General features: G+C 41.8%; 1 protein-coding gene across 3 annotated transcripts; it reads left to right on the top strand.

Annotated features, from left to right (window-relative positions):
* The first annotated feature begins 3,006 nt into the window (after positions 1-3,006).
* On the top strand, positions 3,007-237,545 carry TGFBR3 (transforming growth factor beta receptor 3). 3 transcript variants are annotated; one of them, XM_066268635.1, is made up of 18 exons: positions 3,007-3,382; positions 28,603-28,709; positions 31,556-31,735; positions 89,500-89,684; positions 140,300-140,437; positions 169,037-169,220; positions 173,684-173,852; positions 175,468-175,615; positions 180,441-180,630; positions 182,481-182,806; positions 183,184-183,336; positions 186,128-186,268; positions 186,443-186,601; positions 201,309-201,608; positions 205,216-205,336; positions 215,154-215,195; positions 217,928-218,035; positions 219,913-220,272. In XM_066268635.1, exons 3-18 carry the CDS (start codon positions 31,675-31,677, stop codon positions 220,041-220,043), a joined length of 2,556 nt encoding a protein of 851 aa, XP_066124732.1. In that variant the 5' UTR covers positions 3,007-3,382; positions 28,603-28,709; positions 31,556-31,674; the 3' UTR covers positions 220,044-220,272. The 3 variants fall into 3 exon arrangements, with proteins under 3 accessions (XP_066124732.1, XP_066124730.1, XP_066124733.1); XM_066268633.1 differs by lacking the exon at positions 28,603-28,709 and having other exon boundaries at positions 3,008-3,382; XM_066268636.1 differs by lacking the exons at positions 28,603-28,709; positions 219,913-220,272 and adding an exon at positions 234,159-237,545 and having other exon boundaries at positions 3,017-3,382.
* The last annotated feature ends 6,248 nt before the right edge of the window (positions 237,546-243,793 follow it).

Below are 243,793 nucleotides of genomic sequence, written 5' to 3'. Positions count from 1 at the left end.
GAGCCCTGATGGGATAGCGCAGTTGGTTAGAGCCTTGTCCCAGTGAGCCAAGGTTGTGGGTTTGATCTCTGGTCAGGGCACATTCAAGAGTCAACCGATGGATGTACAGATAAGTGGAGTTTCTCTTGCTGTCTTCCTCCCTCTCCCTCTCCCTCAAATCAATGGATAAATTAAAAAAATTTCTAATGGTAACAACTGAATGATTTTCTAATGGTAATAGTCTTTCAAAAATTGAGGTGTTTGCTCTTATAAGGAACATAAACAGGTTATGAATTGTTCAGTTGTCTGCTAATCAACAGAATCTGGAGGCACGCCAGTAAATATGAATCATCATAAGAGAGCAGGTTTGTACCGATTGATGGGACGGCTCCTTGGGAGAACAGCCTCAGTAATCACTGAGACTCTCTTCTGTCAAATGTTTTTATACAGGTGAGATAAAGCGCACCTCTTTATTTAACCCTCCTTGCTTAGAATATTTTTTTTGAAATACTTAGGAACAAATGACCAAGAACCACCAGGGACCAAGGGAAGCTTGCATTTTACAGTAACAAATACTGGAATTTGAACATAGCCTTCATTTGTATGAAATCAATGAAAGGACAGGATTCTTTAAGGAGTCAGTTAATAAAAGGTAAGAGAGCCCTGTTTCTAAAGCTTTGCTGGAGAACCAAAAACTTGTTTATTTTAAACCTTTTTTCTATGCTTCAAATGTCTGGGTTTCTGCAAATAATATTTCATTATTAGTGTAAAGATTTAAAGAGAAAATACCTCTGTAGACATTGTTAGTTTTGTAAGAACTGACATAAATTGTTTTTCCATATCATTTACAGAAACTAATTAAAAGCCATGAATTAAAAAAATGTTTTACACACACACACACACACACACAACCCACCTACCCCCAGTTTTCATTTTGCCAATATGAAAAGATTTCATAGTATGTTCTGGTAGTTGAAGTCTTGGGCTCAGAGCTAGGTGGGCGTGGGTTTGAATCCTGGACCTCCACTTATCAGACACATCTGGGCAAGTTGTAAGGCCTCAGTATATGTGTAGGCCTGTGTATAGCCTTATAGGGCTGTGAGAAGTAAATCTGTTCACATGTATAGAGTGTTTAGGACTGTGCCTGACAAAGAGTAATTAATTGTTCAGTAGATGTTGGTGGTTACAGTATTGAGAACCTTGCTCCTGGTGAACAGTCATACCACCACTCTTTAAAGACAAAACACTCCTAAGTTATCTGGGACTTGGTTTTTCTCTCTCTTCTTCTACTATGCCATTTTATATAGAAGCTGAAAAACTTAACATCATTGATACATTTAAATGTATGATTAAATATTCACACTAGTTCAAGTGTTCATGTCTGCACTTGAAACTAAAGAGACAATTTGTGGCAAGAATACTATGTAATTTGAGTCTATGAGAAATCTAACACCTTAAGTCTAGAGAGACTATATCAAAGCTGACTCCACCTAGACTGTTGGTTCTTTCAGGGTGTTATGCTTATGGATATTTCCAAGGTGTAGTGCAAGCCTCTCACAGTAGATGCTCAATAAATTGGGTAAGGAATGAATGGTTGGTTCATTGAGGAGACTTTTGCAGTAAATCCAGGTGTTGATGATGATTTGACCTTTGTGAAAGTTTCTCCAGTTGGTTGATTCTCTATAAGTAGGGACAAAACAAAAAGGATGAGAAATACTTCCTTTTCTCTCCAAATAACAATATATGCAACAATATAAGATTACTCCCCATTCTACTCACCAACACTTCAAGTGTCTGGGGCATAAACTTTAAAACTGGAAGAGGTCTCCTAGGCCAACGTTCCCATTTTACACAGGAGAAAAGGGAGTTAGAGAGTTTAAGTCCTTTGTCCAAGGTCCCACAGCTAGTGTTTAAGGGCAGAGTCAGGGCTGGAAGTCCAGTCTCAGAAACCTGTCAGCCTGCCTGACCGGGAGGTGGCGCAGTGGATAGAGTGTCGGACGGGGATGCGGAGGGCCCAGGTTCAAGACCCCAGCTCGCCAGCTTGAGCGCAGGCTCATCTGATTTGAGCAAAGCTCACCAGCTTGACCCAAGGTCGCTGGCTTGAGCAAGGGGTTACTCGGTCTGCTGTAGCCCTGCGGTCAAGGCACGGTGTCACAATGAAAAACTAATGATTGGTGCTTCTCATCTCTCTCCGTTTCTGTCTGTCGTACTTATCTCTCTCTGACTCTGTCATTAACCGTACCTTTTCAAAGAAAAACGGGGTGTAAACAAGAGTACCAAAGTCGTGTTTCTATTACTGCATCCATCAACTCTTGCGGGGTAGATCACAGGCACGTGTACTCAGGTAGATGCACTGCCACTGACAGGTTGGTTTACGTTGAGCCAATCTTATAGGATAGCGTCAGTTATGCAAACTTACTTCCTTTATTTGTAATAATTTTTTAAGCAAGCAGCGGTATGGGCTGGGAAATGCACTCTCGGCTGTCAGCGAGGAGGAGGCAAGACCCCGCTGGCGCCTACAATCAGAGCGCACCTTGAGATAACAAGCAGGGCTAGAGGTGGGAAAAACAAACAGGGACCGAGCGAACGTGTGCAGGGCGCCTGCGTTAGGGAGTGGGCAAGAGGGTGTGATCTAATTACTGGAGGTTTTAGATTTTTTATATCAAGAAGGAGGGAACCAAATAAAAATCCAACTCCTCCAGAGGGCCCTGGGGATTTTGAAGGGCCTCGTTTGAGGGAGCGAATCTCTGCAGCACGCACCCGCGTAGTTGTGCGCCCCCGTGCCCCCACCATCTTCCTCGAGAACTGGGACCCCCAACCGCCGCCCCAACCTAGGCGCGCAGCAGCCTGGCTGCTCTCCCTGCTTCTTCTCTTCCTCTCTCCTGGGTCCGAAGGGAAACGCGGACTCCAGCAACGCTCGGGGCTCATCCATCAGTCCGGGAGGAAAAGGGGGAGGAGAGAGCAGGAAGGCGGCGGGAGGAGGAGTTTCTCTGTGGCCCGGAGCCCTCGGTGGGGCCGGCGGAGGAGGAGCGCCCTTCCCCCCGTACGCTGATTGCTGTGGCGTCCTGCCCGTCCCCGCCCGCGTGTGTGTGAGGGTTAGCGAGCGCGCTGGGTCGGCCCGATGGGGGTAATCGAGGGTTTCGGGGACGCCGAGCGGCGCTTTCCTTTTCCCAGTGAGTGAGGGAGGGAAGTCAGTGGCTGTCGCGCTCGGCCACTTTCCCCGCGTGACTCCCGGAGCTCCCTGCAGGAGGTGAAAGTCCCCGGCTGGTCCGGATGGCGTAGTTGTGCCGCCGCGCAGCAGCTGCCGCAGCTCGCCGCCGCCGAGCGCTGGGCGGGGAAACTTTCCTTTGCTTTTCTCCCAACTGCGGCGGGGTGGATCTCCGCCTGACACACCGCTTCCGAGGTACGTGCCGGCCCAGCCCGCCGCGCTGCAGCCCACGCTGGGACGCTCCGCTAGCCCGGCAGCGTCCGACCTGGCCGCGAGCTCTGCAGGCTGCGCGGTTCCAGATGCCGCTGCGCGGGTTCCCGTCCCTGCTTCACGGCCGGGGTCGTCTCGGGCTTGGAAGGGTGGCGTTGGTTGGGCGCCGAGGAGCCAGGACCGGTGGCCGGTGATGCGTGGGCAGCGGCCGCCTCGGGTGGGCAGCGCTCCGATGATGCTCTCTGCTGGGGCAGACTTCTCCACGCCCGCCCTCACTCTTCTGCTCCGCGGTGTCTTCTGACTCCCGCGGGGCGCTCCGGCCACTTCCCACTGAGCGCGTGACAGCGTTTGTTGTGGGTTTGCATTCAGTCGCCGCTGCAGAGGCTGCGGCCGCAGCACTCGCGCACGGACCTGAGCTGCGCTCGCCGCCGGCCGCACCCTCTGGGGTGCTCGCTCAGCGGGCGGTGCGGAGCCCTGCATCCCCGAGCCCCAGCGGGGAACGCGCCCCCGGCAACTTATTAGCCGTCTTACCCAGTTTATTTCAGAGGCTTCTCTTGTTCATTTGGTTAGAACAAGCTTGGGAATCTCGGTGTTGCTAGGAGAATCTGCTTGCAGTCTTGCTCTTATTGGGGCATATGCCCCACTTTCCATAAGGGAACCGGCTTGTCAAGCGTGAATTACCTTGGCAAATTAGAACTTAATGGACTTATGATCTACATAAAAAGCTTAAGAGAAGAAAATCGTTTCATTTCCTTAGTTGTGAAATGAGAAGCATAATAGTACTGGCCTCATAGGGTTGCTGTGTTGGTGCTGCTTGTCCTGAGCCCAGAAGTGACAGGAGAAAAGCGAAGAGGGTAAGAGGGATAGTAGGAGGGACAGATTGAGATGGAGAGCCAGGTGTTTTATGAACTCCAGCTCCAAGAGAAGTAGCGAGCGTTTAGGACGGAAGTCTTTACAAGTAGCAAGCACATGTCAGGACCTTTTGATTTTTCTGAAATGGTACTTTAGCTGCAAACAGTTACTTCAGTGTGAAATTAGCGATTTCTTTTGCATAATAATCATAGCTAACATTTACTGAGCCTAAACTGTGTGCTGCACACTCTCTTAAAAGCCTTTCTGAAACAGCTGCACTTAATCCTCTGTGGTAAAAAGACCAATAGCCCCATTTTACAGATAAGATACTAGAGGTTAGTTACTTGGCTAGCTCCTCACAACTTTCTATTAGTTCTGACTCCAGAGTTAGCTGAGTCACTCAGCATAAAGCACCAAGTGCAGTAAGATTTGTATGCAGTGAGTTCAGACCTCTTCTATTGTTTAGTTTCTCATTTGAGTTGAATGCATATCCCTTGAAACACAAATAAGGTATCTGTGATTAATTTAGGTGATATACTTATGGGATTGCCAAATCACAGCTCCTTTGAAACTGGCTCCAAGTAATTATATATAGAACTCTGATTTGTGTTAATGAATATGGATCTTTATTTTTAATTTCTTTTATTAATTCTCCAGACATTGTTGGTCAGCATTACTTGGCTTCCTTAGGAAACAGCTTGGGATTGGCACAAAGAGGCAGGGAAATAATTCTTACCCCCTTAAGGGCTATTAAAATGAAATTGATTTCATGCCATTGTGTCAGTTAAAGGATGTTGCTCTGTTTCTTGGTGTTCTCTGCTTTTGGCTTTAATTCTGCATTGTTGAGTGTTTCAAGGCTTCAGCATATTTTTTGCCCTTCAGTTTGTCTTTCTCATTTGTCAACTTTAATTTTTCCTGTTTTGATGGAATTTGACCATTACACGGGAGCTTTGCTTAACAACTGTTGATCCAGCTCATGTTTTTAAATATAAAAGTCACCAACTTACTTTTGAACCCCAGCACTTCAAAGGCAACCCCTGGGGAATTCATTGTTATTTTGAATATTAGCCAACAGGGGGAGCATAACACACTATTGCTGTCTATTAGGCTTGTAAACCAGTTTTCAGGGTTTTAAGCATACATTTCAAAAGTGGAAAATGTTTTGAGTTTATCTATCAAAATAACCAAATTGCTTTCTGACCTTACAGTGGAGAACTGTGTTTAATTTCAACTGATGACAATGAGAATGACCTTGAGGACAAGGCCTATATGTTGGCAATACGTCAACTCTGTGGTGGCTGGAGAGATATGAAATACACATGCAGTTTTTTTCCATATGTTTTCCTTCAGAGGTGACTGTAACATAGTTTTGTGTACTTTGAATAATATTTTAAGTTATTTAGGAGAACTGGGAATACAGAAAGATGCATTGTGAATCTTTTTGAAATGATTCTCGTTTGTCTTCTGTAGAAAACTACATGTAGTAAATTTGTTCTCAGGGAGGTTGGTGCACTCATAATCCTATTATTATCATTTTTCATTAATATCTTCCAAGTGCAAAACATGAACTATTATCCTGAATAGTAGCATTTCTTTTTTCTTTTCTTTCTTTCTCTCTCTCTCTTTTTTTTTTTTTTTTTTTATTGAGAGAGGGAGACAAGAAGGGAGAGAGATGAGAAACATCAACTTAGTTGTGTCACTTTAGCTGTTCATTGATTGCTTCTCATACATGCCTTGCCTGGGGCGCTCAAGCCAAGCCAATGACCCTTTGCTCAAGCCAAAGACCTTGGGCTCAAGCCAGCAACCTTGGGCTTCAAGCCAGTGACCTTTGGGCTCAAGCCAGTGATCATGGGATCATTTCAATGAACTCACGCCAAAGCTGGCGACCCTGTGCTCAAGCTGGTGAGCCTGCACTCAAGCTGGATGAGCCTATGCTTAAGCTGGTGACCTCAGGGTTTTGAACCTAGGACCTCCGCATCTCAGGTCAACACTTTATCCACTGCACCACCACCAGTCAGGCAGTAATAACATTTCTATTATGGTGCATTCTTCAGAAGTTTATATTTTAGTGTGGTAATAGTTCAGAAGTATCATATTTGTCTAGTATAGATGCAGTTTGTCTGTAGACACTCATTCCTGTAAATCTAATGTAAACAATATTTAAGAATTAACATGTTGCCTGACCAGGCGGTGGCGCAGTGGATAGAGCATCAGACGGATGCGGAGGACCCAGGTTCGAACCCCCCCCCCCCCCCCCCCGAGGTCGCCAGCTTGAGCGCGGGCTCATCTGGTTTGAGCAAAGCTCACCAGCTTGGACCCAAGGTGGCTGGCTCGAGCAAGCCGTTTCTCAGTCTGCTGAAGGCCCATGGTCAAGGCACATATGAGAAAGTATTCAATGAACAACAAAGGTGTTGCAATGAAAAACTAATGATTGATGCTTCTCATCTCTCTCTGTTCCTGTCTGTCTGTCCCTATCCATCCCTCTCTCTCTCTGTCTCTATTAAAAAAAAAAAAAAAAAAAAAGGCATTAACATGCTTGGAAAAATAGTCCAACTGACTTTTTAAAAAGGTTTTTGATCTTTGCAGTTTTGTAGGCCAGTTTCCTTTTTTGTTTCCTGTGCATCAGGTACTACTGACAACTTTATTTCATTTACCAAGTTAGGGTCAAGGGGATCTTATTTTAAAACAACTTTCAAATTTAGTTCCTTCTTTCTAAATTTCAGCATTGCACTTACACCTTAGACTAGTGTCTTATTTAGGATCTAATTCAGTCTTTCATGCTCTTACCCAGTTTACTCATTCAGCAAACATTTCTCAATCCCCAGCTTCCTAATAGGCGTATGATTCTTTTTTTTTTTTTTGTATTTTTCTGAAGCTGGAAACGGGGAGGCAGTCAGACAGACTCCCGCATGCGCCTGACCGGGATCCACCTGGCACGCCCACCAGGGGGCGATGCTCTGCCCATCTGGGACGTTGCTCTGTTGCAACCAGAGCCATTCTAGCACCTGAGGCAGAGGCCACAGAGCCATCCTCAGTGCCCGGGCCAACTTTGCTCCAATGGAGCCTTGGCTGCGGGAGGGGAAGAGAGAGACAGAGAGGAAGGAGAGAGGGAGGTGGAGAAGCAGATGAGTGCCTCTCCTGTGTGCCCTGGCCGGGAATCGAACCCGGGACTTCCGCACGCCAGGCCCACGCTCTACCACTGAGCCAACCGGCCAGGGCCGGAGTATGATTCTTGGTCTTAGAGTTTGGCAAATTAGTTGTCCTCTTTTAGTCCTCTGATAGCAGGGGGCCAAGATGCCAGAAGGTTGCCTGAGCTTTGTGGTGAAAAGCCTTTATAGATTGACAAAATTAGTTTGTTTAAAGGAAAGTATTGTGCCATTCTTTTTTAAGGCTCAAAGAAATGAATGTTTCCCATTTGCATACAAACTTGTTTCTATCTCATAAACATCTGGTGATTACTGGCTTTTCTGAGGACAGAATCTAGGTATAAGCACCCAGGGCCGGAGAACTCTGATGTCCTTTGAGTACTAAGAAAGTGGTCACTACTGTATTCTCTAGTCCCTAAATCTTCTTTGGTACATAAGTGATGACCAATTTCCTGGGGTCATAAGTCTGTAGAAAGTTCTGACTTTACATTTCAATATTAACACACAGAAAATCTAGGATTTAAAGGATGGTGGGTAAGTATTAACATTGCTGTAATATTTTTCCTGGATGAATTTGCTCTGTGGTCATTTTGGATTACTCTCGTTCTTGATAATCCATCTTGAAAATGTTTTTTCTCCCTCCTTCTTTGATTGCTATTGGGCAAAAACTAATTATAATTGTTAGGTTCATTAGTTAATGAGAACAGTCTTCATTTCTTTCTTTTTTTTCCCTCTTAAGTTATTTTAAAAATTATGTTATTGCTGTTTCAGTCTGTCCGCTGGAGCATTTTCCTTATATTTTTAAACTTCTTTTGAAATTTTAAAACTTAAACTTGTTAACTACTTTTTGAAATTTGCATAACTCAAGTTAAATATTTGTGTTTAGGGATCTTCAATGTAAAAGTAACCTTGTATTGCCTCTAGGAACATGGACAGTTAGGAATGAAAAAGTGAATCTAGGTTATATGAAAAGCTAGCCTTTCACAAATAGCCTTTAATAACAGCTTTGAAAGAATATTACTGCACCAAGATCAATGGCAGTAATTTCTCTGGTTCCATATCTTTAGAGTAACACTTGGAATGATAGCATTGTCTCTTTGTAGCATTTCATAAAACACGAGCTGATTTATGAAATTTGTTAGGATTCTCCTCAAGCTGAAATAAATCAACACAGTGTGGAAGGCCTTTATGAGAAGGAGCTGGGTCCATTTCTTGGACTCTTGTCCACTTCTAGATTTCTGGTTTTATATCTTTGGAACTAGCACACTAGTTTGCTAACTGACACTGAGCTTTATTTCCTCTGCAGAGATTTAGTACAGGTCCGAGCATTCATCCTTCTCTCGGAGAAAAGAGGAATGATTTTTATCTCGCAAACAAGATGTGGCCAATATTTAGTGTTTGAAGTAACATTCATGAAAGTTTTATGTGAGGCCACTCTCATTTGGACCTTATTCTACCTTTTTTTTTAAAAATTTTATTTATTTATTTATTTTTTACAGAGACAGAGAGTGAGTCAGAGAGAGGGATAGACAGGGACAGACAAACAGGAACGGAGAGAGATGAGAAGCATCAGTCATTAGTTTTTCATTGCGTGTTGTGACACCTTAGATGTTCATTGATTGCTTTTTCATATGTGCCTTGACCGTGGGCCTCCAGCAGACCGAGCAATCCCTTGCTGGAGCCAGCGACCTTGGGTTCAAGCTGGTGAGCTTTGCTCAAACCAGATGAGCCCACGCTCAAGCTGGCAACCTCAGGGTCTTGAACCTGGGTCCTCGGCATCCCAGTCCGACGCTCTATCCACTGCGCCACCGCCTGGTCAGGCTATTCTACTTTTTTTATTCTTCAGTTTTCTAGGCCAAACATCAAGACTTGATAGGCTGGCTGTCACAGGTATACCTATAGGAATGGTGGCCATATTTAAAATTAAGGCTGTTCCTGAAACTCTGAAACATGGGCGCCAGAACCACATCCAGAGTCCATCTGAGATCTCCTGCCTAAGACAGATTATTATCTGGTGTTTGTGCTGAAAGCTTCTTCAAGTCTGGGAGGAAGACTGAGTGATAGTAGAATTTGGCAAAGTTCAATTTTAGGATTTAATGTTAAATTATTGCCACAATAATACTTTAGAATTAAGTCTGAAATGTTAGCTCTGTCTTCACTTTAAGGAAAAGGGTGGTAATACTTTCCCTACCTCTTGGAGACACTGCACTCTGGGGACAGGGGCTTCATAGTTGGGCGCCATTTGCAGAAGGCTGAAGCACTGGCTTGCCTGTACTTCCGTGTGCACACCTGATTTCCCTGCTACATGCTGAAGGTCAGCTTTGCGTGTGAAACTGCAGATGGACTATTGTAAAAATACAGTTAAGTGGATTAGTCCTTGAAAAACTTATATTTAACAAACAATTTTTACAAATACTAGTCCTTGAGCTTCCCTGCGGATCAGATTGCCCTGGGAGAAAGTCTGCAGTTTTGCAGGCTCGATGGCTAACTGCCATTGATAGGATGAACACCAGGTGGAGGGCCTAGCTGAACTTGGCTTTCTTTCTCTTTTAATTCTTACTATACTATTTTATTAAAGGAGACTTGATGAATGCTTAATTCCATTTGCTGTGTGAAAGATTCCCTTTTGGGAGTATAATTTGGTTAGTGTTTATAGTGATTTATGTTCTTTGACAGTATGAAATTGGTCATTGCATGCAAAAATACACTGCTGGCTATTTGCAAATTTCATTTCATAATTAACTAACTGTATGATGATGGCAGGAGCAGAATGTGGCTTTTAATTTTTTTCATACTTGGAAGGTTATTTGAGGTGAAATACTTAGATTCACATCTCAAAGCCGTGTTCACGTGGGTGCCCTAAGTACTTTTGTGTGTTATTCCCTGTGTTGTTAGTGTTATCTTTTCCATTTTTTTCTTTGCAACAAAACATACTCAAACACAAAATTCTCTTTAGTATTATCCACAAAGAATAAATGTCTCATTTTGTTATATTAAACTTTGTGTAGTTGGATGGCAAATTAAATTCAACTTTGAGGGAAAGCACCATCGACTCATTAAAAACATTTTGCATCAGTGTAGTTTAAGGTCTTCCCTATGTGTGTGGGAGAAGTTTCTGATCTTTTAAATGGGCATGGTTACTATTGCTGGTCTTTTTTCGCTAGTGTTTCTGAGCAGGATTTCTTTTAGTTTTCTTCTTTTTGTGTCTTTATAAAGATTACTTGTCATGTGTGCATAGTATACCTTCTGAATTATGAAAAAACACTTAGACTAACAGTATTTTGTGGAGCTCCACCTGTCTTTTTTTTAAAAAAATTTTTTATTGATGGAAAAGAGAGAGATGAAGGGAACAAGTTGCTGTTTTGTACTCATTGGTTGCTTCTCATATGTGTACTGACCGAGGATTGAATCTGCGACTCAGTGTGCTGGGATGACGCTCTATCTACTGAGCCACCTGGTCAGGGCCCTGTCTGTTTTGAGTTCATCATACTCATACGATAAAGTTGCTGCACAGCCATTGGCTGCATCATAATTTTGACATAGGAGCCAGGGGAAGCATGATGTGATAAAATTCAGTTTTGTGTATTTACGTCTTTTTAAGTTTGTGGTACTTTTATTTCATTATTAGAGTGGTTGCTTTCTAAGATATTCAAAGTTTTAATTTCATTCAGTGTGTGGGCTAATAAGGAGGTTTCCTGTAGAACCAGTTCTACTAAATTCTTAAAAGTGCTTCCAGAATGTATCCCATATGTATACCGTGCTGGGTAGGGCTTTTGGTAATGTTCAAATGGGAGATACTGAACACAAAGCAGGATTCCACTTAGTTTAACTGAGTAGGGAAGTGAGGAAAGGGAGGGGAGTGTCTAATTTGTTAGGAGAAGATTCACTTTTGCATCATAGTAAGGGATTTAAATGTATTCTTTCAAATTATTATATATTTCAAGTAGGTACATAGGTAAGAAGTTTGCAAAACAGATTTTGCTAAGGTTGAGGTTCTGTTGGCGACTCCTCTAACCCCAAAGAGCCTGTTCTCTGAAGCCAGGAAAAAGCAGTCTGTTTCCAATTATATATCACAAAAATAGGGAAATTAGGCCAAGAAAAATGATCATTTGGTGGTTGGGTTGCTTTTTTGTAGAGGGTAAAGGAGAAAGGATCATAGATACACTTAAAAAAAATCTGTTAGTTTTTATGTTGGCTTTCAAATTTTTCTCCAATGTTTTCTATATTGGAAATTAAGAGGAATTTTGGAATTAAAGACTCTCGCCTCCTTCATCTTCTTTTTGTTTCTGAGAGACCAAATAGAAGAGCAGTTAGGCAGTTTCTGCTGACACTAAAGGGTTTGGTCGCAGTATTCTGGGACTGACTGGTGCTTTTGGTAAAGCCTTTTCCTGACTGAATGGTGCTGGACTATGGGCTCCCAGCATCACACCAGGGAGTTGGTGCTATGGCTTTTTTTTTTGTTATTCTTTTTGTCCAGCTTGGAACAGAAATAATGGTCCTGATGCTTAGCATTATTCTGTTGCGGGAGGGGATGTGAGTGTGAGAATACAGAGGTGAGAAGCCGAACTGGAAGTTGGATGATGTGTGGGTGAATATATTGTCCTCAGCACTTGTCACAAGCAACTGGCCTTTCTTAAAGCCTGCTGTTAGTTTCAGGATTAGTGGTCCCATGAGACCCAGGTGGTAAAGAAGAGAAGATCACCCCCAGCAGATCTTGGTTTCTGTTTCTCACACTTTACACCTCCTCAGAGTGTTGAATAAAAGTTTCCTGATGGTACCGAATCTTTAATAACAATGACATCTGTCAGGCTAGTGGTGTTTCGCTATTGGCTCTTTTTTCTCACCTCCCCTTAACTCCTTGGCCTGCTGCAGGCAGGCTCTGCGCCCACCACACCATGATAGGGCGCTAAAAAAGGTGCAGTGTGCAAAACTGCGTGCTTGTTTTCAGTCAGTGTCTTCACTGCCTTCTCTGTTGCATTGGTTACTTTACCCTCCCATTTCCCCATGTTTTATTGTCTTGGCTTCCCTGGAGCTACTCTCCTGGTTTTCCCTGGACCTTCCTGATCTTGGTTCAGGTCTCCTTTTCAGTGCTTGACCCTCGGTGTTGGCATTCTCCCAGGTCGTTTCCCTTCCCCTTCCTTCCCAGTCATTTAAGGCGCTCATATTTCTTTCCATGCCTCAGTGGCCACAGCTCTGCCAGTAACTCTCTTCTCTTACTTGCTTACCTCCCCTGCCAAATGCCCCTAATCTCACTGTGTCTCACCTTGAGTGGGTTTTGCTCGGCATTTTCTTCTCCATTTGCAAACCATCATCTCACCTGGACACGTGTCTTCCAGTTGGTTTTCTTGGCTTCAGCCTATTTCAAATTGTTGATTTGTTAGGGTTGACAAATACATTATGGCTTGAAAACACAGGTTGGTTTTTGTTTCTTATATTTGAAAAATCTCTTTTGTTCCATTATTCCTGGCATGGGATATCCCGTTATTAACAACATAGTGTTAACCTACTTTTTCAGCCATTTTTCCCTTCATTTTCCCCATTAAACCTCACTGCACTCATACCAGACTCCTTATGGTTTCCAGAGCATGCCCTGTGCTCTCATGGCCAGTTCCTTTTGCACTTGTCCCTCCTCTAGCACCCTCTTCTTTCCCTTCTCTGTGGAGGTCTCCAGCTCACTCAGCCAGGAAAACTCTGTTGTCAGCTTCCCTGGTGATGCTTCCCATGGCTCCTCCTGGCAGGTTGCTTCCGCCTTAATTTCTCTTGCCGACTTCTCCTGCTGCTTGATGAGAACCAATTTTCTTCCTCTGCCGGATTGTGGACTTCCCTAGAGCAAGACTGAGTGCTACCATCTTTGTATCCTGTGCGGACTGGGCCTGGCGTATACGTTGTCAAATTGAATTCTTCAACTCGGTTCCACATCAGTTAAAGCTTTGGGGAAAGAACAAGCTTATAGTTGATATAAATTAAAACAATAGAACAGACAAAGGAAATCAACCCAGAGTTATAAAGTTTAGGGTAGAGTGGGGCTTTGAAATAACCTTCTTCAAGACCCTGTAAAGATGAGGACAGTCAGTCAGGTATGGAGAGGTTAGGTGGACCGCGCACGATCATGTGGCTGGAAACAGTGCTGCCCTCTGCCTCTCTGGAGCGTTCTCCACCCAGTAGCCAGAGTGGCCCTGATAAAACCTAAGTCGGATCCTGTCATTCCTCTGCTTGAAACACTCTACTGTTCCTGTCTTTCTCAGAGACAAAATAAAAATCCTTACAATGACCTGTCAAGTCCTACACAACCAGCCAGTGACTTTTTTGCTTGTTACTTCTTTAACCTCATTTCTTTGGCTTGCTTACTCTGCTCCAGCTGTGTGTCCTGCTTGCCATTTTTCCTAATGGGTCTGACACACTCTGTCTCAGGGCCTTTGCATGTGCTATTTTCGTTGCTTGAAATGTTTTTTTCCTGAATATCTACGGAGTTCACTTCCTTACTCAAGACAAAGGAACAAACCAAACCAGAGACCCATAGATACTTCCTTTCCCTCTTTTTCTGCTTTGTTTTCTTAGCATTTATCTCTGTCTCTGCTGGACCAGGGCAGATAGTAATTGTCCAAGTCCTGAGTAAGGACGGTGCGGAATGAAGAAGTAAATTTAGAGAAAAAGGATGGGATTGGGAGGTCTCTTTGCACAGCGGATAGCTTGCAAGAACAAGTCTCCATCCCCAAGCCATTTTATTTATAGAGCAGAGAAAAGTCATTAGCAAAACAAAGAAAGCTTAGATACAAAGTCACATTTCTGAGACAACTCCAGAATTCTCCCAAGTGCAGAAAACCCTCCACTCTGCATAACATCTTAACTTCACAAAACAAAGGGTAAACATAGCTAACATGGAAGTGTGGAGAAGGGCACGTAAATTGCCTTTACCAACTTAAACAGTCAGAGGTTGTGGGGAAGAACTTAGCCTTTAGCAACTTAAGCAAGTGAGGTAGGAGGATGGGACGAGTGCAAATACTCAGCTGCATAGCCTATATGGAGTTCTGGGGAAGACCTTAGCTTTTAGCTTAAGTCTTAAACTGCTAGGACTTTGCCAGCTTGCAGTCTCCCACATATCTCCTACACAATTATATGGCTTGTTTATAGTCCATCTCCCCAGACTAGAATGTAAACTACAGGGCAAGGATTTTTGTATATTTTATTCCCTATTGAATCCTCACACCTAGAATAGTCTTGACATTGAACAGGCATTTGCTAAATATTTGTTGGATGTGTAAATGGATAAGAAGAAGCAAGATTTTGTGGATTTCTTATCATTAAACACACTGATAATATTAATAAGGGAAAACAATCAGGTCTGTCTGGAGGGAAAATGTGATTTCTAAAAAGCCACATTTGAGGCCTGTCAGACTAGAACACTGACCTCTTTTTAATTGTCTGACTTGAAGCAGCAACCTTGGTCTCTCCCCATCTCCCCAGCCTTACAAGTGGTTTGGGAAGATTCCCATTTTACCTCTAACAGGCTTGGGCTTGCTGTGGTTTCTCTCTGCCTGTGGTTTGCCCTTTAACCCATCAGGCTACAAAGATGAAAAGTAAACACAACATTCAAGAAAAGAGCTGGGGAGAGGAGCAGAATTCCTTGTGGCCCTGACACCTTCCCCTGGCTCTGGGCCGTCTGCAGGGTAGCTCACTGCACCTTCTAGAGTTGCTTCAGGGCGGATGGGCTGGAGACCTCCAGGCCAGATGACTTTTGAGTTTTGCTTTGATGTTCTAGTTAAAAAAAAAAAAGAAATGGGAAATTTAGACAAAAAAGGACATTGGAGAAAGGATTTTTAAAACATTAAATTACCATCTTAATTTTAAAGAGGTTTTAACCCTTCTCAAGACAGAAGATTGCAAAATGAAATGACTACTTCTGTCAGTGGTGTAGTGAGGAGTCACTGTTGGGACTCAGGCCTGTGAAATCAACGACTTAAATCTAATGTACAGTAAATCACGCTTTTGAAGAAGCATCTGATGCTTGGGGCAGGGGTTATGTTGAACGAAGAGCTAATTTATATTAGTGTAACAGTGATGTCAGAGCGGTTTGCTTCCTGCCCTCTGTGATAACATCAGTGTGGTTCCCAGGAGCCCACCCCATCAGGACAGGAATCCCAGCCAAGGATGTCAGAGGCTCCGGAGGAAGTGATTACCATGTACAAAGCCAGCCACATAATTGGACCCTGGGATTCAAAACTATCAAACTGAAAATAAAATATCTTGAACGGAGCTAAGTTTTCAATGACCTAGTTAAAAATGATAGCAATCCCCCCGGCCAGGTGGAGTGCCGTCCTGATGCTCCATGGCTGTGGGTTCAATCCTCCGTTAGGGGACATAGAAGAATTAACCAGTGGGTGCATGGATCAGTGGAACAACAAATTGATGTTTCTCTCTCTCTCTCTTTCTGAGTCACTCACTTTCCTCCTTCCTCTCTAAAGTCAATAAAACAAAAACTTAAGAAAAAAATATAGCTACAATTTCCTAAACCCTAAGAACATACTAGATATTAAATACTTTACACATTATTAATTTAATCCTTACAACAACCTCATTAGGGAAATAGTAATTTTCTCTACAGATGAGCCATGGAGGCGTTTGGTAGTTGCCCACTAGGAGGACGCAAAGCAGGTATTTGAACCCAGGTCAGCTGGAGGGGGTCCCACATTTTCTGTTCCTAGAACACACAAAGTGTACTCTTTCTGCAGGACCTTTGCACTTGCTGTCCCCACTGTCTGGGATGCTTTCCCATCGGACATTGTCATAGCTCTGTCTCTCACCTCTGTGCTCAAATGTCACTTTCTAAAAAGGGTTCTGATCACCAGTTCCACTGTGTGGGAGGGGTGTTCCCCCCACATCATCAAGCAATTCTCAGACACTAGACAGACATCCCAGAAATTCAAATAAATTCTGACATTGTTTACTATTTACCAGGAGATAGCATCAGATTCCACAGCTGAGGGCTCAGCGAGGCCTCCTTCCACTTCAGACACAGGTTCAGACCTGGGTTGTTACTTGTTCTTCTGATTTATGAGCTACAGATTGGAGGCCAACTACTCCTTCCATAGATTCAATTCATTTGCTAGAGTGGCTCACAGAACTCAGAGAGACACTTTACTTACTAGGTTAATGGTGCATTATACAAGGATAGAATTCAGGAACAGGAGGATGGAGAGATACATAGGGCAAGTTGTACGGGAAAGAAATGAAGCTTTCATGCTCTCTAAGTACCCCCTTGCCAGAACATCCATGTGTTCATGAACCCAAAAGCTTCTTGAATCCTATCATTTTGGATTTTTATAGAGACTTCATTATGTAGGCATGATTGATAAAATCATTGGCCATTGGTAACAGATTTGTCCTCTAGTCCTTCTGTTTTCCTCCGTATATGTGGCTAGTCCTCCTGGCAGCTGGCCCCATCTTTAAGTGGGGCCCAGAAGCCACCTCAGTAACATATGACACCTTTATCTTCTCATCACTTAGGAAATTCCAAGGGTTTTAGCTGCTCTGTGTCAGAAATGTGGAGGAAGACCAAATATATATTTCTCATAAATGCCATTATCACAACTTCCCTGACCTATGTAAATTAACATCTGTCCTCTGATCACTTTTTCTCCTTAACCTGCTTTGTTTTTCTTCGTAGGACTTACCACCATTTGATACACTATATATTTGTTGTATGTCTCCCCCATTAGAAGGTAAACTCCATGAAAACAGTATCATGCTTAGTTTACTGTTGTGTCCCCAGCTCCCTGAACAGTGTCAGGAACAAGGTAGGTGCTATTAAAATTTTTTTGTTGAGTGAATGAATAAGGTAAAATAAAACTGCTGATTGACCTTTGCCTCCCTGGTTTCAAAATGAAACAACATCTTTTACGTTAGATTGCATCACACTGCGCACTCCCACAACAGGGTCTGTGTGCAGCCTGGTTGGGGACCAGAGTTGGAGGAGTTCCTGCTTGTGGCTAAGACCATGGGCTGTGGAATCGGACAGATCTGGGCTCCAGTCCTGGTATTGGGCCTGAGAGACTGGTGACCTTGTGGTGTTCCCCACTGAACAGTAGAGTAAAGGCCATCTATATCTGTGGGTTGTTGAGAGGACAGAATGAGAACTTATGAAAGACACAGTAAATGCTCAGTAGATGGTTGATGGACGTTTTGTGAGGTGAGAAGAAGCAGGTGTTAGCCTCTAATAGGAAGGAGAATGTGGTATAACACATGAACAACCACAGAATAATTACAAAGCAGCATGTGGACAAGTGTTGGCTGTGCTGCTAACTAGCTGTGTAACGGTAGGCACTCATTGAACCTTTCTATTTCTTGGTTTTGCTAATGTGTAAAATTAAAGGGTTGGAGTAGATGTTATCTGTTTCTAACATTCTGAGTTGGTGCTGAGTAGAGGATAACATGGAACAAATTATACACAAAATGTCAGAGTTAGTGTTCAAAGTGGGATGGGATTGATCAGAACTAACTTTTGGAATGAGGTGAGTGAAACAAGGAGAATTCATGGAGTTTGAGGAATAGAATATATGTATATGGCAGTTTTGATAAAATGAGTGGGTCTGATAAAATTCAGGTTTTATGTGTACTTACCTTGCTTGCAAGATAATTTATTTAAATACTTTGCTTATTAAATTATGTATTAAAAATAGCTAATGTAAGCCCTGGCCGGGCAGATCAGTTGGTTAGAATATCTCCTGATACACCAAGGTTGTGGGTTTGATTCCGCAGTCAGGAGATACAAGAGTTAACCCATGAATGCATAAATAAGTAGAACAACAAATCAATGTTTCTGACTCTCCTTCTCCCTTCTAAAAGAATAAATACCCCAACCACCTTAAAAATAGCTAATGTATCAGTACAGGTCTACCTTGGAGATATTGTGGTTTTGGTCCAGATCATCACAATAAAGAGAATGTTGTGAAATAAAGTCACACAGATTTTTTTGGCTTCTCGGTGCATATAAAAGTTAACACTACACTGTCATGTATTTAGTGTAAAAAATTATGTCCAAAACAATGTATATACTAATCAAAAAATTCTTGATTGCAAGCCCTGGTCAGGTAGCTCAGTTGGTTAGAGTGTTGTCCCCATACACCAAGATTGTGGGTTCGATCCCTGGTCAGTGCACATACAAGAAGCAGCCAATGATTGCACAACTAAGTGGAACAACAAATTGATGTTTCTCCCTCTCTCCCCCTCAAATCAATTTAAAAATATTTTCAAAAATACTTGATGGCTAAAAAATGCTAACCAATATCTGAACCTACCAGAGAAATGATACACTTGCTTGACTCAGGCTTTTCACAAACTTTCAATTTGTAAAAAACTCCGTATCTGTGAAGCGCGAGAAAGCAAAACTCAAGGAAACAAGGATGCCTGTATTTTATTTACACTTAGGTTGTCAAATTGAATGTTTTTCTTAGATAATACTTTCCCATTTCGTTAAGTCATTCCTACTAGCCCTTACATGATCATGCATTTCAAATATCCACATGTGACTGTGAAATCTCATTAGGAGGGAGTCAGGATTAGTTGTTAGCCAATTTAATGGCAATTCTAAGTAAGGTATAGGATAAAAGATTTCTTGTTTAATCTCTTCATATTAAAGATGAAGAAATTAAAGCCCACAATGAAGCAGCTTGTCTGAGCTTGTCAAACATGTTGACACCAGAACTCCTGCCCGTCCTGTTCCTTTGAGGCTTCTGGAGGCATAGGTTCCTATTAGACACGACTCTTACTTGTTGGTTTATCATTTGTTGTTGAAAAATGTTCTGATTATTCACCATCCTTTCATATACCCCTTTTAATTGTGAAGTGCACAACTCATCACAATACCATTAGTAGATACCTGCCGAGGCCACGTGGTGAGCAGGGTAGACTGATTCCTCTTTCTGGAGTGAACAGACGTGTGGGAAAACCCTCTCTGGAAGGAAATAATTTTGTCGAGATTTACCTACAGGGTTGAATTGCATACATTCCAGGTGTCCAAGTTCAATTTCATCTAAGAGAATTAGAGGAGGCTTCCTTAGAGAAGTAACACTTAGATAGAGACCCGAGACCTGAAGAAGTTAGAAAGTGGCCATGTTAGGGGACCATGGAGAGTCATTGAGGCCCAACACAGTAAACATTGCTTCTAGAAGCAAGGGCTTGGCCTTTGGTGGCACTGAATTTGGATGGGTGTGGTTGGAACATGCAGAGGATAAGTAGGCAATGTCTAGTAGCCATTGATGGATTTTAATTCTTTTCTTTGTTTTTTATTTTTTTCTTTACTTTTTAAAGAAATTGTTTTTATAGAGAAGAGAGAGAGAGAAAGAGAGAGAGAGAGAGAGAGAGAGAGAGAGAGAGAGAAAGTGGGGGCAGGGGAGTGGGAAGCATCAACTCATAGTCGTTCCTTCTTGTATGTGCCCTGTCCAAGCAAGCTGGGGGTTTTGAACCTGTGACCTCAGTTTTCCAGGAAGATGTCTTATCCTCTGTACTATCACAGGTCAGGCAAGGTTTTTTGTTTGTTTGTATTTTACTGAAGTGAGAAGCAGGGAGGCAGAGAGACAGACTCCCACATGCACTCGACTGGGATCCACCCGGAAAGCCCACGAGGGGGCAGTGCTCTGCCCATGTGGGCCATTGCTCCATGGCAACCAGAGCCATTCTAGTGCCTTAGGTGGAGGCCACCAAGCCATCCTCAGCACCTGGGCCAACTTAGCTCCAATGGAGCCTTGGCTGAGGGAGGGGAAGAGAGAGAGAGAGAGAAAGGAGAGGGGGAAAGGTGGAGAAGCAAATGGGCACCTCTGCTGTGTGCCCTGGCCGGGAATTGAACCTGAGACTTCCACACACCAGGCTAACGCTCTACCATTGAGCCAACTAGCCAGGGCCAGGCAAGGGTTTTAATTCTTAATGTTTCTCCTGCTTGGCTTGCTGAGCCCTTTCCTTACCAAATAATATCAGTTAAATAATTGAAATATATTTATTGAGAGATTACCCCCCTCCAAGAGAAATAATTTTATTTTAGAAGTCAGTGAGAGAAATAAAAATAATATGCTTATTTGTAATTAGCAAAGTAGTCAATTGTTGGAGCATTTATTCTAAATTCATATATTTGCAGACTCTTTGTGAATATAAATAAACATGTGAATCATATATTTTAGTGAATTACTGTATACTGTACAAAACAGTCTACAGGAGGTCTAGTAGATGCTGCTTCCCAAAAGCTTTTTTAAATGGCCTGGTGCTTGCTAGGACCTCAGGGATGATGACTGGTGTCTTGAGCAGATGCAGATTGCTGACTATGGCAGAATGATTGCAGTTTCATGTTAATAAGTCCGTTTGGTGAAAGCTGATTGCTCACTCCAGGGAGCTTGGTTGGTTTGGTGGCAGTGCCAGGCTAAGTTTGGCAGCCCCCATCTAATCCCTTGAAGCTAATTTGGGAATTATAAGGTAGAACTCAGTGGGGCCATGCAGCCTGATCCCTGTGTCTTACACCAGAGATGTTGAGGCAGTAGCTTTACCATCCATTAGAACAGCTTTGCCATTTTATAACTCTCTTTAAGGCTCATACCTTGTATTGAGTTTGGAATCATTATCTTTGATGATAGAAGGAATTGTTGAAATTCTGGTGGATAAAGTTTAAATCCCAAATTAACACAAACTTTGTTATAAAATAACTATTTATATGTATTATCTCGCTCCTAGTAGTTTGTTTGGTTTTTGAAAGTCTGGATGTATTTTAACCATAAAAGCTCCAATAATTCTTACTTTTTTAACAATGTACTGTGTGGGCAGGTATTGCTTTAGGTACCATGCCCATATTCTATCTCCTACAATCAAAGGATCATTATCACTTTACACACAAAGGGTGATGGAGGCTCAATAACTTGTTCTGTGTAACACATCTTGGTAAGCCAGGCTTGGAATCCTCAAGTGTGGTTCTCTATTAATTCTGGCTTAAAATTATAAGTAACAAAAATCTTTGAATGCAAAAATATTAAATGTGAAAGATGGTTCTTGGAATATTGTAAGGGTGAGTGAAACATCCATCCTAATTTGTGAACCTGAACAAAACAACCTTGTGAAATGTCTCTGTGCCCACCCTCCCCTTTACGCTGTGTTTTGCTTGGGCACTGAGGTCTTTTCTGCTTGCAATAGACAGAAGGGCTTTTAAGGACTGACTGAAGGTCAGCCCCAGAGAAATTAAGGATGCTGCGGCCAGAGATGCGTTGACCATATTTTCAGCCAGGAGTGAGGGAGGACCAGGCCCTGAAGGTGTGGGGTAGAGTGGAGTCCAGCTTCTCTGTATACCTTGTACCCTCTGTTCCTCCTGCCTCCCTGCCCAGTGGGTGTTCACGTGGAATTCCTGTCCACAAGTATAGGTTCAAGAGTATTCTTTGTTTTTTCTCTGCCACTGGCCCCCACGGAATATTGGTACTTGAATTAACCTTAGGCCTCAGGAAAAGAAATCTGTTTGAGAGACAGCCTGCTAATGATAAATAATAACTGTTATACTGTTGCATCTGCAGTCTCATCCGATTCTTGCAACAACCCTGTGATGAAGGTAACATTGTTACCGTCTTACAAGTGAAGAAACTGAGGCTTCTTCTGACCCACCCCTTTTTTTGTCTGACCAGCTTTAAGAATCTTAACTGATCATCTCTGTATTTGGGGCTTCCTTCAGCCTGTTCCCCAGACAGTATTCAGGGAAATCTTTATTTTTATTTTTTTCCAGTTTTATTGAGATATAATTGACATAATATATAAATTTAATGGATTCAGTGTGACTATTTGATATATGCATATATTGCAAAATGATTGCTACAGTAAGCTTAGTTAACATCCATCAACTTGCATAGTTACAAAATTTTCTTTCCTTATGATGAGGACTTTGAAGATTTATTCTCTTAGCAACTTGCAAATATACAATACAACATTGTCAGGCCCTGGCTGGTTGGCTCAGTGGTAGAGCGTCAGCCTGGCATGTAGTTGTCCTGGGTTTGATTACCATTCAGGGCACACAGTAGAAGCACCCATCTGCTTTTCCACCCCTCTCCCTCTCTATCTCTATCTTTCTCTTCTCCTCCCCTCCTGCAGTCATGGCTTGATTGGAGCAAGTTGGCCCTGGGTGCTGAGGATGGCTCCATGGCTTCCACCTCAGGCTCTAAAAAATGGCTCCAGTTGCAGTGGAGCACGAGCCCTCCATGGGCAGAGCACCACCCCCTAGTGGGCTTGCTGGGTAGATCCGGGGTGCATGTGGGAGTCTGTCTCTGCCTCTCCTCCTCTTACTAAGTTAAAAAAATATATACATATGATTTCAAAACCTTTTATTTCCCTCTCCAAAAAGAAAAAAATCACCTACAATACAACATTGTCAACGATAGTCATCATCTTCTACATTATCTCCCCAGAACTTATCTTATAACTGGAAGTTTGTGCCTTTTGACCACTTGCATCCATTTCCCCTGCCCTTTACCTCTGGTAGCCACCAATCTGTTCTGTTTCTATTAGTTCAGTTTTTAAATTCCATAGATAAGTGAGATCATACAGTATTTGTTTTCTCTGTTTATTTCATTTAGCATAATGCCCACAAAGTTCATCTATCTTGTTACAAGTGGCAGGGTTTTCTTCATTTTTTATGGCTGAATAGTATTCCATTGTATATAGATACCACATTTTCTTTGTTTATCTGCTGGTAGACATAGTTTGTTTCCATGTCTTGGTTACTGTAAATAATGCCACAATGAACATAGGGCTGTAGATAGCTCTTAAGCATAGTGATTTTATTTCCTCTCAATTCTACCCAGAAGTGGAATTGCTGGATCATATATGGCAGCTCTAGTTTTAATTTTCTGAGGAAGCTTTATAGTGTTTTCCATAGTGCCTGTACCAGGGGGATCTTAAAAAACCCAATAGGATCACATCATTTCCCTGCTTAAACTCTTTCCTGAACCTTATTCCTCATCCTTTTGGCTTCTCAGCCACGTTCCCTCCACATCAGGGACCTGAAGTGGTTCCTCTGTCTGTAATGTCATCCTTCACCTGACCTTTTAAACCTGTACTTACCTTGCAGGTTGCAGATACTTTTTCCTTAGAATTCTTATTATAGCGTACAATTACCTATTTGTGATTATTTGTTGGGTTAGCCCATCTTTAAGCCCATGGGAACAAAACCGTACCTCTTTGGTCATTATATTCCCATTGACTGGCATGGAGTAAGCAATAAGTAAAGATTTGTTGAAGGAAGAAACGACACTCAGGAAATTAAATATTTTGCCTTACACAGCAAATGGTGTGACTTTTACTAGAGTATAAGCTTCATGAGACAGGATTTTTGGCTCCTGTTTTCACTGTTGTACTTTTGGCATCTTTTATAAAGCCTGGCTTGTAGTAGAAAATGTTTGTTGAATATTGATTGTGCTTACATGTGATTTCAGAGATTTCTATCCAAAGCTAGGACCTTTGCCCTCTTTGTGCCAACTCTGTCTGAAGATGGAGATTTGGAATTACCCAGTTTCTCTGTGTAGTACAGAAATCTGAGAGTTGCTGTTGTGACTCAGTAAGGTGGCTTTGCTTTCTTTGTGTATAGGTCTTAAAGGGCATCCAGATGTCGTCAGACCAACAGCAGTATCTGTTCTACATCCTGTACACCCCTTTTTACAGGCTGCCAAACTAGATATTAATGTCATCCATCCTGCCTCTTTTTTAAGTCCCTGAATAACATGTTGAATAGCTATCAGAACAATTCCTCTACCCACTTTTATTTAACTATTTGTAGACTTAACAGTATCCTTTTTTTAAAAAAAAATTACTTAAATGGCAGATTAGAAACATTTTATTGATCTGTTGGAACATCATTGTATGTTTATGGTACCAGAAACTCAGGTGTTATTTACTGTTTGAGTTTAGGGAGTAGTAATGTTTTTATTCCATTCAATATATCTCTGTCTTTAAGATCAAATTGATTGGGGGCTGAACAGTTATTTAGTGTTAAAACATAACAACACACATGTTTGTGCTTCATCTTGCTCTTTGTATTCTGAAGGAACTTGGAGTCATACAGCATTACCAAGGATTGTTTGTTTATTATAGCTGCCACTGGCAGTCCTGAAGTCATCACAGTTTGTGATCAGTAATGATTTGTGCAGAGTGCATATGTCAACATGGAAATGCCAAAGTCTGATGGCAGCCATAGCAAGCTTTTCCCTCTCGGTGAAAGCATTCTGTTTTAAGAGTTGGAATATTGAGGGGGGAAAATGGTTCCTAGTTTGTGGTGACAGACGTGGTCATGGAAAGATCTGGTTTCAAGTGTTGACTCTACCATATTATTTTGGGCAAGTGTTGGTCGTGGAGATTGGCTTCTCTTCAATGAAATCATGTTGACCTCCTCCAACTTTAAAAGCTATTCATGTATCTTTAGCATGCTAATTCTTTCACTTGAGAAATTGATTGGGTGAAAGTTAATTATAAGTTCTGATTTTGAATAATCTCATGTATATAGCTGGTTGTGTTAGCCATGTAGGGGCAATTAGTCATTTTTCTTGCTGGCTTTTAGCCTGCCGCCACACATCATTTGGCTATGTATTTGCTCTAATTTAGAGCAGGATTTGCTCTTTAAAAAACATCCTGGTCAACTCAATGAATACTGTGCCCAACCAGTTCCTTTTGAACATTGGTTTAACCCATGATGGTTTTCAGGACTTGTTTGGATAGGGGTTTTTCAGCTACTCCTGGTCTCTGTTGGCTTACTAGGGAATAGGGGGACAGCATACTCAGTTTAATGACCTTAGATATAGACACAGAGGAACTTTGAAATTCGAAGAATTAGTATCACATTCATCTTTAAAAAACAAATCTATTAAGCTCTCACTCTGAATTTTTTTTCCTGTTTATTTGAGGACACTAAAAGTTGTGATACACTTTGATAGAACACATTACTTTGAAATGCGGGCAAAATGACTAGACCCAAAATTATTCTTCAAGATCTCAGAGTACCCTATTGTAATGCTAAAGGAAGTATTTCGTTCACAAAATCCAGGAGATTCAGTGAGATCAGAAAATTAAGGTGGGGAGTCTCAGCTCTCTGCAAATTGAGTATGATATAACCTTATGGAAAAAAGGGGATTTGTATTTCCCTCGTTTTACTTAAAGTCTATAATGTGGCCCTGGCTGTTTGTCTCAGTGGATATAGTGTTGGCCTGGCATTTGAATGTCCCAGGTTTGATTCCCAGGCAGGTCACACAGGAGAAGTGACCATCTGCTTCTCTTCCCCTCCCTTTCCCCCTTCTTTCTCTTTTCCCCTCCTGCAGCCAGTGGCTCAATTGGTTTTCATGTCAGCCACGGGTGCTGAGGATAGCTAGATTGGTCCGAGTGTGTCAACCTCAGGCACTGAGATAGCTTGATTGATTTGAGCATCAAGCATATACCCCAGACAGGTATTGCTGGGTCAGGGCACATGCAGAAGTCTGTCTCACTATCTCTCCTCCTCTCACTTAAAAAAAAAGCAAACAACACCTGTAACGTTTGGGAAGCAGTCTATCATCCAGTATTCTTCTAGTTGGGAAACTGACCCCTAAGTTGTTTGTTAGTTGTTGATGTATGCACATCTTGGCCAAAACTGGCATTCTACTGAATGAGAATGGCAGACTTCCCTTTTTACACTCTTCTGCCTTAGGATCCTGTCACCACATTGGGAAGATTAGACAAAAACTCCCTGCAGTTTATTTTCTTTTTGAATAAGTTATATTATGGAGGGACTTTTAAGCTAAAAGAAGAAAAGCTCCTTCTTTGTTAGAAGCAGCAGTGTGTAGTTTAAACTTGTCTTGGACTTCCTCGGAGATGTTTTAAGATCCGGTGTAAACTTGCTGTGGTTTGCCTTTGGGCATCAAACTGTTTAGCTTGGCTCTATTATTTCTGTAATTGCTGCATTTTAATAATTGCCCAATATTCTTGTCAGCAATTTGCAGTCTATATTTTTAATAGAACCATTTACCTTTCTTTTCCACAGGTTTATTCAGACCTGGTTTAAGCCCTTGGATTAACGAGCACAGACCCTGTGCAGCTGCGGCAGGGGTGACACAGCTCACTGACTGCTCCCACAGCCTTGAGCTGGGTGTATTTTATGTGTTCCACAAAACCCTCTGGGAAGCCATCTTCTTCTGAGAGCTCTTTTTATAGGGTTTTCCTTTATGAAAATTGCCTTTAATATTTGCTGACATGGGGTATTTCTTTTTAAGAGATTGTTTTTCTTATCAGTCTCTAGGAAAATCTTGTTTTTTGAAGGTAAAAAATAGGGACAAATTCTTTTTGCTGTTGTTGCTTTGTTGAGAGACTAAGAAGAGACTCCCATTACATCTGAAGTGATGTGGAGTTATGGTGACAGAAATGTTGGACTTCAAGGGATGATTGAAGTCAGTGTCATGGCTTCTAAAATCATCTCTATAAGTTAGTCAGTTTTTGTGACAGGACCATGTGGCACCAGTAATTTGTGCCTCAGTTTGACTGGCAATTTTGTTTTTGAGTGATTCTATTCTTTAGCTTATCTCCTTTTTGTGTCTGTTGAAATGATTACTTATTTATTTATTTTGTATTTTTCTGAAGTGAGAAGCAGGGAGACAGAGAGACGTGTGCCCAACCGGGATCCACCCGGCATGCCCACTAGGGGGCGATGCTCTGCCCATCTGGAGCTTTGCTCTGTTGCAACTAGAGCCATGCTAGGGACTGGGGTGGAGGACATGTAGCCATCCTCAGTGCCCGGGCCAACATATTGTTTCAGTGGAGCCTTAGCTGTAGGAGGGGAAGAGAGGGACAGAGAGAAAGGAGAAGGTAAGGGTGGAGAAGCAGATGGGTGCCTCTCCTGGGTCCCCTGGCTGGGAATCAAACCTGGGACTTATACACAACAGGCTGATGCTCTACCACTGAGCCAGCTGGTTAGGGCTGAAATGTTTATTTTTTTAATAAAATATTTTAACAGCTTTTATACTAGCTAAGTATTACATAAATAACCACACCTTGCCCTGGCCGGTTGGCTCAGCGGTAGAGCGTTGGCCTGGCATGCCGGGGACCTGGGTTTGATTCCCGGCCAGGGCACACAGGAGAAGCGCCCATTTGCTTCTCCACCCCCCCCCCTTCCTCTCTGTCTCTCTCTTCCCCTCCTGCAGCCAAGGCTCCATTGGAGCAAAGATGGCCCGGGCGCTGGGGATGGCTCCTTGGCCTCTGCCCCAGGCGCTAGAGTGGCTCTGGTCGTGGCAGAGCGACGCCCCGGAGGGGCAGAGCATCGCCCCCTGTGGGCAGAGTGTTGCCCCTGGTGGGCATGCCGGGTGGATCCCTGCTGGGCGCATGCGGGAGTCTGTCTGACTGTCTCTCCCCATTTCCGGCTTCAGAGAAATACAAAAAAATAAAAAAATAAAAAAATAAAAATAACCACACCTCAATTTCTTTATTGGCATAAATACTGGGTGGGGCAAAAGTAGGTTTATAGTTGAGTATGGGAAGCAGTTTATTCTTGTATTATTATTTATTAATTATTGTATTATTTTCCATACAAACAACTGTGAACCTACTTTTGCCCCACCCTGTATACCTCAGAAAAGAATGGGCAAATAGTGGTAATAATAGCTAACATTTATTGATTGCTTATTATGTGCTTGGCACTGTTCTAAGTATTATTATATATTAATGAGCAGTCTGTGTGTGTGTACGTGCATGCACTAAATCTTCATATTAACCTATAGGATAGGTTCTTGTATACAGAACAATCTGCCCAACATCACCAATTTGGTAGGTGGTAGAATGGATTCAAACCTAGGCAGGCTTTTAACTGCCATTCAAATCCATATTCTATTCATAGTAGGCTTTTACTTTCAATCTTTTAAAAATAATTTATTTATTTATCTATTTTTAGAGAAGGAGAGAGAAAGGGGTGGGGAGGAGCAGGAAACATCAACTTGTAGTAGTTGCTTCTCATGTGTGCCTTGATAGGGCAAGCCCAGGGTTTTGAACTGGTGACCTCAGTATTCCAGGTCAATGCTTTATCCACTGTGCCACCATAGGTCAGGCCATAATAGTCTTTTAGTTAGCATCATACATTAATATCAAACCACAGTGCCTCCTGCACTTATGTGATAATAATCTAGTTTCAAGATGTGTTTAAAATATTCTTATTGAAATTAGAGCTTTATTGTTACTCTTTCTGCATAGGCAATAATTTCAAAACCTAAATGGTGTAAAAATGGTATAGATGGTGAAGTCTCCTCTTCCTCCCATCACTGCCCTTCAACTGTTGCCTGATGTGGACCGGGACCAAGGTAAGTCGGCCCTGGCATGGTCTGGAAATAGGGTTTTTCCACGGTATTCAGGAAACATATTTTAAGGATACACATATAGGAGGATATGATGAGGTGAAGTGGCAAGATTTATTGGAAGGGCACTATGGTGCGTGGCTGCCACACCCAGGCCTGCAGGGCTGCTACTGAGAGAGAATATGACCCCTGGGGCCTTTGGTAAGCTTTGATTATATTTCCTTGGGTTGGGAAAAAAGTAAGCTTTCTTTCTTTTTAAAATTTTTTGTATTTTTCCCAAGTGAGAAGCGGGGGTGGGGGAGGGTCAGACAGACTCCTGCATGTCCACCAGGGGTGGTGATGCTCTGCCCATCTGGGATGTTGCTCTGTTGCAGCCGGAGCCATTCTCGCGCCTGAGGCAGAGGCCACATAGAGCCATCCCCAGCGCCCGGTGCCAACTTTGCTCCAATGGAGCCTTGGCTGCAGGAGGAGAAGAGAGAGATAGAGAGAAAGGAGAGGGGGAAGGGTGGAGAAGCAGATGGGCGCCTCTCCTGTGTGCCCTGACTGGCAATTGAACTCAGAACTTCCACATGCCAAGCCGACGCTCTACTGCTGAGCTAGTAAGCTTTCTTTCAAACTAACCAATCATATTCCTAATTCTTTGCAGGGTTGTTCTGGGTGCTCCCTCTCTCCAGTCCCTTTACTGGATCTTCCAGGGTTCCGTGTCCTTATTCTATCTGATCCTTTCCCCTGATTTTCCCAGGTCAGATTCCTTCCGGGTATGGTTGCCATTTAAGCTACTATGCATGCCTCAAAGTTCTGCTTCTCATCTGGCGTTTACTGCGCATGTACATGGTAAAAGGACCTCCCCCCTGCACCGTCTTGGTTTCTACTGCACATGCGCCCAGCACAGGACTTCCCCTTTTACTATTTATCCTTCCCTCTTGTAATACGCTGGCTAGGCCAGTTATTCCCCGGGGAGATTGGAAAGCAATCTTTCCTGCCTACTTGGGGATTAAATCCCTTTGATAAAGGATGCGGCTGTTCCCTGGGGTGTCTGTGAAGCTGTAGCTTCCAGACTTAATTAGGTTTAGCCAGTTTAGCTCCCTCCTCTTTTGTTAAAACCTAACTAGCTTCCTACAGTAACACAACTACCCTAATCCTCTCCCTCCTTCTCATAGGAAGTTAGTGTTACTACTGTAAAGAGCCATGTTAAATATCTTTCTCTTAATACTTAATGCAGTGAACTACGAACACTTAATTAGAAACTCATTTTGCTATTGTTTTTATAGTGTTGTACTGAATCTAAAAGTGCCCAAACGGGCTTTGTCTCTGAAGGTAGCAAGCTGGTTCTGTGGATGGTATTTCCTGGGTGAGGGTAATAAAGCTGCAGTCCCCAGCTATTAGAAATGGTTCCTGGAAATGCCTTGATGTAGCCTTTCCCAGGGTTTAGATCAGTCAGGGTGTTTGTGCTTTTATCCAGGTGTTGGGTAACTTTTATTCTTTTTTTTTAAAACCCCTCCCTTCCCCCCTTTCCTTACATGAGAGAAAGACAGGAAGGGAGAAAGATGAGAAGCATCAACTTTCGTTGTGTCACTTTAGTTATTCATTGATTGCTTCTCATACGTGCTTTGTAAGGGGCCTCCAGCTGAGCCAGTGATCCCTTGCTCAAGCCAGTGACCTTTGGGCTCTAGCCAGCGACCATGAGATCATGTAGGTAATCCACGCTGAAGCAAAATGAGCCTGCACTCAAGCTGGTAATGTTGAGTTTCAAACCTGGGACCTCAGTGAGCCAGGTTGAGACTCTGTTCGCTGTGCCACCACAGATCAGGCTGGTAACTTTTATTCTTGGTGGAAGGAATCATGTCCTTAAACAATGCTTGGAAAATAGTAGGTGCTCAATATTTGTTGAATTGAACAACTTCTGTGGTTGTGCCAGGCTCAGTTATATAGAATTGGAAAATATCTTTTGGAGTAACTGAGATAATCTTTAGGGCTGTGAGGGATATTCAAGTTAAGCAAATCACCACAAAACTTGCCAATCAAAATTCTTGATAGGCAAATGTTAGAAAGGACCTGTGAATCATTTAGTCCAATAACCAAGTAATTTCAGATGGCTAAAAGACGGGGGGAAAGCTTTTCTCCTATTAACATGCTGACAAACAGTTGAAAAAAAAAATCTTGCCTTTTTTTTTTAATTGACTGATTTTAGAGAGAGAAGAAGAAAGGGGGAGAGAGAGAGAGAGAAAGAGAGACACACACGCACATTAACCTCTCACTCCACCTATATTTGCATTCATTGATTGATTCTCGTATGTGTCCTGACCAGAGATTGAATTTGCAACCTTGGCGTATCTAGATGACGCTCTAACCAGCTGAGCCAGTCAGCTAGGGCAAATCTTGACTTTTAATGGTTATTTTTCAAACTAATTCTAGATCTATTTTAATTTGATGCTTATGATAACTGTCATTATAACATTAGATTGGATCTGTAATCAGAGCTGTCTGTGTTTGCTTGTCAGCACTAGGGAATTCATGACTCAAGTATCGTTGATTGCTGTAGTGCCACAATAGAACTGGTGATGTTATATTAGGTGCACCTTGATTTTCTTCTATAGTCTTGAAAGTTTTATATATAAAATCAAAGACTTAACATGTCAAAAGTAAATACAGTTTTGCAAAAGTATTTGCTATAAAAACCTTTATTAAGTAATTATTACCCCCATCTCAGATTGCTTGAGTGCTCTTTTGGCATAAATCTAAGATAAATTTATCTTACCCTCTTTAGAAGTTCTTCATTTTGCCCTAATCTGTGTTTATGAAAAGACATTACTGCATTAAGTTTTCTTCTTGAAATATGTTTATTATTACAGACAATTTGAAAATTGGAAAGAAGGATTTCAAAGCCACATCTGATTTGCAGAGATTGTCTACAATCTGAAGAACTGCAGGCTGAGGTGACTGAACAGGACACGCTTTTGGAGAAATAAAAATGACTTCTCATCATATGATTGCCATATTTGCCTTAATGAGTTCCTGTTTAGCTACTGCAGGTAAGTTGCATAATATACATTGCATATTTATTATATATTTTTTGATATATTTTTCCACAGTCTCTTAAGTTTAGGAAAATTCAGGCCATGTGACATTTATGTAGAACTTGAGTATTTATGTTCTTCAGGGAAATAAAATATTTAACTTCTATGCAGATATGTAGTATGTTTGTCTATGTTACATTTTGATAGACTGGTGCTAGACATTCTTTTTTTTTTAATTAATTTTATTTATTCATTTTTAGAGAGGAGAGAGAGAGGGAGAGAGAGGAGAGAGAGACAGAGAGAGAAGGGGGAGGAGCTGGAAGCATCAACTCCCATATGTGCCTTGACCAGGCAAGCCCAGGGTTTCGAACCGGCGACCTCAGCATTTCCAGGTCGACGCTTTATCTACTGCGCCACCACAGGTCAGGCCACGTGCTAGACATTCTAATGTCAGGGATGCAGATACCTAACTAACCTTCAGTGTTGAGATAGGTAGAGAACAAATATACTAATGTTTAGTTCTGTTTAATTTCATTACATACATAAATTACATTTACTTTCTTACCTAAATAAGAATTTCAAGAAAGCCATTTTTTTCATCACCTGCAAAATGAGAAAAATAATCACACCTACCCCAGAGCGAGAGTCAGAGAGAGGGATAGATAGGGATAGATAGGAATGCAGAGAGATGAGAAGCATCAGTCATCAGTTTTTCGTTGCGACACCTTAGTTGTTCATTGATTGCTTTCTCATATGTGCCTTGACCATGGGCCTTCAGCAGACCGAGTAACCCCTTGCTCAAGCCAGCGACCTTGGGTCCAAGCTGTTGGGCTTTGCTCAAATCAGATGAGCCCGCGCTCAAGCTGGAGACCTCAGGGTCTTGAACCTGGGTCCTCTGCATCCCAGTCTGACGCTCTATCTATTGCGCCACTGCTCAGTCAGGCCTTTTTATTCTTTATTACAAGAAATAGATCTTCTAGCTAGAGGAGACATTAGTAGCATAGGCTGGCTGCTCACAAGGTATTTAAGTTTCTCTATGTCAGGTATTTTGGTATGTAACTTTTTAAAAAGTGCTGAAATGTACATCAGGATATGAGGTTAGAAATGACAGGAAACAAATGACTTGGTTGGAACATTGTTGCTTAAGTAAGAATTTTAGATCCTCCACATCACTGTCCTCGTGTTGGCAGTCAGGGTCACTGCCAACCTGATTTGTTTAATTCCCCCCCCCCCCCGAAGCTGGAAATGGGGAGAGACAGTCAGACAGACTCCCGCATACGCCCGACCGGGATCCACCCAGCACGCCCACCAGGGGCGACGCTCTGCCCACCAGGGGGCGATGCTCTGCCCCTCCGGGGTGTTGCTCTGCCACGACCAGAGCCACTCTAGCGCCTGGGGCAGAGGCCAAGGAGCCATCCCCAGTGCCTGGGCCATCTTTGCTCCAATGGAGCCTTGGCTGCGGGAGGGGAAGAGAGAGACAGAGAGGAAGGAGGGGGGGGGTGGAGAAGCAAATGGGCGCTTCTCCTATGTGCCCTGGCCAGGAATCGAACCTGGGTCCCCTGCACGCCAGGCTGACGCTCTACCGCTGAGCCAACCAGCCAGGGCCGATTTGCTTAATTTGATCTATTATGTTGTGATTTCCTTTGTGTCTGTTCTGTAATGGGCTACATAAAATGATTTTGTTGGATCAGTTCTTGAAACTGTCTTGTTTCGAACACATTGACTTGAACAATGATTAGCCTCTTGGTTTTGGCTGTTGAATTCACATATAGTTGAGATGATAGCGATGATAATTACCATCTATCTATTGAGTGTGCACTACATTCAGACACTGGATTAAATAACTATAGAATATAACAATGAATAAGATATTCTTATTTCATGAGCTCATTTAGTCACAACTCTGAGGTAGGTGTGATTATTTTTCTCATTTTGCAGGTGATGAAATGAGATATGGAGAGATTAGATAGCTTACACAGTATCATGTGGCTGGCAGTCAGTGGAACCAGGTTTTTACCTTAACCTCTTGCTGTAACGAAGGAGCCAGACCACCAACTGAGGCTCCAGTAGACTCAGACTAGCAGTCGTGTATAGGCACAGACTAAGTAAAAACCAGTTTGCCGAACTTGATTTATGAGATTGGAAAGCTGAAAGTCCCCCTCGTTGCTAATATCTTGAAAGAAAGTCACTATTTTTTTTTTTGTCAGTATGTGAATTTGAACTGCTCATTCTCTCTGTCAGCAGTTTCATTTTGTCTCAGGATTGAAGAGTTACTTGCCTGTGCATTAAAACTGATCTTAATTAAAATCTCATTGAAAAGTAGTTGCAGAAAGAGAGAGAGAGAGAGAGAGAGAGAAATGTCTTGATGGAAAATGAGCTGTTTTGATGACAAGATGTATATCATACCTGATGGGTTTGAGGCAGAATTTTCTGTTTTCATTGACTCCGGGAACAGACTGAAAAACATAACTGAAGAAGGTACTTCATGGGAAAGTGCTGAGTTTGATGGCTCTGTACATACAGCTTTGATGTATATTTGATAGTGAATCAGTTTTGCTTAAGACCTTCTGTCCTCATTCAGACCATAGTAAAATTTTGAGTTGTATACACACTTACAGCTCTGCTGAGGTGTAAAGTAAAATTGAAGGTACAGAGGAATTACAGATTCTCTAATAACCAGAGGCAACTGATCAATAATACAGAAGTAGAGATGTTTTTGAACAACCTATGAATGAAGAGGGGAGAAATGTTTTCCCTGCACTGATATCCGGTAGCTTTCTGTATGGGCTTAGCATACTTTACAAAATGTTTTTTGGGACATTGTCTATGAGTTGAACTTCAAGAAGATAGTAGTAACGATAATAATAGTGAATATTTACAGACTAATTAATTACTTACTGTATGCCAGCCTCTGTTCAAAGTATTATGACATTTTATTCTCATAACTGCCTTAAAGAGTATCAGTACTTTGTGTATTACCAGTTTACAGATGAGGAAACTGAAGTACAGACAGGTTAAGCAACTTCCTCAAGGTCATGCATTGAGGTGGCAGGTTTAACCATAAACCTACTTAGTCTAGGTCTGTAAATAGAGCCTTTAAGTCTATGCAGCAATATTGCTCAGAAGGGTGTCTGTTTGTAAAGAATGATAAAGGGCCCTTGCTGGATAGCTCAGTTGATTAGAGCTTTGTCCTGAAGCACAAAGGTTGTTGGTTTGATCCCTGGTCAGGGCACATTCAAGAACAGATCAATGTTCCTGTCTCTCTCTTTCCTTTCCTCTCTCACTAAAATCAATTTAAAAAAATAAAGTAAAAAGAATGATAGGTTTGCTCTGTGCCATCTCAGAACATCCAGTGAATCACATATTGAGTCCCTGCTAAGTGCAAAGCATAATACTCGCCACTAGGGATATACAGAGAAATGTAAGATTTATCCCTTCCTGTGAGTCACTTATTCTTTAGTTAGGCATGTCAAATATAAGCATATAACAAAATAATTAATGCATGGTGAGTGCCATGTAAAAGCCAGAAGACGTCAAAGGGGTGAGAATGGGAAGCCCGCCCTGCTGGGCAGGAGTGGTTAGGGAGGCCTGTGGAAGCGCTAGGTTCATGCTCTACCATGCAGGCTGGCAGAACCAAAGGAGAGGCAGGCACTGGATTGATTAGATGGGAGAACATGACTAGCACAGTACATGGCCCTTAGGTGCTTGATGTGTTCTTAAAGAATGGATGAACTGGGCCCTGGCTGGTTGGCTCAGTGGTGGAGCATTGGCCAGGCATGTGAAAGTCCTGGGTTTGATACCAGTCCTGGGTTTGATACACAGGAGAAGCGCCCATCTGCTTCTCCACCCTTCCCCCTCTCGTTCCTCTCTGTCTTTCTCTTCCCCTTCCACAGCCAAGGCTCCATTGGAGCAAAGTTGGCCCCGGGCGCTGAGGATGTCTCCATGGCCTCCACCTCAGACACTAGAATGGCTCCAGCAGCAATGGAGCGGCATCCCAGATGGGCAGAGCATCGCCCCCTGGTGGGCATGCCAGGTGGATCCCAGTCAGGTGTATGTGGGAGTCTGTCTGTCTGACTGCAAATGCCTTCCCACTTCTAACTTTGGAAAAATACAAAAAAACAACAAAAAAACAACCAAAAACAAAAAAGCGGATGAACTGGAAAATGTATGGCAAATGTAGCAAGAGGTCTGTTTGGAAGGAAGGATGGGAGTAGATAATGTGGGACCTGAAATAAATGCCAGAATGAAGCTTGTGGTTATCATTTTGAGGTTTGGAATCTCTCTTCTTCCATTCCCCTGTAGCCAAAGGCATACATTGTTAATCTGAGAATTCAAACGGTGTACTTAAGTGAGGCTGAGAATATGGCCCCATTTGCTTCAAGGACAATATAGTAGAAGTGCCTGGCTGCCACTGATCAAGGGCTTGCTCTCTGCCGGCTCATTTGTTTTGTCTTTATAAGATGAACTGTAAGGTGGGTGTTAGTTTTATTATCACCATCTGTATTTTACAAATAAGGAAAATGAAACTCAACATGGTTAAGCATTTGTATAAGTCCAGAGCTGGGACTTGAACCAGGCAGTTGGGCTCTCGCAAATCCAGCCCAGCACCCACTCCAGTGGAGCTTCTGTGTAGGAAAACATGAGTGTGAAATTAACAACTCTGCATTTGGTTTTGTAGTTCCATGAGACACCCTGGACCCAGAGTAAACCCCTCTGGCCTCAGAAGAGACATATGTAAGTCATCAGAACCAAAGGAACCTCAAGTAACGGGCCTTCTTTATTTGTCCTCTCACTTCACTGACGGGGCCATGAAGCTCTGCTGTAGAGTTCTTGGTGGCAGGAGGCCTGAGGGCTGCAAAGGGGCTCCTTAGGCTATGCGGCCAGGTAGGGACAGGGCACAGCGCAGCACCAAAAGTGAGCCCGAGTGAGAACAGTAGAGGACTGCTTCTCCAGCCCTGCGGGTTTGGCTGGGCCTTCCGCGAAAGCAGTTCCCTCTCTGCTCCAGGCTGAGGGTGAGGGAGGCGGTGGGTGGGGGGTTAGGGAACAAGCCACATCGCAGGGTCAGGGCTTGCTTTGACAGAAGTCACACTTTCCCTTCCCTCCCTCGTTCTTGGTGATGGTGTGGCATCGTGGGGACGGAGGTTACACACTTGGGGAAGAGGAGCAGTGTCAGGACTGCAACGCCTCCTGATTAGAAATTATCGTAGGGTTTTGGCACCTTAGCTTAGATCCTGTAATCTCTCTAAGACAAGTGGGAAGTTTAAAAAACAAATGCTTGCTCCTATGGGCTACGGCTCACTAAGTTTTCACTTTAAAAACTTCTGCTACACATCTTTAAAAAATATTAACTGCTGCCTCTGAGGCTTGCCAGAGTTAGGGAGGGCTGTGATCCCAGGAGCCTTAATAATGAGAAAAAGAGGCACACATAGAATTCAGGGAAATCGGTGGGGTTGGGAGGGATAGATGTGTCTGTACTCCACTGGCCTCTTGGGCCAGGTCAGGGGGTGCTGCTGAGGTGGACTCTGCAGAACCACCGTTGGCGTCCGTGCCATGGGGTGCTCATAGGTTGCTGTTTCCGCATTCCGCCGTATTTGGTGCCCAGGTGCATCTGTTTGGAGGCTTGCCCACAACCTACATGTGCATTTCTGTTGTGCAGGTATATTTGTTTTTATCTCTCCTGGATGTACCTGGAATTCCAGGTATAGTCCACAGGGAAATGGAGATGTTTTAGTTGAAGCTGTTTCCTGCTGAGAAACTCTGAACATTTTGTGTCCATGGGACAACCGTCTGGTTAGTACGTGGTTTAGAACAGGACAAGCTGGCAGCCTTGGGGGAGGCTAAACTAACAGTCCAGCACACGTTACTGTACTGTGCTTCACAGATGTTGTGTGTTTTACATGTTGAAGATAAGGCCCTCCACAGCAAAAAGATTACAGCTCGCTGTGTTGTGGTGGTCTGGAACCGAACCTGCAGTATCTCTGAGGTATGCCTGTAATACTATTTTATTTATAGTTTTCAAAACACTCTTATACCTAGTATTTCACTTTATTCTTAGAGCAGTTCCTGGGTTAGGCAAGTTTTTTTTTATTTTTCATTTTTCCATTTCTAGAAAGAGTAGTGGAACCTAGAGAAAGCAATTCAGAGAGATGGTTCAACTCTTGGTCAGACCAGAGCCTGGCACACTTCTGCAGGCAGACTGCTCTGACGGGTCTGACGGTCTCTCTGCAGCAGGGTACCCTCAGCAGCACTGGAGACAGCACCAGCCAGGCCCTCTGCAGGGCACCTCACATGCGCCAGTGCGTTTAATCCTCGCAGAGACCCAAGGAGCTAGCTATTTGTCACTGTTTTTGTAATTATTACCACTGCCACCCCTCCTCCTCCTCCTATTATACTCATGTTATCAATGAGGAAACAGGCTCAGAGAAGAAAGATATACTGTATAATGAGAGACAAATCCATTTTTAAAAGTTAAAGTGGTCATTTTATGTACAGCCTTGAAACTAGTGCCCAGCAGAGTGGAAGCCACTCCAGGGTTCGTGCTTTCCCTGTTGTGCTACCCGAAGGAACTGGCCTCATTTTTCTTGGACTTGAGATGAACGGCACGAGGACCCCAGAGGTGGTTCTGCCATAGTTTTCTCCCCTCTGCCAACTGAGTGATCAGAGGCTGCAGCTCCTCAGGCCAGGAAGGTGGGGTGAGTGCCAGTGGGGACCGCCGCCAGAGAAGGAGCAGGTGGAGGAGGGATAGGCTTGAAAGTTCAAAGCAAATCCAACAAGTCCCTCTCATGCCAACCCCTACATCTCTTGACACAGCCAGTTGATTTGGTCTGTGATTATTATTGTTGTTAGGTGATTCTTACAACCACTTTTGTGTTTAATTCCACTTTTGGATACACAAGGAAAAGAGACGTCAATTGTGATGCCAGCTATCAGCACGGTGCCAACTTTCTGTTTATTTTACAGAGCAAAGCACTGCATTAAAAAAAAAAAAAAAAAAAAAAAAAGAAACCCAGAGCAGATAGAGTGGCCTGCATTTTAGGTCATGCTCCCTGCCTGCTTTATGTTTTTACACAGAAAAGTATACATGCATGCGCACATGCACACATAGTTGGGGCAGTTAGTAGTAGTAAAGAAAAAGATGAGTTTGTTTCTCAAAGATTCCCTTACCCTGGATGGACCTGGGTGGGTGTGGGTGGGGGTGGAATATGATATTATATCTAATTAAAGGCCTTTTTTATTTTTCATTTGCAAGGAGAGTGTACTAATAGATAGTAATGTGTGTATGGCATAAGAAAGATACACTGCTCACAAAAATTAGGGGATATGTTATCACTCCATATTCACTTTGAAATATCCCCTAATTTGGTGAGCAGTATATTTACTGGTAACGTGAGTAAGATTATACATAGATTTGATGTCAGACAAATCAGCAGAACCCAGGTTTCTCTCCTTTGTATCCTTATCCTAGGTTTTATCATTGCCACCCTGCTTTCTAGATTCCTGATTTATTTTAGGACACCAGCACTGGTCTGTTTTATAAACACTGATTAATATTTTCAGTAGGACAGAACCATCTGTGTGTGCACACACAGCTGTTCAGTTGCTCAAAGCTTATACTTTCATATATTATACATATAGGAAATTAGGCTATTTTAAAGCTAGTTTGTTTTGATAACTAGTTTCTCATACTCTGAGGCCACCTTGAATCATTGATAGAGCTCTGAGCTCCTGGCTTGGATACTTGGAAGTGCTGGCAGGAGCAGGTAGTGTCCCAGAAAGTGTTCCATGTGTGGCCTTCCTTCAGGACCGGCCCTGCATGTGGGCATCAGGGCATCGAGGGCCTGCCCCTCTCGGAAGATTGCCTGGCCTGCTCTGCATCCACGTGAGCCGCTGACTTTCATTTTCTTTAAAACAGTGTCTGTCAGAGTGGCCACAAAAAGATTTATCCTGAAGTCCAATATAGTTATATTTTTGTTTTCTGAGAGAAGACTGTAAATGAGGTGGAATTCTAGAGGGCTGAAAAATGCCCTTGCTTTCACCATGTTCTTTCCACGGAGGAGGCAGCAGGTGATCTGAGAACTGAGGCCAAGCTTTTCTCCTGCCCTATCCTGCCAACTTGGAGAAATCTGAAAAAAAGAAAAAAAAGGTCTAGAGTGGAATGTGGAAAATCTTACTGCTTTCAAAGGAAAATGTTGATTTTTTCCCCCTTAACATTACTCTCTGTGTTGGCAATGAAGGGAACCATATAGTGATAAGTGTTAGCTAGGCAAAAGGAAAAAGTTCCATTCACACTGCTTTGGTTCTTTGTGTTGCTTCCCTTTGTCCTCACATGCCTGAATGACTTAGTTCTAGTCTAGACATATACTAGGGACATCAGGAGTAATAGCTCCCACCCTCGCTACCCTCAGCCCTGATCTAAAGGATGCCGGGCAGCACAGGCTCAGGGGGGAGCGGAGCGCCAGCTTCTTGCACTGGCCCCTACTCTGTTGTTTCCGTCAGTGATGCCACCAGCTGCTGTACCACTTTCCTGCAGCCACCTTTTCCAGTGGGAAGCATCTGTGCATGCCAGCTACGTTGTCTCGTTGTTGCACGGTGAAGCAAAATGCCCCATGCCTCCTGCCCTCCCCTTTCTTGTGAGTTAGAGGAAAGAACCATTTATTATACTGTTTCTTTCAGCTTTTACATCACTGCTATGTTTAGATGAGAACTTGTAGTCTGGTCAGCAAACTTTGCCCACTGAGTCTCAGTTATTTTGTTAGTTCCTGAGGCACAGAAACAGGAGACTGTACAATTACTGCAAATAGTGAGTTTTTTCCACCTTCTATTAACACGGCTAAGTTTCCTAAAGTGTTAATTGATTGATTTATTCAACAGCCATCTATTGAGCATTCTAGATAGTATTCCAGGTGTTGGAGGTAGAGCAGTGATCAAAATGGACAAAAATCCTTGTCCTCATGAAGCTTACATGCTAGCGGGGAGAGACAGACCAGAAACAAACTAAAAAATACAGAAATCTTAGTGGGTTTAATGGAGAAAAAGCAAAGGGGCTAGAGCAGGCGTGGCCAACAGTTTCCCCGGGCCAGGTTAGAAAGAAAACTGTTTTCACCAGCCAGACGAAATATTAAAATTAAAAAGTTAAATGCAAAAACAATTCGTTTAAGTAAACAAATTTTATTATGTAATTTGTTTATGAATAAATGTGAGTGAAAAAAATTTAATATACAATATTTTAATAAAAATATATTTTAATAAAAATATAATTACATATCATATAAATATCCAAACTGTATCACAATCAATCAAAACAATATTTAATTAATAGAATGAGCTTGAAGGGGTTATATCACAAATAAAACAATTATTTTGTTTACAAACAGCCTGGACACGTTTTCAGTTATCAACTGTAGCTATTGTCTATGCTACAATGCCACTTGATTCAGCACACTTGACCACAAAAATAACGAATTGTTTGACCTTGGGTGCGCACTGGCAAACTCCACCTAAAAGAATGTGGGTTTCACATCGCTACTAAACATCAAACAGTTCATATCAAATACAGACGAGTACAAAAGTTGTAAATCTTTATAATGGAATTTTTAAAAAAAATAAAGAAGTATCACGAATCCATTCGACCAATTATTGGGAAGTTAACCCTAGATTAGTCACACGTGGAATTCTTTTCCACGTATCACTATCTTCTTAAATATCTTGATTTCCAATAATCAAAGACACTTCCACTTCTGAGTAGCTGAGATTTTAAAGTAGCAGAGAATATTAAAAATTTAATCGTGGGCCGCATAAACTCATTACGCAGGCCGGATCCGGCCCGCAGGACATATATTTGCCATGCCTGGGCTAGGGTGTGTTAGTGGAGGAGTACACAGTTTAAAGCAGGGGTCTCAAACTCAACTCAGCATGTGGGCCGCAGAGCAAGATCACAGCCGTTCGGCAGGCCGCACTAGGTCTACAAAAGGCAACTGTTATGCAACACTTTTCTCACTGCAGTTGAAAACAAAAAAAAATCAGTACAACAAGCACAATCGTACATGCAATTTACTCAGTGTCACAAAACGACCAGAAACTGTAGTTCGCATCACAACTGCTGTTAACTAAGCTAATATCTAGCTAGGATGCTAGAGAAATGAAAAATACAAGTAGGCCCCTAGGCTTACTTAATTTTATCCAAAATATTTTGAACTTCGTGGATTAGTCTGCGGGCCGCACAAAATTGTTTGTTGGGCCGCGATTTGAGACCCCTGGTTTAAAGTAAGGTGATTAGGAAAGTCCTCACTGGAAAGATGCTTATGGCAAATGTAAGCAAAGACTCCAGGGAGGTGAGCTGAGTAGGTGTCTGGGGGCACATTTTAGGCAGAGGGAAAAGTAAATGCAAAGGTCCTGAGGTTATTGTTTGCCTGAAGTGCTTAAGCAATAGTCAGCAGGCCAGGAGACTGCTGGAGTAGAAAGTCAGAGAGTTAGTTGTGGGGGTATTTGTGGGGCTGTGGAAAGCCTTGCAGGCCATTGTAAGGTTTTCATTCTGAGTGACATGAAGCCATTGGAGGGGTTGAGCAGTGGAATGATCTGATCTGAAGGATATTTTAACAGGATCACTCTGGCTGATAGTTGACTGTTGGGTAAGGGTACATTTGGGGATACTGGTTGGCGGCTATTGTTAATAATTGAGGCAAGAGATGATGGTGGCCAGGAGCTGATTTTAGAAGGAAGGACCTGTGGGAGGGATATACTTATGAAATATAGGATGATTTTGTGATTTTCTTTTAATTTGTTCCATTTGGGGAGGAAAGACGATAAGGACCTATATCAGTGGAACACTATGTCATAACCTAACAATAAAGATAATTACTCCTACAAAACAGTAAGAAGCTATCTCTAAAGACACAGAAAAATCCCTTAAACCATCTACAGAAAGTTTCTTTGCACTGTGAGTGACTGGCCTGGAACTGTCACTAGGCCCCTCTTCTCAACTTACTCTCCTGATTTTTGTTTGAGCCTTTTCATTCCCCAGGGGGCCTGTTTCAGGATAATGGGTTTGGAGGGTCTACCACCTTTGCCGAAGTGTTTTTCATAGCCAAACTAGTGTTTCAGAGAAATATAGTTGATGTAGTAAATAAGTGTGTTGTGTGTAAACTAATTTTTACATACTAAGTGTGAGCAAGGAGCTTGATACTTAATAGCATAATTTTTTCTCTGTAAATGATCACTTTAAAATGTTTTATAATATTACCTGACCAGGCGGTGGCGCAGTGGATAGAGCGTCGAACTGGGATGCCGAAGACCCAGGTTCGAGACCCTGAGGTCGCCAGCTTGAGCGCGGGCTCATCTGGTTTGAGCAAAAGCTCACCAGCTTGGACCCGAGGTCGCTGTCTCGAGCAAGGGGTTACTCGGTCTGCTGAAGGCCTGTGGTCAAGGCACATACGAGAAAGCAATCAATGAACAACTAAGGTGTCACAACAAAAAACTGATGATTGATGCTTCTCATCTCTCCGTTTCTGTCTGCCTATCCCTCTCTCTGACTCTCTGTCTCTGTAAAAAAAAAAAAAAAAAAAAAGTTTTATAATGCGGATGTCATGTTGATTTTGCCCGAGAATGAGGAATACCCACCTTGCTTTTCGAATTGGAAGTTATAAATGTTAGGTTGTAGGCTTGGGTGAGATATTTGAAAAGGTGGTGGGGTCGGTGGAGAAGGAGCCAAGACATTTTTCTGTGTGGGAAAGACTGCTGAGAATGGAATGTGGACCTGGACAGTGCCCTCTGCCGCAGCTACTCATGGAGGGGAAGAATGGGGGCTGGTGGGGCTGCCGCTCGGAGCCCGGGGTGGGAAGGGGCGTGACGTTTGGGAGGAGCATAAGGTGGGAGAACGCTGAGAGGGGCTGGAGGGTTTTCAGCGGGTGGTGGGCATAAGGCAGAGGAGGTTGGTAATCTACTAGGTCAAAGTCAGGCAGGGTCTGGGGGAGAGCAGGATGTTTGTTGTTTGGTGGGTAGAACAGGATGGACAGAGAGAGGGTCGGGAACAAAGGGTGACGAAGGCTTGGATGTTGGGAATTTCTGACCATTTTCCATTGCAGTGACAGAAGTTATTAAGGGTCTCAACCCATCTGTTTACAGATACATAAATTAATTTCTTATAAAACTCATCAGGCCTGTGCACCCCTCCTTTGATGACCTAACGATAAACAGACACATGAGACCTGTGCTTTCTGAACTTTAATGTGCCTGCGAGTCACCTGGGGATCTTGCTCACATGCAGATTCTGTTTTACTGGGTCTTGATGGGTCACAGATTGTATGGTTTTTATCAGGCTCATATGATGTAGAAGTTGTAGGTCTGAGGACCGCCTTTGACAGTACAGATCACTCTTTTTTCTTGATGCACAAATTGTAACACAGAGCCGGCAGACATCTTTTAGAAAATTCTTACTGTCATAAAAGGGAGCTTGGCTTTAGCATGCCTTTGAAACAGCCACCTTGAAAACTTTTCAGGAAACTCATTTGAGTCAAAGGGACCCATGTGTCAATGAAGAAATTGGTTTGAGGGAACGAGTTCCACAGATGCTTTTAGCTCTGCAGCTGTGTGGCACCTGCAGAAACCAGGTGTGTCTTTATTGTTTATTAGCTGGGGCTACGCCTGGGCATAATCATCACCGTTGTTAAGGAAGGCATTTTTTCCTAGTTCTTCTTTGATGTGCCTCTTTTGCCCTTTCCGATTTCTTGCTTTGTGACTTTGTAGACCAACAGAGGAGACTTGTGTTGATTCATTGTCCCCAATGTCAAGGGGATATTGGTAAGGGCAACTGTGTCTGAGTAGACTAGGTGATGTGAAATGGTACCAGCTGAGTGGGTAACAGGGAGAGATGAGGTAGGTGAACAAGGGTGTTAAAAAAAAGGTGATGTTAAGTGAGGAACAACTTATCTCTTTAAAAAACATTTAAAAACATTTTATTGATTTTTAGAAAGAGGAAGGGAGACAGAAACATCAATCTGTCCTACTGTGTGCCCTGACTGGGGATTGAACCTGCAACCTTTGAATATCAGGATGATGCTCTAACTAGCCCAGCTATTTGGCCAGGACAGAGAAATGCTCATTTTTATTTTTATTTTTTTTTGTATTTTTTCCGAAGCTGGAAACGGGGAGAGACAGTCATACAGACTCCCGCATGTGCCCGACTGGGATCCACCCGGCACGCCCACTAGGGGGCGACACTCTGCCCACCAGGGGGCGATGCTCTTCCCCTCCAGGGCGTCGCTCTGTCGCGACCAGAGCCACTCTAGCGCCTGGGGCAGAGGCCAAGGAGCCATCCCCAGCGCCCGGGCCATCTTTGCTCCAGCGGAGCCTCGGCTGCGGGAGGGGAAGAGAGAGACAGAGAGGAAGGAGAGGGGGAGGGGTGGAGAAGCAGATGGGTGCTTCTCCTGTGTGCCCTGGCCGGGAATCGAACCCGGGACCCCTGCACACCAGGCCGACGCTCTACCACTGAGCCAACTGGCCAGGGCGAAATGCTCATTTTTGCTGGAGTTGTTCTATATAGTTTTTAACTCTGGCTTTCTCACTCATTCCTGCTTCATTCCTATAATCTGTCTTCAAGCTAGAACTTCAAAAACTTACCATATTTTTTTCCAGAAGGGAAAAATATTCCCTAAGTTGTTATTAATATAAGTATCTTGACACCATCTTTATTAAAAATTGGGATAAGACACCAAGAAGATTTAACCTCTGGGCCTGAAAAATTGCCTTTTAAAATAACATTTGTTTATTTATTTTGCCATTGAGTGAGTTTATAAGGTTTTCTGAATTCCTTTCTCAGACCTCATCACTGTCATGGGCACGTGGGGAGGGTGATGAGCTTGCCACAGGCACCAGGTGGTGGTGTTTCAGTTTTTGAAATTGCACCAGAAAAGTCCGGAGGAATGCAACAACATTTTTACTTCTCGCCCCCCCGCTAGCTTTTTTGGAGGCCTCCTAAAAATGTGTTTATCCTGCTGGCCATGCATGTGGAGCGGTCTGGAATCCTGTGGCATCAGTGAGAAAGAGAGAGATTTCCTGCATGACCGAGGTTGTGGCAGTGGGAAGTCTTAGATTATGCAGGACCCTGATTGAAAGAAGAGAATTTTCATATGAGATTCATTTTAATATTTTAAAACTATACATTAAAAATTTTTTTTTAAACCAATGTTTTTTTGGGAGGTGGAAATGTGGACCAGAGGGAATACCAAACTTTTAAGTATCAAATTAAGAATTTGCACTCATGAGCAGGAAGGAGTGTCTTTAGGGTGAAGGAATAGTTTGAATTTTAGGAGCCTGATAATTAAATAATTTGAGAGCAGGGCCTGAGGACCTGGCCCAGCAGCACCCCCACCTTCATCACCCCAGGATGGTCTGGTTGGCTTCACTGTCACCGGCCAGGTCACAGCTTGGCCCTCCGGGTGCCTGGGGAGTCTGTGCTTACTGTTTTGCCACATTGAATTGACTCTGGAAATATTCTATCAAAGGCTGCCTGGCTGTGTTTCATTAATGGTACGAGATGGATTCAAAAGCACTAATTAACTGTTTTAGGTTATTTGCAAAACCTATGCTGAAAAACTTTCTCTTATAGGAGAAAGTTGGCAGAAAGGCTGTTCAGAGATTAGCCTGGACATTACCAGCTCAGTTGCCATTTGGAGTTGGGCCAAGAGGGGAGTAGGTTTCCCTCCTCCCCTCCCCTCCCCTCCCCTTCCCCTCCCCTCCCCTCCCTTCCCCTCCCCTGCCCTCTCTCGCCCTCCCGGCCTCCCCTCCCCTCTCTCGCCCTCCTGGCCTCCCCTCCCCTCCCCTCCCCTCCCCTCTTCCCCTTCTCCTTCCTTCCCCCTCCCCTCCCTTCCCCTCCCCTCCCCTCCCCTCCCATCCCCTTCCCTTCTGTCTTTTTTGTAAAAGTGCTTGTGGCCATATTGTTCCCTAAATTTCCAGTTCCCTGCTCAAGGCTATCGGCTGATGGAGATCATGTGGCCTTGCAGAGCTGGGGAGCCCAAAGAGCATCTTCTGGAGGTTTTGTTTTTTGTTTTGTGAGAGAAACACAGTTACTTAACATTCATTAATTAAATACTTCCCAAGGACCTCTTCTTAGAGAGAGGAAAGGGAGCTCTAGTTGTTGTGAAACAATTCCGGTTTTAAGTGTTAAATGTTCAAAAGCACTAAGATCAAGCCTTAAAAGTGGGTTTTCTTTCCTTCTTAAAATAAAACAAGTCAAATTTCTCATTCTCACTGTTTAGCTGGCCCAGGGCAGCAAACTGCTACTGCATGTGGGAAATGGAGTTCAGAAATCTCAAATTGAAGTCAAGTGCATGCCAGTTTAAGTTCAGGGCATACCGTATGTTTGAAGGGGGAAATAGGTTTGCATTATTTTGCTACATGTGTAATATCTTATAGAATAATGATATCCAGAATCAGTTCAGCTTGACAGATTATAGAAAAATAATAGAAGTCACTACCTCTTAAAGATGGAAGTGATTTGAGGCTTGTTGAGCCAAATGCCAGTTCTGGTGATTCTATGAGCAGTTAAAGTTAAAGATAAAAGTAGAGATTGGTATTTCAGACTTACCTCAGAGCCAATTGAGTGTTATATAAGGGAGCTATTTTCTAATTAGTATTTAGGTCTGTTTGAAAATGTCTATCTAGAAATCTTCCAAACCTGGGCCTGGCCCTGCCGCCTTCTGGCAGGCCTCAGCATCCTTTCCTGTCCTTCTGGGCTGGAGCAGCCCATGAGTAAGTAGTTACGTACAAATCCCAGGGCCAAATCGTACCTTATTAACGTGATTCAGGAGAAGAGAATTCTAGTGAAAAATTTCAGAGGACTGTGTTGAGCTATTTCATGATATTGTCAGATCTTCCTGAACTCAAGGAAGGCTCAACAAAAATCTATTATTTCTGTTTATTACTTAAGTTGGAATCTGTTGAAAAAGCTTATGTGAGAGTATATACTGGTTGAGGAATTTATTTCTGAGTGTTTAGTCTGTGTGAGGCTGGTGTCCTGAGACCCTGGGCAGCTTGCCTCCTCCTAACCAGCAGGTCTGGAGTGGCAACCTTGGACTTTTAACCCTTTTGGCAGACAGTCTCCAGGAAACTTGATGGAGTGGACAGGAGTGCAGATCTCAGAGCCGTTTGGGATTATGAAAGATATTTTTGGTTGGGAATAAAGCCTTTGTATAAATAAATAAGTATAATTTTTTTTCACTGCTGTATTTTGTTTAGTCTTATTACACTTTTTTTCTGGAAAGTAACTTTGTGCTATAATATAAAGACTTACTGGCATATGCCAATTATGAATAGTTTTGCAACAGATAGTTAAATTAATGACTTAAAACAGTGATTTTCTTAAAATGGCAAAACATATTTAAAGGTTACCCTAAAATTACCATGGTTATTTACATTAAATATATTTGGGAGAGGGAGGGATTAAGATCGCCATTGATAGAATGAAAAGCGCACATAGTCTTTATGTAGTGTGTCCCATCTGTTTTGTCATCCATGAACATGGTATACCCCCCAATTAATCAGGGTTTCTTGCAGCACTGCTTTTGCTGTTTTCAGTAGTTGTTTTGAAGACTTTAGTGTCTCCAAAAGTGAACAGTTTTGATCATGCTTGTCTGTTTTATTAGAATTAGGTTTGAGAATGTCTATTTTAGGAGTTATATTTCTATAATCCTCAAACTACTCTTCATTAATAGTGATGAAAACTAATACTCCCTCTGGCCATCTGGAGCGTGAGCTCAGTCACAAATAATTAAGGCCACTTGCTAAAGTGGCTGATTGTGCCCCAGTTTTTAAAATTGTTTTAAGTTTTAGGAACTCACAGCTCAGTATGTACTATAAGAAGTATATTCTTGCCTGACCTGTGGTAGCACACTGGGTAAAGTGTCGACCTGGAACGCTGAGGTCACCAGTTCAAAACCCCAGGCTTTCCTAGCCAAGGCACATACGGGAGTTGATGCTTTCTGCTCCTCTCTCCCTTCCTCCCTTCTTCCTTCTCTTTCTCTCTCTCTCTTTCTGTTTCTCCGTCTCATCTCTCTAAAATGAATAAATAAAAAATCTAAAAAATAAAAAAATAAAAAGTATATTCTTTAGCTGAGGCTTAAACTGTTATTGCTGACCAGGGGTTATCCATAGCTCTCTTCATTTAGTTCCTTTACACTAAAGGTCAGAGTTAGGGGCAGTGTCAGAACCCAAAGATTTAGAAAATCCACATATTGAGGAAAAGAATGAGAGCTAGAACACACTTACTATGGGTGAAATGAGTTTGCTGTTTAGCTGTATGCATTCAGCAGAGAAAAGCTGGGTTAGGGCATTTCTTTGGGAAATGACTATTTGCTATTAGCTGAGTAAGGGCTCAAGTAGCTTTAAAAAGTGCAGTTTAACAGCTGAAGGGCTAAATCTAGAGCCAGGATGGAAAGACCTTGCTCCTCTTGAAGTAACTTAACCCTTAGCCAGAAGTTGGAGGATAAGCAAAACGATGGTATTGGCACTGAGGATTGGGCTGAGGGAGACAGAAAAACGCAGAAATAAGGGAGTGAGATGACCCATTAGAAATTTTCCTCATTTGTGTGTTACCTCTGGGCTCAGTCCCATCCTAACCCCCCCTATTTAAAATTTTAGTGCTTCTCAACCTCTGGTTTTTATCGTGCTCTATTTTTTTTGTCCTCTGAGCACTTGTCACCTTAAAACATGTTTAGAATTTACTTTATGTTTATTATTTATCTCCCCCCCACTAAGATGTAAGTTCCATGAAAGTCAAGTTGGTTTGGTTTTCCTCTGGATCAGCTCTTTCCATGTATTTGAGAATTCTCAAGTAGAGGAGTTTCCATGTCTTCTTGGTTCCTCCTTGAGTATGTCATTTGAGAGAAAGGGCAGGGCCAGTTCACTGATAAATCCCCAGTCCCTAGCACATGTGGCTGCTTAATATTTATTGAATAAATCAATTATATCTCTGTCTCATTCATAGAGTACAATAAAAAGAAGCAACTTTTCTAAAATAATAAGTTTGAATATTAATGTACTTAGTTTTGAGGGGAAAGGGCAGTGTTGAGACAAAGGCTACCCCATGAACACTGCATGAGAGGTCACTCTCTTTTTAGATTCTTAGATAAAACAGAGTTTCACTGACCTGGGATAGCTGATGTCAAGAAAGACAGTGGATCTATTGCTAGATTGTTTGAGTTTTTTTACAGCAAGCAGCTATTGCTTCTTAGTGAACATTCAACGAAGTTTAGCAAAAGACTCTTAGTACTTTATGTATTGGCTAATATAGTGGTGGTATATTTTATTGGGGAGCTGAAGGTTAACACTTTAAACCAGTGGTTCTCTAAGTATGGTCATGGATCTGAGATCTTTACAGGAGCTCTGTGAGTTCAGAATTATTTTTAGAGGGAATTCTATGATGTTGTCTTTTTCATTGGGTTAACATTGCAAAGATGGTATAAAAGCAATATTGGATGAAACAGCTGGTGTCACACACCAGATGAAGCAGTAAAAACTCTCAAGTGTGTGTCTTTTTCATCCTCTGTATGATGAAGTGGGAAGTATAAACATAGCACATCTACATTCCAAACTATGCTGGTTGTCTTGAGGAAAGGTTGTGCAATTGTTTAAATTGTGTAAACTAATTTGTTGGTCATGGAATACCATTTTATTTGAAAGAATGACTGACAAACGATGGTTATCCAAACTTTGGTATTTGGCAGACATTTTTGAAAATGAACAAAGTGAGTCTGTTATTTCAAGGAAAACAACTCACAGAATTTGTTGCCAATGATAAAATTTTATTTTTCAAGCAAAAATTAAAGTTTTGGAAAACTTATATTCATCACCATGACTGTGGCTGTTTCTCAATAATTAAATTCTTTTCAGATGAGACCCATGGAGATATTAGCAATGTGTTTTTTTTATATTGTATTAGAAATGTGTCAACATTTGGCATATTTGCACAACTCAATGAACCATTATTTTCCAGCTGACCAATACATGATGTTACAAAATCATGTGTGGGTCAGAGATCCCACAGCTTGATAGTTTAAGAATGAGCAACTAATTTTTTAAAAACTTTATATTTTAAGGTAATTTTAAACTTACAGAAGAGTTGTACAAGGAGTACAGACAATCCCATGTACCCTTCAACCAGCTTCACCTTCGATAACATCTTACATGGCCATAGAACAATGATGAAAACTGTACAATAGTGTTGAAGTATAGAATATATTGATATTTAGATTCACCATTTTTTCCCCACTTATGATTTCTATGTTCTAGGATGCAACCCTAAATCTCACATGACATTTATTTGTCATGTGTCCTTGGTCTCCTCAGTCTGTCACAGTTCTCTCTCTTTCAGTAACCTCGATGCTTTTGAAGGTTACTGAGAAGTTGTTTTGGAAAATGTCCCTCAATTTGGGTTTAGCTGATGTTCTCTCATGAGTGCCTTGAAAGTGTGCATTATTGGGAAGGAAACAATAGGGGTAATGTGCCCTTCTAAGGGCTTCAGGGTAACCTTATATTCATATGTCTTATCACTGGTGATGTTAACCTTTAACACTTAATGATTAAGGTGATGTCTGCCAGAATGCTCTGCTGTAAAATTACTACTTTTCCTTCTGTATTTTGGGGAGAGCAATGGATTTAAAATAATAAGGTATGTAAAATTTATTGTGTGATTCAGATCCCACATTGCAGCTGACCTTTAAGAAATGACTATTTATTTATTAAGTTTAGGTATAATATCAAAAATGAAACAGTGACAAGTATGTAAAAAGACTATTAAGATTTGCCTCTCCTTGTGTGAAGCCAGATTTCTTCATATCCTTCAACCAGAACAATGGATCACAACAAATTGAATGCAGAAGTAGATCTGAAAACCCAGCTGTCTTCTATTAAGCCAGAAATAAGATTTGCAAAAATGTAAAACAATGCCACTATTCTAACTATATAAATTATGTTCTATTTCAGAAAATATTTTTCATAAAAGATACTATTTGTGTTAAAAAGCAGTGCATTTATTATTGTTGATTTTAAACGAATTAATATTTTTTAAATGTCTCAGTTTTAATTTTTATTCATAGAAACTGTTGATAGATACAATGCATCTGAACAGAATCTCTTCAGAGGCCTCAGTAATTTTAAAGCATAAAGGAAAACTAAGACTAAAAAATTTCAGAATTGCCCTGGCCGGTTGGTTGGCTCAGTGGTAGAGTGTCGGCCTGGCGTGAAGGAGTCTCGGGTTCGATTCCCGGCCAGGGCACACAGGAGAGGCGCCCATCTGCTTCTCCACCCCTCCGCTGCGCTTTCCTCTCTCTGTCTTCCCCTCCCGCAGCCAAGGCTCCATTGGAGCAAAGTTGGCCCGGGCACCGAGGATGGCTCCGTGGCCTCTGCCTCAGATGCCAGAATGTCTCTGGTCGCAACAGAGCGACACCCGGGATGGGCAGAGCATCGCCCCCTGGTGGGCATGTTGGTGGATCCCGGTCAGGCGCATACGGGAGTGTCTGTCTTCCCGTTTCCAAATTCAGAAAAATACAAAAAAAAAAAAAAAATTCAGAATTGCTTTCTGAATGAAAGAAAAGAGATCTTTTGGCCTGAGGTGAATCTTGTCTTCTGGTCCAAATGAAGATTTGGTCAATCAAGGGCTTCCTAGGAGTCTTGGTCCTGGGAGTGGGGGCAACCCTGAACATCTCTGTGTCAGTTTCTTCATTTGGCAGATGAAACAGATTGTCCTGAGGAATTTCAAGTTTCTTTCAGCTCCCAAATTCTATGATTCCAAATCGCTATTGCTTTTAAAGATGCTACCATGGAGCAATACAGGTAATTTCTGAAGGGTGATGTTTGCCAGGTTAATGATATATAAGACCATATCTAGAGGACATGGTAATATTTGTGAGGTAGGGATGCCAGGGCCTTGTTCTGACTTTCTGAGTCTGTACAATTAATTAGTTCTTTCATTGTCCCCTTTAAAAAAACCATAGTTTTAATTATGATTGGATTTTACTATAATGAGTAAGGGAAAGATTTTTATTTTTTTTATTTACTGATTTTAGAGAGAGAGAAACATTGATTTCTCTCTCTTTTTTTTTTTTTTTTTTTGTATTTTTCTGAAGTTGGAAATGGGGAGGCAGTCAGACAGACTCCCGCATGCGCCCGACCGGGATCCACCCGGCATGCCCACCAGGGGGCGATGCTCTGCCTACCTGGGGCATCGCTCTGTTGCATCCAGAGCCATTCTAGCACCTGAGGCATAGGCCACAGAGCCATTCTCAGCTCTAGGGCCAACTCTGCTCCAATGGAGCCATGGCTGCAGGAGGGGAAGAGAAAGACAGAGAGTAAAGAGAGGGGGAGACGTGGAGAAGCAGCTGGGCGCTTCTCCTGTGTGCCCTGGCTGGGAATCGAACCCGGGACTCCTGCACGCCAGGCCACGCTCTACCACTGAGCCAACCAGCCAGGGCTGAAACATTGATTTCTTGTTCTACATACTTATGCATTAATTGGTTGATTCTTTTTAAAAATTTGAATACATTTTTAATTGTGGTAAAATATACATAAAATTTGTGATCTGAACTACAATGTTTTCAAGGTACAATTTAAGGTTATTAAGTTCATTCACATTATTGTGCAATCATCACCATCATCCATTTCCAGAACTCTTTTCTTCTTGCAAAATCATTGACTGATTCTTTATTGCTTTAAACACATTTTTTCCCCATTAATGTGAAAGAGAGGAAGGGAGAGAGAAAGAGGGCAGAAGGGAGAAAGAGAGAAAGAGAGAGAGACAAAGAAGCATCACTTATTCCACTTAGTACATAGGAGAGTATGCTTCTCCTATATTCTCTGACCGGGCTTGAACCTGAGCCCTCACCACCAGGATGACGCTTTATTCACCAAACCACATGGCTAGGGCCATTGGCTGATTCTTGTGTGTGCCCTAATGGGGTTCACCCAGCCAGGTCAAGGAAAAGATTTTTAAATTCTTGCTGAATATTTTTGTCAGTTTATATCACAAATTTAAAAGAGCATGATTTTTTAGAATTTTCTGCTATTATATTCTTTCTGTGAATATGTATGTTTCTTTTGTGTGAATATTTAGAAATATTTACATAAATAATTTTTATTTGTTATGGGTTTTTGATGCACCACTGATGTCTATATTGAAGCAGGCTCAGGTTATAATATCCATTGTATAATTATAATCTTCATGAAGTTAATAAGTTATTTTAGTACTTGGTTTTTAAAAAATTTAAAACTTTAGACATCATTAATATTTAGAAATATAGACTTAAAAATGCCAACTGCAAGGTGTTAAAAATAAAAAATGAAACTGACATTTTTCTTTTTTAATTTAAATAGAAGGAGACTTGATGGCTTTTATGAGGGGAAAAAATGAGAAAACAAAAGGGAAGGGGAGGCCAATAGTATGTTGTCATATTAAGTGTCAGTCTAAATCAGTTTTTAAACAGGATCCTGCATTCCTGTAAAGTAGATTTTGTAATGGAAACTGCCACAGTTGAGGGCCAGCTCTGTCATAATCACCAATTTGGGCATCTCTGATATTTAGCAGAAATATAAATATCTAATGCAGTGTGTTTTTTATACTGTCATAGGAAAATTTTGTAATTGATTTTGAGCCATATTCTTCTAGAGTTTAACTACTTAGAAATAAGATATGGAACTTGAACTAACTTTCTGAACACTTCTCCAATTTATTAAATTATATTACAATAAATTTAGTATGTATTATATCTAGAAAAAGTTTCTAATTATCTTATATCAAAAATGATTCATTCATCACATTTCAGAGGTTCCTTTAAGAAGTTAGCTATTTTAGGATATTTTTGTAACCCAATCTAAGAGGAAAATGCTCCCTAGCTCCCAACAAGACAGCTTCACAGGGTGTAGAGCTTCAGAGCATAGACTTGAGAGCCAGCTGCCTGGGCAAATCCCAAGGCTGCTGCTAAGTAACCGTGTAGCCCCTGTTTGCTTCAGTACCCTTATGTATAAAATGGAGCTAGTAATAGCACCCTTCTCACTAGACTGTCTTGAAGATTTAATGAAATACCCAGCTTCAAGTGCTCAAAACTTGCCTGGCACTTACTGAGCAGTGCTAAGCTGCAGCTGTTAGTATTTGTGTGCTATTAAACTTATTGCTTAAGCCCTGGCCTGGTAGCTTAGTTGTTGGGAGTGTTGTCCTGATATACCAAGGTTGTGGGTTTGATCCCCAATCAGGGCACATACAAGAATCTACTAATGAGTGCATAAATAAATGGAACAACAAATCAGTGTTTCTCTTCCCCCCCCCTCCTCTTTTCATTTTTTCTATAAAGTCAATAAGAATTTTAAAAATTGCTTAGTTAACATATGATATATTTTAGGTTGCTTATTTCTTCACAACATGAATTTTTTTTTTTTTTTTTTTGTATTTTTCTGAAGCTGGAAACGGGGAGAGACAGTCAGACAGACTCCCGCATGCGCCCGACTGGGATCCACCCGGCACGCCCACCAGGGGGCGATGCTCTGCCCCTCCAGGGCATCGCTCTATTGCGACCAGAGCCACTCTAGCACCTGGGGCAGAGGCCAATGAGCCATCCCCAGCGCCCGGGCCATCTTTGCTCCAATGGAGCCTCTGCTGCGGGAGGGGAAGAGAGAGACACAGAGGAAGGAGAGGGGGAGGGGTGGAGAAGCAGATGGGCTCTTCTCCTATGTGCCCTGGCTGGGAATCGAACCTGGGACTTCTGCACGCCAGGCCGATGCTCTACCACTGAGCCAACCGGCCAGGGACAACATGAATTTTTATCTTATTAGCAACATTAATCTCAAGTGATATTTTAGGATAAGTTACTTCTGGGAAGATTTTGTATTCATGAGGCGCACTACTAGAGTTCTAGATTTGTGCTGTGTTGGTATTTTTAAGATCCTTAGACATGATCTGGTCCAATTTAGCATGATATATAAATCATCTTTCTAATATCCTGTTGACTGAGCCTCCAGCCTTGCTTGAATTTAAAATATCTCTGACTCTTGGGAAATTCTTCCTTGTGTTGTGCAGTCCACCTGGCTATAACTTTCACTTTCAGCACCTAGTTCTGCCTTGTAGAGCTAATAGAATTTGGTTAACCAATAGCCCATCTGAATGGTGAAGTGAAGTAAATAGAGTCTGGACAATGAAGGGTTGTCTAAAAGTGACCAGATGTTTCATGTCAAAGTTGGGAGAGCTCAAAGGACTTTGCTCCTTGTTGGTAAAAAAAAAAAGTAAGGCTCATATTTCTAGATAGAGTTGCCCTGAGCTAGTTGGGAACACATGTGGCATAGAAATTTGTCCCACTGAGCCTGTAGTGGGGCTGTGAGCCAGAGAGGGGAAGGACAGTGCCTGGGTTTCTTGTGTCCGTCCCCCCCCCCCCCCCGGCCCCAGCCCCTGTGTTGTTGTGCGTGCCCTTTCCTGAAAGGGGAGCGTCTTTGTGTTTTAAAAATGTGATCTCCCATGCTCTGGTTTCTCTTCAGATTATATAAATCTTTTGCCTTTTAAAAATGTGATCTCCCATATTTTTTTATTGTCTGTTTCTCCTTCCTCATAGAACGGAAGTGTCATGAAAGCAGAGGGGAAACTGCTTGTCTGGTTCACTGCTGTGTCTCTAGCAGCTATAGGAACTTGGGATGTAGCAGGTGCTCAGTCTTTAAATGATGGAATTGAAGATTGAACACACATATGACTGTTTTCAGTTCAGTGCAGGGAAATAAATGCCACTTTCACTTGTTGGTCATGACCCATTCTTTGGGCCTGCGCTGAAGGAGACACCTATCAGAGAATAGGCACTGAGATCTCAGAAAAGGTATCTATTACTATTATTTGCAATTTCCAAACACATTCAAAAAAAAATTTTTTTTTTTAAATTTTATTGATTTTAAAGAGGAAGGAGAGAGAGAGAGATGAGAGAGAAACATTGATTCATGCACTCATTGGTTGATTCTTGTATGTGCCCTGATGGGGGATCAAGTCTGCAACCTTGGCATTTTGGGATAAAGATCTAACCAAGTGAGCTACCCAGCCAGAGCTCTTTTCTGTTTCGATATGTGTGAAAATTTTCTAGAAAGGAAAAAGAGGTTTCTAAGTTTGTTGATGGAAGGGGTACACCATGCTATCAAAATTGGGACTTTACATCAGCCCAGTTGGATAGCAGCTTTAAAATGTAGCCTGGGTGACGTTATATGAGCTTAGCTCTACTGTGAGTGCTAATGAAAAAAGTTTACCAGAAACATGAATTATAAAAAAATCATTAATATTATAATGTAGGAAAAAATGTAGTGAGAATTCCAACACATAATGTCCAAATAGTTAATTTTTCAGAAGGCTTTTAAAATTTTTCTAAGGTAATTTACACAGACTATCTCAGGTTTTAGAAAATAAGTGAAAACATAATGACATTAGCTGAGAACTTTGAACAGTTAATTAAGGAAATCTGAGCATCCTTTTTTTTTCTTTGATACTTGTATTGCTCTTTACTGTTCCACTAGCTGAGTTTTCCATAGAATGCGGACATACCAAGGAGGGTGGGGAGGAGAGAAACATTGAGTTGTTCTGTTTATCGAGACAACACTCTGGCCAACTGAGCTACCTAGCCAGGGCCTTCCTTGGGATAACTTGATTTCAGCATTTTCCCTAGGAAGAAAAACTTTGATTTTGGAAACAGAAGGCCTTGCAGCCTGGGCTCTACCCTTCCCCTGCGGGCTGGCTCTCACTTAGGCTTGATTGTCAGTAAATCAATAACTTACAAAGTCAATGACTTCCAGATTTCAAATGAGTTACTTTATCATCATTCTACCTCAGTTTTTTTATCTGTAAAAAGGAGATAGTCATGGTATATCTCAAGGTTGTTTTGAAGAATAAATATGTAAATACAAATAACAAGCTTAGAAGAGAGGCATGGCACATAGTAAGCATTATTATTGTCAAATACAGATGTTTTGAGGGTAATACAGGGAAAACACATAAAAAGAACTTTGCAAATTTAAATCCCTATACAAACTCAAAGGAATATTGATTATTTGTCTCCATGATCTTAGTATTTGCAAAGTGTTTTTCCTATTTAGGGCCCCTCACTGTGCTTCATGTAAGCATCCCAGGGAGGTGGGGAGCTTTCTAGGGTTCTCCATTAAACTGAGCTTAGAATGATCTGAGGAAAAGTACTGACTAGTTAGAAAATGAAATAACTGAATTAAAAAAAATATTTATTTAGAAAACTAACTTTGACAGGATGACATTGTTCAATAAGAGTACATAGGTTTCAGGTGAACATTTCTATAGTATTTAAGCTGTTGATTATGTTGTATATGTTATGGTATGATACCCATACCATCACCCAAAGTCAAATAATTTTACGTCACTTTATATTTGTCCTTCTTTACACTCTTCCACCCACCCCCTAATAACTGAATTTTTTAAGGTATACCTTTACTTGAAATTTTAACTTTGCTGACTTTAAGTAAGAGGGTAAAAAATTATTTTATTCTTCTTAGACTCACCGTGTTCATAGGAAAGTGGGAAAAAACAGATAAAAATTACAATTTTGAGGGGATAAGGTTTTTCTTTATAATAATGGTCTACATTAATCAAATCAAATTCCATAGATATTGTTTTAATTATCCCTTTTTCTCTGCAGAGAGTAAAGCAGATTTTGAATATGCTTTGTTTTTTCTTAAAATATATTGGCCATTCAAGTTAACAGGCGTTAGTTTTTTTTTTTAATAGACGTAATTAATTTTGAAGTTATTTTGATGTTCAGCAGGCAAAGGAAACACATTACTTTGTGTAAACAGAGGTTAATATGGAGTCTTTGAAGTCTAAATTATTGAAGTATTTGCCTAAGGACAAACTTCTTTACTGTTGAGGTTTCCTCTGGTCTGTAATAAATTGCAGGGGTGGGACTCACACAGAAACATCCTGCGTGGGAAACACTTGGGTCCTGTTTGCAAAGCATGTTTGATACAAATCGTCAGGTTTACCTTTGAGTCACGCTGACGAATTAGGGAGCTTTTCATCCCTTTTTCCTCTCCTTGTAGCCGTCTAATTGGCTCATGATTGATAAAGACAGAAGCATATATTTTTGGGAAAGGTACACTTTCATTTTTTTTTTTTAAGTTGTAAATGATCACTTGTCTCTGGAACTGGCTCTGGGACCAAAGAATGTTTATTACTTCTACATTGTTAACATGGGAGTGGGTCTGAGAATTGTTAAATGAGTTTTATGTTCAATTTCATTCTTTAGTTTCCTTGGGTCAACCAAGGATGACTTGGTTTAGTAAGGGCCAAAGGGACCTGCCTTATGGAGTAGTCTCTTTTTGTAGCTGTTTGTATCTGAAAGCAGCTATCCTGAGGACAGAAGTCTGTTGTGTGGAGTAAAAGACGACTGTATTGCTATGATCATAGCAAATGGACAGCCACCAGGGAAGTGGGCAGGAGCACGCGTATTTCCAGATACGGGTGTGCCTTGCACCTGCTTTGCTTGTACAGGCCCAACTCCACATTCTCCTTTCCAAGATCACCCCCTTTGCACTGAGCTCTGTGCTGCTTCCTGTCACACTCTGGGGAGTGTGGGAACTAACTGCAGGGGGGAAGTGGCCACTCCTCTTCCTTTACCCTTCCTGTGTCCCCAGGCCGAGATGTGTCAGGTGGGTCTGGGTGCCCCTGAAATCACATGTGGAGTTAGCAGCGTGCTCGGCCATTCCTCCTCAGGGACTGGCGTGACTGCAGCTCCCGTTGACGCACTGTTCAGAGGCTTAAGAACAGAGAGCTGCAGACTGTTGAACCCAAAGAAAGCTGTGGGTGACCTCTGCTATTTAACAGCTGCTCCTAGCACCAGTCACTGTGGCAACTGGGCTCTGTTTATGAAAATGGATGAAGACCTCAAGCCTGGGGCATCCACACCATGGACAGAGCTCCCCCTGGAAATACATTGCCTGCCAGATTGCCAGGGCTAACCCAAAACAAAGACAGACCAAACAAAAGTAGCCGTGGAAGTGTTCTGCCCTGAAGGGACATGCATCATGCCCAGATTGCCGACTATCCTCCTTTACAAAGCAGAACTATACCAGGATGAATTTATCTTTGTGATGTCAGAGATCCTGACACTTGTATGAGCATTTTTCTGAGTGCGCCTTTGTATTACATAGGCCTGGATTCTAGCAGTGTGTTTCAAAGGAAGTAGGGTTTAGTAGTAGGAAAATCTTGTTTTAGGTCTGCCTTTATGTAGCCTGTGAAGCTTAATGGGTCTGCACCTTAAGACTGAATCCTTGTCTAGAAGCTGAGTTTGGTGTTTACCCCTTTTGAGTCCTTGTTTTCACAGTGATGGTCCTTTGTGTCCAAAGCACCATTGGTAGTGATAACTCCCATGGGAAGTGGTGAGCCAGGGACAACTTTGAGCAGACTTTGAAACCCAGAGCTTCTTTTGAGGAGGCTGCTGTGTTCTGGGTACTTCTAACATTCTTAGGTTTTGATTCCATGGCTGGACCCTTCCAGCATATGTGTCCTTTGGCCTCACGTGTTTACCAGGATATTTCTCTGGGGTAGTGATAGATAAAACTGTAGTCTACATCAAATTCTTAGAATTTTGACGCTGAGAGAGCCCAGTCATCAAACCATACTCCAGTGTTTTAGCCAGAGCTGATTTTATTCTGATTTTATTCCAGAGCTGTCTGCCCTACGCGGTGCCTCATCCCTGTGAGAGTGTGCTTGGGCTGTGGCTGAGGTGAGCCAGAGGAGGGAGAGCCGGGGGGGAGGGGTGTCAAGAAGTGATTTGCCAACAGAACAGAGATGTTCAAAGAAAGAGGGACTCCTTCACATCCATGTAAGTCAGCCTTAGCATTGAGGAGCCTTGAGGTTTCCCATCTTTTCTCCTTGATCTGATCAGAGGTCAAGGAGTTGGGGGATTAAGGGGGAAGGACCTGGAGTGGAGGTGCTACTCGTTGTGACTGCAGTGAGTGTCACAGATATTCTTCCTCGGACACTCAGGTCTGCCTCCGGCCCCGCAGCCCTTTCCTCCCTACCTTCAGCAGTGTGCGCCGGGGTTTGAACAGCTGCTGCCCCTCATGAAGGTGAGCCATTCAGAGGGACTCTCACTGCTGGGAGGAAGTGGAGCTGAGTTCATTTGCTTGTCCGTAATTACTCAGGCCCATGCAGTTACTGAGGGGCTGCCACGGTTTGCTCATGATAATTCCCATGAACATTCCTGTTGATAAACTAAACCACCTCTGGTAGTTTTACGTTAACTGTGACTTAAGTTAAAATGTAACCATGCATATCCTATTGGTTTCCATTCATCTCAGTTCTGAACATTTGTACACTGGGCTGTGGATGTGATGTTTCTGTCCTGTGTTGGCTGAGATACCTGTGTGAAATGTGAGTTTGTCATTTGGCCAACTCTTTCCTCTGGCTGATTGGTTAATGAAGCTAAAAGACTGACAGAGTTGATTGGTTATGTCTGAGAGTTCATCATGGGCGTGAATACTGTGGTACAGGTGAAGCCCGTGCTTCACTCCAAGTAATTGTAATCAGGGGAAGAAGTAAACTTTTCCAGGTTTCCTCTGCAACTGTCACAACAGTCAAGGAATAAGGAAGAGTACGGTCAGAGTATATCCTGTGCTGATGCTTTAGGCTTTGAAAGGCAGTCCGTGCAGAGTGATATGAAAACCCACCACCCTGGACTAGATGAAGCCATCAACCAAAACAATGTCCTGGACAGTCTGATGCCAAACAACTTTCTCTAGTATCTATTCACAGTTAGCCAGTGAAGTTGATAACACGTTTGCTGGGAGTCAATGCCGGCACTGCCATAACTTACGTTTTGGACCAGGGTCAGAGAAACTATAGATTTATTCATTTGATGAGCAGTGAATAACAGTGGCCTTAGCTGCAAAACTGGTTCTTTTCAGCTTTTTGTTGACGTCCATTGTTACTGTTGTTAACAGGTTGGCCAAAAAGTGAACCAAAGCTTGTGACTCTCTGTCCAGCTCTCAGATGTTTTTTTTCTAGTTTCCGGTTGTCATTTAGTAAACACTTATTTGTCTGCTCTGTGCGAGGGACTGTGTTATCACAACCAGTAACTTAATCTTAGTTAATGAATGAGCTCATGCATCAGGCTTTTCTTCCTTAAGAAGGGAGGATAATTGGGATCTTTTGTGTCTTTTCTGCTCATCCTTTGGTGCCTTCACACCAGGGAAAGGAAGTTCACTTGGTAATAGCAGTTTCAGAGAAGGTTTGGAGAAGGCAATTGAAACTATAGAGTTTGGAAGTTTGGGAGTCACTGCTGGAGTTTTCTTATTTGTTTCAGCCAGAGGACTCTGTCCCAGTTACCACTGATAATGGGCCCTTTTTATGTTTAACTGTCTTGTCAGTAAGTCAATGACACATGCTGAGAATAGAAACCAGTACCATTCCATGCTGTAATCACCAGTCCCTACACGCCCCACTGGTTCTGTTGTTGTGATTGTTGCTACGGTACCTAATATCAATGCCAGTCATTTGCTTGGCACTTTACATCACACCTACAGGGGTCCTACCCCCCCCCCCCCCCCCCCCGAGCAGCTTACCTTCCCTAGAAGTGCAGGGCCTTTTCCACATTGACACCACAGGAAGTGGTAGAGGGGAAGGGACAGGAGCCTTTTCTCACTAAAACATAGTCCTCAATTGAATCAATAATGAGAACTATATCTGCTTTTAATAGGTAAGGCCTTTATTTAGGTAAATGTCTTTTTCTTTTTGGTTAAATTCTGCTTTTTAAACCACTTAAGGTTGAGTGTAACAAAAACAGAAAAACAACTCTGCATTGTTTTTTGTTCGTTCAAACTATATGATTTGCAATGGTTGACAACGGGCTAGACTCCGAGGGAGGAAACGAAACAGAGATGTAGCGTTTAGTCTCTGCTCTGTAGGTGCCTCCTGACCAGCGAGGGGAGAGAAGACATCAGGTGACATTGTTAGGAGCTTTTAAAACTTAAGGGTAGACAGGAGAAAATAACTTGACTAACTTCATTCAGTTCTTAGGTTGTTTTGTCTTTCCACTTTACTGGCCGTAGGGTCATCTTAACTGAGGATGGGTCTGCTGGTGGTTGTAGGAATGGCTGTGAATAGGTATAAGGGCTGTGGGCTTGTTGATTGTTCAAAGAGAGTGATGCAGCCTTCAAATTTCTTAGGCATGAGAGCCCCTTCCCCCAAGCTCCCAGCAGGCCTCTCTTTGCATTCGTTGGCTGAACTGAAGTAGGCTTGCCCATTCTTGAATCAGTCACTGGCAGAGAGAGAGTAGTGGAGTTCCCAGGATTAGTTTAGACTGCTCAGCTTAGACTCAGTCACACTGCTCACCACAAGGGCCTCCTATCCACATAAATGTGAGTAAACTTTATAGTAGAAGAAATGCACATCCAGTCGGACTGTGGCATAAGATAAAAGGTCAAGGACAAGTAATGGCGAGCAGGTCCTGGCCCTTGTGTATGTCCACTCAGTCCTTAGACAGCCTTCTGTGGGCCCTCTAATGTGGACTGCACTGTGTACTGGCCTCTCTCCTCACTCCTAGAGTATAGTTTCTTAAAGCTAAGAGACTCTCTATCTTACTCAGTATTTGTGGCCACCATACTTAGTACATTGTAGAAACTTAGTCTGGGTTTGCAAAAATTGAATTAGATAATTTCCTTTGTGTTTTAACTTTTATCAAACATTTCTTGAGGCCCTGGCCGGTTGGCTCAGCGGTAGAGCGTCGGCCTGGCGTGCGGGGTACCCGGGTTCGATTCCCGGCCAGGGCACATAGGAGAAGCGCCCATTTGCTTCTCCACCCCGCCCCCCTCCTTCCTCTCTGTCTCTCTCTTCCCCTCCAGCAGCCAAGGCTCCATTGGAGCAAAGATGGCCCGGGCGCTGGGGATGGCTTCTTGGCCTCTGCCCCAGGCACTAGAGTGGCTCTGGTTGCGGCAGAGTGACGCCCTGGAGGGGCAGAGCATCGCCCCCTGGTGGGCAGAGCGTCGCCCCTGGTGGGCGTGCTGGGTGGATCCCGGTCGGGCGCATGCGGGAGTCTGTCTGTCTCTCCCCATTTCCAGCTTCAGAAAAATACAAAACAAAAAAAATTTTTCTTGAAATAAGTGGATCCTTAACATCCTGTTGTGCATTAAATATTTATAACAGCTTTATTGAGATATAATTCACATACCATACAATTCACTCATTTAAAGTGTACAATTTAGTGATTTTTTGTATGTTCACAGAGATGTGTAACCACAATCAAGTTTAGAATATTTCCATCACCCCCAAAAGAAACTCCATATCCATTAGCAGTAACTACTTACTCTCTCCTATTCCCCCAGCCCCTGGCAACCACTCATCTACTTTCTGTTTCTATGTGTTTGTATATCTTGGACATCCCATCTAAATGGAACCTACAATATGTGACCTTCTGTACCTGGCTTCTGTTACTTAGCATAATGTTTTCAATGTTAGTCCATGTTGTAGCATGAATCAGTACTTCATTTCTTTTTAATGACTAAATAATATTCCATTATATGTATATACCACATTTTATTAATCCATTATTGGTTGATGGACATTTTTGTTATCAGTTTTTGGCTATTATAAATAATATGAATGATGCTGCTGTGAGCATTCATATACAAGTTTTTCTGTGGGCACATGCTTTTACTTCTCTTTTTTATATATGCCTAGGCATCACATAGCTGGGTTATGTGGTAACTCTATGTTTAACCTTTTGAGGATCTGCCAAACTGTTTTCCAAAGTGGTTGCATCACTTTACATTGAAAACAGCTATATATTAGGGTTCTAGTTTCTCTACGTTCTTGCCAACCTTGTTACCATCTGACGTTTTTATTATAGCCATCCTAGTTGGTGTCAAGTGGTGTGTGTTGGTCAATTAAAAAAAATAAAAACTTAATTGGATGTGTCAGAAACTCTATTAGGTGTGAAGACATAGAGATGAGTAACCTTTGACCCTCTCCACCCTTCTGGCCTCAGCCCTTTCATCTCTTTCCTCTTAATTTGTTTTTTTTAATTTTTTAATTTTTTTATTTATTTCTGAAGCTGGAAACGGGGAGGCAGTCAGACAGACTCCCGCATGCGCCCGACTGGGATCCACCCGGCACGCCCACCAGAGGTCAATGCTCTGCCCACCAGGGGCCGCTCTGTTGCGACCAGAGCCATTCTAGCGCCTGAGGCAAAGGCCATGGAGCCATTCTCAGCACCTGGGCCATCTTTGCCTTAATGGAGCCTTGGCTGCAGGAGGGGAAGAGAGAGACAGACAGGAAGGAGAGGGGGAGGGGTGGAGAAGCAGATGGGTGCTTCTCCTGTGTGTCCTGGCCGGGAATCGAACCGGGGACTTCAGCATGCCAGGCCCATGCTCTACCACTGAGCCAACCGGCCAGGGCCATCTTTCCTCTTAATTTGTTTTGTAGTGTCCATACTATCACATTGTTTTTTACCTCTGGACCTTTGCTTATGCTCTTTCCTCTGCCTAAAATATGAATATTAATGCTAATAATATTATTGTGATGCTCCCAATAAATCAGAGCTGGCAGTCTGGCTCCAGATGTTGTGTTCTTAAACACACTGGTGCTGTATGTTTTCTCTTTTAAAATCACAATGATTGAAGTATAATTTGCATAGATTAAATATACAGATTTTAATGGTAGAGTTTAATGAGCTTGATGAACGTATATCTCTGTAACCGCCACTGTAATCAAGATACAGAAGATATGCATTTTATTATCACCCCCTTCCCAATTTTCTTGTGTCCCTTCGTAGTCATTGTCTCTGGTCCCAGGAACTTCCTGATTTGTTCTCTGTCACTACTAGCTTAGTTTTGTCTGTTTCCAAATTTCTTGTGCTGTTTCATGTCCCGCTCCTTTTTTCAGCAAAATGCTTTTGAGAGTCAGCAACCAGGTTGTTGCATGTGTCCATAGTTATTCCTTTTTGAGATTGAGTATTCTATTGTGTGGATCTATCCCAATTTGTTATTCATTCCCTGTTGGTGGACATTTGGGTTGTTTCCTTTGAATAACATGAAAAAATGATACTGTTTAAAACCCAGGTCCATGAGTTGAGTACCTATGTCTTCTTCTATGTACTTAATTGTTTCAGGTCTTATGTTTAGATCTTTGATCCATTTTGAGTTAATTTTTGTACAGGGGGAGAGACTGTAGTCGAGTTTCATTCTTTTGCATGTGGCTTTCCAGTTTTCCCAGCACCATTTATTGAAGAGGCTTTCTTTTCTCCATTGTGTGTTGTTGGCCCCTTTATCAAAAATTATTTGACTATATATATGTGGTTTTATTTCTGGACTTTCTATTCTGTTCCATTGGTCTGAGTGTCTATTTTTCTGCCAATACCATGCTGTTTTGATTGTCGTGGCCCTATAATAGAGTTTGAAGTCAGGTATTGTAATGCCCCCAGCTTCATTCTTTTTCTTTAGGATTGCTTTGGCTATTCCTATTAGAATCCTATTGATTCTAATAGGATTTGACTAGAACTTCTGTTCCAAATGATTGAAGGGGCTAGAAAATGAAGGTCGTGTTTGGGAAGGTCACACACTAAAATTCACCTATTTTTTGATGCTTTGCTATTCCCAGCATACAGCAGGCACTAGGGGATATTACAGATAGTTTTGTTTGTTTGTTTTGGGATTTTTTTTGTGTGTGTGCCAGTAGAAGATTTTGAATACTATATCTGTTTATTCTTTTCTCCAAATAATCAGTCTTCCAAACTGGAGAAAAATGTTTCTTTTATCCTCTTTTTCTTTTACCCCTTGATGTGCTAACAGTCACACTGGTCCCACCATTGCCAAGGCTGGTCTAGGAGGCTGTCTGATCTCTTTGGTCTCAGCCACTTAGGCGCACCATTCACTGTGTTTGTCCACGTTTTCCCTGTGGTGCAGGTGCAGAGAATATCAGAGCTGGAAGCTTTAGCAGTAATCAAATAATAGCCCCTCATTTTACAGATAAGAATTGATCTTGAGACCCAGAGAATTTCCTGGTTGATAATGGTAATGAATTTCCTGGCTGCCATTTATTGAGCACTTGGTATGTATCATATGATCTCTGTGACAGCCTTGCGAGGTGTAGATAAATCCCTGTTTAGAAATGAGAAAACTGAGACAAAATCTCAGATGGTAAACAGCAGAGCCAGTAGCAAAAGCAGGTCTTTTCACTCAGCTTCAGGAAGAACCCCAGGTTTGCAGTCACTGACCATAGAGATGGAGAAAGTTGGGCCAGAGTCCACAAGGAGAAGAGAGGCTGTTGTCATATAAGTGGAGATAGGACAGGGTCCTCTGCTGCCTAGAAAGTCACTGGGTTATTTTATCTTTTTGAATCACATGTGATGTTGAACCAGAATAAGACACCCAGAGCAGAAAACTAATCAACCAGTGTTTGCTTTATCAGAATTATTTGTATGATAAAGTAGGGCATATATTTTTAGTTTTTAACTGTACAAATAGAACTTTTCATTAGACAAGTAATACTTGAAATACATTTGCATGGTAAAAGAGGTAACTGTTATAGAAGCAGAGTGCAAAGTCACGGTTCCCATTCATCTTTCTGACCCAACTTAGCACTGCTTCGACCTCAGGTAAGAACTATTTATAATTAGAATTATGTATTCAATCTTTTTTCTGTGCACTTGTATACATACATATGAATATATACTTGTAGTTTTAGGGGACTTAATGAATTATATCATTCTTCCATATTCTGCAGTTTTAAAAAAAGGTTAACGTCATTAAGATTTTTCTGTTAGTATAAATAGTACTTTTTAACTTTAGCATACATATTTCATGGTACAAATGTACCCTTATGAATGTTTAGGTTACTTCTTGTATTTCCTTATTGTAAATACTATGGCACTTAACACCTATGTGTGTAACACCTTAATACCTTTTTTGTTATGTTGTAAAGTTATGATGTAATACAGTTGGTGTTTACAATTATACCAATTACAATATGGTATAATTACAGTTATGGTGTAATACCTTTACAGAGATGCTGGACACTTCAGCTGCTACCCAGACCAAGTTAAGACTGCAAAAGGTTCAAAATGTTTTATGGGTCTTTATTATTAAATGATCACACCCTCTGAAAGGTATTACCTATTATGATTGCTTTATTGGTAAAAGTTTAGGAAGTACTTAATATGTGCTAGGGTACTTGCTTACATATTATCTCATTTAAGTCTTTTAACAGCCTGACCAGGCAGTGGTGCAGTGGATAGAGCATCGGACTGGGACGAGGAGGACTCAGGTTCGAAACCCCGAGGTCGCCAGCTTGAGTGCGACTCATCTGGTTTGAGCAAAGCTCACCAACTTCAGCCCAAGGTTGCTGGCTTGAGCAAGGGGTCACTTGGTCTGCTGTAGCCCACGGTCAAGGCACATATGAGAAAGCAATGAATGAACAACTAAGGAGCCTCAATGAAGAATTGATGCTTCTCATCTCTCTCTCTCTCTTCCTGTCTGTCTGTCCCTATCTCTCTCTCTCTCTGTCACAAAAAAATCTTTCAACAATTCTGTGCTACTATTCATCCTTTATCTGAAACCAACAGCCAGAAAGATTGTGACTTGCATAAAGTGAAATGGCTTCTAAGAAGCCAGTTCAAAATTTGAACCTTCGTTTCACAATTACTGATTCAATGTCTCTCCCTATTGCTCTGAATCTGGCCTGTTCTCATCTTAAGGATTTTGAGAAAAATTATAGAAGGTAAAACATCTTTAAAATAATGGAATCATAGCATCAGCAGAGAAAGGAAAAATAGGCATCCTCAAACTGGGGGTTTGGGAAGGGTGATGGTGAAGCATGTACCCCTGACATTAGGCTTGGAGGTGAGTGATTGATGTCTTCAGGAGGCTGTGACAGTGATGACCTTGAGAGCCCATGGTCTTGTGGTGCCCTGACAGCAATGTCCTGCTGTTGGAAGCTAAGAATTTGGTATGGTGCTTAGAAAAACAAGGCACTGCCGGGAAAGGCTGTATGTTTAGATTCAGCCAACTCCTGGTGGCCCTGCCCCAACAGGACCATGGCCCTCAGTGGAAGAATATCTCAGCTCCTTTGAGTTTTAATTTCTGTATGGATCTAAGGGTTGTTTCCAGCCTGTGAACTGGCTTAGCTCTTTGAGAAGTGGTTTCTTTCAGAGGGACAGTGGAGTGGGGTGATGGCTGGGACTTAAGGCCTGTTTCAAGCCCTTCCTGGAGCCTGTGTGTGGAGATCCCCTGAAGTCAGTGTGAGCAGCCTTCCCCCCAAGAGGCAGAATTTGAGCAGTTTGGGAAGAGGGATCAGTTCTACTCTATGGCAAAATGACCTTGTCCTTGGATCATGGGAGGATCTTATCAGCAATAAAATAATCAGACATTTAAAATTAAGTCAGCAAGTGCATTTGAGGAAGAAAGCTAAGAAAATCTGAAAACTAAACAAAGCACAACAGAACACAAACCCATAGGCGAGTCAATGGCGTTCTTGTAATGAATGGGTCAGCAGTTTTAACAGATGTGTACTCAAGTGTGTGGTGATGCAGTGTGTATATAAAAGTCAAAAGCACAAATGAAGTTAATGTTTGTGTTAAACCTTCCACCTCCAAAACACACAAGAAGGTCCCGCTTGTGTGTGTGTAATTACATCTCTGAAGACCCCCTCGGCCCCTTTCTCCTCCTTTCCCCAAGTATATGTTTTGGTTACTTCCCTAAAGATACACGATATATATGAGGAAACAGATTCAATTGACTCACACCTCTCAGAGTCCTGTAGAAAGTGTAACATTTGAAACACCAGGGATGCAGGTCCATTGGGAATCCTAACTGCTGGTTTGCAGCCACAACCATGCTGGAAGGAAAATAGAAAACAATGAGGCATGTGCAGAGTCAGCTTTTCTTAGTGTTGCGGCTCAGCACTTTTCCTGCTGTCCTCCATTTTCTTAAAAAAAAAAAAAAAAAAAAGAAAGAAAAAGGCTGGAGGAGAAAAAGAAATGATCCAGTTTAAAATTTTTCATAGTGAAGAGTGAAAATATAAAATAGCAGCTAGGGCTGTGGAGACACGGATAAAAAATCAAAACTGAGTTTATGGTGAGAAATCTCACTGTTCTTCAGTTGTGAGGATTTGTGTGTGCACACCCGCACAGTACACACCTCGCCACATACATAGACACGGATGCAGCCAGGGACTTTTTTGGTGGGGTGGGATAGGCTCTGTGCTGTCACCATGAGCTTGGATTTTATTTTTGCTTCTGCTGCCCACTTGCTATGAACCTTGGAAATGTCACTTTATTCACTAATTGAGCAAATAATTCCATTTAACAAATATTTATTGAATGCTTATTGTGTACGAGGCCCTATATGGTGCTGCAGAGGAATAATGAGAACGTGCCTTCTTTGACTTTAACAATGCATTCAGCTTTGCTGCTGGGTGCTGTGATGTGTGCCCCTGACAAAAAGCCAGGCAGCTGCAGGAATTCAGGGAGAGGGCATGGTTGTGTCTAGCTTGAGAGTGGCTTCACTGAGGCAGTGGAGACACTGAGGTGGGCTTTCAGCACGTTAGAGACAAGGAGTGAAGATCAGGCACCAGTGATGGGAAAGCACGGGACTTTCTGGGTGACCGCCCCCAAAGACAGTGGGGCTCTGTTGTGCTAGGTCCCTTAATTTCTCTAGGCCTCAATTTCCTCATCTGCAAAACACAGAGTTGAAATTTCTTTTTGTTTCAGGGTACCAAAGAAGGAGAGTAGTAATCATGTTTGTAGTGCAAGTGTGCAAATTGCCACTAGTTCCATGCCTTAGTGCAGGGGTCCCCAAACAACGGCCCGCGGACCGCATGCGGCCCCCTGAGGCCATTTATCCGGCCCCCACTGCACTTCCGGAAGGGGCACCTCTTTCATTGGTGGTCAGTGAGAGGAGCATAGTTCCCATTGAAATACTGGTCAGTTTGTTGATTTAAATTTACTTGTTCTTTATTTTAAATATTGTATTTGTTCCCATTTTGTTTTTTTACTTTAAAATAAAATATGTGCAGTGTGCATAGGGATTTGTTCATAGTTTTTTTATAGTCCGGCCCTCCAGTGGTCTGAGGGACAGTGAACTGGCCCCCCTGTGTAAAAAGTTTGGGGACCCCTGCCTTAGTGTTTGAAAAGTTAGGTTTTTAGCACTTTATGAAACATAGACAGCAAAGAGCTTTCCTTCTCCCCCATTCTTTTTTTTTTTTTTTAAGGGTAAGCTTTTTTTTTTTTTTAATTTACTCATTTTAGAGAGGAGAGGGAGAGACAGAGAGAGAGAGAGAGGAGAGACAGAGAGAGAGAGAAAAGGAAGGGAAGAGGAGCAGGAAGCGTCAACTCCCATATGTGTCTTGACCAGGCAAGCCCAGGGTTTTGAACCGGCGGCCTCAGCATTTCCAGGTTGATGCTTTATCCACTGCGCCACCACAGGTCAGGCACGTTCTTCCCCATTCTTGATTTTAACCAGAGAGGAAGAGAGAGAGAGAAACAGGAACATAGATCTGTTCCTGTATGTGCCTTGACCCGGGATCGAACTGGCAACCTCCGTGCTTCAGGCGGATGCTCTAACCAACGGAGCTATCCTGCTAGGGCTCCTCTTCGCCCTTTCTTATTTTTTCATTTTCCTCCCCATTTTAGCAGCATTATCACTAGGATACTTTTTACTATAAAAAGGACTGGGGAAAGTTGCTCGGTAAATAGGAAAGGCACCCCTAAGTGACATGTCAAAGCTTTTTCGTGAATGGTGCAGGAATCCAATACTCTAGTTTAAATGAAAACTTTGTTAGCAAAGTGTTAGTTCGTACATCTGTATGTGCATCTGTAGGAAGAGGGGGAAAGCCATGACAGACGGAGATGTGAACAAGTACATAAAGACCCCTCCCCCCTTATCAGTAACATCCTTCAGAAAGTACTGATTAAAACTCAGCGCTGTTTCCAGCTCTTGGTTTACTTGCTTCAGAGCGTACCAAGTCAAGGCTGAGCTGGGGGCCACCTTCCAGAAAGCACAGACTTCCTTTCTGATTGGAAATAATCTGTATTTTGTTTGACTTTCAGAATATTCTTGGCCTTTCTGGAATACACAGGCCAACGTTTGTCCTGACGAGGCCAGGGCAGTTTAAGGTCATTTTATTGGCAGTTAAAAGCAGTGAGGGGGAAGGTAACTATAGTAATTTAGACATTTGCATCCTTTCCGGCTTAAAAATCAAGGGGGTGATTTTTAAAAGGCAGTATTTGAAAACAAACAAACAAAAAACTACTTCTTCCTATTCCTATTTATCTAAACCTTTGAAAAGTTTGCCAAGGTCAGAGTGTTCTTTTCCTTTTTCCTTTTTTTAAAATTTTTATTTATTCATTTTTTAGAGAGAGAGCCAGGAACATCAATCTGTTCCTGTCCGTGTCCCGACTGGGGATTGAACCAGCAATCCCTGTGCTTTGGGACGTTGCTCCAACCAACAGAGCCATCAGGCCAGGGCCAGACAGAGTGTTCTTTTTCATGAAGAACTTGTCATGAAGAGCGGATTACATCCCATTTATCACATTGTGTTAATATCTGCAGTCCTGTTCCAAAGATTGTCAAATATGGACCTTGGAAAGCACAATTACCATACCTTTTGAAAAAGATGTTCTTTATGATGCTTTGTAAAAATACTGTCAGATGGCTATGGATTTGCATTAACACACTAATGCTAACTGGAGTTAGGTCTCATGGTAGCATTTAAAAAAAAATCAGGCCAGAGGCAGAGTCCAAAGCATAAGGTAGAGTTAAAAGTTACTGTTTTTATTTTAAGTATAACTAGAGTTCTTGTTGTATACTGGGTTCTTAAATTCTTAGCGAGGCCAGTCATTCTCACCACGTAGGGCCGCAGTTTGATTCTGGCGAAGTTGAGTGGCAGAGATGACAGATGAAAAGGTACCCTGGGATTGGATGTGTTTATGTGTGGTTATGTGAAGATGATTTCTTTAATAAGACTATCTGTTATATGAGAGATAGTTAATTGAAAATAACCATATCCTAATATGGTTAAGATCCTGTATTAATTTAGCAGGGAAAAAAAGTAAAGTATGTACTTTTTATCCTGCCTAGGAAAAGGAATTTAAAAGCATGCATGTCATTAATTTTTCTAAATGTTTCATTTTGCTTTCAATGTGCTCCCACTAGGTAAACTTACACTTGAATATTAACATTTATCATGAATCTAAAGTTTCAGTTGTGGCCAATAGATGGGAACCATAGTCTGTAATGATCTTCAAAATGCAATCTTGTAAAGATATAGAAACCCACAACTGAAAGAGATGGTGCGTACAATTCCAGTGCACATTTTGGGAGTCCGGAAAGAACCCGACACCTAAGGCTGTTTGGAGCGATTCTAGCTCTGTAGCTGTGCACCAGCCATGTTGTAGGCTGTTAGTCGTATGTTTGTTTGCTGGTCACTCAATTACAGAAGGAAAGGAACAAAAACGACAAAAGAATAGATACAAAAGAATATGTTATACAGTGTTCAGTCCATCCACATTTATAGGTGTTTGTTACTGCTGTTGAGAAATTAAGAATGGTAAGTGAAGCTCCAGGGTTCAGCATAAAAAATAATTGAGAGAAATGAGTCAAAAGAAAGAAAAATTAATGTTTGCATAATCTTGGCCAAATGTTTTCTCAAAGACTAGCCTCAGATTTAAAATATTATACAGATGTGGGCTTTGGCCTCCAGTAGCTTTCTGGTAGGAATTCAGCCTTGAGTTGAACTTTGAGAGCGGTTCTTTTCTTTTTTTTCTTTTAATTACTGAGCGACCAATCTTGTTGTGGTTTGTTGATCTGTTTTCTCCTCTTCCTCTGCTTGTATTGCGTTCTGCATGAGTTGCTGTTTATTCTGGAATGCTGGGCATCCACATGTAGAATTAGCCTTTGCCTGCCTCTGTCTTAACCAGGAATGGAGAACATCTGACCTGATATTTCAATTCACAAGTTTAAGTGGACTCAAGGTTACTTGCTCTAAGTTCCAATTTCTAAAGCCTGCATTTTTTTTAATGTAATTAGTACGCAAGCTCCACTGTGGAGGCTTCTCTACTCTGTCTTTGCTCCGCCCCCTTCCTTTTGCAGTTAGCTAAGGTCTGATCACAGCCAGCTTCTTTTCCTTATCGATCGGTTTTATAATAAAAATCCCAACTTTTTGTTAGGCAAATCCAGTTTATTCAGTTTTTTAATATAGGTATCTCACTTTTAGGCTTATAGAATACTTTTGTTTATTTTGGCAAGATGGGTAGTATTAGCCCCAGTTTATAGGTGAGGAAACCAAGTGAGATGTCTCAGGTCAAGCAGTTTGTCAGTTGCGAAGCTGAGACTAGAAGCAGATCTTCAAAGGTCAAATTCGCCCTTTTTTTCTCTGTGTTTTTTAGGTGTGCCTTGTGTGTTGTGAGCATTTTGTTCTGGAGGGGGAGAGTAGGATGGTGAGGAGAAAGGGGTTATTTTTAATTAATTTTTCATTGATTTATTGGAAATATCTTTATAGTTGCTTAGAGCTTCCCAATTTAATTAAAAAACAAACAAAACCAAAAGCCCTATCAAATATATGATCTCATTTGTTCTACGAGCCCTGGGGATTAGGCAGAACAAGTATTATCTTCATTTTAAAGATGAGAGAACTGAGGCTCAGGGAAGTGATATGTCATTAGGAATTGGAGCCATAGCCCAGACTGGGCTGGACTAAGACTAAAGTGAATGAGAATTAAATGTGAGCTTTTTCTTTCTGTAATGTATGTCAGTTGATGTGTTAGATGTTGTGGTAATAAAGCATACCTATTTTTATAGTAGAGGTTTTTAGAGTGGAGGGTACTGGAGTTTAAGGAAATTATTTCTTGAGCATGAAGGAGGTGGTAAATTTGGAAGATTATGTTCTAGAACTGTAGCCAGATGTGTTTACTTTTATGATTGCCTGTGTCATTTTGTTGGTTTATTCATTCCTATGCATTAGGATAGAAAAATAAATAGAGTTCTGTTTTGCCTCCCTGAAGTAGTTTTTATATTTGCTAGAATTTCCTCACTTATTGTCTTTAATATTCCAACATCTTATTATGACTCATTTTGAGCATACACTAATAGAAGAAGTAGGTGTAGGCTTGTTTGAAGAAGTTCATTAAGTAATTTTGGGGAAATGTATTTTTGAAGCCTGTAAATGTTAATTTTTTTCTTAGTCTTGAGACTTGTTTCATGTGTGTCAGTTCTGTACGTTCTTGTATGCTTTGGTTGGGAGAGGGTGAACAGTTAGGAGTTAGAAGAGAATAGTTTAATTTTTCTCTTTGGCTCAAATGCAGTAGTTTTACCATAAACTACTGGAAGTTTCCTGTTCATGTTTGAGAAAAAAAGTGCACTTCCATTCATTGTTCCCATGCAATTTCCTAAAGTTTTTACAGTAAAAACAGTTGAAATCTAGGGCAAATTTTGAGTTATCTCTGGGGCAAAGAAACTCTTTCATTTCAGAAAAAAATGTTTAAAAAAAGTGAACCTCTCCAAGTCTGCGAAACTACAGTAGTTCCTCGGTGTATGCCTTTTCTTACATAACCATGATTTGCGAAGAGTACAGTCTGACTGGTTCTTCTAACTGACATGAGGAAGCAGGGATGATTCCATGTCATGACTTGATTTTCAGAGAGCTACAGGCAATATCACTGCATTGGAGAAGGGCTTTTGGAGTCGCTGTGCTCTGTGTTTTCTCTGTCCAGCTTGCATCTTGCCCTGTACTATACTGGACACAGGGACCACTGGCTTCCGTGGTGGTGCTTGCTAGCACCAATGGGAGAGTGAAGACGCGGAGGAATGGTGAAAACAAGTTCCACTGAGAAAAACATGCAAATGATGCCAAAATTGTGATTAATCTGGGCTATACAGGTTAAATCTCTTCAATCCTGAAAAATAAATAAAACGAGAGATACCATGAGACCTTTATAAATATATATGTTTATACAGGGAGTCCTCGGGTTATGACACAGTTCCGTTCCTACGAAAGTGATGTAACCCGAATTTTGGTGTAAGTTGAAACACACCCTAGCCTATGTGACTTACCTATCCTAACACAGTTGTAAAATCATAATCTAGAAAATGAAAACACAAGTAAGCCACAAAAAAAGGAAAAGGACATAGATATACTGTACTGTACACTGTACTGTAGTAACAAAAAATGAGTGTAAAAATATTTCTCACCTTTATTTCTGTGGTTGGCTTGCACACTGGAAGGGGCATCACAAGGTGGGAAAGAGTGACCTACTGGGAGGAGGAAGCTGGAGAGGCAGGAGAACCTGCAGAAGGTGCTGGAGATACTGGGTCAGGTGAATCAGGATTGCCTCAGGAACATGCAGAAGACGCTGGAGATGATTCTATGTACTACAGGTGTTTCATCTCGGGAAGCAGCAGATGTAGAGCATATAGGATCTGTTGCAGGCCTCTCTACCTTCTTAAAGAATTGTTCCGGGCTAGTCTGGAAGGTTGATTGACTTTTTCTCTTCGAAAATCTGCCAATAGCATTGCAAGGCATCCATAACAGCCAAAACACTCACATCTCAATTTTTTTTAAAAAAGTTTTTATGGGACTCAGCGTCATAAACTCAAAACGCCATATGTTGAGACTTGTAACCCAAGGACCTCCTCTTATAACCTAGTCATATATTTGCTTTCTCCTCTTCTTAAAAAGATAAACTTTCTAAGATGCTTAAAGCCCTAGAGTTATGGGAGATTACAGCTTTCAGCAGTTTTTGTGTGAACTGAATTCCCAGCAGTTCACTATAGTACGTAAGCTTCACTTTCTTTGATGGCCTGCCATTTAAATGAGGTTAGTGTGGACAGTGTCTCTAATATTGATGCTAATATTGTCACTAATATTATTATACAGTATCAGTTTTTTGGTATGTCAGTGCATTTGAAACACATGAAGGTAGCCAAAGTGTTCAGTGAGTTACAGGAGGATAGCTGTCATAAGTCCATATAGGTTACTCTGTAGGTGGAATGACTCCCATTCAGAGCTTGTTAACTTAGAATTGAGGGTAACAGGTGGCACGTGATGGGTTTGAGGCAGAGACACAGGCCTGCCACCAGAGTTAAAGAAAACAGCGGTGTAGGAAATGCAGGCAGAACTAGAAAACATAGAAGTATGGGACATTTGGTGTAGAGATAAACACAGAAGTGCCAAGTTTAATAATCTATAATTAATATTTATAGTGATGTCCCGAGATCCTCAAAAATTTAACCAGTGATATTTTGGATGCTCAAAATATTTAAGATGACCAGGAAGTAATTATGTGTATAGTACGTTTTAGGTAGAGTTCCCTTTAAAATGACTAAAGTTACTTTCTTTGTTGAAAGGAGGTGAAGCCTTAGTTATTTCAAAGATCTGCTTGTGTGGGATATTTCATTATTAGTGAGCGCTGAATAAATGTGGCATTTCTTGTGTGGTGACAAGGTGGTTCTTTGGGCCAGATGAAGTATGATGGGAAAAGAGTATGATATAAAACAAGAGGAGGAATTAATTATTACTTTAAATAATAGATTGCAATTTTGGTACATTTGCCTGTGCAAATCTTGAAACAACGCCCTTTTTGTTTTAGGGATTGGCATGCAAGGGATTTTATTTTCAGATTTACCATTTGGAAGTGTGAGAGTTTGTTGCCATGTGAGAAAAGGTGAATTCCCTCTGGCACAGTGGTTTCTGAGGGTTCACTTGGGAGGAAAGGAGAGGAGCTGGTTGATCCTGAGTGGAAAAACACTGAAGAAAAGTTGTCTCCAAAATAACATGCAGATTTCAGAAAAACAGAAATGCTTTGATTGAATATGACAAACTTAAAAAAAAAGTTGAGCTTTGAAACATCATATGACACATCTGTTTTGAAAGGTTGCTTTGTCAGGTATGGATGTGTGCTTTACAGTACTTTACTGTGTGTGAAGTTTTGTCACAAGCATGCTCAGTAGATGTTTTTTCTGAACAGGTATCTCATTTATTCAAGTTTTAAATTTTTTGGGAGAGTTTATTAAACAACAGTATATTAATTTATTTCATATATATCTTTAGGTTAAATACAATTTGATTGACTCAAATCCTGATACTTCAGTTAGGATTTTATTCTTTCTAAAGTTGCTTGTCCCCCTGGCCAGTCACTCATTGGTTAGAGCGTTGCACATATACACCCAAGTTGCAGGTCCGATCACAGGGCAGGGCACATGCAAGAATCAACCAGTTTATGCATAAATAAGTAGTTTCTGTGCATACTAGAGAGGATTGCCTGGAACTCTGAATGAAATTTACGTAAAGTATATTTCCTCTATTGTTAATGAGGCCATATAAAAAGAAGTTAAGTGTTTATGGTTTTTGTAAAATGACTTGAAATCACTGATCCTCACATTATTACAGGCTTCTTAAATTCAGATTTAGAAAAAGTCTTTTCTTATCAAAATAATTGATTTGTTTTCTTTTTATGAGATCTTGTAAGTATCCCATTTTCTTTTACCTTGGCTGCTAGGAAGTTCAGGGTTGGATGCTCACGTGAAGTTTCCTTCAGTTAAGTGATTCAATAAAATTTTGTTTTTGGCCATAGGCACTTCTTAATTGATTGGCAACTGAAGTGGGTTTTCTGAGCCCATTCTTGTTTATTTTTTATTATAAGTCCCTTGAGTTCCTTTCTTGAAGTAGTTGAGTACATAAACATTGAAGAAATTTATAGCAAAACATTTTGGTTGGATTAGGAATTTCCTAGTTTAGTTCACCAAAACCGGGGATCTTGATCAGACCTATCTTGGTTCATTAATTTTGCATCCTTAGGACTAGGAAGGACTTGGAAGAGCAGGCCGTTTTACCAGCTAGTTTATAGAGGTCTCTTAAGCACACTGTGTGACAGGGAAGGTATTGAACTACATGGAACCAAGGTTCTTTTATGGGCAGATACTATTATAACACCCCCCCCCCCATAGACAAAGAATCAGAGGTGCAGAGTGGTTAAGTAACTGCCGCAGGTTACAGAGCTGGAGTGTGGCAGGAGCAGAGATATACTGTATTTCCTCATGCACAACACGCTCCCATGTATAAGATGCACCTTAATTTTGGGGCCCGAAATTTGAAAAAAAAAAAAAAAAAGTATTACATAAAGTTATTGAACTCAAGTGTTTTTTTTTTTTTAATTTTTTTTTGTATTTTTCCGAAGTTGGAAACGGGGAGGCAGGCAGACAGATTCCTGCATGCGCCCGACCAGGATCCACCTGGCACGCCCACCAGGGGGCGATGCTCTGCCCATCTTGGGGTGTTGCTCTGCCGCAATCAGAGCCATTCTAGCGCCTGAGGCAGAGGCCACAGAACCATCCTTGGCACCCGGGCCAGCTTTGCTCCAATGGAGCCTTGGCTGCGGGAGGGGAAGAGAGAGATAGAGAGAAAGGAGAGGGGGAGGGGTGGAGAAGCAGATGGGCCCTTCTCCTGTGTGCCTTGGCCAGGAATCAAACCCAGGACTCCTGCACGCCAGGCCGATGCTCTACCACTGAGCCAACTGGCCAGGGCAAACTCAAGTTTTATTCATCATAAAATTCATACAACTCCTCATCACTGTCAAATGCAAGTAAAAAAAATTACAACCACTGTATGAGACACACCCAGTTTTTAGACCCCAAAATTAAAAAAAAAATAATGCATCTTATACATGGGGAAATATGGTAAACCTAGGAGATTGACTCCATAGTCCATACAGAAATGAGGGTTTTGGTTGTTTGAGGAATTCATTACTCAAGAAATATTTTGTGAATACCTGTCCCAGGCCAGGCATGGTGCCAAGCACTGGGATAAGGATAAGCAAAAGAAACATGGTCTTTGTCCTAATGGGGTTTCCAGTTAACTAGAAGATACACAAACACATGCCCAAATTGATGAAACAACCAATTTGTAACTAAAAGCTGATATTAGCTATAATGGAAAAGTATAATAGGTATAATAGATTTACAGAGTCTCTGAATTGAATCAGGTACAGAAGTGTAGTTCCAGGTCTGTCTGGGAGACTTAGCAGGTACAATCTATCTGTCTTTTTAAGGCCCTGTGTTCCCTGGTCTACATTGAGAAATCCTATCAATGGTGCTGCTCGATTTGCCCATATCCGCTGCTTACTCTGGGAACACCAGCTCCGCAGATTCTTCTGAGCCTTGTAAGCTTCACTGTGAAAGGAGAAAGACCACACTAGTTATTCATTGATTTCTCAGGAAGCACCTGAGCAGCGAGCTAGCCGGCTTGAAAAGGAAGGAATGTGGTTTAGTACAGTATTGTAATGGGATTTGACATATATATTGATGCTTGGTAAATTTGTCATTCATGTGAAGCATTTTCTTCATTCCTTTAACAACCCAGTTGTTGAGTGTTCTGATTATATATAAAAACCCTAAAGTAAACGTATTTTCAGTTCATGGCTCAGTTGTACACATGGCTGTAATTTGTAATATTTTGCATGGCCAAACCAAAAGTTGGTAGATTTTTCTTTTTTAATCTCTTCTCCTATCTATAATCAGGACCAATGGTTACAGGCTATGATTCAGTTTCCCAGCAGTTATGGTTTACCTCTTCCGCCCTTCCTGACCCTCCCTCCACTTACAACTTACTGTCTTGTCACATATCCAAGCTCTGCACCCCAGCCCTGACCTAGGGCTCACAAGGCCCAGAGAATGCTGTGTGCAGCAAGTTATACTACCGTGTCTCTGTGCATGTCCTTACCTATATTTCTCCCATCTTTTTCTTTCTCATCAGACACCAGCTTACTAGAGGTAAAAAAGATAGAAAATTAGTTTAGCCACTCTCTTAGATATAAGTTGAGGTCTGAGAGATGGATATATTTGGGGACATTATCCCTCAGAGTTAATGAGGGGCGCTTTCCAGACCTGACAGTCACACTTTGCCACAAAATAATGCATTCATAGGAATTAAATTATACATTTTATTGGTTATATGTCTAACTTCCATATAATATTTTGAATCCAGATCAGTTAATTTTCCATTTAATAAAGAAGTATACTTTCTTTGCATTATTTTGTGTGTCTCAAATTCAAAGTGTAGGAAAAGACAGATTCCATTTTCACCCATTCTCCAAATCTTCAGATTTGTTCTTGGTCTCAGTGCTGAGCCATTTAGGTAGTAACATCCCTTAAATTCTAATTTCCCTGTACATGAATACTCTAGCCAATCACTCCTTCATTCTCAGCTTCCTTTAGGTCTTATCAGAAGCACAGGAACAGAAGTCCTCTCTTACAGATAGAAAGTAAGCAACAAGAGGGCCCTGGCCGGTTGGCTCAGCGGTAGAGTGTCCGCCTAGCGTGCGGAGGACCCGGGTTCGATTCCCGGCCAGGGCACACAGGAAGCCCATTTGCTTCTCCACCCCTCCAGCGCGCTTTCCTCTCTGTCTCTCTCTTCCCCTCTCGCAGCAAAGGCTCCATTGGAGCAAAGATGGCCCGGGTGCCAAGGATGGCTCTATGGCCTCTGCCTCAGGCGCTAGAGTGGCTCTGGTCGCAACATGGCCACGCCCAGGATGGGCAGAGCATCGCCCCCTGGTGGGCAGAGCGTCCCCCATAGTGGGCGTGCCGGGTGGATCCCGGTCGGGCGCATGCGGGAGTCTGTCTGACTGTCTCTCCCTGTTTCCAGCTTCAGAAAAAAAAAAAAAAAGAAAGTAAGCAACAAGAATGTCGGCCAGGATGGAGTCAGCTTACCTCTTTCCTGACTGCGGGAATTCCCTGGGGCGGAAACAGGGGCTCTTCTCACCTTTGTGAGTTGTACTTTTAGAATGTGCTTAGAGAACAGGAATTTTTACTCTAATACTGTATATAGTTTTATTTCAAATGTTTCCAGTGCAACTGTTAGAAATAATTTGGGGGGAATAATGGCTAGGGAGTAGTTTTAAGAACATCTTATCTTAGATATTTTATTAATCATTCTAATTCTCATAAAGAAAACATTTTTTTAATTGGAGAAAATGTTTTCATTCATTTATTTCTCCTTCCCCCAGGGAACTTTTGTTTCTAGTAGTACTTGAAATTTGTAAAGAATTTGTATATTGAGTATCTCATTTGATCTACAAGTCAAGCCCCTCACAGAGTAAGAGAGAAGGGGATTATGAGAAGCTTCTTGACAGGTCAGACAACTAAGTAACAGATCTGGGTTTAAAATGCAGCTCTCCCATCTCCTGGTCCAGCCCTCCTCCTAGACCACTGTGTCTCTAATGCAAGGACTTTTCTCTAGCTATGCCCACTTCTGGAACCAGTGCCCTCTGTTCCTTTTTTTAGGTTATAAAAAAACACAAAATGAAACACTACCACTTCCTTGCAGAGCTGCCTAAATCCCCCCTGATACTTCTTGGTTGCATCAAGATATCTTGCTGAGATGGAAGATTGAGCTCCCTTTTATAGGTTGGCACTTTCCAACGCTTTGAGAATTTAGATTCTTCAAGAAGCTCTGCCCATTGTTTCCTTTTGAACATTTAAAAACACTCTTGAACAGGAAATTCTCCAACATGGTTGCACCATGGTTTCAACACAATACACAAATATTCACTGGCATTTGGCCCAACAAGTTGGCAGTTGACTTCTTGGAAAAGGGTTTGTCAAGAGGAAGGTTTGGATTTGGATATTCATTTGGGGCATTTAAGAGACTATGATAAGATATGCCTAAGGAGTAATGCTGTAGAAAAATCAGGCTTTTTATTTTATTTTATTTTTTTATTATTCCTGAGAAATCCATATCTGAGGTTTTAGGACTTTTCTGTCCTTTTTTCTACCATGGGTAAATAAGCCTTAAACCAAGTTTTATTGTTGAAAAACCCAGGTGGGGGCTATGGTAGAAGGGCCAGCTTTGGATTTTAATGGTGGTACATTCTGCAGCTCCATTCCCAAGGGGCTATAGCTTCAGTGAGTTGTAATTTGAGGTGGTATAAACACGAGCATATGTTGTGGACACTACAGGCACTCCTGAGCTCAGGGCCTTCCAGGTGTTTTTTCTTGGAGCTTTGCTTTTGCATCATATCCTGGTGTTTGTTACATTCCCTACCATAAAGCTCAGTGAGAGCCAGGCTGTGCTGTTGGCTGGGAAATCATCTCAGGTACCAGTTCTTACAGATTTTTGCATCCCATGGGGTAGAGGGATTTTCAGCTCGGGGGCGGAATAGATTCTGCAGTGCCCAGTTCCAGAATCTGTGGGAGTTTGTCCGTCTTTGCAGCTGACAGCATTTCAGAATTCCCTGTGGGACAATAACATAAACCCTTATTAGCCAATGGTGTTGTTGGAATAAATCTCCCCACTGCAATGTCTTGGTCCCAGGCTATAATGTTACCCCTTGATTCCCTCTGCATCTTTACCACTTTTATTATAGCTGAACACACGCTCCTCATTAGTACCCTGGGTGATATGGGGAATCAGTGTGCTGGAAATTATGTGGAATAGGTACCAGATGTTTGTGTCAACTTGGTATGCATTGGTATTTAGAATGCTTAAGGATAACATTTATTAAATGTGAAAATTACTTACTTTGTCCTCTCCCAAACAACAACTACGCCTGCTCCCCAATATGTTACTCTGTTGCATGAGGTGTGATATTAATTTCTTTGGGGACAGATTAAATTTAAAGTGTGTGCAGCAAATGCATCTGTTCCCAGATGCTTTGTCTGTATTATGTCAAGTCTCAGGGCTGGCCCGCAGCCAGTGTGGATGTGGGGGTTCTGTAACTGAGATTGGAATGCTGTGTTGTAGCAAAAGGACATAATGAAAGGGTGAGTCCATTTGCATTTTTTTTCTTTAAGTGGAACTGGGAATTTAGACATTGATGTTATAGCCAGATTTTAGAAATATTTCCCATGTGCAGATAAGCAAGCATTAGCAAAAAAGACGAAGGCATTTGGTAAAATGGGAAATGAGCTTGTGTTTTCTCATTGAGTTTATGAAGTCTTCTGAGTCAACCACAGCGTTATTAGTGTGAACAAAGCAGTTTATTCTATTTTATCAGATGGAAATTAATGTGTATGCTTGGTCAGTAAGTATGTTCACCAAATCCTGGGGTGAAGGACTGGAAATGCAGAGTAGAAGCAAGCACTGCCTTGTCATGGGAAGAACTTGGACCTAGAGTCTGAGAAACCCCGGTTTGAATCTCATCCTGCCACTTAACCAGTGGCATGTGACATTTGGTAAGTTATTTCACCTTTGAAATCCAGTTTCCACCGCTCTAAAATGCGTGTTTTAACACTGTTTTTATGTGATGTTATGAGGATTAGAAATAATATGGGCACAGTGTGTGGCCCAGATAAGGTGTATGGTAACCTTACTCATTAAGGATTAAACCCTGGCTTGTTACAGGAGGTGGAGCCTTGGGCACCACCACTGGCTTTGCAGAGTTGCCCCATGGGCACAGCTGCTGAGCAGAGGGCCCTGCTTGGTGAAAGAGGCCACTTGGTTTGGGCCACCTGCTGAGTTTCTCACCACAGGCTTTACTTGAATCAGTACTGTCTTCTGCTCAGCCAATTTGTTTAGTCGATAGAAGTAGCAATTTATGGGTGAACAGAGGACTTATGTCTGTCCTGGTGGTGGAGGAGGGTATACTGAGCTGGAAATACGGAGTCTGACTTCAGGTAGGAGGGAGGGGAACAGGTCAAACAAAACAACTGCCAAGATTTTAAGATCAGATTGCTTGAGCAGCAGTAGAGAAGGATAGACTCAGCTTAGACTTTGAGACCATCTGGGAAAGGCAGACTGCTTTGGGAGTTATCCCACAGAACCCTAGCCATAGGGTGCTGGATGTCCAGAAGAAAGGGGAACACCCAGGTTGGGAGGCCACAGTGGCGAATGTCTCTGGAGGTGTTTTACTGTCAGGAACGTGCACCTAGCTCTGTGGCTGGCAGTACTTTACTTATAATGGGAAAGATACCTTCTCTACCCACTTTGCAGAGTTTCCGTGAGGCCTCAGATAGTCAGGTTTCTGTAAAATGCCTTTTAATTAGAAAGTGTGGTGCAAGGTGAACAGGAGTGTGTTTATGATATTGTTGCTTTCTGTACTGCCTGTGTCTGGGTCGCCCTTGCAGTGGTGGAGGAGCCTTTGCTGTGCTGATTAGCATCATCAGCAGAGCCTGTTGCTTGCTTGCTAGTGACTGTGGGGAAGAGATTGCTCGGGGAAGGAAGCGCTGTAGGTTTCCAGTAGCGGCCACAAGAGAAACTGCCAGCCTTCTGAGGCGCAAACTAGCGGCTCCAGAAATCACAGGTCACCACAGAAGTGAGAAGATGAGTCAGACAGGGTTTTGGAGCATGTTTGTGGCTGTGAGGTGCTATAATTGGGTCCCATGGTGGCCAAATGAGAATCATGGCCACCTTACTACCTCAGGCACGTGTAGCAGAGTCTGGGGAATGGATCACCTAGTTCCCAGGTGGGAGTTTCTATGACTAGAGACAGGTCTAGCATTGTGTGGGTAGACTGTGCAAGAAGCCACTATGAGATGAATGAGGAAGGATGGGAGACCAGTTCATGCAGGTAGGCTGTGGCCACTGGGGGAAGGGCAGGAAGGCTTGGTGCTGACCCTGGAGGTGGCAGGATGAGACTGGGGACACGGTGTACCGATGGGAGAGACAGGATTCTGTGCCATATGAGCAAAGGGCCTTGCCTGTTGTTTGGGATGAGAGGACAAAAGCATATTTGGGTTTCTGTCTCTGTGATATTTGAGGGTAGGGAAGCCCCAGCTGGAACTTGATTCTTAGTGACACAAAATGCCACCTCCTTTATCTCATGACTGATTTTTTCCCCTTTGGTACAAGACTGAAGCTTTGGTTACTACGTAGAGTAAAAGAAAGAGCCCTAGGATAGAGTCTTCTGTTGGTATGGAATCCTTTGAGTGTGGGTCACCTCAGCGTTCTTTCCCTTTCCTCTTCCACCATCCTCCCCTCGTTAATATTTGAGCACATGCCATGTGCCAGAAGTAACGTGCTGCCATCATGCTGAAGTAAACAATAAAGCAATACATGGAATGATTGGATGCCATTCTTTTGAGGTGTTTCAGGCTTTGAGTGGATGCAGACATTAAATAATTGTACAAGTATAGCCAACCACATGAAGAGAAATAGACAGTACTGTGAGACTGTCAAAAATGCATAGTTAATGTAATGAGAGAGGTAAGAGCAGCTTCCTTGAGAGACCTGAAGAGTGAATAGAAGTTCTAACCGCTAAGGTAGTGGGAAGGTAGAGGGATGGGGGGCATGTGTTCCTGGAAGGAACCTTGCATGTGGAAGCTCCCATGGGAAGAGGGTCGGCACTTCTGATGAAGTAAAGTCAGTATCTTAATGTAGATTATGCTGCAAGTGTCAGAAAACTACAAATAATATTGTCTTGAATAAGAGAAAAGTTTATGTGTGTTTTATATAAAAACAAGTGGTTCAGAGCTGGAGTAACAGGTCCAGGTTTATCAAGGACCCAGGAAACTTCTGTTTTATTGCTTTGCCCAGCTCAGGTGTTGCTTCTAGCTTATGGCCCAAGATGGCTGCTCTGGCTCTCCCCATCACATCTGTATTCCTGCCAGCAGGAAGAAGGAAAGGGCAGAAGAAAAGCACTTGGCATTCCCTTCGGCAAAACCTTCCAGAAATTGCATATATCACCTCTGGCTACATGGTATTAGCCAGAATTTGGTCATACGGCCATACTAGCTGCAAGCATCAGCAGAACTTCCAGTACAGTGTTGAAAAGGAGTGGTGAGAGGTGACAGCCTTGCCTTATAACTTACCTTAGTGAGAAAGCTTCTAGCTTCTCACCATTAAGTATGATGTGATGTTGGCTGTAGGTTTCTGAATATGTCCATTATCTGGTTGAGGAAGTTCCCATTTATTCCTAGTTTGCTGAGAGGCCTTTTTTATTTTTTAATCACAAATGACTGTTAGATTTTATCAAGTGTTTTTTTCTGCATCTGTCGATTTAATCATATGACTTTTCTTTTTTTCTTCTTTACCAGGCTGATGTTCTATACACTGCATCACCACTGGTCATGCTAACTTTTTCTTTTTTAAACGTGGAGGAAACTTTAACAAGGAAGCTCAAAAACCAAACACTACTCTAGTGTGTCTGATGGTCAGGGATACTCTGTATGAGTGTGTTTAAAAATGGACCCCACTGGGTCTTTGTGAAGAGCAGCTATTCCATCACTTGATCACAGTGTGCCCTCTGCATTGCTTTCTCCTTCTTTGACCTTGGACTAACTTGTCCAAGCCCTGCTGGCACTGCAGCCCATAAAGTGGGGTCTGCCCTGGCCAGGACTGTGGCGGCACAGAGAACATAAACTCTAGGTGAGCAGTCCTCTTTCTCAGCACTGGGGATATCCTGTCACTGGTCCCCTCTCTCTTTGTGTGAGACCTTGTCCTCTTGACTGGTTTCCAGTGAGTGTTTGCTCCCACCCTTGTGTGGAGATAGGCAGTGTGGTGATTTAAGGAAAACTCTGCTGGGTGACGGTGGCATGGTCAGAAGGAAGGGAAGCCAAGCAGATTGCAAGCCTTTTTGCAGCTGTGCTTTGGGTAGAATTACAGCCCAGTCAGAGCTTTTCACGTACATACAAAAATGGAACTGCAAAGTATTTTTTATTTGTGCTTAATCTGTGATAATGGCAAATTCATGGCAGACTATGAAACTGACTCAGAAGGGTTTTCCAGCGTGGGTAGTGATAGCCACAGTGTGCCCCCGAGTTCAGTAAGAGTAGGTTGTCTCTGGAGCTCTGGGTGGTAAAATACACCAGACATGCCACTATGGCTGGTGAAGGCAGGACAGGGAGCAGCAGGGGCACATCTGCTCATACTGTTTGCCCTGCGTGAGGGACTTGAGGAAATAATACATTCAGAGACCTTCTTCTGTCTTTGCTGCCGTGACACCCTCCTTCACTAGCTCTCTTAGAAAGCATCGGGACACGGCACAGTAATTTAGAGGGCAACGGTGATTATTTGAGAAGTTACATACTTTATTTCAGAAGAGATAACTATTATCAGCCTAGATAATTCCCATGAGTTCTGAAATAGCCTTAGCACAGCAGGCAGGATGTCTGCTTCGGGTGTGGTAATGGGGGTGCAGGACTGCCTGATTCTGAACTGCGTTTGCATTTTAGAACAGAGCTGCAGTCCTGAGAGCATCTTTATTGCGTAGACGTCAGGAACAGCTAGTGGGAGTGCACTTGGGATTTTTTAATTGGGTTCCATTTGAAAGGCTGAGGTTTAGAGGTCTCTGGATAGGCAAGTCCAGGCTCCCCAACTGTCAGATGGGGATAATACCAAGCTCACAGATGTGTGAGATTGAAGCACCGGAGCTTCTTCCCTTTCCCTGGATGACTCTCCATCCAGCCAATGTGAAATGAGGCTGAAATGGAATGGGGTTGTACTTCATATCACTGTAGGTGATCTTTTCCGTATCAGTTCCCGAGAGTCAAATCCAAGTACCTGGAATGGTGTCCTAATCAATGATCAGAGGAGGGACATTTTTTTTCTTAAGCTCCGTGATTTATTTAACAAGTATTTTTCGAGCCAGGCACTGTGATGAGTGCTGGGGATATAAAGATGAGTAACCCACAGCCATCAGGAGGTCACATGGACTGGCAAAGACAGATGTATACAGTGGTGTTTACAGTATGGAAAAGGAAACAGCAGAGCTGAGCAGAACAATTACAAGAGGACAGAGAAAGAGTACCTCCCTCAGACTGGGATGTTTGTTGTGTGGCTGCAGTTACAGTGGAAGAGAAATTTGGGTAAAGGGAACAAGCTTTAATAAAGACATGGAGTTGAAAAAATATCATGGTCTATTTGGAGACCATTGAGCCCACTGGTGTTGCTGGAGTAGGGAGGGGTGAGGCTGGAGAGACAGGAAGGCGCGAGATCAGGAAAGCCCTGTGCCAGGCTAAGGAGCTCAGGCTTTAGCCACAGACCAGCAGTTCTCCAGGGACAAGACGTGCTTGGGGGATGGAAGGGGTAGGCATTTGCATTTGGAGTAACCATTCAGTTGAGCACCCCTGGGTTAGATGGATGATACTTATATAGGAGGTGGCTTGTGAGCTTGACACCTGAAGCTCCTTTTAGGAAGGGATGTAGTTGTCTACAGGAGGTAAAGATAAGAAGGAATGGATGGATTTAGGACCTAAGTCTGATTGATTAGAGGAGGAGAATGAGGAAGCAGGAGCCACCTGGGTCCAGGGTTCCATCTGAGGCTTTGCTCACATCCTGCCTCCTCTCTTGGGAGGATTTTCTGACCTCTGGCCCAGACTTTGCTTTACAGCCATTTGCCTCCACTCATTGCTTCTTACTTTGTATTGTTCTTAAGTTTGTTTTGCTTTGTCTGAGTAGCAGAAGCACTTGAAAGGTAGAGACTTCATTTTATGCTTTTTTTGGGGGGAATGTAATTTTAGGTGTTTAATATTATTTATGCATAATAGTATTGGAACTTTAGGCAATTTATTTCATTTATCTCTGATTTTCTTCTAAGAGAAGAAAGAAGAATTAAACACAGATGTCAAATGGATGGTTTCCTCCATCCAGAGGAATACATTCAGGACTTATGCATCTAAAAGGGAATTTAAATAATCAGATACACATCAAAATCATCCAAAAGGAATTTGAGAGGTTGAAGGTTTAGAAGAATAGGCTAGCTTTTTGCCATTTAGTTCTGGAAACAACTTACCTGGAAAGACTCCTTGGGTGGGTAGCTTGACATCCAGAACAATTAATTTAATTGCAGCACAACTGATTGTGGTTTCTGAAGGGTTCGTGTTTGTGATTTCCTCTGCAGGTCCAAAGCCTAGTGCTCATTGTGAACTGTCGCCTGTCAATGCCTCCCATCCGGTCCAGGCCTTGATGGAGAGCTTCACCGTCCTGTCGGGCTGCGCCAGCAGAGGCACAACGGGGCTGCCCCAGGAGGTGCACATCCTGAACCTCCGCATCACCGACCAGGGGCCTGGCCAGCCACAGAGAGAGGTAGGCACAGGCGCCAGCTTTCTACTCACTGCCCTTCTATGTTTGTATAGACACTTTTCTGAACCTAAGAGTCTTTTTCTCTTATTCTGGGTCTTAATACAGATGTTCCTGTATGAGCATACGTGGGGAAGAGGCTATAACGTATACTCGAGGAAATTTCGAATAACAGGTTGCCGTCTGGACTGGGCTACTCTGGGAGTTCTGTCTCTCTAGAGATGTTTTGGCTTTTTAACTTTCCTGGCCCTTCACATCAGAAAGAATGTTCTTAAGAATTCCGTGTTTTAAACATGGCTATTAAAAAGCAAAATTAGGTGCCATTTCTCTGTAATTGTCAGTGCCATTCTCATCTCCTGTGTGCTGTCTTTTCTCTTTCTTTGCTTTGTTTTATGAACCTATGACTCCTATAGGGATGAGTCAGGGAAAATGGGAACACTTGGGAATAAAGATGACGGTAAATCTGGATAAAGCAGGAAAAGCCCTGGGGGGTTGCTTCTTAAACTATCCAGGCAGCTTTTCGAAGGTGGCAGCGGTAGTCTTGGTGGTGATGATGATAATCCAAGCTCATAGTGACTCAGCATTTATTCTGTCCTCAGCACTGTTTGAAGTACTTATGCATTTATACCATAAAGTCCATTATGTACCTGTGATAGACAGGTACACAGATAAGTCACTGGCCCAATGTCAGTGGCTCAGAAATGACCTAGATTGTGGGCCAAAGATAACACAGAGTTGTCATCCTTTCTGTTTTTAAGCTTCTGTGTGTCAGAAATGTTATCACTCAAGTACTATGTCTCCAGGGAGAGGCAAACCACAAAAAATTCTGATCACAGTGAAGTGTAGGAAAACTAATGCAGAACGGAATTTCTCTTTGAGCTCTTTCTGGTCAAGAAAGTTAATTTCCAGAACCATTTGTTTATGTGTGTCAACCACTCTGCCTTTTGGATGGGGGGAGTAGAAATAGGGGAGGGGAGGTGTCCAGAAGGAAAAGCAAACTGATTTTAATCTTATGAAAGTGTGCAGAGTTGGCTCATTTCAAAGACAAATCATCTAACCTTTCCAGCTACATTGGAAATTATTGTTAATACTCTTGGTTGCTTGCCATTGTAGCTGCAATGCATATTTCAGGTCAGATTTCTTTATCCCAGTAATATGTCTTTAATTCATAACTTATGGGGGAGGATTTGTGGTGGGAGGGGAGGAGGAGAGGAGGAAATGCAGTTCCTACGAAACACTGCAGCCATTGCTCATGTTCTATGTGTTTCTCGGAGGAACCAAGAAAGAAGAGAAAGTTCAAGCTGTCACAGAAGCCACAACAAATTCTGGATGTTAAAATGTGTAGTATAGTTGTTAATTATGAAAACATTCAAAATAAGACTGTTGAAGCAAAAGAAAACTAGCTCAAGGAATGACAGCCATGCTCTCCCACACCTGTCTTTATTATGTTAGATCAAAATGGAATTCAGAACTGAGGGTGGTGCATAGAATTAGATGGTGTCAGGGGACTGTGTTCAATGAGGAAGTAAAGAAAGGGCCTGGGTGTGGGGATAGTCTCTAAAGCTTGTTTAAAAATCTGACCATTATTCTTCTTCTTTCAGTATTTGTATTGTATGTGCATTATTTTGGGGTTGTTTTTTTTAAGCAAGAGAAACAGAAACAGGAAGGGAGAGAGATGAGAAGCATCAGTTCTTAGTTGCAGCACTTTAGTTGTTTATTGATTGCTTTCTCATCTGTGTCTTGACTGGGGGGCTCCAACCAAGCCAGTGACCCCTTGCTCAAGCCAGCTACCTTGGGATCATTTCAGTGATCTCACACTCAACCTAGCGACCCTGCACTCAAGCTGGTGAGCCCCTGTGCTCAAGACGGTGACCTCAGGGTTTCAAACCTGGGACCTCAGTGTCCCAGGTCAATGTTCTCCATCCACTGTGCCACCACTGGCGGATTAGTGATTTGAAGTTATTTTTGAGACTAGGCAACTGAGGGAAAGTGTGTTCTTTTCTTCTTTGGGGACTTTTAAAAATTGGGTGGCTGTAGTTTGGTCCTGTTTGAAAACACAATGGGATAAGTGATCTTTGGAAATTTCACCCAGTGCTGAGCTGCACTCATACAGAGGACCTGAGTGTATGGGTGACAGGGTAGTATAGAGAACATCAGAGCAGGAGGGCCATAATGGAAAAGGAAAGAGTTTGTTCATGGTGTTAAGTGAGGTTGGAGAAATATTCAACCTTTCTCACTTTCTTTATATATGACTGCAGAGATGCATTATTGCATTCATGCAGTTTTAAAAAAGTCATTTGAACCATATGACCTAGCAATTCTACTCCAAAGTACATTATGTACTCAAGAGAAATGAAAACATATGTGTGCACAAAACTTGTCCACAAGTGTTCATGGAAGCATTATTCATAGTAGTCAAAAAGTGGAAACACCCAAATATCTACTAACTGGTGAATGGATAAATAAAATGTATCTGCATGCACTGGAATATCATTCAGCAATAAAAGTGAATGAAGTGCCGATGCATGTTCCAGCACGAATGAACCTTGAAACACTTTGTTAAGAGAAAGAAGATAGACACAAAAAATCACATATTGTATGACATATTTATAGAGATAATTTAGTTGCTTTGGGCTGAAAGGAAAAGGAGAAATGAGAGTTGACTTCTACCGAGTACCTGTATAAGGTTTCTGGGTGTAATGTTCTAAAATTGTGGTGATGATCCTACAATTGCATGTGAGTATGCTAAATACCATTGATAAATGTGAATATACTAAAACTCATTAAATTGTACTTTAAATGGATGAACTTTATCTTAGGAAAGCTGTTTAAAAAACCCAGTAATTTGACTTCCCAATATTCTAATTAGCCCATAAAGTTTACCTTAATTGTATTCACTTTTTTTTTAAGCCAAGATTGCTTTCTCCTCCAGTCTAAACTTACCTCTTTCTGTTATTTTCACTGGGTAACTTGATTTTAACTTGATTTTTATAGATGTACTGTTATACATATGTGGTCTGTGCTAAAAATCACAGCCGATCCATTTTGGGGCAATAGTGGGAGGACCAGAGGCGGCCTCTGTGCGTGTCTCTACTAGATGTTGATGGCAAATGTTTTTCAAAATGAAATGATAAATGTTGTTGTTTATAAATTAGCAAAAAGAATGCCACCCTGGCTCCAAGCCTTAGTTGGATGAACTCTATAGTTGTTTTTCATGAAGTCTTCCCTAAATGTGAGGGAATTAGTAAATCAAGCTATATCCCCTTGGCTTGTTGTTGGTGCCTATCAGCGTGAAGACCTATTATAAATCATCCCTCTTAATGTTTTACTAAATTCCTACCTCCCAGGCACCTTAAGGTTGTTCAGCTGAGAGAAGGTTGCTGCTTTTTCTGTGTGGAGGAGGTTACAGAGCCTTTATTTGGAAGTAATAACTACAGCAGGTTGACAAGATTAGGGCAACAGTTACTCTTAAATTAGATAAACTACAATCTGACTTTGGGTGATGGGTATGCAACATAATTGAACGACAAGATAACCTGGACATGTTATCTTTGAATATATGTATCTTGATTTACTGATGTCACCCCATTAAAAATAAATAAATAAATACAATTAAAATAAAAAAAATTAAACTATTTTATAGACTAGTAGAGAATTTGTATCAGAAACCCACTTGTTAAAACAAGGTATACCAAGCCTGTTCTGCATAGGCTTTCCCGCTGGGTTCGCATCAGGACAGCACAGACCTATAGTTGTATCTTTCATCTGAGACCACACCTCTCATTTGTAATCACTGGTTTTGGACACAACAGCCTTGGAAGAGAACAGGAAACTAGGAAAAGACTCTCTGGCGACAAAGAGAGACAAGCAGAAAAGGGTAAACAGCCCTGAGATATCTATCAGCTTTGTCTTTTAGAATAAGCAGGCGTGTGTGTCATGGGTCTCATCCTATAAAAACCAGCTCCTTGTGCTCTTTGACTTCAAAGTAAAATACACCCTCATCCCCAACGGCCATCAATTTTGGTCCCTCGGGGTGTGTCCTGATTTCTGAGAGGGTTATAGCACCGCCACTGGCTTGTTTACAGTAACATACTTTCGTTAGTTGCTAGAATGGCAACAATTTTATTTCCTATCATCTAATTTTTACTGTGACCTGCTTTCATATGGTGATGTGTCTTTTCTATTTCCAAGCTGATTGCTTGCTCATTAAAAAGAGCTGCTGAGGATAAGCCCCTAGTTAGCATCACATGTGCGTATACAGGCAGATCTTTCATCGCACTTGGCTTTATTGCGTTTCACAGATGTTGCACTTTTCACAAATCGAAGGCAAGACCTTCCACCAGCAAAAAGATCACGACTCACTTTATTGCGGTGGTCTGGAACCAGACCCACCGTGTCTTCGAGGCATGCCTGCAAAGGAGATGGGCGTTTAAATTTATGTATTTGTTTTGATATAAAGGAGCGGCTGATAAGGGGCATGCATGCCAGTGACTGGCTGAAGGGGTAGAGTGAAAATCTGGAGGCTTCACTGCCATGGGAAAGGGGCCAGATTTTAATAACTCTACTGTCAGAAAGCTCAGAACCCTCCCTGTTTTGTGCATTTGCTTATTCTCTGCCATGTTTCCGAAAAGGATTTGGGATGGGCTTACAACAATAGACATACTGACAGTGTAAGCAGAAATGCAGAATGAGAACAAAAGGAAAAAGAAAAGTGTCGTTTGTTAGCCATATGGGTTAATGTGGTTGGTATGATCGGGTTTGAAATTTGGCTCCAAGCTTCTTGGCAGGCAGGGCCAGATGGGATTGTGGTTAATCACACACGGGGCTCCAAGTTAGTTTTACTTTGCACCTTCTCTGAGGACTGTGGAATAAAAATCATCCCTTTCCCGGTGCTTTTTGAGGGCAGGAAGGATCACAACTGGGAGAAAGAAAAGGAAGTAAACACATCGAAATGCTAACTGTTCTGCTTGCCTCTGAACAGCTCCCTTTGCCCCCAGGCAACAGTAACAGCTGTGGTAGTGGTGGGCCAGACACCTACTTGCCCCACTCTTGTGTTCTGTCCGCTAGTCCTCATCAGGCTGAAAGGGAGGGAGGCTTAAGGAGGTTGGACGGCAGACCCTGGGTCATACTGTATGTAGCCAGATCCGTTGGACTCAATAACCCAGGTTTTCCCGCACACTTTTCAATTCGCTTCCCTTTCACTCCTCTTACCTTGTCCAGTCTCAGTTGGCTGTACTCCTTAGGTAAGCCAGCAGATCCCCTACCCAGAGTTTGGGTTTGTGCATGAACTTTTTCCAGTGCTCAGAGTCCCTTTTCATTCCCTTCCTCATTCCCTCCCTACAGCTTTGGAGCAGTATTAAGGTTGGAGTGTGTGTGGCAGTGTCTTTTTTTTTTTCCTTTCTGGTTTAGAAGGTTATCACATTGACAGTAATTATGAAATGCAGGCTGAGCTCAAAGCCCTTGCACTCCGTGTGGCCATTAAAACTCACACTACATGCCACCTCCTGATTTTTCGTAGTTGATTATTTTCCTCCCCCCAATAAAGCTTTCAGCTCCTTTATGAAAGTAACTCACTTGTCCTCTGCTTCTAACCCTCTGCTTCTAATCCACAATTTCTTGTAACCAAACTTGCTTGAACTGTGGTTCAGAAGAAGCACGTTAAGGGATTCTTCCTGCTATGAATGAAATGCAAGAGCTTCATATGTGGAGTTTGTTATCTGGTTTGATATATTTTTTGCTTACTTAAGGAATTCGGCAGTTCAGGGATTCAACATTTTGGAGATCGCTGCTGGCAACCTACTTACATATTTGTATGTAGTCTTTCCCCTATTTCTGCAATATTAGTAGGTGGATGCTTTCTCTTCTTTTACCCTCTCAGTTAAGATATAGACAGATCAGTGTGGGGGCTGGGGAAAATGGGTGTGTGTGTCTTACCTTACCCATCGCCACTAAAAGAACTAATAAAAAATTCCAAGACTGGCTCTTTGGAGAGGACATATGTGAGAGCAAAAATAGAAAATGAACACTAGCACACTAGTTACATTTTTTTCTCTATCTGAGGCAGTTTTTCCTTTGCTGTTATTCATGGATAACTTCTCAATGCCAATCCTGTGCATGTGCAGCAAAAACCAAACAAACAACTCAAAGCTGTTTATGTTTCAGAGATCTGATAGGTAGAATACACTAAGCAAGTGTCAAAGTAAACCCCTCAAACACAGACACTGGTAATGCTGAAACGCAGTTACTAAACAAATACCTGCCATGTATAAACACTGCCTGGGGTTTGCTTAAATGAAGGTTGTTTTGGAAAGCACCCCAGCCTGACAGGTAAGATTACCTCTGAACTGGTCATTTTGTTGCAGACCTCTAGCAGATAGACCAAAAAATTAAACTGACAAGGGTCACATTTCTCAAAGGCATTCCTCCTTACCTCCCTCCCATCTACCTTTCTCTCTCTTCTTTCTCTATCCTCCTCCCTTCCCCATTCACTTGAGTGTTTCTGTGGAAATCATTTCATTAACTTGAAAGGCAGCTGAATCTGACTCTCACATAGGATTGGAGGCCCTAAATGAGTAGGACACTCACTTTGTTTAAAAACAGTTGAAGATAGTACAGTTTAAATGATGCCACCCTGCTGGGCAGTATGAAGTTGCCAAGATTGGACAGAGGACCAGAGTTGGGAACAGCAAGGCAACCAGACCTCTAGCTGCTGTCTGAGCACAGGCCACTCAGAACTGGCCGTGCTGGTCAAGGTGGTTTCTAGCACACTGGGCCAAGATTCAGTCTGCCGCTCAGCTTTCCAGTAGGAACTCTCCTAAAACCCAGTCTTGGAATTTTAGGAAAAGTGAAAGCAGAAATCAGAGTGGTTTAGACATAAGCTAAGCAAAGGAGTTACATGTTCTTACCAAGATGCTATCTGGCTATATTGCTTAAATTCTGTCGTGTATCACAGTAACATCCAGATGCTGTTAAAATTGTCCTAGGAAAGTGTGCCCCCACCCCACCAGAGAGATGGGTCTGGTTGGACTCTGCCACTTTGGCATGAGCTAACACTGGGTTCAATTCTTTGCTGGCCAGGCACTGGCAGATTGAAAAGCCCTCCCTTACTAGTGCCTCTCTCTCAGTCTGAAGAAGAGGCTGGGTGCCCCTTCTAAACTCTGGCCAGCAGCAGCACTTCCAGCGCTGTGGTGTGTCTTCATGGAGGTTAGAGCTACAACCCTGACCCAGGCTATGGTTGCTATGATCACTTCCCTTCACTTTTTAAAACATTGTATAATTTCCTGAAAGTGTTGTTAGAAAATGTTTCTACAAGAGTATCCTCTACATGTAAAAATGTGACTTTTTGCTCTTAGAACTTTTGGGGGGGGGGGATTTTAAAAAGCAAAAGACAAAAGTAAGAGGCAGGTCTACAAATCTGAGACCCAGATGTGCCCATTGGGCAAATGCCCAGCTTGTGTATGTGCCGAATATCCAGCTATCCAGCCTGTACTTTCTACTTTCCATTGCTTATGTGCTGTCGTGACATTTTGTTTGCAAATAAAAGGAAATTTACTGCTAATATCTCTGATTTCAGTACTTAAATTCTGCAGAAGTATTTATTACATTACTTTCAATTATGCCCCCACTTTGTTTTCTAAATATTCTGTGAAAATTAGACACCTATTAAAGAAATAATTTTAATTTTCTTTCTTCCACAGTGGAGAGGGCGGGTATAAGCTTGGCCCTACCAATCACCTGTCCACACCATCTTATGTCTCTTTCCCTTCCTGTCCCGCTTCTTGAATGAGTGAATGTCTGTGTGTGCTGCTTTTCCCTTCTTTCCTCTCTGTAGCCTGCCTGCTGCTCTCTTGAGCTTATCTCTGGGGTGTCCCTGGTGATGCCTTTGTGGCCGATTCATGGGATGCTCAGCTTGGAGAGGTGCCTGGAGATGATCTAGTCCTAACCACCTTCCAGAGGAGACCAGAGAGTGAAGCAATGACTTACTGTCAATTAAGAACTTGGTGCCATTGCTGGACTGGAGCCCAGGGACCCAGTTCCTGTCGCTGGGGTCTTTCCACCACATGGCCGTTCCCCAGGGTTACTCCTGCTCAACTCCTTTTTCTGAACCCCCTTTTCTGGCATCTCCCTCTGGGTTTTAGAATGTTACCTTAGCCTGGCTCTCTTTCTCTCTTTCCACCTGCTTTTCTGTTTCTTTCCCAGCTTCTCTTTCCTCCTTCTCAGTGTTTTGGCTCAAGTGCAGTCCTCTGGGCCTTGTTTCCCCTGTCTACTATCCCGATAGTCGGTTTGTCTGTTCTCCGGAGTTAGGTTGCCACCTCCACGCCAAAGACTCCCAGAACTCTCCAAGCTTCTCAAGTGGAGCTCCAGTCAGGGCCCTACAGCACCTTACCTCTCAGGGCATGCTTCACGCTCCCAGGGGCCTGTGCCGTGCTGTGGAGGAGTGCTGTCAGCATGGTTCTACCTGGCATCAGGTGTGCAATGGTTTTCAACTGCTGGTCTGCCAGAAATCTCATGCAGGTCCACGAAAGAGTTAACCAACCATTCTTACAACATCAGGGTGGTTAACTCTTACGAGGACTGGAACTAAAATCTATATTTGATGTGCTGGTCCATGGACTGGCAGTTGAAAACCACTGAAGCAGGTTAATCTCAGCTCTGTCACTTCCCAAGTGTGTAATTGCATGTGTTACTTAATTCCATAAGCCTCAATTTCCCCATCTGTACAATGGAGATGATAGTAGCAGTTCTTTTGAGAGTTCACTGTGGATTGCAAGATGTCTCTATGGCACTTAGGGATGGCATATATGCCTGGTGCACAGCACACAATCAAATGCTAGCTTTTTAAAATATCTCTACAACTGAATGGAAGAACCTTCCTAAGCCAGTATCCTCCTTACCCTAGTGCTGGCTTCTTAGTCCAGCATCTCTGTTCCATCAATGTCACTCCTACCATCTGTCTTGGACATTAGAATCATCTTGGATTTACCCATTTCCTTCAAACCCTATATTTCATCCATGACCAAGATTTCACTCTGCGTTTTCTCTGCAGTTTTTCTTAAATTCCTGTGTCCTCAGTGTAGACCCTAAAGCTCTGTCACGCAGTCTCCCAGGATGGGCACCTTCAGTTTCAGGCCGATTTTTTTTTAGTCTAGCTTGTGGACCACGTCATAGAACCTATTTTCTCTAAGTAATACTTCCGCAATTCACTCATTCGTCTATTCATTTATAGACTTAGTCAGTGAATTATTTGTTGAGAACCTACTGTGTGCTAGGTAGACACTCTGTTAGATTCTTACTTGTCTTTATTTTGTCATCACTTATTGGCCTGTAGGGAGAATAATACAGTGTGACAAATAATATGTTCATTATTTGTTATAAAATTAACAGAATTTTGCAGGATTCTAACAGAGGGGGTGGAAATTTTATCTGCAGATAAGGGAAGAGTATCCAGAAGGAGAATACCCTTTGATGAAGGGCTTGAAAGTTAAGTAGAAGTTGTGGAGGAAAGTTCTCTCGGGCACACAGTGTGGCCTGTGGCCGCTGTCCAGATTGGGGACTGGCAAGGCTATTGCCTGTTTTTGCATATACAATGTGTCCATAAAGTCATGGTGCACTTTTGACCGGTCACAGGAAAGCAACAAAAGACGATAGAACTGTGAAATATGCACCAAATAAAAGGAAAACCCTCCCAGTTTCTGTAGGATGATGTGGCAGCATATGCGCATGCGCAGATGATGACGTAACACTGTGTATACAGCGGAGCAGCCCACGGCCATGCCAGTTGAGATGTGGACAGTACAGAGGAAAGTTCAGTGTGTTTTGTGGCTCGCTAAATTTGAATCCGTGACCAAAGTGCAATGTGAATATTGGCGCGTTTATAACAAAGCACCACCACATAGGAATAGCATTACTCGGTGGGATAAGCAGTTGAAGGAAACCGGCAGTTTGGTGGAGAAACCCCGTTCTGGTAGGCCATCAGTCAGTGATGAGTCTGTAGAGGCTATACGGGATAGCTACCTAAGGAGCCCTAAAAAATCTGTGCGTGAGCCCACATCGAACTGCACTGAATAGGTATGAAACTGGGAGAGTTTTCCTTTTATTTGGTGCAGATTTCAGATTTCTATCATCTTTTGTTGCTTTCCTGTGACCGGTGAAAAGTGCATCATGACTTTACGGATACACTGTATATTACCAAAAAGTACACCTGTTTTAAAGTGTACATGTCAGTAACTTTTAGTATACTTATAGAGTTGTGCAACCTTCACCACAATCTAATTTTAGACCATTCTTAGCATCCCAAAAGGGAATTTTGTGCCCATTAGCCATCACTCTGCATTCCCCATGTTCCCAACTGCTGCTTTAAGCAACTGCTAACCTATTTTCCTTCTTTATCAATCTGCCTAGTCTGGTATTTCCTGTCAATGGAATCCATACAATAAGTGTAACTTTGGTGACCCGGCTTCTTGCACTTAGCATACTGCATTTGAGATTCATCCATGTTTTAATCGGCCCTCTTTTGCATTGTGCATATTGGATTCTCACATGGTGCCAGAGCTGTTAAAGTAGCACTGAACTTTTCTTAAGCTACTCCCCTTTCCCACCGCGTACCTTTATTTGATTTGCGTTATGTCAGTGGTCTTGCTGTTCCGTCCTCGGGCCCATCTTAACTGCGGTGGCTGTGCAGGTAGCCTTCATTTTGCATTACTGCTTTGGTTTATTTTTTCCAAATGAAGTCTCATGCTATTGCAGTTTGCTCTAAATTCTCCAGATCTCTATTTCAGTCTTTCCCTGGCCTGTTTCTGAGTTTTGTTGCCTTTTGTTTACTCGTATGGATTTTAGTCATCTGCTAGTCGAGTAGTGAAGTCTTTTCCCTCAGCAGGGTAAAAGCTATAAATGGCTTTTGACTCCATTATGCTCCCTTGGGTGGCTCATTTGATCTGAGCCAAGTTTGAAGTTGGGCCATTGGGAATGATTTGTCCTCATGGTGTAGGGGGGTGACATCCAGCTAAATCTTAAGATTGCTGGTATTAATTAACCTTGATTTGTCCAGTTGAAAGAGGTTTGCTCTACCTTGAACTGTTAAATACCTAATAACTTGATTTTTAAAATTTTGTTTTTTGCCTAGTGAGCACTTAAAATATCTCTGCCGGTATAGTAATTTGTTCCCTGTTTAATGTGGCTTTTTCCTTTGTTTACTCTGGACCCAAATCTTTCTAGCTTGTTTTCTAAGTCAGCTCAAAAGTTGCTGGTCATTGGATTTGGCAGCCTTTTCAAGCCTTACCCACCAGAACCCTACAGGAAGTTGTGTGTCGGCCAGAGAGTCTGTTTATTTAGAGCATGGTGTCCAGCAGAAGCAGTCCATTTATGAGGGTCTGGTCTTAAAGACACAGGAATCTGAGTCTGCGTTTGGAAGACCTGCTGCTTGGGCTCCTGTTGCAGTTCTGTGCTGTGTGCGTTCCCTCCCAGCTGCCAGGGTACCACCCCTGGACTGCGGGGTACTCGAAACGGTCTTTTCCCAGCCCCTTGGCCTTGCCTGGAATAATAAAATATCAATGCCCAGATTCTAGATAGTCCTTTAAAGTCATAGTAATGGGACTATTTTTATTTATTTATTTATTTTTTACGTTTTGGCTTTTATAAATATATTTATCCCCCTTTTCTCATATTCTGGAAAGATTTTGCTTTGAGTGCATGCCTGAGTTAGAATGCTAACACCAAGTTGAAATAGCTATGCTTTTGACACCTGGGTGTGGTTCTTTGCCCACAGTCATCTGGCATTATCTGGGTTCTAATCCAAGATATTCTGCACTAGTGCTTTATATTTATGGCATTTTTTTTTTTGCCCAAAACTCAGAGTTCTTTGGCTGAATCTAGAATTTTCACATCCTTTAAGGGGAAGAGAGGCAAATTGTAGGTATGATTTGACTTCATTTGAAGATAGAGAGTCTAGATTAGATGTACCCAGGTCTCCTGTGAGTCAAGGAGAGCCAGCTCTAGGATCCAGGATCACTGCAATAGCCTAACTCTTACCGGGAGCCCAAATACCACATTGTGCACGTTGAAGTTTAATTTCGATTTGTTGATACAGGTGTACACTTACCTGATTCCTTTTGAACTTGCTTCAGCAAGTAGGGGAAGTGGCTGTAGGTTTTATGTGCCTATCACTGGACTTACCACAGGTAGGTATTTAATACCTGTGCACGGATTGGAGTGGGAACTACATTCATATCTTAAGAGGTGAGCCCCCCACAAGTGTGGCCTCACTCCTAGTGTTGTGCATAAGGATACCTCTCTTCTAGGTGCCATGGGAGAGACGAAGAAAGGGGTGGCAGCTGTTGAGAGTACTGAGAAGTGACAGGTAGAAAGAAAATGAGGTATCGCACTACTCAGCTCTATCCATGCTCCTGTGAGGGGTTGTCTGTTAGTGTTCACAGCTGGGTTTTTTGTTTTTTTTTTTGTGGAAGTTACTGATATTTCTGCCTCAGAAAGCTCTTAAAAAGCATCGACTTCCTTGAAATCTTAGGTAAGTTGAACACTTAGTGAAGTTAAAAATCATACACATTCTTCTATGCCTCTCAACCTTAAGTGGATAGACACGTAGGCAGTGCTTTCCTTGGGAAGCAGAAGTTTCTAAGGCTGGAGAAAGCAGAAGTCCAAGGGAGCCAGAGGTCCATCTGGAAATGGACACGCTTGCTTCGGCATGAGACATATGGACATCGAGGTTGTATCCTTTGCTTGCCATGCTGAATCTCAAACTTGGGGGTCTCCCAAAATCAAAGGCAACTGGAGAGCTTAATTTCCAATGATGAGTCATGTGTGGGCATTTTGCCTCCATCATCTGGCCGCAGGGGACATTCAGGGGCCAATTACCCTCCCTTGTATTCTGAATCCCCCCTAGATTTTGATCTGGTGCAGCTGGCCACAGGGCTGCCTGTTCTCCACTGTGAGTTCTTTCTGCTTGAGCCCAGCACCCTTGGCTTTAAGGCTGGCCTTTTATTACTCTTTTAGGTTGCTAGTGCATGTGTTGCTATTTATTTTTGTTTTCTGCTTTTTTATGGACTGAGGATTCCACTCTTTTCTCCCTTATCACCACTGGTTGTTAAAATAGTGAGAATCTAAAGGAAATGGCAATATTACCTTTGTGAACAAGTATTTCTATGAAAAAAACTTTTTTTTTCATTTTTAATGCTGTTAATATCTAATTCCCAGTGTTTTAGTTGGAAGCTGTTCAAATTTCCCAAATCATAAAATCTTTCAAAGCCTACTCTATTATTTTTTCTTGATTCAGTTCTCTTTCTATTTGCATGAAGCCTGCCTATTTCCAAATAGGGAAACAACATGTGTTTATTAGAGAACGGAGTGATATGATCCCTTGACGTGCTGTGAGTTTTTGGATGTGTTTTGGAGCAGTGTACAAGGGTGATTTTTAGTCCTGTTTTTGCCGTGTGTTCTTATATACATTTCCTACACACTTTCCCTGGCCTGTACTATTACTGTGTATATGACCTACATGTGTTTCCTATTTTTTATGACTCATACTTAACAGTACTCATAAAGATTTATCCTTTATCTTGGCTCTGAGTAATGAGCCCACTTGCGCATTTCCAGCATATATGTGGGTTGGGACATTTGCATTCAATCCTGCAGAACAGGCCTCTTGAAGGCATAGTGCAGGAAGCATGACATATTCATCTGAAAGAACTACCTCCTCCCTGAGGAAGCTCAACTCAGTTTTTGTGAATTTATTAATTTGTGTTTTTCAGGTTTTCCTTTCCCTTTGCCCCTTTTAGTCATGTTGCTGCTTGTGAGTGAGACCACCCGAGGGTGACTAGATGGAACAAATGATCTATTTCTTTTCCCTGCTGGCCACTGTGTTAAAGGGTTTAGTGGAGGAAGGAGTGGAAATAATTAAACTGAAATGATATTTTTACATGTGGCAACCAATATCCAGGAGATCTTGGGCTCAAACAAAATATTCAGACCCAGGAGACTATCTCAGGCCACAGGTGGCTTCAGTCTACTCAAAAGGATATAGGCTAGGGCCCCCGCTTGCAGAAGAGCAGCATGGTGCGCCTCGTTTGGGGTTACCTGTGGCTGCCTACACATCAGTTCATACAGCTGTCCAGAGCTCTCCAATTGATGGCGCAAATGCTGGGAGATCATTGTGTGTGTGCATGCATGTGTGTTACCCTGGTTTAGAAGCCTCACACCTGGCATGAGCTAATTGGCAACTATATAAGAACAGTTTCCATGGTGCCCATGAAAGACGTACTTGGTTTACGAGAGTCACTGCTCTTAGGGAAGCCCCCAAATACCCTTTTCTATCAGATATTTTAATTTTTTTCAATCCCATTATGTTAATCAGGGGTATTTTAACTGTAAACAAGTTGCCTTTTTTTCTTAATTTTTAAAATTGAGTTATTGACTTTAGAGAGAAAGAGAGAAGAAAGGGGAAAGAGAGAGGGAGAAACACTGATTTGTTGTTTCACCCATTTATACATTCATTGGTTGATTTCTTGTATGTGCTTTAACTGGGGATTGAACCTGCAACCTTGGTGCATTGAGATGACACTCCAACCGTGTACCCAGCCAGGGCCACAGGTTGTCTTTTATTATAGTTAACATATTGTTTTGGATTACCAAGGTTACAGAGTTAATAGAACTAACTCAAATAGAAGAGGAATACATTTTGCTAACACTTTGTCCAAACCTGTGGATTTTCTTCTTACTATTATTTGTGTTCCTGACTGTTTGGCTATGTAATAGCTCCCAAAGGAATGCCCACATCCTAATCCCCCAAACTTTTGAATATTACTGTATGAATGTCCTATGGAAAAAAATCTTTGCAGATGTGATTAATTGAAGGATGTTGAGGTGAGAAGATTCTCCTAGATTATCTGAGTGGCCTTTAAATGAAATTGCATGTGTTGTCACAAGACAGATTAGACATAGAATTGGAGAAGGCAATGTGACCATGGAGGCAGAGACTGGACTGATGTGGCCACACGCCAAGGAATACCAACAGCTATGAGAAAGTGGAAGAGGCAAGGAAGGGATTTTCTCTTAAGGCCTCCGGAGGGAGTACAACTCTGCTGCTACCTGAATTTTGGCTTAGCAATACTGATTTTGAACACCTGGCCTCCTGAATTATGAGAGAATAAATTTCTGTTGTGGCATAGTAATATTGATTTTGGACACCTGGCCTCCTGAATTATGAGAGAATAATTTATGTTGCTTTAGGCCACCACATTTTTAGTAATTTGTTACAACAGCCATAGGAAACTTATATATACCCTATCTCAAAATAGTGTGGGAGATTATCTTGAGTTCCATGCAACTTTCCTGTCCCATTTAGTTCCCTGCTTGTGTTCCCCATTTCTGTAAAGGATGCAACCACCCAGTTATCAAGGCCAGAATCCTTAGCATTATACATAACTTCCTTTGTTTTCTCAGATGTCACATCCAATCCTATTTATTCTACCATAAAAATATATTTTGTAATCACCCACATTTGACCTCCACCCCCACCACTACCTCTCAGTCCCACCTCCACCTTTGATCTGAGCCATTATCACATCTTTACTTGAAACACAGTGGACTCTAACACAGGTCCCTTAAGAGGGCAGGATCTGGAGCTAGAGTGCCTGTTTTGTAAGTCTGGTTCCACTATTTATGAGCTCTGTGACTTTGGGCAAGTTATACTATCTACACAGTATCTATTTAATAGGCTGCTGTGATAATTAAATGGTTAAACTAGTGCTTAAAATATAATAAGCACTCAATAAATGTTAGGTACCATCATAATTAGCTAAGATCTGTTTTCCACAAAGCAGCCTGAACCTTTTAAAGCTTAATTAAGTCCAATCGCAAAACTCACAGCTCAGCTTCCTGTAATGCCTTTCCATTCCATTTGGAATAAAATCCCCGATCCCCAGAACTTTCATGCCTTCTCCCACTACTCTGTTTTCACTGCAGTGCAGTTGTTGGTCCTGATGCCCTTCAGAGATGCAGAGCACACTCCTGCCTCCCATCCTATGCCTGAAGTACTTCTGGTTATTACCATGGCTTGTTCCTCCCTTCATCCAGTCCCTGCCCAGCTGTTACCTCTGCAGAACCTTTCATTGACCATCCTATTTCCAACAGCCACACCCTCTTACTGTCTCCAACTCTGTTTTACATTTTTTTTAGAGGGACAGGAAGGAAGAGAGATGAGGGGAGGAGAGAGATGAGAAGCATCTACTCCTAGTTGCTTTACTTTAGTTGTTCATTGTTTTCTTTTCATACATGCCTTGACCCAGGGCGGGGGCGGGGGCGGGAGCGGGGGGGGGGGGGGGGGCTCAGGCTGAGCCAGTGACCTTGGGCGTCAAGCCAGCAACCTTGCGATCATGCCAGTGATCCTGCACTCAAGCTGGCATGCCTGCACTCTAGCTGGTGACCTCAGGGTTTTGAACCCAGGGCCTCAGTGTCTGGGGTTGATGCTCTATTCGCTGTGCCACCAGCAGTCAGGCCCCTGTTTTACATTTTTATTATATATTTAAATTTTTTTTTAAATTTTTATTGATTTAGCTAGAGGAAGGGAGAGAGAAGAGAAAGGGTGAGAGAGAGAGAGAGAGAGAGAGAGAGAGAGACAGGAACATTCATCTGTTCCTGTATGTGCCTTGACTAGGGATTGAACTGGCAACCTCTATGCTTTGGGACGATGCTCTAACCAACCGAGCTATCTGGCCAGGGCTTGTTTTACATTTTTAAAATAACTCATATCACCACATGATATTTATATTTAAACATGTTTATTATCTGTTCCTTCCACTAGAATATCCATGAAATATTTTGTTTTGTGTACTATCTCTAGTAATTTGAATATATACAGCATGTAGTGAGCACTCAAATAATGTGTGAAATGCTTTAATGAACAAGTGAATATGTTGATTATAACAGTTTAACTTTATTAAACAGACTGAGTTAGAAATTTTTTATTTGGAAATTTCTGAGTTTTTTTGGTAAAATCTGTATATTGATATTGCTATATATGGTTTTGTCATAAATGTTTCTTAATCCAATTTTCAAGGTGTAGAGAACAGCACTGGATTGTGTCTTTTCTTTTTAAAAATTTTTCTTAAGTGAGAAGCTATGAGGCAGAGAGACAGACTCCCACATGTGCGGGACTGGGATTCACCCGCATGGTGGGGGGTGGGGGTGTGCGTGTGAGGGAGCCCTTTTTTTAGCCCCTGAGGCAAGGGAGCCATCCTCATCACCAGGGGCCAACTTGCTCTAACTGAGCTATGGTTGCAGGGTGGGAAGAGAGAGAGAGAAAGAGAAGGAAGAGGGGAGGGGAGGAGAAGCAGATGGTTGCCCCTCCCTCTTTTGTGCCCTGACCAGGAAATCCAGGACATCCACACACCCCGGTGGACGCTCTACTGCTGAGCCAACTGGCCAGGATGGATTGTGAGTCTTAATAGGGGACTTGGGCCTGCATTTATCAAGATCTTTTTTGTTTAAACTTGAGCAAAAGTTTTAGACCTATGGGAGTCTCAGTTCCTTAATTTGTCAATATAAAGATCTTGGGAAGATTCAAATCTAATAATTCTTCCAGCGCTTTTTTTTGAGTCTACATTGAGTTAAAGGCATATTTTAAAAATACAGTCAAGGCCTCCAAAATGAAAAACGACAATTTACATTAAGTAAAAAATACCAATCGAAAAGTAGAATTGAAAGTGTTTCTGGAAATTGTTACATTAGAAAGTATCCTTAAATAAGCGCTCAGCAGACAGTGGGTAAGGAGCCACCTAAGAGTTGAAATGTAAACTTAAGGGTATCTTATGTCACCTTATCTGTTTCTTTTTTAAACCTGGATTAAGTAGGATTTACGGATCTGGGGGGCAAAGCTGACCCCCAAATACCTGGGAAAATGCTTTTAATTTCATTGCTTAGATCTTACTGCCTTGCATGGAAGTTCCCGATTTCTGAACAGCACCCCTGTTGCAATAGGACAGAGGATATACAAAGAATCTTTCTCCCCATCTTTTATTTATTGAAATGCAGAAGATTAGAGGAACTAATCATTTCAGTTTGCAGAGCAAGGGCCCCTCCTCACCTAATTGGAACCAGGCTGCTGGACAGCCCTGGGCAGCAGCCTCGGCGGCTTGGGCTGCGGTGCAAAGCATTGTGGGAGTGACGCAGGCAGCCGCCGTGAGCTCTGTGTTCCATGTGGACCCGGGCGCAGAACACCACCTGTAAACAGAAAGGACAGACATGGAAACATATTATTGACCTAAATACTATAGAAACTTAACCAAATAGGCTTAATCAACTACAGCTGAGCCGAGATAAACACTGAAGTGCTAAGGAAGCAGGCATGTTGGGAGCACGCGAGGTTGGGGGAGGCTCCTAGCTGGAGTAATTGGAGCCAGGTGTGCTCGCCTGGCAGTGCTTTTTGGAGGTGAGAATTGGGAGAGGTTTGAAATAGGGAAGTGGTTTGGCTGAGGGCTAGAGGGAGAATTTTCAAAGACCAGGGGAGGAGGCTGGTGAATAATAGAGCCGAGTTAAGGCGTATGAACTATGTTGAGGACAGCAAACACCTTGGCAGCTGCGAGGATTGGTGTCTGGTGGCCTTGCCTGTTGGTGTTTCTAGTGGGAGAATGGGCCCTCGGCTGTACCAACTGCAGATCTTCTGGGCCGGATGAATTGATCGAATCTTTAATACTGGAAGGAACAATTCAGGTAGACCTCTAAGGATAAATGTCCCCAAACTCCCCAGCCCCACATTGGGAGTAACTTTTAGCTTTATCTCATAATCGGTAATTGCAGCTACCTTGGAAGGAGTTCACGGCTTTGGTTCTTCCTGTGTTCCTATATCTTTGGAAGGCATACTCCAGGATAGAAAGGCAGGTGATTCAGTTCTGTTCCAAACTAGGGCCTCAGAGTAGATGTGGTGTTGGGGTAGATATGTGGAACAAATGTGGTATTCTCAGGTCCATTCTTTTGTTGGATTCTGAAGTCTGCAAAATAGCAATGAAATTTGGAGAGCAAGACAAGGCTTGGAGTAGCCTTGATTTAACAGGACTAACAGTGAAGATGAAACTAGACATGGTGAAGATGGTTGTATTCGTGCTGCCTGGCTCTATCTTTCATGCCTGTTTTTTTTTTTATTTTATTCTTTTAAAATTTTAAATTAATTTCACTTCTTTCTTTCTGAAGCTGGAAACGGGGAGAAACAGACAGACTCCCGCATGCGCCCGACCGGGATCCACCCGGCACGCCCACCAGGGGCTACGCTCTGCCCACCAGGGGGCGATGCTCTGCTCCTCCAGGACGTCGCTCTGCCGCGACCAGAGCCACTCCAGCGCCTGGGGCAGAGGCCAAGGAGCCATCCCCAGCGCCCAGGCCATCCTTGCTCCAATGGAGCCTTGGCTGCGGGAGGGGAAGAGAGAGAGACAGAGAGGAAGGAGGGGGTGGAGTGGAGAAGCAAATGGGCGCTTCTCCTATGTGCCCTGGCTGGGAATCGAACCCGGGTACCCCGCATGCCAGGCCGACGCTCTACCGCTGAGCCAACCGGCCAGGGCCTCATGCCTGGTTTTTAATGAGATCCAAATTCCAGAGGCTGAGGGGAAGGCTGGGAAATGACAGAAAAGCTGTTCTTTATTTGAAAACCTGAGGGTCATGTATACAGCTGTCATCAGTTTGTGATCCTGCTTAAAAATTCAGGAACCTATAGGCAGGAGGTAACAGTGCCACATTGATTGGAGGCAGAGACAAACATAGATAAGCTACTTTCTCAGAAGACTTTGAAAATTGTCTTTTTGGTCAGTGTTCTCAACAGCCTTGCAAGGGAGTTGATGTTAGTTGTAGTTTACAGGCATGGAAATTGATGCTAACAGAGGTTAAATATTGTACCTAGGGTCATGAGCTAGGATGTAATTGGTAGAGCCCAAGCTTGAATCTGCAGCGTACACGACCTGTAGATGGAGTTGATGTGCAGTGAGTGGCTATGGGCAAAGAGGGCTTTCTCAAAGTTTATTCAATCATTAAGTCAGTATTTACTAAGCACCTGTTATTTGTCAGGCACCATGCCAAGCCCTGGTAGTTATGACACCCCTCACCTTGAGCCTTTGCCAAAGGTAGCAATCATGCATGGATTGTGAGTTCTCCCCTTGCTCCTGCTCCCATTTAGATGATCTCAGCCTCTTTGCTGTCCTTAAATGTGGGCTTAAATATTGCTCCTGCCTTTGTTTGTTTACTTTAATCATGTTGGAGGTAAGTCTTTGAGCTGCAATAAAATAGCCATCTGGTAAGAATTAATGTGAATAGCTGAATTGTCATCTATAGGTTTAGAGATTAGACAGAGGGGCAGGTTGGGGTGTCCTGTTACTGATAGCTCTGTTCCATACAGACAACTCTCTTTACTGGATTATCTGTGCCAAAATATTACCAAATAGCTTGGAAACAGGTTAGTGTTTTGCCCTTTAGGGAAAAAAGACCATGGAGTTGAATTTGGAAAGGAATCTTGGAAAATGTTTCAGTAAAACAATGTATCATTCACATGCCCAAAAATTCAGCACTGCAAGCCTCTTGCTGGCAGAATCAGGTGAACTCTGAAACATATTATGACTTGATCTTGAATTCTTGTGCATCTTGAGTGGACAGAAAAGTGGTTGTTTTTGTTTTATTGGCAATGACCTTTTATCAGAACTACTTAGGAGAAGTGATTTAGATAGAAGCCAATAAACTTTCTGGTAGTTGTCCATAGCTACAGTTGCCGCCTTATCCCTCCAATTAAAAAAACAAAAATTTCCAAAGTTTTAAAAAATTTATTGATTTGAAAGAGAGAGAGAGACAGAGAGAGAGAGACATCGATTTGTTGTTGCACTTATTTATGCATTCATTGGTTGATTCTTGTATGTGGCCTGACTAGATATCAAACCTGTAATCTTGGATTATTTGGATGATGCTCTAGAGCTACCAGGTCATAGCTTTTCCCTCCAATTTTTAAAAAAAGCACAATGGAAGGATTTCCCAGTACCATGCTGTGGAGCCACCCCATATGTTGATTCATCTTTCCTTTGTCTTCCATATATTCATTCATTCTAAAAATGTGTTTATTGTGTCCAGTCACTATTCTAGGACTAGAGATATAGTGGTAAATAAGGCAGAATTTTAGCCTTTGTGATGCTTCCAGGGTTTTGAACACAAGGTAACCAGGTGTTTAAATGACAGGAGAAGGTAGTTGTTAGGAAAGGTTGAGGAGGTGCACTTGAAGACAAACCTAATGATGAAATTTACTGAACCATGCACAGGTCCTGGGAAAAAACAGGCAAGATAAAGGATCTGCTTATATCAAGACCCTAAGCTAGGAGGCAGCTTTGGAGGTGAGAAGGCCTTTGTGGCTGGAATAGAGCAAGGAGGAAAAGAGGAGCAGATGTGATTAATTAGTCTAGGGTCAAATCATATGGTGCTTTGCAGGGGAAGTTGTTTCTTGCCATTTCTTATGTTTCTGAGTTCTTGTCCAGGCTGTCCCTGAATTCTGAAGACTCAAGGAGTCCTTCTTTCCCAATAACAGAGAATAGGTTCTATAAGGAGACATATAGATAGTTCTACTATCATGATAAAAGGTTCTGGACTACTGGAATGGATATTTGGATCCTAGTTCCAATGATGCCATAGTCAGGTGTGGAACTTGGGTATACCATTACCTCTGTGGGCTTCAATTTACTTACCTACAACAAATATCTGGAGTAGAATATTTCTAAAATCTCCATCACTAAGAGTAAGTTATTTTTATTTTGGGTTTTACCCTCTTCTTTCAGACTTCTATCAGCACTGATTACAATAACCAAGTTGACTGGTTCCAGTTTCACCCCTTTCTCTATTCCTTTGCTTTGCTTTTGGGACAGTGAAATATTAAAAAAAAAAAAAAATGTCAGAAAGAAGTGAACAGTACAGGAAAAATAAGAGAACTTCATTACTTCATACTTGGATCCAGAGCTGACCAGTGTCAGCTGGGATAGTGTCAGCCTAATAGCCCATTGCCCATTGGCCTGAAAGAATTCTCAGTAATTCCCAGTCATCAAATGAGTTGATTGTAATGACTGAGACTTGTTTTCAGCCTAATGATTTACGGTTTAATCAAGAGCAGCTACTGTCCTTACTAAGCAGGATTATCACATCAGAATAGTGTTTAAGAACCTGATGGTGTTAATAATGTTGTTTGTGTTGACTCTTGTTTTTAAATCATATGTTGATTTATTGGAAGCTCCATATTTCAGTAGAAAATAGAAAAATCTGCCAGTTTTCCTGAAATTCAAGGTAAGTCACATAGCTCTTTCATTGAAAAAATATATCTAAAAGAAATCAGCAAAACCAAACAAATTAACTTGTCTTAAGACTATTATCTTGTCAACACTACCTATTTTAAGAGACACTGTAAATCTTGATTTACCCTTAAGATTAGCTTTAAGTATATCATGATTTGTTTTGCTTCTGCCAAGCATAAAAGACTGCGGGGCACACTCTGACCCAGAATTAAGTGGGGGGGGAGGAAAGGAAAGAAATTCCCTAAATATGTTTACATTGGTCTGACAATTGATTTTGGGGGTAGTTTCAGTTCTTAAAAAAAATCTATTTTGCTTCCTTATATGCACTTTGGCAGGTTAAACTAAACTTTGTTTTTCTTTGAGTACACAAGATATTTATAAATTGATAATTCAGTTATCAGCCCACTGATTCTTGTCAGCTATATCTATTTCTGGCAATCTGCTTTGAGAACTGTTACCGACTCTACCAGTTGCTCAAAGAGCTGTATGTAGCCTTTAGTCTAGTCTAGCTTCTTCATTTATGGGGACACTGAATCCTGAAGTGAGATACTTCAGCTGGACTTTTGGTTTTTTTTTAATGATTGATATATTCAGAGTCTCACACTAGGCGGAAGTCAGGATTGGAAAGCACCAGTGTTAGTGGTTTATAGTGAAAGTTACTTTCTGCTGTTTCTCAGGCTTAGATAATTAATTAACTTCTTCTCCTGCGGGCAAACAATAAATCTTTTTCTGTAAATCAGACAAGCCTGTTTTTATTCTGAAATTGCTTACCAACAGTGTACTTGCTTGCTTTTTTGAAAAGAATGCTATAAGAGAGATTACGACCCAAAATTGTTTTGGTGTGTGCAGGAAATACTGGAAACATTGTTAGGTCTTGCCAAGATTTAGGACATCTCAAGAAGACATTGTTTTACTTTAGGGATGGTAAAGTAGAAAGAGAAGACACTTGATCTGGCTCATTTCCTACTTGGTAAAGAACTAAGAGTAGGACTTAAGAATTTTTGCATAGAATAAAATGACCAGGATCAGAATTACCAGGCCCCATGAGGCCCCAATAGTTGTTCCTTATAAAAATGTCCAAAGCTAGTAAACCACAGTAGTTGCCTAATTCATTGCTTAGGAGCTGGGGACAAAGCCAAGGAACAAGTTCCTCAGGGCTAGGAGACTTGGGGTTGAGGACAAAGGTTTAATTTTCTCACCTTGCAAGGTACTCCTTGGTAATTTAGTAACAATGACACTCTGTAAGACTTGCTATGGAATCTTAATACAAAAATGGGATTTTTTTTTTTAGCTCTGTTATGAGATATATTCATGTGGGCAAATAAGTGAGGTGACTGAGTATGTTTAACGAGTTAATGTGACTAAGTGACACTAGATATGCCAGAGGTTGATGTAGCCATTATTGATCAGGAAGCAAGCCATGGCCACCTTTGAGTGAGTTATATTACATGCTATTCTTTCAATTGCCTTTACTGATTAGCTCAGCTGAGCTTTCACAGCCCATGGAGAGCTGGCCCTGATCTACCTTTCCAACTTTATTTTTCTGCTTTCTTTCTTATGTTTCCTGCTTTGACATTTCTCTCCAAGTTCTCCCTGCCCTTGTCCTGCCCTCCTTCCTGCTCTTGTCCCTGTCTCCTCAGTTGTGCCTGTTCCTGCCCTTTTCACCCTCAGGGCCCAGCAGTGCCCCTTTCTGCTCCCCACAAATTCATTTACATCTGTATTTCTTTTGCCCCCATAAAACTGAATTTCTTGAGGGCAAGTTCTATACCCGATTTGTATTTGAAATCCTTTAATACAAAGTGATGCTTCCCAAATGTAAGTGTGTATATATATGTCTTCACAGTTTTTACACTATTCACAAACTACCTGTATTATTATCTGTGTGTATACATCACATTGTTCTAATCAAGTTTCTAAATGTTCTGTTCAGGGTAATTTGAGTTACAGCGCTCTCAGCGGTGCATTTTTATTTGTGAACGTATCGTGTACTGCCAGTGTATATTGAGTTCTGAGGATCTTTTTTCTATAAATTCTTGCTAATTGGACTTGTATATTATTCTTATCTAACTTTTCAGGATGTTGTAAGGTTACTTTAGATCAGGGGTCCCCAAACTACGGCCCGCGGCCACATGTGGCCCCCTCAGGCCATTTATCCGGCCCCCGCCGCACTTCCGGAAGGGGCACCTCTTTCATTGGTGGTCAGTGAGAGGAGCATAGTTCCCATTGAAATATTGGTCAGTTTGTTGATTGAAATTTACTTGTTCTTTTATTTTAAATATTGTATTTGTTCCCGTTTTGGTTTTTTACTTTAAAATAAGATATGTGCAGTGTGCATAGGGATTTGTTCATAGTTTTTTTTTATAGTCCGGCCCTCCAACAGTCTGAGGGACAGTGAACTGGCCCCCTGTGTAAAAAGTTTGGGGACCCTTGCTTTAGATGTACCACTTTGAGTTCCTTAAAATATGGAATAAAAGTGTTCTGCATATTCAAGCTATAGTCAGGACACTTAATAATTAACTTTAATCATGTTAATAAAAATTGAAGGCTTTTATAAATCCATGAAAATATTTGTTTCTAAACTTCATAGTTGCTGCTTCTATAAAGTATAGAATTATTTTTATATAAACTATAGCATAGATTGAAGGTAGTAGATCAGATACCCTAGAATAGGCCTCATTTAGTGTTAAATAAGGCTTAGATAATTTTTTTTCTTAAATTTATAGGAATTAGTCCACATAAGGTCAGTCTATTTAAGGTTTTATTAGAAAAATCATCTTTTTTCTCTCTCTCTCTTTAAATCCAGGATTGGGATCAACAGCTGTTCTAGCATGGGCAGGGTAACTTGATATAAGGGCATACATTTTTACCCTGCTCTGCCCTTAGAGCAAATTTGAAATGGTTGTTTTGGAAAATGTGCTATGAATTTATCTCTAGACCTTCACACCTGAGCAGTTAGTTCAGCCTAGCAAATCCTTGGCACTTGATGTGCATCTTTCATAACAGAACTTTGATACTGTGACCTGATGCCTTGAAATCAGCACAACAAAATGGTGCTAGAAGAGCAGTGTTTACTTTGATCATTTTTCAACTTGTGTGCCCCAGCCTTTTCACGGAGGACAAATTGCTTTACCAGAGTTATGGGGCTGAAGCCCATGGACTGTTTTTGTAGTCTGGTTGCTGTGGTGATTCTTAGCCTTCCATGAAACTCCATTTCCAGGGAAACAGAAACCTTTGCAGCTGTCTCAACCTTTTTGGTATTGTATCTTGTGGAGGTCTTCACTGAGCTTATAGCAAGCCTGAGAGTGGCCAATTTGTGTCAGGGTAAACACATATGTGGAAACAAGGCATCTCATTCAGGACATGATGTATTTCAAAACAAACAGCTCCCTTATCCTTCTCTCAAATCATATGGGGGCTTTGAAGTATCTCCAAGTGTGGCTGAAGCCAGAGTTTAGTGAGCCATGGAGATGGTGTTGGTCATGATAATGAGTAAGAACTTTGGGAGAATCGCTGATGAAGTTTACAGACTTACCAGGTGGGGAAGAATGAGAGTGATGGTGAGGGAGAAGGTTTAATGGGGCATGTGTGTGCCCAGAGCGGAGAAGTTGGTTTAGGAAGAGAGTGTGGGCTGAGTGTAAGGATGCCAGCGGTTCTGTGTTTGGAGGACTGTGAGTTAAGCTGTTTTGACTTAAACTTCTGAGGACAGCATATATAAGACCATCCATCCATAGGAACCAAGGGAATGGAGAAAAATAGTCATGGTTTTAGAGGGCAGAAGTAATGATAGCTAATGCTTTAAAGAGCTCTTACTATGTGCCAGTCACTGTTCTAAGTGCTTTGCACATATGACATGTGTGTAATCCTTTGACATATGATGGAATAGGCACAAGTATTATCTTCATGTTGCAATTGATGAAACTAATGCCCATAGAGTCTTAATGTGTTCAAGGCTCTAAGGCTAGTAAGTAGAGAGCTGAGGTTCCAGCTGGCTCCGAGTTACTGCTCCTGACCACTGTGGGTCAGAATGCTTGTAACTTTGAAAGGAAGGCAGAGTGACCCAAATGATTGGATTGCAGGAGCCACTGGCCAATTTGGGAGAAAAGGTAGATCTTGGAAGAGATTTAATTATGCTTTAAAATGATTTGTTTGTTCATTCATTCACTCATTAAATATTTATCTAGTACATAATAGGCTCTAAGGCAGGGGTCTCAAACTCGCGGCCGTGCGGCCCGCCCACCAATTTTGTGCGGCCCGCAGACTAATCAAACTTCGTGGATTAATCTGCGGGCCAGTCTGCGGCCACACAAAATTGGTGGGCGGGCCGCGAGTTTGAGACCCCTGCTCTAAGGTGATATGGTAGTTTATATGTACAAAGTTAATTTACTACGAGGAAGCAGATGAAGATATGCTGTAAGAGAAGGCTCCGGAGCAGCCACTGGGAAGAGCTTCCTTCTTCCTGGGGGGCACTGATGACACAAACACCTTCATTAAAAACATGGTATTTTTTTCTATGAAGTAAACAAAATTGATCCCATGTGAAAATATGAAACTGCAATTAAATATCAATATATTAATACATGCCTCTGCCTTTCTAAACACAATTGAGAAATCTAATTAGCTGACTTTGCATATAGTTTGCTCGTGAGAATTTCTGAACCACAGTAGAGCAGTAAGTCTATTTTATAAAACAGCTCTGATAGGAGCATGTTTTAGAGCAGGGATAGTCAACCTTTTTATACCTACCGCCCACTTTTGTATCTCCGTTAGAAGTAAAATTTTCTAACCGCCCACCGGGTCCACAGTAATGGTGATTTATCAAGTAGGGAAGTAACTTTACTTTATAAAATTTATAAAGTTACAGCAAGTTACAGCAAGTTAAAGCATATAATAATAATTACTTACCAAGTACTTCATGTCGGATTTTCACTAACTTGGCAGAATAAATCTTTATAAAATAACTTACTATAGTTAAATCCATTTTTTTATTTATACTTTGGTTGCTCTGCTACCACCCACCATGAAAGCTGAAATGCCCACTGGTGGGTGGTAGGGACCAGGTTGACTACCAATGTTTTAGAGTAATGAATGGAGAGCACTTCACAAGAAGCAAAAGGGTTTGGGAGGGCCTGGGAGATCCAGCTTTATAGGAGAACATTCCCGTGATGCCTCAGGCAATGCTGTGCACCATTCTTGAAGTCTGTTGCAGGACTGCCTGTTAATTAACTAGTACTTAATTTTTAACTATGAGACAAGTATGTGAGTGCTTTGCTAGGTTATTCTTTATAATAACTAAAATGTAGGTGCTGTTATCCTGTGTTTTTTTTAAAAATGATGCAATAGTGTCACAGAGAAGTCAAGCAATTTGCCCAAAGTCACACAGCTAAGAAATTAATGGAGCTGGAGTTGAACTCAGGGAGTTTGGTGCAAGCATCCGTGGCCTCAGTCATTATGCTATGCTGGTTGGTCATATTTTACTTTATGCATCCCATTTGAAGCTAAAAGTAGCAATCAAGAGGCAGTTTCTTGGTTGCTAAGATATTGTTAGGGTAGCTTGAGGTTAATATAAGACCCCTTCTCCCCGTGAAACATCCAGTCATTCAGTGTCCTAGGAAGGATGATATCTATTTTGTACATCATCCATATTCTGTTTCTCAGTCTGAACTGGGAACTTTGTATGGTGAGTGCAAAATTAATAGAAGAAAACAAAAATCATATAGTTTTGCCACTTACTAACTCTGGTTGGAAAGTTTGTTTGCTTAGAGATGTGGACTCTGATGATGACTTTGACTTGAACAGGTTTCTCTATGCTAAAAATAAGGATCTTTTAGAATATTTTCCATCTGTAATGGTCTGAAAACTTTAACTTTTCATTATCTTTTTCTGAGAGAATAATAAAATTTTCCTTACATTTCAGTTTTACAAAGAATTATATTTATAATATACATAAGTTATTTAGCCTCTTCAGCAATCCTTTGTAATTGCTTGATCTCTTTTAAGGTTCAGGGGAGATTTAATTAATAATTTATGAAAAGGTGTAATGGCTTGTTCAAAGCTAATTTCTAATTTTAGAATCTGGGCTTATCAGCAAGAGGCAAAAAGTTCACATGGACTCACATACCAAGACACAGCCAGATGTGATCTGAACCTACCACAACCACATTCTGAACCCTTTATGAAATTCTAAGGAACTGTTATCATTTTCTTAATAGATTTTCTTCTTTTAAAATCATTCTTTTGAAATAATTACTCTCAAGAACTCTCTCAAAGAATATATTGTATTTCTTATTAAATATATGGATTTTTAAAAACAAATTTAGCAAACTTCTTTAGAGAAGAAATAAAATAGGATGTGGGTAGAGTGATTCTGAAAATCTTTTTTTTTTTTTTTTTTTTTTGCATTTTTCTGAAGCTGGAAACAAGGAGAGACAGTCAGACAGACTCCCGCCCGACCGGGATCCACCTGGCACGCCCACCAGGGGGCGATGCTCTGCCCACCAGGGGGCGATGCTCTGCCCATCCTGGGCGTCGCCATGTTGCAACCAGAGCCACTCTAGCGCCTGGGGCAGAGGCCACAGAGCCATCCCCAGCGCCCGGGCTATCTTTGCTCCAATGGAGCCTTGGCTGCGGGAGGGGAAGAGAGAGACAGAGAGGAAGGCGCGGCGGAGGGGTGGAGAAGCAAATGGGCGCTTCTCCTATGTGCCCTGGCCGGGAATTGAACCCGGGTCTTCCACACGCTAGGCCAATGCTCTACCGCTGAGCCAACCGGCCAGGGCGATTCTGAAAATCTTATGAAAATTATTCAGTAATAGAGTCATGGAATCCCTAATGTCAGATCGGGTCTTGGTCATCCAGTCCAGCTTACACTTGGTTGGTGAATTTCATTTCTGAAATATCTCTGACAAAGTGGTCATCCAGCCAGTCCAAGTAGTTCAGATAATTAAGTAGGAGTGGGAGAAGCAAGAAAATGTATTGTGTTGGCAGATTTTGCCTGTTCCTTACAGAGAAGTTTGGGTCTGATTTTTCCTGCCTTGGGACCCAACCCAGCCAAGCAAGCCACTTGCTGCCTCTTTTGACCCTTGACATCCTCTTCTCTCCCTAGGCACCTTGGACATGTTTCAGTGGGCGTTGTATGATACATCTCTTTACATTCCCATCTCTCTCTGGACTGTGAACAAACAGGGGAAAGATAGGCTGGCATGTCCTAGATATTAACTAATGCTATTTGAGTAAATGAAAAAACTGTTTAGGAACCACAAGCCAGCTTAGTGTGTGGCTTAGCTATGACTGCCTGAGATCTAAAGTCCTGAGGATTGGTGTGACCCTTCAGCCTTCTAAGAGAAACTGAGTGCCTTGTGGTGTCTGTCACATGAGGGTCTTTCCAGATGAGATTTGAAACTGAAGGTTTGGTCTGTTCTGTCCCATATGAAAGTTCAAATCACATCTTTTATGATGTGTGGTTAAAAAACACAGAACATAAAATTGATCATTTTAGCCATTTGAAAGTGTACAGTTCAGTGACACTTGTATATTGACAGTGTAGTGCAACCATCCCCACTATCCACTTTCAGAACATTGTCATCATCCCACAAAGTAGTTTTGAACTAATGAGTGCTCACTCCCGTTCTCCGCTAGCCCAAGGCCCTGGCACTGTGTACTACCCTGCTTCCTGTCTCTGTGGATTTGCCTGCCCTGTACCTTTCATAGAAATGTAATCATACAGCACAGGGCATTTTGTATCTGGCTTTTTTCACTTTACATCATGTTTTTGAGGTTCATCCATGTTGTGATTATGTATCAGTACTTAAGTCTATTTTAAATTAATTTTAATGGGGTGACATTGATAAATCAGGGTCCATATGTTCAGAGAAAACATCTCTAGGTTATTCTGACATTTGCTTATGCTGCATGCCCATCACCCAAAGTCCAATTGTCTTCCGTCACCTTCTAACTGGTTTTCTTAGTGCCCCTTCCCTCCCCCAGCCCCTCCCTCTCTTCCCCCCCAACCCCGTAACCCCTACACTCTTGTCCATGTCTCTCAGTCACATTTTTATGACCCACCTATGTATGGAATCATATAGTTCTTAGTTTTTTCTGATTTACTTATTTCGCTCAATATAATGTTATCCAGGTCAATCCATGTTGTTGTAAATGATCCGATGTCATTTTTTCTTATGGCTGAGTAGTATTTCATAGTATATATGTACCAAAGCTTTTAATCCACTCGTCCACTGATGGACACTTGGGCTCTTTCCGGATCGTCGCTATTGTGAACAATGCTGCCACAAACATGGGAGTGCATTTCTTCTTTTTAAACAATGCTATGGTGTTCTTGGGGTATATTCCTAAAAGTGGTATAGCTGGGTCAAAAGACAGTTCGATTTTTAATTTTTTGAGGAATCTCCATACTGTTTTCCACAGCGGCTGCACCAGTCTGTATTCCCACCAGCAGTGCAGGAGAGTTCCCTTTTCTCCACATCCTCGCCAGCACTAATTCTGTGTTTTGTTGATGAGCGCCATTCTGACTGGTGTGAGATGATATCTCATTGAGGTTTTAATTTGCATTTCTCTAATGATTAGTGATGTTGAGCATTTTTTTATATGCCTATTGGCCATCTGTATGACCCCTTTGGAGAAGTGTCTATTCATTTTTTTAGCCCATTTTTTGATTGGATTGTTTGTCTTCCTGGTATTGAGTTTTACAAGTTATTTATAAATTTTGGTTATTAACCTCTTATCAGATGTATTATTGAATATGTTCTCCCATTGTGTAGTTTGTCTTTTTATTCTGTTCTTATTGTCTTTAGCTGTGCTAAAGCTTTTTAGTTTGATATAGTCCCATTTGTTTATCCTGTCTTTTATTTCACTTGCCAGTGAAGATAAATAGGCAAATATTTATATATTGCTGCGAGAGATGTCAGCTTACTGCCTATGTTTTCCTCTAAGATGCTTATGGTTTCACGCCTTACATTTAAGTCTTTTATCCATTTTCAGTTTATTTTTGAGAATGGTGTAAGTTGGTGATCTGGTTTCATTTTTTTTGCAGGTAGCTGTCCAGTTTTCCCAACACCATTTGTTAAAGAGGCTGTCTTTACTCCAATGTATGCTCTTACCTCCTTTGTCAATTATCAGTTGTCCATAAAAGTGTGGGTTTACTTCTGGGTTCTCAGTTTTGTTCCATTGATCTATATGCCTGTTCTTATGCCAGTAGCAGCCTGTTTTCAGTCCAATGGCCTTATAGTATAATTTGATATCCGGAAGTGTGATACCTCTTACTTTATTCTTCCTTTTCAAGATTGCTGAGGCTATTCGTGTTCTCTTTGGTTCCATATAAATTTTTGGAATATGTGTTCTATATCTTTGAAATATGTCATTGGTATTTTAATAGGAATTGCATTGAATTTATAAATTGCTTTGGGTAATATAGACATTTTAATGATGTTTATTCTTCCTAACCATGAGCATGGTACATACTTCCACTTGTTTGTATCTTCCCTGATTTCTTTTATCAATGTTTTATAATTTTCTGAGTACAAGTCTTTAATCTCCCTGGTTAAATTTACTCCTAGGTACTTTATTTTTTGGTTGCAATGGTGAAGGGGATTGCTTCCTTAATTTCTCTTTCTGACAGTTCATTGTTAGTGTATAAAAATGCCTCTGATTGCTGAGTATTAATTTTATATCCTGCCACCTTGCTGAATTCATTTATCAGGTCAGTAGTTTTTTGATTGAGACTTTAGGGTTTTCTATATACAGTATCATATCATCTGCAAATAATGATAGCTTTACTTCTTCTTTTTCAATTTGGGTGCCTTTTATTTCTGTTTCTTGTCTGATTGCTGTGGCTAGGACTTCCAGTACTATCAATATGTTGAATAAGAGTGGTGAAAGGGGGCACCCCTGCCTTGTTCCTGATCTTAAGGGGATTGCTTTTAATTTTTTTCCATTGAGTATGATGTTGGCTGTGGGTTTGTCATAGATGGCCTTTATCATGTTGAGGTATGTTCCCTGTATTCTCACTTGGCTGAGAGTTTTGATTATGATCAGGTGCTGGATTTTATCAAATGCTTTTTCTGCATCTATTGAAATTATCATGTGGTTTTTCTCCTTCCTTTTGTTTATGTGATGAATCACATTCATTGATTTGAGAATATTGTACCAGTCTTGCCTCCCCAGAATAAATCCCACTTGATCATGGTGTATGATTTTTTTCATATATTGCTGGATCCAGTTTGCTAATATTTTGTTGAAGATTTTGTCCTGTCTTTTTTTTTTTTTTTTTTTTTTTTTTTTTTTTTTTTTTGGTGATTCTGGTTAAAGACTCACCAAAAAAATTTATAGGGATATTGGCCTATGATTTTCTTTCTTTGTGTTGTCTTTGCCTGGTTTTGGAATTAGAATTATGCTCGCTTCATAAAAGGAGCTTGGAAGTCTTCCTTCCTCTTGAATTTTTTGAAATAGCTTGAGAAGGATAGGAGTTAGTTCTTTCAATATTTGGTAGAATTCACTTGTGAAGCCATCAGGCCCAGGACTTTTCTTTTTTGGGAGTTTTTTGATAACTGTTTCAATCTCATTTGTTGTAATTGGTCTGTTTAGGTTTTCTGATTCTTCCAGATTAATTTTTGGAAGATCATATGTTTCAAGGAATTTGTCCATAAACTAGGTTGTCTAGTTTTTTGGCATAGAGTTCTTCATAGTATTTTCTTACAATGTTTTGTATTTCTGTTTTGTCAGTTGTTATTTATCCACTCTCATTTCTAATTTTATTTATTTGAGTCCTCTCTCTTTTTTTCTTGGTAAGTCTGGTTAAAGAGTTCATCGATCTTGTTTACCTTTTCAAAGAACCAGCTCCTGGTTTCATTGATCCTCTGTACTGTTTCTTTAGCCTCTATGTCATTTATTTCTGCTCTGATCTTTATTATTTCCTTCCTTCTACTAGCTCTGGGTTTTACTTGCTGTTCTTTTTCTAGTTCTTTTAGATGCAGGGTCAAGTTGTTTATTTGAGATTTTTCTAGCTTCTTAAGGTATGCCTGTAATGCTGTGAACTTTCCTCTCAAGACTGCTTTTGCTGTTTCCCATAAATTTTGAGTTGATGTATGCTTGTTGTTGTTCATTTCTAGGAATTTTTTTATTTCTTCTTTGATCTCATTGTTAACCCATTCGCTATTTAATAACATGCTATTTAGTTTCCAAGTGTTTGAGTATTTTTCAGTTTTTCTGTTGTGGTTGATTTCTAGTTTCATGCCATTGTGATCAGAGAAAGTGTTCAATATGATTTCAATCTTCTTAAATTTGTTGAGACTGCTTTTGTGCCCTAACATGTGGTCTATCCTAGAGAATGTACCATGAGCACTTGAAAAGAATGTATATGCTGCTGCTTTGTGGTAAAGGTTCTGAAGATATCTATTAAATTGAGTTGATCTAGTGTGTCCTTTAAGTCTGCTGTTTCTTTGTTAATTTTCTTTCTTGAAAATCTATCTAGTGGTGTTAGTGGGGTATTGAAATCGCCTACTATTACAGTATTGCTGTTGATCTCGCCCTTTATATCTATCAAAGTCTGCTTTATATATTTAGGTGCTCCTATATTAGGTGCGTAGATATTTATAACAGTTATATCTTCCTGTTGGATAGCTCCCTTTATCATTATGTAGTGACCTTCTTTATCTCTTATTATAGCCTTTGTTTTAAATTCCATTTTGTTTGATATAAGTATTGCTACCCCAGCTTTTTTTTCATTTCTATTTGCGTGAAATGTCTTTTTCCATGCTTTTATCTTCAATCTATATGCATCTTTAGTTTTAAGGTGTGTCTCTTGTAGACAGTATATGTATGGGTCCTGTTTCTTTATCTACGCAGCTACCCTGTCTTTTGATCGGGTCATTTAATCCATTTACATTTAAGGTTATTATTGATATGTAATTGTTTATTGCCAATTTATTCTTTAAAACTGTATTCCTCTTTTGCTATATTCTTTTTCTCCTTTGATCTGTTTACAACAGGCTCCTTAGCATTTCATGCAGCATTGGTTTGGTTGTCGTGAATTCCTTTAGTTTTTCTTTTTTGTCTGGAAAGCTTTTTATTTCTCCTTCAATTTTAAATGATCGCCTTGCTGGATAAGGTAGTCTTGGTTGTATGCTCTTGTTCTGCATTACTTTGAATATTTCTTGCCATTCCCTTCTGGCCTCAAGTGTTTCTGTTGAGAAGTAGGAAGTCATCCTTATGGGGGCTCCTTTGTAGGTGATGGTCTTTTTTTCTCTAGCAGCTTTTAATATTTTCTCTTTATTACTTAGCTTTGGTATTTTAATTATGATGTGTCTTGGTGTAGATATCTTTGGGTTTCTCTTTAATGGAGGTCTCTGTGCTTCTTAAACTTGTGAGATGTTTTCCTGCCTTAATTGAGGAAAGTTTCCAGCCATGATATGTTTGAACAAAGTCTCTATCCCCTGTTCTTTCTCTTCTTCTTCAGGAACTCCATGATGCAGATATTATTTCTCTTCATGTTGTCACAGAGCTCTCTTAGAGTTTCCTCAGACTTTTTGAGTCTCTTTTCTTTTTTATGCTCTACTTTCATGCCTTCATTTATCTTGTCCTCTAAATCGCTGATTCGATTCTCAGCTTCATCCATCCTGTTTCTAATTCCTTCCATTGTGTTCTTCATTTCTGATATTATATTTGTCATTTCTGAATGATTCTTTTTTATTATTTCAATGTCTTTTTTTATATTTGCTATCTCTTTATTTATGTGTTTGTAATGACCATCTATTATTGTTCTAATATCTTTGAGCATCCTAACAATCATTATTTTAAACTCAGCATCTAGTAATTTGGTTATATCTGACTCATTCAGGTTTTTTTCTGGGGATTTTTCTTGATTCATTTGTGTTACATTTCTCTGCCTTCACATTTTGGCTGTGTAAAAGAAGTTTTGGCCACTGGAGTCCACTGGGTGTGGTCTCTGTGTTCCCTAGGTGTGGTCTGTCTGCAGGCCCGCCACCCTCTCTGCTGTTGCTGTCTAGGGCATTCAGGTATAGGCGTTGCTGGTGCCTGCCCACTGGGGCTATTGCTGTGGTTTCTGCCTCTCTTTCATGGTAGTGGCTGTGATCACGTGCTCGGGTGTACAAGCCTCGGTGGCCTTGCCCTTTGCTCTGCCCCCGCGGGTGGCGTTATGCTCGGCCCTGAGGGCAGGGGTGAGCACCTTTGCTCAGCTGCAGGTCTTCGTCTGATTTTGTGCTTTTGCCCCACCCTTGCAGGAGGAGCCTGCTCGTGGGTTGGCTACAACCCTTGGCTCCACAGGTTGGGCGAGACTGCGTGTCCATGCTCAGTAGCGGGACTCTGCCTGTTCTGTGCTTTTGGCTCCACCCCTGTGGGAGGAGCCAGCTCCCAAGTCAGGCCACCAGCCTGGGTTCTGTGGGCGGGGCAAGGCTGTGCTCCTATGCCCTTGCTGATGGGCGTGTCTCTGCCCCTTCCCGGTCTCCTGCCCTTCCCCCGCAGGCTGGATTGTAGGCAGCCTGCAGCTGGGCATGACCACTTTTGCACATACCCTCCTCCCCAGCCGGGCAAGGCCGAGGTCACACCTAGGCCTCAGTGGTGGCCGGCCAGCTTCCACCCTTGCCGACAGAACCGCGCTTCTGCATCCCGCCGCCGCCCGCCCTCAGACGAGCCCTCACCCGTGTGGGTGGGGGCACTGCAGCTCAGACCCTAAAACTCACTACTGTAGTCCCAAAAGCTCCCTCCTTCTAAGCCAGTGGTCCCCAACCCCCACGCCATGGACCGGTACCGGTCCATGGGCCATTTGGTACCGGTCTGCAGAGAAAGAATAAATAACTTACATTATTTCCATTTTATTTATATTTAAGTCTGAATGGTGTTTTATTTTTTTAAAATGACCAGCCTGACCAGGCGGTGACACAGTGGATAGAGCATAGGACTGGGATGGGGAAAGACCCAGGTTCGAGACCCCGAGATCACCAGTTTGAGCGCGGGTTCATCTGGTTTGAGCAAAAGCTCACCATCGTGGACCCAGGGTTGCTGGCTCGAGCAAGGGGTTACTCGGTCTGCTGAAGGCCCATGGTCAAGGCACATATGAGAAAGCAATCTATGAACAACTAAGGTGTCGCAACAAAAAACTGATGATTGATGCTTCTCATCTCTCTCCATTCCTGTCTGTCCCTATCTCTGACTCTCTCTGTCTCTGTAAAAAAAAAAAAAAAAAAAAGACCAGATTCCCTCTGTTCATCCTTCTAAGACTCACTCTTGACGCTTGTCTCAGTCACATGATATGTTGCCGCTAAAATTAAACCCATAAACTAGCAAAATGAGTGAAAAACAAAATTCCATCAAAAGATTTCTTGCTAAGTGGAAAAGGGCCAGTGAGGAGACAGAAGAAGAACCTACGACCTTGAAGAAAAAGAAGGCTTAATTTAACAGACAATACCAGGAGTCCTACTTGAAGTATGGATTTATCGCAACTGGTGATTCTCACGCACCAAGGCTGCTCTGCATAATATGTAGCAACCGGCTAAGTAATGAGGCAATGAAGCCTTCAAAACTGCTTCGCCACTTGGAGACCAAGCACCCTACTTTAAAAGACAAGCCTTCTGAGTATTTTGAAAGAAAAAAAGCATGAACAAGAAGGACAGAAACAATTACTGGTGGCCACTACATCAATAAATGTGAGTTCACTGAGAGCATCTTACTTGGTGGCTAATCGTATTGCTAAGGCTAAGAAGCCATTCACCATTGGTGAAGAATTGATCCTTCCAGCCACTAAAGACATTTGTTGTGAACTTCTAGGATAGGCTGCAGTTAAAAAGATAGCACAGATGCCTCTTTCAGCTACCACCATCACACGGCGCATTGAGGAAATAGCAGAAGACATTGAATCACAATTGTTGGAAAGGATTAATCACTGTGGTACGCTCTTCAGGTTGACGAATCTACAGATACTGACAAGGTAATGCTACTTGTTTACATGCGTTATCTTTACAAGAGGATGTGCATGAGGATATGTTATGTGCACTATCATTGCCAACCAAAACCACAGCTGCAGAACTCTTTAAATCACTGGATGACTATATATCAGGAAAACTGAAATGGTCTTTTGTGTTGGCATATGCACAGAGATGGAGCTGCTGCCATGACCAGAAGGATGTCTGGTTTAACTACTCGGATTAAGGAGGTTGCACCTGAATGCGAGTCTACGCATTGTGTCATTCACAGGGAAATGCTGGCTAGCTGAAATATACCACTGAAACTTAACAGTGTATTAAATGATGTCGTTAAAGTTATTAGCCACATCAAAGCACATGCTCTTCACTCGCGCTTGTTTGAGCAGCTTTGTGAGGAAATGAACCCGGAGCACAGACACCTCCTCTTATACACAGAAATAAGATGGTTATCCCGAGGGAGGTCCCTGGCCAGAGTGTTTGAATTATGAGAGCCGCTGCAGAGATTTCTCTCAGAAAAAAAGTCACTGCTAGCAGCACATCTCAGTGACAAGGAATGGGTCGCAAAACTCGCTTACTTGTGCGACATATTTAACCTCCTCAATGAACTCAATCGGTCACTTCAGGGGAAAATGACAATTGTCTTCAAGTTGGCAGATAAAATAGCTGCCTTTAAAGCCAAACTGGATTTGTGAGGACGACGCTTGAACAGGGGTATATTTGACATGTTTCAAACATTCGCGGGAATTTTGGAAGAGACTGAGCCCAAGCCTTCATTGTCCCAGCTGGTGCACGATCACCTGTATTTGCTTTTAAAAGAGTTTGAATGCTACTTCCCAACCACAAAAGACCCACGAATTGCCAAGGAATGGATCCACGATCCATTTGTCAACAAACAAGGTGAATCCAGTGTGTCTATGCAAGAAGAGGAACAACTACTGGAGATTGCAAATAACGGTGGCCTTAAAAATATGTTCGAGACTACAGCTCTGCTGGTGTTCTGGATTAAAGTCATGGCAGAATATCCTGAGATTGCCACAAAAGTACTAAAACCCTGTTGCCATTCCCAACATCCTATTTGTGTGAAGTGGGATTTTCTGCAGTGACAGCAACTAAAACAATATTATGGAATAAACTAGACATAAGCAACACACTTCGGGTGTCATTGTCTTCCATTACCCCTAGATGGGACCGTCTTGTTGCAGAGAAACAAGCTCAGGGCTCCCATAATGATTTAGCATTATGGTTGCTGAGAGATAGGCTACTATCTCTCATTCTATATAAACATTATAATAAATAACCCTTAATTTACAATATTCATAACAATGGTGAGTTGTATTTTTCATGAACTTTATATTTGTTTTTGTGTTGTATCTTATTTTTAAGGCATGTTTAAATGTTACCATAGCAACTGGAAAGTGTTTGGAGGCAGAGAGGATGTTACTCATGTTATGTTGTTGGTGTGATGTTAAGAGGATGCTTCTAATAAAGTTGCGTACGAGTACATAGTGGATTCATGTTTATTTTTATTGTCGTAGGTTCATGATTGATAGCGAGCTTGAACCTATCATATTACGTATTGATGTCAGACATGAAATGTCAGAATAACAAATTTAAATATAGCCTGAATAATGAGGACATGCTCATTCCTCCTTTAACTTACCAATAAATATCATAAGTTCGACAATTATATTTAAAAATACCACAGTTTTTACACTGGTCGCATAATTTTATTTTGTGCATTTATCCATCCCACCCTAAAGGCCAGTCCGTGAAAATATTTTCTGACATTAAACTGGTCCATGACCCAAAAAAGGTTGGGGACCACTGTTCTAAGCGACTCTGCTCTGAGTGCTGTGGGAGAGCTTGTTTGGCTGGTGTCTTGCTTCCCTTTGCTGGTATTGCTGTTTCCAGGGGAAATATTCACTTCAGATTTGGGGAGTGACTTGTCCCAGGGGTTAGGGTGACTGTCTCCCAAAATGTTTCTCCCTGTGCCTCCAAGATTACACTCTCTTCCTGCTACTCCGGTACTCTCCTCTCTCCAAGTCCCCCGGAGCCCTGGGTGAGTGGTTGTGAGAGAAGTTTTCTGCGCGGTCCCTTTAAGAAGAATCCTGGGTCTGAGAAATCAGTCTCTTTCTCACAAACAGTATCCTGACTTGTTTCCAGCTAAATACTGTCCATACGCCTCTGGGGCTGCAGGCTGGGGCTTTGTTCCTGGGGCTCAGGACCCTCCCCTGTCTTCTAAACTCACTTCCCACCATGCGAGTCTCTCCCAGCTGCCGTTTGCTCCAGGGAGCTGGGCAGCCCTCTCCGCGTTTCCGCTTTTCCTATCAGTCTCAGTGTGGCTTCTTCAGTGTTCCTTGGTCGAAGAGTCCTCTTAGTTTAGTCCAAAGTTGGTTTTTCCAGATGATGGTTCTTAAAATTAGTTTGTAATCCACTTAGGTTCTGGGAGGTGGAAGTTGGTACATCCGCCTACTCCATCACCATCTTGTCTTCCTGTGTCTCCTGGTCGCCCATAAGGAGAGGGACATTGGTGGCCTAGTGAACCCAGCGGCCAGTTGTTCTCGCAGGACAGAGAGTAGGGTCAGGTGAGCCACGCACACTGAAGCACCAGCTACTTCTGCTTAAATTAAGTCTTTATGGCAGAGTAATATTCTATTATATGGATAATGCCACATTTTGCTTATTTCAAATCACATTTTTATAGAGATCATTGTCATGAGTCAAATTTCATATTTTTACCTCAATGTCATGAATGGCAGAGAATCTTAATTATTTCTACATGATACTGGTAATTTCTTTCCTCTTACTTCTCTTCTCTTATGCCCCCAGGTCCGCACCCAAGATTACAGGTGGGTTGGGAAGGTAGGGAGAAAAAGAAAGAGAAAGACCAATGATGGGAGATGGCCATTCTACTCCTAGCACTGCCACTTTCGAGCAGTATGACTTGGGAAAAATTACTTACCTCTAAACACCAATTTCTTCATCTTTAAAATAGGGCTGATTAGATAATTGTGGAAAACACCTTTTTCTGATGAGATTGGCAAGTCTTAACCCAATAGAAGGACCCTTAGACCTGCATATTGTCTTTCCTTGGAAGAAAATAATGGCGGCTATCACTACTGTTGCGACCATTGTTCTTACTAACAACAGTGATTCAAGTGTAGTGTTTTTGAAGTCCTTATCTTAGTAATTACTCCTTCTAGATTTCTCTTTTGTGCTATTAAGCTAGTAAAGGAGGCACTGTAAGGCCATTCAGATACCTTATCAGCTTCAGGTGAATATGTCAGCTTAGTGGAACTCAGATACCATCCTTTGATACTTGAAGCATCTTAAATTACCACCTGAATACCAGTGCATTTTGGGTGTTTTTGCCATTACAAATTTATTAGCTTTAAGATGGTACTTAAGCAGCAATCTTTATTGTGATCTGTGACTGCAACTATCAGATAGAAATGATTAATTCAGCACTCAGGTCTTGTGGGGGTCGGGCACTTGCTATGCTGCCTTTTAAAATCAGGTTGCACTGGTCACCCTAGTGATTCTCTTGGTCATACATTCTGCGGTTCACCACAGCACCGACAACAAACTGTTCTGACATGCTATTATTATAGACATATATGTGTCAAAATACTGTTTGACTAAGTAGCAAACCAATTTTAATCTCATTGTAAAAAGTCGAAGTTAAGAGGAAATAAATTTGCACAGTGCATAGTTATATGGAGCTTTGCTTATGTATTAGTGTTAGAATACAGTAACGAAGTGTTCAGAATGAATATTTATTCAGTGTGACAAAGAAGATTAAAAAATAAAAATCTTTTTTCACATTAATTAATGTGCAAGTACTGAGTCCTTTCAATTTGTCTAGAATTTTATTTATTTATTTATTTATTTATTTATTTATTTATTTATAGTGCTCCAGCCCGCTGGGAACTACTGATGTCATGTGGAAAAAACCTACTCAAGACACAAATTTATGTCAAGAGAAAGAGAGGGAGGACTGCCAAGGGAGGCAAAGAGAGACCTCTGGAATCTCCTTCCCCCTTAGCTTTTATTGTCAGAAGCAGAACAGAGGTGACAGGATTACAGGGGAGGGAGACCAGGAGACAAGGGGAAGAATGATTAATGGTTATTTTGCTGAAATGGAGAAAGGGCTAATTTGGTCAAAGCATTCTTTTTCTTTTGCTAATTAGCAAGAACAAAGGAAGGGGAAATCCAGAATCTCTAGGCCAGTGGTCTGCAAACCACACTTGTGAGCTACATGTGGCTCTTTGGCCCCTTGAGTGTGGCTCTTCCACACAATACCATGTGTGGGTGCTACCTCGATAAGGAATGTACCCACCTATATAGTTTAAGTTTAAAAATTTGGCTTTCAAAAGAAATTTCAATAGTTGTACTATTGATATTTGGCTCTGTTGACTAATGAGTTTGCTGACCATTGTACTCAATGAGTCTAGGCTAATTTTCTAAAGCCCGTTCACACGCATTCCTTTGTGTCTGCACAAAGGTTACCCACTCACTTTCTTGGTGTTTGCATCCAAGAGACACTCACTCAGGGCTTTTAACTAAAGTTCCCCAATCCAAGTCATAGAGGGTTCAGAGTTAAAATGCATGATTCTCTACATTTATTTATTTATGATAGAGACAGAGAGAGGGACAGACAGGCAGTAAGAGGGAGATATGAGAAGCATCAGTTCTTTATTGTGGCTCCTTAGTTGTTCATTGATTGCTTTCTCATATGTGACTTGACTTGGGCCTTCAGCAGAGTCAGTGACCCCTTGCTCAAGCCAGTGACCTTGGGCTTTAAGCCAACGACCTTTGGGCTCAAGCCAGTGACCATGAGGTCATGTCTATGATCCCACGCTCAAGCTAGTGACCTGGCGCTCAAGCCAGATGAGCTGGCACTCAAGCTGGCGATCTCAGGGTTTTGAACCTGGATCCTCCATGTCCCAGTCTGACCCTCTATCCACTGTGCCACTGCCTGGTCAGGCTTGTCTAGAATTTTAATTTCTAACTATTTTTTTTAATCACATTTCTTTGCCTGAATGAAAAGCATTTAAAAATCTATATAGAAGATAGAACATTTTTTCAATATTTTTAATCTTTGTTATTTATCCCTGGGAAAGAAAACATGCTTCAAAGGTTTTTTCACATTTTACATATTTGTATTTGCATAACTGTTGAATATTTAAAAAATCTGTTTTCCTTTTTTATCTAGTGTGGTTCCCATATATGGCATAAGTACTGCTCTACAGCCAAGGATATGAGGGTGTTATTCCCACAAAGGCTGGACAGGGCCTCGATTCCTTTCCAGTGTACATTCTAGGCGGTCCCTATCATTTCAGTAGCATGAGTTGGAATCTGCTTTTCTTGACTTTGTTTTAAAGTTCAAGTCAAACTTGATAGTAAAGTTAATGTTCTCTTTACTAGCTGTACCCTCCCCCATCCCCTTTTGGGCAGAAAAACACAACAGTATGACTCTGTAATAATTACTTGAATCACATTTCATGAATAACTTTTATTGATTCTTCCAGAAAAACTTGTTGACTGCTTACTATCTGTCCAGCCCTGTGCTGGGCCCAAGGAGGCAGAAGCGAGTGTGCCTCAGTTTCTGCCCTTGAAGAATGCCCTGAGGATTTCACAGTGTAAGGGGTGGGGAAGTAAAGGACAGACATCTAAACAGATGATTACAGTCATGTGGAAGTAGACACACAGGTGTGGTCTGTGGAGCAGCACTGAGCTCCAGTTCTGCTTACTGGATGGGGAAGGATTTATTAGAAATTGCATCTTGAGCTGGACACACATGATCACCCAGGGGCTGGTGGGAGGGTACAGCAGGCTGGGGTCCTGAAAGGCCATGGAGTGTTAGTGACATACACTAGGATATTCAGATAGCAGATGCTCAATCCTAAAGGACAATGTTAAAGTGCCTGTCAGTCAAGAGCAACCTGCGGAGGGCGCCAGCAGCAGGTTCCTTCCCCAGAGCGTACTCACACACAGTGTCTACAGTTTCCACCTCTCTTCCCCACAGTGCCCAAGCAGTGGGCTACTCCGGGAAGGAAGGGCCGTGGTCTTTGGCGTCCCCTTACAACTCTGCCAGGACCCCTTTAGAGGAGGGACCAATGACATGTTGTTTCAGAAATGTTCTGTTTATATGAGTTCTTGTCCCTTAAGCCCCTTTAGTTCTGAGTATATTTCCAGGACATTCAAAATATAGAGCAGAGTTGGCAGACTTATTTCTGCATCATTTTAGGTTTTTATCCCCCTATGTTATGGTCATATTAGATTATATTCAGATGCTCCCAGGAGATCCTGATCCTGTCCTTGTTGGGAGGAGGAGGAATTAGTTTTGCAACTGATTGGCTGTGTTCCTCTCATCATGTTAAGTGGTTTCAAGACAGAACCATTAGGAAGGGGCTTGATATCATTTGTCAGAGCAGTGTGAAATTGTTTGATGCTATTTGCGATAGCAGTGTGAAATCATTTTGGTATCATTTGTCATAGCAATGTGAAATCTTTCACCTCGGTACTGCTGAAAATGGTCAATTCACTACCCTGGTGGGAATAGGGAAATTTAGGGGTTGCAGTTTTTGAATTCAGCATTGATTAATGTGCCTCTAGAAATTCAGAGAAATATTTTTAAAAAATGAGGAAAAGAATATTTTCTTTTTTTCTCTTTTTTCTTTTTCTTTTTGAGAGGAGGAGAGATAGAGAGACAGGCTCCTGCATGTGACCCAACTGGGGTCCACCCAGCAATCCCTGTCTGGGGCTGATGCTGAAATGAACAGAGCTATCCTCAGCACCTGAGGCTGACACTTGGACCAATCAAGCTATCCTCAGTGCCTGGGGCTGACACTTGGACCAATCAAGCTATCCTCAGTGCCTGGGGCTGACACTTGAACCAATTGAGAGACTGCAGGAGGGGGAGAGGGAGGAGTAAAGAAGCAGACAGTGGCTTCTTATGTGTGCCCTGACTGGAAATCAAACCCTGGATGTCTGCATGCTGGACTGATGCCCTATCCACTGAGCAAACTGGCCAGGGCTAATGAAGAAAAAGTTTAAAGCTTAGAATCCAACCCTCCAAGAATATTTGAATGGAATTTTTTGATACCAGTTCACAAATGGTGAAGGACAAGGCAAATACAATGTCAGCTGTAAGGGTTCCTCAGACTGGAATACACTTTAAAACACCTCAGCAGTAACTGTTCCCCACTTTCAGCAATTGGTTGCATGTTTCAGATATATCTGGGGTCAGATTTGAGTTCCTAATAGTCATGCTCAAATGGAAGTGAAATTTGAATTCAGCTATGGCACTATTGTATCCTGAAATAGATTTGTATCTTGCTGTCTGTGTAGATTCTGGGTGCTACAGACACAGATTCAGGATGTTTTCAATTACTACCAATTACTGTTGTTAAGTGGATATCTCTTAACCTCTGAAGAGGGGATAGATGATAGCTACCTACAGCCCAGGGTGTGATTTTTATGGGTCTTGGTTATAGACACACCGCTAGAGTTCTTATCCATTTTTGTGTAAACTAATTATTGGATCATCCATTTCAAAGTGTTGTTTGGTCTGGTTTTAGAGAACAGGAGTCTCTCTGGTAGTGTTTTGGATGACTTCATTGTTTTACGAGTCCACCGGGGCTGTTAGAAGAATCGAAATGTTGAAATAAAGCCTCACTGACACGTTAGCAATATTGGACAACTGTGAGGTTCTTTTATCAGTGGTTTTGCTCAATTTGATTTGTTTGTTTTAGCAAACCCCAGGAGTAAGGGGTCTAATAAGACGTTTCTGAAATCAGTATGATAAAATAGCGTGCATCTCTACTGTGAATCCTGGGAAATTCAAAACCATTTTTGTATGGTGTCGTTCCATAAAGAGTAGGGTTCTTTTTTTTTTCTTTCCTGTAAGATAGTACATAATTAATTCTCATAACATGATTTACAGAGTTTGAGACAATTTTTAGTTTTTGTTTATCAGAGATAATCTTTGGAGACTGAGAGGTCTTCACCCTAACAAGGTCCAGAGAAAGTCATCCTTGTTATATTCTTGTGATAACATGTGCAAGAAAGAACAAGCTTCCTAAATGGGAGAAAGGAATGTTATCTTTCCACTTGGAGGATTTATGCTTGTTAGTCAAATAAGTTTGTAAATATGATGTATATGTTTGCTCGCTAATAGTTTGCATTGGGTGTGGGAGACAAGCTGTAGGCTGTCCAGGTCCTTAAGCCTAAGGCTTAGTTTTAAGACTAAGCCTTTCCCACTCTTTTAATACTAAGATCTTTTCAAAACTAAGCTTTCCCCACACCCTTCACTGTTGCATGATAGGGGGTGGTGCGCTCTTATGAGGAATCCTACTTACACCTCAGATAAGTGACTTTGTATCAGAGACTTCCTTATTTGTATATTGGCTTAAAGGCTTTAATTTCTACACTATAAAATAAGGCAGACCTGGGGCTCTTTCTCAGATCCTGCCATCTGCATTGCAGAAGAGAGGCAGCCAAGATGGCGGAGTGCTGAAGGAGAAGCCAGTTTGTGAAGAGTTTGTGCCGAGAGAAGGAGATGGGGAACAGATGAATAAGGCTGGTGGAGCCTTTGATTCTAGTAATACTCGGATGAGTCAGTGGCTTTGGGAGCCCTGAATGGAAAGGGAAGTGTTTCTCCACTGTGTGTATTTCTTGCCCGCCCGGTGCAAGCTAGGATTAAAGCTAGTGGCCCAACAGTTCTTAGCTTCGTTGTTTCATTACCATCTGTCCGAATCAAATGCGAACCTGCACAGGCCAGGTGGCCCTGATAGTGGCCATGACTACTGGCTTTACAATGCTCCTCAGAGTTGGCCTTGACTATGGTCAAAATTCAGATTCCCCAGAAAAGTACTCAGAAAAGGTTTACTTGGTTGGAATTTCTTTATAAAATAGGAGGAATACATTAATTACATCTACTTGTTTGTTGAAGTGCACAGATAACCTTAGAAGACCTAATATAAATAGATTTTGTAGAACCATTGAGACCAGTTAGCTTTCCTTCATTTTGAGGAGGGATCAGTAATGTACAAGGTAGTCTACATATGGAATGTGACAGATCAGATTTGCAGACATTTTCTCACGCCATTAGGAAGATTGAACTTAAGCACTGTTTGAGACAAACATGATTAGAAGTAGAAACTTCTGGACTAGGCTTTATGGACAACTGAGTTGTCAAAATATGGTTAAAAGAGGTCACTGAAGCCTCAGAAACTGCATGTGAAAGTTTGTTTTGTTTTTTTTTTAGCTCTGAGTTGTCATCTTTTAAGTTATTTCCCTAAGACTTTGATATCTTAAGATCAGAGTTTTATTTCTAGTTTAACTAGGTGAATGAAGTCTTTGTTTTGTTTTCATTTTTTCCATTAGAATTTTTCTGCTCTTCTACAATGGATTCCTCAACCTGGGTAATATTTAACATGGAGTTCACGGGCCCAGTGATGGATGTATTTTCATGAAATGGTCTGCAGAATTTAGTGTGTGTTTGTGGAGGGAGTTCATATCTTATATTAAGTTCTCAAATGCTCTGTGACTCTCAAAGATGAACAACAACAACAAAAAACCCTAATTTAGAGACTAGTCATCCCCTCATTTAGGATGCAACCCCTTTATTTAGCAACATGAGCCTTCATAGTTATATGGTCTCTAGGTTTCATTCTCTGTCAATTATGAAACCCAAGGATAAGGGATGATCTTTATTTTTATGTAAATTTGACATAGGATTCAGGGTTAACTCTTTAAACTCCTGTTAGAATTCTGAGCTAGAAATGATTGGATACCATTTGTATCATTTCTCCATGGGCTTTGTGCTGCAGTCTGATTCTGCCCTGATCTTTAGACAATGATCACCAAACTCTAATCTACCTGTGAAAATCTTCAGCTATATGTTCTTATCTTTGTAACTATAAATAATCCTGAGCTATGTAATTGTTTTTTTTTTCTTTTAAGAGGTTTTTTTTAATGTTATTGATTGATTTGAGAGAGAGAGAGAGATTGAGTGATTTGTTGTTCCACTTACTTATGCATTCATTGGTTGATTCTTGTATATTCCTTGGCCGGGGATCAAACCCACAACCTTGGTCTATTGGGACAATGCTCTAACCAACTGAGCTACCCAGCCAGGGCTGTAATTGGTTCTTAGGAAGATATTCTTTTTCTTTTACCTTTTTTGGGTTTTTGTTTGTTTGTTTTTCAACCTGAGAGAAATTAGGTACCTTAGGCAGAATTCTTTAAAAGATATTTCAGGTATGTTCTACCCACATTATCAGGAGCTTTTCTACCTTTGTTCTTTTGTTGGTTGTCCTTTATCTTCCCTTCAGCAAGATTTATTTAAGTGGAGGAGGGATAGAAGAGGAAGGTTGCTGCGGGATTAGATGAGCGACTGCTTGGGGGACTTTCTGTTCTTGACAGATGATCTTTTCTAAAAGAGTATTGGATATTTTTCTTTTAATTTCCCAATCATAGTGTGAATTCTTCTTTGCCAAATGCCTTTTGGGGCTTTGCGTAGGCCCCATGTGCCAGAGTTGAGGATTCATCTTGGCCAGACATTGCCACATATTGAAGAGGGAGCCGTTTCCAGGAAAGCTCAGAGAACTGCAGCTCCTAGAAATCTTTCCTTGATTGTATGAGCCAGGCCTTGACACTTTTGACCATCTGGAAAATTTTGGACCCAAGCACCAATATCTGTCTCACATACATATTTTTCTTTTCACTTCCTAAGTTGTTTTTTTTTAATCCTTGTTGATTTGTGGTATATATTTATTATTATTTTATCTACGTACTCCAAGAGAATTGTGTGCCTGAGTGCTGCAAAGAAAGTCATCAGAAAAAGACTTGATGTAGCCTCTGTGGATATATAGTAGTACATTGCTAGTCTTTGTGCCATTACGATGCTCAATAAACAGTTTGGAATGAATATATCTGGAAACTTTTTACTGACATATTAGTGACAGAGTGTTTCTTTTTTCAGGCACTCTCAGCAAATAATGATTTCATCTCTCTTTTCCTCACTGTCCTTGTAGTGTGTGCTTTCTGTAGTGCTCATTTCTCTGTTTAGTTAGTTCTACAGTTAATGCCGCTGCTCTGTTTCTGTAGCCTCTCTTATTTACATTGACAATCAACCTGTTTATTTCTAGATGCAGATGATATCTCCAAATGCTGTGAGATAGAGTCTGTACAACCAAGGAACATTTTATTTCGCTGCGGCTACACTTGACATACTGTTCATTAGCACTTTGCTTCTAGTACTTTTCCTTCCCTTATGCCAAATACAAAAATGATCCTAGTTGTCTTGCAGAAATAGCTCTTGACAGTTTGAGTATTACTCATGTTTCTTTTCTTTTCTGTAAATTAGCTAGCTAAATCCCTTTAAACCTGTTAATATATTCAACCTTTTTTTTTCTTTTACCTTTTAGGTAACATAAATTTATGAATTTGCTGTGATAAATCAGTCATTTAAAAAGTTAGCTACTCTGTAGTAAGTGCAGCATTAAGCGTAAAACATATTTTTGCCTACAGAGTATTTATAGTCTGTTTCAGAGATTAAGACATACACACTCATCAGTTAATGAAAGAGATGGTAGTATATACTATAGTACATATTATTCATAGAATAAAATACTTTGTGGCATTGAAAATTAGAAAATTAAATATTGCATTGGCATTTACTGAGTGGCTACCATGTGCTGGGCATAGTTAGGTACAGAAAGTTAGGTAAAATTTACTGCCTTAATACAAAATGACTTGAGAGTATACTTCAAAAAGTGACTCTGGTAGGCAGTCCCTACAGCAAAGGGTAAATATCATAGTGGGAATATGGTGAAGTAGTCCAGCTTTGAGTGCTCTGCCCCTGATGATTGTATAGATCTCAAGCATAGATCTAGATTAATCCTCATAAGGATTATGGCTGAGATGTGCTGTTATTCCCAGTGTATCCCTCTTTTGCCTTTTCCCTCCCTATCTCTTCTTGGTGTTCTTTGGTGAGTTTAGTTTGTTTAAATATGTGATCCTTGGGTCTTGCTTCATCCCCCAGACAGAAAGTCAGATGCTTATATAAAGCATCTGTTCAGTATTTCTGTATCTCTCCTTTTGCTTTCCTCTGGTCATGTTGACTGACCTTGTGCTCCAGGAGGATGTTGAACCCACTGTGTCCTGCTCTCCTCGCAGGTGCTTTCTGATGTTGCTAATGATGACACTAGTAACCTGCTTGATCTGCTGCCAAAATGGCCATGGATTTCCTATCCAGACTCATGATTTTCTTTCCTGTTTTTTCTTTCTTTTTTTTTTTTTAATTTTTATGGAGGTTGTATATGATCAGTTTTTATCCTGTGTGTTCTCTGTGCTTCATTTCTTTGGAAAACTCTTTCAGGCTAATAGCTGGGATGATGAAAGCACTGGCAGCTTCCCTTGGCAGCCCCTGTCCCTTAGCTTTCGACACTTTGGCAGAACTCACTTCACTTTCTAGAGCTTACCTGGAAGAGAAGAAAGTGGTATCTCTGGCAATCCAGAGGGATGACCTGCCCTTGGGGTTCTGGGCTCCAGTTTTTAGTGTAGTCATTTGACTTGAAGGATAAGGCAGTCCTGGGGTCGGGGGATAATTTTTACTCTGCTTTTCCATCCTTGAAAACAATGTGTTCTGCTTATTTGTGTTCCACTATTACTGGGAGCTGAATCATGTTTTAGTTGAGATTGGTGTGGGTTGAACCAGATGATACAGCCATTTTTTTGTAGTGAAAAATAGTCAAATATTGGCAATATCATCTGGTTCAACTTAATATATCTTATCCATGAATTGGAACTAACCTAATATATCTTATCCATAAATCTGAGCTAGCTTATAGCTTGCTTCTCTTAATGCTGAACTTTGAAAAAAAGTATCCCAGAGCCCTGGCCGGTTGGCTCAGCGGTAGAGCGTTGGCCTAGCGTGCGGAGGACCCGGGTTGGATTCCCGGCCAGGGCACATAGGAGAAGCGCCCATTTGCTTCTCCACCCCTCCGCCGCGCTTTCCCTCTCTGTCTCTCTCTTCCCCTCCCGCAGCCAAGGCTCCATTGGAGCAAGGATGGCCCGGGCGCTGGGGATGGCTCTGTGGCCTCTGCCCCAGGCGCTAGAGTGGCTCTGGTCGCAACATGGCGACGCCCAGGATGGGCAGAGCATCGCCCCCTGGTGGGCAGAGCATCGCCCCTGGTGGGCGTGCCGGGTGGATCCCGGTCGGGCGCATGCGGGAGTCTGTCTGACTGTCTCTCCCTGTTTCCAGCTTCAGAAAAATGAAAAAAAAAAAAAAAAAAGTATCCCAGATGTTGCACTAAATGATTTTAATGGAAAGCCAGTACTAAGATTCCTCTTTCTCTAGGTCACTCTGCACCTGAATCCCATCTCCTCAGTCCACATTCACCACAAGCCAGTCGTGTTCCTGCTCAACTCCCCACAGCCCCTGGTCTGGCATCTGAAGACAGAGCGGCTTGCGATTGGTGTCGCCAGACGTTTCTTGGTAAGTGTCTGAAACCCTCCCACAGTGATCATTAACAAAGGCTATAATGACCCTAAAACTTTGCAAGCCTTCTTCATTGAAATGATACCAGAGTCCACAGTGTGTTAAATTTGAAGTATGCTCTTAATGATATTTGGATTACATAGATAAGCAATCACAGAAAACAAACACCACTCATATGCCTTCTTCTGTGGATGGAGAGTCAAGTCTAGTTTGCACATTAGAGCAGGACTTGTGGTCATACTCTGTGTGGCCTGAGCTTTGGTCTCAGCTCTGAGACCCCCCTTGTGGCATCACAAGTAATGTAAATATTATAAATAGCCACTAGATGTGTGGTCTCTGACCACAAACTAAATATGCACGAACCCATTCTTTTTGTATATAACACAGGACTCATTTCTGATATGAGGATCTGTTTGTTGAGAAAGTGACACAGTGAGCTCCAAAATGAAAACATTTGTATTTTATAAAAAAGCTGGAACCCAGCTCTTGTGGAAAGATCCAAATATTACCTACTATTTGTAAATCATGTCCTTTTGAGTTTGCCAGAACATTCAAGTTTGCTAGTTGTGGAGAAATTGATGGGTTGTTTGGATGGATTTCTGGGGTATGATATCATGTCTGATGATGAGCAACACTGCACTTCACATTGTCTGTTGCTGGAGCTCCGTGCTGATGTCCTAAAGTACAGGCCTAGGCTTTTAAACCTCTCTTGCATTGAAAATAAGAGAAACCTGTTAATAGTGTTTGTCTTGCATAATGGATATGTTTTTCCTAATTAATTACTGTAAGCCAGATCTGTAGTTTCTTGTCACTTGTATTTGAAGGATACTTTTAAAAACTCATTGGTGCCCATTAAATAAAGTAAGAACCCATAGTCAGTGCAGTTAATAAGTAGATGAATAAAAAGAGTAGAAGGGAAAGCACCCCTTTGTAACAGAGGAGCCATCAGTAAATGTAGAAGGAGTAATGGAGTTAGAGAACCTTCATTTTGCATCTAGCGTAGAAAAGGTGATTATGCAAGCATCATCAGTACATGCCTCACCGCATCCAGTGGAGGTAGAGGGAGTTTGAGGAACAATAGATTTGCATAGTCTCGAATTACTTAAATATAACAAGTGAAAAACAGTAACTAAGTATAGTGGAGATGCCCAGCAATACCTTAACCAAGGAATCAAAATGAGCATCACCATGGTGCCGATGGGCATTGCATGCCTCTTGGTGTGATAACCTGAGAACACACACAGCATCACCTATATAGTATTGAACCTAATGAGGAAATATTGAAGAAACCCGAATTGGTGACATTCTGTAAAATACATGGCTTGTGTGCTCTTCAAAAATGTTAGTCATAGGACACAAAGAGAGGCTGAAGAGCCATTCCAGATAAAGGAGACTCAGAAGGCACACATGATCCTGAACTGGATCCTCTTGGGTAAGAGGGGACATTCTATTAAAGACATTATTGGGATGATAGGCAAAATGGGAATCGGATTTACAGATTAAAGTATTGTATCAGTGTTATGTTTCTTGAATTTAATAATTGTATAGTATATGAGGATTATCTTTCTTAGGAGACATAGTACACTTAAATATTAAGGGATAAAGGGCCACATAATTCAGAAAAAATATACAATGTACAGTATAGTTAGAATAATAAAGCCAATATGGCAGCATGTTGAAAACTGGAGACTCTAGCTAATGGGTGCATAAGGGTTCTTTGTACTATATTTGCAACTTTGTAAATATGACTTAATTTCAAAATAAATTTTTTAACTCAAAAGTACATTTACAAGGTAGGAATTACTAATAAATTGTAGCCTTTTCTTTTTAAATTTTTTATTTTATTTACTCATTTTTTAGAAAGGAGAGAGAGACACACACACACAGAGAGAGAGAGAAGGGGGGGAGGAGCAGGAAGCATCAACTCCCATATGTGCCTTGACCAGGCAAGCCTAGGGTTTCGAACTGGTGACCTCAGCATTTCCAGGTCGACACTTTATCCACTGCGCCACCACAGGTCAGGCAATTGTAGCCTTTTTGAGAGTTAAAACCCGCATTACTTCTAAATTAAAAAGGGACAAGGCTGGGAAGAAAAAGACCAAAAGTCAGAGTTGTGTTACTATAGTCACTAGCACATTTATGTAGCACTTGATATTCCAATAAATTCTCTGATGCCTTATCTCATCTAGTTCTCATAATAACCTTATGACGATGGGCATATTTATCCCATTTTACAGATGCATTTACAGATGAGGAACTAAGACTTAGATTAGTTAGTGACCTGTCAAACGGCTAATTACTGGCAGAGTTGGGACTCAAACCCAGGTAGGACTCACTCTACAAATTCTAATGGTAAATTGACTCCCTTCATACTCCTATTCATTGCCAGTTGCCTGTAATTAAAGGCATTTGTGTTAGACTAATGGCCATGATCACATGGCCCTTATGACACAGAGCTGTGCTAGCCAATGCAGTAGGCATCAGACATGTATGGCTATTTAAATTTAAAGTAACTCAAATCAGAAATAACAGTTTCTAGGTGCACAAGCCACATTTCAGGTGCTCAGTAGCTCCATGAAGCTACCACATTGGACAGGTTATGAAGAGTTTATAAGTAAAGGCTTTGCCTACACTGGTTTGAATCCATGCAGTAGCTTTGGGTAGATTATTTAATTTTTCCAAGCCTGAGTTTCTTCATTTGTAATATAGAATTAATATTCAATAGTAGTCCCTATGTCATGGGGTTACTATCTTGATTAGATGAGATTACACATAAAACGTTTAGTACAGGGCTGGGCACCAATAACTTCATAGACATTACCTGCCATTTCTGTTGCTGTTTATTATTAGTCATAATAAAGAATAGGATGTTGAATTTACATTTATGAAACATCCAGCCTGGCCAACGCCAGGTTGAAAGGAGTTCCTATTTCTCTGAGCTGTGGGTCCAGATGAGAAGTGCGGGCCACTTATGTCATAGTTGTACTGGTCAATTTCTGGGTTCCTTCTTCAGGCTGCCACTCCATGGGTTCTGCGGGGAAGTATCTTACTCCTGATTATTACTTACCTGCTTTCATTCTGTTTAGGATCTATTAAGAATGGCCTCTTGGCCATCAGTGTAAGATACACTGACAACAACAAAAAAGACAGTTTAAATAAACAATTTAACATCAACCATGGTTGGGGTTAATCTCATGAAGGAGATTACAGATCAAGGGACGAACCTAAAATTACCAGCATGGGAAAAGCAGCATTGGGAACAGTCAAGGATTAAAATTCCGGGACATCTGAACTCTGCCTTATTGTCCAGCAGGCTTTCTGTAGGGAAAGTGGTTTTCTCCCATTTGTAGGTTTCCTCATGGCCTGCAAGAGATGATTGAACATCTGTTGTTCATTCAGGTCCCCATGTCAGCAGACAGCGGGTGCTGTGAGTTCTGTCGTAGCTGGGCAGCCCTCCCTCACAGAGAATGTGTAGAAGTGAAGGAGGCAAGGCTCTTGCAGCCTGGCCTGCATTGCAGGGTCCGCTCATCTGCTTAGCACAGAGGGACCAGTGGCTGGATAGAAAAGCAGGGCTGTGCTTTATTTATCTATTTTGAGTTAACACTTGGAGATAACTAAATTATTTGCATATAGTGTTTCATCTAAACACTTCCAAGGGTCCATGAATCTTTGGAAACTGAGGCGTGGCTGTTTTCCATTGCTGCTCTCTCCAAAGTGAAAAGACCTTGGAGGAGCTGAGGAGACGTGTGTCTCTTTGGCCCTCAGTTTAAGCTGCAGATGCCCTTGCTTCATGCCTGTTACACTGCTGAAGGATTTGCAGTATTGTTTTCAAGCTGTCTTTACTTTCTAGGTAGAATTATAATACTTTAATTTTTTTTAAGTAGGGTAGTGAGAAAAGTTCAAATAATGGCATCTACTCATCCATCAGGGTGACCTTTTAATTTAAGTTGAATGTGTACATTATTATAACTACCCAAATTAAAAAAGGAAACCTTTCATAATTAGTAGGGCCTTGTGTTACTCAGAATGTCTCAGCCACCCACGAGGTTGACTAAAAACGTTATACAGCAGGTCCTCGAACAGTGTTCTTTCGTTCAACATCATTTTGTTAGAACTGTTGAAAAGGGGAAAGAAATGGATTCCCAGCCAGGGCCACTGTCTGTGTGATGTGTGCACATTCTCCCCATATCTGTGTGGGTTTCCTCTGGGGACTTAAGTTTCCTCCCACGTCCCAAAGATGTGTATGTTGGTTTCATTGGCGTGTCTTGGCCCCAGCCTGCGTGAGTGTGGATGTGGGTATGAGGAACTCACGTCCTGTCTGGAGTGGGTTTCTACCTTGCACTCTGAGCTTCCAGGATGGACTTTGGCCACCCTCAACCCTGATCAGGAATAAGTAGGTAGGAAAAGGATTTTCTTACTTGTTTTTAGTAGTCTTTCTTAAATGTATGTATAGCTCACCTTTATTTCAGTAGTTAATATTAGAAGCATTTTGGGTCTTTATTTGGATGCTTGTTGATGCTTCTGTGGCCAGAAATATGCCATAGGAACTTAACTCTGGTGTATAGCCATTAGCCTATGGTAAAATTGGTTTCTTTATATGTTGTTTTGCCTACAGTCACGGTTTTCAAGAACCTGTCAACAACATTAAGTGAGGACTTACTGTACTTTAATACTATCTAATAATAAAGGTATCATTTTTTCTTTCAGATTATTCCAGTCCTTCCCATGATTCCACAGTACAGGCAAGAGAGAGCATGCCAGGCAGGGAGAAAGTGGTATTGAGTTTCCTCTGCAAGTGTAGTTCTTTTATCTGGTTGTTCTGGTTACCTAAGAAGTGGGAGTGAGATGAAGTGGGATTGTTTCAGGCTGAGTCTCAAATAGTCTCTCTCTCTCTCTCTCTCTCTCTCTCTCTCTCTCTCTCTCACACACACACACACACACACACACACACACACTGGAGTTGTCACAACCTACAGTTTTTCTTTTGTAGGTTATATGGACAGTCCATAGAATACTGGGTAGGTTAAAGTTGTTCTGTAGTACAATCAGAAATAAAAACAGTCCTACCCTTTCAGTATGTCACGTTGAAACTACAGGTAAAACTCTCTTAGTAGAGTCATCTAAGCTTATTTTTATTTATGTAATTAATTCCACATTGAAGAAAAAGTAGGGTAGCTCACTGGGCCATAGATGTCTAAACTTTCAACCAAAATCTCTTGCCAAAAAAGATTGAGAAGAACAACAATACTAGATTGTCTTTAAAAATACACTACAATTTAAACAGACATTTCTCCAAAGAGAAAGCACAGATGGCCAAAAAACACATAAAAAGAAGCTCAATATCATTAGTCATCAGGAAAATGCAAATTTAAAACCGCAATGAGATGCCACTTCACACCCACTAGGATAGCTTAATAAAAAAGGCAGATAATAACAAGTGTTGAGGATGTAAGGAAATTAAACCCCACATATATTGCTTGTAGGAATATAAAAATGGTACTTGGGGAAACAGGCAAAACATATATCCACAGCAAAACTTGTCCACAAATGTTCATAGCAACATTCATAATAACCAAAAAGTACAAACAACCCAAAATCCATCAACTGATTAATAGATTAAAAAATGGTATATCCATACAATGGAATATTATTTGGCCATTAAAAGAACGTGATACATACCGCAACATGGGTGAACCTTGAAAACATGTAAATGAAAGAAGGGAGACACAAAAAGTCGCATTTTGAGGGAGTGTGTGTGGGGGGGGAGACCACATACTGTGTGATTTCATTTATGTGAAATGTCCCAAATCGTCAACTCCATGGAGACAGAAAGTAGATTGGTAGTTGCCAAGGGCTGGTAGGAGGGGAGAATATGGATTGACTACTACTGCCATGGAGTGTCTTTCAGGGGTGAAAAAGTGTTCCAGAATTAGATAGTGATGAAGAAGTACAATTTTAAATATCACCACAGTTGTGAATATACTAAAAACACCATTGTATAGTTTAGCAGGGTGAATATTTTGATATTTCAATAAAGTGAATTATAAGGATGAATTATAATTATATTTATGTACTTATAATAAGGGCCAATTATATCTCAATAAAGTTATTAGAAAAAATCTTACTGCAGCACTCTTTTTAAAAGAGATGGTATTAACATTAATGAACTAAAATTTAAAATCTTTTTACTTTAGTCTATGTACCTATCTGATTTTTTTAAGTCCTTTTTTTTTTCTGTTTCAAACATGAACACTTTCTCTTGCAAGGTCTACAGACTTGGCAGTCCTGGGACAAGCAGAAATTATCAAGATGAGACCCTAATGCCTGGTTTCTAATAACATAAAATGCCTACTCCAGAGTTCTTGGCCAGCCTTTTCGTGTCAGGGTTAGCTGCTTTAATTGCTCATAAGGAGAAAAAGATGTCTAAGATTAGGAAAGTCTCAAGAAATAAGCAGCAATTTCTTCCAACCTCATTTACTCTGGGCATTGCTGTGCTGAGATTTATTTTTCCAGCCATTTATCATTAAAATCAGGAAAGAAATGAATGTAAATGTATGTATGTATGTTTGATTGGAGGTATGGAGAGGAAGGGGTTATTGGTCTCAGAGGTAGGGTTTTCAGATTTAACAAAGATAAAGGGTGACCAGTTAAATTTTAATTTCAGATAGTCAATAAATAAATTTTTAATATGTCCATGTCATATTTGGGGCATACCTTACTGAAAAATTATTCTTGTTTATCTGAAATGCAAATTTAACGAGGTGTCCCGTATTTTATCTGACATCTCTACTTAGAAGGAACTCAGCTTTTGGTTTCTAGTTACCACCCTGGCTTGGGTATCAGGAGGACCCAGAACTAGCCTTAGCTCAGTCACTAACTAGTTGGACAAACATCACTTAACTACTCTGGCCTTACTTTCCCGTCCCTAAAGAGAGTAGGTGGTGCCAGCCGAGCTCTAGAGCACCTCCTGGCTTTCGCACTCTGATTTTGTAATAATATAACTGTTAAATATTATATCCTAATTTAATTAGAAACAGAAAATGGTAATCTGAACATTGCCTCTTCAGCAAATCCAAGTAAATATCTGGGCAGGGCTGTTGAAATAAATGAGAGAAACGAAACTCTATGCTATTGGCTTTGGATTAAAAACAAATTAAAATTTAATCCTAATGAAAAATGTAAATTAATACCAGGAACATGCTTACTTTGTAAAACCTAGTTTTGTGTTTCTGAGAAGGGGAGGAATGGGTAAAGCTGAAGTGGCCAAAATCTGGTTTATTCCTTTTACTTAAACTTGGGGGGGGGGGGGCGTGTCCAAATATTTTGGGCCTCTGCCACCAAACCACAGGCAGTTCTCTGGTCTGCACTGCAGTTTGGATGACTGTCAAGGCTCAGTGAAAAACAAGTGCTATTTGTTTTCCTGTGCCCAGTATTTAACTGGAAATCAGAAGGCGAAATTTCCAATCAGTTGTTAAATAGCCCCAGATGTGTGCTTAGCTGGGCTCTAGGAAGGGACGGCACGGCATGTGCCACAGCACATGTTCAGTTCTTCTTTTCATGACTCCAAGAGATGTGTAATTGAGGGTTGCAGTGTTCAGAAATGCCCTCTGAGTAATGCAGACATTCAAGTTTACTTGTGCAGGATGGAACTTTAAATTTTTTTTCTGTATTCTCTACTGCATTGCATTTTTAAAAATCTGGAAATGATTTTTCTTTTTTGGGGGGGGTTTCTCCTTTCCCGTGTTTGGCAGTTTTCCCACGTTTAGAAAAATATGACATTAACATACCTGGTATGCTAATACTTATGTATCTACTTGTTCATTCATCCAACTCCTAGTTTTAGTGCCTGCATGATGCTGGGAACTGTGCCAGATGTGGCGGACCCAGAGAGAAATGGAGGGGATTGCCTGCCCTCACGGAGCTTTCTTTTGTGGGAGAGATGGTTAAGAGATGAGGAATTACAGACCATATAGTAAAGTGCTATTATTGGACCCGACCCTGAAAATTGGAGAAAATGAGAATCCTCATATTCCAAGTGCAGTCAAGGCAGCTCCCTCCGTGAGGCTGACTGAGGAACAGCGTGTGGCAGGTGGCTTGGGGTCGCAGACACAAACAGCATTTCTGTCCTGCCGGAGGTACACTAGGGGTCTGGATATAGGATTTTAGAGTGTCCAGTGAGGTCTTTCCCCAACTAAGTTTTCTCTTAATAGAGGAATAAATAACTAAATGTTTTCAAGATTAATTTCTATTTTTTATTTTCTTTTTTTTGTATTTTTCTGAAGCTGGAGACGGGGAGGCAGTCAGACAGACTCCCGCATGCGCCTGACTGGGATCCACCTGGCATGCCCACCAGGGGGCGATGCTCTGCCCATCTTGGGGTGTCGCTCTGCCACAATCAGAGCCATTCTAGCGCCTGAGGCAGAGGCCATAGAACCATCCTCAGCGCCCGGGCCATCTTTGCTCCAATGGAGCCTTGGCTGCGGGAGGGGAAGAGAGAGACAGAGAGGAAGGAGAGGGGGAAGGGTAGAGAAGCAGATGGGCGCTTCTCCTCTGTGCCCTGGCCGGGAATCGAACCTGGGACTCCTGCACGCCAGGCTGATGCTCTACCACTGAGCCAACCGGCCAGGGCTATTTTTTCTTTTTTTAAAATGTCTCTTGTGAAATGACTCAGCTGTGTCCTGTGGGATATTCCAAGTGGTTGTGTACTGTGCATTTTTGTTCCGAGGCTGCTTATCTGTTGGTTTTGTGGCTTGTCTATGAGGGACCTAATTATAGGGGCTTGAGCCTCTCATGAACTAGGGTCAGTCAACTACCATATTTCCTAGGAACGAGTTCCTGGCCTTTTTGTGGTGAAAGCTGTTCCTAAATGTCACTGTGGCAATTAGAGCCTTGGAAAGAGTCCGGTTTCAGCTGGTAATCCTGGTTCAGTAGGACCTTTGAAAGACTTCAGGGGACTTCTCCTAACTCCTGGGTTAAGGCTGATGAACATTGCCTGTGAGGGCAGTGAGTGATCCCTGCACCTCCTGAACTTTGCCTGGGTGCATTCTTCCTAGTCAAGACATCCTGCCCTGGAGGGTTGGGGCAAGTGTCGACTTTTCCTGGCTCTGCTGGGCTTGCTGTGTGTCATGTTTGTGCAGGCAGGGCCCCAGCCCTGTGAAGGCTTTGCTTTCATTCAACAAAATTGAGGTTAAATAAATTCAGTTTCACTGAGGGGAGAAAATGGGTGCTTCTTCGTGTAGAATCCCATGACGTCCTTTAAGGTTTTACTGTCTAAAGCTAATCTGGTAATCTGATGAATCTGCCTTTTTCATGGGTTGGGCAATTGGATCAAAGGTTACATCTCTGGAGTTGAGTAGCCTCCAGAGAGCTGTTTGGTAGAAAAAGCAAGCATTTTGTTAAGGGAGGTTGCAGAATATTTTTTCATGTCTTGAGAGGGAGAGGAAAAATCTCTCTCTCAGGAGATTCTGGTGAGGCTGACTTGAGAGATCATGGCTGTACCCTGGTCCTCTCATAAACTGCAGACAGGGAAGCCCTTGGTAAATGTTCTCCAAGGCTAGCCCACAGTCCCATCTCTGGAATACACTGCAGGATGGCCCAGCTCCTTCCTAGGCACAGTCATTGGGTTTATTTGAGGCAGCCCAGTTCTGGCACTCCAACCTAACACACTCACCTAACTCCGTCACCTAATTTCGTCAGCTAACTCCCTGGTTTAGAAGCAGATTTCTGCAGGGGAGGAAGAAGCCCCTCCAGCTTTTTTTTTGTTTCTCTGTCCGGATTGCAATTTGTATCCAAGATCTGTTTTTGCCCTTGGTCCTAACATCCTATCCCCAGACGGCCTGGAGTCTTTCTTGCAAATTTGGGCTCTTAACGTCACTGGTCCGGGTACTCATCATTGGTCTGCTTCCTTTTTGTCCCATTTTGGTGGTAAATGGCACAGTTGGGATGCTAGGACCCAGGTGTACCTCGAAGCAAGGGGCTTATCCATCTGCCATGTTTGACAAAAGCCCACCATGGTCACTGCCCATTGGATTTGTAGCCCTTTCATCTTTATCACAGGGAGCTGTTCCAGAAATCCTATAGTTTCTGGGTGATAAAGGATACTGGGTGACGTTCAGAGTTGCTGTTTGGAGCCAACACTGTTCCAGCCCTTGTCAAGAAGATTGGACAAGAAGGTTATGGTCCTGCTACAGCAAGAAATGAGTTGGGGCCTGTCAACCTCAATTTGTATGACAGCTCTCATAACCTGTTGTGAGGATATGTGTATGTGTACATGTATATTTAATAAACAGCATGCACCATGCGCTAGCCCTCTTCTAAGCATTTTACATATATTATCTTATTTAATTTCATAAGAAGTCTGTGAAGTAGGAGCTGTTATTATCCTCATTTTTAGATGAGAAAACTGACACAAAGAGAGGCTAAGTTAACTTGTGCATGGTCACACAAAGATAGATAAATGGTGGCTATAATCTATGGAAAGTGCTTAGGATAGTCTCTGTCACATCAGAAGTGCTCAATCTGTGTTAGCAATAGCAATAATGAGTCTTTTTTAAATGATGAGTATTAGGTATTTAGGCTAGATTGTCCCCACTTTCTCCCTTTACATCACATATTCCAGATTTTGATCATGGAATTGAATGAAGTTATGCTTTGAATGAGGGCAAGTAGTGTGTAGTCAAGGATATTGATTTTAATTGTCCACTGTTGTCTGGCACAGGGTTCTTCTTTTGCAGAGGAAAATACTTAGGTTAATGCTTTTCCCTGAGATCTAGATGTGGGAGGGGGTCTTAATCACATCTGACTGTATATAACCACAGTATTCTTAGACACCATGTGAGGCTTCAGGAATAGTGTCAGCAGTTGCTCTACCAATGGCTGGAAGTTAACCACTGTGACTGTCACCTTAAAAACAGCATAGTATGCCCTGGCCTGTTGGCTCAGTGGTAGAGCATTGGCCCGGCATGTGGAAGTCCCGGGTTTGATTTACAGGCAGGGAACACAGGAGAAGTGCCCATCTGCTTTTCCACCCTTCCCCCCTCTCCTTTCTTTCTGTCTGTCTCTTCCCCTCCCACAGCCAAGGCTCCATTGGAACAAAGTTGGCCCAGGTGCTGAGGATGGCTCCATGGCCTCTGCCTCAGGTGATAGAATGGCTCTAACCCTCTAGTGTACACCCCCGATGGGCAGAGCATCACCCCCTAGTGGGCATGCTGGGTGGATCTGGGCAGGGCACATGTGGGAGTCTGTCTGACTGTCTCCTTGCTTCTAACTTTGGAAAAAATACAAAAACAAAGAAACAAACAAAACAGCATAGTATTCTGAAAGTGATAAACTTCCTAGGTGTTTTTTCCTGATTTCCTCCTCCTTTGCTTAGGATCTCTGCCATTATCCTTCAGTCATAAATAGTACAAGGAAGGTTATTAGGTGACCTCTTGATGGACAGACGTAATCCAAGTGTCATATACTTTCCGGAAGGGTAAATGGAGACCTCATAGGGATGGTCACACACCGACTGACTCAAGGGCATGACTATGATAGCATCTGTAATCCTGGTCTTCAGCCTAGAGCCACTAGTGACTATACCACAGATGTGGACATGGCTTTAGAACTGAACTTGAGCCACAGCAGAGCATTGCTCACTGACTCAGTGAGGAGGTGACATGGAATCTCCTATCTGGTCTCATTGCTGCAAAGTGTATTGTGAATGGTTGAAGTACTGGGACTGAGATTAGGACAATATTTTACTAAAACGTTTAAAACTGCTTCTGGGCCTGACCTGTGGTGGCGCAGTGGATAAAGCATCGACCTGGAAATGCTGAGGTTGCCAGTTCGAAACCCTGGGCTTGCCTGGTCAAGGAACATATGGGAGTTGATGTTTCCAGCTCCTCCCCCCTTCTCTCTCTCTGTCTCTCCCTCTTCTCTCTAAAAAAATGAATAAATAAATTTAAAAAAAAACTGCTTCTGGATACATTTCCCAGCAGCATGTCCTTCCGGTTGGCTCGCCTCTAGATCAGCTATGCTGGGATTCCCTGCTTAGTATCTGCATTGCCTTGGCTGTCGGTATCATTTTTTAGAGGTGTTGAATGTGTTCAGTTTAGCCTTTGCTGTGGCCTAGGAGATCATGTTGGTCTTTACCAGAGACTGTTCACTGTAGACTGGGAAATGGGAGTGAGCACAGGAGCATGGCCTGCCTTTGGCTGAGAGCAGACGTTAGGAAGAGTAAGAGGACTGCAACCAGTTTTGGAGCCAAAGGTCCCACCTCCATCCTGTGCACTCCCCCCCCCCCCCAAGGAAATGTCCTTTAGAACCTTCCCTTACTCCTCCCCTGCCTCACACTGTCATGAGGTCTGTGGTTGCTGGGCTGGGATGTGCAGCTCCATTCCTCTTGGGGCTTACACTAGCCATTCACAGAAGCTGTACCAGTCAGGGCTTAATCAGAGAAAGAGAGCCAGTAAGGGATATATAGGAAGAGATTTTTTGCAAGGTTGGCATACACCATGTGGTGCCAGGCAAGGCATGTCAGAAATCTGCAGGGCTAGAGGTCGGGAGGGGCAGCTGCAAATCTCAGGTATGATGAGCCGAGCCTCCGCTCTGAAGGCTTTTGAAGTGACTGAATCAGGACCACACAGATCATCTTGGATGATCTCCATTACTTAGAGCCTCCTTGTTATGGACTTGAATCACATGTACAAAATACCATCACAGCAGCCCTGGCCAGGTGGTTCATCCTGATACCGCCCAAGGTTACAGGTTTGATCCTTGGTCAGGGCACATACAAGAATCAACCAATGAATGCATAAATAAGTGGGACAAAACAAATCAATGTTTCTTTCTCTCTGCCTCCTTTTCTCTCCCTCTCTTCCTTCCTCTCTCTAAAATCAATTAAAAAGGAAAAAATAAGTTAAGCAGTGCTAGGTTTCCTGGGAGTCTGTTTAGGGAATCAAAATACCTTCACAGGAACATCTAGATTAGTGTTTGAACAGAGATGATAGATAGCCAAACCAAGTTTACATATAAAACTAGCCATCACAGCCTGACCGAGCGGTGGCGCAGTGGATAGAGGGATGCGGAGGACCTAGGTTTGAGACCCCGAGGTCACCAGCTTGAGCGTGGACTCATATGGTTTGAGCAAAGCTCACTAGCTTGGACCCAAGGTTGCTGACTTGAGCAAGGAGTCACTCGGTCTGCTGTAGCCCCACGGTCAAGGCACATATGAGAAAGCAATCAATGAACAACTAAGGTGCTGCAACGAAAAACTGATGATTGATGCTTCTCATCTCCCTCCGTTTCTGTCTGTCCCTGTCTATCTCTCTCTTTGACTCTCTCTCTGTCTCTGTAAAAGAAAACAAACAAACAAAAAACAAAAACAAAAAATACTGGCCATCGCAGAAGCATTTATATCTGAAATCTATACAGCCTGCTATGCTGTATCTACCATACTTTCTAGTCAATCATTGTCATAGCCTTCAGCAGTTTTTGTTCTTGTTTACTATATGAGGTCTGTCTTCTTCTCGCCAAGTAGTTACTTTGTTTCCATGACAGTCATTACTCCTTGCCCCTTGTTTCCTTTCTCCTCCACTTTCACCAGTGCAGCCCCTCAGGCCCCCTGGGGAAGGTGAGAAAAAGAAGAAAACAACCCAATGGGGAGAATCCCTGTGCAAGAGACAGGGAAGGGCACAAGTCCTGCTTTTAACCCTGCTTTGCCTCACTGCTTCACCTTCATTCTCTTTAAAGCCTGGCTTTGTATTGCATAGTGTTGGAGTCCAGCAGACATAGTTTTAGTCTGTTTTAGCAGGTTGTTCCCTTGCTGAAATGAAGTAACCTAACCTCTCAGAGCCCCAGTGTCTTCAGTTGTCAAATGTGAGGATTCAGAATCTATGAAATGTGCACTTTAGTAAGTGATCAGGAAGAGGCTTTAGGGTTATTGTACCCCAGTGCTTGTTCCTGTTAGTAGGGGGCTGAGAGGGGCTCTGCCTACTGAACTCTGCTGATTTCTTGATTTGGGCAGCTGGATGGTGGAGTAGCTGTAGAGTAAGAAATGAGGTCTTTGGCTCTGTTGTCAACTCTGCTTTCCACCAGCTCTGTGCCTCTGGCAGATTCTTTAGTTTCTCTGAGCCTTACTTTCCTTGTCTGTGAAACAGAGTGTAGATTATCGGTCTTGATGAAGAAGAACTCTGTAAAGAGAATTCTAGGAACCTATTTGGAGTCAAGTGTTTGTAAAGTTCAGTTTGTGCCCTTGAACCAGGATTGGCAGATTGGATGTAATTTAAAAGAAAAATGAAAGAAAGAGTCCTCCCCAGTGAGGGATTTCCCAGAAGCACATTTGGAAGGCAAAAATAGATTGAGGACCATGGCAAGTAATAGTAACGATGCCAACATTTTCTTTTTTCCCGAAAAACACCTTTTAGAGGGAAAATACACTTTAAATATGGGTCAGGGTTCTCCTAACACCATGCTAACACTGGAGAATGACAGAGGGTAAATTCAGGAGTCTGGAGAGATCATTCTGTGAGGCCATCAGGGTTCCCTGAGTAGCCTGAGATTCTGCAGTGGAAAACTCTCCATTCTAAAGCAGCTCATGCGTCATTAATTTGTTACCCTGTGGTGACCGAGTCTGCCTTTCAGACAGAGTAAGACATTTTGCTTCTCTTTATATATATATAATTTTTTGTAACATTTCCACGGGAGATGAGAGTATTGCTTTTGTACTGGCTCACATTCAAGTTTGTGAGTGTTCATATTTGGAGGGCAGCATCTCAGAACTTTCCTCCGGGACATGTGGAAACACGTAGGGTGTTAAGAACAGAGAGCAGTTTTAATCCTTCAGCTCTTTGTATTTCAGCAAAAATAAAAGTTAAAAGCAGAGGATAATATTGTGAATGTTTTGAGTAAAATTGTTGAATATGTTTTAAGTCTTGTTTTTGAAAGAAAGTAATCTAGTTGTGGATTAAAAATAAAAACACCCAAGAGTTTTAAAATGGTTACATGGGATTTGTGTTCTCGACTGCACAATTGGCAGGTTCCGTCATCACATGGTTCATGAATATGTAGCTTTGCAAATTATGACTGTAGGTTCATGGTCATGGAAGTTATTATTTCTTTAAGACAAACTTAAAAGAAAACATTGAGTCATGATATATGGTTAATAGAAAACATGTTTCAGATCACATTTCACATCACGTGGTTTTGAAGGAAACAGGCCAGCACAGCCCTCCCAGGGGCTGGGTAGAGAGAACGTGTGACTTTTCTCTCAGAATGTAGGGTTCAGTCCTCATTTGGGAGGTAAATATTTCAATACTGTTCCAGCACTTTATGTAAGTTTGTTTTTGCTGGCTTTGTGCATGAAATACATCAAAACGTCATCTCCTTAGTGTCTTTCTGTGTGGGCACTGTTACGAGGTCTAGGGCCAACCTGCGTAGATCCTACTTATACATAAATCTGAATTCTAGAGAAATGCTTCTTCTACTTTACCATATGGCTTTCCCCCCCAGGATTGAGCTAGCAAATACTTGGCATGGCAGCTGTTTCTGAAATGTCAGCATGTTTTCCCTTGCTTCATTTGTTTTCCTCTTTCAGTTTTCCTAAACAGGCAACTCCGAAAAGAGATTTTTCTGGGGGATATCTAGTACAGCATAGGGAATATAGTCAATAATATTGTAATAACTATGGTGCTGGGTGGGTACTAGACTTATGGGGGGTCATTCTGTAAGTTATATAAATGTCTAACCACTATGCTATACCGCTGAAACTAATATAAAATAATATTCAATGTCGACTGTAATTGACAAATAAATTTAAAAATTAAAATAAATTTTGCTTATGTCTGCTAATAAAGAGGATACTGTAATAAATATTATTCTTAGTATAAAAAAAAGAGATTTGCCTGTGTGCAAGAGTCAGGAAAAAGGAATAGAAATAGTAGACATTGGGTGAGTGTAAGGCAGGACTAAAGAGGGAGAGGAGCTAATTCTTATTGTGCAAGCGCTGAACTTTAACCAGAGTCAAAGTCATGTAAATATGTAGAGTTGAGTATGTGAGTTAGAGCAGCCCCCAGAGTTGTAACCCAAGTAGTAGGCACTCACCCAACTGATAACTGAAGTTTCAAGTGGACCAGAGCTGAGCTATAGGGGTGTGTGTGTGTGTGATTCCTGGAATGGGCTTTCCTCTGAGATCTCAGTAGGCTTTTCTGTATCGTTGGGGAGCAGTGGCTCCTCTTATTTCATGAGGCTCGTGTCTGTCTTTTTAGATGTGCAAGAGGATGACTCCATCCATGACTTGGCTTTACTCTCTCCCTCTTGGCCTTTTTTTTAAACCAGTGCAAGGGGAAAAAACTCTTGCCTGTTCTTCAAATAGTCCTGCATAGTTTACAAGGACTATTTGGAATTTGATATTTGTATCTATGGCCTAGAACAGTGAGTGAGCCCCAAGTATGCATTGGAGTCTTGGGGGGAGATGCAGGAGATTATAATGCAGTTTACTGGACCCTACATTTCTACTTCTGCCTGTGAGGTACTGGTCCAAGGATCACACTTTGGGAAGCACTGGGCTTGAAATGTCTTCTTGACACTGATTTATGTTGTGAGACCAGACCAAAAAGTGGATGGATGGATGGAAATTAGCAGTTCATCCTTCCTTGGGGTCGTATTGGAGAAGGCTCTAGAGCAATGCAGTCCAATAGAAATAAAATGCAAACCACATAGGTAATTTTAAATCTTCTATTAGTGAATTTAAAAAGTAAAGGAAACAAGTGAAATTAATTATAATGGCATATGTTATTTAACCCAGTATGTCCAAAATAATATCGTTTAACATGTAATCAATAAAAATGTTGGGATTTTGGCCCTGGCCGGTTGGCTCAGCGGTAGAGCGTTGGCCTGGTGTGCAGGAGTCCCGGGTTCGATTCCCGGCCAGGGCACACAGGAGAAGCACCCATTTGCTTCTCCACCCCTCCCCCTCTCCTTTCTCTCTGTCTCTCTCTTCCCCTCCTGCAGCCAAGGCTCCATTGGAGCAAAGATGGCCTGGGTGCTGGGGATGGCTCTGTGGCCTCTGCCTCAGGCGCTAGAATGTCTCTGGACGCAACAGAGCGATGCCTCAGAGGGGCAAAGCATCACCCCTTGGTGCATACCGGGTGGATCCCGGTCGGGTGCATGCGGGAGTCTGTCTGACTGCCTCCCCGTTTCCAGCTTTGGAAAAATGAAAAAAAAAAAAAAATTGGGATTTTATTTTTTTAGGCTTTTTTCTTCACTATAAGACAGTACAAAGTCTGGTATGTGTTTTACAACACAGGTCAATTTAACTGGCCACACTTCCGGTGCTCATTGGTGGCACGCAGCTGGACTGCTGTATTGGATCCCTGTGGAGCAAGATTCCTGTTTCTCCATGACTCCCAGACAGAACCTCAGAATCCTTCTCAGCACAGGACATGAGGCAGGCACTCCCAATTAACTGGACCTCAGAATTCCTTCATTCATTCAACAATTACTGGTTGAGTGTCTTTTCTGTACCCAGCACTGTTCTTGGTGCTTGGGATATGAACAAAGCAGATTAAGACCCCAGGCTCTGAAGGAGCTTACATTCAGTGGGAGAAAACGAGTGATAAGCATAACAAATAAGCAAAGTCTGCGGTGGCTTGGAGGGCGACTGTGCTATGCTGTACTATAGGAATTAGAACATGTGAAGCAGGTTTGGGAGGAACCAAGGTTGCTAGAAGACTGGCTGCTGGGTGCTTGGGTTGTAATGTTAAATCGACCCCATTGAGAAGGTAGCCTGTGGGTGGACTTGAAGGAAGTGAGATGACACTTTATTATTTATTTATTTAATAATAATTTTATTTTTTTAATGGGGCGACATCAATAAATCAGGATACATATATTCAAAGATAACATGTCCAGGTTATCTTGTCATTCAATTATGTTGTATACCCATCACCCAAAGTCAGATTGTCCTCTGTCACTTTCCATCTAGTTTTCTTTGTGCCCCTCCTCCTCCCCTTTTCCCTCTCCCTCTCCCCCCCCTAACCACCACACTCTTATCAATGGAGATGACACTTTAGATAAGACTTCATTACCTCCTCTCTTCTCATGTGACCTATATTTTCACCATGACTGTTCATGGGGGAGCATTATTTACGGGCTGGGGTCAAGAAGGAGGGAGGAGAGGGGTGGGACTAGGTGAGGCTTCATGGTGTGGCATGACCCTCAGCAAAGTCCCTTTCTCCTTCCTCACTGAAGAGCAGTAGGGGAAGCTTGAAGAGAGACCGATGCAAGCGCCAGGCCTGAGTCAGCTGACTGCTGAGATAAGTGCGAAAACCAAGCGCCTCAGTTCCTGGAACATGGTGACTGCCCCTGGGAGCCGGGATTGGTTCCTTCACTCAGGCTTGGGAGCTCTTATCCCAGGGCTTCCGTGGATCTGCTCAGGGCCGTAAGAGTTAAAGCTTAAATACAGGTGTGGAAACAAAAGGCCTGGTTGCCTCTTTTGCTTTTTTAATTTTGCTTTTTTCTTGCTCTTTTGGACAAGGTAGTTGAAATTGCTCCAGAAAAAATAATAAACTTGGCTCTCGTTGCCTAGCTGTAAGTTCTTGTAATAAAACTTCCAGCACTGGCAGAGAGAGTAATGTTCTGCTCTTAAAAAACTCTGGTAGCATAACTAGAATTTAAAATACGAATGTCATGCGAGGTTTAAGTAGGAAGAGCACTCTGGAGAGGAGGTGGCTCGGTGTGGGTCTCAGCAGCCTGGGATTTGTTGGCCGGTGAAGCACCTCACGTTTGCCCCTTCCACAAATGCTTGCTAAGAATCAAGGTTCTTGGCGCTCTGTGCTCGGTTCATTCCACAGGAAGACGTTTGTCATGTCAGGGAATGTCAGAGGATTGGGTTTTAATTAGCAAGCAGGAGAAAAGTTCAGTGGATTCTAGGGGAAGACGTGGAACTACTAAATGATTTAATCATTGGTTTTTAGGTGGAGTTACTGGGTGAAAAATCATTAGCTTTAAGACCTGGATGAACGATCATTTCCTGGGCAGTGAGGGAAGTAAGGGTTACGGGAATGGAGAAATTGCAGCATAGCCTTTCCTGTAAGTAACAGTACTGAGCTTTCAACAAGAAATTATTGAGCCCCTGCTTTGTGCCAAGCACTGTGCCCGGTCCAGGAGGTTCAGAATGAACAAGGTGCTTTCTTGGCCCTTGAGGTGTTTTTTGTCAGCTGAGGGTGGCAGGCTTTCTGGTAAATAGTACAGTTCATGTGAGTTGTGTACCAGGCACAGTGGGTAGCTCCATTCTTGAGCCGAGAAAGACACTGCCTGTGGAAGGACAAGGAGCAGTTACCGGGTGTGCAAGGCAGGGAAGGGAGGTCCAGGCAGGGAGCAGGATGAGAAAGGACTTGGGGGCCTGAAACAGCACGATGTGTTCTGCCACCATGAGTGATGCCACATGGCGAGTCCTGGGTACACGGAGGTGTGGTGGGAAGTGGGGTGGACAGAGTAGGCAGAATCCCTCTCTGGTCATGTGCCAGGTAAGATGCTTAGGTGCTATCCTGCATCATCATGAGTGTGTTTTTTAGGGAGTTCTTCCAGGTGACTGTGGAGGAGGATGAAGAGAGAATTGGTAGTTTGGAGAGTAGGAGGTTACTGTAACAGTTTGGTTGAGATGTAAGGGCCAGAAATGAGGTAGCAGCATGTCAAGGACCTACACATAAGGCAGAGTGGTGGATAGAATAAGCAGTCTTGGAGAGTTTCTGTCTTTTTATCCAAATATAAAGTTCTTATATTGTAACATTTAAAAAAAATTTATTGATTGATTTTACTGGGGGGGTGGGTGGTAGCGAGAAGCATCAACTCATAGTTGTTCATTGATTGCTTCTCCTATGTGCCTTGACAGGGCAAGCCTCGGGTTTCAAAACCAGTGACCTCAGCATTCCAGGTTGATGTTTTATCCACAGCGCCACCACAGGCCAGGCTTGCTCTTCACATTTTTTGCAGTTGCTCCCCCCCCCCCTTTTTAAGGTCTCTTATACATTTGAGAGGGAGCAATGTTTTTTTTGTTTGTTTGTTTGTTTTAAGATTTTGTTTATTGATTTTCGAGAGAGAGAGAAATGCAGGGAAGGAGTTGGATAAGTGAGAAGCATTGACTGGTAGTTGTTTCTCGTATGTGCCTTGACCAGGCAAGCCCAGGGTTTCGAACCAGTGAACTCAGCATTCCAGGTCCACACTTTGTCCACTGCTCCACCACAGGTCAGGCAACATTTTTTTTTCTGTATTTTTCTGAAGCCAGAAACGGGGAGAGACAGTCAGACAGACTCCCACATGTGCCCGACCGGGATCCACCCGGCATGCCCACCAGGGGGCGACGCTCTGCCCACCAGGGGGCAATGCTCTGCCCCTCTGGGGCGTTGCTCTGTTGCGACCAGAGCCACTCTAGTGCCTGGGGCAGAGGCCAAGGAGCCATCCCCAGCGCCCGGGCCATCTTTGCTCCAGTGGAGCCTCGGCTGCGGGAGGGGAAGAGAGAGACAGAGAGGAAGGAGAGGGGGAGGGGTGGAGAAGCAGATGGGCGCTTCTCCTGTGTGCCCTGGCCGGGAATCAAACCCAGGACTTCTGCACGCCAGGCCGACGCTCTACCACTGAGCCAACTGGCCAGGGCAGGCAACATTTTTTAAAAACAGTTTCTTATTCACTCATTTAGTTATTTTTCTTGCAATGGCGATTGTAACCCTCCCTCATGTTAGGAAAATACTATTTTCTCTTGTTTTGTCTTGTTTTGCTAATTTCTTTACATCTGTATTCTTCCACAAACTTTAACCTTAGCCAGACTCTAATAAGTGTACTGCATCATGAAGATCAGGTAGGACTAGAACTTTGACAGGAAGAGTAATGACATTGATATATCATGTCTTTGATTCAGTAGGGCTCTTGACAGGTTCTAGCATGATGCTCTTACAGACAAGATAAAGACGGTTTGTGGGATCAATCCATAGTTGGATCCCAGCGAGTGCTGTTTAACATGCTTGGGTCAGCATGAGAGTGTACCTGTTAAGTCACAGAAATGAGCCTGCTCTTATTCAGCTTCTCAGGGATTTACTTCTTTATATACTTATTTTCTATTTTAAAATATTTTTTAATTTTTAGAATTAATACAATATTATATTGGTTTCAGGTGTACAACCACATGATTAGATATTATATAACTTATGAAGTGATCTCCTTGATAAATCGAGTACCCGTCTGACACCATACATAGTTATTACAGTATTATTGACTGTATTCCCTGTGTGCTGTACTTTACATCCCCATGACTATTCTGTAACAACCATTTGTATTTCTAAATCCCCCCAACCCTTTCCCATCTGGCAACTATCAAAATGTTCTCTTTATTAATGAGTACGTTTCCATTGTGCTTGTTTATTTGTTTTTTAGATTCCACGTATAAATGAAATTATATGGCAGTTATCTTCCTCTGTCTGACTTATTTCACTCAGCACAATACCCTCTAAGTTCTTCCATCCATATTGTCACAAATGGCAAGATTTTGTCTTTTTTATGGCTGAGTAAAATTCTATTGTATGTATAAATACCACCTCTTTTTTTCCACTCATCTGTTGATGAACTCTTAGGTTGCGTCCATATCTTGGCTATTGTAAATAATACTTCAGTAAACATATGAATGTATTTCTCAGGGATTTAGATGAATGTGTATAAGATACTCATATAAAATTTAGAGATACTGATAGCTAACAGAAAAAGGATTTTTATATGGTCTCTAAAGACTTGAAATATGGATCTAAAGAATAAATAGCCTGACCAGGTGGTGGCGCAGTGGATAGGCGTCGGACTAGGATGAGGAGGATCCAGGTTCGAGACCCCGAGGTCGCCAGCTTAAGCACAGGCTCATCTGGTTTGAGCAAAGCTCACTAGCTTGGACCCAAGGTCGCTGGCTCGAGCAAAGGGGTTACTCAGTCTGCTGAAGGCCCATGGTCAAGGCACATATGAGAAAGCAATCAATGAACAACTAAGGTGTCGCAACGAAAACTGATGATTGATGCTTCTCATCTCTCTCCATTCCTGTCTGTCTGTCCCTATCTATCCCTCTCTCTGACTCTCCATCTCTAAAAAATAAAAAAAATAAAAAAATAAGAATAAATATAAGCCTCTTTTTATATGAAAAGAATTAATGATGTACAGGAAGGATGTGAATAAAGACCTAAGGATTTAGGTCCCATCATCACTACCACCTCCCTGGTATGAGTTGTTACTTTCTCCCCTGGTTAATTCCAGAAGTCTACTACTGGCTTCTGCTACTTGTTTCTCTTCAGTGTACTCTGGACTTGGCAGCCAGAGTGATCTTGTTAAAACATTTGTTAGGTGTTTTAGGCCCTGGCCTGGTGGTTCAGTGGATAGAGCACTGTTCCGGCATGCTGAGGTTGTGGGTTTGATCCCCGATCTGGACACATAGGAGAAGCAATCAATGAGTGCACAACTAAATGGAACAACTAAGTGGAACAAGTTGATGGTTCTCTCTCTCTGTATGTCTCTCTCCCCCTCTTTTCCCCTCCCCTCCTCCCCCTTCTCCTCCTCCCTCACACCTCCCATTCCTCTCCCCCTACTCTGAAAACAATGGAAAAGTTTCAAAATTTGTTCAGTGTTTTAATAACTCTCACTGGTGGCCCATCTCACCTACACTTGAGGCTCAGCTGGGCCTGCTGGTGTCCTCTTTTCCTCTCCGACCTTTTCTCCCACCTGTCTCCTCCTCACTCCTGTGCCATAACAATGCTGGCCTTCTTGCTCTTCCTTCCCCGCACCAAACCATTATACCTGCTGCTGTCTGGACCATAAGTGCTCTTCCCTTGACACCTGCATGGCTTGTTGTTGTCGCTCCTTCAGGGCTTAAACTGCTTAAAAACATTCTCAGTTAGACTTTCCCTATCATAACATTTGAAAGTGTAGTACTCCTCTCCTCTCAGTTTACTTGACTCCATAGCACTAATTACTATATTATATATTGTACTTATTATTTTTCTCCTCTGGCTTCCTTACTAGACTGTAAGGTCCATGGGATGGGGACTTTTTGTCTTTCACCTTCTCTGCTGTATTCCCAACACCTGCAACAGTACCTGGCACAGAGTAGGTGGGTACTCAATAAATATTTGTTGGATGTATGTTTAAAGTATGAAATAATGAATATGAGATAATAGCAGGGTTCAGCTCATGAAAAAGCTAATGTGATCTTGGGCCTTACATAATCGGGGGCTTTATGCAGTGTCCCCATTATAACAGAAAGAGATTTATGTCAAGAATTGGCTATCCAGTCCAAAATCTGTATAGTTTACATTCCAGATTGAGTTCTAAGGCCAGCAGGAAGAGCTGAGGTCCCAATCTGAAGACTGTTGGGCAGGAGAATGCTCCTTTACTAGGAGGAAGGGCCAGCCTTTGGTCCAGTTCAGGCCTGTAAGTGATTGGATGAGGACAACCCATGTAAGGAAGGGCTATGAGTTTTATTTACTCTACCAATTTAAATGTTAATCTCATCAAAAGAGCGTCCTCACAGGAATATTCAGAATAGTGTTTGACCAAATATCTGGGTACCCTATGGCCAGTCAACCTGACAGGTAAAATGACCCATCCCAGTACATTTGTCAGACTATATCTAAAACTTGGGGTCTTGTCCTGAGTACCACATTTCAGACTCAGCTGGAGATCTGCCTCCCATGGTGTCAGGGCAGGAGTGGAGGGGTAGCTGTAATGCATTAAAGAAGTGAAGTTGTGAGCAGATGTCTGAAGTGATATCTTCAGACATGCGAAGGCTTGTCCCCTGGAGGTAAAAGGAACGAGTTCCTTTGTCTGGAAGACACAGCTCAGACAAGTGGATGGAAAGCAAATTTTACGGACAAAACTTAAGAACAGGAGAAATCTTCTGCCTTGGGAGCTAGCCAGGCCTTCTTTCTGGAAGAGTTCAAGCTGAAGCCATCTGTGACCATGTTGGGCAGATAAAATGTATTATGCTCACTTTGTTAAAGTGGCGCTGCCCACGTGGAGGCCGTTGCCCAGGTGATACTAATGTGTGTCTCTGTGGGCAGGCAGAACCGTTGTAGCCTGGGGCTTGGTTTTGGGATTAAGCCTTTCCCCCCCTTTTTGATGTGGGATGGTACAATCCAATCATGCCTCAGAAAGTGACTTTGTATTAGAGACTTCCCTATTTTGTATATTGGATTAAAGGTTTGGATTTCTACACTATAAAATAGGGGCAGAATGGGAGCTTGCCCTCTTGGTTCCTGGGATGATTAGCATGAGAGAGCAGAGGGAGCAGAGCAGAGAGAGCAGAAAGAGGCCATGTGGCCAGGAGAAGCAGCCAAGATGGCGGAGTGCTGAGTGAGATACCAGTTTGTGTAGAGTTGTGTATCTGGGATAAGGAAGGAGATGGGGAACTGAGGAGAATAAGGCTGGTGAGCTAGAAACCTTTGATTCTAGGAAACTCGGATAAGTCAGTGGCTTTGTGAGCACTGAATGTGAGTGGGTTTTGGAGCCCAGTGTGTGTTTTTACTTGCCCGCTGGGTGCGAGCTAGAATTAAAGACTATGGCCCACCAGTTTGTGGCTCCGTTGTTTCTTTACCGACTATCCGAATCCAATGCGAACCTGCATGGGCCAGAAGGCTGCTTTGATAGTGGCCGTGGCTTCTGGCTTTACAGACCAGGAGTCAGAAGTTGCTCCTTCTGATCTTGCCCTGGTGCTGTTTCTCTGACCTCGGGTGGACCATTAGCTTTTCTGAGATTTTCTCCTCTCTACCATGGAAATCCCCTTGTAGATTGTCCTGAGAATCGGATGGGAATAACAATACCTTCTAAAACTCAGTGGGGGCTGGGGGAGGCCTTTGTCAGCATCCAGCTTTGTCAGAACCTGGAGAACTAGTGGTCAGCAGGAGTGCTAACTGACCCCTTGTTGCAGCAGAAAATTTCCACTGATCTGCAGTCAGGAACACTTCACTGCTCCTGGCAGCTCACTTTCTTCTTAGTGGAATGAGCCTGAGGAGTGGCAGTTAGCTCCTTTTCCAAATTCCTCTGCCCTGAACGTGTGGTCCTTGCTGCTGGCCCTGAGCACAGCTGGAGCAGAGCCTATGGTGCACAGAGAGTCCTGCCAGGAGTGGCCCTTCTCGGCTGTACTCTGTGGCCACTTTCCAATTACTTCAGGATGTATTCTGAAGTGCTCCCTATTTCTTCTCATTGACACTGTTCATATTCTTACCTCTGGAGTGTTCCAGGGTGATGTATCCCACCTTCTACTCTGAGAAATGTACTCTTTGTATAACATACAGTGTGTCCGTAAAGCCATGGTGCACTTTTGACCAGTCACAGGAAAGCAACAAAAGACGATAGAAATATGAAATCACCAAATAAAAGGAAAACTCTCCCAGTTTCATACCTATTCAGTGCAGTTCGATGTGGGCTCACGCACAGATTTTTTAAGGCTCCTTAGGTAGCTATCCCGTATAGCCTCTACAGACTCGTCACTGACTGATGGCCTACCAGAACGGGGTTTCTCCACCAAACTGGATTTCCTTCAACTGCTTATCTCACCGAGTAATGTTATTCCTATGTGGTGGCGCTTTGTTATAAATGCGCCAATATTCACGTTGCACTTTGGTCACAGATTCGAATTTAACGAGCCACAGAACACACTGAAATTTCCTCTGTACCGTCCACATCTCGACTGGCATGGCCATGGGCTGCTCCGCTGTATACAGTGTTCCGTCATCATCTGCGCATGCGCACATGCTGCCACATCATCCTACAGAAACTGGGAGGGTTTTCCTTTTATTTGGTGCAGATTTCACATTTCTATCGTCTTTTGCTGTTTTCCTGTGACCGATCAAAAGTGTACCGTGACTTTACGGACACATTGTATTTAAAACCCAGTGTTTTATTTTATGGCTGTGACATGAATAAGAACGGAACAGAACATCCAAGGTGCTTGCCTCAACATTCGGAACTGTGCTGGCACTGGGACAAAGGCCTCTGAACTGTTGTGATTGTTTTTGTTTGTTTGTTTGTTTTTTCAGCGACAGGCTTAATAAAAATGACTTTTTAACATGAGTGCTTTTCTGTGAAAAGATTTTACTACAGTGCTGAAGCCTCTATACGTAGGTTAATTCTGTTATTGTTTGGCAGGTAAATGGCTCACGAGGGTTTTCTTATGCCAGCAATGTCAGAACAAGGCCGAAGCTAAGCAGTGTCCCCTGGTTTCCTTTATAATTGGCATTAGGACATTTAGCCAATGTCATTACCACACTTGATTGCACTTTGTGGTGCTTAATACATAGTAGGTGTTCAATAAATGATAACCACTGTTAGCGGTCATAGTTCATGGTCAGGTTATTAATGATTAGTTCTGGGCTTCCCAAGTCAGTAGAAAGCAGAAAATTTCTCTTATTCTCTACTAGGTACTAAGCCAGATTTTTTTTTCTTTTTTTCTTTTTTGTATTTTTCTGAAGTTGGAAACGGGGAGGCAGTCAGACAGACTCCTGCATGCGCTTGATCGGGATCCACCTGGCATGCCCACCAGGGGGCAATGCCCTGCCCATCTAGGGTGTCACTTTGTTGCAACCAGAGCCATTCTAGCGCCTGAGACAGAGGCCACAGAGCCATCCTCAGCGCCCGGCCCATCTTTGCTCCAATGGAGCCTTGCCTGCAGGAGGGGAAGAAAGAGACAGAGAGGAAGGAGAGGGGGAGGGGTAGAGAAGCAAATGGGCACTTCTCCTGTGTGCCCTGGCCGGGGATCGAACCTGGGACTCCCGCACACCAGGCTGATGCTCTACCACTGAGCAAACCGGCCAGGGCACTAAGCCAGATTTATACCACAGAAAAGGCTGTCAATTTGGGAATCCAGTTTGGGGACCCAGCAGATGTTTGAGTGGTAGAAACATTCAGTTAGTCCAAAGTATAGACCGGGTTCCTCGGTCCCAGTACTGTGGAGAGCTTGGCTAATTCTTTCTTGTGGGAGCTGCCCTGTGTATCACTGTAAGTTGTTTAGCAGCACCCCTGGTCTCTCTGCACTAACTGCCAGTAGCTCCGCTCTCCCAGTTGTGGTAATCAGCAGTGTCTCTAGACATTGCTGGAAGTCCCCTGGGGGCAAATCACTTTTGGTTAAGTACCACTGGTACAGAGGAAGCTGCGAGGTGCCCACATTGGGCCTGACATATAACAATGTTTTTCAAATTATGTATCACTCAGTACCCATTAAGACAGGGCTTCTCAATTGTGGGTGAACATTGGAATTACCAGGGAGCTTTAAAATATTCTGATGCCTGAGTCCCACCCCAAAGATTCTCATTGACCTGGGATGTGGCCTGTGCCTAGGATATTTAGAAGCTATTAGGGGATTCTAGCTTTCAGCCAAGTAGGTCATGGGATAAATTTGGTGAAGTACTTCTTTGCAAGCATCTAAAAACTATATGTATATATAATGGAATAGAAAGTATCAATGCCTGACACAATACTTAAATACTGTTTTGTATGTGGGTGTGGTAAGGTTGAAAACACTACTGCAAGCATAGAATCCTTAGCAAAATCCTTGCCCTGAACCTGCTCTTAGTCTGGCTGTATATAACCTCTTTAGAACCTGCTTGCTTTTTGTTAATGATAAATAATTAATGAGAAATTTTATACAAGACATTTATAGTTTTATGACTTGAGCTCTTGTGGGTCTTTTGTTCACATTTTGAGGTTTCAGCCTGCCATTAATAAAATCAGTTATTTTATAAATACTAGCCAGTAAAGATGACATACATATTTTCACTAGTAACTAAATTTGATTACAGTACAGCAACAAGATAATGATTTTATTTTGTTGTATGAGTTAATTATATATTCCATCATTTGCTAGGTCAGCAGTAGTTTAAATACATCCAGCAAGAGCATGGGACTTGCATAATTCATCCTGAAAGTTTTATTAGGCTGAGTCTGACAGCCTCTTGACTTCATTATCTGTAGGAATTTGGGGGTCTTACAAAATAAACTGTAATACACATTCATCTCACTGCTAGGAAGTAGTGTGATTGGTAGAAAACTGGCAATCTCTGGCCATTCTTTTTATCTCAGTGCTCAGGAGAACGTAAACCAAAGAGACTCTTACTATGTCCTGTGGTGGGTATACTGCAGCAGTGGAAGACTTTGAAATCAAGTTCACTTGCTAGCAGGACTTTCAGCTTGCTTGCCCTGATCTTGAAGCCCATTACAAGCCCATGACAACACTCACCATTACTTCCTGCTTGACTGACTTGAAACATAGTACTTGAAAGATTGGCCTTAATTGTAGATAGCTAGAAAATGGCCATGATAATTGATATGATTACTCACAATGCATCTTGCAGTCTGTCATCATAAAGTTCTTTAAAAAATTGAAAGGGATATCTTGTGTCATTGGTAGCTTTGCCATTAGCAAGGAGAAGTAGTAGCCTTGAGATTATTTCTAGAATCAGCTGCTGAAAAAAGATAATCTGTATAACAAAGGGAAGAGGTTGGATTGACAACTATCTATTAGTTATCTGGTAAGTGTTCTCTAATTATGCTTGAGCTCCAGGTAACTGCACCACGTTAAATATGGAATTCTCTTTCCTCTAGGTGTCTGAGGGTTCTGTAGTCCACTTTTCATCAAGAAACTTCTCATTGTCAGCAGAAACAGAAGAAAGGAGCTTCCCGCATGGAAATGAACATCTGTTAACTTGGGCCCGAAAGGAGTATGGAGCAGTCACTTCATTCACTGAACTCAAGATAGCACGAAACATTTATATTAAAGTGGGGGAAGGTAAATTTTATGTGGTTTCAATTAATGACTGACTTACTACAGTAGATTGTTTTCTTTTCTGAGACCAGCTGGTTAGGGCAAGAAATCACATAGTTACAGAATGTGGGAGCTGGCAGGAACCTGCGGGATTACTGCCCCCCCACCACACACACTCACACACTCACACACTCACACACTCACATCCCCGCCTTCCCGTTTTCCTTCTGAGAAAACAGGCCTGGTAATGGCCAAGTGAGAAGTGGGGAGTAGCCCGGCTGAGAGAGGAGGAGGCTGTGGTGTAGGATTTAGAAGATAGCCGTACACAGGAGTTAGAAAAAGTGAGTGGTGGGCGAGAAGCTGAGAGTGAGGGACAGAAGCTGGTAACTGGCGGCATGAAGGAGGAGCTGGCAGACTGGGTCAACGGTTAGGGCTTCCTTTTACCTATTATTTTGCAAACATTTGAAGCCAATGTCAGCTTATGATTTTGAGACATCAGTTAAATTTTGGACAACAGCAGAGGAAGAGTGTTTGAATATACATATTTTTAATACTAAGGTCTGTTGCAAAGACAGATGATTGGAGGAAGGAACTAACTGAACGGCCTTGATAGACTTCCCGTGTTAATGTCCTTGCCTTGCAGAGCGATATAAATATGTGGTGACTCAGTTTTGAAAGTGGATTACTATTTTTTTAACAACTTTTTTCATTATTATTTTTAGTTGAACATATTTGGAGCCCCCGTAAATTACTAGAAATAACAACTCTTGTGGAAGAGTCCTTGTTAGAGCCAGGTGATTGTGTGAAAACCACCCTTCAGGTCTTCAGTGTCCATCTGCGTTCTGATGAATTTATGGCAGTTGTCACCTCCTCTGCTGACAGTGTGGCAGCACAGGGTGGGTTACCGAGTGCCTGTTCCCAGCCCTCTTTGGCTCTGCGCTGTTAAACAGATGCAGGAAAAGTGGGCACTGATGTTGGAGCGTGTGCTGTGCGCAGGGGCCAGCGGGGCTTTCGCACGCACCCAGCGCCCAGGGAACCCCGCCAGTCACCCTAGAGGAAACCATTGTTTCCGTTATTTTACAGAGGGTTCGTGCACAGTGAAGCTAACTTGCTCTAGTCCACATTACTAGCAACTGGCAAAGTCAGAACTCAAACCCAGGTTTCCTGACTCTTGAGTCTAATGCTTATTGCCTGATGCTGTATTTTAAGCCTTAGCCAAATAATCACAACCTGAAAATGAAGTGGGCCACCTGCATGGAAAGGCTTGTTCAGGACAGTACAGAGAGGAGGAGTTTTAGACAAGAACTAGGTTTAAAAAGTTGAAGTTTGTTGCTAAACTGTCATGGTAGTCAGGTAGCTAATAATAGAAGACAAGTCCATATGGAACAGAATAAAAATCTCTTTTAACAAAAGCTCTAAGCCCTGGCCAATGGACTATATTTCTGAAACAGAATTCTGGTAGCATGAAATAATGTTGATTACCCCCTTGGAATTTGTTAGAATAAGAAAATGTGTTATAGTAACATTTACAACATCAGGCTCTATTCTCTTGACAGTGAACAAGTTTCTGTGTACAGCCACCACCTGCCCTTAGAGTGAGGACTAAGTGACTTCCACAAGGCCACACACTGGGTTGGAGAAAAACTTAAAGGACTTGGTGTCTGGTCCAGTAAAAACTGGTCAACTCCTTGGTAACACCTTTGGAGTCCCTGCAAGTTGACTCCAGCTACTAGCTGGATATAAGTTGTTGGCCCACACCATGGAGAAGAACAGCTGAAGGAAGTGAGAGTCCTGGATTGGGTCTGTCAGTGGACCACAGGGTGATGTTGTGTCTCCCTGTGGGTTGAACTCCATGAGCGGGCCTCATCATTACCTTACCAGAATCTGACTTTTCTCCACCATCCAACCCACGGACCCCAGGCCTCTTTTGCTCCCTCCTTGGTAGCTCTCAAAGTGTAGTCCCTGCCCAGCAGGGGCCTTATCACTTGGGAACTTGATAGAAAAGCAATTCTGGGGCTTCCCCCAGACCAGCTGAATTGGAACCTCTGAGGGTGGGGTCCAGTGTCTGAAGGAGCGTTCCAGGTGACTCAGATGCTCACTAATGTTTGAGAACTACTGCTCTCACCTGTAGACCCAGAGTGGAAGAACTGCGGAGTGCTCAGGTCTGTACCTAGCTGGTCTTATTAACTGTGAAGCTTCAGGCAACACATTGATTTACCATTCACCACTGGAGCCTCAGTTTCTGAAGCAGGAAAATAAGTTTGCATTACCTCCCAGGGTCTCATAGTCATTTGTCAGTCCTTTCCTGAAATACAAATAAGCATGTAACTCTCCCCTCCCCCTACCCCAAACATGCCAGGTTTCTACCCGGGGATTCCCCTTTGTGGTTTCCTTTCTACTTGGCAGTTGGTGTAAGTTTTGATGCCAGGCATGCACAAGGTCGTTGGGGGGGGGGGGGGAACACACACACACACAACAAAAAGTAATCTGCTTATTCAACTTAGCGACAGTGGCATCTGGGACTTGAGCCCTTAATAATAGCAACTTTTAAACAATTAAATCTTTGCTAGTAGCTTAGGAGAGTCACAATGTGGGAGAGTGCTTTGTTAATTTGTTTCAAAGCTCACATCACAAGTTTGTTTATTCAGGGATCCTATACACATAGACCTACAGTGCCAGGCACCCCTGTGAACTGAATACTGTATGCAGGCAGGAGTCCCACTAGGGTCCCATTCTCTTGAGTTCGAGACTAGCCTGTCCCTGGCCCATCCACACCCCCTCTGATTCTTAATGACATTTCAGCCTTGCCACCCCGGTATCATTTTCTGTCCTGTGATCTGGGGGAGGCATCCACAGGGCTGCAGCTGCAGGGTGTGCATTCCTCATCTGCTCATCTGGCAAAACCTTCAGCAGATGTGGAAAGGAGGCTGCTCCAGCAGCCTGAGTTGGCGCAGTCCTGGCCTTTCTCTGAGGGGGTGTTAGGGAAGAATGCAGAGTGCAGAGCTAACACTCTCTTGGAACAATCCAGCAAGTGGTGGCCTCATGAGCTCCTCTGGTCCCCTCTGTTCTAGGGATGGCTCTGGGGTGCCATGGTGCACAGAGCCCTGTTGCTACACTGTGTGCTGTGGACTTCTGCATAAGGGAGGTTGCACAGTTTGGCAGGGGTAGGGGAGGGATGATCAGCCCAACCTTGGGACCTCCTGTACTGATTCCTCACTCCTCAGTGAGACTTGCATGTGAATTTCAACACTGGCATTCTGTCCATTAAATAAAAGGGCAGAAGTGTGTTTCATTAAAGTGCCAGGGCTCCGATTAATTACTCTGTCTCTGAAAAAAGTTTGCTACACCTAGAACTTCCTTGACACTGGTCTCAGCTGTCACACTGCCAGCAGTTTCAAATTCTGTTTAAACATTTAAACCACTGAATGGAAATCCCATCAACCGCAGTGATGTGTAAACAGTGTGTGCCATTGGGGGAGTATCTTCAGACTCTGGTACTTGCATCGCTTTCCCTGGTGGAGGTGATGAGCAGTCCTCAGTTCAAGAGAGTGTTTGTGAAAGCACCTTGTAAATTGCACAGTGCCAAAGAAACATGAGTCATCTGTGTCAAGATTGTGAGAAAGGATACGTCTGACCTTACTGTGGTCCCCAAACTCTTACCTTCAGTCTGAAGTATATAAAGTGCTGTGAGGAGTGAATAAGAGCGAATGATTAATTGTTCATGGTGGGCCAGAGAGTTAATTGGGTAGCTGGTCCTCCTGTTCATTGAAATAGCAAATATCCAAGGAGGAGCGTATGTGGGGGGTAGGATAGATAATTGGATTCAGTCTTGAGTATGCTGACTGTGAAATAGTTAGTGGGTTTTTAGGTGGGAGGTTCTTGGTAGACAGATGACAGTACAGGCTCAGAAAAGGCATTATGATCTAGATGTGCATGGGAGCTAGGAGAGTGATTGAGATCATCTGGAAGAATATGAGACAGAAAGATTGAGGAAGGAAATGAGAGTCTTAGCCTTGGTTTTATATCAGGATAAACTATGGAGCTTTTCACAAAGAAAGCCTCTTAAGTTCCACCTACATCTTCTGAATCACACTCTCTGGGGTGGGGTCCAAACAGGTGGATTCTGATGTGTCCCAAAGATTGAGGACCACTGGTCTTTAAAGGATGAGCAGAAGAGGAGTAGCCACTGGGAGACTGAAAGGTGGATCAGAGGAAATGGATGAAGACCACGAAGTATCACAGAGAACAGGAAATGAGCGGATTTAGACCAGAAGAGGCCAGTCGAGTTGATTGCTAGGAGGTCACTGGTGACCAGAGGGGAGGCATTTTAGGGCAGAGGGTGAGGAGATCTAAGGCCTTTGCTAGCACTGTAGGTTCTTGTGCCCTGCTCTTGCTCAGTGTCACCTGTCACCTTCCCTTTGAATCTGGTTACCATGGGATTGTAGATCAGGGATTTGACAGATTGTTCTGCGCTTCTTTACTTTCAGATCAAGTGTTCCCTCCCACGTGCAACATAGGGAAAAATTTTCTCTCACTCAATTACCTTGCTGAGTACCTTCAGCCCAAAGCAGCAGAAGGGTGTGTGATATCCAGCCAGCCCCAGGATAAGGAAGTACATATCATCGAGTTAATCACCCCCAACTCTAACCCCTATAGGTGAGTGAGTGTGTGTTCTGAACTGAAACAAGAGGAAAATAAATATCTTTCTTGACTTGAGGCAGGGAGCCTGCACAGGCAGGGAGCCACAATGCTTTGGGTAAGACTCACAGAAGCTTTGAATAAGGGAGTAAAGGCACCAGTGGTAGGTGCATTTTATTTTCTGTGTCTGTCTCTAGACCCTCTGTATTCCAGGTGAGTTCTTGAAGGCTGTTCTGAATGTCCTAGTCTAATGAACAGGACGCAGTTACTCTTGCTGCATCATTATCTCCTATGAGGTAACCCCTGATAAGAAAATTCCAAAATGTGTCTTATTAACATAATTATTATTTGAATAACAGTCTGTATTTATAAAGTTTTGTTCATAGTGTCATCAGAGCACTCATCACTGCTTACTTCAAAGCTGCATCTGTTGGGGGCAGCCCTTCACAGTGACAACCATGTAGCCGTTAGATATAACTTCCCTCTTCCTTATGTTATGGTTCTCTGTCCCCCACTGCAACTTGCTGAGCCAGGACTGAAAATTTAACCCTCCCTACCAAGAATGAATAGGGAATTTTATAAAAGAAATAAAAAGGGGAAAAGTTGGCTCTTCTTCCACTTTAGCCTGAGATTCATGTGAACTAATGACTTAAAACATAAATTAATATTGTAGAGGGATGTTGAAGTTAAAATTATAATCAAATTTTGATTTCAAAAATGAATAAACTACAGATCAGTTTTGGTAAAATTCCATTCTGTCCTACATGAAGAATTCTGTGAAAATTTAAAAGGCACTGAGACTAGGAGCAGCCTGGCCAATGCTGAGACAGTGAGTCTCTGGCCTTATTTGAGTGGATCATCCATTTTTCACTTTACGGGTGTGTAAAACCAAGATGGAAGAGAGACTTTCCTTTAAATTCGGAATGACAGAGATGTTATTGTTTGGTAAAAATTCTCTTTTATACTGAATTCTTAGAAGTTTGGGTTGTTTTCACCAATTTTCCAAGTAATCACCTGGTTGACCATCTGTTTTATTTTAATAACTATATATCCAGAAGTTTGGGGAAATAAATGCAGATATGATTGTGTAGCAAATATTAATGGCTTAAGCAAATCTTATATAAGCCAAGAGATTCTCCAGCCTTTTGCATCTTATTCTGAAGTTTCCTATTTTTTTACTGTCAGGCTTTCCTCCCCCCTGCCACCTACCACTAACCAAACTCTTGCCCACCCCGGTTTTGAAGGATTTTGAACATATAGCATGTTGGAAAGTTACACATTGAAACACTGAAGATGTTGAAGGTTGAAAAAGCAACAATTCTGCTTCAAAAGTAAACTTCTGGTTTGTTCAAGTCCATTTCAAACAGTGGCTAAAGTAATCACCATTTTTTTTTCAAAGAGGAGAAAAGTTTTTGTGGCTAATTATCAGCAGGCATATTTTTCTATTGTTATGTAAGACTATTTTGTTGTGTGTGCATTAACAATCTGTTTTGCACATGTCATTTGCCTGGGATCAACTCCAGCTTTTTAATCAACTGGCCAGACACTGGAAACATGAAGACTTGGAAGAGGGGAGATAGTAGCAACTTTCTGGCGCTTGGGTCCTAACTCTGCCTTTGTTTTCCATTCACAGTGCTTTCCAGGTGGATATAATAATTGACATAAGACCTTCTCAAAAGGATCCTGAGGTGCTCAAAAACCTCATCTTGATCTTAAAGTGCAAAAAGTCTGTCAACTGGGTGATCAAATCTTTCGATGTTAAGGGAAACCTGAAAGTCATTGTAAGTTGGTTGAACATTTCTTTGTATTGATGACTGGAAATAATGTAAGCCATGTTTATATATGTGTGTTATTATTGTAAAGTTTCTGCTTCTTTAGATGGTGTCTAAGCTTTCTCAGTTTTTCACTTTGCAAAATAACCTGCTTCTTAGCTTTTCCCGACAAGGGTGAATAGTGTGGTGGTTAAACTTATGGCCCCTGGGATCAACACCAACCCAGATTGGAGTCCCAACTCTGCCATTTACAAACCTTAAGCAACCTCTCTCTGGACCGCATCTGCCTCATTTGTGAAATTACTGAAATGTATTAGTGTACTTTCCAGCATAGTAAGTACAAAACAATGAACACAAACCTTTTCGTGTTTGAGTCCTGTAAGGCCCACACTCTTGACTTTTGAGAGGAACTTGCAATACTGGCGTGTCTTTCTTAACTTCTGAAGGTAAAACTGATACTAGATCCACAATGGATAGAGAGGTCAGTGGGATGACACTGGAGAAATGCATCTTCCCCAACCTGTTCCCTAAGCATTATGTTTCATGAAGGAAGTATATCATGCTGTTTGGCATGATAGACAAACAGCAACTAGTTCTTGAAAAGTTGAATGTTGAAATTTGGTAAAGATAAAACTTTTTCCAATATGTTTAGGGAGATAACTATTTGACAGAATATTGGAGCAAATCATAATGAAAGCTAAAATAATTTTCCCCTTCTGATTTTTAAGAAGATAATTGCCTCTTTAGCATCTCTTTTGTAGGCTCAAATTTTTATACATTGTCTTTTTTTAAAATTGTGGACAATTCTTCCTTTATTGGCATTGAATCGCTTGGAGTGGGCTTTATGTTTTCACTGTTCTGGGAGAGGGCCACCTTTGTTTTGGTATTACTCATTCACAGCACCTTCATGTGATACACCGGTGAGCAAAGCCCACAGCCCCCATGGCCCCCTAGGCAACATCATGCACAAACACTCACCAGAGGCATGAGGCAGACACAAGCGCACACACACGCGTCTTAATTTAAAGTAATCGTTTCTGGTTCCTGTGGGGTTTTTTTCCCTAAACTTTGAGAGGATCCCAGTAAGCCATTATGTGTAATGATGATACATTAATTTGGAGTGGAGCACAAAGCCCAGCCATGATTTTCTGAAGTCAGAGCTGTTTTGATTGTGTTCCCTGGCATGGAATGAAGGATGCTGGTGACTTGAGGTGTCTGCAGTGTTCGTTGCCTGGCACACCAATCAAATGTTTTTAATTTCAGAATAACAAAAACAGAAAAGGGAATCATGCTTTGAAAGACAAAACATACGGTACATTTTAATTCCCTGTTGGAGTTCTTGTGTAAATGTTCTCTCAACCCTGACCCTTCAGTGGCTCCTTCTCTCCCTGAATGTGTGTGCCTGCTCCATGGCAGTCCTGGTGTTCGCTGTGAGTGTCTCCACTTCTCGTACGAATCAGAAAGGCTAGAAATGAGATTGCTCATCCCAGTGTAAGGGTTGTTTATATTTCTCTTCTTGGCTGTACTCCTGTTCCAGGCCAATTTTGGACAATGCATGACAACATTACTAAACAATTAGGTAATGTTTCATGATGTTCTTTTTTATTCCCCCAATCAGTTTCATGCTTTGTGATTTCCTAACTCCCGGTCTCAGATGTGAATTCTGACTGTGCTGTTGTTCTGTGAGGGAAAGTTGCCCACTAATAAAAAGGCATACATTCATGCATAGAAAGGGGAAATGGTTTATAGTGACCTTTTTCTAGTATTTCCTTTAAAGACGGTATGGTAGAGTGGAAAGATCCTGGCTTTGGTGTCCGGCAGGGCTAGATTCATTTCCCTCTCCAGTTCTCACTACTCCCAGTTGAGATTGCATGATCCAATTGAAGTCTGTCTGTTTCCTTACCTGTGAAATGGGTACAATGATAGTACTCATCTTGAGAGTAATTGTGAGGTTTAATGGAGTTTGTTTGTCATTCCTTCATTTATTCATTTAACAAGTATTTGTTAAGTGCCTACTGGGTAGTTCATCTAAAGTACTTGGCACACTCCCTGCACATGGTGAGTTCTCAGCTAATGCTCCTTAGCTGAGAAGCAGTTAGTTCTCAGCTAACTTCCATGAGCCGCAGGTTCACCGTCTCTAACGAAGAGACAGTAATGCCTGACTCTTCATATTTTAGAGGAAAATTAAGTAAGATAACATGTAAAGCTCCTAGCACAATGTTCATGTGCTGTACAAAGGGAGTTCATCCTTCTTTCCTAAGCAAATCTTGAAAAGTATGTCTATAAGAGCAATTAACTTCTCTAATCAAAGTGAAAACAAACAAAATTGTTTACTAAAGGATTGGTAAGGAACTTGATGGGGTAGTTCGAAGAAGAGCCCCATCATACATGGATGGTGTGTGTGTGTGTGTGTGTGTGTGTGTGTGTGTGTGTGTGTGTGTGGTGGCGGCGGCGTGTGGGCAGAATGAACCCTCCAAACAACATAATGATCCAAAGATATGAAAAGGATTGTGCCGTGTGCAAGAATGTGAATACCAGAAGTGTCTGCATTGCCATGCTGAGCTCTGGCTTTTTCTTTAGGTTCCTATGGACCATGCTTAATCACATTTTGGAAGAACCTCCAAAATATAAAAGAATAGGTGGAAGAAACGTGTTAGAAACTTACTGTTATAGTGTTTCATGGCCTCAGGACTTTAAGGTTAGCAATAGCTGGTTTGTTCTTAGAAAGACACTTTTTTTTAAATCCCATGGGAATATGCACTACTACACTCTCTGTCCAACTTGTCCTCAGGCCCCTCCCCTCCACCAACAGTTCTGATGCAAATGTGTGTTGGGTGGTGGGGGAGGAGCAGAGGCACTCAGATTTTACCTAGCTCGTCATCCTTCATGAAGACTTGGATGGGAAAGATGGCGGTGGTGTTTAGAGGGCCCCTTGATCATTCTCATTTGGAGTAGCTACACTGTGGCCTTGGGAAAACCTGGGCACTCCCAGAAATACAGGGTGAGGAGTTCACTAACTGCTGGCAACCAACTTGCCTGCCATTGCCCCTCCCTTGCTGCTGACAAATGTGTAGATAGATTTGTAGCCTTCTAAATCCCAAGGAGTAATCAACGTGAATTGTACTGACAGCTCCTAGATTTCATGTGGAAAGGTGTAAACAAATCACTCTGTATTGGTACCAAAAAACAGGTGGCAGTTACGATGATATTATTCTGGAAATACAGTTATTTTCTCAGCTGTCCAACAACATGAAAGACTAGGGCAGATGAGGCCAAGCAGTAGTGTTTAGGCCGTGTTACAATTCCAGCCAATCAAAATGACACGCTGCTTTGAGAGGCTGGGAAGAAGCTGCGCTTAAGGAACTGCCCTTGACTAAATGAATAAAAAGTTCTAAGAACAAACTGGATCCTTCTTTATCTCATTTTATTTCTATTTTTAACCCGTTTTTCCCCATGATGTTTTCTTTGAATCGGAATAAGAGCTAGGATATTCCAAGCCTGGAAAGCTGAGATTTTTTTTGTTTTTGTTGTTTGCTAATGGCTATAGAATTTGGTTGAAGCTGTCTGGATCGTTTGCAAGCATGACTGTGACTGGCATGTGTCACAGTCTGTTCTCAGATAAGCACCTGGGTCATAGAAAACATACTGGGTGAGCTCCTTTAAGCTTTGAATTGAAAACATGTCCTCAGCTGATATCCCACAACCAAAGAGGCCAAGAGAACTTAGAGCCTGTGAATCTTCTATGGTTTTACAGTGGGAAAGGATTAATATTTAGTCATGTTAGGGGCAAACAGAATGGGAAACAAATGGGGAATTTGGGGAAAATGCTGCGTGGATGCAGGAGAAAATAATTGGGCGTGGAAATTAAAGTGATTTTTATACAGCATGGAAATTCCATAATCCGCACGTTGGAAGGACTGCCCAGCCCTGTTGGAGCAGTTGTTGAAAATGTGGTGACTTCCCTTTGGGGTCCTCTCTGATGCATTCAGCTCCCTCAAGCACCTGACAGGATCAGCACTGTGGGATTCAGTAGATGGTGTGGAAAATGACCTTCTGTGTCCTGGTTACTCAGAGGCCTTTATATCCTTTCTCAGGAAGATTTCTATCATTCAGTTTTCATCTTGTTATTGATTACCAAGTGAAAGCCAATTTTAAGACTGATTTGTGTTGCTGGGTAAAATATTGATTTAGAGGCACAGTAACCTAAATTAATTAATATTTAGGACCTAAAATCTAAGCCTATTCAGAATTGGCAGATGAAAATAATTACAGGATTGCTAAATAGATCATAAATTGTAAATGAAATATAAACATTGGTTGTTTAGCCATATGGAATTGAGTAGTTTACAAAGATGAGATAGTCTCCTAGTTACTAAAATAACTGGGTTGTGCCTTCTTAATTTAAATCTAGGTTACAGGAAGTGGAAACAAACACTTCTTTTTGTAATATAGCATGCACATCTATATACTTTATCATAATTTTAAATAAAAATAAGGGGAAGTTTGGTAGAAGGCATATTTGGTATGTGTATGTTAATAAACATTAAACTAACTGCAGGAACATACTAGATACTCTCTACATATAATTACATAGCTGTCATTGGATTATTTTTTATCAACATAAGCAACCCAAATGCTATGATCAAACAGCATAAATAGATTTTTCTTAATCTGTTAAAGACTTCCATTAGTGTTTTTAGTCCAAGAAAAATAGAGATTTAAAGAATAAATAATTTCTTCGTAGACATACAGAATCTGTTTGTTTCAGATATTTAATTATTCTTACTTAAAGCACTGTTTAGACTCATAAGTGGAATTTTGTTAATATCTTCAGGCTCCCAACAGTATTGGCTTTGGGAAGGAGAGTGAGAGATCCATGATAATGACTAAGTCAATAAGGGATGACATTCCTTCAACCCAAGAGAATCTGGTCAGGTGGGCTCTGAGCAACGGCTATAGTCCAGTGACATCATACACAGTGGCTCCTGTGGCTAATAGATTTCATCTTCGGCTTGAAAACAATGGTAAGTATGATTTTTTTAAAAACTGTATTAAAAAATATCCCTCAAACAAAGCTTTCCAATGAGGAACTCTCATTTTAGCTTATTTGGTCCTGTTTTTCTATTGCAAATTTTAAAGATTTGTTTGACTACATTTTACTGTAAAGCTTCAGATGATCTAGAATTGTAGATTATTTTGAGGAAGGTATCTTTAATACAGTCTTTTTTAGTAACAGAGTTGATTGCATGTTAGAGAACTTTGTTATAGATCACCTTCACCTGAAACTTATGTAATTTTGTTAACCAGTGTTGCCCCAATAAAGTCAATAAAAAGAAAAATCAAAAGAATATGAGACCACCTTCACTGGCTTCCTCTCTCAGAGGGACCTAATAACTTACAGGTTAGCTACATTGGGTCAAAGACTGCAGGAGAGAAGTGTTGGGTCAGGCTGTATCTTATACGAAAATAGTCATGAGGACTCATACATGTGCTTTCTCATTCTCACCCAGAGGGAGCAGGAGTTATTACCCCAGTTTGATGGAGCAGAAAGCAGTGGCTTAACAAGCTCTTGAGGTTTTCCAGAGTCCTATAGCCGGAGGGACTCAAATACCAAGTTTTCTGATCCCCAGACCCCACCCAATGCACCACTACTGAGTGCAGTGCTAGTAGAATGAAGGTTAGGAGTGCAGGTTCAAGTCCCAGCTCTGCTATTCATCCACAGTTTGAGGGGAGCAATTGCTTAACTTCTGAGCTGCAGGTTGTTCCTCCTCAGGTCATTCTTCCTCAGTACTATGGAGGAACAACAATAGGACATACCTTACAGGGTTGTTGTGAAGGTTTTAGTCAGAGTACAAATTAAAAAACCCTCTAAAGCTCTGACTCATTTTGGACCCATACAACTGTGCTATCATTTCCAAAAGATAGTATTGGAGGAGAGTTCATTGATATCCGCTGATCATCTTCATTCCAAAGTCCCGCTGAGTTGGATGGATCCTAAGCATACATCAGTTGGTTTTGGAGAATGGTTGTAGAGAATACTGGGGCAGAGGGTTTTTTGGTTTCTCTCTCTCTCTCCATTGTTGACAATGTGAAAAAACACTGAATATTGATTGAATGGGACTATGTGAATATCTCACCCTTTGAAGGATTTAAGTAGCTAAGCAGCTTTGTTAGGGAAAAAACCCCCAAAAAACTAAGCCTCTTTTTCTTTTCTCCTTCAGCTCTAGGTTTTGACAGGCCACGGTGCCCAGATACCTATTAGAATTTAGTGGTCAAAAAAGATGTAGCAAAATTTTTTTAAATACCAATATTTTTAGAGAAACTCTTCTAAAGAATCTCTAGAGTCAAGGGAACCATTTCAATGGCATATAAATAGACTAATATCCCACATAACTTATTCAAATCATAGATTTTCATTGCTTGTAGGGCTTTGGAAATCATCTAACCCAAGGGCTCTCAACCTTCGCTGTACATTGGAATCACATGGGGAGCTTTAAAGCATATTAACAATTAGGTACCACCCAGTTGGCCTTGGGTGCAGCCTGGGCTTAGGGATTTTTAAAAAATACTTCCAAAGTGAATTTAACTTGCAGCCTAATTTGAGAACTATTTGATCTGATTAAATCTCTTAATTTTAAGACTTGGGAAAGCGAGGCACAGAGAAGTAAACCCCTGGCCCAAATCTACTTTGTTAGAAAGAACACTAAGACTAAAGTTCAGGCTTCTAGACTACTCATCTCTTTTGTACACTGATTGTTAAGAGTGATTTTATACACACCCATTCTGTGCTGATTCTTCCTGTTCTTGTCTCTGACAATGATGACTGTGGCCTGGTGTCAAACACATGATGTTGGCTTTCTTTTGTCGCCACCAGAGGAGATGAGAGATGAAGAAGTCCATACCATCCCTCCTGAGCTACGGATCCTGCTGGACCCCGGCACCCTGGACAACCCACCCACCCGAGGAGGGGGAGGCCGGAATGGAGATTTCCCCTTTCCCTTCCTGGATATCCCCAGGGGAGGCCAGAAGGAAGGGGAAGGAAAGGGGATGCCCCAGCCGAAGGACCCTGCTATCCCCAGCTTACGACTGTTTCCTGGTCCCAGAGAGCCTGAGGAAGTGCAAGGGAGCATGGATGTGGCCCTGTCTGTTAAATGTGACAATGAAAAGATGACTGTGGCTGTAAAGAAAGATTCTTTTCAGGTCAGTGCAACTTCTTAAAGGAGAGGGAAGAAGGCCACTTCCCTCGCCAGCTTGCCCCAGGGTATTAGTTCTCTCTGGCTCTTTCACTCCTGTACTCCAGGGACTTGATATTGTTTTCTCAGTTGGACAGGCTCATTTCCCCTTGGCTGTGGTTCTCACCCCTTTTCTGTTGTTCTCAGTAAGGGGGTTCCAGGTCCTTGTGTGTCAATATTATGCTATTGCATTTCCAAAGCTAACAAACACTGAGAGGTAGTAGGTAAGGGAGAGGGGAACGCAGGCCTCTGGCAGCCTTGACTGGGAAGACCAGGCAAACTGTCAGCCATGTGCTGCAAACAGACTGTGGGCCCCCTTTATGTCTTTGGTGGTTATTTTTTCAGGCCAACAGCTACTCAGGGATGGAGCTCACCCTGTTGGATCCTAACTGCAAGGCCAAGATGAATGGCACCCACTTCATTTTGGAGTCTCCCCTGAATGGCTGTGGTACTCGGCACCGGCGGTCGGCCCCTGATGGTGTGGTTTACTATAACTCTGTGAGTGTTCTCCAGAGCCTGGCAGGATGTTACCTTAAAATTAGTCTTAACGTTTCTGTGAAAACAAGCCCAAACAAAGCCAAGTGTCAGTTCTCAACAAAATGAGATGTACTTTGACCCTGAGCTTTTCTGCTTTATTTGCTGTGTTGGTGAATCTATGGGAAGTGGGAAGCCCTGTTTTCTTGGTTGGAACATTTGTGGTCATCTCTTCAATCTCACTGGCAAGGTAATTATGTCCTGTCTCTCTAGCCAAGCTGTAGGATCAAATGGCCTGGTCCTTGTGAGGATAAAATCCAAGCCCTTGGGCTGTGAGTGAGCACGTCTACACAACTGAGCTGACCAGACCCCCGGTCTCTCTGGCCTGATTGGAGTCCTTCCCAGAAGTGGGAAGACTTTCTTCTCCTTCATGAACAGGAGAACCAAAGGGGAGAAATTCAAAGGGCTATCAAGAAATTGTTATTAAGTCTCTTTCCACCTCTAAGAAAGACCCTAAATTGATGAAAATCTCCTACTTTTGAAGTTACCAGAGGGAGATTTGACAGATCCCCTGGTGATAATCCGTTGCAACAGCTCACCTATACTTTCCAAACTCGCTCCTGTCAGTACATCCAAATCCTTTCAGATTAAACCTGTCTTTGCAGAGACAACAGTGAATACAGTGAATATTAAAGGAATTTGACACATGGTATCTCAAAAGAACTTAATAGTGTTAATTTTGCAGTAAATATAAGGCTCAAAGCTCCCTGTGTCCAGCTCAGAAACAGTGTATATGACTGTGTGTGTGTGCACATGCGTGCACGCACTTTTAGTACCCATTCCAGCTTTGCCCCGGGATGGGGAGGGGTAGACTGTTCGTTCTCATTCATTCCACTGCCAGTGGAGAGATACGCTTGACCCATCCAGAGACAAGACTGGTGATCAGGTACCATAGTCAGTGTGGCTCCTGTGGGGACTGACTCTCCTATGAGCTCATGTTTATTGTTCCTCAGACAATCATAGAATGTTTGAACTGGAAAGCACCCTAAGATGATTTCATTCAACTTCCTCATTTCACAGGTGAGGAAATCGAACTCCAGGGAGTTAAGAGACTTGCATAGATTTTAGGACCTAGTTAACAGCAGAGCCAGAACTGAACCCAGCTTCCTGACCTCTCAGCCGCTCATCTTTCCTCAACACCAGGCTGGCCTGGCTACTCTCCCTTTGTTATTGGAATACTTCAGGGACCTTTGACCTCTGTGATGAACACCCTCCTGCCAATTCCAACACTAATTTTTGTTAAGTTATCCAGTTTTTCCAGCTATCATGAATGCCGCATTACTGATATACTGTACTTGATTTTGGAATTTTAAGCGTGAGAGTAGCTTTCTGCATGAGCCACACTGATTGGAGTCCCTGATTGCCAGTCTTTTCTCTTGATGGGTCAAGCGTATCTATCCACCGGCAGTGGAATGAACGAGAAGGAGCAGTCTCACCCCTCCCCATCCCAGGCCAAAGCCGGAATAGGCACTAACAGCACACATAATAAAAGGCTATGGTAATCTGTTAAGTTAAAAGAAAAAAAAAAAAAAAAAAAAAAAAAGGCCTGACCTGTCGTGGCGCAGTGGGATAAAGTGTCGACCTGGAACACTGAGGTCGCCGGTTCGAAACCTTGGGCTTGCCTGGTCAAGGCACATATGGGAGTTGATGCTTCCTGCTCCTCCCCCTTCTCTCTCTCTCTCTGTCTCTCTCTCTCTAAAAAAAAAATCAATCAAAAAAAAAAAAAAAAAAAAGATCATCTGCCTCAGAAGAGAAAGGTGTATCATGAGCCCTTGGAAAAAAACCTCTTTCTTCTGATATGTACACGCTGTGCTGGCGATTGCAGTGATGCTGTGATGACACTGGGCTAAGCAGTGTCCTGGATACTTGCTTCACTTGCATCAGGACTTTCTTTTGAGGACCTGGTAAAGAATAGAGAGCTGGTTTTCCTACATTCTCTTCCCATTCTATTCCCTTCTTGAATGTTTTAGCTACTTGTTCCAGTTATAGTTGTTAGTAATAATTGTCAGACTTACTGTATAGTTTTGTTTTGCAACATATTCAGAATCTAAGCATGTAAAGCAAAAAAAATGGGGGGGAGACTATGACTATCATACATATGCAAATAAATTAAAATTTTATTTTTGGAGTCATGTTCCTTAGATGAATTTCTTCATCTTATCCAAAACTAACCTAGGAGTCATCATTTCATCCAGGTCCATGGAATAAAGCATGATGGTCTTTCGTGTATCTGTACACCAAAGACATTTAGGCAGAAATGAGGAAAAGATAGAGGAGTATAAGAGAAAAAATGAGGAGAGACTGGCTCAATAGTAAACATGAAGTCCTTCACTTGTGACTCCAATCAAACTTTTTACAAATCTCAATGGATACAAATAATCATAGCTCCTTGCATTAGCTAGTTCTTAGTATTTCTTAGACTTTTTAATATAAAGAGAACCTCCTAGGAGAAGCTCCCCTCCCCCATTACATAGGCAGGCCTATTGACAACCCCATTCAACCCTATTTCAGTGTCCAGTGTTTTCTTGCTGTTTGAAATTATTTGTATTTTTTCACAGAGGAAGATACACAATTTAGTTCTAGTCTTATTTGAACACAAATTGGGTTTATTTTTATTTTTCATCTCTTTGAAGAAGAAGCCCTAAGCAAACTTGTAGGGGGCGTGTGTGTGTGTGTGTGTGTGTGTGTGTGTGTTAAAACCAAATGCATGGGACTTCTTGTTTTTGTGACATTCTCTGCTTTCTTTGCCTTTTAGATTGTAATACAGGTTCCACCCCCTGGGGATAGTAGTGGTTGGCCAGATGGTTATGAAGATTCGGAGTCAGGTGATAATGGATTTCCAGGAGATATGGATGAAGGAGATACTTCCTTCTTTAGCCAACCTGAGATTTTGGTGGTATGTGTTTGTTTGCAGTAGGTAATTTGTGGAGAATGTCATCTTTTTGGCTAGTTATACTTAGGAACTATTGGGAAAGGGGGTATTGGATGTTTCACACCAAAGTTCATAAAGCTGCTGGGCCTTCAACCTTCACTGGACTGTGACTTATCCTTGTCTTGTTTTCTTCCCAAGTTTAACTGCAGCCTGCAGCAGGTGGGGAATCCCAGTCGCTTCCAGGACCCGCCCAACAGAAATATCACCTTCAATATGGAACTGTACAACACTGACCTCTTTCTGGTGCCCTCCCAGGGGGTCTTTTCAGTGGCAGAGAATGGACGCATTTATGTTGAGGTGAGATTTCAACATTAGTTTCTGGGGCATGAGCTAAATTCCCCTGGAGCAGACCTACCTGCTCTTCCTCACAGCCTTTCACCAGCTCTGGGCTGAGGGCCTGACACAGGAAATTCTTCCCACTTGATTTCTGACCAAAGCAGAAAATTTCAGGATTTGCTACATCCTCCTAAATGGAGAGTGCTTTATAGATAAATGTTTATATATATATATATATATATATATATATATTTTTTTTTTTTTTTTTTTTTTTTTTTTTTTTTTTTAAATTTTTCTGAAGCTGGAAATGGGGAGAGACAGTCAGACAGACTCCCGCATGTGCCCGACTGGGATCCACCCGGCACGCCCACCAGGGGGCGATGCTCTGCCCACCAGGGGGTGATGCTCTGCCCTCCAGGGCGTCGCTCTGTTGCAACCAGAGCCACTCCAGCGCCTGGGGCAGAGGCCAAGGAGCCATCCCCAGCGCCCAGGCCATCCTTGCTCCAATGGAGCCTTGCTGTGGGAGGGGAAGAGAGAGACGGAGAGGAAGGAGAGGGGAGGGGTGGAGAAGCAGATAGGCGCTTCTCCTGTGTGCCCTGGCCAGGAATCGAACCCGGGACCCCTGCACGCCAGGCTGACACTCTACCACTGAGCCAACCAGCCAGGGCCTAGATAAATGTTTATATTTTAAGTGAGAGAAGGGGAAATAGAGTAACACACTCGGGCATGTGCCCTGACCGGGATCCACCCAGCAACCCCCACCTGGGGCAGATGCTCGAATCAGCCGAGCTATCCTTAGTGCCTGGGCCGATGCTCAAGCCAGTTGAACCACTGGCTGTGAGAGGGGAAGAGGGAGAGAAGGAGAAGAAGGAAGATGGGCTCTTCTCATGTGTGACCTGACCAGTGATCAAACTCGAGATGTCTGCATGCCAGGCTGATGCTCTATCCACTGAGCTAACTAGCCGGGGCTAGATGAATAATTTAAAGACATTGTCAGTGTGAAATCTTTTTTTTTTTTTTTTTTTTTTAATATATATAAATAAATTTTTATTTTAATGGGGTGACATCAATAAATCAGGGTACATACATTCAAAGAAAACATTTGCAGGTTATCTTGTCATTTAGTTATGTTGCATACCCATCACCCAAAGAGAGATCGTCCTCTGCCACCCTCCATCCAGTTCTCTCTGTACCCCTCCCCCTCCCCTCCCCCTCTCCCTCCTTCCCTCCCCCCACCCCCCATAGCCACCACACTCCTGTTCATGCCTCTCAGTCTCGCTTTTATGTCCCACTAATGTATGGAATCCTGCAGTTCCTGTTTTTTTCTGATTCGATTATTTCACTCCGCACAATGCTACCAAGACTCCACCATTCCGCTATAAGTGATCCAATGTCACCATTTCTCCTAGCTGAATAATATACCATGGTGTATATGTGCCCCATCTTCTTCATCTAGTCCTCTATTTTTTTTACAGTGATTAAAAGCCTTTAAGCAAACTCTTGGCCAATACAGCAAGAATCCATAAATGAGTAGTGTCCTTAACATGTTCCCCAAGTCCAAGTTGGCCCCATCACCATGCCAAATCCCTGAAAAATGCAACCCAACCACAGTTCAGTCTGTTAGGAGCTGTCACAGGGAGCAGGAGTCCAGGAAAGTTCCCCACAGGAAAAGTCCGTATGGCACTGGAATTGTTGTCACCATTCTATACTTTGCAGCTCATGTCCAAGTCCCAATGACCGCTGCTTCTAGCTGGTAATGATTCAGGTAGACTGGAAAAAGCCATTTGCAGCATGCGTGGATATGGAGCTTTTGTTCTCCTCTGCCTGGAGAGTTGAGACCAGGTTGCTTTTCCCTGGAGCTCTGTGACTGTGGCCTGGTAAAGAGAACCTTGGGATACACTAAGCTGGGTGGCAAAGGTAAATTCATAATACAAGTTGGCATAAGGAGGAAAGAGAGCTCTAAATTAAGAGTAGGTCCCAGCCTGAAATATGAGTGGGACATTGAGGTAGGAGGAATAAAGGAAACACTATATATTAAGCAAAGCAGCAGAAAATAGGACTATCAACACCCACAACAGAGATCTTTGAGGGAAGAATAAAGAACCTGACTATTCAGGCAAAACATAGTTAAGTGGCCCTTGTGCAAATGAGATCAGTTTACCTGCTTCTTGGAAGAAATACCCTAGGCTCGTCCACAGTGTCGTAGATGGGGTCGACGGCCCTGGGCACCTTCAGCCTTCAGTGGCAAACCCCAGCATTCTGGGCAAGGTTAGGTCATAGGTGGCTGGAGCAGGCCTGGAAGAGACTGAACCCTCCCTTAGAGGAGCGAGGGGGAAGCCCACCTTCCAGTGTCCCTGTTTCCTCACAGTAGAGGTGTGTAAGCCTGGCAGGCTTTAGCTCAATGACCTTCCTTTCCACTATTGAAGCAGGACCCAGATGGCATCCTATGAGACCCCTTTGGGGTGCTGGAGCCTTTAAGGGTGTATCCTAAAAGCTGGTAGTTCCCCCTGATCTCTATTGGGCTTTTTCTGCCTCTAGGTATCTTAAAAGCCATTCTCAGAAGATCTCGCTGAGGGGTTTGAGGATCCCCATCCGCCTATATAAATCTTTTCCATATATCTGGAGCTATTTGGAAAAAAGACAGAACAGTGTTATTAGCTAGATCTAATAAAGAAGGTAGATTTGGTGTCTCCTGTTCATCAGCTTTCAAAAGAAATGTAAATTTTTTTTTTTAAGTAAAAAGCATGATATGGTAGACCCGTCGGAGTCATTGGCCTGGTGTGCAGGATTCCCGGGTTCGATTCCTGGCCAGAGCACACAGGAGAAGCGCCCATCTACCTCTCCACCCCTCCCCCTCTCCCCCCTCCCGGTCCCTCTCCTCCCGCCCACAGCCAAGGCTCCACCGGAGCAAATCCACCCTGGGCACTAAGGATGGCCCCATGGCCTCCGCCCTAGTTGCTACAATGACTCCGGTTGTAACAGAGCAACATCCCAGATGGGCAGAGCATTCCCCCCGGTAGGCATGCCAGGTGGATCCCAGTCAGGTGCATGCAGGAGTCTGTCTGCTTGCCTCCCCATCCCCATCCTCAGAAATATACAAAAAATAAATAAATAAAAGAAAAAATACAAAAAAAAAATACAAAAAAAAAAAAAAAGGGGGGGGGGGCATTCCCTTGTGCTAAAGCACCAGGAAGCATGGAGTGAGCTTGAGTATGTCCTATGAAACATGGAGCTCTATGTTTACATATAAGTCTTTGAAGAAGGAGGAACTGCTGAAATAGTTTGTCAGCATTTGTCCCTAAGACAGCAGTCTTTATAGTGGGAACACCATGCGTAAATATTTGCTGTCTGTCTATAGATTAAGGGGGGAATATGGCCAATGCTGAAAAGCCATGATCTTTGTGCCCCTCCCCTCCCCCAACCCCCTCCCTCTCCTCCCCCCACCCTGTAACCCCAACACTGTTGTTCATGTCTCTGAGTCTCATCTTTATGTCCCACCTATGTGTGGAAACATATAGTTCTTAGTTTTTTCTGATTTACTTCTTTCACTCAGTATAATGTTATCAAGGCCCATCCATGTTGTTGTAAAAGATCCTATGTCATCATTTCTTATGGCTGAGTAGTATTCCATAGTATATATATATACCAAAGCTTTTTAATCCACTCATCCTCTGATGGACACTTGGGCTGTTTCCAAATCTTTGCTATTGTGAACAATGCTGCCATAAACATGGGGGTGCATTTCTTCTTTTCAAACAGTGCTATGGTGTTCTTGGGGTATATTCCTAACAGTGGTATAGCTGGGTCAAAAGGCAGTTCGATTTTTAATTTCTTGAGGTATCTCCATACTGTTTTCCACAGTGGCTGCACCAGTCTGCATTCCCACCAGCAGTGCAGGAGGGTTCCCTTTTCTCCACATCCTCGCCAGCACTTATTCTGTGTTGTTTTATTGATGAGCGCCATTCTGACTGGTGTGAGGTGATATCTCATTGTGGTTTTAATTTGCATTTCTCTAATCATTAATGATGTTGAACATTTTTTCATATGCCTATTGGCCATCTGTGTGTCCTCTTTGGAGAAATGTCTATTCATTTCTTTTGCCCATTTTTGGATTGGATTGTTTGTCTTCCTGGTATTAAGTTTTACAAGTTCTTTATAAATTTTGGTTATTAACCCCTTATCAGACGCTATGTCAAATATATTCTCCCATTGTGTAGTTTGTCTTTTTATTCTGTTCTTATTGTCTTTAGCTGTGCAGAAGCTTTTTAGTTTGATAAAGTCCCATTTGTTTATTCTGTCTTTTATTTCACTTGCCTGTGGAGACAAATCAGCAAATATATTGCTGCGAGAGATGTCAGAGAGCTTATTGCCTATGTTTTCTTCTAAAATGCTTATGGTTTCATGGCTTACATTCAAGTCTTTTATCCATTTTGAGTTTATTTTTGTGAGTGGTGTAAGTTGGTGGTCTAGTTTCATTTTTTTGCAGGTAGCTGTCCAGTTTTCCCAACACCATTTGTTGAAGAGGCTGTCTTTACTCCATTGTATTGTCTTACCTCCTTTGTCAAATATCAGTTGTCCATAGAGCTGTGGGTTTATTTCTGAGTTCTCTGTTCTGTTCCATTGATCTATGTGCCTGTTCTTATGCCAGTACCATGCTGTTTTGAGTACAATGGCCTTATAATATAACTTGATATCTGGAAGTGTGATACCTCCCGCTTTTTTCTTCCTTTTCAGGATTGCTGAAGCTATTCGTGTTCTTTTTCGGTTCTATATAAATTTTTGGAATATGTGTTCTATGTCTTTGAAGTAAGTCATTGGTATTTTCATTGGTATTGCATTGAATTTATAAATTGCTTTGGGTAATATAGACATTTTAATGATGTTTATTCTTCCTAACCATGAGCACGGTATATGCCTCCACTTATTCGTATCTTCCCTGATTTCTTTTATCAATGTTTTATAATTTTCTGAGTACAAGTCTTTAATCTCCTTGGTTAGATTTATTCCTAGGTACTTTATTTTTTTGGTTGCAATGGTAAAGGGGATTGATTCCCTGATTTCTCTTTCTGACAGTTCATTATTAGTGTATAAAAATGCCTCTGATTTCTGAGTATTGATTTTATATCCTGCCACCTTGCCAAATTCTTTTATCAGGTCTAGTAGTTTTTTGACTGAAACTTTAGGGTTTTCTATATACAATATCATGTCATCTGCAAATAATGATAGTTTTACTTCTTCTTTTCCAATTTGGATGCCTTTTATTTCTTTTTCTTGTCTGATTGCTGTGGCGAGGACTTCCAGAACTATGTTGAATAAGAGTGGTGAAAGGGGGCAACCCTGCCTTGTTCCTGATCTTAAGGGGATAGCTTTTAATTTTTGCCCATTGAGTATTATGTTGGCTATGGGTTTGTCATAGATGGCCTTTATCATGTTGAGGTATGTTCCCTGTATTCCCACTTTGCTGAGAGTTTTGATCATGAATGGGTGCTGGACTTTATCAAATGCTTTTTCTGCATCTATTGAAATTATCATGTGGTTTTTCTCCTTTCTTTTGTTTATGTGATGAATCACATTGATTGATTTGCGAATATTGTACCAGCCTTTCCTCCCAAGAATAAATCCTACTTGATCATGGTGTATGATTTTTTTCATATATTGCTGGATCCGGTTTGCTAATATTTTATTGAGGATTTTTGCATCTAAGTTCATCAGGGATATTGGCCTATAATTTTCTTTTTTTGTGTTGTCTTTGCCTGGTTTTGGAATCAGAATTATGCTCGCCTCATAAAAGGAGTTTGGAAGTCTTCCTTCCTCTTGAATTTTTTGAAATAGCTTGAGAAGGATAGGAGTTAGTTCTTCTTTGAATATTTGGTAGAATTCACTTGTGAAGCCATCAGGCCCAGGACTTTTCTTTTTTGGGAGTTTTTTGATAGCTGTTTCAATCTCATTTGTTGTAATTGGTCTGTTTAGGTTTTCTGATTCTTCCAGATTGATTTTTGGAAGATTATATGATTCAAGGAATTTGTCCATTTCATCTAGGTTGTCTAGTTTTTTGGCGTACAGTTCTTCATAGTATTTTCTTACAATATTTTGTATTTCTGTTGTGTCAGTTGTTATTTCTCCACTCTTGTTTCTAATTTTATTTATTTGAGTCCTCTCTCTTTTTTTCTTGGTGAGTCTTGTTAAAGGTTCATCGATCTTGTTTACCTTTTCAAAGAACCAGCTCCTGGTTTCATTGATCCTCTGTATTGTTTCTTTAGCCTCTATGTCACTTATTTCTGCTCTGATCTTTATTATTTCCTTCCTTATACTAGCTCTGGGCTTTACTTGCTGTTCTTTTTCTAGTTCTTTTAGATGCAGGGTTAAGTTGTTAATTTGAGCTTTTTCTAGCTTCTTGAGGTATGCCTGTAATGCTATAAACTTCCCTCTCAGGACTGCTTTTGCTGTGTCCCATAAATTTTGAGTTGATGTATGCTCATTATCGTTTGTTTCTAGGAATTTTTTAATTTCTTCTTTGATCTCAATGTTAAGCCATTCATTGTTTAATAACGTGCTATTTAGTTTCCAAGTGTTTTAATGTTTTTCAATTTTTCTATTGTGGTTGATTTCTAGTTTAATGCCATTGTGATCAGAGAAAGTGTTCGATATGATTTCAATCTTCTTAAATTTGCTGAGCCCGCTTTTGTGCCCTAACGTGTGGTCTATTCTAGAGAATGTCCCATGAGTGCTTGAAAAGAATGTATATTCTGCTCTTTTAGGGTGAAAGGTTCTGAAGATATCTATTAAATCGAGTTCATCTAATATGTCCTTTAAGTCTGCTGTTTCTTTGTTAATTTTCTTTCTTGAGGACCTATCTAATGATGTTAATGGGGTATTGAAATCTCCTACTATTATAGTATTGCTGTTGATCTCGCCCTTTAAGTCTATCAAAGTCTGCTTTATATATTTAGGTGCTCCTATATTAGGTGCGTAGATATTTATAATGGTTATATCTTCCTTTTGTATTGCTCCCTTTATCATTATGTAGTGACCTTCTTTATCTCTAACTATGGTCTTTGTTCTAAAGTCCATTTTGTCTGATATAAGTATTGCTACCCCAGCTTTTTTTTCATTTCCATTTGCGTGAAATATTTTTTTCCATCCTTTTATCTTCAGTCTGTGTGCATCTTTTGATTTAAGGTGTGTCTCTTGTAGACAGCATATGTATGGGTCCTGTTTTCTTATCCACGCAGCTACCCTATGTCTCTTGATCGGATCATTTAATCCATTAACATTTAAGGTTATTACTGATATGTAATTGTTTATTGCCATTTTTTTTCTTTAAAACTGTTTTTCTCTTTTGCTATATTCTTTTTTTCCTTTGATCTGTTTACAACAGGTCCCTTAGCATTTCTTGCAGCCTTGGTTTGGTTGTAGTGAAATCCTTTAGTTTTTTTTTGTCTGTAAAGCTTTTTATTTCTCCTTCAATTTTAAATGATAGCCTTGCTGGATAAAGTAGTCTTGGTTGTAGGTTCTTGTTCTGCATTACTTTGAATATTTCTTGCCATTCCCTTCTGGCCTCAAGTGTTTCTGTTGAGAAGTCAGAAGTCATCCTTATGGGGGCTCCTTTGTAGGTGATTGTCTTTTTTTCTCTTGCAGCTTTTAATATTTTCTCTTTATCATTTAGCTTTGGTAATTTAATTATGATGTGTCTTGGTGTTGGTTTCTTTGGATTTCTCCTTAATGGAGTTCTCTGTGCTTCCTGAACATGTGAAATATTTTCCTGCCTTAATTGGGGGAAGTTTTCCGCTATAATATGTTTGAACAAAGTCTCTATCCCTTGTTCTTTCTCTTCTTCTTCAGGAACCCCTATGATGCGGATGTTATTTCTCTTCATGTTGTCACAGAGCTCTCTTAGAGTTTCCTCAGACTTTTTGAGTCTCTTTTCTTTTTTCTGCTCTGCTTCCATGCCTTTATTTATTGTGTCCTCTAACTCACTGATTCGATTCTCTGCTTCATCCATCCTGCTTTTAATTCCTTCCATTGTATTCTTTATTTCAGATATTGTATTTGTTATTTCTGTCTGATTCTTTTTTATTATTTCAATGTCCTTTTTTATATTTGTTATCTCTTTATTTAGGTTTTCGTAATGGCCATCTATGGTGGTTCTAATATCTTTGAGCATCCTAACAATCGTTATTTTAAACTCTGCATCTGGTAATTTGGTTATATCTGATTCACTTAGGTCCTTTTCTGGGGATTTCTCTTGGTTTATTTGTGTTGTATTTCTCTGCCTCCGCATTTTCTCTTCACGAGAGTGGCTGTGATCACGTGCTCGGGTTCACAAGGGTTGGTGGCCTTGGCCTTTGCCCCGCCCCCGTGTGTGATGTTATGCTCGGTCCTGAGGGCACTGGCGAGCACCTTTGCTCAGCTGCGGGTCTCCGCCTGTTTCCGAGCTTTCGCCCTGCCTTTGCAGGATGATCCCACTCAAGGAACAGCTGCTAGCCTTGGCTCTACCACCAGGAAAGGCTGCGTGCCCAAGCTCAGCTTCGTAGCGGAACTCCGCCTCTTCTGGGCTTTTGGCTCCACCCCCGCGGGAGGAGCCTGCTACCAAGTCAGACTGCAAGCCTGGGTTGCACAGGCGGGGCAGGGATGTGCTCCTCTGCCCTTGCTCCGGGGCTGGTTTCTACCCTTTCTGGGTTTCCCGCCCTTCTCCCGGAGGCTGGATTACAGGCTGCCGGCAGCTGAGCTTAGCCGCTTTTGCACGCCCCCTTCTCCCTAGCCGGGCAAGATTGAGCTCACACCTGAGCCCACTGGTGGCCAGCCAGCTTCCGCCCCTGCCAGCAGAACTGCGCTTTTGTCTCCCGCTGCCGCCCGCTCTCCGGTGCGCCCTCAGCCGTGTGGGTGGGGGCGTTGCAGCTCGGACCCTAAGACTCACTACCGTAGACCCGAAAGCTCCCTCCTTCTATGCGACTCTGCTCTGAATGCCGCGGGGGAGCTTGTTTGGCTGCTCTCCTGCTTCCCTTTGCTGGTATTGCTGTTTCCGGGGGAAATATTCACTTCAGCTTTGGGGAGTGACTCGTCCCAGGGGTTAGAGTGGCTATCTCCCAAAAATGTTTCTCCCTATGCCTCCTAGATTGCACTCTCTTCCTGTTACTGTGGTTCTCTCCCCTCTCCCTCCGTCTCCAGGAGCCCCGGGTGAGTGTTTGTGAGAGAGATGTTCTGCGTGGTCCCTTTAAGAAGGATCCTGGGTCTGAGAAATCAGACTCTCTCACAAACAGTATCCTGACTTGTTTCAAGCTAAATACTGTCCTTATGCTTCTTCTGGGCTCTGGGGCTGTAGGCTGGGGCTTTGTTCCTGGGGCTCAGGGCCCTTTCCCCTCTGCTAAACTCACTTCCCGCCACGCGAGTCTCTCCCTGCTGCCGTTCGCTCCGAGAAGCTGGGCAGCCCTCTCCGCGTTTCCGCTTTTCCTACCAGTCTCTGGGTGGCTTCTTCAGCGTTCCTGGGTTGAAGAGTCCTTTTAGTTTAGTCCAAAGTTGGTTTTTCCAGTTGATAGTTCATAAAATTAGTTTGTAATCCACATTGGTTCTGGGAGGTAGATGCTGGTACGTCCGCCTACTCCAGCGCCATCTTGTCTCTCTCTTAGTCTCCCAGTGTGAATTCTAATAAAGCCTGTCCTTGCTTAGCATTTTTATATAGTAGTTCAGTAGTTGCAATGTCAAGTTTAGCCATGAAATACTTCAAACCATTTCATATATTTTTAAATTTATTGATTTTAGAGAGAAAGGAAGGTGGGGGAAAGAGAGAGAGAGACAGAAATACCAGTCTGTTTCTGTATGTGCCCTGACTAGGGATTGAACCCGCAACCTTTGCATTTCAGGACGATGCTCTACCAATTGAGCTATCCAGGGGCCTCACATAATTACCTTTTAAATTGCACACAAGTTAGTGAAATGCTATGTGCTACTCTATCTCACAAAAATTGTTTTTTTCTAGATCATTATATCTCCTATATATAATGGTCTTGTGTGTGTGTGTGTGTGTGTGTATATATATATATATAACCATATATATAATATGTATAAAACATATGTATATAAAATCCATGTGTATATAACATATATACATATATATATGTAAAATCACGCACAGTGTACGTCTCTGGGATGGCTAAAAAATATTAGGTAGTTGTGGTAATAATGAAATAACAACGGCTACTCTTTATTACAGATTTATTTTGTGCCAAACTCAGTTAAAATATTGTAGTAATTTACTCTTCAAAGCAATCCCATAAGACAGGACTTTTAATATCCCTATTTTATGAATAAGGAAATCGAGGCAAAAACCTGTCACAGTTAGTACCTATTAGAGTTCAGAGTCAGGACTCATCCAGAGCCCACACTGTTATCCACTAGATGCTACTATCATTTATCCTCAAGTGCCATTTGAAAGGGAAGAAAATGTAACCTCTTAGCAGATCAAATATTCAGGTTCGCAGGTGGGATTCCAGAGAAGATAACTTTCGTTATGGCCCGAGGATGTAGGCTGGTCCTACTGGGGAGTCGCTGTGATGAGCTGGTTTTGGTGCTAAGCTGTAAGCTGCTTTCCTGCTTCACTTTGGGAGGAGTGAAAAGCTTCTCGGGTCAAATGGGACGCTTCTGTGTATTAAAAGTAACTTCAGTGCACAGATTCCTATTTTAGAAAGATAAATAACCCTCACATTTGTACTGCTTCTGAGATGGAGCCCACTGGCTCTAGACATTTTCCTGGATCTCTCCTTTTTTTTAATTCCTGGTTTTGAGAGGTCTTCTCTTTCTTTGGGTGTACCTTCTTTCTCCACTGGGGAAAATATACTGCTCTCCACATGCTGTTCCTAATCATAGATCTCTTCTAATCCTAGACTGCTGTTTTCTTCTCACTCTCTGGCTGCACAATCCACATGTGCAGTTGGTCAGTGACTCCCTGTTGTGCTATAGACTTCAGAAGCTCTGCTGAAGTGCAGCTTGTTATTTTCCAGAGCTGAGCCTGGCATAGCTGCTTTATGCTGATCAGGGGTCAGCCTTCCTCATGTATCCAGCCCTGGGTGTTTTGTTTTTTCTCCGTTTCCTCAGTATGGGCCTACTTGAAATATGGGTTTGTTTGTTTATTCCTATTTTTCCTATAACTTTTCATATATTATCTGTATTTTTCACAATTAAATTTTATCAAAGATATTGTCAGTAATGGAAAAGAATTGAGCCCAAATGTTTTTGCTCCCATTTTAAATATTAAGTACATTGAGGAGAATTTGGGTGGGGGTAAAATGTTATAAACTGTTTTATTTTAAAGTTGTTTTAGTCCACCTAAACTGTAAGAGTCTGTAAATATTTTGCTAAACAGGGTAGCATTATGCATAGTCTTTCTTTCCCAGTTTGGATTCCACTGCTAATAAGAAAAAAAATTTAATTTTTTTAAAGAAAAAAAATTTCAATTATTTTTATTTACTTAAGGTAAATAAAACTTACTGAATCATTAGCTTGTCCTGAAGAACTATTTCTAGGTTTCTCCTCCTGGCCATCCTTATCATGTCCCCTCTCAGAATCCTCTGTTCACTCTAGACCCCTGGTCGGCAACCCACAGCTCACGAGCCACGTGCAGCTCTTTGGCCCCTTGAGTGTGGCTCTTCCACAAAATACCACATGCAGGCACTACCTCGATAAGGAATGTACCCACCTATATAGTTTAAGTTTAAAAAATTTGGCTCTCAAAAGAAATTTCAATCGTTGTACTGTTGCTATTTGGCTCTGTTGACTAATGAGTTTGCCGACCACTGCTCTAGACCATAGTCCCTTCTTTGAATCGAAGACATTATCAGTTTTGCCACCTGGGCTTTGGTCATCTCTGAGTGATGCTTGGTTATATAATGGCAGCTTTTCTTTTAATTCATTTGTCTTAGAGAATTAAAATAATTTATACCCCCAAATTTAAATCTTGAGTAATACCACTAATGATAGTTGGTATTTTATTGTGTAGTTGGGAGCTGTGTTATTTGCATGTAATTTCACTTTACAAATGCTCACAATAACTGAATCTAGTAGGTAGTCCCCCTCAGTCTGTAGGAGGGAAACTGAGGGCCAGAGTTCACGTTCATGAGCAATAAGAACACGTGATTCCCTAGGTTGCTCTCACTCCAGAGTCAGCCCTTCCACTACTCACTTCCAGTCCATTTTAGAGTAAAAGACTTACGAATAATATTTTTCCTCCAAAACAACTTTTTTGGCTACCTTAGACATGCTGCCATTTTATATTTCCTGAAGATTAGAGATAAAATTTACATTTCTTCTGTCACACATTTTTGCATTGTGAGCCCTGAGTTCCTGTTAAAGGACACTTTTTAGTTTAAATGAGATATATGTAATTTGCCATCTTTTCAAGATAAAATGTTTTATTTTTCAGAAATATTGCAAAAATAATGACATGAATATTTACAGACTATCAAACACTGCTTCCTAGAAATACTTCTTACTAAATGTTTTTCCAGGGCTACCTCTTGGGCCCGGTTGAATTGACCCTGTAGCTGCACCGAAGTAGGAAAGAGAAAATGGACTTCTGGTCATAATATTGACATCTGGGTTTAAGGTTTAAGCTTCGGTTTTACCCAGTATTTGCTAGATATGATCCAGACAAGTCATCTATTCTGTGTGTTCAGTGTTTCCTCTCTTTATAAAGTGGAGATGAAAATATTTATCTCATTAAATTGTTCTGAGGGATTAAACTTTAAGGCACAACAAAGTGACATGACGATAATCATCTTGATTGTCGCGTGCCTTGTCGTTAGCCACGAGGCTCTTTCAGAATAGCACTGTGGACTGAACCCGTCGGTGTTGTCGTTAGCCACGAGGCTCTTTCAGAATAGCTCTGTGGACTGAACCCATCGGTGTTGTCGTTAGCCACGAGGCTCTTTCAGAATATCACTATGGACTGAACCCGTCGGTGTTGTCGTTAGCCACGAGGCTCTTTCAGAATAGCTCTGTGGACTGAACCCATCGGTGTTGTCGTTAGCCACGAGGCTCTTTCAGAATAGCTCTGTGGACTGAACCCATCGGTGTTGTCGTTAGCCATGAGGCTCTTTCAGAATATCACTATGGACTGAACCCCGTCAGTGTTGTCGTTAGCCACGAGGCTCTTTCAGAATATCACTATGGACTGAACCCCGTCAGTGTTGTCGTTAGCCACGAGGCTCTTTCAGAATATCACTATGGACTGAACCCCGTCAGTGTTGTCGTTAGCCACGAGGCTCTTTCAGAATATCACTATGGACTGAACCCCGTCAGTGTTGTCGTTAGCCATGAGGCTCTTTCAGAATAGCTCTGTGGACTGAACCCGTCGGTGTTGTCGTTAGCCACGAGGCTCTTTCAGAATAGCACTGTGGACTGAACCCGTCGGTGTTGTCGTTAGCCACGAGGCTCTTTCAGAATAGCTCTGTGGACTTAACCCGTCGGTGTTGTCGTTAGCCATGAGGCTCTTTCAGGTATCACTATGGACTGAACCCCGTCAGTGTTGTTGTTAGCCACGAGGCTCTTTCAGAATAGCACTGTGGACTGAACCCCGTCAGTGTTGTCGTTAGCCACGAGGCTCTTTCAGAATAGCTCTGTGGACTGAACCCCGTCGGTGTCGGGGGAAACCCCTGGCTTTCTCAGGCCGGAGAGTCTGTTTATATCTCCAGGCCTTTTGAAAGGATCCTGGGACTATTGGCCTATGGTTAAGGACTAACTTTATTTTAAAGTGTTTAAGTTTATTTTGATCCTAAATTTAATCCAGAAATGAAGCATAGAGGGGAGAGGCAGTTTGCATGGTGATCTGTGCACCACCAAATGGAGAATCCAGTCTGGTCTGGGACTGTAGTTGAGTTTAGGATAGTTGAGGTTTGAATTCTGTTTACACTTGGCCAAACACTATTTCCTGTTTCTAAAGAAAAGAATCTTAACAAGGTTTGGACATAACCCATACAAATGTTTTGTAAGAGGAAAAGTGTAAATGAGTCGGAAACGTTTCCAGATTAGATTTTCCTTAAAATACCATTGGGCTTAAAGAGTGAGGGGAGAGTTCTTGGCAAGGCCTGGTTCAGACCTGTGAGTGGTGGCTGGGACACTTTGCCAGGCCCGTGTTTGTCACCAGATCGCTCTGTAGCTGGCACCCAGCCACAGGGCCCGCTCTGCCTGTTCCCGTAAAGCAGGACTTTAGAGGACTCTGAGCTTCACCACTGTGTTTCAGGCTCACTCTGAATGTTGCGGTTAAGTCCAGTCTCCCTGCTGAGGTTAAGCAGTTCTGCCTCTGTCTTTAATGAGCAGTTTTTAAAAAGAGCTTGCTTTACAAAAATGCACTATTATAACATTAGGGGCTTCGCCTGCTGATGTTGTATTTATTTTGGAAAATCCACTTTAGATGCATGATATGCTTTTATTTTTATCTCCCAGAGGACTTAAGGAAGGCTGAAGAGACTTAGTCATTTTGTATTGGAATTTTCCAGGCTGGCATTTGAACTAAATAGTTCACTGTCACCATCCACATCAAGTTAAAATGGAAAATACCTCTTTCCTCAAAGAGTGTTATGTTGCTTTTATCATGAGAAAGAAGACTCCATATGTGTGTTGTCAAAATAAAGAAATGTCTCTCATCAGAATAGGCCATGTTTGTATGCTACCCTTGTGTCTGAAGTGAAAGTGAGGTGCTAACTTGTTTCTGTATTGATCTTTCTGTTCTTCATAGGTGTCTGTTACCAAGGCTGACCAAGAACTGGGATTTGCCATTCAAACATGCTTTATCTCTCCATATTCGAACCCAGACAGGATGTCTGATTACACCATCATTGAGAACATTTGTCCGAAAGATGAATCTGTGAAATTCTATAATCCCAAGAGAGTACACTTTCCTATCTCGCAAGCCGAGACGGATAAGAAGCGGTTCAGCTTTATTTTTAAGCCCATCTTCAACACTTCACTGCTCTTTCTACAGTGCGAGCTCACGTTATGTACCAAAAAGGAAAAGGAGCCCCAGAAGTTGCCTAAGGTTCGTGGGCTCTAATCCATTTGTACTGGTACTCTGACATTTCTAGGTGAGGCAGTGTGACGTACCAAAGAAGTTTAATCACAAGTTATTGCAGGTGGAGGTTTTTGGTTTGGGATCTGCCCAACAGAAGTAATAAAGTCCATGTTAGCAGGGAACTGTGAGCTTTCTGTAGTCTTAAAGAATAAATTCTGACAGTGTGATTTTTTTTCCATGCATGCTGCATAATAGTGTCTTATGGATGATAAATCAAGGCTGTTTTCCATGGAGGGAAGGACTGGCTTTATCTTTGCTATTCAGATAGTGCATGGTGCCAAAAGTACAGGGAGCTGAAAGGACAAGTCAGTGTGAGGATTAATTTTTCCAGATCCACTGACACTTGTATTACAGTTGTTTTTTTGACCTTCTCTGTGTGAGTTATAAGGTTGACTTGTCTCAGGAGGACTTGTAAGGGAAACTAACCAATAATTAAATTTTTCTCAGTTCCATATTGCTTCATCATGTTTACCTCATATCACTCCCCATGTTGAATCAGTACAGTCTGTTCCACAACAGAAATGAGAACCTTTGACCTTGCTGGCATGGCTACTGTAGGGGGAGAATCAGCAAGGTAATTACCTCATTGGGCTGACCTTGTATGATACATAAAGGGTGTCTTCTGCTGTAATTATGTATAATTTCATATGTGCATTTATTCTGTAGATATTTTACACAATGTAAGCTTCTCATCCTTTTGTAGTCACATATCTATCAATATGTGTCTAAAGACTAATAATTGAGCTGTATTAATAATGTAATGTATGTATGGAATTCTCTCACTTAATACATAGGTTGTAAGAGATAGGTGTAGAGGTAGAAGGAAAACATCATTTTCAAATATACTGCTCACAAAAATTAGGGGATATTTCAAAATGAATACAAAATGATAAAATACCCCTAATTTTTGTGAGCAGTATAGATTACCATTGATCTGAACCCTTTGCACTGTCATATTCCCTGAAACATCCATTTCCTTGTTAATACCAAATAATTATTTTTTTAAGTGAGAGTCTGGGAGGCAGAGAGACAGACTCTTGCATGTACCACGACTAGGATCTACCTGGCAAGCCCCCTACTGGGCAGTGCTCTGCCTATTTGGAGCCACTGCTCCATTGCTTGGCAACCAAGCTATTTTAATGCCTGAGGTGAGACCATGGAGCCATCCTCGGTGCCTGGAGCCAAATTTTGCATGAACCATTCGAGTCATGGCTGCGGTAGGGGCCAGGAGTGCGGAGGAGAAAGAGAGAGAGAAGAAAAGAGAAGAGGGAAGGGTGGAGAAGCAGATGATCACTTCTTTGGTGTGCCCTGACTCGGAATTGAACCTGAGACTTCTGCACACTGGGCCGACACTCTACCGCTATGCCAACCGGCCAGGGCCCAAATAAAATTTTATAGTACGTATGAAAATAAGCAAATCTGATTATAATCATTAGATCGTATATAACAGTGGTTTTCAACCTTTTCAACAAGTTCCAAAGATATCTAAGACAACTTCAATAATATCTTCATCAATGATACAGGTTGATAAGTGGGAATCACTCTGAGCCTAAGTGAATTTGACTAAGATCATTGGGTCTATCAGCTTCATATAACAACAGGGTGATTAACTCTTTCATGGACTGGCATGAAATTTCTGGTGGACCAGCACTGGTCCGTGGACTGGTGGTTGAAAAACACCACTATATGAGGTGATTAAGACTGTGTTCTTTAGGTTACTTTTAGAAACATTGATACCTTAGTCTTGTGACATTCACCTTCCAGTGGCCATAGGTTGGGACTTGATGGGCAGTGGTAGAGAGCCATGGGGAACTGAATGCTTGACTGTGAGACCTAGCTGTTTCCTGTACACAGATAATGCCTTTCAGGAGTTAGGAATCTAGCAGGGGAGACGGGGCAGTTCCTGGGGTTATTTATTGATGACTTTGACTGTTGTTACCTTTCACTGAGGCTGACCTGTTAGAAGCCCAGCTTCCTACTGTGCTCATCTGTAAGAATTAGTCCTAATATTTTCTTCAGAACATCCTAAGGAGAGCTCTGAGTCCCAGGGGGATGATATGGCATGTTGAACTCTAAACCTAAAGTCACTAGTTACACCCAAGGTAAGACACAATGGAAAGAGCGTGAGGACTGACAAGAAGGGCCTGCTACTTATTAACAGGACTTTACGCAAACCCCTGACCTCTCAGAACCAGCCTTTTCTAATCTATAAAATTGAAATAATAGTGCCTGGCTTCCCTCCTGGGTAGAGGAGCAAATGAGATGGTAGATATGCCTAGTTCACCATTTATAGAGCATTGGCTTAGGATGAGCTGTTACCACTGTCTCCCTGTTTACTGCATATAGTTAGAACCTTCCAGGAAGCAGTTTCAAAGATTGTTCAATCCAATCCTGCCCTTTGCTGATGAAACTGAGGTCAGAGAGTGCAGTATCTTGCCCAGAGTCACACAGTGAGCTAATTGTGGAATCTCAGACTCTTACCTAGCTGAAGAACTAGTAGGAAAGTAAGAAAACTTTTCCTAAAATGCAAATCTTTTCAATAATTATGACTCTTCACAGAAAATCTATTTTTTCTTTCTGCAAGAGGGCTAATATAAAGGTTTTTTGTATTTTTTAGACAGAGGAGGAATGGTCTTATTATATTTTGGTGTTTTTTTCTTAGTTGTCTACTTGTAATATGTGTCTGACTTGAATGTTTCTCAGAGCAACAATGACAATAAAGCCAAAAGTCTTTGCTTTTTTGTGATTGGGAAAGTTTAGAGGTAATTCACTTTGCAAGTGTCTTGCTATAAACTTTTTAAGTGGTTGATAGATGTCTTCTTACAACAAAAGCATATCAGTGTCGACTACACTAGAGTTTCACTTATTGGTAAGCATAGACAAGTTACCAAAGTTACTTTAAAGAGAAAGGCAGTGGAATGTGATCATACTTTTTAAGCCTGGGTCCACTGGGCTTGGGCATGCTAGCTCTAAGTCTGGGGCCTTAAAATAGCTAGAAGCAACTGGCCTCATGGTGTCCATACCTGGGCACAATTTCCCTGGACTCTGGAACAGCAAAGCAGATGACCCTGGAAAGCTTCATTTTGCATAACCCTTACCAGGATTTAAAAAGTCAAACAAACTCGACAACATGATTATCTTTTTGGACAACAAATGTAAAATCTGTCACCTTCAAAATGCAATATATAAAGTTTCCTATAACCAGAAATCACAAACATGAACCATTTATGTTAAGCCAGCTTGGTCAAGGGCCATTTGTCATAGTTTCTTTATTTTTCACACTAAATAACACTAAAAGCTCCCGTAGTTTTGTGGTATAATGGGGTGTGTGTGTGTGGCAATATTCGTAAGCTGTCCAGCAATATTTGCATCTTTAAGTTCAGCTGAGAATACATTGGGCCTGCCACTATATCTCCTAGCTTATTTGTGGTTCTTTGAAAAATGTCCAGATCTCCTGTTTTTCTGTGTTGACCAGCTGTGCACTGTCTGATAAGGGGCACAGAACAGCTGTACAGGCTAAGCTGGTGGAGGCTTTGTCAAGTGACTCTGACTGCTTTGCTCTGCCTCTCTGCAGTGCGTGCCTCCTGATGAAGCCTGCACCTCACTGGATGCCTCAATGATCTGGGCCATGATGCAGAATAAGAAGACGTTCACCAAGCCCCTCGCTGTGATCCATCATGAAGTAGAATCTAAAGGTGTGTTTTGGGAGGGTCAGAGAATAAGGGTCTCATGGCTACTTGTTAAGAAGTTCCAATACTGTAAATCAAAGTTCAGTTTTATTCAGAAAATATATTAATGCCAATTAGTAGTTTTAGAAAAGGATTTTTTCCCTAAGGAGTTTTTTATTTAGTTCATTGCCCTACTGACACATGGCTTGGTGCTTAGTGATATATTTGCCAATGATTTTCTTTTTACCTGTTAGATCAGAGTCAAGATTGTCCCTATCACAGTGTCACTCTCTTGCATTCAAATATGCTTTGTTGAGCGTGTAAGAAAGGGTTAGAGTTCTTCCTGGCATGCTGGAGTGGCACACAGTCTACAATCCATCTTTGCATGGTCCACTGGGAGTGGTTGTGCTGGCTGTAGTATTGTAGTGCTTTGTCAAGATCACAGATGCCTTGGGGAGAGTTTGTATGTGAATACCACCTATCTTAGGTGTCATCAGAAAGAAGATTGAGAACTAGTATTCAAATGTTTTTTTTTTATAATTTAGTTTTCAGAATTTTATGAAGTCACATTTGTTGCTTGAAGCCAAGAGTGCCTCTTTCTGCACGTGCAGGAACATTCAGCAAGATGCATCTTCTAGGAGAAAAAGAAGATTGTATTCTGAGAGGCATGGTACCAGTACCTGAGAGGACAGGTGGGGCAAAGCCAGACTTGGTATAGGCCAGGGCAGCCAGACCAGCAGAGGAGCCAGGTTGGGTTCAGTGGAGATAATAGGCATGAATGGGAGGCCCTGTGGACTGATCTGACAGGGAGCAGCCTCACGGCTCCGACCAAGGGCATGAAAAAGCAAGAACACACTAGGCAGCTGTCAACATCTGACAGGGTGAAACCAAATGTCACATGGGCAGTTATAGTTGTCACTGTCTGAAAAAAACCCTGTGGCTATCTGAAAACGTTGTCTATCTAAAGGTGTCAAACTGAGGGAAGGCTGATAGAGTGGATTTCAAGCCTCTAGGGTTACTATTTCAGGGCTAGAGCCCCAGGCTGTGTTCTACCACCCAAGGAGCAGAGAGGAGCCTGTCACTGGCACCCAGGGACTTGACAAAAGCCAGTGAGCCACCTGACTCCAGTTGCTGGGCATTGGCTGGGAGACCTGCTGGATGGTGATGACACCACATCTAGGCTTGAGGCAGCTCGGGGATGGCATTTCTGATCCAAGCATTTTTGGATTTGGCAAGGTTAGGCAGCAGGGGCCTCAAACAAACAGAACCTAACAACAGAGGCGGTGAATGTTGTCCAGTTGAATGACCTTTGTGAAAACAACAGTGCTATTCCTATGGTCATAACTGGTATTGACATGTGTCCCCTTCCCAGGAATATGCTTACTTCAGAAAGGGTGCACCAGCTGTGCACTGTCTGATAAGGGGCACAGAACAGCTGTACAGGCTAAGCTGGTGGAGGCTTTGTCAAGTGACCCTGACTGCTTTGCTCTGCCTCTCTGCAGTGCGTGCCTCCTGATGAAGGACCACTCCCAGTGGACCATGCAAAGATGGATTGTAGAAAGGGTAGCAGGGTGGGCACTGGCTTACAGCCAGAGTTCCGGAAGGTAGCTCTTAGCGTTGCCCAGTAACTGTTGTGTGACTTGGGTGATCACCCCTCATGGCCTCAGAATTCATTTTCTTTATCTGGAAAAGAGGGGTTTGGACCAGATGACTTCTAGAGGCCTTTCAGTTGTAACATTCAACTATATTGTTCAAAGAAGCAAAATAATCTTTTATTCATTTCCCAGCCACCCAAAAGTTAGTGTGAAATGTATGTATTAGATGTTTGTTAGTTCCTCAACAATGTTTTTATTGTTGTTTGTTTTGCTTATTTTTTTTAAGTTGAGTTTTAACCATTTGAAACAGCTATAACAGTCATAGTTTCTCAATAAATGGCTTGGCCAAATAGTTTATTGTTTATTGGTTCCAGGAAAAAGAAATAAGAGTACATTAATTGTGCCCTGGCTGGTTGGCTCAGCGGTAGAGCGTCGGCCTGGCGTGCGGGGGACCTGGGTTCAATTCCCGGCCAGGGTACACAGGAGAAGTGCCCATTTGCTTCTCCACCACCCCCCCTCCTTCCTCTCTGTCTCTCTCTTCCCCTCCCGCAGCTAAGGCTCCATTGGAGCAAAGATGGCCCGGGCGCTGGGGATGTCTCCTTGGCCTCTGCCCCAGGCGCTAGAATGGCTCTGGTCATGGCAGAGCGACGCCCCGGAGGGGCAGAGTGTCGCCCCTGGTGGGCGTGCTGGGTGGATCCCTGTCGGGCGCATGCGGGAGTCTGTCTGACTGTCTCTCCCCGTTTCCAGCTTCAGAAAAATACAAAAAATACAAAAAAAAAGAGTACATTAATTGTGTTGTGAAGTATATCACCATTGGGCAATAGCTGGCTCTGTTTTATACTGTGAAGGTAGTTTAACACTAGCAGCAGCTACCTCACCCTCCATCTTACTCTTACCTATTTTGAGAGGGCTGCTTCTGCTGGTAATTGAAGGCAGCAGCTTGCTTTTTCCTATGCCAAACAATAATTAGGCATTAATATTGCAGCAGTACAACTTCCAGTAATTCATTGATTCTTCTTTCAAGTCTGGTGGTATTTCTCTAAGTAGTTCCTCTTGTAAATTAGGTAATTGCTTTTATTTAAACTTGGTGTAATTATCCTGAAAGTTCTGTGTTTTCTTTACATAAAAGTTCAAGAGGAAAGGTTTACTGAATATCAAAGCACTTTCATGAGATTTGCTAATTGAGACTAGATTTTGGTGGCAAGCATGTAGTAAAGAAAGTTTATTGCTTAGATTTGTTAAACAAATTGAGGAGGTTAGACTGTAGGCCACTTCCCAGGGGGTGTATGCAAAGATGCCTTCTAACTTCGCAGTGAATGGAGTAGGTTTTCTGACAGTTTCCAGCTCTATGAATGACTCCTCTTACCTTTTGTGTTTATTTTCTTTTGATCCTAAATGACTTCTTCTCAGTGCCAGTCATTTGAATTTGTGCTTTTCCTCTGTGTCTCAGGGCATTGGAGTAGTTGATAGAAAAGGGAATGTGACATTTGCCTAATAGTGTTTGTTTATGTGACTAACAGGATTATGAATTTTCTTCCAGACAGACAGCTTTGTGTGCTACTATTAGTAAGACACAGATAATATAGTATCACTGGAAGTGGGCAGGTCTCCTATTGGAATTGATATTTGGGGTAAAATTTTTCTAACCAATGGGGTGTTTCACTGTCCTTTTACTATGCAGGTACTTTATGAAAGCTATCAGAGTTCTAGCCCTTCCAGTCATTTGGTTCATCATAGTTCTCAATACTCGAGTTTTCTGGGGCCACTGATAAAGGCTCTTCTTGTCAACTTCACAGCCAGGCAGAGAGCAGCTCAGGTGCTAGCTCTGCCAGTAGCACGGACACGTTTCCAGCAGGGTTTCTTCCTTCTGTGGGCAGGGAGAATAGGCCCTCAAGACTAAATAAATAATTCTGGGTCTCTCCTCTGCGCCAGTGTTTTTAATGGGAACTTCTGAGCTCCTGAAGCACATCTTCACCACTTTTGATTTCTTACTCTCTTGGGAACCAGCATTGGGTGAGCATTCTTTTGCTCTTTAAACTTTCAGCAATATGTGATAGAGCTGATGATTAACATTTTTAAACATTTATTTATTATAAGGTTCTGTGCTACATGTTTCATATGGGTTATATTTAATCCTCTTAGCACCATTGGGAGTCAGGTATAGAGAGAGACTAAGTAATTTGGCCAAGCTCACACCACATATAAATGGCGGATCTAGGATTCAACACCATGTGCTTTGATTCCAGAGCCTATGCTCTCAAACATTGTGCCTTATCTTCAGTGGAGGTTGATGCTAGTGTTTAATGAAAAGTACAAGTAATGTAGTTAACACAGTATGAACAGAAAATAAGATTAAGAATTTTAGAAAAAAAAGTCTGTTCCCCCAAAGGGTTAAGATATTGGGAAACATGTAAACTATCTAAGAGAGTATTAAAGTTTTAAGAGAAGTTCTGTGACTTTGAGTTATAACTCAGAAAAAAAAGCCCAGAAAACATGAATAGTTTATACATATTATGGTTTATGGCAAAACAATTAAAATAGTTGAGGTGATGCCATCCTGTGATATTTTCTGAAATGTTTTGAAGTATAGGCATGTGAGTGCTGTTTGCTTTGGATGCTGAGAGCACTTTTTACAGGATTTGAGAACACTTGGGCTTCCACAATAAAAATGATTTTACCATGTCATTGGTTTTATTTTTTTTAATGATGAAAGGGAAGAGTAATCATTTCTCTGAAAATTTGAGCTCTAAAATTTTGGGCATACACACCAAAAAATGGGGCAAAAAAGAACAGTAAATATCATCCACAATTTGCCATGATTTACGTACAACATATAATTTTCGACGAGCTAAAATGAGTAAGTTAAATGTTTAAAATACTGAACGTTTTCTATATTATTAGTATATGACTTCTACAAAGTAAAAGTATGCTCAGAACAGCACCCGGCATACCGTGGGCACTCAGTAAATGTTGATTTCCTTTCCTGCCTCTTAACCTCTCAGCCAAACTAAGTTTTTGGAGGAAGGTGGAGAGGATGGAAGGGAAAGTTGTGAACGTCAGTTGGAAGTTAATCCAAGAGAGGCGTGACTTTTTGGAACACATTTGATTTTTCCAGAACAAAAATACTCTAAAACACCTGCCAGGTTTTGTCCTCAGGCTGAGGTAGAGATGAGGGGAAGCTGAGTAGAAAGAAATGTAGAAATGCTTAATTGACAGACAAAAACATTAAGTCTCCATTCTGTAAGGGAGAAGAGGTATCGTAGGAATTTTTTTTTCTTCAGTGCACTTCACATTTTAAAAACTTTTTACTCTGGGCCCTGGCCAGTTGGCTCAGTGGTAGAGCGTCGGCCTGGCGTGCAGAAGTCCTGGGTTCGATTCCCGGCCAGGGCACACAGGTGAAGCGCTCATCTGCTGCTCCACCCCTCCCCTCTCCTTCCTCTCTGTCTCTCTCTTCCCCTCCCACAGCTAAGGCTCCATTGGAGCAAAGATGGCCCGGGCGCTGGGGATGGCTCCTTGGCCTCTGCCCCAGGCGCTAGAGTGGCTCTGGTCGCAACATGGCGACGCCCAGGATGGGCAGAGCATCGCCCCCTGGTGGGCAGAGCGTCGCCCCATGGTGGGCGTGCCAGGTGGATCCCAGTCGGGCGCATGCGGGAGTCTGTCTGACTGTCTCTCCCCATTTCCAGCTTCAGAAAAATAAATTTAAAAAAAACAACAAAAAACTTTTTACTCTGGAAAAATTTCAACTAAATACAAAAATAGAATAGTAGAATGAACTCCCATGAACCCTCCATCTGGTTTCAACAATTAGCAATTCGGAGTCAATCTTGTTTGATCACTTCCTGTCCCTGGATTTTTTTGAAGGAAACCCAGGCATTTCATTTCATCCATCAGTATTCCGGTGCACACCTCTGAAAGTTAACCATTAAAAGATCTCAAGTAGAGAGCCAACGATCAGGTCACAAAATAAGATATACAAGATATTTATGGTTGTTTATTAAAAAAAATGTTTATTGAATATCTACCATATTCTTAATGAATGAATTATCCTGTCTTTAAGGCCTTCACAGTGTAGTGCAATTTCCCGGCCTCGGCACTATTTTTTTTTTTTATGATGATGATGATGAGATGATTTTTTTTTTTATGATGATTAAAGTGAGAGACAAGAAGACAGAGAGTCTCCTGCATGTGCCCCAACCAGGATCCACCCAGCAAACCCCCCATTGGGGGAATGCTCTGCCCATCTGGGACCACTGCCCCATTGCTCGGCAACCGAGATGTTTTAGTGCCTAAGGTGAAGCTATGGAGCCATCCTCAGGGCCAACTTTGCTCTCAAACCCTTTGAGCCATGGCTGCAGGAGGGGGAGACAGAGAGAGAGTGTGAGAGAGAGAGAGAAAAGGGAAGGGTGGAAAAGCAGATGGTCGCTTCTCCTGTGTGTCCTGACTGGGAATCAAACCTGGAACCTACACATGCCAGGCTGACACTCTACCACTGAGCCAACTGGCCAGGGCTCTGGCCTCAGCGCTATCGACGTTTTGGTTGGATAACACCCAAATGGCATTGTGGTGGGTCTGTCCTGTGCATTGGAAAAAATGAGCAGTGTCCTTGGCCTCCACCCACTAGCTGCCAATGACACACCTTCCCACTCTTTGCTGTGACAACCCGGAGTATCTCCAAACATGGTCAGACATCCCCTGGAAAGTGTGTGTTTGTGGGGTGTGTGTGTGCAAAAAATCACCCTCAAGTGAGAACTGTAGATCCTAGTGGAGGGATACAGATAAGTGACCAAGCAAGTGCAACAAATGCCATAAATATTGAAACAGCCCAGAGAAGGGATTCATTCACAGTGAAGGAAAGTAGCTAGTAAAAACTGTATCTTAATATGACCTGCATAAAGGCCTCCTGAGTCTCCAGCTTCTTTATCTCCCGGTTCTTCCACTTCACCAAATTGCAATGGATGTGGATACCAGTTAGATACCTTGTTTCTCTTTGGGACAGCTCTGTCCTACCCTGTCTAGAAGAGCTGAATTGAAAGTTGAAATTTGGAGGCTGGAAGCTGTGGTCCGTTACTCATGCATAACCCCAGAAATACCCCATTTATGAAAACTGTGCCTAACACTTCGAGGAGGAAAATCTTGGTTCTAGAGGTAGACCAAAATTTGTTCAGAGTATATGAAAAGATTTAATTCGGTATGTTGATTATAGTTTGTTCTTTCTATAAAGAATTCTTTATTGTTAAAATTCTTTTTTACAATAATAGCTAGAATTCCTTTTTTACAATCTTACCCTTAAACCAAAAGTAAATATTGATGTGCTTTTTTGCCTTTGGCATGCCAACTCAATTACAGGGTTCCAGTGGAGATCAAACTTTCAGTTCTCCTCCGGGCTTATTGGGGATTTTGGAACAAAAAAGTTAGAGGTTAAAATCCTTTCACCTCATTTCTGCAGCTTGTGCTTATTATTGTTTGTGCACAGAAATCATGGAGAAACTTTACCCCCGGGACGTAAGCAACAACTTTTTCTGCTCAGCTCTGAGAAGGCCCTTCTGGGATGAGGGAAGAGTATTAGATCATAACATAAGTCCATTAAGAAATTTAAAACAATGCCATCCATCACACAGGCCTTGCTATAAAACCCAAATTCTTACATGTGAGACCTCCTTAGGGGAGAATCATTATTTAAAACCTCTTGGGAGTTCTGAGTGACAGAACTGAACCATGGGTAGTGAATTGGATGGAACTGTTCCCAGAATTATGTATATTTCTCACATGATGCACGCTATAAAGACCTTTAAATGCCTTTGGACTTAGTTCAGCAAACCAAACCACTACTTCTTGAAAGTAGGAGAATGTTGTGGTTAGCTTATTTCACAAGCTTCTTGGGGGTTTAACATGAAAAAATATAAGTGAAAGCTTTTTGTCAACTGTGAAACACTATACAAGCATACAAATGTAAAGCCTCGTCATCATTTATTTTATTGCTGCCAATGAGGCTGATAGGACCAAACTCGCAGGAAAGAGTCTCTTGTGGGCAGGTTGTAGTTGGTGTGTGTTCCATACACTGAATTATATATTTTTTTAAATCACACAATTATTTTAATTTTCTGAGTTACTTTATTTAAGTATAATTTTTGCAGATATCCTCATTCCAGTGCCACCATGTTGCGTAACTCCAGGGGGCACCATTCCAGGCTAGTGGCTTCGGCCCATCTGGTAGCATTCCTTCCCCCAGAGCTGGACCATGATAGCCCCCACTGCAAGAACATGTCAGCCCAGCTGAGATGGTTGTTCCTGGGATTTCACAGTCCTATGTAGCTTCTTTATTTTTATAAACAGCAGCTCAAACGCTGCTTGTTTTTGGTCAGTTTTTCACCAGTTCTCTTCCAATTCACTGTGGATTTCAACGCAAAGTATGTTTTCCCTCTCTACTGAATGAAAAGGAGGAGGAAAAGGGAGGGGCTCGACATCTACCACTTACAAATTCTAAGAGGAGGGACAGAGTCTGTGCAGGTCTCAGTGCCCTTCTTCTGTAAGGGACAGAGAGTGAATGTGTTCAGTGTGGGGCTCAAACAGTCCTTGCCTCAACTACTCAGTGTGGCCCCTGCCTCGGAAGAGCAGCCACAGACCGTATGTAAATGAATGAATACGGTTATGTTCAAATAAGACTTCATTTATGGAATAAACTTGAATTTCATATCATTTTTACATGTCATAAAATATTATTTTGATTTTTTTTCAACCATTAAGACATATAAAATGTATTCTTAGTGTACGAGCCGTATAAACACAAGTGATGGCTGTGACATGGCGCCCCTGGCTACGCCGTCCTCACCGCTGAGGACAGTGGTCAGGCTGCGTCAGTAACTTCTCAGTCGCCACTTCCCCAGCTCAGGACAGAGCAGCACTCACCAGGCTAGTCGTTTAGCCTCTGAGGCAGAATCTGAAATTCTGGTTCAGCCCCTACCCTGATGCCTTTCAGCTGTGACCTTGGCTATCAGGGTCTCAGGCTGCTCATTTGTAAAATAGTGATAATTTTTTTTTCTTGCCTCCTTGACAGGGCTGGTGTGAACCTCAGATGAGATCATGACTATGTATCACTTTCTAAACACACAAAAAAGCGTGGCATATTCTCAGTTTCCTCTATTGCCTCCACTTTGAAAAAGTACACCAACACTCTAATCATCTACCACCAAACCTGTCCGGCAAGCCAGTGTGTGCTGGACTGCGCCCTGAGGATATACACAGGAGTGAGAACTAGACTCTGCCCTCAGGGGAAGAGAAAAGAAAAAGCTGAGAGTTACAGTGTGATGTGGTGCATGTTAGACAGAGAAGGACAGAGGAGCAGAGGTGGGAGACCAGCCCCAGGGGTGGACATGGGACAGTGAGAAAGTCAGGGAAGGCCTCCCAGTGAAAATGCCAACAGAGTGGGGCTGGGAGGAGGGTGTTTCAGGGATAGCTTAGAACGTGTGATGACATGAAGCAGCATGGAGAGTTTGGGGAGCTTAACTCACTGTGAGGAGCCCAACATAGGCAAAGGACCCCTTAGGAAAGGATACTGGAGAGAGACGGGCAGGGAAGGGATGCAGAACTTTGTGTGCTGTGCTTCAAGAGTAGACTGTTTTTCCTGTAAATGAAGGGGAATCAGTGGAAGGTTGGATGAGAGCAATAACATAACCACCTCTGGTCTCTGGAGATTTCACTCTGGGGGCCGCATATGGAGAGGGAGCTGTTCGGAATGGGTGCAGCGTGGAGACAAGGAGAGAGGCTAGGGAAGCTCTGTAACACAGATGCATGATGAAGAGCTCAGCTCCGGGACAGCAGCATTGAGGGTAAGAGAGTCAAGACGCACTTACAGAGCTTCTGTACATTCAAGTAGGAATGCTCTTACAAATATACTGGAGAAACGTGGTATTTAAAGGTATTAAATCCTTTTCTGTATAACTATCAAGGTGTCCACACACACAAATTGTCAGACTCAAATTCCTTAAGTTTAGCTGTTTGCCTTCAAGTTTTTTTCAAATTGGAGAGCCTGTACAGTTGATCATGAGACTGCTTAAAGTTTCTGGGTAATTCCTGTTATAGCTTTGCTCTCTAAAGAGGACAATTGATAGAGCTTTCACAAAATATTAAACAGCATGTCAGTCTCCGCTGAGATTTTGATGACCTTTTGCTTAAAAGGTCATCAAAATAATGGAAGTTCACCTTACTTGATTTTTCTGTGTAATGCATCGTGATTTATGTTTTTGTTTCAGGACCAGGTCCAAGCATTAAGGAACCGAATCCAATTTCTCCACGTAAGTCTTGATGCAACTATTTCGAAATAAAGCCTCCTGGGCTTTTAATAAGAATGAGTTGGTTATGGAGCATTTGCCAAACTTTGAGTTTTGATAAGGAGATTTATGCTCTTACTGTCCCTTTCTCCTTTTTCCTCACACTTTTTTCCCTTTTCCTCTGCCCTTCATTCTCCTTTCTTTTTCTCTCTAATGGGAACTTGTTGACCCATTGGTGTGTATGACTTTAATGGAAAGGTAGTAACCTTGTTAGTTGCAGGGAGAGAAGTTTATTGTTTGCATACTTATGTCGATTGTGATCAGAAAGCATCAGCACACAGCTGTGGAAGTGGCTTGCTGTCCCTGTCTCTGTCACTGACAGTATTTACTTGCTCAGAGAACTAGAGCTAAAGGAACTAGTACCTTCAAGACATGTGCCTCCAAGGGACGTTGAGGGAGACAGCTTATAAGAAAAGAGAGAGATACCAATTTACTACAAGATATGATGCATTGGAAATGATCTGGGCCAACTTTATTACTTTATGTGGAAGAAAACCCTGATCCAGAAACATTTAAATAATTTGCCTCTGGTTGTAATGAACACTGAGGGAGGGCTTGAACTGGGCTTTCTGAATGGCTGTCCACCCAGAGCTCTTCTAGATGGTATTGCCTCATGACGAGAATCTGTGCTGTTTTTCCCTTCCCTAAATCTCTCCGAATTAGTCTCCATGGATGGCTGACTTCCATCACATACGTGACAGACAGTCAGAAGAATTCCCTTAGCAAAGCACTTCATAAAACTATTCTATTTATAAAGTGTATTACTTTAACAATATCATGGAACAGTGTCATGAACCCAGAGCAGGACACGTATAGGCACATTGTCTCATACTTACCTTGTTTGATTTTCATAAATGACATCTCTGTCTTTAGAATTTTACAATGTTCTCACTAGAAACATTTAATCATGCCCCACTTTGGGACCTGTAGGTGTAAAAAGGCAAGTCATTCTTTCACGTCTGTCCTGCAGACTAGGTTAAACTAAATCAGGCAGATGGCTTGGTTCATCTGAACCTCCACAAAGTTCTTCCCTTTTCTCACTCCTTCCAGGAGACCTCCAACCCCCTCACAAAGCCCTTTGTTTACCACCTGTCTACAGCAAGTAATGTAGTGCTATTCCCATTTTTCAAAAGTTAAATGAACCCCAAAGGGTACTGGCTAGAAAAATAGGGACCAGAACTTAGGAATTTGGATCCTTTCAGAATCTACTGCACCATGACATACTTTTCCTGTGCCCTTTCCAGTGCTGTTCAAGGGTCACGTTTGTCTACAACTGGATCTTTTACACTGAAGTGAGTTGAAAGGCAGAGAGATTTAATTTGCATAGAGGTTAGCTGGAGTCACATCTGACTGGGGAGGAACATAGAAACTGTATTGAAATAATGGAGAGAGCCTATAGCTTAAATTTCTATTATAAAACAAAGACCTTAGAAATCTATTCTACCGAAAGCCCCTCTCCCTTGGAAACTGATTTTAACTTTTTATAAGTGATTCAAAGAAGGTAGTTTTCTTAAATGAATGGAAATGTTCTATTTCTGTGGCCTGGAATTAATTTCAAATATAAAAATCTTTGCCAAACAGAGAAACAATTGGTTCTATTTATATGTTTTGCTGATAGTAAAACTGACATCACTCCCACTGAGAAGTATTTCTGCTCCCCATCACGGTTGGAAAAGTGTTAAAAAGTAGGTTTCTTTAAATGACAACAATATGTGGTTGTTAAGATTGAGGGTTTTGAGATCAGTGAACTGTTATATTCCAAAGGAATAGTTTATCCTTATTTTATGTCTTCTTCTCACCCCTTTCTTCCTGTTATCTTTCCAACTTTTAAAGATTCATGAAATATGTTTGTAAAGTGTTTGAAGTGTGTTTTCCGTGCAATGTCTCTTTGTTGGAAGTGTTCAATGAATGAGGAGCAGTCAGATTTTGATAATGGAAGTTCACCTTACTTTCCAAAGCCTCTTAACCACTATGTTTTCATGCCTCTTAAACCGTTCAAATAGTAGGTCCTTAGGCTGAGACAATGAACCATATACTTAAGGTTTTACAAAGTTTGCAAATCTGATTTTTTTTTTTTTTGTATTTTTCTGAAGTTGGAAATGGGGAGGCAGTCAGACAGACTCCCGCATGCGCCCGACCGGGATCCACCCGGCATGCCCACCAGGGGGCGATGCTCTGCCCATCTGGGGCGTTGCTCTGTTGCAACTAGGGCCATTCTAGCACCTGAGGCAGAGACCACAGAGCCATCCTCAACGCCCAGGCCAACTTTGCTCCAGTGGAGCCTTGGCTGCAGGAGGGGAAGAGAGAGACTGAGAGGAAGGAGAGGGGAAGGGGTGGAGAAGCTGATGGGTGCTTCTCCTGTGTGCCCTGGCCGGGAATCAAACCCGGGACTTCTGCATGCCAGGCCGACGCTCTACCACTGAGCCAACCGGCCAGGGCACAAATCTGATTTTTTAAAGTAAGTTTGTTGCTCAAAATAATTGCAAACTGAGGATATCTTGGGAATCTGATAATTGAAACTTTTTTTTAAAAAGTTGCAAGTTTAAATACAGTATAGTTTGCTGGAATTTTCATTTTATCCTCAGATTTTACTAGTTGGTGCTCAGCTTTTCTTACAGTGCTTGTGAAACAAATATAAAATTGCAACGTAGGATGCAGACTAACCTACAGTGTGCATTGGTTTTCCTTCCTTATAGCAATTCTACATGGTCTGGACACCATAACCGTGATGGGCATTGCATTTGCAGCATTTGTGATTGGAGCACTACTAACGGGGGCCTTGTGGTACATCTATTCTCACACAGGTTAGTGTGACTGCTGCATATAGTCAGTATGCATCCTGCATGCCTGCCTCCCAGCAGACACTCAGTGTTCCGTTGCACAAATGAATGGATGAGATGTGAATGAACAAGCAAGAAGTTTATATCCACTGTTTTTACATTTACGTTTTTGGCATAAATTGGGTTTTGCAAAAATATAATTTGCTTTAAACATTATTAGGAAAGGGATGTTTAAACTAACTTATGTTAATTGTAGTTGAGATGCTGGTGAATTTTAGCTTTTAATAAAGCTATTTTGTGGTTTGGGTTTGATTAAAGGAAGGTAATGTAGACAAACTTGAAATGTAAACTATTCCCCAATGTTAAAGACTTCAGAATAGAAATATAAATGGGCAGGAAGTGGGAAGGGAAGCCAAGATTTCATTACCACGTCTGCCGAGGTGCTGAGCACTGTCCACCAGAGTTCCTAATCAATGGCTTAACCCAAACTTTTCTGACCTTTAAAAATTCATACAATGTCCCCTTGATAAACATAAAATTCTCATGTCTGTCTATAAGTTAAATTTTCAAAATATATTTTCATGAATTGTAAACAAATGAAAATGGTGAAACAAAGCACATTGTTTTCAAGTTCTGCTCCTCCACTCCCCCACAGTTCTTTGCCCTTCCTCCTGCCCTTCCAGCCAGTCCCACGGCGAACTGTGCTGGCCAGAACAGAAAGCGGGGGGGGGGGGGGGGGGGGGGGTCTGTGGTGTAGTGGGGAGGAGACACGCGCTGCCCTCCCATTGCTGCGTCCGTGGGTGCTTGGCAAAGATGCGAGGGAAAGACCTGTGTTCGGAGGCATATCGAGCCAGCTAGTTGGTATTGGTTGTTCTTTGATATTGTCCTTTATACAGCAGGTCCTCAAATAACATTATTTTGTTTAGCTTGTTTCATTGTAACTTTGAAGAGATGCCCTAAGAATGTGTGGGAACTTAACTCTTCTTTATGTCAATTAGCCTATGGTAAAACTGGTTTTATATGTTGTTTCACATAAAGTCTCAGGACCGATAGATGAGATTAAGTGAGGGCTTACTATATTTTGAATCGGGGTAAACTGTGCTGGATTGATTGTTCAGAGGCAAATGGCAGGCCCAGCCTTTCTGTTTAGAATTTCATTTATTCTCCAGAACCAATGATTGCCATGCCCTTTTGCCTTACTGTGGGCCATCTAACTAACCACGCTGAAAAAATGAATGCTTTGAAGAGAAGAGAAAACTTTGACAAGTCGTACCTTAATCCTCATCAAAATCTTCACCTACAGCAGTGGTTCTCAACCTTTCTAATGCCGTGACCCTGCAATACAGTTCCTCATGTTGCGGTGACCCCAAACCAAAAAATAATTTTGGTGGCTACTTCATAACTGTAATTTTGCTACAGTTATGATTTGGAATGTAAATACCTGATATGCATTATGTATTTTCCGATGGCTTTAGGCAACCCCACTGGGGTCGCGACCCACAGGTTGAGAACCGCTGACCTACAGCATCATCCAACTGAATTATTTTAGATTATGGCAGGAGAAGAATGAACCCTTTGGTGCCTACCTAGCCCAGGAAAGTCACACAATCCAAAGCAAATGTTTAGGAGAGTTTAATTGTGGGGCTTTGAGTCCTCAAATTAGTTCCTAATCAGTAACCTTTGAGTAAAATATATTTCATATGAGACAGAGAAAGTAAGACTTTTAAGTGTATTAATTCTGAGTCAATACAAACATCTGTTAATCAGCTTATGAATATTCTTCCTCGTGAATAGTTTATACAAGCACCAGAACTGACATCTTTTAGCAGAGTAGCATTTTAGAGTAAATAATTTTTTCACAGGAATACTGACACGTTCAGATCTCAAACTGTCCTTTGCAGCTTTTTCTTGCTTCCTGCATGGCTGTGAGGCTCCAGAACTGTTTGCACTGAAAGGACACCAGGAAGACTCTGTAGCCTTGAGGATGATCTATGGGCTGGTCACCCAGAGACCCTTAACATATGCCTGCTGAGCCATGGGTCATAGAGCTACACCCTCAACACTGAAAGCTAATCTCCGGCCAGGTGGGGCCGGGAAGCTAGGTCCAGGCGGAACAGGGCACTCGCTGTTGGAACACACCCCACTGAACTCCCTCTGCTAATCCTAGTCTCTTGTCCACAGCCCAGCTCACCAGCCTGATAAAAGCCAAGCCTTCTGAGATTTGTTGTCACTACTTTCTTCTCCCTCAAACCAGAGATTTAACAAGGAATTTAAAATTTTTGGTTAATATAGAAATAGGTTTGTATGTAGATTAAAGAAAAACCAAACCAAAAATTCTTCCTGTGATGGTTTCCAGCAAAATAAATTATGCTGATTTGGAAACTAAAAGGTTTATAGGCGTTGTCATTTGGGTGCTAAACCTGTTAGCATCATATAGATACAGCTTCAAATTGACTTTTCTTTAAAAGCTGCAACCTCTGGTTCATTTTATAGACTGCTCATAAGGAATACCATGTCATACAAGTGTGAGAAGGACTCCCTGTAGGACCCAAGGGTAGTTTCCTGTCCAGAGCTCCACCCCTGCCCCCACTTTCATAGCTGGCTCAGCAAGCGGCAAGTCTAGATAAAAAGGGAAGATTATCATGCAGGGCCAGTGGCAAGAGGTGTGTATATAAACACTGACTTGGTCCATCCAGTTTCCACAATAATGTAAGCTATGGGCCTGGATCTTTTATAGTATATATATTGGGGGGTTCAGACAGCATCTGCCTCTGTGTCAAAAACAATCCTTCATTTGTATGACTTCCCTATGATTATGCTTTCTTTTCCATCTGCAGCTCAGAGCATGAAACCGAGTCACATGTCCCAGCTGTGTGTATCTTCTTAACATACCTGGAATGTGTGTTAGTCTAATAAGGCTGGTCCCCACTTTATCATATGACAGACAGCTTTGAGCACAATGAGGGATACTTCCTTAGGGCTGTATTAATTGTTTCTAAAAATTACATTCTTTCTAAGGTGGTGCAGAGCAAAGGGGCCATTGGGGTGGAAATGGAATCATGGAATCATCGGGCTCCTGGAAGTCTGGCTAGTTCAGTGGTTTCTAGCCTCTAGTCCATGAAGGTCCCAAAAGTCATGTCCAAAATTTTATTTTGTTTTGTTTTTCAAGGAGAGGGGCAAAAGCATTTATTTTTATGTTCTAGTAAAACTTTTAGCTCTCTCACAGTAGTACGTTTATAGTTTAAAGGCTGAAATATTTAGTTCTACAAGACTTGTTTTGGAAAGCACACATCTCCTGCTACTCTGCTCCCTTTTCTCGTTCCTCAGAGCACCATTTTTTACTCTTAGCTGATTCTTGTGGACATTAATCCATATCTTGAAATAGCATGAATATGTAGAATCTTCTTCACTTATCAGTTTTAGGCCTTTTCTGTTGACCTCTTACTATGGAAAATGAGAATATAGTTCTCCTACACCCCTGAGCCCCAATTATACATGCATATCCTTCTTGTCCTCTTAATAGAATTACACTGAAATTTGGGTTAGGTCAGTATTTACTGTTTACCTTATTATGACTACCTAAATGCTTATTACAGTCTAGCCATGTATAATAGTATAATACTGTTTCTCCTGCATGACTTTCACATTTTCATAGAATCAATAATTGTCTCTCCCTTCGCCCCAACATTAGCTTAGTTTTTAAATATATTATTGCTACTTCACCTGTTGTTTGCAAGTTGTCTCAATCTCCTCTAACACTGTTAGACATTAGGTATTATACTGGTTCATTTTCTTTTTTTTTTTTAATTTATTTATTTTTTACAGAGACAGTGAGTGAGTCAGAGAGAGGGATAGACAGGGACAGACAGACAGGAACGGAGAGAGATGAAAAGCATCAATCATTAGTTTTTCATTGCGCGTTGCAACACCTTAATTGTTCATTGATTGCTTTCTCATATGTGCCTTGACCGCGGGCCTTCAGCAGACCGAGTAACCCCTTGCTTGAGCCAGCAACCTTGGGTTCAAGCTGGTTAGCTTTGCTCAAACCAGATGAGTCTGCACTCCAGCTGGCGATCTCAGGGTCTCGAACCTGGGTCCTTCCGCATCCCAGTCCGACGCTCTATCTACTGTGCCACCTCCTGGTCAGGCCTGGTTCATTTTCTTTAGTAAACCTTCCCTGGACCTTTAGACCTGCTCCTGTCTGAGCTGATTGCTCTTTGTGTTTGGACACTGTCTTCCTACATTCTTTCACCAGCACTCTGGGGACTCCCTGCACTTTGAGTTGCAGGTGTCCTGTGTCCTCCTTCTTAGTTAGTTATAGGGGATGCTTATGGAATTTCTTTCTTGGGAGATATTTAAGCATTGGGTACATAAGAGCGAAATGTTTTGCACACCTTGCATGTCTGAAAATATCCTAATTTTATACAAACATTTGGTAGTTAAGCAAAATATAGAATTTTAGATTATAAATAATTTTCCTTCAGAATTTTGTAAGCACTCCTCACTGACTTTTAGCTCTGATGATTGCTTTTGGGAAATTCAAAACCATTCAAATTCCTGACCCGTTTATTGCTTCTGAAAGAAATTTTACAGTGATAGTTCTTCATTGAGGTATATTTTCATACATTATGCTCGGCATTGGTGGAGGCCTTTCAATTTTGAAATATGTCCTTCAGCATTGAGATTTTTTTCTTATCCCTATTTTTTCTGTTCTCTTATTCTAAAAATTGTATAATTTTAAAGTTGAACCTCTTGGTTATCTCTATCCTCTAATTTTTTTTGTTTTTCATCTTATTTTCTTTGTTTATTTTCTAGATTTCTTCTTTATCTTTTATTTTCCTACTGAGTTTTTAATACTGTCTTCAAAATTTTAAATTCCAAGAAAATTTTCCTATGAGTTAAAATATATATCCTATTCTTGGGTACAATGTCATATCTCTCTGAGAATATTAATATAGGATTATTTAAGAGTGAGGAAGTTCTGAGCTTGAGAGTGGGACATACTGATTATGAACTTCCGTTAGGGTGATCTGGCTGGGCCTTTTATTGAAGAACTCCTATCACATCTTTGGATCTTCCCTCCTGAGCTCATCAGGTTGTCTGAAAAACAGGTTTCCGGTTTCCTTCCTGGAGGGGATAAGTCTGGCTGTCACTGTTCCAGGGGGGTCACAGCATTCAACATGTTGATGTTCATTTCATCCTTTTTCAGTGTGGTTCTCTGCCCTCAACTGTGCCTGGTGTTGGTCATTCCTGGAACTCTCAGTTTCATCCTCTGTAGAGAAGAAACTTCCTGTCTTCCTTCCAGATGAGGAAGGGAAGGGTCCCAGCCCTGTGGAAAAAAGGCGATTTAGAGAAATCTTACTGCTTCTCGTACGGAAGTTCAGCCAACCCCACTGCTTGTAGCTGCATGATCACAGGCTCTTGTACCTAATGCCACCATTTCCTGAGTTTTGAGGGTTCTGTGTTATAATGTGGTTGTTTCTCAGCTGTTCCTGCTGTTGGCTCAGGTCCTCACTTCCTGAATCCGCTAAGGCAGGTCCTACTCGCCCCTTTCCTCCCCAGCTGCCAGGGTTCTGCTGCTGTTGCCGCCACACCAGCTTGCTTTCTCCCTTGGGCTTCTGCCTTTTAAAAATCTGTAGATTGTTATTTTGGTGAGATTTTCCTCCAAGTCTATGAGTTTACTATAATTTTGTACCAATTAATGTCTCAATCTCTTGATATCCTAATTGTAATTATTTTACAAGCTCACTCCTTTAGTTTATAGAAGTTTTCAGTCAGTTTTAATTGATTTCAAAATTTATCCCTTCCCAGTTTCCAAGCTAAAAGACCTCCCTTATGCAGGGAAAACCCTGTAGGAGAGATACGTTAGTTGTTATAATTTATCTTTAAAAAGTGTGGGGGGATTTTTTTTTTGTATTTTTCTGAAGCTGGAAACGGGGAGAGACAGTCAGACAGACTCTGGCTGCCGGAGGGGAAGAGAGAGACAGAGAGGAAAGAGGGGGGGGTGGAGAAGCAAATGGGCGCTTCTCCTATGTGCCCTGGCCGGGAATCGAACCCGGGTCCCCCGCACGCCAGGCCGACGCTCTACCGCTGAGCCATCCGGCCAGGGCCTATAATTTATCTTTAGTTTAACTTGTTGCCTGAACAGGATGGCCTTGAAGCTTGATGATAACAAGGGGAGGGAGAAAGAGAAGGAGGGGCAGGGTGGGGGAACCCTGGAGGCGGCCCTCCGTGTGTGTCTGTATGGCCATAGGTATAGGCTGTCATCAGAAAATGGACCTGAAGCTGTACTTTGTGCATCTATTAGTCTTACTAGAAAGCCCGGTGGTCATACGAAATGACCGCTGTTTCTAGATATTATAAATTGTAATTAAAATGATTTGTGCAAAGGTGTCTGCTAATTCAAACTGAATTACCCAGGGCAGGTGGCAAGGACGCCCCTTTGCTTAGTGCCCCACGGGGTTTCCCCCTTCTACTTGCTTAATTGCTTAAAGTAGAGTGCAATGAAGGAAACCACTGGCGGTACATTTCTTAAGAGGCACCGCTAGCTCAATAAATAAAGGTGATTTAAATAATAAAATGTTAATTCACATGTCAAAGATCTCTTTGTACACAATATTTCTTGTGTAGATCTTTCCATCATTTTTTACAATGTTTCCATACTTGCAACATTGAGAAAATCCTTTCTTGCCATGGTCAAATCGATTAGTTTCTAACTTGAAGTTTAAGGACTGACAGTGTTCACATTTAATATTCACGTCACCAGAGGAATGCTCAAAAATTAAAGTTTCTCTGTTTGAAACTGTTTTAATCCTTTTTGCATTTCAGTCAGCATTACTCTGTCATTTTTTTGCATTTCTCTCCTGCCTTTTTTCAAGGGACTCATTTTGTCAAGACAGGCTTTTTCGTCTTGCATCTGAGGCAAGCCTTGTTTCTCTATGCTCATCAATCTCATTTTGCTGAGAAAGACGCATTTGCTCTGTGACTGAAGCAAGCCTTGTCTTTCTCTGCTCAGTGGTTTCTTTTTGTCGAGAAAGCCAGTTTTGTGCAGCTTTAGCTCCTTTTCTCTCCTCTTTAGTGCTGTATTTTCTAGGAGGCATTCTTAAAAGAAATTACGTTAAGACGTAGTTTTTATGTAAAACAGATGATTGCCAATGCAAACAAATGTTCACCTTCCCCCTGACATGCTCAATTTGCGTTCAGCCTTAAATTGTTTCAAAAGCAGATGATTGCCAATGCAAACAAATGTTCACCTTCCCCCTGACCCGCTCAATTTGCGTTCAGCCGTGGCAACTTCACCCCATTGGCTAGTACAGTTTCGCAAGCAACCAATAAGCTATCAGCGACAAACAGACACTTAAGCAGCATATAATAAAGATTACCTGACCCAGGTATATTAATGCTTCCCTTTAGTAAATGTGGGATGATGCCTACTTCACAGGGTTATTGGAGGTGAGAGTGCTTCAAGAAGAAACGCATGTAAATAGCTTTCTGAAATACAAAGTCCTACAAAAATATAAGATATTTAACGTTGTTGGCCCTGGCCAGATGGCTCAGTGAATAAAGCGTCAACCTGCCATGCCAGAGATGGAAGGTTTGACCCCAGGTCAGGCATGTATAAGAAGCAATCAAGTGAGTACGTGACTATAAACAGAACAACCTAGTGAAACAACAAGTTGATGCTTTTCTCTCCTTCTCTCCCTCTCCCTCCTACTCCCCCCTGTCACTACCCTCTTCTCTCTCTCAAATCAGTGGGAAAAATTAAAAAGATTTAAAGTTGCTTAGATGTTTAGGCAGAAAAGAATCTAAGAATAGAAGGAACACTGTTTACAGAGCAAAATGAAATGCCGAGGTCTGGAATTAGGTGAGCCTGTTCCAATCCCTCGGGCTCCTATTCAGCAATCTGCAGTGGAACAGACCATGTGTTCTTAAAGCGCACACCGAGGTCTACCCAAGTTGGGTTTAGAGCTTTTAATTCAGGGCATCTCTGGAAATTCCCATGTTTTAGAGGCTGAAGTTTCTCCAAGCTCCTACCTCTAGTCCAGGTGAAGAGAGAAACAGCAAGTCAGGCTAGCGTATGACTAAGAGGCAGAGGCGAAGTCCCGGGATCAGAAAGTTGCAGCTGGAACAGGTGGTAACACGCTGGAGTGACTATAAAGAAGTCAGGATATACTCTTTACCCAACTGCTCAGTTAAATTTAAGTAAAATACCCAGCAAAGACCTAAGTGCAGCTGCAAACAGGTTGGCCATACTGCAGGAATATAGAATGAAAATGGTAGGCAGGACATGCAAAGGTTTTCATTCCTTCCTTGGAACATTTCTCTTTTTTCCCATAACCAATAGCAACTTCTGACCCATCTCTCCTGCAGCATTTTCACTGCAAAAAGAAGGTTGTATTTATAGTTTGGAGGGTGGGGTGGGACAATTTTTGAAAATGATAAACAGTGATTGAAAATTTCTCCTAATCAAAAGTAGTCTAGTTCACTCTCTTTACTGGAATGAGTTTGTGAAATAATTACAATTATAATATCAAAAGATTAAGGTATTAATTGATACAAAATTACAACCAGCCCTGACAGAATAGCTTGGTTGGTTAGAATGTTGTCTGGATTCCCAGAGGTTGCTGGTTTGATCCCCCATCAGGGCATATACAGAAACAAACTGATGTCTCTAACACCAATAAAAGAAAAATTTTTCAAACTTGTAACCAACACTGTAGGCCTAAAGGAAAATATCTTTCTTTCCAGCATCAGTTAATATTAAACCAAATCACCCCAGGCATATGGTTTTCAATCCAATGCTTAAATACCTCCCCAGGAAGAAATTTCATACATTCCCCCTATACCTAACTACTCTTCATAATCAGCAAGTTCTTTTCTATGTGACCTAAATCCCTGTCACTGACATTTAAACTCAGTTCCTCCTGTGTAACTTGTGGGAGAGAAAGAACAGCTGTCTGTTCCTCTGTGTAACTATCCTCTGGGCAATATTTGCAAACAGTCTCCTTTGAGCTAAATACTAGAGACTCCACAGTTTGAAGACTTTCTGTCAAACTCTTCTGTCTATGGTTTCCCCATAGAGCCTCTCCATGCCCTTCACATCTTTCTTAAACCGGTTTCCTCCCAGGGCCTGCCATGCTGGAAGACTTAGAGATAAGGACCCTGCTGTCACGTAGATCACCAGAGAGGCGGCAGGAAATCAGATCTGGAAAACTCTATGCCAAACTAAAGAAAGAAAACAGATTATCCCTTAATATAGATATATGTAAATGTATAAATTTTTTCTGTTCCTAAAAAGCTTCTCTGGCAATATGTAGGCTGAAACACAAAGCTGGGTGGAATTAATCTTCGTCCTAACACCCCCTCCTCAGTGTCACATGCACCGAAGGCCTCTTCCCTCTTCCCACTCTCCCTCTTCCCCAAATCTGTCTTCCTCAATGTGGTTTGAGATTTTAGGAGCAAAATGTGAGGACTGAACATGTTTCTCTTGACCAAGTTTGTTATTTAGGAGCAAGAAGCTTTCTTTAAACTCCTTAACGGACTGAGTGGGCCTGCTCCACTTAACCCGGAGGCCTTCCCTGCCCATCTTCTCCAGAGGGAGGCTGGTTGTACTTGTTGCCCAAGGGATATTTTAGAGAAGGTCAGTGCTCTGAGAAATCAGACATCACTGATAGAGAGCAGAAAATCCATCTCAAAGCATCTGCACATTAAACTTATTTTCTCATGGTGATTTTTTCTGTAGTACTACTTCAATCTGACAAGAAAAACTTTTTCTTAATTTCTCAAAAGGTACAAGTTTTTAACAACTTGGTTATATTGAGAAATGTCATGTCTTACACCTGAAAATAGTCACAGAGGTAGAGAGGATAGTCTAAAGAAAGTTATTTTCAACATTTCCAAGCAGATTCACAAAGATTCTCCTAGGCATATTGTTGGCTCAAGTCAATGGATTATTAGGTTAAGTTGATTTATCCACCTTGATAAAGTGTGTCCTGCAGTCTTGAGTATAAGGGGCTTCTTTGTTTTGTTTTGTGTGGTGTTTCATCATGGACAGTGCTTTACATCAGCAGCACAAGAGTTTCCAAAATTCAGGAAGTTGAAAAGACCTTTGTAATTGGCACTGATTAAAATAAACTGACATGGCAACAAATTATATTTGGCAAATAGACATCGGAAAGCAAATATTCAGACTTCCTGAACAGGGAGTACTACTGGTACTTTTCCTGAATGTGAATAATCAAGCACATGTCAAATTCTGGATAAGCTTTGGCTGGATAGCTCAATTGGTTAGAGCAGTGGTCCCCAACCCCTGGGCCGCGGACTGGTACCAGTCTGCAGAAAAAGAATAAATAACTTACATTATTTCCGTTTTATTTATATGTATATTTAAGTCTGAACGATGTTTTATTTTTAAAAAATGACCAGATTCCCTCTGTTACATCCGTTTAAGACTCACTCTTGACGCTTGTCTCGGTCACGAGATACATTTATCCGTCCCACCCTAAAGTCCGGTCTGTGAAAACATTTTCTGATGTTAAACCGGTTCGTGGCCCAAAAAAGGTTGAGGACCACTGGGTTAGAGCATTGTTCCAAAGCACAGAGGTTGCTGGTTCGATCCCAGCAACATACAGGCACATACAGGAACAGCTTGATGTTCCTGTATCTCTCTCTCTTCCTTCCTCTCACTGAAATCAATAAATTAAAAAAAAAATTTTTTTTTAAATTCTGGATGAGACAGACTTGTCCACTGTCAATAGATCAGCCAAGGCCATCATGCTTGAGCGGCTATCAGGGTAGCCGCTGAACAAATGAAGCCCAGGTGAGCCAAAAAGGGCAGTTGGGCTGTTGACTTCCTCCTGGTTTTTGTGTTTGTTTTTTTAATGTTGTTAATTTATTGACTTTAGAAAGAGAGAGAGAATGGGACAGAGAAAGAGAAAAAGAAACTTCCATTTGTCGTTCTACTTGTTGATTCTATATGTGCCCTGACCAGGATCGAACCCACATCCTTGGTGTATTGGCACGATGCTCTAACCAACTGAGCTACCCACTCAGGGCACTTCTTGCTTTTCTGATGTATCCTTTATTTAAATGGAGAAAATAATATTTAAGATATACTTCACGCAAAGAGCCATTGGTCTTTCTAATTGATAACTGGTGGGGGCAGCTGGGTGTGGATGAACATGTGGATTGTGTGGGAGCTGAATTTTATTTTTTTTTATATTTTTAAACTTTTCTTTTAATTTTTTAATTTTATTTATTCATTTTAGAAAGGAGAGAGAGAGGGAGAGAGATAGAGTAACAGAGAGAGAGAAGGGGGAGGAGCAGGAAGCATCAACTCCCATATGTGCCTTGACCAGGCAAGCCCAGGGTTTCGAACCGGCGACCTCAGCATTTCCAGGTTGACACTTTATCCACTGCACCACCACAGGTCAGGTGGGAGCTGAATTTTAATCTAAATCTTTTTTTAAGACTTTATTCATTTTAGAGAGGAGAGAGAGAGAGAGAGAGAGAGAGAGAGAGAGAGAAAGGAGGAGCAGGAAGCTTCAACTCCCATATGTGCCTTGACCAGGCAAGCCCAGGGTTTTGAACTGGTGACCTCAGTATTCCAGGTCGACGCTTTATCCACTGCGCCACCACAGGCCAGGCGGGAGCTGAATTTTAAAGTGTATCATGGGTTGTTCGGGTCTCTGGAGGTTTTTGTTTTTAGTATGTTGGGGTAGACATTGACATAGCTAAAAGATTTTATTTCTTTCTAGAAATAAAGCTCCTACTGTGGGGAAAGTGGGTTTCTGGCAGGAAGTCACTGTCATTGAGGCAAACTTCCCCACCTTTAATTACATACACATATGATGAGGAGAGGGCAGTGCTGGGGAGGATCCCAAGTATAGATCACCTAACAAAGAAGAGTGAAAATAGTGTGTCTCTACTTCTACGGAATACTGACCTCCAGTTGCCTCTCCATCCCATCAATTTCAGAAGAATAGAAATCAGGGGAAATAGAGCAAGGGCTGAATATGTGATAAGCATATAAATGCCCTGAGGTTGAGGCAAAAATATGTGTTACAGCTGTGCGGTCCCTAAAATGGGTGGTGGGGAGGCTGTACGCAGACCCAGGGGCGTGAGTGGCAGAAGAACCCTATTTTTGGCGGAAGGCTTTTGAGGGGCCCTGGGAAGGGAATGGAAGTAACAGGCTAAGTTCCTGGACTTGGAGGGCAGAGCCTCTGCTTGTGTGTTTTTGGCTGATAGCTGTGTATTTTCAGCGGGACAGGAAAGAGAAGGCTCATTCATAAACAGACCTGGCCCTCTGGGGCTTCCCACAATGGAGGGAGGTGGGGGAGACTGCTGACCAGTCTTTTATGAAGCTTGTACTCTGACTTTTCAAAGGAAACACAGTGTTTGTCATAGGAGAGCCTTGATCACTTTTCCCTACCTAGAGCCATTCTTGAGGGCTGCCCTGAGGCCAGTTTCTCTGAAGAAAGGACTGAGCTCTAAAGGCTTTCACTGTGCTAAATGCAAACCATGTGTCTGACCAGGGGTTTTCTCCTTCACCAAAGCACTGCACATTTGGCATAGGATGGCTTTAGCTCAATTGCAGCGGGGTATGTAATGAAAAGTGGGATGTTTACTATGTTAGGAGATACTCACAGTGCACCCCGCTGTGAGCCTCAGAATGGGGGGAGTGTCCTTGGCAGCTGCAGTCCCCATGTGTGAACAGCTAAACCCCTTTCCCAAAAGGTTTTTCTGAGAGCAGGCTCCACCACCTCCAATTCTTAGATTGTATGCTTGGAGCACATGGCTCTGTGTTGGCTAAGGCAAAACTTCGGCTACACCATGCCCATTTTGAACAGTGCACTGAGAAAAAGGTCCCCAAACTGTCAATGGCTTTTTATTACAGTTTAAGGGCCTCACTTCCCAAACCCTACAATGAGAGGAGATGGACAGTGTTTCCTGAACACATGGCTGGTCAGCTGAACCGCGCAGTACAGGTGGTAGTGGTGCCTTCCAAGGTTGTAGGCCGGTGTTTCTCAACGTGGGGCCCACGCCTCACAGGGGGGCAATTCGATAGTTAAGGGGGGCAATTTGAAAATGGACTCCACACGACTTTAACTCTTTCGCCCCGGGCCATTTAAATGCAATGCTAGATATCGGTGCCAAATTTAACAAAAAATGCAATTCTTAAATAATTGCGGTAAATAATTATTAAGTATAATTTCGTTTGACGAGACCAAAATATAAACTGGGTGATTGGCGTCCTCAAGTAAACTTTGTCCTGGGTTCACCGTGGAGCGTGCCGTCTGCCGCGGGGAATCTCGGACGTTTTAAAAACTCGCTAAACAACGCAGTTATTCTCACCTAATTGGCCCATTGCAACTTCTGTAGTGTTTCACATCATTCAGTTGGTGTTAATTTGAAATGTCAGTCAAAACTGTTGTAAAAGCTCATTGATTTAATAAATATACATATATATATTGTATAGATATAATTGGTAGTATTTGATTTTATTTTTATCAATATTAAACTCTTTATTAAGTACTTCTTGCATTGGGGTTAGAAAGCAATAATATTTTATAAATATTATTGGGGCTATAATAGTGCATGCACGACAATTTTAATTTTAGAAGCATAACTTTCCAGAAAATTTTGTCAAGTGGAAAAAATATAGATACCTTTTGATTTGCGGTGGTAGTGTAGTAAATGTGTTATATACATTTAAATAAATATGAATTTTTAGTATACGTTTACTCTATGTCACATTGAATATATTTTAACACATATTTTAATATTAGTTTTTAATTGATCTTATTTTTATTATAGCCCAAAGTAAAATGAGTGGTGCAAGCAAGAAAAAAACTCGTCAATATTCGGAGGAATATTTAAAATTTGGGTTCCTACCCGCTGTTCACAATGAGCGGATTCCTTTTTGTCTTTTATGCCAGCAATGCTTGACCAACGAATCAATGAAACCAGGTTGTCTTGAGGCGCATTTGAAGGCAAAACATAGTGCTCATATTAATTCAGATTTGAGTTACTTTAAAACTTTAAAGAAAAATTTTGAAAAAAGAACAACATTAAAGTCTCTATTTACTGCTCATACTTCAACTAATAATCGTGTTCTTGAGGCTAGTTATCAAATTTCTTTTTTCATTGCTAAAACTGGAGAAAATCACACTATAGGAGAGAATTTAATAAAACCGTCAATATCAGCATTTCTTAAAACGGTTCTTGAAAAAGATGACAAAGATGTAAAAGTTATGCCACTCAGTAACAATTCTGTTAGCAGAAGAATAGACGAAATGAGTGAGGATATTGAAAAACAACTTATTGAAAAGCTGAAAACAAGAAAATTCTCCTTGCAAATGGATGAATCAACTTTGAGAGACAGTGAGGCAGTATTGATAACTTACGTAAGATATATTGATAAAGAACATTTTGCTGAAGAAATGTTCTGTAAAAGATTAGAAAGCACCACTACCTCCAAAGATATATATAATAAGCTAAAAAACTACTTAGATGTCAATGATATACCAATGAAAAATATAACATCTTGTGCTGCAGATGGTGCTCCCAATATGATGGGCAAGAAAAATGGCTGCTTAAAATTGATGAAAGATGCAAATCCAGAAATGATTCTTGTGCATTGTGTTATTCATAGGGAAAACTTGGTAGCTAAAAACATCTCGCCTGTTCTGAATGAAGTATTACATACAGTAATAAAGTGTGTTAATGCTATTAAAGCTAGTGCCAAATGTGAGCGTCTTTTCAAGCTATTTTGTGAAGAACAAAATGAAGACCATGTGAGACTTTTACTTCATACTGAAGTAAGATGGCTATCTAAAGGAAACTGAAAAGATTTATGGAACTGTTTGATACTCTTAGTGATTTTTTAAGCGACAAACCTGAAATGAAGTATCTGTTAACAATAGATGGTAAAGCATTTGTGAGTTATTTAGCCGATATCTTTGAAAAACTAAATATATTAAATAAGCGACTTCAAGGAACAAATAAAACTCTTGTCGATGCAAAAGCAAAGATATTTGGTTTCATTACCAATATTGAGTTATGTCAGAAACATATTAACAACAAAAACTTTAAACAGTTTCATTGGCTCCAAAAATGTGAAGTAACTGATACCGCTTTACTTGTTATTGTCAATCATTTGAATATTCTATCAGCTGATTTAAAAGAAAGATTTTATGATTTAAAACAAATTGATTTCCCAACATGGATGATGCAGCCAATGTTAGTGGATTTGTCTGATATATCAAATATACAGTATCAAGAAGAACTCCTAGAATTGCAAAATGATGAGTCAGTTAAAGCTTTATTTAATATCAAAGGAGCATGGCATGGCTTTGTGAGGAAACAGAAATCAAATACCCAAATTCAACCAAATGTGCAAGAACACTATTGCTACCGTTTCCATCTTCATTTTTAGCTGAATGTGGATTTAGTGCTGTAAATGATTTACTGGTAAAAAAAAGAAATCGGCTGGATATAACACAACGTGGAGACTTGAGACTAAAGCTAACCAAATTGGAACCTAATATAAAATCTCTGTGCAGCAAGCATCAAGTGCAAGGATCACACTAAATTAAAATAATAAATTAATATAGAAAAATCTGTATTAAAATTATTTGGAATTTAAATTTCTGTTTTTCATTATATGTTTTGAAATTTTACTTACTGTGTTTTGTTAACAATTTCATAGTGATTTCTTCCTAGAACCTATCATTTATGTTTATTAAGTGAACAAATCAATTTTTTAATGTTAAAAATTATGTATGTTACATGGGGGGGGACATAAAAATTTTAGAAAGGTTAAGGTGGGGCATGGCACAAAAAAGTTTGGGAAACAGTGTAGGCACTGAAGTCCTGTGGACTCATCCTCAGCTGTCAGGGGTAGTAAGCACTGTAACTGCCTGCCAGTCGGCTAGAAAACAGTTCTCACTTTCCCAAGCAAGAGACTGTAAAAACGATGAAACACCAACAAACAGAACACCCTTATGGTGACCACCCTTTTAGTCTAGTGGCTTCTGCCTATGATGGAGAAGAGCATCAAATAAAGTGGCAGAGGGAGAAATGGTCTGTTAGGAATGCACACAGGTAATGTAATGTGTCTTTCTTCGCCCCTTTTTATTCACTGCAGGGGAGACTGCGGGAAGGCAGCAAGTCCCCACCTCCCCACCGGCCTCAGAGAACAGCAGTGCAGCCCACAGCATTGGCAGCACGCAGAGCACGCCCTGCTCCAGCAGCAGCGCGGCCTAGCCCGGGGGCCTCAGCCAGGGGCAGGGCCTAACAGCGGTGTCCAGACTCAAGAAAGGCTTGATTGTGGTTCCTTTGTCAAGAGAGAGTGGAGTTAAAGTAAACATCATTTGTTGTATTCACCCCCCCACCCAGGGCTGATCTGAATGTGACCCCTGCGCCTTCCGTGTGAGAAAGCTAAGGTGGTGGCGTCTCCACCAGCCCCCACAGGCTTGGGGGTTTGCAATGTGAAACACATGCCAGTTTTTTAAAATGCTGCTTTGTCCAGGTAAGAACATCTATAATTTGGGGACCTGGGTTTTCCCCAAACTCCAAGAGCTGGAAAACAGATAATAGCCAGATACTAAGTAGAACCAGTGAGATGTGGCCAAAATTCATTTATAACTGAACCAAGATGTAAAACAAAAGAAATGCTATAAGACTTTCTAAGTGCATTCCTCCATGTCTGATTTGCACCTTCTGGATACACACTTCTCACCTTGCTGCCACTGGCTGTGAGGGCCCTGTGTCCCCTTAGTAATGCTGCCCTCCAGACTGCATCCTCATGTGCACCAAGGTGACATTCCTTTCTTGTGCCCTGGGCCCAAACCAGCGCTGAGTCCATTATCAGCTTCCTCCTTCTTCCCACACTCGTGCACCGACTGCAAAAATGTCTTAATGCAAATTTCCTATTTCTTTATAGAAATTGAAAAAGGCCAAAATCTGGGACTGCAGATGTGTCCTCATTTTTTACATTGTTCTGATAAATTAATATATAAATTAGAGCAAAATTCTATTGTAAAATTAAGGAGGAACTTGTTATATATGCCAGTAAAAGAGAATATGTCATCTGGCATAGTCATTTTTTCAGTTGAAGAAAAACTTCATTCTCCTTTTAAAAATGTCCTATGCCTTTAAAGTTGAAATTTATTCTTAAATAGATTTGGAAGAATTACTGTTTCCACTCAAAATGTTTCAACCTTTCTAACCCTTTTGTAAAAACCAAGCACTTATAAGATGCAAACGCAGGGCTGATCTGCTGGATTCCAGTTATTTGAACAGTGTCACCAGCTCTGCCAAGAAAGTGCTGAGATATGGAAATGGGCACTCATTTGGATTGCTCTAGTTCTCTTGCCTTAAATATATTCCAAATTCAAAAAGGATTTAACGTGGAATAATGGAAGAAAATGGAATAATATGCCACTTTGCAGCTAAAATAAGCTCAACTGATACCTCTATGTTAAAAAAAGAATGCCAGAGGAAAATTTCCATGCCAAATCATATACTACTGAGGATAGCTTCATTGCAAATAAATAGTATTCTTTTTCCAGATCCCCCCCATCCCAATGACTCAAAATTCTACAAATAGAACAGGTTAGACTCTACCCCAAAATATTCATAAGCAAATCTCACTACCCTTAAAGTAAGGAAGTTGTACCTGGTTCTCTATGAATGGAGCCTTCAATAGGAAATACTGATGACACCCAAGACCTAAGGGCAGTGTCTACAAGGCAGAAAAGTAGGTCACCCAACTATACAGTAATATTCTGATAGATTTGATAGGCATAGACATTCAATCAGGATCATTTTAACCAAAAGAGATGACTTAAGGCTAAAATTTCCAGGTTGTCTATGTTGATAATTTTGAAATTTTCCATATACAAATGAAGATATAAAATTAGATACTTTTTTTCCTTTAAAAAAAGTTAACTTTTTTAACATAAGGGTATCAGAGTGGAAGACCTAGATTACGCTACCTGTGTTTGAAAATAATGCGCTTTGCCTAACCTTCAGCAGAATGTATTGTTTTAGCATATTCTATGTATAAAAAGGTTTAAAGATGTCTTCAAAGAAGACTAGAGTCTTTAAGTCATTTATAGCTATATTTTACTACAAAAATTTGTGTATAAAGATATATTTAAATGTTTTAGATTTAAAAAATTACTCCATATGAAATGTTTAATTTCAGTTACTGTGAATTCTTTTGATCAATTCTTTGCTTAAAAAGAAAAACTTTCCATCCTGTTATAAAGAAAATTAGCTATTAAGAAGTATTAAAAGATCCAATTCTTAGATGGAGAGGGTTAAAACTTTTTGTAATATATTTTAAATGTATATTTTTGAGAGAGATGCTACATTGCCAATGATTTTATAAATAATTTAAAATTAATTTACAAATTTATAGGTGCAAACCAAATGATTTTAAAAGAAAGAGAAGAAAAAGTCAGCTTTTGTTTGTTTGGGTCAGATTGTCAAAAGTATTATTCAGATCAAGAAATCTATGTTGATAAAACTTGATCCCATTTTAATTGGAGCATGAACATCATTAAGTATTTCTGAAATGTTTCTTTAAAACTGAGCATTAAAAATAAGTGTTTTCTCCCTAGCTTCTTATTACAGCATTTCCAATTGCTTTAGATTTCACAATTTTATTACAAAATACAAGCTCAACTTTATAACACGTTCTGCAGGTTTCTCTAAAGCTGTTGTTATGTTCCAGTTAAACTATTCTATCTGCTGTCATTGGTCACTTCTGCAGGCTACACACTTAATTTGCAGAGGCCATTTTGTTTGTTTTGTTTTGTTTGATACTAAAGCTGTTACTGAAATGCTCTAAACTCCAAGGCAGACTGTCTGTGTAACATCCTATAGCTTTTCTAGCATGTGGTGTTTATCAGCTGTTACTCTGTATTTTAAAAGTCAGAAATTCCTTCTGTGTAAGCTGTTTCTATAGCATTTTCTAAACCACAACAGCAACAACAAAAATGGTCTTTTCCTTGTCTGTAATAAGATTGTAAACCCATTTCCTGTGTCTTCTGTGTGGGCATGACTGTGAGCCTGTGTGGGGGCGCGCACTTGCATGCCAGTCTATTTGTACTGTAACTACCTCATGGTTTGAGTGATGGTTGTACTGCTGGTTGTGTTAACAGAGCACATTTTGTTGGGTGAATCATGTGTGTGATTTGTTTCTGTTTGTTTTAGCTGGGGGTTCATGAAACTGACAGATGTTTTTCTAAAAAGGACTATTATCAGTTTCCAAATACAATACTTCTCTCTTCTGGTTTTTCCTGAATGAGCCTGATTTTGTTGTTGTTTTTTGTCATCCATGAGGGTAAAAAGAGTGCCCTTAAAATCCCTGTGGCCAGTTTGAACACCCCTGTTGTATGTAATCTTTTCTCTGTTCAATGTGTCAGCAATTTTGTGAACATGCTTAGATGTATAGTTTTGATAACCACAGTTTTAAGTACTTTATTTGTGCATAATAAAAAGATATATATCAATTATTAATACATCTCTTGTTTGGACATCATTAAATTCTACCCTGAGGCTGATATAACCCTTTTTTACTGTGACTTTTTCCTAACTGTGTCTTCTGATACAACTGATCTAGTGAGGAGGAGGGAGGGGGAGGCTGAGAGAATGCCCTAGGCTCACTAGAGCCAAGGGGAGGGGTGGCAGGCCAGAGGAGAGTGTGGCAAGAGCTGTCTATCTTCCAGAGGAAAGTGGCAGAAGACCTCAGAAAAAAGTGGGTGTCAGTTTTGGTATCCATTCCTGGGCTTCCTGTCAATTTCCTAGAGGCAAGAAAGAGAAATAATACATACTTTGGACTATTCTTTTCATCCCCTTCAAATACCCTGATACTTCTTGTAGCATCCTCTCTCACCACCACCTTCCAGCTGCCCAGGCCAGAAACCTGGGAATCAAGCTTGACTCCTCTTGGGGACCCACACCCACAAATAAATCAATCCAAGTGTATTCTACCTTGGGAATAGCTATTTCTCCAAACCACTGAGTTCTTTCTATTCCTCCTGCAGTTCCCCAGACCCCAAGTCCAGCACCTCTTAGGTTGAATCATGCACAGCCTGACCGGTGTGCTGACTTCCTGGCTTGCCCTCTCTCAGTCTGTCCACGGGCAGCTGAAGCTCTAAATAGACTTCAATCACGTCACCTCCCAATTTTAAACCTTTAAGTAAATAATTCTTCCAATTGCCCATCTCACTGGGTGAGGCTGAGCCCCTGTTGCAGACCAGAGCCCGGCCATTCTCCAGGACCAGCATTACACCTTGAAGCCAGCTCTGCACGGAGGATAAAGGGCAAAATTGACTGGTCCACTCATTTTTCTGCTATTAAACTCTCCTTGTATCTACTGGAACAGAATCCAAGGCAATCCATAAAGGGGCTTCAGAGAGTCTATTAAACTACGTGAAATGATATGTACATTTTTGCATTGATGAATCTGGGCTGTTCTAGTTGTTTTAGGTTTCTTTGGTGAAAGAGTCCATAGCCTTTTTGTAATTATATCCTCTAAAACAATTATTTTTATTTATTTATTTTTTGTGACAGAGAGAGGACAGATAGGAAGGGAGAGAGATGAGAAGCATCAATTCTTCATTGTGGCACCTTAGTTTTTCATTGATTGCTTTCTCATATGTACCTTGACCAGGGGGCTATAGCAGACCGAGTGACCCCTTGCTCAAGCCAGCGACCTTGGGCTCAAGCTGGTGAGCCTTGCTCAAACCAGATGAGCTCGTGCTCAAGCTGGCGACCTCGGATTTTTGAACCTGGGTCTTCCGTGTCCCAGTCCAATGCTAGTCTATCCACTGTGCCACCACCTGGTCAGGCAACAATTATTTTTCTTTCCTTTTTTTTTTTTCTTTTTCTTTCTTTTTTTTTTTTTTAATAGAGACAGAAAGAGAGTCAGAGAGAGGGATAGATAGGGACAGACAGACAGGAATGGAGAGAGATGAGAAGCATCAATCATTAGTTTTTCGTTGGGACACCTTAGTTGTTCATTGATTGCTTTCTCACATGTGCCTTGACGGGGGAGGGGGGAGGCTACAGCAGACTGAGTAACCCCTTGCTCGAGCCAGCGACCTTGGGTCCAAGCTGGTGAGCTTTTTGCTCAAGCCAGATAAGCCCACGCTCAAGCTGGCAACCTCAGGGTCTCGAACCTGGGTCCTCCACATCCCAGACCGACGCTCTATCCACTGCGCCACTGCCTGGTCAGGCTTATTTTTCTTGAATGCACAATTAATATGTATGTATAAAATAAATGCAAACAATGCAGACATAGGTGTCAGCGCAAAAGCCGCCATAATCTTCGCACTCAGAGATATAACTAATTTAGTATATGTGTGCCCAGACATTTCCTTACGTTCATATCAACATGTACGTTACTATAATGAATAAGATCATATAACATTTGGGGCTTGCCTTTTCACATGGCATATCTTCTATGAGGCTTCATTAAATGAGTGCTGATAATCATTATTTTGCTAGACTTTCCCTTATATTGTCAGAGTAAAACATGGCATTGTAGGAGGTAAAATAAAGCAAAATCATTTGTTAATGCTCTTTTCTACCTCCCCCCTTCAGTCACTTCCCTGGAAGAACTGATGTTAACAGCCTTTTTTCTAACTCAAGCATATAAAAATGTGTTCACAAATAGAGAAAATTTTGTTTTGTTTACTAAAATGAGATCACAATATACCTACTCTGAAACTTGCCTTAGTCACTTCCTGTGGACCCCCCTCTAATATACAGAATGAATTCATGCTTCTAATGGCTGTATAATGTTTCATGCAATGAATTTAGCTAATTTACTAGTGATGGAGATTTAGAGGTGTTATTTTCAGGGTTTTGCCAAGATATTCTGCTGCAGTTAATGCTCTTGAATACATGTCCTTGCAGTCTAGTGCTTTAAAGCAAAAAACGTGACAGTGTCACAAAGAGAAACTGACAAATACATCATTACAGTAGATTTTAATATTGCTTTCAAAAGTGGGAAAATAAAAAAGATTTGGATATGAAAGTTTTGAACAATGCAATTAAGCTTGAATGAAAGGGCATAAGTTCTTTAACTACAATGCAAGTAGTTTCAAAATCATAAATGGATAATTTAAAAATATTTACTATATTTGGAAATTTAAAAACACTTCTAAACAATTCATTATTCTAAGAAATGCTCATAATAGAAATTAAAAATATATAGAGTTGAAAAATAATGAAAATTCTAAATTCAAACATGCAGCAAACAAAACAATAATGCATGAGAAACTTTTAGATTCAAAATGCTTATACTGGAAAAAAAGAAAGGTTGAGAATGATAGTGTATCCGATATAGCAAGATAGGAAAAACTATTACTTTAAAAACCTACTAGAAGCCCTGGCCGGTTGGCTCAGTGGTAGAGCATCAGCCCAGCTTGTGGAAGTCCTGGGTTCAATTCCTGGCAAGGGCACACGGGAGAAGCGCCCATCTGCTTCTCCATCCTTCCCCTTCTCCCTTCTCTCTCTTCCCCTCCCACAGCCAAGGCTCCATTGGAGCTAAATTGGCCTGGGTGCTGAGGACAGCTCCATGGCCTCTGCCTCAGGAGCTAGAATAGCTCCCGTTGTAACCAGAGCAACATCCCAGTTGGGCAGAGCATTGCTCCCTGATGGATGTTCTGGGTGGATTCCAATTGGGCGCATGTGGGAGTTTGTCTCTCTGCCTCTCCACTTCTCACTTCAGAAAAATACCCAAAAAACAACAACAACAAAAAACCCTACTAGAGACACAAAAATTAAGTAAACACACAGACACATTAGGAATGAAAAGAGAACAAACATACTGCAGAGATTTTAATAAAGGGTTACCATAAACACCTTTATTTTGATTAATTTGAAAATAGAGTGTGTGGTGATGTGTCAGTCAGGGATGTTGAGTGAGTAGAAACCATACTGGGTATTTTTTTTAAGTGAGAGGAAGGGAGATCGTGAGACAGACTCCCGCATGTGCCCCAACCAGGATCCACCCAGCAAGCCCCATCTGGCTCCAATGCTTGAACCAATTGAGCCACTGGCTGCTGGAGGGGAAGAGGAAAGGAAGGGGAGAGGATGGAGGAGAGAAGCAGTGGTTGCTTCTTTTGTGTGCCCTGACTGGGAATTGAACCCAGGATATCCATACACCAGGCTGACACTATCCACTGAACCAACTGGCCTGGGGCACACTGGGTATTTTAACAGAGAGATTACTATAAGGAAGGGGCTAAACAGGGCTGGATTGCTAAAAAGGTGAAAAGAGGACATGAAGGTAACAGTTAATCTGTGGAAGAATTACATCCCTTGGGCTGGGGATCGTCTGAACTTGAAGTTGGGAGCGGTTTTGCTGAGTCCCAGTGCCAGGATCCTCAGGAAGATGAAAAAGGGTAAAGTAAGAACTTGGAGACAAAACCTGAGGTGATGACACATTTTCCTGGAATAAATTATTTGCCAAAACCAATTTAAGAGGCAACAAAAAATCAAAAGTACATTTAAACATTAAAATCAGTGGTTTAAAATTTACAACGAAATAGAAAATAAAGTTAAAAACATTGCTGAACTCAGATGGGTTTACAGGTAAGTTCTATTAAGTAGTCAAACAGTCGGTAATGCCAGGATCATGGTAGGACTTTTATTTTGGGGATGTCATGTCAAAGGGAATGAGTTTCTAAATATTAATCCCTATTACCACATTGTTTCTCTAAAGGTTGTTGCAAATCAATCACACTGCCACAGGCCTTTCCATAAGCATTGGGCTGTTGAAACAACTTGGGCCCTGGGCTTCAGACTGCCTGGCTTTGAAACTTGGTTCTGCCATTGGCTAGCTGAGCTATTTATTTCCTTAATTTTAAATATATATATATATTTATTTATTTATTTATTTATATATATATTTTTAAATATATATATATTTAAATATATATATATTTCTTATCATTGTGAACATTAAATGACATAATTCACATAAAATGTTTAAGATATACTAATCACTTTATAAATATCATCTACTATTATCGCCAGCATTACATATTTTAAATCTTGCCAATCTGATGGTTGAAAAATTGTATCATTATTTGAATTTGTATTATTCACATTGCCAGTGAGTTTTAAATCATTTTTTAATCTTATTTTTATTAATTTTAATGCAGTGACATTGATAAATCAGGGTACATATGTTCCGAGAAAACATCTCCAGATTATTTTGATCTTTGATTATGCTGCATACCCATCACTCAAAGTCAAATTGTCCTCCATCACCTTCTATCTGGTTTTCTTTGTGCCCCTACCCTCCCCACACTTCCTCCCTCTCCTTCCTCGCCCCCTCCCCACCCCTCCACCCCACTCCCTGATACCATCACATTCTTGTCCATGTCTCTGAGTCTCATTTTTATGTCCCATCTATGCATGGGTTCATATAGTTCTTAGTTTTTTTCTGATTTACTTATTTCACTCTGTATAATGTATCAAGGTCCACCCATGTTATTGTAAATGATCCAATGTCATCATTTCTTATGACTGAGTAGTATTCCATAGTATATATGTACCAAAGCTTTTTAATCCACTCGTCCTCTGAGGGACACTTGGGCTGTTTCAAGATCTTCGCTATTGTGAACAATGCTGCTATAAACATGGGGGTGCATTTCTCCTTCTGGAACCATTCTATGGTATCCTTGGGGTATATTCCTAAAAGTGGGATGGCTGGGTCAAAAGGCAGTTCGATTTTCAATTTTTTGAGGAATCTCCATACTGTTTTCCACAGAGGCTGCACCAGTCTGCATTCCCACCAGCAATGCAGGAGGGTTCCCTTTTCTCCACATCCTCGCCAGCACTTATTCTGTGCTGTTTTGTTGATGAGCACCATTCTAACCGGTGTGAGGTGATATCTCATTGTGGTTTTAATGTGCATTTCTCTAATGATTAATGATGAGCATTTTTTCATATGCCTATTGGCCATCTGTATATCCTCTTTGGAGAAGTGTCTATTCATTTCTTTTGCCCATTTTTTGATTGGAATTTTTGTCTTTCTGGTGTTGAGATTTACAAGTTCTTTATAAATTTTGGTTATTAACCCCTTATAAGACATACTGTGAAATATGTTCTCCCATTGTGTAGTTTGTCTTTTTATTCTGTTCTTATTGTCTTTGGCTGTGCAAAAGCTTTTTAGTTTGATATAGTCCCATTTGTTTATCCTGTTTTTTATTTCCCTTGCCCGTGGAGATAAATCAGCAAATATATCACTGCGAGAGATGTCGGAGAGCTTACTGCCTATGTTTCTTCTAAGATGCTTATGGTTTCATGCCTTACATTTAAGTCTTTTATCCATTTTGAGTTTATTTTTGTGAATGGTGTAAGTTGGTGGTCTAGTTTCATTTTTTTGCAGGTTGCTGTCCAATTTTCCCAACACCATTTGTTGAAGAGGCTGTCTTTACTCCATTGTATTTCCTTATCTCCTTTTTCAAATATCAGTTATCCATAGAGCTGTGGGTTTATTTCTGGGTTCTCCGTTCTGTTCCATTAATCTATGTGCCTGTTCTTATGCCAGTACTAGGCTGTTTTGAGTACAATGGCCTTGTAGTATAGCTTGATATCAAGAAGTGTGATACCTCCCACTTTCTTCTTCTTTTTTAAGATTGCTGAGGCTATTCGTGTTCTCTTTTGGTTCCATATAAATTTTTGGAATATGTGATCTATATCTTTAAAGTATGTCATTGGTATTTTAATTGGTATTGCATTAAATTTATA

Source organism: Saccopteryx bilineata, chromosome 3 (genome assembly GCF_036850765.1).
Source record: "Saccopteryx bilineata isolate mSacBil1 chromosome 3, mSacBil1_pri_phased_curated, whole genome shotgun sequence".
NCBI classification, from domain to species: Eukaryota; Metazoa; Chordata; class Mammalia; order Chiroptera; family Emballonuridae; genus Saccopteryx; species Saccopteryx bilineata.
Note: the sequence above shows the minus strand (reverse complement) of the source record. Positions and strands in the feature narration are given on the sequence as shown.

Coding starts and splice junctions, on each gene's coding strand:
- TGFBR3 (XM_066268635.1), top strand. CDS start 31,675: ATGACTTCTCATCATATGATTGCCATATTTGCCTTAATGAGTTCCTGT. Junction 31,736..89,499: donor TTCCTGTTTAGCTACTGCAG/GTAAGTTGCATA, acceptor TTTCCTCTGCAG/GTCCAAAGCCTAGTGCTCAT. Junction 186,602..201,308: donor ATGGACGCATTTATGTTGAG/GTGAGATTTCAA, acceptor TGTTCTTCATAG/GTGTCTGTTACCAAGGCTGA.